Source organism: Polypterus senegalus, chromosome 9, assembly GCF_016835505.1.
Source record: "Polypterus senegalus isolate Bchr_013 chromosome 9, ASM1683550v1, whole genome shotgun sequence".
NCBI classification, from domain to species: Eukaryota; Metazoa; Chordata; class Cladistia; order Polypteriformes; family Polypteridae; genus Polypterus; species Polypterus senegalus.
In genome coordinates, this window is record NC_053162.1 from 57,542,718 (window position 1) to 57,831,075 (window position 288,358).

Below are 288,358 nucleotides of genomic sequence, written 5' to 3' on the forward strand. Positions count from 1 at the left end.
TTGTTCAAATTAATTCTGAGACCAGAAATCTTTTGAAATTCTGTTAGTGCTGTTAGAACTACATGTACAGATTTTTGTGGATCTGATATATACAGTACCATATCATCTGTATATAGAGAAAGTTTATGCTCAAGTCCTTCTCTGATAATCCCCTTTATCTCATAAGCATTTCAACAGTGAGCACCAGTAGCTCAATGGCAATTGCAAACAGAAGTGGTGACAAGGGATATCCTTGTCTAAGACCATGTTCCAGTTTGAACTAATCTGAGTTAATGTTGTTAATACAAACTGAAGCTTCTGGACTGGTATACAGTAGTTTGATCCATTCACAAATGTTCGGGTCAAACCCAAATTTCTCCAATATGGTGAAAAGGTAGTTCCATTCAACCATATCAAATGCTTTTTCTGCATCCAATGATAATAATACCTCTGGGGTGTTTGACTTTGTGGGTGAGTATAAAACATTAAACAGGCGTCGAAGACTGGAAGCTAAGTGCCTGCCTTTAATAAATCCAGGTTAGCCTTGTGATATTGCAGAAGGAAGCACTTTCTCAATCCTTCTAGCTAGGACTTTGGAGAGTATGTTTAAATCATTATTCAAAAGTGAGATTGGTCTGTATAATACACATTGTAATAAGTCCTTATTTTGCCTAGGAAAGATGGTAATTAAAGCTTTCTTACATACAGTAGTTATTATGTGTTAAGAGACCAGACCTACCTGTCATTGATGTGGACCCCAAGTACTTGCAGCTATGCACCACCTCTGTTTCCACTCCCTGAATTGTGGAGACAAAAGTCAATAACTAGTTCCACTGTTTTGCTGATGTTAAATTGCAGAAAATTCTTTCTGCAACAAGAAACAAAATTCTCCACCTGAGATCCTAACCCTAAACTTGGTCTCATTACCCTTATCAATACACCCCATAAGTGAAGATGTATCAGAGAATTTCTGCAAGTGACATGACCTGGTGTTATAAGAGAAAAGGAGACAGGAGTGTTTCTTGTGGTGCTCCAGTGTTCCTCAGATAGATTTGTATCATAAACACAGTCCTTGAGTCTCACAAACTACAGTCTGCCCAATAAATGTTCCCTTATGTATGTGTAATCTACCAGCAGTAGAACTAAAATGCAGCTATGAAGAAGCCCAATTTAAAAAGTGTTTTTTTAGGAATGTTTTAAAATATCCTGCATTTCTATTGGTGAATTATTCCAGATTTTTGGTGCACAGTGGCAAAAGGCTGCCTCACCACTTCTTTTATATTTAGCTCTTTGAATAATAAGCAACCACCATTAGAGGATCTAAAGTTATGACTTGGGATGTAGGGGCGCAGGCACTGCAAAATATAGGAAGCAGCTAGATTATTTAAATTTTTTTGTATCAATAGTAGTCTTTTAAAACCCATTTTAAAGGACACGGGTTACCAAAGTAATGATGGTAGAATGGGTGAGATATGCTGACATTTTCTTTCTCTGTTTAAGATTCTTGCTACTGCATTCTAACTGCTACCTGCTGTCGATTTTTAAGTAATTTGCAATGTTAAAAGCAGTTTAGTGTTCCTTAAAAATGTATTTCAAGTAATATGGTTATTTAGCAATTTCAATTAAAGTCAGAGTCCATGATTAAAGCCAAATTCTTTACTTCAGCCTTGACTTTTAATGCTAAAGGATCAAAGTTTATTTCTAAGATCTTCTCTATTTCTAATTTTACCAACAACTTACATTTCTGTTTTTGTATTATTATATTACAGAAATTACTACTCATCCATTCAGAAATGCAAGATTGGATTACAGGGCCTAAAGCTTCAGGGTCTTAAGGCTCTGGGCTAATAGGGGAATGTAAATTTAAAATAACAGCAGACTCAGAATAAATCTGTCTAGTACTCCATGAACAATGTCATGGACCCCAAAACTACAACCTCCAAATCTAATAAAGAATGTTCTACCTACTATAAACCAATTTAAGTCAATAACAGAGAGACCCAACCATTGGCTAAGGTGATTTATAAGAATGCTGTGGTCTATGGTTTCAAATGGTGCACCAGGGCTGTCTTAACAGCATCTTTTGATAGCAAGACAGAAACATACATAGACATCAGAAACATCATGGGCGCCTCTGCTCCTGGGGTCTTCAACCAGTGCCCACTGTGCCCATACATTAAGACAGCTCTGCGGTGCACTCAGGTCAAAGAGAATCATTTAATTCTTTAACCAATGCAGTTGCCATGATTTGTTCTAAAACCTGACTGCAACTTATCAAGAACAGAATGTTTATTCAAGTAATTATCTAATTCTGAAAAACTGTTTTTACTAGAATTTTCCTTAGAAAGGCAGGTTAGAAATAAATCTAAAGTTGTCAAATACAGAGGAGTCGAGATTACTTTGCACTCAGTCATAACTTAATGTCTTCAATTATCCAGGTCTAGTTAGGCAACACAGGACAGCCTTGTGCATGAAGTGGAACAAAATTCTGGTCCATTTCAGGGCACAATATTACACACAACCATAATCACCCATATGTGGCCAGTTAAGCTAAAAATACAATAAACCTGTAGTAGTTATCTCCAAATATGTTTATATGTACTATATGCACTGATTATATTGTGATCCTAAACAGCTAAATTCTTGGCAGCTCTATAAAGAGCTAAGAGAAAGGAGACTGAACAGCAACATCCATAAGCTCTTCTTGTAACTTGAAACTTGAAAGTATATCTTATGAGAAAGATTGAAAAGTCTTTGTAGACTCTTCACTATTTATATCAGTGTAGAAAGTGATTATGATGAAATAGATGAAATATAAGTTAGCTTATATAGCAGGATGCAAAGAGTTCAAGTGAAGGTTAAATAGTGCAATTTGTGGAGTACCAGTCATGTGAGGCCATACTTAAGGTGCTGTATGGAAAGGACTAGTGAGGCCTCAACTGTAGTATATTGTGAATTTTAACTTTAAATAAAGTTGTTATGAACCAGATAGGTAATGTAATTATATGAACAACAGGGGGAGCAAAACAGCAGATTACAATTGGGAGTGATAGAGACAATCATCTTTTGTAAATGTTCTGTTTCATGTTTGTTAATAAATCAAAGTCACCTGCCTCACACTGATTCCTTTACTGAGGCTTTCAGAACAAACAAAGAACGTCACATCACCTGACATATGTACTGTGTGCAGTTGTGGCCTTGGTATTACAAAAAAAGGATAGTGCTAGAGAAGGTCCAGAGAAGAGTGACCAGGATGATAGTGGGACTGTGAGGTATGAACTGTGAGGAAAGACTGAATATATTCAATATTTTCAGTTTTAAAAAATGAGGAATAAGAGGTTACATGATTGAAGTAGTGACAATTAAAGAAAATTTAGCTAGTACTGTATATCCTAGCTTTTATTTTAAAAAGGGTTCTACAACAAAAATAAGCAAGGTAGATTTCCACATCCATGGAGGGACACACAGACCTCTATGGGCTAGACAACAGCACCTTGACTGCCAATAGGTATCAGGATGAAATCCTTGGACCCATTGTCAGACCCTGTGCTGGTGCAGTAGGTATCGGGTTCCTCCTGGTGCACGACAATGCCTGGCCTCATGTGGAGAGAGTATACAGGCAGTTCCTGGAGGATGAAGGAACTGATACCATTGATTGGCCCCCATGCTTGCCTGACCTAAATCCAATAGAACACCTCTGGGAAATTATGTTTCAGTCCATCCGACGCCGTCAGGTTGCACCTCAGGCTGTCCAGAAGCTCAGTGATGTCCTGGTCCAGATCTGGTGGTAGATTCCCCAGGACACAATCCGACGTCTCATTAGGAGCATGATCCCTTGACATTGTTTGTCAGGCATATAAGCACATCGGGGCCATACAAACCACTGAGTACGATTTAGAGTTGGCGCAATTAAATTTTGGCAAAATTGACTTGCCTGCCGCATCATTTTTTCACGTTGATTTTCGGGGTTTCTTTGAAATCAGCCCTCTATAGGTTGATAATTTTCATTTCCATCAAATGATGTGGCATCCTTTCATTCCTAACACATTATGCAGTCCATATCAGTATAGATATCCAGCAGGATTTTTTTTCCCATTGAGATCTGATGTGTTTCCAAAATGTTCCTTTAATTTTTTTGAGTAGTTTATTTATTAAAATGGATAACAACAACAACAATGAAAAGCAAATGACAATAAGTCATAAATTATAATCAACAGTTGTGAAGAAGGATTATAAAATAGGATAAAAGATCCCTTTGTTGGGTCCCATCCCCGCAGAATGCTATTTAGAAAAGATGGCAAGTAAAAGAAGAACAAATTTGAAAAACAAGAGCATTTCCGACATGAGAAATAAAGAGAGTTCTGAGATTTCCAGCAAGACGCTAGGGCTATCTTAGCAGCAATTGGTCTGAGAGAGCACAAATTCCAGTGGGTGGAACTGAGAGAAAGAGTAGAGAAGTCTTATAAGAGAAATTTCTGAGGTAGAAGATGCGTTTGGAGAGGCAGAATAAAAGGCAGAAAGTTGGCCATAGAAGACCAAATTGTAGAAAATACTAGAGGACATTCTTGGAGAGAGGTTTGGAGCATCCGCTGATTCAGCACATTGCCACTCCCACCATGCAACAAACTGCCCAGTTTGGGACCCAAGTTCAGTTGTGCAATGGGTGACACCTCAGCAACACACTTGAAACAGTGTGTGTGTGTGTTTTTTTTACAGTGGCTGGAGTGCCAGTCCTGCCACGAGCTCCCAACTTTTCCCTTTAAGTTAGAGGACCTGCCTGCAGAGTTCAATGCAGGTTAATGTCTTACCAAGGACAAAGCAATTGCAGTTTAAGTGTCTTGCTCAAGGGCCCAGGGAGTAGAGTCACTCCTTGCGTTTGTAGGATTCAAGCCGGTAGCCTTTCAATTGTCGGCGCAGATCTTCAGCCTCAGAGCCCCCACTCCGCCCTACACTCTTAGAACATATATAAAAAGGTACCTGGGGTATTTGCAGGACAATAGTGACAGTAAAGGTTATTAGCCAAACCCATGGCATAACATTTATAAGGGGTGATATATAAATGATGTAAAAAGATAAATTGGATAATCTTGTGATTGGGGTTTTTGGGGAAGAAATTATACTTTTGGAAACTGATTCCCAGAAGTCTGGGTGTGCAGAAAACATGTTGCATAGTGAAACGGAGTGAATAGACAATGTTATTTTTCTTCACACAGAGGACCATACAGTATGTATAGTAGTACTTTGGGGGACCTTCAAAATTTGACTTGATGTTATTTTAGGAAATCTAGGTGAGTGGAATTGTTGAGCATTTTCTAATGATAGATTCTTGTCAAAATTGTTCTAATGTTTTGATAAGCAGTGAAAACAACAACAACATTTATTTATATAGCACATTTTCCTACAGATAATGCAGCTCAAAGTGCTTTACATGATGAAGAAAGAGAAAAAAGACAAAATAAATAAGAATGAAAATAAGAGAACACTAATTAACATAGAATAATAGTAAGGTCCGATGGCCAGGGAGGACAGAAAAAACAAAGTATTACTGTTCTTATTATAAAATGATTTTCTAGTTATATGTTTTGTAAAAAGTATATGTACATATTAAGAACTTTCATTTTAGACATTATCTTTCAAAATTAGAGCCCTGTGTAATGCATCTGACTTGTTTGTTAGGCCAGTGTCAGTGGTGGGTTTTGTTGCAACGGAAAAACTCAAAAATTTGAAAACAGATCTCCAGCAGACCAGTTATGTTGCAGATTGCTTTTAATTGGCTGCTGTGACAACTTTGCACACCTGATGTTCATCAGTAATCAACCACCCGTGCTTTGGCTGCAGCTCTGTATCAAGATTTGAAGTCCCTCTGAGACTGTCATTATTTTAGTCTTTTGGTCTCTCATGGTTTTCATTATTTTTCTTTCTAGTTTGTGCTTGTTTTAATGCCTTTTGCCTTATATTTGTACATTCAGACTTGATTAGTTTGTGTGGTTTTGTATGTCTGGGTGGTCACTTAAGGCTTAACTACTTGTATTGCTTATTGCTGTAAGCAGAAAACCACAGACGTCCCTCAAAGAAAACAAAGCCAGTAGTGGAGACATTGCCTCTTGTGATCCCTAAAAAGGCACTTGGCCAACCAAGAATCAAAACCAGGAGTTAATTTATTAAATCGAAACTTTCAGGAATGTTTATTTCCAGCCTCTCAACTTTTTCAAATGAGTGACTGTGGGGTTATTTGTTATCCCTTCTGAGTGCACAAAATATTCTGTCAGACACAATTCAGTCACTTTTGCCATCTCATGACAAATTCCCATCTCTCTGGTTGAATCATCATGTAATAAAAGAGAGTTAATCCTATCATCTCCTCTCTTTGTCTTGTTTTTGCCCAAGCCAAGTATCCAGTCGCTTTTCTGAAACATGCAAGTTGGGCACGGACTCTGATTTTGTCTTTAAAATTTTGGGCTATGACGAAAAATAGTCCAGCAATAGCAATAACAATCATAATAAAAATAATCATTAACCTTTGCCTATAGAAAGTAAAAACATGTCAACATAAATTTGAATGATCAACTGCAACAGGACTACAACTCTTCACTTTGACTGTATTTCTAAAAACTAAGTATAATCATTTATTAAGTGGGCTTGCATGGAAATGTACATTACAACTCTGCAAATATCATCCCCTGTTGTTTACCACCACATTTTCCTTGACTGATTTTCCTTTTTACATTTGCACCTGCCATGCTAAGAAAGTTTTGCAATCTCTCGCTGGGAGTACTCTGATGTTGTGCATTGATTGGATGGTGATATTGCATTCTTTGCATAAGCAGACTAGGACAGAGTAAAAAGGATTTGTAGGTAAGTGTTCAAAGATAATCATTATATTTTGATTTCATTTAATCTTGTAATTGTATTTAGTGATTGAAGTGGTCAGTACTGTCTGCAACTCTGTACTGGGATGTTGTTCCTGCATGGTGGCAGTGTTTGAAGTCAGCCAGTACTCACCAGTTTGCAGTACCAGCACTTCTACATTTTACTCCTCAAAGTAAAACTGTTGGTACTATAATGCCACACGTGTTAACCAGCAGAAATTATAGTGAGGGGAGCCCAGCCACAATTCATCCATTCATCCATTATCCAACCCGCTATATCCTAACTATAGGGTCATTGGGGTCTGCTGGAGCCAATCCCAGCCAACACAGGGTGCAAGGCAGGAAACAAACCCCGGGTAGGGCACCAGCCCACCACAGAGCCACAATTCCTTATCTAAAATCTCACCATCACCAAGCCTATATACAGTATGCACAATAGGGACCTTAACTGAAGAAGCCAAAACACATGGAGTCCTGCCTTTTTCTACTTCAACAACTGATTATATTAGGTTTTTTAAGGGATTTTATATGTTTATGAGGATTCATGCAGTGATTATAATTATGTTGTCACCCTCACTGTAATCTTCTTGTTAGCCTGCCAGTTTAAACACAAAGTTACCCTTTCAAATATTTGTTTATGCTACTGTTAAATTCAAATTTCTTTTTCACTAATGTAGCAAAGAATTGATTTTTAGTGAAATGTGAACTGCAAAAATTAGAGACACACTTCTAATACAGTTGAATTGCTCCATGCTTTCTGTACAGTGTGAATTTTTTCCAACATCTTTCACCTAACGTGGCTGTTAAATTCCTTAAACATTAGTGTTCACTTTTCTTATATAATTATGCATCATTCCCTTTACAGACTGGCAATAGGGAAGGTCACAAAGAAGTCTGCATTTCCATATACATCGATGTAGAAATGAAGAAGAGTTAAGAGGTGGGAAGGGGAAGGTTACAGTAAGAGACAAAGCCAAGCAGTCTGTAATAACGTATCACAGGCATCACAGAAACATAACAGAAAATGAAACATTTCACTCAGTCATTACCACAGAATAAAAACAGACTAAATGATTACATTTTTTCTTACTTTGGTAAAAAAAAGGCACCAAAATAACATGCAAGTGGGATCCCTGAAGCTTTTGGGGAAGAAATAAATTATGAAACTCTTTGGTTAATGATGTGGTCTTAAACTGTGACGCCATTGTGCTAGCCCTGCTTCTGTACTGTACCGGTCTCATACATATCTGTGTTAATTTAAGTAGTAATTAAAATATTCCCTCAGCCCTGATTGTGTGGATGATGGCCGTAGATCATTATAACATGACACTAAAGCTTGGTTTAATGAGGCATTTTGTCGAATTTGCCCTGTGTTTGTCTGTGTAGATGCTGGATTACTACTTCACGTACAACAAAATGTACTTCTGAATGTCAAAATGTATGAGAGTCAATGTTATTCCCTCTTGAGAGTACGCTACATATTTTTTAATTATGTTTTCTACTGATCCACTAGCAAGAACAAGCATGGATTTGGCTGCATGCATTCACTACATTACAGTGATGCCAAATATAAACCGTTATTTTGAAATGAAACAAAATATTAAAAAAAAAGAAAAAATGTGATAGTGGAACACAAGAGCTCATCTCAGACTCTCATTAGAAATAACTGCAGTGCTGGCATGCTATCTCTTTTGCTTTTTTGTTTCCTACCAGTTGAGAAAGTTATAAATGGCAGGCAATTTTGTCTCACTTTTAAAACAACACAGGAGGCACATGAGTGTGCATGTCAGATGTACTCGATTCTTATAGTTGCATTTGAGAGAACTGCACAAAAATAGGCTTTCAAGCTAAAAAAAATCACTGAACTGTAAAGGAAAAGAAAACTGAACGTCTTCCACAGGCTGAACAAACAGTCTATACAAAATGTGTGTTGTCTATTAATAGAGATGTTACTCTATTGCCAATTATTATTTTCAAATAGAGTAACAATAATGGTGCTCTTGTATTAATAAACTATTCCGGAACACTCAGCACGATAACTGAACAATTTGAAGACAAAACACATGTAGCCATCAGCTAAGAGCTGCCTTGCTGGACAACATGCTATGGTTTATCCCCTAATTAACAATTCTCTTTGAAGTCTGCTTGTTGGTTGTTTTACCATCTGGCAATATTGCCATTGGAGTGCACTTAATGATAATGGATATGCTGTATCTTCAAACATTTTAATCCTCTTCTGACAAAACAAATACTGAATTGCCCTTCGTAGTGTGTTAAATTCCAAATTGACCTAGTTCAGTCTAGTAAAGTGTTCATGCTATCGTCACATTCACAATTTCAGATTCCTGTTAAACCTTAAGGTGTTTTAAGTTTTAGTTAAAAATCTCCTCCCTCTTCTCCATTTTTTCCTCTCACTCTGCAGTCTTCCATCATGAATCTGTCCTCGATAATATGTTAGCAGATGGATCTGTGGAGTCCCTGTGGGTCTAATGACAGTTGCTGTCTGTTCAGTAAGTAACCACTCAGTAAAGTTCAAAATATTCTACTTGAATCCAAGATTTTTTTTTTTTATATATCTTAGCTTTTTTAGACCTGAATTAAGTATGTAAACAAAATTAATCTGTCTCTTCATAAAAACTAGAAAAATAAAAGCTATTAGGTAACAGTTTAGAATAGTGGCTTTAATGGCATGCTATAATGCATCTACAGGTATTAGTCCTTTAATGTTATCTAACACAAAGAAAGCCAGTGATAAGGTCTGGCCACACAGAAATAAGGGACTAACAGACGCATTATAGGCAGCCTCGAGTCTAAAATTCTGTACTGGGTGCTTTGTGTGTCTCAATGAGAATAAACATGGTGTTTATTAATGTCCTGTTACATAGCAGTAACAAACTAATTGGTGCACCTTGACAGCCCTTACTTAAAATTCTAAGGCGAGCAAGACAGCAGAGATATTGGCATTAAATAATGGATTGGCAATAAAGAAAAAAGGGGATTTTTATTGTAGCATTTATCAACAGTATGTTTATGCACAAAGAAGACAAGGCTGGAAGTGAATCCGGTGAGCATGCCAGTTCATTGCACTCCCATCCTTTCTTACACTGCTAGTTCAGCACCACTAATCATTAAACAGCATACTCTTGGATTGTGGGAGGAGGTCTGAAGCCCTGGATGAAATCCTGATGACTACGAGGAGATGAAACTTCACACAGAAGGAAGTGTCCAGCTGGAAATCTAACAAAATGATAAGGGGGTGTGCCATTGCCTATCCATGTTTGTATTAGAGATATCAATTTACTCCTATTGGCGTTTACATAAAAAGTGATGCTTTTATGAGTTTGAGAATGTACAGTGCTTATAAAAAGTATTCATCCCTTTGGAAGTTTCCCCATTTTATTGTTATACCGTATTGAATTCCAGTGGATTTAATGTTGGCCTTGAAGTGACAACAGATCTCTGCAAAGTGTTCTAATTTAATTACAAATATAAAACACAAAATACTCAATTGCATAAGCATTCACCCCTATTAAAACACACCTAAATCATCACTGGTGCAGCCAATCACAAAATTAGTTCAAAGGACATCACCTGTCCGTAGTTAAATGTTTTAATTGATTGGAGTTGCACCTTTTCTGGAAGGTCCAACTTGTGGTGAGTCGGAATGGTGACCTTATCTGTACAATGGAAAAAAAAGATCACTTCAGGCATGTGAAGGTGATTGAAAAGCACAAGTCAGGGGATAAAGTTAAGAAAATGTTCAAGATACTGAATATCCCTTGGAGTCCAATTAAATCAATCATTAAGAAATTGAAAGGGTATGGCAAAACTGCAAATCTGCCTGATTGTGCAAGAAGACATCTGGATAGGTGAAGTTGCCAATGCACCTATGAGATGGATATTGCTTCACTTGTCACAGTTCCAGGGGAGAGTGGCAAAAAGAAAGTTATTGCCAACAAACACACCTGGCATCTTGGATAGACTACATCGGAAAGTCAGCTGGAAAAACGTTCTTTGGTCTGATGAGACCAAAATCAGGCGTTTTCTTTATCTGACTAAATGCCAGACATGGCAAATTATCAAAAATGCACCATCCCCACCATATAACCTGGTGGTGGCAACATCATGCTGTGGGGATGCTTCACTGCAGCAGGCCCTGAAAGGTTTGGGAGGGTAGCAAATATAATGAATACAGAAAAATACAAAGAAATCCAGCAGGTAAGTTTGCAGAAAACCTGCACCTTCGGAAAAGATAACGATCTCAAGCATAAAGCCAAATCTACACAGAAATGTCTTAAAATCAGCAATGTTTTTGTCCTGGAGTGGCAAACTGAGAGTCCAATTGAGAATGCGTGGCTAGACTAGAAAAAGGCTGTTCACTCGCGATCCCCTTTCTCCCTGACAGAGCTTGAGCAGTTCTGCAAAGAAGAAAGGAGTAAAATGTCAGTGTCCAGATGTGAAAAGCTGAAAGTGAGACCTGTGCACACAGACTCAACATTGTCATGACTGCTAAAGGTGCATCTACTACTACTGATGAGGATGAATATTTATGCAATTATTTATTTTTCTTTTGTAATGGACTACTAGGGTGTTGTACTGTGTTAGCCATTATGAATGTAGTGAGAAGTCAAGCAAAATGACACCTTTTATTGGCTAACTAAAAAGATTACAATATGCAAGCTTTCGAGGCAACTCAGGCCCCTTCTTCAGGTAAGATGTAATCAATGTGATTACATGTCATTAACTAATTTCGGCCACTTTTCAGAGATCTGTTTTTCTTTGAAAGTAAAGAGTCCTTTTCTATTAATCACTGTCAAAAATCAACCATGACCCCATGTTGTCTAATAATAAAATGTGAAAACTTCCAAGGGGTTAACTACTTTTTTTTGGCACCAAAACTAAAATGAGAAATTAGGTACACCTTTTCTGTAACTCAACTACAGATCATCGTAACCTTGGCAGAAACTTGCTGCTAAATTTGATCACTAGGAAATGATTGTTCTATCTTAAAGGGGGAAAACATGCTTGGTTTCATCCATTTACTTGCTATCCTGTGCTGGCAACCTGCCATTGTTTTTTGTTTAGTTGAACAGAGACCACTACTGCTAAGACTGTGCACTCTTTGTTAATCTATTATTCTTCCTTCTGAAAAAAACACACATATTCAGCAAAATCATGAAAATGTTTGTATTGAACTAGTTTTGAGTGGATTATAATGGTGAAATGTGAAAGTGACCCTGAGAAGTAAGCTGGACTGATTACTGCATCCAGAAATATGATCTGAGCTGTGAGACATCAGTGCTAACTACTGTAGCACTGTACCTCAAACAACAAAAGACACAGACAGAAAGATAACCACAAACAAAATTCAACAGAATGCCACCAACTAGAAATGTGCAAATAAAATATAGATCATTACACTTATAAAGTTGCAACCTTGGGGGACACATTGGCAATGCCACAAAGTGGCAGTGATAGACTGGCTTGTTCCATTATTTGAAGTCGCAGTTCTGGGCGCAGTTTCCCAAATTCTTGTGCAGAAGCTTGGTACTTTTTTCTTCCATCAAGAAAAAAGAAATACCTTGTAAATTGTAATAAATCTTTCATTTTCATTATTTAATGGGGCCTCATTCTGACATAAGAAGGGGAGAGGGGGAGGAATCCTTTAAGGTTTGTATAAAATGGTAGCTGGGCATATGGCTAATTATGCATGAAAATTAACCATGTGGTGCTGTACTGCCCACACACAGGGATCAATGTTATTCTGTACAACTGCCGGTAGTAATCATAATATTGTCATTTTGGGCAGCCAGTGTTTCTTAATCTGTATAGTCCTGTGACTCAGTTTTGCCTTTTTAACTTCATTGACATCTACCAGTAGGTGATGCAATTGTGACCCATGGGAAGTGGGGTTTCTCTTTGGTGAAACAAGCATAATTAGAAAGCTTGACCCCTTTGTGAAAACATCACTTAGAAATATATTGCACAGCGCTACCAATTTAATTGGTGACCCATTCACAAAACACTGGTTGTGACTCAGTGATTGAGAAACACTGAGCTAATGAAAATACTTTATTTGAAAATACTTTTTTTGTTTTAACACATGCGGGATGGAAATCCAGTCAGGGTACTGATCGGATTGAGATGGCAATGATGTTGCACTAGGCCTGCATGAAAGTTCTCTGCATTACTACTATAGCTCTGGGATGCCTTACTGGCCTCCCAAAGCATCATGGGGCACTAGGAAAAAAATATTCACCTAAGCCTGTCCAAGGCAAATTTCCCTTAAAATATTCGGCAAACAAGGTCACCGGTCCAGAAAGTGTATTCGCTGAGAAAAAAACGCTTTGGTGAATTTCACCAATAAACACTACTGGCAACCTAATAAGAAACAAACATTTCTGATGTTACAAATATGATTTTGCAATCTGTGCAGATTAACAAAGTACACATAATTTTATATGCTACTTCTTAGTGATTTGTAGATATCAAAAAACAAAAATTCAGCCTCTATGCAAATCTGCTTACAATTCCACACAAATAGCAACTTCAAGTCCTAACTTTAGTAAGGATACTAGCCATGCTACCAGTTTAAGATGAGTTAAAATCTATGTTATCTACGTGTTTTTTTATTTGATACATAAATTGTTCATTTGTTTTATAATACCACACACTCGATCCCTGTCCGTCACAGTGGCCTTTTCGTCTTTGGACAGAGCCTGTCAGCCTCACTTGTCAAACTGACCTCTATTAAAGTCAAATTGTTTTGGTGGGAAAATGTGCCGTTGATTGGAACTGCAATGGCCTGGCTAAGTGACTCAGACCTATTTGTGTCGGGGTATTGGTTTCCTGATGTTGTCGATTTATTGTTATTTTGACTCATCCATGACCCACCAAATGAAGTTATCATTCATTAGCATTATACCTATACACCTTGTTTATGTAGCCCGAGCAGGCACCAGAAAGTTGCTAGCACACTGCTGATGTTGGGGTATTACATTGGACAACACAATAGGCTGATAAGACCAATTTCCTTATTTTTAGACCCTATTTGCTATTTTTGTTATCATGGTTGATGTTTTACATTGTTTTTTCCTAGCCCTAGCACCCAAATAGACACACAGATACACAGCCACTTGTCGTTTTATTAAGATTCTTGTGATGAACAAACTTGTGGTGTTTTCTGATTGAACTTTCAAGTTTTGAAGCAGTACAATTTTAATGCATGGAAAACTAGCAATTTATTGTCATATCCTCACAGATATAAAATTGGACCAGGCAGGATTTCTAACAGCTGTGCAGACATGAACATTTTTGCCAGTTGGGAGTAAAAGAAGTTTGCTTGTCTGTCTTTGCCACATTGGTTTGGCAGTGTGAAAGGGCATCACTAAGTACTGCTGGCATTGCATAGGTGACACACTGTGGCACTTGCAGGTTTGTTATAAAATATGTGCAGTATGTCAATTACTGCCCTGCTGGCTACAGAAATGCGTAAATGTGATTGGTTATAGTTTAGAATGATATCAATAAGCAACCTATACCAAAAATTTAAATGCTCTTTGTCATTTTGGATTGAAACTTCATGTGCCTTTCTCATTTCAGATAGTCTCTTACTTTGAGTTATAACATCCTATCATTATTTATTCTTCTTTTTACTGACTAGCTGCTAACAATTCGGTACATCAATAGATAACATACTATCTCCAGGAGCTTAATACTGCAGCTAGATGCACCCTGATGGTAATTTGCAGCGCTCCATGCAGAATCAATGTTTGACTCTCCTAATTTTAAATACCGTTTTGCTGCTCATTTTTTTCTCTCCCTGCAGCCCTTCAAAAACATCACTTGCCTTATATCATCTCTCCAGAGCGTTATTTTATTAAACATTAAGTTAAATGCAACATTGAGAGCTTTAAAGGCTCTGAGCTCAGTTTAAGTCATTAAAACATTCAGTAAGTCACTTAACAATGTCATTTGAGACTTCTTTTAAAACAGAAACAACAAACACTCAGTTGACTTCGCCAGCTTTTTTTTGATTTTTTTTTCATACAGTAACTTTATATAAAATAAAAATTAAACATACTGTTAAATGTGTAGTGGATCTGGAAAGTACTCAGACCTCTTTACCTTCTGTACACTTTACTTTGTTGTAATTTTAAGTGGATACATTTTTGCCCATCAATCTACACTCAATAACCCATAATGACAAGGTAAAAATGTGCTTTCAGAAAAGATTGCATAGTTACTAAAATTCAAAACCTGAAATCTCTCATTCATGTTAATTCAGTGCTTTGTAGATGACCCTTTGCCAGCAGTTACCGCTTTACTCACCTGAATCTTGGCAGTTTATCCCACTCTTCTGGCACGTCTTCTTAAGCTCAGTTAGATCTGATAGGATATGTCTGTATACTGCCAACTTCAGGTTGATCCACAGATGTTCTATGGGATTTAAGACTAGATTTGACTGGGCCACTCAAGGACAGTCAGAGAATTGTCCCAAAGTCACTCTAGTGTATGCTTCGTGTCATTGTCATGTTGAAAGGTGAACCCTTGCCCCAGTCTGAACTCTAGCATGCACTCTGACGCAAGTTTTCTTCTTCTCTATATTTGGCTGCATTCAGCCTTCTCTTAATTCTGAACAGTCTCCCTTGCAGTTGAGAAGCACCCCACAGCATGAGGCTGCCATCACCGTGCCTCACCATAGAGATGGTAATAGACAGGTGATGAGCAGCTCCTGGTCTTTTCCAGACTCAGTGTTTGGTGTTCTACCCAAAGAGTTTCACTTTTGTCTCATCATTCCCCAAGAGTCCTATAAACTGGCATATACCTTTTACTTAAGAATGGCTTTCATAGCCACTTGTCCTTCTGAAAGGTTCTTCCATTTCACCAAAGGACTTCTGAAGCTGAGTTACAGTGACCATTACTTTCTCGGCCATCTTCCTGATCAAGGCCCTTCTTGTCCAGTTACTCAGTTTGACCAAACAGCCAACTTTAGAAAGAGCCCTGATAATTCCCAGCTTCTTCCATTTCACAGTTATTGAGGTCACCATACCCTGGGAAAATTCAAAGATGTACAAATGGTTTTATACCCATGCCCTGACAATGCTTCACCAAAATTTTTTTGCAGATTTCTACTGAATATGTGTTGGACTTCATGGCTTGGTTTTTGTCTCGACATTCAGTGAATTGTGGGACATTAAATACACAGGTGTGTGCCTTTATTAATGACTGTATGTTTAGCATTCATTTGCTCAAAGGTTGATGCGCTTGCTGCTTCCTGAACAGCTCTTCTTTTCTCCACCCTAGCGGCCTGCTGCTTCTCTTATTTTGTCAGCATCTTTTTGCATTAAAACTGATTTAAACTTAAACTGAAGTTAGTTTTTGTGTTGCATTTAGTACGTTTTTCTTAATTTTTCAATTTGCCATAATCTGCTTCAAGAATGATTAAAGATATGAAAAGGTAGGGGATGTGACCGCGAAGGTGGTAGGGAATAAGAACGATGCCTGTACGCATGCGCCGCATGGCCGCCCTGCTGCACGCTGCAGAGAGTTGATTCTACAATAAAATAAAAATAAAAAGAGTAATAAAAATCATCACCCTGAAAGCAGATAGTAGACGTCACGTAGTATATGTGTACCAAATTTCAGGTCAATAGGTCAAATGGTTTGTGAGCTACAGGTGATTTTAAATCCTAGACGGACAGACAGACAGCCATGGTAGCGTATTATATACTGTATATATATATATAAAGATGTCCAATCAATTTAGTATGCCACAGGTAGACAGCAATGAAGTTCTAGATTCATCTGATGGATACTTGAATCAAACAGGATGTAACTGACTAGAAACTGGAGAACGACAGCAAAGGGTCTTAATACTTACATGAATGAGAGATTTCAAGGTGTGATTTTAAAACATTTCCAAACCTTTCTCAAAACACATTATGGGTTATAGACTGATGGGCAAATGGCAAATGTATTCATTTAAAATTAAATCAGCAACACAATAAAGTGTACAGAAAAGGAAGGGGTCTGAATATTTTCTGAATCCATTGTATATGTCTACGTAACATGATTGTGTCTTTCTGTGTTTTGTTTAATTGTCATAAAGCAAATGAAACACAAGTCAGCTTGAACTGAATTCTTATTTTCCTTTTATTTTTATTTAAAATACCTATTGACCATCTAGTTCACTGTTGACTGCAGACCTTTTATTCTGGTGCAGTTTTGAATAAATAAATAAATGTTTCCTCGACCATTGCCTTTCATTTTGAGAAGGGAGTGCTGTTGGTCCTGGTGTGTTGGTTATTAGATGGCTTTTTTAGCGCAAATGCTTTTAATAACTTCTTTATATTATTGGATTTAATTAGTGGATTCATTCATCCATTCATTGCATGAGCTTGTTTACTTCAATACAGGAGGATGTTGTCTCTTTCTTGCCATTCTGTATGGGACTTCCACCACTGTTACAATATGAAGTCTATCAAAGAACACAAGGTTGAGTCACTAATCATTCTAACTCTGACGTTATGTAGAACATTGGGGTAACTGAAGGAAATGTATGCCTAAGAGAATGAAATCAGCAAAAACACAAGTTTCTGGAGCTTTGCTAAATAGTATATTACGCTCCAAAATAACTGAGGCAAGGGAAACACTAACACCATAAATCTGTCCTCTTTTCATATCCTCCATACACCTTTATCAGTTTTCAATGGCAATTTTACAGATGACTAACATTCTTGGTGATTTTTACATGGCAGCACTCCTCTCTGTTTAATATTCCGCCAAATGTACCGATTCACAAGCAGACCAATTCATTCTCACATCGAGCTGATAATTAATTGTTCAAGTTGGTTGGCTATCCGAATTAAAGCAACGGGAGAGGCAAGATGAGTTTGCCATTTAGCAGAATGTCTGTGAAATAAAATGATTCAAAAAGGCAAGGCTCTTTTCCTTTCTTATCAGTGTAGATTACTGTGTTTTATATGTGCTCTGTGGCTTGGAACAGGCAGTTTATTTCAGTTAACAAAGAGCTGCACTGCATATTTGCTTTCATCTGTACCTCTTTTCTTGTGTGCTTATTATGTGAAACTGTCAACCCCTAGGACCCTTTCACAGTAAGGAATTCAATGATTTGAAAATTAGTATGTAATATGAGTTGGCTTAATTAACACATTTGCATGGATTTATTGCTAGCTAAATTTAAAATGATAATACAGTGCTGTTCATTAAATTACATCTCCACTAACAACCTGTTAAAAGAAATGTGAGCCAGTTCTTTCATGACATAACAAATGAATAACTCTTAAGGGACAACTATAGTAATGCACATAATTAGATAAAATTAGCTTTTATCGCATTCACTTTCATGATTTCTTTTGTGAAGTTTTATTATTTACTGTATTACTTTTTTAAATGCAGGCACCATTGATTTTTGCTAAACTTTGCAGACTTTGTTTTTGCACCTTTTATTTCACAAAACTACAAAGTATTGCATGAAAGAAGCAGTGGACAATGCAACTGTAAAAGCTCATTGTCTGCATCACTTATTGTGTTACTAATTGTGTTGTGTGGTAAACAAAATAAAAGCTGAGAAAGAATTCATCCTAGCATAATGTGTGCTGTTTATTTAAGACATCCGGAATGAATGAGGGGCCACCCGGTGCCACTTTGAACCACCATCCTCTGTACTTTGCAGTAAATGGCATGCTATCCTATGGAAGCTAGATCAATCCCAAGTTCAACAACTTTAGAAGATAAGTCACGTCGATTTTTCTCTTTTTGTCCCATTGTTTGGTGTTGAATCCATTGCAACAACTGATCTTAATTCCTGCCCTCCTCGTGACATCACATGTTATAAGATGTGTGCTTAGAGAGTGAGCTGTTCTGATTTGGTCATCACTCCAAAGTGTTTTTCTACATATATTACTGGCTCTGTACAATTTTGCCTTTTTTTTTTGGTCCATTCCACTTTCAGTGCCTAACGTGCATGGCATTACTAGGCATTAACAGCTACATATTTGTCTACTCCACATTTCATTACAGTTTAATTCCTGGAGTTTACTTATGGCAGTGGGGTCCACCAGCCATTACAAACAGAAGAAATGAATGAAACAGGCATGTTTTGATTGGCATAGTTTTGCAAAACAGACACTAAAATATTTTATGCAAAACTCACTAAAAAGAGTTTTGTAAGGTTTTAAGGGATGTTTTTGTACTGGACTGCAGTGGATTGTGGGACATTCTATAAACAAGTCTGTGCTTTTATTAATGATGTCCAAACAGTTTAGTATGCCACAGGTAGACAACAATGAAGTTCTAGATTCATCTGATGGATACTTGAAGCAAACAGGATGTACCTGAGCACAAATTGAAGTGCCACAGCAAAGGGTCTTAATACTTACATGAATGAGAGAATTCAGAGTGTGATTTTAATACATGTCCAAACCTTTCTCAAAATACGCTTTAACTTCTCATTAAGGGTTGTAGATTGATGGACAAATGGAAAATGTTTCCATTTAAAATTAAATCTGAATATTTTCGGAAAAATAAACTTTGAATATTTCCTGAATCCATTGTATGTGTCTACATAACATGATTGTGTCTTTGTGTATTTTGTTTAAGTGTCATAAAGCAAATGAAAAACAAGTCAACTTGAAGTGAGTCCTTATTTTCCTTTAATTTATATTCAACATGCTGTGAGGGATTGCCGGCCGTGTATCCCAGCCAACACCTCCAAACCGCCAGATGGAGCCATCCCTACAACATGAAAGGACCCCGAATTCCAGCAGGGCATCATGGAACTTGGAGTTTTTCATCACAGCCTTGCTGGATACCATGGGGGCCACAGGAGGACACTGCAGGGAGGCCCAGGGACTTATACTTTCCTTATAGCCTGAAGAAAAAGAGAATTACTCAACCCGGAAGTGTTGGATAATCACATGGACTGAGGGCTCAAACATTTCCGGGTCAAGGAATATAAAGGACTGTGGGAAATCCCAGACGGATGAGCTGAGTTGGGAGGCAGGGTGGCTATGCGTCTGGGAGATTGGAGGATTTGTTTATTGTATATTTGATTATTGGAGTATTTGGGAGTGGAGGGTGTCTGACGTGGTGTCTGAGGGTACAAGGGTGCGAGGAAGCCCTAATCTGTCACAATGCCTATTGACCATCTAGTTCACTGTTGACTGCAGACCTTTTAGTCAGGTGCAGTTTTGAATAAATAAATAAATAAATGTTTCCTTGAGGGCAGCACGGTGGTGCAGTGGTAGCGCTGCTGCCTCGCAGTTAGGAGACCCGGGTTCGCTTCCCAGGTCCTCCCTGGGTGGAGTTTGCATGTTCTCCCCGTGTCTGCGTGGGTTTCCTCCGGGTGCTCCGGTTTCCTCCCACAGTCCAAAGACATGCAGGTTAGGTGGACTGGCGATTCTAAATTGGCCTGTTTGTGTGTGTCCTGCGGTGGGTTGGCACCCTGCCCAGGATTGGTTCCTGTGTTGACTGGGATTGGCTCCAGCAGACCCCCGTGACCCTGTGTTTGGATTCAGCGGGTTGGAAGATGGATGGATGTTTCCTTGACCATTGCCTTTCACTTTGAGAAGGGACTGCCGTTGGTCTTGGTGTGTTGGTTATTAGATGGCTTTTTTAGAGTAAATGCTTCTTTACATTATTGGATTTAATTAGTAGATTCATTCGTCCATTTATTATATGAGCCCATTTTCTTCAATACAGGAGGATGTTGTCTCCTTCTTGCCATTGTGTATGGGACTTCCTCCGCTATTACAAAATGAACCAAAGACTGGGAAGTCTATCAAAAAACACAAGGTTGAGTCACTAATCATTCTAACTCTGACGTTATGTAGAACATTGGGGTAACTGAAAGAAATTTATGCCTAAGAGAATGAAATCAGCAAAAACACAAGTTTCTAGAGCTTTGCTACATAGTATACTACGCTCCAAAATAACTGAGGCAAGGGAAACACTAACACCATAAATCTGTCCTCTTTTCATATCCTCCATACACCTTTATCAGTTTTTAATGGCAATTTTACAGATGACTAACATTCTTGATGATTTTTACATGGCAGCACTCCTCTCTGTTTAATATTCCGCCAAATGTATCGATTCACAAGCAGACCAATTCATTCTCACATCGAGCTGATAATTATGTAGTGGGGCTACATAATAATAATGTATTTGATGTGTGTGCTGTGTGTGTGTTATTTCCATCATCCCGTTTACTCTTCGTTATGTGTACGTCAGTGAATGTTGTCCCCGTAAGTGCAGAGGGGACGGATGAGGGAGAGAGACCGCAGCCCCAGGATGGAAAGCACCTGTTCACATTCAGTTACATCTGGCTCTTTACTATTTAAACGATCAGGAGAGAAAGAAGAAGGAGGAGGAAGGAGACAGATGGAGATCTCATTTAACGACAATAAACCACCATTTCCTGCTATTTTTCACATCGCGCATTGTATCCAGTTTGCTTTTCATTCCGCCGGATTCACTTCAGGTCAATCATCGGCAGAAACCCTAGGGTTGGACTTCATTATCCACCATACACCGAGGAAATACGGTGAGATTGTTTAATTTTTCCGGGAGATTCAAACACATCCATTCTTTGTTGATCAGTCATCCATATTCAGGACAGTAATATACTTGGACTCAAGTTCACGATCATTGTCATTTCAGTATTCATTCATTATTGTTATTTGTGTTTTGTGTTTGTTATATGTTACAGGGGCAAGGGAGGGTTTGTTATTGTATATATGGTGTTTAAACGTTGCTGCTTTGGTGGAGGGATATACATATCTATATCTATATTTTCTATGTGTGGAATTTACATTTTTTGTTATTGTGTTTCATTTAATATATTTTTACACCTATTTTACATATCTGCTTTTGTGTGCTTGTGTTTAAACCGTCGATTGGGGGGAAAATATTATTTGTTAGAGGTATGGCTTGGTATATGTAGGTTAGCCTCAGAAATTCATCCAGGCCACAGGTAGCTGCCGGCTGGGTAAGGGGTCGGCCGTTACAATTAATTGTTCGAGTTTGTTGGCTATCTGAATTAAAGCAACGGGAGAGGCAATGTTGAGTCATTAATCATTCTAACTCTGAAATTATGTAGAACATAACCTGAAGGAAATTTATGCATACCTAAGAGAATGAAATCAGCAAAAACACAAGTTTCTGGAGCTTTGCTACATAGTATACTACGCTCCAAAATAACTGAGGTAAGGGAAACACAAACACTGACACCATGAAGACAAAGAATATTACTCCCTAAAGCCCTGTTCACATTTCTGGGTTTACCTGTGTTCTTTTCCGTCACCATGCAATGCATGGAACCTCAATCAATTCTAGTTATGCCTCTCTTGTACAACGCGATATGCCTCATATGTTCCATACCTATGTTCCACACCCTATTGCGCACTTTACTGTGTTTTCTCACTACATAGGAAGCCACTTCCACAAACCCCCAGCTCACCAACAACACAGCGCCACTAGTCAGCAATCGCCTTCTGTTTTTTGTTTCTTGATGCTGCAGAATCCTGGATATGCACTCACTGAGCGCAGATTGTGATAGGATTGTGATCGCCTGGATTGCCATCATAAATGAGAACTACTTAATCTACTTAGCTAAAGCAGAGCAGAAAGGAAAAAAGGATTAGGAAAATGATGGGCCAAATTCCTAGTGAAACACAAGCATGGATTGAAACCAAATATCAAAAATAAACCAAAATCAAAGCCAGAACTTAAGTCAAAGTGCAAGTCACAGGAGAAAGCAAAACTTTAAATACACAAGAGTTAACAAGTGAAACATGCAGATTTTTTGGGATTTTTTTCTATCCCAAACTTGAATAAAACATGGCTGCCTAATGGCAACCTCTAAACTTGTTGCATTAACAACGGCAAATGTCACAACCTCTGCCAGTACAAGCTTGGCTACTGGGAATTGGATGTTGACAATGGGATTCACAAAGTGGTAGCATGCACAGCAAAAACAAAATAGTATCCCAGACTTCTTAAAAAAGATGTTAAATAAAATAAACTTTTTCATTTAACAACCATAAAGGAATTAATCAACACAAAATGTACCTTGGTAACTCAAACCAAGAATGAAACAAAAAAAAAGCCCAGTAAATATGTATTCAATGAGAAAAGAACACATCTGGAGGCTCAACAAATGAGAAATGAGACCAGTGCCTGTATTTATCAAGCGTCACAGAGTAGGAAAAAATCGTTCCTGTCTCAAAAATCTCAGAGTGAAGCCAACTTGGTAGTAGGAGAAAAATAATTTTATCAGTTTTTTTATTTAGGAAACCACTCCTAACTTCACCAGAGCTTGTAAGCTGTCCTAACATGCTAGAAGCAGCCAGAAGATTGTGTTCATGCAGTAATCGACAAGCATACCTGTATTCCAGAAAAGGCTGAAAGTTTTGGAAACGCTGGACAACAATGAACTCATAAAAAGGTACTGATCTGACAGAAATAGAATAACATATATAACAAATCTTTTATGTTAAATAATTGCTGTTGTCACAAGAATGACAATAAGATATTATAAAGGTTTGGGGCAGCCACCTGTATAATGTGTCTTGGCTGCAGAAAGGTATTTTTAAAGATAGTGAGTTGTTCACAAGACTGAGTCCAAAACAGAACTATAGTAAGTAGTCAAGATGGCGGCTTTAAAGGCCAGTGTAGGAAATGATGTCATCGGGGCCAGAAGTGGAATTGACGTCATGAGAGGTGAGACTGAAAGTGACGTCATCAGAGGTGGGACCAGGAGTGATGTCATCAAAGGCGCAGAGACCCAGTGGGATTTCACAAGAATGGTCTGTAAGGGATCGATAAAGACAGTTAGCGCACCCCGCCAACCCATGGTCGTACGTGGAATTGCCATTATTCTGGCCCTTTAGCTGACTCCTACTCGCACCTGTTTGACACTGTACTGAGAAGCCATGCACTGTCATTCAAAATCAGAGTCTTGGTACCATCGCACTTTTGGCCAAGGGGAAAACACAGCTTTGCAATAGCAATGATTTGGGTATATCATAACAAGCCTTTTCTCAAATTTTGCATCAAACTTTGAACATACTTGCAACTTACAAGGTAATACGAGGATTTATACATTTCCCCATCACTCCCACATGAGGTAATGCTAAAGCAATACTGCATTCATGCCAACAGGCATGCTCATAAAGTTAATAGCTCCTAGTGTGGATTAGCATTCACATGTGAATCACAAGCAATATCACAGTATCAACACATAGGTGGTCATGAATGTAAACTGTATTATAGTAACAAGCATATCACCCTGAATATAAACGGGGCTGGATGGGTGATTAATAGTGAAATGTCACATTAGCATGCTGAGTTCTGCATTCCATGAACCCAAGAAATATTTGCATTACTTTCTACAAGCCCAGGAAGGTACAAGAAGGCAGACAGAGACTTCTAGGGCATTGGACAAATAGAGCCTTGAAGAAGGTTGGGGGATCATGGGGAGAGCAACTTCCTGGGAGACTAGAAGATGACTGAGAACAGTGGAAGAGCGAACGCCACTTTAGAAACAGTGGCTAAGTTCAGTAACTGTAACTTTACAATATGCTTCCCATGGCCATAACAACGGGAAGGTGATTCTGCTGAAAGTATGGCTGTGAATCATTTATTGTTAAGTAAACATGCTGGTTATTGGGATTTACTCTCATTTGGTGTGTGTGTCTTGGTCTTTCCATCTCGATGTTTGTTACTGTATTATTCTTGATGTTGTTGAGGATAGGCAACAATTGCACACAGGTTAGTGTAATATCCTAATTTATTATGTTTTCCTTCTTCTTCTTCTTCTTCTTCTTTTCCTACTACTTTGAATGTTATTATTGTTATTTTGTTTGTGGTCAAGCATTAGTGTTAGTATCAAAAAACTACAAAGTGTCACCATGAGCACCAATTTACAGCACGGGTTGTTGTAAATCATGACGATATTCATTCTCAAATGTGGCCTTCTGCTCCTTGCCTGGAGTGGGAGTTGGGTGCTTTATAAATGCTTCAGAGCAGGACAAATTCTTATGCTTGTCAGACTTTTAGGGCAATTCCTAGGAGTAATTCCTAGATGCTTAATAAATGCGGGTGCAGATCTTTATTTAAATAGTAAATGACAGGCAGACATACACGGAATGAATGCATGTAAATGCTCCCAAGACAGAAACTAAACATCTTTGATCTTTTGTCAAAGGCAAGAATTTCACTGGAAGTGAAATGCTATTTATTGCACACATTTTTGGTAAAGCAAATCACTGAATTTTTCTGCAAAATTGGTTTTGCATGAATAGTTTTACTTATCGCTAAAGAAAAGTGTCAAATATTTCAAGATACAGGTGCAGACCTGTTTTACCAGAAAACTTCTTCCTGCAATTCAATATGTCAGCATCAGCATCTATTTTATTTGTCCTTGCTGAAAATATTTTTTAAGAAAACATTTAGCATCCACCTTAAGTATTCATCTGTCTATATCCCTACATCTTCTGGACAAATCGTAGCTGCAGAGCAAGACAATCCCATCAGCGCTGGGCTCAGAAATAATCCAATGAAATACACACACTTTCATTCTTTCTCAAGCATTTGACGTTGCTACTTTTACTCCAATTCTGCATCACACTGTCTATGAATATAGTAAGCTCTATGTTAATTACTACTCGAATATTTGAAAAGGTTACTTAGTCCCATAGAAGACTGGATGATGGATTTTTACCCCATGATTTGGACTGATCTTTGTGCCAAGGCCTCCAGAGTCAGCAAACCTTAAAGATCCTACATTTAAAGACAAATCTAAAGCAATATCTATTTCTTCCAAATTGTGTTTATTTTCATATTTAGCAATGGACACTCTACTGTAGTGTATCTTTAAGTGAATGACGAATAGTAAAAACAGGGTGTTGCATTTTACTTTAATCATAAGTATGGTTGGCTTCTTCCCTATCATGTCATCTACACAGATCTTAACCTGAAAAGCCTTCACTTATTGCAGGAAGGAAGAAAGGGGACAGTGCTACTTCAGAATTTCAGACATCACTTACTTTTCTCCCAATATGAACTTTATTAACATTTTGTGAAGAAGGGGGTTGAACGCACCCCTAGAAGACGTGGTCGCTCCTCCAAAACCCCCTCTTAAACAGTAATACAATGGGAAACAAATGCAGTTTTTTACCTCCTCTTTGCTCTATTAGCTTTGCTGCTGCCATGCCGTGTGATCTGCTTCTCACACAGTGCTTAGAACATTTAAAAGCCTGTATAGCAGCTGTCTTTTTGTCTTATTGCCTTGTCTCACTTCTTCCCCCAGACATCCTCTGCTTTATGCCTTTTTATGCTGTTTATGAATAAAGTTTATGTTTCTTGAAAACCCTGAATGAATCTATGCAACTATATGACCCAAGCATGATAGTATGGCCTCTGCCTGTTTCACATTTGATCTTAAATCTTTCTTTCCCTAAACTCAGAAATTTAGAAGCTGAAAAAATAGAAACTGATTAACTTTCTTTTTCAAGTTAAAAATCATTAATCGTGACACATTTTCGACCTCTATCAACAAAGAAACATCGATTGAAGAATGGTAACACATTCCTTATGTAGAAACCCAGACACCGTAAGATTCTATGCCGCAGCAGATGCTAGCAGTTTCCGTGTGCTGATTAAATTACCTCAAATTGGCGTCTTCATCTTTTTGAATTCAACCTACTTTATCATCAAGGTGACTGATGCAATTAAAAGTTAGAGGATTTGGATGAATCAGTCCATTTTCTCAGTTGTATACTTAGTCTTTGATTGTGAGCAGCACAGTATGGTGCTGCAGAAAAGCAAATAATGAAATGACAAAGCCAAACAGAATGAAGTGCGATTACAATGCAACATGAGTTTGCTCTCTCTTCAAAGGAAGATAGAATGATGGACATCTTGAGGAGAGCAGTTCAGGATGACTCACGGATATGGTTACTTTGTCTAACAGCACAAGGCCGCCTGGAAGTTTTGACCTGAAAATGAATGAGTTATCTTTAATTTCTTTTCTCCCATTTTGTTTTAATTTCAATTTAGACAGCTCTTCTCAAATGAGATGAGATTATTACAAAATGTTTCATGTATTAAGTAGAGAATACAGAACAGCAAAGGAAATTGTGATCCATGGGCAATTTGCTCATTACACAAAGGCAACATTATCTGCTCAAACAGTACTATCTTGATTCATCTCAGAATAGTGAATGGTACATTAATTCCTGCTCTGTTATTCCCTTGGAAACCCTGTGCTTTTTGCCACTGTTAATTGAATAGGTTCATAATGCAAACAATTTTTAAACATTTACCAGCATGCCTGAGCGGTGAAGCCTGACTGTTGTCACTCCATCCCTGTGTGAAATGGCATATGGGACACAAGTGAACCAGCATTAATACAGTAATCAGGCCGACCAATAGGGAGCAGCACGTACAAATGCCAGAAATCTTTGCCTCTTATTGTAATGAGATGTCATTTTCAGAAAGCGCCAGTGCACAATCAGTTGAAACAGAGAACAGATGGCAACTTTTTATGCCCATCAACATTAATGACTCACATTTCTCTTTCTAAAATCTAATCATGTCAAACATCCAGGATGCAAATCTACACAAAAATGAAAAATCATTAGGGTTGCACAGAAAGAAATAAACATGCCTCATTATAAGACTGGAAATGGAGTACATTAAAGTTAGAAAATGGAAATGAAAAAGAGCAATAAACAAATAAGGATATAATTCATTGTGTTTCACCAAGCATGTACAAAGTTGTTTTAGAGCAAGACTGTATAAAGAGCAGATATTGTTGCCAAGATTGAGGGCACCCCCAAGGTGGTGCAGGGCAGCCAAGAGTGAAAAGGGAGATGTCAGGTGGACAGGGAAACCCAAAACCCATAGCTGGGAATGTACTGCACACTCCCGTGTAGAAACTGAAGTGCTGCTAAGGATTATCTGTACATCATACATGGAAAATGCAACAGGCGAGGGAGTAATTCAGAAAGGGAGTCAGTGAGCCAAGACCACTGAGACACCCTGGCTGCCAGATGGCAGTGCACACCAACCAGCTCAGGAAGCTAAACCAGTCTGCCCATTCAAAAATCAGCCCAGGACAGGAAAGAGACCAGGACCTCCCAATAAAGTGGTAGCAGGCAGAAACTGGGACTCCTTTTATCCAAAGATCAAATAAGAATTTGTTTAAAAGATCAAGACCTTTGAGGGCAACTCAAAATTCAGGGGTGCAGATACTTGTGTAGTTCTTGCCAAGTGTTCCTGTACCAAAAGTAGAGCAAGCCCTGACCCCAGAAGTGACCCCAGCGAGGGATTTTGGACAGCCACATAGTTGGAGTGTTTTTGAGTTTGGACTAAGGAGGAGAGTTGGAACAGAGGCTATACTGACAGGGGAATATGCTGTAGTCGAGAGAGTCAAAAGCTGTAAAGAGGTGGGCTGCAACCCACCTGATAGACAGAGCAAAATAGCTCTGAAAGAAGGCCCTGAGCATTGTCATTCATCTGAGTCTATTTTAAGCATTGTTTATTACTGTTTTATTATTTGCTTGGTGCCTTTTCATGATTACCAGTCACAAGTGCATGTTTCATAAAACCATATCACCAGCATGAATTGTGACCATTCAGGGCATAAACAGCATCCAAGCTTTTGGAAAAGTTCAAAATGAATGACTGTTTGTGTTTTATTTTGCATTTTTGTCTCTTTGACTTTGATTTTTTGACTTTGGCTTTGGAACAATTCATTTCAATACTTTCTGGTTATCCGAGATTACAGAAAGAATCTACAAACTTTGGAGAATACATTTTGTTTAATATTTTCTGAGAAAAACTCCTCCCAGTTCTTTTACTTAGATTTTGATTTGGGCCTGTGGACTGATCGGATTAATTTTTTTTAACATACCTGGCAAGGTTTTTGACATATGCTTCATCGTCTTGGTCCCCCATTCTTTGAATACTACCTTTTAATGCTTTTTGACAGTACACTTCATTGTGTACTTGAGCTTTAGTGTCTCCCTGTAATCATTCCTAATCATTCATTCTTTGAAATCTGTGATTAATAAAGGGACCAAATTGTCTTTACTTTTGGGCTCTTTATTGTTATTCATCCTGTTTTTCATAAGAAACTGCCACACATCAATGCTGTGTGAGAGGGAGTGTTGTTTTGATGCAGAAGTCACTCGCCAATGAGGGGCCAAACAGGCCATAAATCATATATTTCTATGTGTAATCTATTGGTTTATGTGTGAACACTATTGGTTTATGAATATTTACTATTGGTTTGCGTGCATACTTAATTGGTTTGTCTGCGTACAATACTGGTTTCATTCATATGAACTATATTGGTTCGTGTCCGTATATTATCGTTTTTTACATTTTTTTTTTTTTTACATTACATTTTTACATCATTACAGACTCAAGGGTAGATTCTTTTAAATAGTAATAATTATCACCAAGTCCTTTCGCAAAAGTATGATGCAGAAAAAATAGACACATCTCTTTACACTCCATGACTCTACCGGCCCTTGAGTTCATGTTTCTTGCCCGGCCCATTTCCTCTGAAGATCATGTGAACAACCAATATAGTTCACACGCAGAACCGTTATAGTTCATACACAGAGTTGTGATAGGGTGCTCAAGCATAACCAATATGTTCCATATGTGAAATCGACATAGTGCACACAGTGCAAAATTGACAGGTTACCCACATGAAACCAGTATAAGACATGCATGAAACCAATATAGTGCATATGCAAATCCATTGTTAGACCGTCACAGAACGCAAGCCAATATAGTTCATACGCAAACCGATAACATTCAACCGAAAATCAATGCAGTTCATTCACAAACTAATATCAAATCGTACTGGAACCAGTGATATACACACACAAATCAATATAGTTCATATGCAAGCCAGTGGTATGCACGTACAAATGGATATAGTTCACGCACGAACCGATAATATACGGACACGAACCAGTATAGTTCATATGAATAAAACCAGTATTGTACGCGTGCAAGCCAATTAAGTATGCATTCAAACCAATAGTAAATTTTCATAAACCAATTTTGTTCACACATAACCAATAGATTACACGCATAAATATATGATTTACGGCCTGTTTGGCCCCTCATACTCGCCTGATTGCTACAATTCAGGTCATTTTCTCTGCAATGAATCACACAATTGCTTGAGAACTTCAAGGTAAAACCCTTGCCTGGCTCAAAGCTTCTTCTTTGAAAGCCTCTTGAAGCATTGTGACAGCTTCTGCTGCTATTTCCCCAAAAGGAGACAGAACTTGATGCAAACACATTAATCTTTCAGGTTTGCCATCACAAAATCGACAAAGACGGTAACAGAGGCCCAAGAAAAAAATTACACTGATGTTACAGACCTTTCCCCAAGGACGCCGCTTGGCCAAATGATGCAGAGGGCAGTCTAGTACATGCACCTAGCCGGCAAGCATTGGAACTAATGCCCCTCCAGCCTCCAGAAAAAAATTTCTCATTATTTTTGGGTCCCCCCTCATGTATTGAATATATGTAGTTGAATATTATACTAAGACCGGCATATAGTAATGAATGCATGTTCAGATAGATACATAAATAGATAGATACCTTGAACCTTCTAATATTAGGACTAAAGCACATGAATGAATGAATCACATACTGTTAATTTTGCAATTACTGACTGAACAAAGTTATCCAACACCAGCTACTTGCACTTAATAACTGATTACACCACCTTTCCTAAAATTCACCATCACCATGAATGAATTTAGGTTGTTTAGGTATTAACTTTGACTACACCAGTCCAAATTTTTAATTTTGTTTCCTTACAGCAATGCTGATGTGGTCTCACTTTTACTTAAAGGGTTGTCATCTTGCTGCCTAACCAAATAACACTTCTCGGCTTACTGATGGATGGTCAGATATGATCCTTAAGGATTTTCTGGTATAGAGTAGTATTCATGGTTTCTTCAGATCTTGAGGCAGCAGAGCATCCCCACACCATCACACTAGCAGGTGACCATCAAACTACCACACTACCACCTACACTACAAAGCACACATCACACTGCTACTACAATCACCTGACAACCAACACAACTGAAAAAACTCAAAATCAGGGGTCTTGGGTGAGTGGAGTTTCCAGCTGGAGAGTGGCATTGCTTCCTTTAATATTTTCTCTAAGGCAGTAATAGACATATTATTTCTCTAATTCTTGCCTGGTTAAATTAGAGGAGAGGGATGCAACCCTGATGCTTCAGTGATTGCATTTTACCACTGTGAGAAGTTGCCTTATTTATCAAGATACCAAGCTCCCTAGAAATCGTTTTGGCACATTCAGTCAAGCTGTAAAGTTTGAATCTCATCTGAGACAAACTTGGAGATGGTGTGCATTTTGGAGTCAACACTGTTCTCCTCAGAAGACGTATCGCCTCGAGCAGGCTTCTGTTTTCTGTGGACTTATAACTTCAGAGTGAGACATCCTGCTGCATTGCATTACTGGATGCCCCAGAGAGAGATGAGTTAAATATGATATGATGGGAAACAAATGTGAATGAAACAGAGCAAAAAAGAGGCATCCTATGATAGATGATCTAGGGAGTGACCATCCAGAACTCCAGGCCACATGATAAATCCACTCAGGAGAAAGATTTAGAAGCCACTTTCATATGTGGGATGCTTAGGAAAATTAAGCTGTTACAAGGTATCTGGGCATAACGCCAACAATTGTACAAGTACAGATAAGACATTGCAAGAAACCTTCGTGCATATGATATACCTTGCTTTTCTGCGGAACAAAGGCCGTGTTTAAAATACAAATTGTTCTAATAAGCAAGAACCATCGATCATATAAATTATGTCATTAGAAGGCCTGTCAATTGGTTATAGTTTAGGAATACCTCATTTGCATATTAACTGGTCTGATCGGATAAAAGACAGTGTTCAAATTGCCTCCATAAAGCAGCTGGTATTATGGCTGTTCTCTATTCTGTGCATGTCCACACATATCAGTAAAGTGCTTTCTGACTTAAAGCCCTGTCACATTACAGTACAAGACTTTCCTGGTGATTTTTAATTGTAGACTTTATTTACATAATCTTAGCTAGTCGGGGAAGTTGCTGTGTGCTGCTTTGAACAGCAGTGAAAAATCAAGCAGGTTTGGTTTTGTTTTAAGTTGTAGATGTGTAAGAGCTGACAACCAATGAGCACTCATCTAGAAGCACAATGCATATAATGTAACAATGAGAAATTAAGAATGCAAGGGCAAACAAAAGGAAGACTCTTCTGTCTGATGTCTCATATTTTACACACAACAATAGAAGAAAAAAAGAGAAAAAGTTGCTGAGATTGCAGCTGAGCACATACCTGTAAACCCTTCACACAGATATCAGCTACATCAAGTAGCACGTTATTTGCTGTCAGAAAAAAATGTAAGCTCAGAATACTTTGGCAATGTGAAACTGGGTTTGAAAGTCATTACATACTCACGTAACCTGACATCTCCAGAAATTTCTAGTTGTGTAAATTGACATACTCAGGTGAAGAGATCACCCACTGCAGCGATCAAGTTTGACATCTCATCCAACAAGAAGTCATATAATGGAGCTTGTTTGTTTCTGTGGCTGTGTGTGTACGCACATAAAATGAATAGAAGGTTAATCACAAAGAAGACCTTGGATAAGAGATCTTCTCTAATAATGAGATTGCCCTTTTACATTCATTGCCCTTCTTCTCCTTTCTTCGTGATGACACACAAAGTATAATTCTCAGCATTTTTAAAAGCAAAACCTGAAACTATCATTGTCATTCTTACCTCAGCAAGAATCATTTAAAAAGATTGGGACATGTTTTCAAACCCACAAACTCCTGCACCAACAAGGCCATCGGCATTGGTCAATCCACCCATATACCTGTACATGATCACATCCAAGAATGAGAACAGGTGCTGATTTACGTGGGCTGTCATCAGAAAACAGATGCCAACAATGTTTCAAATCTTGGCAAGCAGTTTCAAAATCAAGAACTCCTCTTTGATAAAGACAAAAGGACACAGGGACACAGAAAAGCATGCAACAACATGGCTTTACCAGCATTCACACTGGAGCCACTTGAGCACTGGTGGTCTAGAGCTGGGATAGTGAAATGAAACTCAAATGGGAAAGCTTACAGGAACATGTAGAGAACATCTAAACAACAGACTGAAGACATTCAAATGAAAAAAAGAAAGTAGGGATTTAAGAGCTATAAAGTAGTACAGCTTCCTTTAGCCCATCTTTGCAGCTATAACATATTGTTGTGACTTTAAATCAGGTTCATAAAGGAAGAAACACAGAAGAATGAATCAGGGATCACAGAACAGTTTACTGGAACACTTAAAAAATACAGGATTGGACAGGAACATCAAAATGAACAACTGAATTTGAACTACTTATAATTATCTATGAAACTCTCATTGTTCTGACCCAGAGAGACGGCGTTAATGAACCCAAAAAAACAACAGAAAAACACTACATCCCCCAATGCCTTCCTTCTCAAACCCTCCAGAACAAAAAATAAGAAGGAAAAAAAAACCCTGCCTCCATCCCACCAGTGTGGAAGATGAATGTTCTCTTCATTCCCTTGTACTAATTCATGTCTGAGAAGAAAGCTTTTCTAAACCATGCAAAAGAATGCTTTGTTTTAGCAAACAGAAAAATATTTGTGCAAAGGACTCAAGGTCTGAGTATTCCACACATGAGTCTGCCTTATCACGTTTTCCCTTAGCTTACATCTGAACGCCATAACAAAAGGGGCCAAGAAATCAAGTTGCAAAAGTGGTGTTGAAGGGGCTCAAGGATTGTGTATAATAAAGTGTTGACTGTTACATTTTATAATGATATTAAATCACACATTCTATGGGTATAAAAACTTGCCCGACCCAACAGACGGGGTTCAGAAGAGCCCTGATGCTGTCATGTATATTTGATTGTCTGCTTTTCTGAAAATCTTCTCACCGTGACTCTGAAAAATAAAGCTGCTTTATAACCACACCTGCTGTCTGGTCTGAAGTCTTCGTCCACACCAGTCAGGGTACCATCCCTTTCCTTTCTGTCAATCAAACCCTTGCTGTCAGTCCTCCACGCTGTTTGCCTCCCTCCCTTGATCGACCCAACAGTCACTTTCCCCCTTACAATATTATAGTGTTGACAAGTCACATTGCAAAGCACCAAGAGGCAAAAGATAAAGCTTAAAGGTGGTCACTAAACAGATAACTTCAATAAAATGTAAAAAATTTAAACCCAGCACCACTCAATTCCCTAATATTGCACCCCTGTATTATATAATCAGACATTTTAAATACTTCTTAACATTAGGGCCCCTGAAGCCTAAGAAAACAAAATTGTAATCCCAGCCCACCTTAAATCCCTTCACAACTCTCCATCAGGGTCTTTTGTTTTGTAAATGTGTCGATGAGCACAAGCAGCAAGCAGCCTGCTGTCCTTGATTGAGCTCAATTCAGGCAAAAAGTTCTCCCAGCTCAAGCCAAGTCCTCCTTATCTGTGTGTAAGGTGCCTGGAGTTGTAGAGGGTAAATAATACAGTATATCGTTATTTGGAATACATGCATTTCATGTGTGTTCTGTGTCTACAAAGATCTGGGTAAGTGTAGGATGAAAGGAAATGTGACGCAAGAAATGCTGAACACATATATATAGCAGAAACTTTTTCCATGCTATACTAATAATGACATTAGGCATATAATATGTGAAGACTTTAGTCCAAATATCAAATAAACACATGTGCTTTTATTCAAGAATATAAACATAGAAAAAAAAAAACATTTTAGGTTGGCCAGAATTACAGGTTTTTTTGTAGGCTTCAGGGATTCTAGTGTTAATAAAGGTGCTCCAATAGCAAATCATTATTAGTATATAATCATCCCCATCAGCACACCTTACACACATTAAATAAACCAATTACATTATGAATATAAATCACCCAAAAACATGCAGTCCACTGAGGATGAATGAAAACCTCCTGTGCATCTTCACAGTAGAATGTCATAACCATATGCATTGTTTAATTGTTGAATTTTTAAAGGATAAACTGGATTAATGCATCTGTGGATGTTTTTTTTATTTCTTGCCAACGTGGTCACCGCACCTTCCTTCAAGCTGCTCTCTTTGTTGCAAATGTCTATTTAAGATTGCAGTCAGATGTTCTGCACCTTGTTGTCCTGCCAGGTGAGAAGCAGCTGTGTCCTGGTATGAGGCAGCGCTCTCTCGATCTGCATGTCTGCTCTGCAAGTCACCACTGGAAGACTCCTTTTGCATTCTCCATCAGATCTTTTAAACACACAAAATGACTCAATTTACATTCAGTCACGCCACTGTAAACTTTGTCCATGTATTACTTGGGCAAGGCATTTGCAGAGAAGACATAAACTCAGAGGCTGCATAAAAATATGAATATCCTCAAAATAAGACAAGTTAAAAAAAAAAAAAAAAACAGACCACAACTACAGATTCTACTGATAATGTGATATGCTCCATTATAGAAAAGGAGATAAAAAGTGGGTTCATTGCTACCAGGCAAAAAAAATTTAGAGTCATAGCTGGTAAGATCCTAGACACCAACCCTCAGCAGGATACCAATCAATTGCAAGGCACTTTATTTTATTATTAGGAAACACTTGGGTCTCTGGTCCTCAAAGGAAGGTCGTTCATGCTCTTTTTTTCCGTCTTACTATCACAGAGTGTTTCTGAAAGGTGCTCTTTAAATTCATGACATGCACTCTTGTCTGGCATGGCAATGGGCGACAGTGTTAGTGAGCTTCTCAAAGGCTCGATATTCAGGCTTATCTCTCGAATTGTTAAGTGTTATAGTATCCTGACGTTTCATTGTTTCTTGTTCATCATCAGCAAAATTGGTCCTGCTTTTGGCTTGGCGCTGAGCTGAGGTTGCATATCTTGTTGTTTTTCATGGCATAATGGTGTGTATGACTTTGTTTTGCAAGAGAGCAGCTGTCTGTGTTTTTCACACCTGCAATATGTGGCCCATGCAATGTGCCTCACTTTCAGCAGATGTCACCACTGTTCTTTTCCATTCTGCCATGGCATGTGCCATGTTGCTTTTTGCTATGAGTAGGACCCAAAGCCCGATTACGCTCTTGCTTTAGAAGCACATATCCTATCATAAGCTCTCGACTAAGGCCAAGATCAAATTTCAAGGCCACAGTCTTTCACAAGTTTTTGCTTGTAGACGGTCAGCCCTTAACATTTTTCATGTATAGACAGTACAATGTAATATATTGCAGTGTGATGCGCCTTGTACCTTGTCCAGGGTTAGTTCTCATCTTTCCCTCTTTACCGCCAAGATAAGAACTGGCTCCCCAGATCCTGAATTGGAATGTGAGTTATTAAATGGATGGATGGATGGATGGATGGTTAATGAATATTTTAAACCTGTCCTCTGGAGCTGTGAGACAACTTCTCTAATCATTGAATCCTGTTTGTTCTAAGTTTATATGTTTCCCCCATATCTATTTGAACACATGAACTCCTGCTTTTCTCCAAACTTTCAAAGATGCCCAGGTTAGATCAACTTTAAAGTGGTCTGTTATGAGTGAGTGTGGATGTGTGTGTGGCACTCCATCCAGGGTTGGTTCTTGTCTTGCATTCAGTGCTGCCATGTGCCTAAAACTGGTTTACATGAGTAAAGAGATAGATAAATTATATAATAATCGGTTTAAACTCCCTTTTACTTTTCTACAATGCTAATTTCTAAAACCAAGACAAATTTGCACAACCTGTCACAACAAACTAGAAGCACTAAATAAATATGCAAATGTAAGCCATCCTTAAAGTTAATTATTCTAAAAGCTTTTAAAATCAACTATTGACATTTTGAACAGTACTGGATCATACCTTATCCTTTTTTATCACTAATTCTACATTTTTATCAATCCCTTCCTTCAGCTTTTTGTCAGGATAATCAATTCAGTTACTTAATGGGCCAGAATCTTTCCCCTCAAAATGAAAAAAACGTCTTTCTGCCAAAGTAGCTAGCTGATATGTTTTTCTTAGTAAAATGAAAGTGATTAATTTTAGCAATTAGTTTTCATTCTATTCCTTTTTTCATTTCTAAACTCTCTTGCCTTTAAGGTTAGATTCTTCTATACAACCTGCTGTGTTAATAAAACATTCTCGCACATAATACCAGCCTTGCTATTCGGCCTGCTGGTTTACAAACTATACTGCGGTGGCTGTAAATGCAATTCCTTAATGCAATAGTTCTATTTAAAGAAATGCAGAAATATTGTAAACTTACCTTCGAATCAAAGTACATTTGACTTTATACTCAGAACTGCAGAAAAGTAGTTAAGTGATTATATAGCCAACATTTGTTTTTCATTTTTTATGTCTGATCGCATATAATGGAGGACAAAGCACCTATTGAGGTAGCTACCGTATGTCTAGCTGTCTGCTTGTGGGTCCGTCTCCCCACATGAAACAACTTTTCTCCCAGTAAACTGATTTGGTTGAAATTTTGCACACTTCACGGAAAATTGTCAGTACAGTGCAATATTTTTGGACATATTTTTAATACAGTGCATTGTACCGTTTTGGTGTCACCGCATTGGTGATTTTATGAACTAATTTCTCTTAAAATAGAGAAACATTCTGTGTAACTTCCACTACAAATTAGTTTACTGTTTCAATTATGTCTTGAGATGGTTACTTCAACTTGTTTTTATTATATATTTTTTTCTTTTAGTCGTTGGACAGTTACTTCTGATGACAAAACAGTCAAACACCTGCAGTTACATGTGCTGAAGCAAGTACTGCAGGACATGCAGGACATGGGAAGGGGCGGGGTCAGATGTAGGCGGGGTTGGATGGCCATGTGTTACCAAATTACTTGTGCATTTATTTATTCAATTTTGATAATAATATTGTTTTATTTGTTCAGTATGGTAGTAATGATATTGTTTATTTATTCATTGCCATACAAGGTAAGTAGTGTTATGCATGAATGCGCGGCTAGAACTCCTTCTATGCTGGCAGCCTGCCTGTGAATCTGCCCCATCCCATACTCGACTCTGTGGCTGTGCAGCATCCTCCGTGAACCTCCATAACAGCAGCTTTCTTTTCCTGCTTCTTCCAATTGAAGCAGTAAGAGACGTGATGTTTATGCCCATTGTGACCCGGTGTACAGATCAAGGGAAGCCAGAAGAAATATTTGGGTAACCCCAAATATTGTTCATGCCAAAAAATCAGCTTTGCCAGGTAAAAGGTACCATTAGTGGGAGCTGTGTCCTCATTGAGGTACAGTCCAAGACTAAGATGCCACCTTCCAGGGACTGCCCTTTTTTAGGGTACCCGAAGCAGAAGGGGCAGAGACACCTCTGGTTGCTGATTGTTGGGCTGGAGTCCTCCTTTGGCATCTCTCTGAACTACATGGAGAAGAGAAGTGAAGATAAACTTAGTGTCTCCCCGGAGTAATATCTCTCTTACGAGAGCCAGAAATTTGGTCCCCAGGCACACATGCATGACACAGTAAAAATAAAAAATACATTTAACTTATGCAGAAATGTATGAAAAATGTCTCAGTGACACTTTATGCTACAGTGATTAAATGTTTGTGCAATATTTCCATTAAACTAAAAACAGTCTCATGGCTGAATTATCTAAAGAATATAATGATCCAATATTTCTCTGACACTGTAATTTATCAGCAAAGTGCCACAATGATCCACCATCTATAATGCTTGGAAGCAGCCAACAAATTTAGCTTCAAACTTCAGAACAGATTTTAAATATCCATCTGGTGCTTCTTTGAAAAGTTTGATGTTGAGGAAATTTGGACTACAATTACCAAAAGACGTTTCACATCCAACAATAGCTAACAGCAGCACACAAATCTTTTCATCACTTGAGTCGTAATCTGCTGTCTGTGGAATCAGTTTCAGCCACGTGATTTTGTAAAATGGCATTTAAAAATATGCTTGTATACTACTAATACATGAAATTACATTCTCCTGGCACTGCTTAATATGACTCACTGCTACAGAAATGTGTAATAAACAAATTGTAATAACCATCACTTTGATGAAGTGGCCAGAAAATGTAAAAATGTTCCAACTTTCAAACAAGCTAATCAACCTACACTGAAAAAAGTATAACCTTTATTCAACTTAAAATAATTAAGATAATGATTCACACTTAATATTTTCAATCTGAACCAATATAATTCTTTTTAGCTTATTGATCCCACAATTTTTAAGTTGAGGCAAATCATTTAGAGTGATTGGGTGTAATTCACTTGTTTTATACTGAAATAAATCTATTTTTAAGTTGTTACAATTTAAAATGGTTTATTGGTCGTAACCTGTTTTTATGCTATTAGAAATATTGTGAACATAACACATTCCAGTGCTGTACTTGTTACATTTATTTAAAAATCTAGTGCAAATACACAAGCATTTAGATAGATAGATAGATAGATAGATAGATAGATAGATAGATAGATAGATAGATAGATAGATAGATAGATAGATAGATAGATACTTTATTAATCCCCATTTTGAAGTGTAAATCTTAAATATACAACAACAAATTATTAAACATTTCTACAGCTTTCTGGAAAGTATGTTTTATTATGAGATCTTATACTTACAATTAACAGTTGAGAAATAGTTTTACTTACCAGAAAACTCCATTATAAAAGTCTGCTGCTGAAAATGACCAGACCTGGATAGCCACATCCACTCCACTCAGGAAAGTGTTCTTCTTTTTTAACAGTTGGAAAGCCATCATTCTGGAAAGTTTGACCGGAAGAATATACAAACAGACCCTCCCACAAAGCACACGAACAACCTAAAATATTAGGTTAACTGAAATAGGATTTTTACGTTTATTCCCTACACCATAACTTACTTTGGTGCAAACACATTTTTTTATTTTGATTGAGATCTGAAACCAAATATTTCAAGCTACTACACTAAATGACTAATCTTAAGTTGCTTGAAAGAGAAAATTTACATTGAATGAACAACATCAATGTTATACTTTTTTCAGTGTAACCTGGCACCTAACCAAGTCCCCAAATGCACTTGAATGCTATGCCATGTGTATATTTTCTTACTTGTTAATGTTTTTAGAATGGTATTGAAAAAACAGATGTGAAAATGTGTAGAGAATTTGATATTTTCACTTATTTGCTTTAACAAATACATACTTTGCCTTAGAATGTTGTGAGGCAACCACAATCCCTAGAGCAGTTTCAGGACACCTTGACATAGGTTCTGATAGTGTCTGGAAATATATTGAAGTGTCACACCACCATTCGTCTGTGTTGATGATGATGCTATCAAACAATTGCATGACAGGTTCATTAGTGATGCTGAAATGACCCTGTATGAGAGATTATGCTTTGTAGTGGAATGGTGCCCTCTTCGGTATTGGTTCCTTCCTTCTGCTTGATGATGCCAAGATAATCCCAGCCTCTATGTATAAAAGTTTTCTAAAATGAATTAGTTTATGGATTTGGAGACTATCCCAGCCTTGTCAAAGAGGAGCAAACCCTGGAGATGGTCCATAGTAGGTCATAATCATACTGGGTTTATTTGGCATCACTGTAATATGTACAACTTTAAAGATATGGGAAGAAACCAGTGTACCCAGAAACAAACCTCCACAGACACTTGGAGAAGGTGCTGAACCCAGGAAGACAGCAACATGATAAGATCTGAATGCAGGACCAAGGATCTGTAAGTCAGTAATGACAACTTCTGCACTTCTGTTGTACTTTGTTCTTTATATGTGATGCATTTTTTTAAGTTTTTCACTAGTTGTAAAGTTCTGTCAGCAAACATGTCTAAGATAATTTCTGTGAATAACCCACCCAATCTCAAATGTTGAGAGATTGTTAATATAAACTTAAGTACGGTATGATTTGGATTATGCCCACAGACCACAACTATGTGGTCCCAGATGTGTGCCATAAACACAGTATCCATGTTATATTGCCTAATCCCTGGGAAGAACTGATACAGGTATTGCAATTCTGGGTCGATAATGAAAAGATAATATTATTGTAACAAAAATCGTATGAGACTTTTATAGTACCGTCCCTGCCCTTGCACAGAATAGTTGTAGAATTCTACTAAAACTGCTACACCTAAACAAAATGCACTTTTTTCAAGAGTACAGGATTATGGGTTCAGACTGGGAAGGGAAGAAAAAGGAGCCGTACAAACCTGTCAATGTTTCAAACTTGTTTATTTTTAATTTAAGACCCACAATAGCCTATTACTATATGTACCTTTAGACAAACTGCACCAAAATACTGAAAAGAAGTATAAGTGGTTCTGGGGAACAAAGCTTCAAGCTGCAGATTTACCTATCCAGTGTCCTGGGTCTGAATTCCACACCTTACTATTGTGAACTGACAATTCTGAATTGGCCTGGTGTGTGTGTGTGTGTGTGTGTGTGTGTGTGTGTGTGTACCATGTCAGGGAGTCATTTCGTGTTCACTGGTCATTACTCCAGTAAAAAGTAAAAGGGCTCCAGCCTATGTGGATTAAGCTAGTGTCAGCGTATATTTATGACTACTAAGGAGGTACTAAGTGATTTGGAGAAATTGTAGAAGGAGAGGTACTGCTTAGATTAAATAGGCCGAAATATACCAAATCACCAAGATCAGATAATATTTATCCTTGAGTTCTTAAGGAGGTTAGCGAGTATATTTAAAAAACCCTGGACACATATTTTTTTGGAAGTTACTGCACACTAGAGAAGTTCTGAAGGACTGGAAAATGGCAAATATTATCCCGTTATATAAAAAGGGTGACCAGGCAGATCCAAGCAACTATAGGCCAGTAAGATTAACGTGCGTCACAGGCATATTAATGGAAGGAATTTTAAGGAAAAGATTAGTATACTGCTGCTGGATTATGTGAATTTCCCCTTGGGATTAATAAAGTATCTATCTATCTATCTATCTATCTATCTATCTATCTATCTATCTATCTATCCATTTATCTATCTATCTATCATTGAGCAGCATATGGCAAGGACAGGAATTTTACTCAACAGTCAGCAAGAGGGATGTTTTACTTATATGCTTGAATTCCACGAGGATGCAACAAACGGATATGACCAAAGTGGAGAATATGATATTATTTATCTTGACTGTCAGAAAGCATTTGATAAGGTGCCATGTGAGAGCTTGGTACATCAAAGTAAAAGAAGTAGGAGTCTGTGGTGTTGTGTGTAGAAGCAGAGGGTTATGCTGCAAGGAACCTTATCAGAATCGGCTGATGTTAAGAGTGGTGCCCCACAGGAGTCAGTGCTACGGCTGCTTCTATATATAATAATCATAATTGATTTGGATAGGAATATAAGTAACAAGCTGGTTAGGTTTGCAGAGGATACTAATCATAGGTGGATTGGCAGATAATATGGAATCCATTGAATTATTACAGAGGGAGTTAGACAGCATAAAAGTTTGAACAGATTTATGGCAGATGAAATTTAATGTAAGTAAATGTAAAGTATTACACATAGGAAGTAAAAATATTAGGTCTGAATACAAAATGGGAGGTCTGAAAATCGAGAGTACACCTTACGAGAAGGATTTAGGACTCATGGTGGGCTCAACACTGTCAACATCTAGGTTATATTGCATGAGTTGTGGATTACAAGCCCAAGGAGGTTATGCTTAAGCTTTATAACACACTGGTGAGGCCTCATCTGGAGAACTGTGTGCAGTTCTGGTCTCATGCCTACAAAAAAGATATAGCAGCACTAGAAAATGTCCAGAGAAGAGTGACTAGACTGATTCTAGGGCTACAGGGGATGAATTATAAGGAAAGATTAAAAGAGCTGAGCTTTTTGCAATTTAAACAAAAGAAGATTAAGAGGAGATATGATTGAAGTGTTTAAAATTATGAAGGGTATTAGTACATTGGATTGAGACTGTTATTTTAAAATGAGTTCATCAAGAACACTGGGACACAGTTGGAAACTTCTTAAGGGTGAATTTCACACAAACATAAGGAAGTATTTCTTTACACAGAGAACCATAGAATAAGTTGAAATAAGTTACCAAGTATTGAGGTTAGACTGTAAGACTTTAGGGACTTTCTAAACTAGGCTTGATGTTATTTTGGAAGAATTAAATGGATAGGACTTTCGGGAACTGTTGGGCTGAGTGGCCTGTTCTCATTTAGATTGTTTTAATGTTCTAAGTGTATTAAAAGTAAATATCACTAAAAATGCAGGTGATGCATTTTATTAATAATACAAGAATCAGTGGCTTGTTGAAAAAAGCATAAAGTTTCCCAGAATAAGACTAATGTAATATACAATCCTGATAATCTTTATGAAGCTTCTGACTCAGAGAGACTCTTGGTTACATTATCAGACATTGTCATATGTGTATGTATACAGTAGTGCATCTCTTATGGACACAAATTAAAGATGAACACTGGGTAAGAATTCACATATAACACTATCACTCACTTGTTTTTCAGTTCTGGCTTTAAGACTTTGGAGGAAAGAGATAATGTACTTGTTCACTTTTAGGCTCAACCCTTTACAGTGTCCTTCATTAACTCCATTTACTTACATCCAGCAAAGTGTTCCCTGACATCTTTCAGCGAAATTTTCTTAAGTAACATTTTAAGTGTGCTTTGATATGTAAAACTTTGCAAATGTTGTATCATTTTGTGATCCAGTGACATTGATACAAAGCACTGGAACTCTGAATCACTTGGCAACATTAACCTGTGTGACTATATGAATACAAAATAAAGAACTCTCTCATAAGAAATTATTTGAAGCTTTTATAGTTTCTTCTGGCACTTTTTAACCAGGTTTACACCACTAATTATTTTCCTGTACAAAGTCCTGAATTCATTCTAGCACATCTGAAATGTGCTGTGACTGGAGCCCCTTAACGCTCGCTTCTCTCTCTCGCTGCAATATACTTCCAGCAGGCTGCCATTTCAGGTTGGTCGGCTATTCCTGTCTACACAAGTTAATCACCATAATCATTTGTTTTCTAAGTGCAGTAAACTATCAAACCATGCAAATTTTACCATATGCTTGGCAATAAAAATGATTTGAGTTGTATAGCATCCTGTAATACAAGTGCCTCTAAAAGCTCTCAATAAATTAATATTTATGTCAGTTACACAGATCAGAACAATTGTTTCTTGCTTTGCAAAATTACTCTTCTTATTCTACTTCTGACGGCCCAGCATACCTTAATGTTGTAAGGCACACATTCATTTATTCGTTTATGTTTGAAATCCACTTATTGCAATTTAGAGTCATGGGAGGTCTGAGTCTATTCCTGCTGCCTCAAACACAAGGCCAAAGCAAAGCTGGATGGGGTGCCAGTCCATTACAGCTCAGACTCACTTGCACAGGGCCACTGGAGGAGGAGGAACTATCAACAAAGCAAACAGTTATTTGGGATGAAGGAGAAGAAAAAAACCTCCTTACAGAGGAGTACAAGAGGACTCTGTGCAATTCATTGTTATACACGTGTTGCACATGAGCAGCCCTCTCTATCAATATGTATATACTTCACAAAACAATAAACTTTACACCCTCTCTGTGGCTACTGTGATGGGTGTTGTTTATTCTTAAAGTGAACAAGGATTGAGAAGGTTATTTTTAATTACCATCTTGTTTTCAATAATCCTGTCACCTGCACGGTCAGGGTTGTTATGTCACCAGACATGATGTATAGGGCCACAAATTCCCTTTCCTTTATCCTTCAGTGGTTAAAACAACTTTTTAATTTCTTTTAGTAGTGTTAGTTTTCCTTTTGAACAGGCCTTAGTGGAAGATTGTTATTTTGGCTTTGACTTTGGCACTCAAGTGATGTCTTCCCCTTTGTTTCCTGGTTGCCTGATTTAGTTTGATCTCGACATCTTGGTGTTTGTCATTTCCTGGTACTTCAGTGCTTCCAATAATTCTTGCACACTTCAGTGTGTCCTTAACAACAAGCAGTAACAAAGGCAGAATCTGAATCCATTTGTCTAAAGCTGTGAAGCATCAATGCTACTGTCACTGCTTTATAGAAGCACTCTGTTCTACAGTAGGACAATTTGAAATTAATCCACATGCTTTTTAATTCTGAAGTCATATGCTGCCATGCTGTATTAAAATTTAGCAGGAACCATAAAATGCAGTGATATGTGTAGGAAGTATTTGAAGCACACAATGCACAAGAGTAGCTAGAGCCACAACTGGGAAAGGGTGTGTAAAGGAAAGTAAAGGATGATGCAGAACTTCATGGTGAATTATAGATGTGAATGTTAGCAGAAATATTACAGGAACATCAGGCATACACATGGTACACAGAGAAAGCTGATGTCTCCCAGTATGATCTATTGTTTAAATGTTTTTGGTTTTTTTTTTCATAATTTTATTTTTTACTTTTTTCACAATGACCTTTTGTGTTGTTTTGTTTATGGCTGTGGCCGTGTTGTTTACTCTTGCCTCAGACACATCCAGTCATGTAACATCATTTTCCTGAGGTATGAAGAATCATGATACACAACAGTTAACATACAAGTTTTTGGAGAAAAAAAAAACCTAAAACAAAATCTGTCAAATCTTGTAGTGTTTTTGTGTACTGTTATTCTGTCCTGATTTCTAACTCTTATTATTTTGAAACCAATTATCATCTTGAGTTCTGATACAGTTCTTTTGGTATTAGTGTTACCGTCCCTCTTACTATTCTTCTGATTTACTCCTTTACTCTCTATCAATATGTATAAACTTCAGAAAACAATAAACTTTACAGCCTCTCTGTGGCTACCATAATAGGTGTTGACACTTGTCTAGATACAGGGACTCACCACACAGGACAAACCACTCACACTTTCTTTAGCCAAGCCTTTCTTCCTTCCACCATTATGCCCTTAACATAACTAATCACCCAGCTCTAGATCCCAAGATGCCCCTGACTGTTCCACCACAGGTGAAAACTGGCAGGCTACAAAGACAGTTCAAGAATAGGACCAGGAGATGAAGGATGAAATGTTTACTAGAAGATTAGCCAAAGTGTATTTTTAAAAAATCAAAACGGCAACAATCAATATGTAAACCAAAGTTCATTGTCAAATAAATAAAGCAAGTTTCTATGTACTTGAAGATCAAACTAAATGGAAAGCAAGAGATATGTCCCAAGAAGATATCCACAAATTTGGATAAGGAGAGAGATTTTATGCCAAAATAAATGCATTGTATTGATGACATCACAAAACTAGATGGCTTGGACACAGCCCTTAGTACGGTACTGGGACATGCCCTCTAGCTTAAAATGGCAGTAAAAAGCATTGTGGATTTTCCAAAATCAAATAAATGAAAAAATAAAAAAATGAATTAATTAGTTAAAAAAAATAAGTAATGCAGAGTCAAAATAAAAGTAGAAAATGAAAGTAAAGCTGAATTCTACATTTTCAAAACTTAAGGAAATAAATAAATCCCAGGAAATTAAATTCTGGGATCTCTGGTGAATCTATACAGTATTGAGTACCCTCTGGCAGCCCCTTAGTACACTGAGCCTGACATTTACATTTACATTTATTTGCTTAGCAGGGAGTTTGATTAAAAGTGACTTCAGTAAATTTCACTCTGGGGGACTGTTTGGGAACAAGTGTTACAGGACATGGTTGCAACATTGACCAACACAAGTGAAGTGCTCAGAAAAAAATGTAAACTAGTTACAGTTAATCCGCTAATATCAGAAAGAAATTCACCAAACAAGAGAGTCTTCAAATACTTCTAAAACACTGAGGGAGACAGAATTTTGAATGGAAGTGGTCAGCTTGTTCCACCAGTTAGGAGCTACAATGAACAGGGCTGTGATCTGATGATATTCATGGGTGGCATCACTAGACCCTGTTTATCAACAGACCTGAGTTGTCGAGAAGGAGCAAAAGACCTTGCAAGAGTTTCTATATATATGGGACCCATTGATCCATTGACTATTCTGTAAACAAGTATTATGTATTTGAAGTTAATACATCCTGCTACAGAAAGCCAATATAATGATCTGAAAATAGGGGTGACATGTGTCCACTCTGGGTGGTTACTGCATTCTGCAGTGGCAGGGTGACACGTGCCGGTATTTCTGCTAGTGTTGAAGCAGGCTGACACTGCAGGGTCACCCTCTGCCCCCAAGAAGGCACGCGACAACTTTAGAGCAGACAGCAGAATTAAGCTTTCTTGTATCGAGCACATACAGACTCATTTAAGATGGAATAATAAGCCTCCAGCAATAGGCACCTTTTTCTTTCCTTACAATTATGATCATTTAAGCCATTAATTAATCCATCATTATCTCTCGGCTGGGTGAGTGTCAAACTCTTCGCTGTCCATCATATGTGTCTGACGGCCCCCACTTGCACCCCCCTTCTTTCCCAGTGCTCACCTATTATTTACAACCCAAGAGTTTACATTCCCCTCATTATTAAGGGGCCCATCTCTTCTCAACTCTCCTGTAGGTACAGACTTTACATTTGAGAGTTAATGGTGGTCTGTGGCTTATACAGGGTAATAAAAAATATATAAGCATGAGCTTTTTAACTCATAACTCTCACATCTTAATATTTAATAAAATATAGTGTCTACTTTTCTTATGCGCTTATAATACTTTTCTAATCCATAAAGATTTCCAAATTTAAGTATACAATTTTCTATAGTAGCAGAGACCAAAGCCTGGACCAGAGGTTGTGTTGCATACTTGTCCAAGAATACAGTCTGATCTTGTGGATTTTGTATGGAGTGAATTTGCAAGACCAAGAGACAACAGCAACATGGTCCCTGAATGACAGCTGGTCATTAGTCATCATGCTTAGATTGCATACAGACATGGTGAGTGTTAATGTATTATTTCTAGTAGGACTGGGTACTGCAATGCATTACTCAATGCGTTCTAATTGTTCTTTATGCAACTTTCAGTTACTTCAAAATGCTGCTGTAAAAATTATTACAGAAACCAGAAAATATGAAAACATAACTCCAATTCTCAGATCCTTGCACTGGCTCCCAGTTAAGCTAAGGGCTGATTTCAAAATTTTCTTTTTTACTTATAAAGCCTTAAATGGCAAAGGCCCTGCTTACTTATCTGACCAGGGAGCACATTGAGATCTCAAGATGCCAGCTTACTTAAGAGTTCAAGGATTAATAAAATAATACTGGCAAGTAGAGATTTTAATTACAAATTATCTGCTTGCTAATTTAAGAGATTCCCCTTCATTGCTCAGCTTTTAAATCCAGGCTGAAGACTTACTACTTTAGTCTAGCATACCCTGACTAGAGCTGCTGATTAGCTGTGCATACTGCATTTCTGTTTGTTAAGCATTATTACAGAAATATATGTACTACCATATTTATAAAGCATTATTAACACCCTTCTGTTTGTTTTTTGTTCTCAGTATCTTGATGAGGCACATGGTACTTCTGCTCGATTGCCAGACTCCTCTCCTGCATATGGAAAAGTCACCTCAGATAAAGGATCATTAGAATCATTGGATGGAAAGATTTCCTCATCAGCACAGACTGCAGTATAGAATGCCGAGGAGTGGGCAGGCAGCTAGTCGGCAGAGATCTATGGGACTGTGACAGTCAGACTTTATATTTGACTTTCTCTTTTACACCTTTAAATTCATCCATTATCAACTGGCCATAGTTTATCAATTAATTAATAGACATATATTGTAGTTTTCCATTTATGTTTAATTAGTTTCTGCCTTGTTCTGTGTTTTGGTAGTTCTGTGCTTAGTAATTATTATAATCTTGTGATGTATGAGGCATTCACTTGCACGCGAGAGAAGGAGGTGAGTCCAGGTTTCCAAAAAAGTCAGCTTTATCATTGTCAAGACAGGAAGAAGCGAAAGCATTTTCAAAAGGGAGCTATCAGTTCAGCACTCAAAATGCACAGCAAACAAGCAAGTGGTGAGGCTGACATCATTCTGCATTAGCTCTCTTTCTCAGATTAAAAGAATAGATAGCCTTCCTTGAAGAGAAGATAAAAAGTGAGAGCAAGGCCAGGTCAGTGACCAGTTATAAATGTTCCCCACATAACGTGACAGATGCACTACGCGGTGAGCCTGCAAACTCACAGTTGCACTGGTGGTGGACAACCAATCCCTGCCTGTGTTAACCGAGTTTCGGCTCACAGTGCAGTTGGGGATTGTCAGGGTCTCAAAAATCTCACAATATATAATTGTATTTTAAGTAAGAATTGTTTACAGTGCTCTGCACCTGCACTCAGTGAACAATACTATACAAAACTAAGTTGTAATTGTAATTGCAATGAGCCAAGATGAACATATATGGTGTGCTGAATAGATGGATGAGCTTGTATAACCAGTTGCTGCCTGGTTGAGCTGGGGATGGTGTTCCTTCAGTGAGACATGAAGAGATCCTAGCTGATACATTGTGGTCCTCTGGAGGGAATGACAGGTTGCTGGATATCACTGGCATAGCACTAGTAAGAAAAACTCTAGGACTGGATGATTGGGACTAGTGAGGAGGTGTATATAGTGAGAAGAGTAGAAAGTTCAGCACCAGTCCTTGGGGAACTCCCATGCTTGTTTGGTGAATCCTTGATACTCCTCCATACCAAGACACACATTTGGTTCTACAAAGAAGTAGGACTGAAATCAACAGAGGGCAGTCCCAGTGATTCCAAGATCAGAGATGGCGGCAAGGAGGATCTGGTAGTTAACTGTGTCAAAGGCAGAGGAGAGATCTAGCATGATAAGAACTGGTGACATATGGGTAGCTCGAGCCCTTCTGTAATGTGTAGGTGATGGTAAGAAGAGCCATCTGGGTGGAATGGCTCCTCTTGAAGCCTGGCTAATTAGGATTGAGCAGTCTATTTTGTAGAAGAAAGGAAAAAACAGTTCTTAACAGTTCTTGGCACTTGAGCAACATCTGTAATGATTCTATTAAAAGCATTGCATGGTCCCATTTCTCCAATTGTGTAGCATGAGGTACCAACTAATGGACCTCAACTTCAAAGAGGCAACATTGACCCCAAGGACAGAATGAATCCTACTGCACAGTATCTTGAAAGAACAGCTTACTTTTTTACTAATTAAAAAATGGATGTCAGAGAAAAGCAATTTTACCAAAATTTCAGCAGGGTAGATTATTTAATAGACCTCCTCAGTATTATTTTTAAAAGATGTTAGATCATATAATTTTCTTTTTTTGTATAAATAACCTCCAAGTGTGTGAAACAAAGCCTTATTGCTAGATTGGCAAATCCAGACGATGAGGTTAAATAATTAATGGCCATGTCCTTAATACTGCAATATGACAAAAAGATCTGATGGGATGTAATACCATTTATAGGTTACCTGAAAATGTCTAGTGCTGTTTTTTAAACAATAATGTACATTTTCAGTTGCATTAACTCATTATGAGAGACATATTCTAAATGAAGAATGATGCCTCCTTTTTTATTTGCCTATTCATTTCTTCTTTAAAGCAATGCTTTTAAAAAAAGTTACCCAATAACCATCTCCCACCAGGAGTTCTCAGCTTATCCTGCTTTTCACTGTTTTTTTTTTTTTTCTTTTTACATATCTGATCATTTAAATTTCTTTGCATTTATTTAGGTACTGCTGCTGTAACTGTAAAGTGGTAAGTGAAGAGTCTATTAAAGATGGGCGTAATTATAAAATCATTTTAATTAGAGATGAGTTGATATTGGTAAATTCTTTTCTAGTGTATGTTATCCTTCACGGGGCACAGTGTTCACAGCAGGCATTCCATTCAACTAATGACTAAATTATAGTCATTTATAGTTAGAGATGAGTAAAGATTTCTGCACAAATGATTAACATGTACAGGTAAAACATTTTGTTTGTAAGAATATCTTGGTATAAATGACTATTTAATAATGTTATTTTATAGTAACTATAACTTTAAAATAATTGTAAAATGGATTTTATGAGTTTAAAATAAATAAATATACTAAATAATGTGATATTTATGATGTAATAGCCTTTATCTCCCTGTAATCACGTACTTTAAAAATTATACTCATACAGTTTCATCATTGTTTGTTTTGCTGAATTTTCCTCAGTGAGGGTCCATTTACCACAGCTGTTTAAAAACACCAAGGGTGCAGCGGAACTGCATGTCTTTTTTATTGTCGCTACAAGTGAGTAACACACAAGAACAAGGGATGCTCAAGTTTTTGAGTGATAGACACGCATAGCAGGGAATGGAGTCACAGGGCAGTGGCCCATATCCTGCTGGGGTAACAAAGCTGTTATGCAAAGATGTTAAAAAAAGAGAATTCCCCTAATTATAGAAATGTTATACTACATTTTAATACTGACATTTTATGCTTTTCTGGACCTTCAACACTTGTGTTACTGCAGCTGTTCATTCATCCATCTGTTTCAAGGCAGTATAGATTCACGTTTTTTAATTTATTGTACTATTTTTTGTCTGACTTTTGAACAAGGTGCTGCATTTCAAAGATATCGCCATAGTGACCTACACACAGTTTTCCAGTGAGGGCTCGCCAGGGTGTTATGCAGTCTCGGCATCATTTCCACTGATTTATGTTCTGCTTCGCTGGAATGTAGCCAAATCAGTAGTCAAGCATTTTATTTGCTCTCTTAAGGTCCTTCCCACACTGCCTGTGTTAACTACGGGAGTGTTCAGCCACTTTAATTACTGAACGTCCTTTACTCTTCAGCTTACCTTACCATTCTTTTAATAGCATGTGACCTATCTAGGTCTTCTTCAGACATGAATATCAAAAGCACAAGGTTTTTCGCATCATCCACATCTGAGATTATTCATATTATGTTTTATTGTATTTAATTGTTTAACAGATTCCAATAAATAGTGGCTGGCTAGATTGATTTTCTGAATACATTTGAAAATTTTCAAAATAGCTTTACATGGTGGCTGAGCTTTGTTAGCATGTGAGCCATCATTAGAAATTCCTTAAAAAATGTATACTAAAAATATGCTGTGAATGATGGCTGCTTCCTGCCTTGTGCTTGGCGCTGCTAGTTAAGACCAACCTCCATTGTGACCCTACATTAGATTAAATGTATTGATTTTTTTCATGTTTATAATCATGCCAAATATGAACAACTGGCATTGATGGAGTTAGAATCACAAAGAGATAAATAAATAAAAACAACAAGATGGCACACTGGTTAGAGCTTTTGTCTTATATCTCCAGGGCCTTGGGATCATAGGCACTGCTTGTGTGTGGAGTTGGCACATTTGAGAGCCAGATTCTCTCTAAATACTCTGTGCAAGATTAGCTAACAATCAGTTGTCTGAGACTGAACTGCGATGGCTGATCACAGTGCACACCATGTTTAGTTGATTCTCATCTTGCATCCAGTTCTGCTAGGACAGGCTCCGGCTCCTCACAGCCATAATCTGAAAAATGGATGGCTGGACAGATTTAAAAAAATGCCCATCCAGCAGTTAAATAAGGAACAGTACAAGTCCCAACACTGATCCGTTAGGGGCACCACTATGAATATCAAGCAGAAGCAGCTCCATGCGTGTGTCCATCAAGCAGACAGCCAGATAAGTCAATGACAGAGAGTACTTGCAATACTGGCAAACAATGAGTATGTTTAAAGGATGTTCTTGAGTTTGGGTAATATTTGCTGTTAATTTAATAATTTACTTTTTACTCAGAACGGCAAATGATCATTGTTACCACACAACAGGTCAGGCTTTATCTAATTAATTCTATTATTGTCATGTAAATTTGAAACAAACAGGACTACATTTTAAAGTATTTGCTGTGCACATTCGTGAATTCCAAAAAAAAGCTAAATTATTATTCAAAGTCTGAAGTTTGAGAAGATCTTCATCCTTACAGTCCTCCAGTTCAGGGTGGTGGGCACAAGGCAGGACCCAACATGTGCGGTGTGGCAGTCTATTGACAAGCACACTACCACACACATCGTCAGTGACCTGACATCAAATAAAGCACTGTGGAAACAGAGAAAGGAAAGGAAGCTTGAGATGCTTTAGCCCTGTAAAATATGGATAATCCATTTCAAATGTTCAATTCAGAAACTTGACAGAGCACTTAAAAGTTTTGCCTTATTTTGTTATGCATTTTATAGCAAAGTGATGCGGACATAAATTGATGACTACAGATTTCTAAGCAGAACCACAGATTTATTCCTGCAGATAACCTTCTAATGGCAATTTAAGGTGGCCTTCATGTTCGTTTTTGTTCAACATACATCTTACTTATGCAGAAGAGTCCTTGCATTTGTTATATGAATTTCTTATGTCTGCCATCACTTGAAGGTGTTGTGCACTTATATTTCATCAGTACCCATCCTTATTTGTATAATTCAATATCTATATAAATACAAGATATAACACACAGTCAGAGGCATAACTTTCATTTCAGATGCGTGTGATGCTCATTCTTCCCCCTGAATTTTAAAATTCAAAAACAGGACCGTCGTATTTGAACACTGGAGAAAAGAAATGGCCATGACTTTGTGCTAATTCGGCTAATGCAATTACACTGACCAAAGATAGCGGGCATGTTGTTGAAGTGTGTCATGACATCATCATTGATTTACCTAAATAATAATTAGGATAGTCCGTCTTTCTTAAAATGTGGTGGGGGAAAATCTGTACCTTTTAAAATATCAGGTACATTTCTCTTGTAGAAATGACACCCATGCATGCTGTAGAATGATTCAAGCAAAATGTTAGAATGAGACCAGCAACTAATTTCATTTAATTAATCAGATACAAACTATACCTCCAATACCTAAGGCTTGACAAGTCTCAAACACAGAAATTGAACGTGTATACAAAAGGCAGCATCACTTATAAAAGGTAAGCTGCTGTTAAACATGATATTTAGGCTGACGTGCATTTCTTTAACAAAACTAAACTCATTCGTGTTAACCCTGTGGTACTGCTTAATTCTCACCAGTGGAACAGCCAGAGCCATCTGTTCCTGAATCATTCTTCTGTGTTTTGGGCTTCAATTAGCAACTTGCTGCACTTTTCAGGATGAACAATAAGAATTTGCTGCAACTACTTTTGTGCCAAATATGGACAATGGGATAGTGGGCTGCACAACATTCCACAGAAGGTTTCCGACATAATTTACTCTTAAACTGTACATCATTATCTTAACTTTAGGTAACATATTATTTTAAATTGGTGCATTTATTCCAGTTGATTTATTTTTTTGTAAATGTGAAACTTGTTTTATACCTGAAAAGGTACAGAAAGAACAAAAAAGTTATTGATTAAAAAGAAGAAACACATTTATTACTTGATAACGAAAGAGTAACTGCCAGTATCATGGCAGCTAGGACCTCTGCACAAAGTAACCTTTGAAACCTATTGAATGGAGTGATGTAACTTTTCCGTCCTTAAAACATGCAAGCAATATAAGAAGCCATTACTCGCAGCCACTTTGTGGAAGACAGGAGCTCACTGGATTGCTCTCGACGGGAGGTGATATTTACAGGTACATTTTTATTTCAACTGAATTTCTTATCTTTCTCATTTTGGATGACTAATAAATAAACTGTAGATGTGTACGTATATTGTACAAGATACTGTTTCCAAGGTAAATTGAATTTCAGAATGACTGGATTAGTGGAATATGGCTCTTTTTTGTGATGTGGAAAGAAATATAAACTCAGACATAAATAAATGTCCTGTACTGATGTTTAAAAGTGATTTGAATTAAATTGATTTTTGTTTCTAAGGAAACTGATTGCTTCACCCTGCGCATGACCCTAATACTCTTAGGGGATATGTGTGCCAGAATCCTATATTGGTTTACACATTTAATCTGTGACTAAATTAACATGGTGAATTGCCTTACTAGATGGTGTAGAAAAGTATTTTTGGAATTTTAATTCACAGTCGATCTTCGTGATGAAACAATTTTAAGAAAACTGATTGGATAGTTTTGTTTTGTTTTTCTTTTTTTTTTATAAACAACATCGATGACATTTAAAACCAAATGATTCAGGGTGATGTAGGAAATGGAGATGACTAACATGGTCAGATGCTTTTGTCTGTTATTTCATTTATACAACTTGAAATTTGAGCAAATTTTGCATAAGAAGGAACCTCCAACCATCTAATCTTTTACTGAAAACACTTATTCCAGTTCATGACTGCAGGGTGCCAGAGACTAGCTCCTGATGCAGCAGGGCCAAAAATTCAGAAATGGACAGCAGGCCTCTCTGCCTCAGATACACTAACACATATCGAGACAACTCAGAGTCACCAATTCTGCATGTTTTGAAAATGCGGGTTGGAAACTAGAGTGCCCAAGGAAGGAATCCATGCAGCCTGGGGGATCAGTGTGCAGACTACCAGGACAGGCAGTACTGACAACCACACCATCGCCTACCCAGATGACAAATATTCATCCATTCTGATTATTCTAGTTTGAAGATGCAGGCCATAGAAACTGTTCCAGCCACATCGAACACAAGGATGCAACTGGAGATGTGAGACCAGTTTAATATGGCATACACATTGTCAAACTAAGCCAGTTAATGTTACGATTACCAATTAACTTGACATAAAAATCTTCAGGATGTGGATAAAAATAGGAGAACCCAGAGAAAACCTACCCAGGTATAGGGAGATCATGCAAACATCATAGTAGTGGTGACCAGGAGATGATCTGAACTCAGTCTTCACAGATAATTCATGTCTCAAAGAAAACAAGCATCTCATATAGAAATATTACCTTTCAACGCAATATCCACTATTGGTATTAGTACTTAAACCTTGTAATTATGTTTGAGTGGCCAGTAGCATTGTAATCAAGCTGCTGTTCCATTGAACTGTTTTGCTTTTATTAGCTTTAAGCACACTGCTTTATGGTACTCTGGCACAGGCAAATATTCTCGGCTTTTCTTTCAACTACAATTAAAGTGTCACATTGGGATAAACTGACAAAGTACAACATGGCATGATACTTCTTGTTCCAGATAAGTTTACAGAATCACGTCCTCTGTTAGATAGATATAATAAAATAAAGACTAAAGTGAGTATGGTGCTAGGAAAAGTACAAAACCATTCCAAGGAAGTTACTGGCAGAAGGGAAGACCTGCCAGTCACTTTTTGTTCGTTTTATGCAAGTGCAATGTTCCAGCCACACATAGAACTGATGCGTCTGCCAAGTTAATAAATAATTCTGTAAGCATTCAGTGTTGTCATAATAACAAACAGCAGTCATGATTGACCTTAAACTACTCTACCAAGCTTCCGTACGTGAATTTCTTAACTCAATGTCTGCACCATTCATATGTTCTACATGCTGGGACAGAGATTTTCACTCAGGCCTTTTTGCTAAGTGTCTTATGAGCATTAAGTCACCAGTATTTCATCCAAATTTCTACACTCTGAGGACTTGTATTCCCACATAAATGACTCAAGTGCCACCTGAAAAAAGGAATACTGTGTACTTTTGTTCTGCAGTAATAAGGAAAATATGTAAAGTGGATTGTAATCATATAAGGTGGCAATGACATCAGAACCTAAAAATATCTTCAGATATTCCTACAGTAATGTGCAAAAAAAGGCCATTGAGGCGAGTAACAGACCCAGTCTAACGGACACAAGAGTGTCCCAGGTATTTTTCAGCTATGCCACTTTTAAGTAAAAAATGTCCTTGAACCTTCTGCTCTGGGTTGTGAAGCCACCTAATTGATTACCACCAGCAAGCACTATGCTATAAGAGACCTCCATGGTTCCTAGTGATCTAGGAAGCCCACACATTTTACAAGTTTTGTCTTAGCGTCTAAAGTGGTAGGACAGTAAAAAAGGAACACCCAGTCCAGCAACAAAAAGTGAAACGTAGTAATAAAAACAAAGAAAATCAAATCTGAGTGGGTGGCAATGGTGACGTGGTTACAGTCCAGCTCCAGTCAATATGTGTGTGGAAGCTGCATGTTCTCCTTGTGCCTGCATGGATTTTTCCAAGTGCTGTGGTTTTCCTTTCATATCTCAGGATTGGCTGAAGATTGTAAATGTATTATTTACATTTATTCTGTTTTTGTTTATTTCAAATTATTGTATGAGTGAGTGCTGATGTGTGAGCAAGTGTGGCCTTGAAGTTGAATTGCCCTATCTGCCATGGGTTCTGCTTTGTGCCCAATGCTGCCAGGATGAACTTCAGCCTCCTGCATCCCCGGACTTGATAAATCCGTGTCAGTCACAGGTGGATGCGTTTTGAAAGGGCATGTTGAGAAGCTACATGTATGTACGCCATATCTGAGGAAAAGGCCAGTCCTACAGTGCAATGCCTTTTATTTACTTATCTTGCTGTGTTCTACTTTTTTAAGGCACATATTTTAAGAAGAAAAATGGTTTCAAAAAACAAAAAGAATTCATTTTATTTGGAGGAAAATGGAGCTGAAAAATCAACTATCACTGAATTATATGTGAGTATTTATTTTTCTAATTATTACATAATGCCAAAGCTACCCCATGATGTCACTTTACAAAACCAAAAAGCATACTTTTTTCTAAATCTGCTTAATGTGAAAAATTAGATTCTAAAGTTTAATTATGATAAGTAACACCTTGCAAGAAAAAAACAAAGTGCACCTATTTTTAATATTTATCATTCTGTAGCTTTAAACATCACATTTAGGGTGTTGGTTAATAGCATTAATGCTGTTTCAGAGGTAAACATTGCATATTCTTTTAAGCTTTGAAGAAAAAAAAAACGTATTTTAGAGGAAAGAAACAAAGATAACTGAAATAAAAATGGTTACATCCATCCATCCATTGTCCAACCCGCTATATCCTAACTACAGTGTCACGGGGGTCTGCTAGAGCCAATCCCAGCCAACACAGGGCGCAAGGCAGGAAAGAAACCCCGGGCAGGGCGCCAGCCCACCACAGGGCACACACACACACACCCCCACAAACCAAGCACACACACTAGGGATAATTTAGAATCACCAATGCACCTAACCTGCATGTCTTTGGACTGTGGGAGGAAACCCACACAGACACGGGGAGAACATGCAAACTCCACACTGGGAGGACCCAGGAAGCAAACCCGGGTCTCCTAACTGCAAGGCAGCAGCGCTACCCACTGCGCCAAAATTGGTTACATTTCAAATTTAAATTTATACACATCTTTGTAAATTAGGCTGTATAGTCATTTAATGTTTGATAAGATATGGCATTCTCGTACGTTCAGTAGCTGCAGCGTATTGAGCTACAGATTCTGAAGACAAAAATTCTGCCTCAGATTGCCTCTTATATCAGTTATTAATATTACCTTGCGGAGTGTTTTAGTAACTAGCAAGCATTTAGTGCTATCATTTATTGCTATTATTTATCTCAAGTGATGCATCAAATTAATAAGATGTGCAACGGGAGCCACAGGCACTATGTGAAAAGGTTATTGATTGAGTGACCAAATAGCCCGATAAGTATACATCTCCACACTCCAAGAAGATTCTTCACATTTGTGATTTAATGAAGACGTGAATAGATTCAGAGCTGCCTAAATGATCTAATTAAACTAAAACTGCAATAAGGTAACAAGAAACTAGCAAATATATCAAGACTAAATTATTTATAGTCAAGAATTATAATTGGGAATTTACAGAGCTTCATCAGTCTTTTTTCAGACCAAGCTTAACTTCTTATATGTATAAAAACAAATGCTGACAGCCGTGAAATAAATAATGCATCGAGACCAGGGTTCACCCAGGTTGGAGACTATAGAATGTCAATCTGTTGTACTCTATAAGAGAAAACTGTTGAGCCATACATGTCAGGTGTAAAGCTTTCAGAACAAGAACAGAAATAAAGGCAATAAAGTATTTGTGCTCCTTAGAATACAAATGAAATATACTATATTTGTTAAAATACTTCTAGTCATTTGCTTAGATTATTTTCTGTGTTGCTGTACACCATCGATGGAAACCATGCTCGTTTTTAGCATAAAACATTTAAGACCACCATTACCATTTGCTTATTTCTCCAGTTTCTGTGCAAAACACTGAATGGAGATGATGTCAGAATTTATTTTTCAGTTGGTTGCACTCTCTACCTAAAACAACTTCCCCAGGGCTACAGTGAAACCGACACTTAATGGCACAACTGACTAACAGAACTCTCTGCCTCTCATTTTGGTTTCTTAGGTGAGATTGTTTCAGAAATGCCACTTTTTATCCATACCATGGAGACATGACCCAAAAGGAAAAGAATTTTTTGTGATCGAAAATTATTCAGAGGTGAAACGACACTTCATCTCCATTAAAGATTATGGGAAGTTGATATTTGGTACATGCAAATCCAAGACCTAACATGGCATATTGTCATATTGCACAATCGTGTTCCTGTCTACACATACAGTAGTTTAGTAGTTGTGGAAATGTTCATAGATTGGTACAGCATGATGATGTAAAAAAAGAGGGCAACTGTACAGATAATTTTATCATATAAATAACATTTCTGTATTAAACAATTTGCAACTTCATTAATCACCCAAAATGCAAAGGGTAAGAAATAGAAAAGAGCTCAATTGCATCTTTACTGTTAACAAGTATAACAAAACCAGACTGGAATGTAGATGTTGTACGAATACTGTGGGATTATTTTTGTATGCTTTAAGTTGCACAGTATTAATCAAAGGCATTGAAAGGTCAATTTGGATAACTGCACCGCCTAGTCCTTGTGCAACGGGAAAATGGACACAGAACGACTGAGTTGGGTGTTGGTTATCTGGCTAAGATAAAATGTGGCAAGAACACAGTTTAAAAAAGGAACTTGGTAAGGTGCGAAGCTTAGGACATGGTAACTTTAAGTCTAGTATCCTAGAAAAACTAAGGTCATAAAAGGTGTAAGCAATGTATTAACCAATCATTTTATATGTCAGCTTATCTCATGTGACCCACCCTAAAAGATGTAAAAATTTACGACTCCTTTAGTTTGGAGAGACACTCTGATCATCTTGCTGAAAGGAGGTCATCCTCTTTGTAGAGAAAATAAAGATGCATTGGTAGCTTCTACTTGATTCAAAGGGGGGCCTCTTTGGGGTCTTAACTTCCACAATGCATGTAATATATGTTTTTGTGACCAATACTATTTCACTGTTTTATTTTAGTAGCTATGTTTCTTGTGATGAGCACATTAGTTACACCAAAAAACTGTCCACTTCAGCAAGTCTTCCATACTGGCAGGTGTTTCTCTAACCTCAGAAACAGAGAGATGCTGTGGTGAGTAAGTTTAGGAAAATAAAGATAAACAAAAAAACAAGTTCATAATTTCCATAAATCTACCAAGGAAAAGTGCAGCTGCCAAAGCTTACAGCCATTTATTGTCTGATTTTCAAAAATAATGGAGGTTTGATTGATTGCCTGCAGGTAAGTAAAGCGATGTCCATATAGTACACTGTAGGAATATGGTGTCTGAATCAATATTTTAGTCACTGCTTATTTTGGATTTGTACATTAGATAGAAATCTCACTCTTGGGTACTTAAAAAAAGCATTTGCCTATATCCTGAGTCAAAAAGTGTTATAAAATTGCACCTGTAAATTGTTTGGAATAATCTGTTCAGGAAATTGTGCTTTGCTATCGCTTCTTACCTTGTCCCACTCAATTATTTGGATTTGTCATTTCTGTTGCTGGCTACCTGATGCCACAAAATGCACATTTCAATTTCACTCATTAGAAAATGAATAGACAGAATGCATGGTACAGCTTAAAGGAAGAGGAGCTAATTAAGATGTTGATTTTGTTTTAAGAAAAGGAAGCCCGAGAGCAGCCCCTGGTATATGGAAACAACTGGGATAGTTAATCCAGCCTCGGAGTTTCACGCATCACTGAACTACACAGAGTATGATGAGCCTCCAAAGCATCAGAAGTACAATGCGAGCTTGCAAAATATGATCCCTTTCCGCTGCAACAGCACGTGAGTAGAAATCAGAATTCTGTTAGAAGGAGTGTTCCATATGGTACATCATCCATCCATCCATCCAGTCACTGAACCAGCTTAATCTGATTCTGTGGTCACATGGCTTCTACAGCCTATATATGGCTTATTTTAAAGTGTGAACATTTTAAAACTTAAATGAAAGATTAATTTAATTAAGTTCATTATATAGTAGAGATGTTCAAAATAGAGGGTGGCGCAGTGGTAGTGCTGCTGCCTTGCAGTTAGGAGACCTGGGTTCGCTTCCCGGGTCCACCCTGCATGGAGTTTGCATGTTCTCCCCGTGTCTGTGTGGGTTTCCTCCCACAATCCAAAGACATGCAGGTTAGGTGGATTGGCGATTCTAAATTGGCCCTAGTGTGTGCTTGGTGTTTTTGTGTGTGTCCTGCGGTGGGTTGGCACCCTGCCCAGGATTGGTTCCTGCCTTGTGCCCTGTGTTGGCTGGGATTGGCTCCAGCAGACCCCCGTGACCCTGTATTCGGATTCAGCGGGTTGGAAAATGGATGGATGGATATACAAAATATTTCATTTTGAATTAAATTCAAAATCAAGATCAAGATGAAACCTAAAAAACTAATTTTTACATTTTAAGACAGGCAAAGGATGATATTGACTAGCTGTGTACCTCAAATTGCTTGCTTTCAAATGAGAACAAAAGTAAAATCAATGTCTTAAAGCAATTATTCAGCGTGTGGAGAACAATGTCTGCTCCTTCTTCCCACAATGCTGCCTATTTTTCCACAGATAATTGGATGTAGCAGGGTTAGGCTGCTTTGATCCTGGCATTTTAGAGTTTCTTCTGTGTTTTATTCTAACTTAAACTAAGTTACCCAAAATGATCTCATTATGTTTATACTTGGACATTTCAGATATCTACTTTTTCCCCTGCTTCATAAACTTACACCCAATTGAAGCTGAGAAAGTCTGTAACCCAGACATTATAGAAAAGGGGACCATTGCCAAATCCTGCGACAAAACAGCATTATGGGTTTCCTTATACCTGGATTTAATTTAATGAACTATTTGAGAATGTTACAAACATCATAATATACTGTAAAACACACTGATGACTATTTGTAAATCAACAGTGAAACGAACAAACATCCCCTAACATGCCTTTTCTGCCATGTTATATTGCTTTGTGCTGTCATTGCCAAAATAAAAAGTGACCTATATGCCATTCAATCGAACAGTGTAAACAACTGGAAATGTCACATTGGCAGGGATGGTGAATTCTTGAAAGGGTTAAGAGTCAATGCTGTGTCATTTATTCATATAAGATGCACTTCCACTGTCAAAGTCTCAGACTGTGTCTCGTTATCAGTTTGAAGGGACCTTTGAGCTCATGTGTGATAACTATGGTGGACACGCACTAGATATATTTGGGCAGCAACAGTAAGGGCTGTCAGCCTCGGCTTGTTTGTGTTCTCTTAGGTTCAGATTTGAAAGCGCTACAGAGCTCAAAAAAGGAACAACAATGACAACAGCAGCATGTGGTTTGCTACCATTTCTGTAGGTGGTGTAGCAAATGAGCCATCAGCTGGCATGAAGAGATACAACAGACTGTAGAAAGAAAAAAAACATTTTGTGCTAGTCTAGCTCTTTGAGTAATATACAGAAGGAACGCAGGGCATCAGAGAAGCATGAGAGTGTTAATGCTCTTGGCAGGCAGTTCTCGAGATCATTTGTGTACCATTTTGCATGATTTCATAGTGTTTGAGTAAGTTTTCTTAAAAAACTGCCCAAAGGCAATACTGGTTAGTGTCTGAACTGCATATGTGCCTGAGTGTATCTGACTGATTGCCCCTAATCCACACCTTATTAAGAGAGGTTAGAGAACAGTGTTTGCCAGCTCAGGAAATAATTTCCTTAATATTTGTTTATTATTTTTTCTGCTCCTTGTGAGTAAGTCAGCGAGGAAGGTGGAGAATACACTAAGGTGAACTATTAGAGGAAATGTTCCTGCCATCTCATTCTCCTTTCAGTTCTGCAGTGAATGGTTAGATGGCTGTTTGAGTAACCCAATTCAGGAAACAGACACATAGGGAGCGCTTGTCTGAATCCAGTTGTCAGGCACTTGTGGTTTATTGTGGGTCATGTATAAGCATCCTCAACTGCAGTTATCTCTCTCATGCTGATAATGCTACTTCATGTTTTTTTTCTTCTGATGCTACACTCCACATTTATGTACTTTGTCTTGGTTATCCTTTGATTCAGCCCACTCCAGAAATCACATTCATTGTTCTTTGTGGCATACGTACTCTTCATTTTCAGCTCTTTAATTACTCATCGAGCCACTCACATTTCACATAAAGCACTTGTCTACTGCCAACACCCAAGCAAAAAAATAACTTTAGTTTAGCTTATGTTACAGTAATTGTTTATTATTAAAACTCTACATTAGCATCACTTGTCAGCCCAGTTGCTTGCACTGTATTTGTATACAGTATGTCTATTTAAGCCACAATGGCACAAGGTGCTTCTGCAGCACCTGTACGAGAAAAGCAGGTTAGAAAATGAGGAGATGGAGTTTGTACAATGGAAGCAGTTGTTTTACTGCCTCACTACATTTAAACCCTTTGTGTGTATCTTGTTTCTTCTCTCTGTGTTCCTACTTGCTTTATTCTCTAATGTGTACCAGTGAATGCATGCAATCCTGATATTTTATGTCCAAATTTCTCATTCAGATTGGCTTTTGCCTTGAACAGGTAGGAGCTCCTCAGATTGTTTCGGAGTTTAAGGAACTGTGCAATGGACAAGTTTCTTTAGAAAACTAACAGATTTGTTTAGTCATAAAAATCCAGTCATCCATGCATTAGCAAAGTAGCTTAATGTTATTTTATGTATTTATTTATTTGTGTGTATAGTGCTCCTCGTTGAGGATTGTGTCAATTTCTCAGGTAAAATGCAAGTATAGATTTTACACATTACTACGTAAATAGAGAATTAGTGCATGTGTAGACACAGATTTGTTTAAACACAGAGAAAGCAATTAGAAACTGATTAACATAAATATAAACCAGCAATATGTGTTTATTAATGAATTGATGAACAATGGGCAGTTAACAGTGGAGGAGAGAAAAACAAAAACTCCCTGGAGAAACTAAACCTGTGGGGGTCCACAGTTAATTGTAAGAGAGAAGGTCAGACACAGTCACAGTTCTGGAGGTCTCGGCCAATCAGCTGGCCTCCCGCACCCTTCTAGACATTGCATAGTAAAGTCTGTGCTGGGAGATCCAATCTGATGAGAGATCACAGAGGACAGAACCCATTCCTGCGACACAGTGTGCAAGAACTCCAGAACGTCACTCATGCAAAAATAGGTATATTTTAAAGTCAAAAATTAATTAAATGTACGCATCTTTGAGGTGTGGGAGGAAGAACAGAGAAACTAAAGAAAAACACATGCATACACAAGGATAACATGCAAACACCACAGTGACAAGGACAGAATATGTGTCAATATAAGAATTTCACTGTACTCTGTACATGTGGCAATTATGACCTTATAATCATATAAATTTACCATTTGGAACACCTTTAGAAAGACTCTTACAAATGGTTATTTGTCAAATAGACATTCATCTATTAAATTGATTCTGAGCATTCTGCAGTTGCTTGTTGTCCATTGCAAGCTGCTCCATTATTTTACAGTTAATCCCTTTTGTCAGCTTATAAGGAGTAATATATGTCTGTGATAACACTCCTCAGGGCATGTTTCGATACAATAAAACATCTATTTATCTGTTGCTTGGATTATTGCATTTTTTTCTATTTTTCATGGTCACCCAAAGAGAACAAAAAATCCTTAACTGTGTTAGATTCTCAGCATTAAGTATGTTTCCAAGAAAATTTTCAGTGTTTAATGGACTAAACGTTACCTACTGTATTTACTGTAGCTGTAGCCTTTAATGCTCACAACAGGTCAAGCCAATGGCTTCTACTCATGTCGGTCCCAGTTAACACATCAAGATTAGAAGCTGCCCACACACATATAATTCCTTAATGCATTTCAAAATATAGTCAACAGAAAATATGACTCAATTTAAAACTACTACAGTATTTATGACAACAAATATTTAAATTCTGTTGGAGGTCAGCAGGGATACAGATGTGGAAGCCTGTCAACTAACCTAGTCATAGAGGCAAAAAAAACGAAATGAACCATCTAGTTGCTGATTCTCTCCTAAGTGTCCCATTGGGCAGCTGGTGCTCATCGATACAAAGCAAATGCTAACAGCTTTCATCGCCAAAATGATCTCAGCCTATCCTGAGGTGCTAAATAAATAAGAAGTGTGGAGTCATAGTTTGGACTCTTTACTGCCTAGTGGGTCATTTTTGTTAAGCAGAACTGAAACTGCAGAATAAACAGAATGTGGGGTTAAGGACCACAATGCCAATTCATATCCAATCCCAGAAATGGTGTTCAGTTTTCTAAAACTATTGCTACCACACAAAGGATTAGGATGATTTTAAGGTATGAAAATAAGCTGTGACACTGAATTGTTTTCTGAACCAAGTGATCACTTCCTTCTCTTCATCTTTTCCCATTTCTATGAGAGATTGATATGCTTGATCAGCGTTTTCCAACCTACATGGTTCTGCACCTTCTCCTCAGTCAATCCCTTTTCCTTCACAACTTGTTTTACTTGATCCATCCACCTCTGCTTTGCCCTCCCTCACTTTCTCTTCCCCTAAACTTCCATCCCCATTTCTCTTTTGACCACAAATCCATTGTCTGTCTTCATCACATATCTACTTTCTTAGATATCTCTCCGCCTTTTGTTGTACCTCTGATTGTCTCACTTCTTATTCTGTTTTTTTTTTGTAACTCCACACATCCACCTAAACATTGTAATTTCTGCAGCATCTGACTTCTCCTGTGCTCCTTTTATTGCCCATGTTTGAGCTTGATATATTACCTCTTCTTCTTCTTTCGGCTGCTCCTGTTAGGGGTTGCCACAGCAGATCATCTTCTTCCATATCTTTCTGTCCTCTGCATCTTGTTCTGTTCCACCCATCACCTGCATGTCCTCTCTCACAACATCCCTAAACCTTTGCTTAGGCCTTCCTGTTTTCCTCTTCCCTGGCAGCTCTATCCTTAGCATTCTTCTCCCAATATACCTAGCATCTCTCCTCTGCACATGTCCAAACCAATGCAATATCACCTCTCTGACTTTGTCTCCCAACCGTCCAACTTGAGCTGACCCTCTAATGTACTCATTTCTAATCCTATCCATCCTCGTTACACCCAGTACAAATCTTAGCATCTTTAACTCTGCTACCTACAGCTCTGTCTCCTGGCTTCTGGTCAGTGCCACCGTCTCCAACCCGTATAACATAGCTGGTCTCACTACTGTCCTGTAGACCCTCCCTTTCACTCTTGCTGATACCTGTCAGTCACAAAATACTCCTGACACTCTTCTCCACCCATTCCACTCTGCCTGCACTCTCTTTTTCACATCTCTTCCACAATCCCCATTACTCTGTACTGTTGATCCCAAGTATTTAAACTCATCCACCTTCGTCAGTTCTACTCCCTGCATCCTCACCATTCCACTGACCTCCCTCTCATTTACACACATGTATTCTGTCTTGTCTTGATCACAATATCATCAGCAAACATCATAGTCCATGGGGACTCCTATCTAATCTCGTCTGTCAACCTGTCCATCACCATTGCAAATAAGAAAGTGCTCAGAGATGATCTCTGATGTAATCCCACCTCCACGTTGAATGCATCTGTCACTCCTACTGCAGACCTCACCACTGCCACATTTCCCTCGTACATATCCTGTACAACTCTTACGTACTCCTCTCTAGGCACCCTGTCATATGCTTTCTCCAGGTCCACAAAGACGCAATACAACTCCTTCTGGCCTTCTCTAAACCTTCATCAACATCCTCAGAGCAAACATTGCATCTGTGGTGCTCTTTCTACTGCTGCTCACTAATCATCACCTCACTTCTTAACCTAGCTTCCACTACTCTTTCCCATAGCTTCATGCTGTGACTCATCAATTTTATTCCCCTGTAGTTACTGGAATCTTACACATCCTCCTTATTCTTACATATTGGCACCAGTACACTTCTTCTCCACTCCTCAGGCATCCTCTCACTTTCCAAACAAGATTCCATTAAACAATCTGGTTAAAAACTGCCATCTCTCCTAAACACCTCCATGCTTCCATAAGTATGTCATCTGGACCAACAGCCTTTCCATTTTTCATCCTCTTCATAGCTGTCCTTACTTCCTCCTTGCTAATCCATTGCACTTCCTGATTCACTATCTTCACTCATCCAACCTCTTCTCTCTCTCATTGTCTTCATTCATCAGCCTCTCAAAGTACTCTTTCCATCTGCTCAACACACTCTCCTTGCTTGTGAGTACGTTTCTATCTTTATCCTTTATCACCCTAACCTGCTGCATATCTTTCCCAGCTCAGTCCCTTTGTTTAGCCAATCGGTACAGGTCCTTTCCTCCATCCTTAGTGTCCAACCTCTCATACAACTCATCATACGCCTTTTCTTTAGCCTTCGCCACCTATCTCTTTACCTTGCGCCTTATCTCCTTGTACTCTTGTCTACTTTCTGCATCTCTCTGACTATCCCACTTCTTCTTTGCCATCCTCTTCCTCTGTATACTCTCCTGTATTTCCTCATTCCACCACCAGGTTTCCTTTTCCGTCTTCCTCTTTCCAGATGTCACGCCAAAGCACCCTTCTTGCTGTCACCCTTACTACATCTGCTGTAGTTTCCAAGCTGCCTGGTAACTCTTCACTGCCACCCAGTGCCTGTCTCACCTCCTCCCTAAACTCAACCTTGCAGTCTTCCTTTATCAACTTCCACCATTTGATGTTTGGCTCTGCCTTCACTTTCTTCCTCTTCTTGATCTCCAGTGTCATCCTACAGACCACCATCTCATGCTGCTTAACTACACTTTCCCCTGCCACCACTTTGTAGTCTTCATTCTCCTTCAGATCAACCCTTCTGCATAGGAATGAATCTACCTGTGGGCATCTTCCTCCACTCTTGTACGTAACCCTATGTTCATCCCTCTTCTTAAAATACCTATTCACCACAGCCAGGTCCATCCTTTTGGCAAAATCCACTATCCTCTGAGCTTCTTCATTCCTATCCTTGACACCATACCTACCCATCACCTCCTCATCCCCACTGTTCCCTTCACCAACATGCCCATTGAAATCCGCTCCAATCACCACTTTCTGTCCCTTGGGTACACTGTTCATCACTTCATCCAACTCACTCCAAAAATCTTCTTTCTCACCCATTATACACACAACTCGTGGTGCATATACACTAACAAACATTCATCATCACATCTCCAATTTCCAGCTTCATAATCATTACTTTGCCTGACACTCCTTTCACCTCCAAAACACTCTTGACATACTGTTCCTTCAGAACAACTCCTACCTCATTTGTCCTCCCATCCACGCCATGATAGAACAATTTGAATCCACCTCCAATCCACCTGGCCTTACTCCCCTTCCATTTAGTCTCTTGCACGCACAATATATCAACCTTCCTTCTCTCCATCGTATCTGCTAACTCTCTCCCCTTACCAGTCATACTGCCAACATTCAAAGTTCCTACCCTTAGTTCCACTCTCTTTACTTTCCTCCTCTCCTCCTGCCTCCAGACACGTCTCCCACCTCTTCTTCTCCTTCTTCTTCTTCTTCTTCGGCCAACAGTAGCCCAATTTCTCCCAGCACCCTGTTGGCTAACAGTACTGGTGGCGGTCGTTGTTAACCTGGGGCTTGACCAATCCAGTATGGAAATTTGTATTGTTGTCCACATATTGATTTGGCACAATTTTACACTGGATGCCCTTCCTGATGTAACCCTCCCCATTTATCCGGGCTTGGGACCGACACGAAGAAACACACTGATCTGTGCATCCCCTGTGGCTGAGCTGAGCTTGATATATTACCAATCTTTTAAAAACCTTACCTTTTACATACGCCTTAATTATTTGATCACACAATACTCCTGATAGGTTCTTCCAATGGTTCCATCCACACTGCACTCTGTAAGCCATCTCTGCATCTAATTTTCCACCTTTGGCTACCATCATAGATATTTAAGTTCATCCACTCTTTTGAATAGGTCACCTTGCAGGCTAACTTCTTAATCTTGATCATCATTAAATCTCATATATTCTGTCTTCTTCCTATTCATAGAAAGCAAGTGATAAACTTGTTAAAATATATTAATTTTTATAAGAAACAAATGCAAAAAAAGTTGTACATATTGGCAGTAGTAGACAGGGCCAGTTTAAGGGTACATTGTGCCCATAGGCAGACTTGGTTGCAAGCATCGAAAAAGAGACACCCATAATAGAGTCTGTCATTTGGATCAATGTGGTAGGATCCGTAGGTGAGATCAATGAGGAAGGAGAGGGGAGTTTGTCACCCTTGGGATCACATATTTATTTGTGATCAGAACACTGGTGATCACATATGTAATCGAAGGGTGGGAGGCGGGGTCCCTTTGGAGATCTTTGTCCTCACGGTCATATATGAAACAACTTTTTGGCACCCCCTGGGTCATGGTGCCCCTAGGATGATGCCTACTCTGCCTATATCTGGAGTCAGACCTCATAGAAGGTATTCTACTAAGTCTTACACAGTATGTTAAAAAAGACTGCACTTACTGAATACTATTTAGGTTTTGTCTCCTTGCAAATCCCTCTTAATAGCGAATGCTCACTTAAAAACACTTTTCCACTTACAATGACACACTTCATAAGCTGGAGTCCTTTTCTCCAGTGTTAACTGAAGATATACTTTATGTGTGCACATAGAAGTGAGTGGACTGGATGCTTGTGTGCATCCTCTTATGGGCCAGAAAAGCTCATACCACCTGACCATCAATGCGCACTGATGTCAAAATTAGCACACGTCATCCAGTGCTACTTCTTATTTTAGGCATTTACAGGCACCTAGAAATTGAGTTCTTGGACTGTTAGTGGTGGAAAGGCAGATTCAAAACCACACCACTAACACATTTGCTGACACTGAACAAGACACTTCATATGTAAAGAAATGTGCCACTCTGTTTGTTAAGTCACTTTTGACAAAAAAGTGTAAACGTACATGAACAGACAGTAACTAAAGCTGCTCATAGTTTCTTTATGCTGTTAGATCTGAGAAAGAAGCTACACACAGTTTTTTTTTAATGTTTTTGAAGCTGTTAGGTATAGGAAGACTGTCCATGAGGATGTGACAGAATGAAAATGTTCATATTTTGACATGTTTGTTAACCAATATATGCTGTAGTATTGCTTTTTGAAACCTTCTGCTATATTATATTATTTCTAAATTATTATCATATTATTCTGCTGCTACAACATTGCAATAGTCGGATGATTTTAAGTACAAATTGATTCATTTTTTTTAAATGTCATCACACATCTAATTTCTATGGGGAACAATGTCCACAGTCAGGCTATTATGAGCTTCATCACTCTGTTCTCTTTCCCAGTGTAAAAATAGAGTTGTCCGAAGTGCAGCTCTAAGCTTAACATATTCAACCATCCTACTATATTCTAGCACATTTAACAGCTTTCCAGTTAGGTGTTGTAGGGCACCAGAGCGTATTCTGGTAGCACTGGCACAAGGCAGGAACAAGCTCTGGAAAAGGGTAGCAGTCTTTCACAGGACTCACACACACCTACACTCTCATCAGTACAAATCAGAGTGTCCAGAGTGGCACAGCATGCAAGACAGGTACCAAAGCAGGGTGAGATGCCAGTCCATTGCAGAAAACACTCACTCAGACATACCTGCGCTCACTTCGCCCAGGTCAGTTCAAAGCATCTTTGAGATGTACATAGTGTAAAGATGATTGATTAGTAAGGCTTATTAATGAAGACATACAATAGAATTAAAAATACCTTGGTGTGTGGTGTGCAGACACTGATGTAACAGAAATCAGCAGTGTTTGACTAAAGAGCTTGTATTACAGGTAGTGCCTCCAAGCGCTGTTTATTAAAAAGTTATAATCTCTTTCAATCCTGTGTAAAAATTTTACTACAAAACTATTAATATCACCACACATAGGCCTTCCTGGACGTGGAATTGAAGTCAGGTCTCTGGATCTGTGAGACAGCAACCCTAACCACCTTGCCACCTGGCCTGGTGAGAACATCACAACTCATTAAATTAAGAGACTTTTAATAAGAAGGAAAACAAAATGCCTGTCATCATTTCGCTAAAGTATGGAAAATGATATATTTACTGTGACAATTTCCATACCTTGTTGCAGAACAGGAACACTATTAGCATATGTAAAAGAGTGTTTCCAATAATTGTGGGAGGAGTGAAATTTAATAAATAGGAAAAAAGCCAGCAAACTGATCCTTTTGCCTTCTGAAAATGAAGCATGCTTTTTATGGATCAGTAAATTCATATTTTTCCAACCACAGGGAGGAAACGTAAGTTTTCATTTATGCATTCAGTTTTACTCATTAGTTTGCATTTAAATAGTTACCTGCCACAGAGTTCCTTTTTTATTAAATTTAAAAGATTGTGTCTTATTATACTAAAAATGGAATATTTTATTTCAATGTTTGATTCTGTGTGAATGCCTTGCCTGGAGAATAACAGTGAAGTCAGCATCTAGCTGCCTGGATTGGATTGCCAAAGGGTCTGATAGAATGAACAAATGAAATAAAAATGAAAAATGAAGGAGAGAAATGGAAGGCAGAGGACACCCAGAACCTTATATGAGCTGAAAATTCAGTCAAGCGGAAAAATCAATGGTGCAGAAGATCTCAATTAAAAGATAACCATGTATTTTTGAAATTTCATAGTATGCCTTTCATTCCCTTCCATTTAAGGTTTTATTAGTTTTAAAAGGAAAGGGCAAAGAGATTTTTACTAGAACAATAATTAGAGTAGGAGAAAGATTGATACAGTTAGTAGATTAAATGCCCATCCAGACTGAGTCACAACCTAATGTTTTTTGTCTGGCATGCTGGCATCCACTAAAAATGTTAGACACACTCTCAATAATTAAAGTCTGTGCTGGTAAATATATAAAAATGATATGGTAAGGTGTTTAATTAATTTATATGAAAATAATCAATACCAGGGTGTCGCAGTGGCACAGTTGTAGCACTGCAGCCTCTCAACAAGAAGAATGAGCTTTGCATCCTGTGTGCTGCTTGCATGGAGTTTGCATGTTCTCCCCATTTCCATGTGCTTTTCCTTCCACAGTCCAAAATCATGCAGGTTAGGTGGATTGATTTTGCTAAATTGGCCCTGGTGTCATTCACATTATGGTTTACTCAGGTGTGAGTGAGCTCTACAATAGAATGGCACACTTTCTAGGACACGTAGCTATCAGAATCCACTGTGATAACCTCGTGACCCTGAATTGGATTAGGTAAGTTTGAAACCATTGTGTTATATACTGTAAATTAGACAACTGGCAGCAGAAACTGTGGCTAAACCTGTTTGCACAAATTAAAAAGTCAAATTAGCATGGAGAGCATTTAACTGTAGGAATTGTTTTATTTTTCTTATATTATTAAAGAGGCACTTGAAGTGAGGGGATAAAATCTCTTCAGTTAAACTGAAGAAGAGTAGTTGTATGTAATGATTACAGGCAAGCTGTCACTTCAAACACAGGGAGCTGAACGCTGACCGACAGTCTGTAGCAGTATGATTTCTAACAAAAGGGTTCCTCATTCTATTGGCACCTCTGCTGAGGTGATAAAAAGAGCTCCCTGAAAAAAATGATTGCTAGTCTACCACTCATTACCTCCCGTGTAGCGTACTAAGGACTGATGACTAACATGGCAAAACAATTTGCTCACCTAATTCCGCATGGTAGAGGCCATTCACAACTTGTTTCAGACCACTCTCGCCATCAAAACATCGGCTAAATGTATTTAATGTGTGTATTGTTTTCTGTGGCACGTTTTGTCGCAAGTTTTCTGTTTCATAGAAGGTCAGGCCATGACCTCTGCCACTGGTAAGCTCCATGCAATAATGAGAACAGACCTCCAAAGGCAAACAGTCAAAACTAGTAGTCCATCACCACATATTGCTTGACCAAAAATAAACAGATATACAGAGTACTGTTAGCCCCAGACGTGAACCTAGGATTTCTAAATCTACAGGGCAGCAGTAGTAATCACAGGTACACCACATCACTGGATGAAGAAGATTAAAGAATAAAAACTGAAATCTAACAATTTTAAGTATTCAGACCCTTTGTTATGGCAATCAAATTGTAGTCAGGTGCATTCTGTTTGCTTTAATTATCCTAAAGATGTGTCTCTAGAATTTGATTGGAGTTTCCTGTGGCAAATTCAGCTGACTGGACATCATTTAGAAAGGCACCCACATGTATATATGAGACTGCTTGATAAAAACCAAGCCATGAAGTCCAAGAAACTCACTGCAGAGCTCTGTGATAAAATTGTGTTGAGGTGCAGATAAGGAAAAGGGTATAAAACCATTTCTAAAGATTAGAGTACTCCCACAGTGCACAGTTGCCTCAATAATTATGAAATGATATCAATTTAGACCACCAAGACTCTTCCTAGATTTGGCTGTCTGGCCTAACTAAATAACCAGACAAGAAAGGCCTTGGTTAGCTAAGTAACAAAGAATCTAGTGCTCACTCTAACAGAGTTTCAGAAGTCCTCAGAGGAGATGGGAAAACCTGGGGAAAGGACAACTATCTCAGCGGCACTCTATCTATCAGACATAAGCCACTCTTGAGTAAAAGTCATATGACAGTCCATTTGAAGTTTGCCAAACAACATTTAATGGATTCTGAGAGCATGAGGAAAAAGACTTGTCAGAGGAGACAAAAATGTAACTCTTTTTTGCAGAACTCCAAGCTCTATGCGTGGCTAAAACAAGGCACTGCTCAACATTTGCCTAAAATCATCATGCTATGGGTTGCTTCTCAGCAGCAGGGACAGGGAGACTGGTCAGAATTGAGGGAAAGATGAATGCAAACAAACATAGACAGGTCATTGAAGCAAACCTGCTCCAAAGTCCACCCAGTCTCAGAGTGGAGTGAAGGTTCACCTCTCAGCACAACAATGACCAAATGCATACAGACGAAACAATGCTGGAGTGGTTTTAGGACAAGTCTCTGACTGTCCTTGAGTGGCCCAGCCAAAAACTAGAATTAAACCCGAAAGATTACCTTGTGCAGAGATCTGAAGATAGCAGTTTACAGACACTTCCCAACCGTTCTAATTGAGCTTGAGAGGACCTGCCAGGAAAAATGGGAGAAACTACCCAAATCCAGGCATGCAGTGTCCTTGGAGACTTACCCAAGATGGCTGTAAGTTGGAACTGCTTCCACAGGGGTTTCTACACAGTACTGAAATAAGCGTGTAAATATTCATGTGAATTATCTTTTAAAAAATTTGCAAACAATTCTGAAAACACTTTCACTTTGTCATTAATGGGTTATTGAGTGAAGCCTGAATGGTAAAAATGGCAGATTTATCATCACCTTTTATTTAATTTGTGGGAGTCACAACAGACCCACAGTTTCCATTTCAACAATATTTAAAGTGGTGAAGTGGTTAATGCTACTGCATTACACGTCCAGTTTGAATCTTGTGGAAGATGGTTGACTGAGTAAAGTTTGCATGTAGTAAGATCTTCTCTGGGGACACCAGCTACTGTACATGCAGCTTCTGTTAATTGTCAGTGCCCAGTTTAACTTAAAGTGTGTGTGTGTGTGCCCTGCAGTGGACTAGTGTGCCTACAGTTACTGGCTATCTACCTTCCAGCCTCACGAGACCCTGAATTGGGTTAAGCTTTTGCGAGAATACATGTACTGTATATGAATTTAAATTCACATTTTCAAGGAAAAAAAAAAATCCCTTCAGGTACAGCATTATTGGTATTTTCCAATAACTAAATGTTATGCAGTATCATGATATTTGAAGTAATGGGAAGTGTTTACTAGTGTCTGTTAAGCAGACCTGGCTCCAAAAACATTAGGATTAGAGCATTTGTGTTTGAAAATACCATTTTCAGAATATTTGAATATTTTCAAATAAACAGCCAAAAAACTGTTTAAAGATTTGAATGCGTTCAAGTTAAACACACAAATATATTTCAGCAGATGCATATGATGTCTTAGGACGCTGGTTTTTACTATGTACATTTTGTCTTCTATATTAGTGTGTCAATGGAAAATAGCTAATTTCTGATTTCCAAACAATTAAGTGTTACAGACACATTTGTTGCATATTGTTAATTAAGTAATAGACTACTTTTCAGATAAAAATGGATTACTTTGTAGCCCTGTGCACGATTAAGCAAAGCTAACAAAGAGGTACTTATGTTCAATCGACAGACTAGAAAACTCAGTAATCTTGTTATTTACCCTTTATGAAGAGTGAAATAAATAAATAGCCTTAATGTCACATGCTGAATTGAAATCTTGTGATTTGCTATTTCGTCAGAAATATGCCCTCAGTGCAAAGGCTTGGAGAGACAGGGTTTCACCATTCATTTTGATTTACTGCAGTAATAATAATAATAATAATAATAATAATAATAATAATAATAATAATAATAACGCATTTTATTTATGTAGAATGTTCCCATTCAATGAAGAATAACACACAGTTAGCTTTTTCAATTGAGCCTCGTACCTTCTCTTAGAGGAAGTACTAAATGAATGAAACCCTACTACAATTTTAAAACTAATTCTTCAATAAGAATATGAGAACACAGTTGGAAATTTGTTAAGTGCAAATTATGCAAAAACATTAGAATGTTTTTCTTCAGACAAATAATCATAGACATTTGAAATAAGTGACCAAGTACCATGGAAGATACTAGGACTTTAGTGACCTTGAACTTGTTATTTTGCAGATGATATTTGATGAATAGGATTGGTGGGCTTCATGGGCTGTTCTCATCACAATTGTTCTAATGTTAGAATGTCAATAATTATTAACACAATGAGTTAAACTAAAACATGAGATTGTGGGAGATGGAACATAATTAGCCTTCAAAATTCTTACACCATGGCAAGTGTGAGCTCAGGGACAAGACACAAGGTGGTGATCCTGCATCAGCCAGGTATCTCTCAAGAAGAATTTTGAAAGCAACAGAAGGTTCAGGATGTACTGCCCATTCACTTCTGAAGAAGCAAAAGGAAATGTGCAAGGTTGAGGACCAACAAACTAAAGTGTAGTCAATGAGAGATATATCACTATGTCTGTTTGAAACTGTCCAGCAGTGCCACCAGCTCCCACAGAAACCTACACAGGTGCAAGTATCTATAGCCCAGGGATGTCTTGTCAGAAGTGGACTTCATGGAAGATTTGCTGCCATAATACCATTTCTCAGAAGTGGAAACAAACCCAACACACCCCCTTACATAACAAAAAATGCAAGGGCTGGGGGTCCTAAATTTGATGTGAAGTGATGACTCAAACTGAACATTTTTGGCCCAAACAGGAGAATCAAATGGAGTTGGCACTCTGGTCAGAATGAGTGGAATGCTCAATTCTGAGAAGATCAAGCAGATCTTAATCCATGATGCAACACTATCAGGAAGGTGTCTGATCAGTCCCACATTCATTCTGCATCAGGACAATGACCACAAAATACACAACCAAGGTCTTGAAGAGCTGTCTTTAGCAAAAAAAAAAGAGTGAGTTCTACAACAAATGTTGTGCCCTTCACTGAGCCCTGATCCCCACATCACCAAAACTATCTTAAGAGACAGAATGTGAGGTAGCCAAAGTCTGTAGAATAATTCAAAAAGTTCTCTGAGGTGCTTGGAGCAAACTACTAGATGATCTTCTTATAAAAAGTACACGACCGTGGACTTCTGCACTGCACTGTGTATTCATATGTTTATTTAGATAGACAGAGACATTGAAATACAGTATTTATTCCTGACCTAGCAGCACCAGGTTCATCTCAGGTGCCAACACTAGATAAGAGGCCAAGCCAATGTAAGGCCGAATTTGTATTATAATTCTTGACAGTAATCTCGATAGTACTGAGAAGGAAACTAAAAGAGTCAACAGATCTTTTCAGCCGTGTGTTTAAACACTGAGCTGAGCTATGAAAAGGTTCTTGCATTTTCATTACAGCATATTATATAATTCCCCTCTGAATGAACAACTTTTAAAAAATTCATTTTTGTTCATCTGACAATGATTTCTTCCTATTTAATACCACATACAGAAGAGGTGACTATCAAATGAAGGTTTCCAAAATATTGAAATAAATCATCAATAAACACAGATGTTCATCATTTTACATATTACTGACAAATACTCTGTTAGGTGCCCATAATTCATTCTATCCATGCTCTGTTCTTCTTGCCAGTTTTCTCTTGCATACTGAAGCCTGGCAACAATTTCACATACAGAACTACCAACTGGAATTTGTTTATTATTGGAAATCGTTCAGTTTTTTTTTTCCTCAATGTATTCTTCTACATAACCCTTCTTTAAAGAAAGGCTTAGTATGCTTACAGATTGATGAATGCCCTCAAGAATTTCATTGCCTCTGTGATACACTTTCCTTCTTTTAATAAATCCTTTTAATCATCTAGTCTAAAAATCAGAGCTTACCCAGACAGATCGGAGTTACAAGGGGCAAAAGGGGTGCAGGCCTTGCTAGTCTTCCTCCACCTGCCAACTGTGAGTAATTTGGAGCTTCCTTCTCACAGCACAGATGTGTTTACTCTGTGGAGACAAAATGTCATAAAAGAAAGGTTGAAGGCCAGGTAAATGCAAGGACACTGATAAGAGGTCCTGCCACAAACACGGTTCACCTTGCTGCAGACTATAAAGGGCAAAGAAGTTATGCCTGAAGCTTTCATTACAAAAAAGGGGTCAGAGATACATGAATGCCTGGCACCAGCACTGAAATTTTCAAAGGGCATTCCTGACCTCAGAAATGATCACAGGATTGATGCAGAAGTAAATTTACTAGAAGCCCATTGAGCTCCCTTTCAGGTGGTGAGTTACTCAGATGGCAGAGAGGTGACAGAAGGAGAAAGAGTGATGGATTATTGTGGTGGTCCGGGCACAGTATTTAGAATATTGTGTAGGTGGACTATGATGAATGGATTACAGGTGATTGAGTAATCCCAGTTAATATACAGTAAGTGACCATACCTTTTATTGGCTAGCTAAATATATTACAAATGCAAGGTTTCGAGGCAGCTAAGGCCCCTTCATCAGGCAAGGTGTAACCTGTTCCATGTGAATCTGGTTCATTGTGGTGTCTGGTATATCCATAGCAGTAGAGTGTTGTACCATGTTAGCCATAGATTGATACAGGAGAAAGTAGGGTGAAATGACTACTTTTATTGGCTAAATAAATAGATTACAAATGCAAGCTTTCGAGGCAGCTAAGGCCCCTTCATCTCGCTCGCTCGCTCGCTGCACAGGGAATGCACAGGGAGAGACTGAACACGTGCGGAAATCATCTGCGCATACGAACCGGAAGGGAAACTGGTTTGTTCGTCACCTAAGTGTGTGGTCGTGAACAGATGCAAAAGTTTGGCAAGCTTTGTGGTCGTAACCCAATTTGTACGTGGTCCAAGACGTTCGTGACCCGAAGTTCCACTGTACTCACTTGTACTGAAGGAGTTCTTTTTTTTCGATGTTATTGATTTTATTAAAATCAATAAGATTCCATACAAATAAATCAAGTTTTACAAAAAATAGGTTTGAGACAATCAACCCCCATCCCTTAGAAAGAGAGCCAAGCCAGCAGAGTAAAACTTTAAACTAGTAAAAATAAGTAAATATATAAATTAATAACGATAAATGGAGTAAAGAAAAGGAAAGAGAATCTGCTTCCTCAATTTGAATGCTTATTCTGAAATGTTATTAATTAGATCCTGCCAGGTTTTGGAAAAGTTCTGCACAGATCCACTAAGTGAGAATTTGATTTTTTTCCAATTTCAAATAGTATATAACATCAGTTACCCACTGACTTAAAAGGGGAGAGTTAGGATTCTTCCAGTTGAGCAAGATAAGTCTGCGTGCCAGTAGTGTAGTAAAGGCAATCACAGTTTGTTTGTCCTTCTCCACTTTAAGCCCATCTGGGAGTCCCCCAAACACAGCTGTTAATGGATTAGGAGGGATTGTGACACCAAGGCTGTCTGAAAGGCACTTAAAGATTTTGGTCCAGAATGATGTTAATTTGGTGCAGGCCCAAAACATCTTGCCTTGTGTGGCTGGAACTTGATTGCAATGTTTGCAGGTTGGATCGTGCCCTGGAAACATTTTGGACAATTTTAAGCAAGACAGATGTCCTTGATATATAATTTTGAGATGAAGGAGTTCTTCTTTGGCTCAGCTGGCTAACATGGTTGCTTTCTGCAATCAGTGAGTGGTGTAGACCTGACTGTATGTTCTAGAAACCTAAATACAGTAGAATAACCTGTGTGGAGGTATCAAAAAAGAAACAAAAAAGGAGAACCGACTTAAAGAGAGAAGTGAGAGGCAGAAATGGCAGAGCCCGTGCTGTAAGGAATGGAGGCAAGGGTCAGGAAAGAGAGCCCCGAGGATTGAGCGTGGGTCCAGTGCTTGTCTGCGATGACGATGGCGCTCCTATTGAGTGACATGTGGGAGTAGGAGCGGCCTGTTATGCGGTGTCTCCCATGGAGGTGAAAGACAGGTGGTAGAGAGTGTATTTGTGGCTCGTTGTGATGCCCCATGGACTTTAAAGGACTGCTGATGGAGACCCGAACTAGGTTTGAATGGTTGACTGCACCCGTCGGTGAGCGTTTCCTCTTGCTGCAAGACTCTGAAGGAATACGCAGAGGTGACGACAATTTGTAGAAAGAAGCATTGGTACTCATGTTCTGAAAGGAAGACTTTCTTGATATTTAACCTAGTTTTTAATTGAAAAGGTTATTCTATTTATGGATTGGTTTTAAACTCCACAGAAGTCACCATTTTTAAGGATTATTTATTTATTGCCTATTTGACTGCACTGTACAAGATTGGCACTTTGGGGTTTGATTGCCAGGAGAGACTCTGTTCTCCTGCAACCCAAAATTCAATTATTTGGATATGAGAATGTTATTTTCAGAAGATTTTGTGCATCATGGAGATTACTCTGCAGCAGTTGATATTTTAATTTATTATTTTTAAAGATTTATAATGAAAGCTGCATGCTGTATATTTTAGTGAAAATTATAGCAGTGAATAAAATTCATCTTTTTTCTTTGCAGGACTCCAGAATCAAATGGTTTGGATGAAGCTGGCTTATTCTCATTGGCTCTGTTTTCATGGCTCACTTCCACTTTGTGGAATATTTTTAGAAAGCGTTTAAATGCAGAGAACTTGCCTCCTCTGTCAAGTCATGACAGCGCAGACATTAACTCAAAAAGGTACAGCTCTCTTTTACTGCAGAAGCTATGGATGCAAAAGGTACAGGAACTTATTATTGGCTGTTATCCTTAAGTATCAGTGTTTCTATTACACACTGCCCAATTATTGCTATTACTATTATTTTATCTAAGTCTGGCATATTTCTTCACTGCTTGTTTAAAAAAAACAGCCTAGCAGTCTGACACAGCTGAGCTGTCACTAAATTATGCCAAAAATATCTTGTTTTCCCATAATCTTTGTCAGAATACTGTTTGCAATTGTCTTGAAATCCAGGGTGACAAATGCTTCCTTACACACACTGAATGCTGTTTAGCATTATTTTTGATCCATTTGCCCTTATCTACAATGGATATGAGAGCCGCAGTGATGAATAAGGTGACCTCCTTGGGCTTTGGATAGTCTTACTTGGCATCCTCCCATGTCACAGTGGCATCTGTTTAAAGCATCTTTCTTATCATTAAAGCCAGAATAGAGTAAATATTTAATTTAAATGATAAGCAAATATCAATTGCTGCAAATTCAACTTCTTCATTTTTCTGAAAGACAAAATCATGCTTTGCAGCACCTTAAGGGCTCTTTATACAGTATCTGCAGCATATACTGGACATGCACATAAATCAAAAAGTGAGAGGTGTGCATTCTGAGGCCAGACTGCACGCTAATAAATCAGAGACACACTACTTCAGTTGGATTTCTTTCCACTTTTTTGTTGTTGCACTCAGCTGCTTGATGGCATTGCCAGTAGAAACACTAGGTCATTTTGAAGTCAGGTTAATTCACGGCGTTTGGAAATAAAAGCACTTGAGTGATTCATCTTAGTGACAGCATGAAGATACTGAAAATAAGCAAGAAAATCGCAAAAATTTTATAAATAACTATGGGAAAGTGAAAGATACAAATAGAATTATTACTGAGGTTTTTTTATTTTTATTTTTTTTGGAGAGTACCGTATTTCATGGGTGAAAAAGGGGTATCATATGTACTAGTGCTATAAACTACATTAGCACCCTCAGTTCACATCGCACTCCTATCTGGAGTTTGCCTGTTCTCGCTGTGTCTGCATGAGGTTTTCTCCCACCTCTCCCAAGGAGTACAGGCGTGGGTGTGTGTGAGCCCTGCGATGGACTTGCTCCAAGTCGAGGACCGATCCTTGAGTTTCTCCAGCCCATCAACCCTTAAGCACATTTTGAGAATCTTATTGTATGTGATGTTGTAAATTATATTGTTTTGTATAGTGGGCAGACTTATATTGTACAACTGCCCTTTTCCTTTTCGTATTTCCTGCCTTTTGCTCAAAATTTCTAGGATAGTCTCTGACCCCTGGGACTCTTAATTAATTTACAAGAGTTTGAAACTGTCATGTCAAACACACTATAGTGGTCTTTATTCAAGGACTATGTATTTAGAAGAACTCTGCTCAAAGCTGGATATCTGATACAATAATTGTTTGTGCCCACACAGGAGTTCCACTGTTGTTTGTGATCTGGTGATTAACACACTTAGCTGACATGCAGTAACTTATATGACAAGAAAATATTCACTGAAATGAGTGAGGCCAACAAATAACAGTGCTAAAGTACAGAGACAAAGAAAGGTGTGCTTCATCAATATGTGAAAACATAGCAGAAGCAATAAGACAATTAACAACGTGAAAGACTAGAGACCCGATCCCCTAGCATTATAAAGAGTAATGGGGCGAGAGCCATGACAGCGTTAATTAATGCCTGTGCTCCATCTGGTCCTTGAAGGTGTATCCTGGGGTGCCAAGATGATGCTCAAACACAAACAGATAGGTATTTAGTACTGCGGTAATTATGGAGTGAACTGACAGTGTTCTAGTGCCAGTGGAATTAGCAATGCCTGGTGTGTATTAAGAGGGAGCCGGAACAAGAGAAGTCAAACTGTTGAGTATCCTTGCTGGTTTAATTAAAGGAAACCTCTTACTGTGTCTCTTTTATTATGCCGTAACTATCTTAACTCAGGGCTCTTACTTTTTTCTTGGCACATTTGATCACGCAGTAGAATATCCTACTAGAGTAACAACCTGGAAATTTAAATGTTCTTACTTTCTGTAACTCTAGTAATGCGAAATATCCTCTCTAATGTAGTACTTATTTTTCATTCAGGTTTTTTCTATGCTCATGTGCATTCATTTACTTGTTGTAAAAGTAAAATAATGATAAGCAAAAGACATGGTTGCTTTGAACATAATCATGTTGTTTGAAGAATCTCTTTGTAAGAAGCTTCTATTTTACCAAGCTATGAGTTATAGGCTCATCTATCAACAACAACAACAACAACATTTATTTATATAGCACATTTTCATACAAACAGTAGCTCAAAGTGCTTTACATAATAAAGAATGGAAAAATAAAAGACACAATAAGAAAAAACAAAATAAATCAACATTAATTAACATCGAATAAGAGTAAGGTTCAATGGCCAGGGGGGACAGAAAAAACAAAAAAACTCCAGACGGCTGGAGAAAAAATAAAATCTGTAGGGATTCCAGACCATGAGACCGCCCAGTCCCCTCTGGGCAATCTACCTAACAAAAATGAAACAGTCGTCTTTGGATTTAGGGTTCTCACGGAAGGGCTTGATGATGATGATGGTCACGTAGACTTCTGCCTTTTAATCCATCCATCATTGTTTGAGCATCATGAAGCTTTGAGTAGGTGGAGGTGGCGCAGGCCACCATGATATTCTAATTAAATATTTTGTTTGACTACATTTGGATTGATGCACAGCAGCAAGATAAAGTATGTGAACCCTTTGGAAAGAATTCTATTTATGTACAAATGTGTTGTGAAATATGATGATCTTCTAGAATGATCTTCATTTATGTTACAATAATGAACAAACACAGTCTTGTTTAACGAATAACATACAATTTATTATGCTGTTCTTGAGTATATTGAATACACCATTCAAACATTCTCAGTGTAGGTTGGGAAAAGTATGTGGACCCCTAGGTTGAGGACTTCAACAAAAGCTAACAGGAGGCAGGGGTTGGCAAACCTGGAGTCCAACCATTGAACAGAGGTGGAGTGAGAGGTACTGTGACTGATACAAAAAGACTCAAACATTTTGAGTTTGCTGTTCACAAGAAGCGTCTGCTGATGTAAACAATCCCTTGCAAATTAAAGATCTCAGAAGATTTCTGTTCAAAGACTGTTGATTTGCTGGAAGCTGGAAAGAATTACAAAGTAATTTAGAAGAGTTTAAATATCTGTGTGCACTACCTATGTGTTGTGGACTGTAGGGGGTGCTCCAGCTTCCCAAACCCAATTCAGACAGCCTCAGATGCCAGTATTAAATGAATAAAGAGTTTTTATTGTGGGAGACGCTTCCTCTGTAAGTGTTTCCCAGCACAGTCACAAGTACAAACACCATAGTACAAGTACAGCAACAGCAACTCTTAGTCTCTACTTCTCTCTGTCTTCAGCTCCTCTATTCCTCCTCTGCTCCTCCTGACAAGCTTTGTCCTCCTTCCTCCCATTTCTAGCTCCTGGAATGAAGGCAGCAGGCTTCTTTTATGCTGCTCCTGGGAGTACTTCTGGTGGCCCATTAGCATGGCCCGGAAGCACTTCCAGGTGAGGCAGATGCCCAACGAAATAGGACGGTGAACTCCCTGCAGCTCCTTCTGGTGGCACCCACAGAACCCAACAGGGCTGAGTTGGTAAACTCCAAGTCCCATTATGCCCTGCAGGAATCTGAGGCACTGCTGCAAACCAGGGGGGCAACCATCTAGTGATCCAGGGGAGATAATGCACTGTACACGCTCGTTCCCTCTGTCCTTCCATTATGGAGACGTCCCAGCTGGAGCTCTTACCCAGGCATCCGCCATGGGGTATAAAAGAAGATGATTTAGCACTGTGACTACTCTCCTTAGCAGTACGTGCCCAGTAAAGATAACTCGAAAAGCACAATGCAGAATGCTCAGTGAAGTAAGAAAGAACTATTGAGTAAGAGTTAAAGGCATGAAGGTTAACACCTCTGTTTATGAGCCTACCATGTGCAAAATACTGAACAGGCATGGTGCCTATGGCAAGACACCCAAGGAAAAAGCCACTGCTGTCCAAAAAATAATATCGCTCCACACCTGAAGTTTGCCATCTTGACACTCCACAATGCTATTGGGAAAATGTTTTGTGGGTTGTTGAAACTAAGGTATAATTGTACTGAGAGAATATGCAGTAGTACAAATGGCGTAAAAAGGGCACAGCATACCAGCATTAAACAATCATCCTAATGATGAGGTGTGGTGGAGGGATCATCATTGGTGGTGGCCTGGACAATCTGATATCATCAAACAGAAAATGAATTGCCAAGTTTATCAAAATATCTTACAGGATAATGTCAGGCTGGATGTCCAGCGGCTACAGTTCAGTAGAAGACGGGTAATGAAGTGGGACAATGACACTAAACATCAAAGTAAACCTACTGCAGAAAAGCTTAAAAAAAATCTGTCTTTTGGAGTGGCCCAGTCAGAGCCCAGATATAGACCCCAGAGAGATGCTGACCTGAGGAGAGCCATTCATATCAGACATTGTATGAATACAGCCGAGCTGAAACAGTTCTGTCATGAAGAATGGTCCAGAGTTCCTTCTGAACGTTGTGAAAGTTTCATTCACAGCTAAAGGAAGTGCTTCTTAGAGGTTATTGATGCCAAAGGAAGTTCAACCAATTATTAAATCCTATGGTCCACTTACGTTTTCCACATAACAATGTGAATGTTTGATGGGTGTTTTCCATAAAGACGTAAAAGTTTATAATTGTTAGTGTATTTTTTAGCTTAAGCATGTTTGTGACATATTTATGACATAGATGACATTTTATAACTACTTAATATACTGTAGAAAACCAGAAAATTCCAAAGGGTTCACAAACTTTTTCTTGTTACTGTATGAGTTAAGATAATTAATCCTGAAGAAAGAAGAGATGTGACTCTAAATTTATGAATGGGTAGGAGACCAAGAGTACAGATGAGAGGAGAATGTCACACAAGTTAAACATGGAGAGATCTGTGTTTGCCATTACTTTTTCACCTTTGCAACACTGATATTGACAAACTGAGTTGATACATTAACAGATGACAACAAATTGCCCAAAATACTGAGTAGGATGCAAAAGAAGACACTGGATAAACACTTTGAAAATGTTGTTTCACATGGAAGAGTGAAAAGTATTATATGTGGATAAAATAAGCATTAATTGTAAATGAAAAATGGGCAATGCTGACCTAGAGGAAGCATTCCCTGGAAAGGATCTAGATGCAGCCTTTTATTATTATGGCCATCAATAAGCACTTTGACACCAACCTTTGAAGAGCATTAATCGTTTCACACCATCTTAGCTGTTCTACTCTTAAAGGATTGCCTCTTACAAATCTCTTTCTTATTCTTGTAGTCTGGTGGGGAAGGAGCGTTTTCAGGTGGCTACTGGCAGGGACATTCACTATGTCATTGTGTCTGTGCTGTTAGTTTGAAGTTTATGCTGATAATTTTTAAATCTTATACTAAAAATATTTTGGTATATTTTGCAATAGCCTCATCTTTCAGGCAATCAACTTGACAAATAAAACATGACATTATATTGCATAAACTGTTGAATATAAATCAAAGGACAATTTACTAAGACTCCACTATACAGTAGTGAGACCATATCCAGTTTTGTCTTCATTGTTCTTTACCAGGGGTGGCATAGTGGTGCAATGGATAGTGCTGCTGCCTCGCAGTTAGGAGACCCGGGTTCACTTCCCGGGTCTTCCCTGAGTGGGGTTTGCATGTTCTCCCCGTGTCTGCGTGGGTTTCCTCCGGACGCTCCGGTTTCCTCCCACAGTCCAAAGACATGCAAGTTAGGTGGATTGGCGATTCTAAATTGTCCCTAGTGTGTGTGTGCCCTGCCTGGAGTTTGTTTCCTGCCCTGCACCCTGTGTTGGCTGGGATTGGCTCCAGCAGACCCCCATGACCCTGTAGTTAGAATATAGCAGGTTGGATAATGGATGGATGGATGTTCTTTACCATGTGAAAAAAGGTTTAGCAGCTTTTGAAGCAGTTAAGAGGAGAGAAACCAGGGCATCCCCAGACATTCTAATCCTGATATGAGAAAGGAATGTAACCTTTTCATCTCAGACGAAAAAGGTTGTAAGGGGACCTAAATACAGTCTTTAAATGTGCAAACACATCAGTAAAATTAATCCAGTGGAATTCTTTTACTTTAGTGACTCACATATTCAAAAACACTGGAGGGGATTAAGAGGAAGTGCAAGCAAGACCGAAATAATGAAGCATTTTTTCCAACAAGGGGTTATGAGAATCTAAGCCAAATGCTCTAATATACTGGAATTAAATGTTGGGAGCATTTAGCTATTCAAATGATGTATCAAATAGTTTCCTTTTGTTTAAAAAAAATTCTTATTGTAAAGTCCGCCAAAATAATTTCGACATTCTAACCAAAACGTAGAAACCAATAATTCCCCAATTCTGTCAAGGAGCTTCAGTGTGGCCACATTTATTATTTTTCCCCGGACTCGTTTAATAAAAATAGGCATTATTTGTGGTATAGATATATATGCATTATTGTTGTAGTTTTTAGGCCATTTAAAGACAACAATTTCTTTATTACTATGTATGTTTTACCTCAAATAACAAAGCCCAAGTCATGATAGGTCAGTGAATCCTTTAGCTTTTGGAGCAATTTAGACTAAAATGTCAGGACTTTGTTGGAGCTTTATCCAGCTTAATCCTGCCTTTGGTTTATATTTATTTTTGTCATATTGTTTTGTCATCTAATATTTATTATGGTAATTTACTTTCTTTTTTTATATATGACCTCAATTTGTTACTCGTTATGATTCCTCCCCAGGCACATGTTTTTCATGATTTTCTTATTTTTTCCCCAGTGTTTATTTTTTCATTTGCATAAGTATTTTTTTTATTTTTAAATGGTTCTTTATTAGTTTTGTTTACTTCCAGTCACCACTATTTTGTGTCTCGGTAGCCACCTCACATCTGTCACTGCCATGGAAAGGAAGTTTTGGGACTTACCTCATCAGCGCTACGACTACAAGATCAGTGTGACAGAACTGTAGCAAACTGAGTTTGACAGATTCCAAATAAACCTTTGCACGTTTTCATTCTTAAAAAAGTAGATTTTATAGAATGCTTGATTTTTGACTTTTGTTTCATGTTTTTCTTTTATGATTTTTGAGTTAAGTTTCGGGTTTTACAATATTTCCAATAGTCGTCTGGTACAAGTCTTTTCCCAGTCATTCCATTAATATTAGTTGCATTGTGATTTATTATTATGTAATATTATTATTAATTGCTTGTTGATGTAACTCTTTCATTTGCTTTATTCCCCGTGTAGTTTAAAAGTTGTGCTGGGGTGATTGGGCCAACAAGTTAAGTAGGTTTGCCACCATTAGGGCAGCCTCCTAAATACTGGGGTACTAAGAACATTAGCTACTTTACACTTTCTTTGGCATTGTTGGACTTGGCATTGAATTGGTTTCTTTTCTAGAATTTGTTCCCTGGTAGTTTTAAAGTTGTAAAATGGTTTTGTGAGCTTTGGGTTTACGATCCCTAGAATTCCTAATGCAAAGGCTTTCAGTCTGATCTCTAGTCTTTTAAGGTATACTGTAAGCCTTTAGGGTTTCTTCCATTTATGTTCTAAACTATTGGGAATTTTTTAGAAATGCATTGCCTTTTTATTTTTTGCTTTGCTAGCCATTTACTTGTTCTGTTGATTTTGAATTTGTTAATAGAGGACATTCTTTGTTTATTTATTTTTAATTGATAAATTACAGGATTAAATGTGTTCAATTAATCAGTGTTAAACCTTTCTGCTTCTTCAATTAGTTTCTTTAAATAAACAAAGGGTTTAATTCATTTTGAAAATTACATGATTTCTTCTGGATTCCCTTCTTTCCTACCTTTGAATAACTGCACTTAATTGGTAAAAAAAAAAAATGTAGATACCAGTGGACTCCAGCAGGGGTCTGTTCCAAAAAGTGAGATTAGATGACCTTGGATCTCCAAATAATGTGTAAACTGTGTGTGGTAAATTGATGCATTATGAACAATGTAGCCCTGGCGATGTTGCTCTCTTGAAATGTTTTATATCCTCAAGTAAGCATTGTATTTTGTTTTTGAAATTTTTAAATCATCACAAAAATGTAAGACCCACAATATTAAATGTTCAGCATTCGTAGAGTTTTTCTACTCACTACTGCAAGACATGTCAAAAGTTATCCCACCTGCACTGAACCCTGTATTGTCCGCTAAGGACATGACAAAAGAAAGCAAAGATGAATTACTTTCATTCACTATACAGTACAAATCTGCAACAGAAGACTCCCAGTGCCCACTCTTTGAACAGTAACTTACCCTGTTTAAGCCTGACACCCCAGATATTTGGCCTCAACATTTATATACTGCTTGCTGCATGCACGTGGCATCTCATATTATTTTAAGAATGAATAAGTGGAAATATTGATATTTGTATTGAGTATTTGATATACTGTACATACTCCCAAATCGAAATTGCAATAATAAGCATATTGGATCTTGATATCCATTGAAGAGGACTCTTAAGAAGTGTTTCTTAAAAAGGTGAGGGACTCTGCAGAAGAGATGAAGGTGGGCAGCTTGTTCCACCAGTGAATTTATCATCAGTTATTACTGCTCAGAAATGTTGCAAATGTTTTAATTTGATTTCCCTACCTGTGACTCTGTGGAATTCCTCTTTGATGGTGGTTATTCATTTCTGTCTCGGAAAGTCAGCCCATGTGCATGTGTCACCAGACACCGCTTCAAAATTAAGGACACGTTTGCAATTGCCATTATGTGTGGCATCTCCTATGTTATGAAGAAAACTTCCCTTTACAAAAAAAAAAAAAAAAAGATAGGAAATGTCTGCGATTTATATGGAAGTCAACTCAAAGCCATGATGCGTGACACTGAACATGTCATGTTTTGGAAGGTTGCTCAGATATACAGGGCGGCCCAGATCTAATTATGCAGATCCAGATCATCTGGATGACTTTGATTTATGTGGGGATGATTCCAGTTCGGCACAAAAGCGATTCTTCATGTTGTCAGTTTGCACACTTCTTGATAGTCCGAGATTTTTCAGGTGATTTTCTATGTAATAAACTTAATAAGTTATAGCATAATGAAAATTGCATAATTAGATCTGGACCACCCTAAATTAAAGCTTCCAATGTAAAACTGTAACATTCATGGAGATCCTTCTCTGGGCATGCCAAAATGTCTGATTGGGGTCTGAGTGCATTTCTCTGGGCAGAATCTGGTGAAGGAGTTGTGCTTCTGTGTTGATTGTTCAATAGGGAAGGGGCATACCATATTGAATATTTTGTTTGTGTATGACCTTCGATTTTATGATTGGAAGCTCTGCACCTTAATTATTGAGAACGCAAAGTTTTATTCCTTCACATTAAACTTGCTCTTTTGCAAGTTAGTTTCAAAGCATTGGTTGCCTCTATAACTGAGCGGGATGTTGTCAAATCTTTCATTCTGGCAGGCAAAAAGGATCTTGAGCAAATCTTGAGCCTGTTCCAAACACCAGGATTAGCTAGTTATCTGCATCTTTGGCCTAATGAATTATGTAATTCTGGCTTAATCTGGTCTAGAAGTGCAAGTTTGTCTTTTCCACATTTTTTGGAACAGAATTAGCTTGATACGTATGAATACTGATTTACTCTCTCTGGAGTTAACACTTCTGTGGTTGCAAACAGTGACTTTATTCTCTGCATTATAAACAAGTCAGATGATTTTGTAAATATTTATTTGTGTAACTAAAAATTCAGGTGTCATTTCCCATCATCAAAGTAATCTGTGTGGGTTTGCCTCTGTCTCATGCAACACTTGCCCAGTAACAATTCTTTGAAATTCAACAACATGTTTCTTGTTTATGTCAATTATCACTCTGTTTTTCTCATATTTCTGTCACCTAAATAAGAAATGGTGTTTTTGTAGTCACGAGACTTGAAATTGAGAATACAACACCCATTACCATTTTTCTATAGCACATTTCCATACAAAACATGTAGCTCAAAGTGCTTTCTAAAATGTTAAAGACAACAAAAATTGCAAGTTAAAAGAAAAATAATGATTTATAAAAAAATATGCATATGAATGAATAAATGCATAAATGAAGTACGAAAAATAATAAATCAGAATAAATCAATATGCACTTACATGATACAGACAAAGAACTAACAGATAAAACAGAATCCTTAACTATAAACTAAATTGCTCAATTAATTTTAAGTCTGTAATGATTGTAAGGATAAATCCAATGCTATGGTCACAAGGCCAAGTAGGACAGAAAATGAAAAGTCCAGCCGGTGAGCCAACATTCAAGCGCATTATCAGCAATGTGGGCATGTCTTGCATATTAAAACAGAGCTATGAGAATTTATAGAGCTTGGGGACCATAGGTGCAGTAATTGTAGGGAAGAGACAAAGAAGACAGACCAAAGAATAACGAATGGAAGAGCCAAGAACACATCTGGAGCATAAAAATCAGAGAACTTAAGATAATTGACAAACAAGAGGAAACCATTCAATCTGTCAGGCTTGCTTGTTTAGTTAATAACAAGGCTGTCCCAATGACTTGTCCAGGTACTCCTTAAAAGTTGTCGATGCTTCTGCTTCAAGTACATGATGCGATAGTTTCTTCCAGATTACCACAACTCTTTGCATAAAGAAGGGCTTCCTGACCTCCGTCTTAAATGCACTTTCTCTTAATTTTCACTGTTGTCTTCAAGTATGTGAAATTCCCTTAAACTGAAGCAATTCTGATGAATCTACTTTATCAATGCCTTCATGGATTTTAAAGACCTGGATTAGGCCCCCATACAGTCTACTCTGTTTGGGCCTAAACAGGTTTAATTTTCTGATTTTCTGAATCTGTCAGAATATGACATGTCCTTAAGCCCTGGGGTGCACTTGGTTACTCTTTTCTGAACAGCTTGAAGTGTATTTCTTATATTCTAGTGACCAGAACTGCATGTAATACTCCAGATGAGGTCTCACTAGTACATTACATAGTTTTTATGATATAACTTCAATTTGAGTTGCCTTTTAACTACTTACTTCTGCATGTTGTTTAAACGATGAAAACATTGTGTCAACATAAACCCTTAAATCATTTTCAGAGGTTGCCTGCTGTAGGACAATGTCTCCCATCTTATATTTATAATTGATGTTCCTGTTACCCGTTTGTAGCAATTTGCACTTTTCTACATGTTCTGCATGTTCCCTTATGTTTCAAACATACCATAATCATACCACTCTCAAAATCTGTATAACCAGACTGAATGAATATAGGCCTGCTGCTTTGACGTCTGTAATCATGAAAACCTTTTAGAGACTTGTGTTAGCTCACTTGAAGGACATCACAGTTCTCCCTGATAGACCTCCTTCAGTTTGTTTACCAAGGAAACAGGACAGTGAATGATGTAGTCACTATGTGTCTGCACTACATCTTGCAAAACTTTGACAATCCAGGGACCTCTGCAAGGACTCTGTTTGGGATTTCAACTCAGCATTTAACACAATCATTCCTGAACAGCTGCACCTTAAACTCACCTAGATTTCTGTCTGTGGCTCCACCTGTCACTGGATTGCTGGATTAGTCTCTTGTAATGTTTTAATGTTCAAAGATACCAATTTCTTGACAAATAAGAAACAGCAAGTAACCTACTTTAGTGGTTACAAAGTAAGACTAACAAATGCATGTTTGTCTAGCTCTTATACAATCAGTACTGGTGCCTACCAGGGATGTGTGCTTTCATCACTGCTTTTCTCTCTCAATACTAATGACTGCACCTCCAAGTAACCTTTTGACAAACTCCTCAAATATGCAGATAACACAACCATTATTGGACTCATCAGAAATACCGACTTGTCTGAATACAGAAGGAGGTTGAACAGCTGGCCCTTTGATGTGGTCAGAACAATGAGAGCTAAACACACTCAAAACTGTGGCAATGACAGTGGATTTCAGGTGCTTCTCCAAATATAACCTCCCTTCTTCATACTTAACATTAATGGGTTAGTTGTGGAAACCTTCACAATTTTAAAATCTATAATCATCTGGGACTTAACATGGAAGATCAACATAGATTCCATAAAACAAAATGCACAGCAGTGGATGTACTTCCTCTGACAGCTAAGGAAGTGGGGACAGAAGCTGCTGATTCCGATCTACACAGCAATCATTGAGTCTGCTCTAAGCTTGTCCATTACAGTGTGGTGTGTGGTTTCTGAACTCTTTTGTGACTCCCCCCCTCCTTCCCAATAGGGTGACATGCAGAACTGCATCCTGAAGAAGGATTGTTCTGTCTATTGAAGATTGTTTGCTCATTGCCGGGGCAACCGCAGACTCACAGCCTTGCAGCGGAGCACCGCAGAAGCAAATCCGAGCTGATCGCGGTTGTGTTATAAGCACCTGTCATCGATGGGTGATGCCAGGAGCAATATAAATGCAGGGAACAGTATTACTTGGCCACTAACCTGTCCACAACACTGCCTGACCGCTGTGTCTGTGTATAGGAGACTGGCAGATCCCGCTACAATAAATAACCATGCCGTTCCTGTTTCAAGCTGAATAAAAGCTGATTTTGCTAAAGTACTGAGACTCATGCTCATGTTTTGGGGTGCAAGACAGTGACTCATGCATCACAGTGGTTTGGATCAGCAATTAAAAATGACAAGAATAGGATACAACAAATAGTCGGGTCTGCTAGAAAGACCACTGACTCTCATGTAAAACTCCACTGCTCCCTGCTAAATTTGCCCTGGTGCTGACCTTGCTTTGTGATCGAGTTATTTATGTATTATAATTTTAACAGCCACAGTAGCAGGAGAATGGATGTCAAAAATGCCTGGTTTGCAGTGTATTTTTATTTTATTGATTAACTTAATAATATTCATGCAACTAAAATTATAATGTTTCTGCACAGTTTCAGATGATAACGTTTTGACCAGCTCAGCATTGAAATTACACATCTTGGCATTTTAGTTGAGACACCTTCTCTAAGACTGTCTTAGAAAATAAAATGTAACACCGACACTGACCCACAAGTTGGCATCAGGACCATCAACGAGAATTCATCATAAAAGATCAGATTGAAAGCCATAACCAATTTAAAAGTGACTGCTGACAAGAAATGCAATCAAGTTCTCACCGGGGCAACTGGACATTTTCAGCAGTTTGGCAACCCTTTAGAACATAAGAACTTTGTTTCGGGCTTGTGCTAAGGTAGAACAGTTATGATAAGTGAGATCTCAGTAGACAAGCCCAGGAAGTTTGAACTGTATGTTTACATGTATTTCTTATAATTTATTTCATTTTCATTCTTATTATTTTATTTCATTAACCCTCTCAGGTTTTTCAAATTCTGGGAGGAAGAAGTTGCTCGGGTTGGACCTGAGAAAGCCTCAGTGGGAAGAGTATTAATGAGATTTCAAAAAACAAGAATGATTGTCGCCGTCATTTGCTCGTCATTTTTCAGTGCTGCCGGCTTCTTGGGTCCAGTAAGTAGACATTTTATACTTAAAGTGAAAATTCATAACACTGTGGCTAGTAATGCAAAAACTAAGCATTATATTCCATCTCTGGCTACAGCAGTGAACATATTTTTTACTTACGTTTATTTGTACTTGTGTCTTAATCATTCTAGAACTAGATTTTTACCTTTAATAAAAACAAAACGTGTTCAAGACTGAAGTACGTAAAAAACAAATTTTGATTTTGTATAGCAGTTCGGAAATTTCCACCATCATTTTATTAGTTGACTGTTTCTACATGCCTTCCATTTTCAATGACATACATTATATTTCTTCAAATGTGATAAGCTAATTGAATGTAAAATGGATGTTCATAGAATTCACAAGAAAAAATTGTATAGTGCGAATGATGGAGAAAAAAAGCCTTCACATCTTTCTTTTTGTCTATTAAATGCAGGGTTTGCTGGTGCACACAATTCTCCAGTATGTGGATACGCCCTCCAAAGATTCACTGTATGGGGGAGGCATTTGTTTTGCTCTTTTCTTCTCTGAATTTTGCAAAGCCTTCTTTGTATCTTTGACCTGGGCAATCAACTATAGAACAGCCATCAGAGTTAAATCAGGATTTAGTACTGCAGCATTTGAGAAACTGATTTCGCTGAAAGCGCTGACCGACGTCTCTGTTGGGGAGGTAGGTTTCTCTTGGGCAGTAGTATGTTTTACACTTTTTATCAGTACATTTTTTGGCATGCAGGTACTAAGTGGTGCCTAGTTGTGTGCAGAAAAGCTGGTAGTTTCATGCTATAAGAATTATAATGCTTTGTATTAATTGCACTAGGCAGGCAGTGTCACCTTCTTTAGTGGTTACAAAGTAAGACTAACAAATGCACATTTAAAAAGTTTCCTTCACACCATTGACTCCATGTGTTAACCAAGGAAATCAGAGCAGGGTTTCAAGCCAATAAAAATGTTTTTTTAATTGAAAAATGTGTAGCATATTAACTATAAAGCAGTTTGTTGTACATATGCTAAAAAATAAAGCAATACTTGTATTATGCATCCTGCAAATGCAAGTTGTGACAAATTAAAACTACATACACCCAAACAGAAAATAGGGCATTTCTGAGCTAAACTAAAACCTCCATGTTAGAACACACTCACTGAGTGATCATACCTACTACACTTGTTGGAAGGCATCATGATGAGTTGAGTTTCACCACAAGCCTGAACCCAATGTCTCTCTACATTCTGCATTGCACAATATCATTACGCTATCTTCACTTTCCAGTTTGAAAGTGAGTGAACAGCAATTGGCAATCAAACGTTTGCTGTCAAATGTGAACATATTGTATCAGAGTAACAGAATAATACTAGCAAACTTTTCATAAAAGTGCATTAGTTAAACCAAGGTGTAACGGCCGACCCCTTTACCCAGCCGGCAGCTACACCTCCAAGACCTGTGGCCTGGATAATTTACTGAGAAATCTAACTATCAAGCCGTACTTCTACACAATTAAACTTTTCCCCACAATCGACGGTATAAATGCAAATACACAAAAACAGGATGTAAAATTAAACGGATTAAATGTATTAAATGAAACAAGACATGCCACAAAACAGATATAAATATAAATATCCCTCCACCCCAGCAACAACAAGACAGCACCAAATATAAATACAAAAACCCTCCCTTGTCCCTGTAACATATAACACACAACACGAACAACAAAATGACTGATAAACAGAATGATTGTGAATTTGAGTCAGAATATAAAAAATGTCCTGAATACGGATGACTGAACTAGCGGCAATTGTGGTGTTTGATTTTCCCGGCGATTGGAGCAACCTCACCGTGATTCCTCGGCGTATGGTGGATGGTGAATCGACCCCGGGGTCTCGGCAGATGCAGGTTGAAAGACAGTCCGGAAAATGAAAAGCAAACTGGTGAAAGGTGCGATGTGAAGAAACAGCAAGCAAGTTGAAGTGGTTGAAACAAAACGGTCTTTTTTTCTTCTCCTCCCTCTTTCCTCTTTCTTAAATAGTCTGTGACGGCTGTGATTGATTAATTAAAAACAGGTGTTTTCCAGGTTTGCGGCTGTGGTCTCCTTCCATCATCCGTCCTCCTTTACGGGGACGGCATTAACTGATACACATACAAACAGCAAACGGGACAATGAAACGAGACGCACTCAGAACTGACATTTAAACACTAACTATGTGGCCCCGCTACAAAGGTTCATAAATGAGCAGGAAAGGTTATAGATAAAGAAGGCCATTCAGCAACGATAACTAGAAGTTATAAAGAGATATGAAAAAGATATTTAATTGAAAATATTTTTGTTAGGTGGCATTAAGCATGCCTAATAATGGCTAATCTGTTTGGAAAAGCATGTGGCCTACATTGAAAAATAGTACACAAATGTCAAAATATTTTTTTGTTTAGTAAAGTAAAAAATAATAATTTTTTACATTTTGATTTGGTTTGGTATTTTCTGTGATAACTTTGAATAACAAAATGAGTGGTAGCACAGTGGTTAGGGCTGTCACCTCACACATGGGACATCCTGGAGGAGCCTGCACATGTCTGTGGGGGTTTATTTCCAAGTACTTTGATTCTTCTCTCACTTTCCCAAAGACAGCCAGATTACGAAAGCTGGCAAAATTGAACTGGCTCCCTGGAAATGAATGTTTGCATACGCAGAACCAGCAATGGATTGGCACGCTTTCCATGGCTGTGTCCTGTCTTGTGCCCAGCGGAGCCACGACAGGTTCTGGTGTCACATGACCTTGTATTGGAATAAGTTAGTTTGAGAATGTGTGTACATGTGTAATAAAATATGCTAAATATTACTGTCTATGATTTTCACTGATTTTAAAAATTGTAAGTATATCCATGCTTGGGTACTTCCTAAGCAGCACTGCTGAATTTTAGAGGTAGGGAAGAATTTTATTCTGTGCTTCCTGTCTTGCTATATGGTTGTGAGACATGGACGCTATCTAATGACCTGAGATGAAGACTGGACTCCTTTGGTACTGTATCTCTTCGGAGAATCCATAGGTACCACTGGTTTGACTTTGTATAGAAATGAGCGGTTGCTCACAGAGACCCCCAGCTGTTTCCTAATGTGGTGAGTGCAGCAACACGTTATACCAGTTTGTGCTCCCCAACCTATTTCCAAACATTGCATGCTATATGCTGGAGCTATATTATCTAATCTCTCTATATAAAATCCTAAGCCTAAAAGTGCAACGATTTTATGTGACGTTTTTATGTCACGGTTTTGGTGATGCTTTAAATCGGGCTTATTTTAAAATCTACGTACATATATATGTTTGGTATCATTCTTTTCAGAATTTAATAACTTTAATGTGATGTTGTTAGATTTTCAGATTCTTATTCCGTTTTTAAATTATAAACTAAAATATATAAAGAACTTATGTCCCGTGAGACGAGACTTTGTGCCAAGAGATTTAACCACACCCGGGGCCGGAAATAAAAGACAAAGAGTAGGACAGCTGTTGTACAGGCTTTTAAATGTTCGAAGCACTGCACAAGATGCAGATCACGCGGCACAGCACCTGATCGAGCAAAGAGAAGGTAAAAAAAAAACAATTTGTATCATCGTTTAAGAGGGGGTTTCGGAGGAGAGACCGTGTCTCCTTGGGGTGCATTCAGCCCCCCTCTTCACAACTGAGCAGCTGAGACGCAAAGCGGCTGGCACGTAGCGCAGAAAAGGGGGGTTGGGGACCAAAGCGAGCAGGGGGCGAACCCTCTGGTAATTTCTAAACTTACAATAGTTGATCAAATACAAAAATAACCAAAAAAAATATTTTGCTGCTCATATTCTTAAGTTTTTTTTTAATTATCACAATATTAATACATTAATATTTCTGCATATCTACTGCTTTGAGGAGTAATTAGGACACGTTGTCAAGAACCCTTTTGTATGAAATAAAAAACATGTCAAACAAATACCAGTGATAACCCTTTAAAACTAAGTAGCCTGCTGTGTAATCGTGTTGTTGTTTTTTTGTTTGTTTAACAGGTGCTTAATCTGCTTTCCAATGATGGATATCGACTGTTTGATGCAGTTATATTTTGTACTTTTTGCATCACTATGCCAGTGCTCATAATTTTGTGTGTTACCTACTCATGTATCATTCTTGACTTGACTGCTCTCACTGGATTTGTAGTATACATCATTTTTATTCCTGTACAGGTAAGTTTTTAAAAATTCCAAGTAAAAAATATGTACAAGTGTGCACATCATGTGCCCATTTAGAATGTAGTGCACCCTGGTAAATCCCATGCAAGGAAATTCTCCACTTGCCAGTTTGAACTTCCAGCTGTGCAACTCTGGAAATATCTTTAAGCTATCAGCCTCATGCTGAGTGGGTAACCCAGTACAGGCTGCATGTATAGCACTGCCTACATACAAAATGGACATTTATAGAAGAATCATGTTTATTTACCCAGTACCGCCAACTGCAATGTGTTAACACTACACATTTTTTGATATCGTACCTTCCATGTTAGATAAATGATATCTGTTATAAAGTGGAGAAACAATTGCTAATGATCTTAAGCTTAACTTTCTTCTTTCACTTTCAGTTCTTGATAGCTAAACTAACAGGTTTATTTCGAAGAAAGGCCATCCATGTGACTGATAAACGTGTACGAACCATGAATGAGCTGCTGACATTCGTGAAACTGATAAAAATGTATGCTTGGGAGAGTTCATTTGAGCAGAACATCACTGGTATGTAACATTTTTACCTGTATGTTACAGTACAACACTCATTCCAAGTGTGAACTCAAATAGACATGATAATTTTAGCTATTTTGCAGCACATTGTTTTCTACATTTCATGGTTACTCAGCTGGAAATTTCACTCCTCTTTATGTTCCTTGGAGAAGAAGAATGGTCAGCTGTTGCTGAAAGTTAGCAGTTATAGCTTTTGTTTTTCTGGATCTGAAAGCTAAGCTCACCAGTATAAATGTTCGAAAATATTTTGTAGGGAAATGTAACAGTTTGTTGCCACAGGGAGGACTATGAATAACTCATGCACAACTCACCAAAGCCCGTTTTTTATGTGTTTCTTAAAAAAGAGCAGCTTTACAACACCATGAGTAGCACTGGCAGGTTGCTGATTTTTCCCTTTCACCTTTTCTACACCAAATTACAGGGATTTCTGTAGTTTTGCTAAACGTGTTTTCCAGTTGTTGCTCAGTAGTGACCCACAGGTTCAATACCCGATTAATGGCCAGTCAACTGTAATCTTCTTCTGACACAGCAACCTACTCATACCTTTAGTTTGGTGCATAAAATCCATCGTAATTTTCCACACCTGACCTCTACTGTGACCCCCAAAGATCACTGTGGACTTCACCTAAGTGGGCTTGGTTCTCCAGTCATCATTTTCATTTGATAAATTAGTTTATATTTGAATTCATAATTATTTCCAAGACTAGCGTTAATTCTAAATTCAATATATGTTTAGTTTTAGTTTTTTGCTTGAGTTTTAGATACATCTCAAGAACAACTGTAGACCATGAGGCTGTATTCCTTAAAATCGGGCATTTCACAAGATTGAGATAGGCGAGACTCCTTCCTCTTATTATTCTTGTTAGTCTGAAGATACTGGAATTTCAAATTTATCCCCCTAAAAGTTTGTCTTTACCACTCATTCGCTGATTACTTTCTTTGAATGCTTTTCTTCTTCATTTCTCTAAAAAGTCTTTGTGGTAACAGTTGAGGCAAGTCCTCAAATGTTTGGTTTTCTTACCTTTTAACTGCTTTTTTTGCTGCAGACAATGCATTTAAATTTATCTAAGTCTTTATTAGATGTGACATATTTTCAGACAGAAATTTTTTCTTTGTGTCTACGTTGGAAAAAAAACTAATTTCTCTGTATTCCCATATCCTCTCATCATTCTTTAATCTCTTTGAAGATACATTTACTATTCCACTACATCACTACTTTAGTAACCTTGAAGTTAAATAGAAGAGAACACCTCGCATTCTAAGGCTCAACTGTGATTTTTGATCCAAACTGAAACATCTAAAGCACTAAGGAGTTGAAAGAATACATTTTATTAAAAGTCAATTTTTGGGTGGGATTTTTTTTTTCCATTGATCCTTCTCTTCCTCGCTCTTGAATAGAGTGATGGATTTTTCTATGATAGTGATATGTTATCTACCATTGCTGTGAAAGGAAATATGAAATAATTTCCCACTGGTATCCTACCTTTTTAGAGGTGCGAAAAATGGAGAAAAGCATCTTGGAAAATGCAGGCTACCTCCAAAGTGTGAATACATCTATCTCCACTATTGTCCCCACACTGGCCACTGTGTTAACATTCATTGTTCATACATCCTTGAAGCTTCCTCTGTCTTCCTCATCTGTAAGTATCTAAAAGTGTTTTTTATACATTCATTTATAAACAAATATTTCATCATTTATATGAGTCATGACTCAAAGTTTTGTAGGCTAATACAGTAACTTACAGTAACCCATGCTGTCAGCAGAAACCTTATGTCATATCCAGATGTGTCCAGCATGGCTCCTGTTGGGCGTGTCTGTGTGTCATGACTTCCTAATACGAGCAGTGAATGTGGCCTAATCTGCACCAGCTTTGATGTTGCACACTCAGACAAAGATGGCACCATAGCACCACCAGCAAGTCCCCCTACCTACAATAAGAACTCAGTGATGTTTACTGCACCACTGTGGTGCAAAAAATCAGCCAAACATGCCTGAAACAGAACTCCTGAGTGACTCTTCACTCTTCTGACCCCAAGATAGTGACCTCACATGCCCATTTATGCACTTGTACAGTTTACACCAGCCTTGAACCTTGCTGCTTTTGAAATTCTTGAAGGAAATCTTGTAAAGTTAGGAGGTTACAGGACGTTGACTACACCTCATACGGTGAGTGTATCTCTCTAAAACATGAATACAAAGCTGACAATGGAATATTAGTGCAAACGATATTCACTTGATGTCATTAAAGAACATCTCATCAAAGTGCGGACATGCAATGAACCACGTGGCATTAGAATGTATTACATTTTGGCATTAGCCGACTCTAACTTCATTCTCAGTTTTGGTCAGTTGATTATGTTTTGTTGAATTGTTATATTTTAAAAATGCAAAACCTTCAGTGCTATGAATTGGTCCTCATTGCACTTTAGCAGCCCCCTTACTCATAAGAAATATGCTGTTGCAGTATATGTTATATTTGATTCATTTCCAAAAGAAATGAAAGTGTTTTGAAAAAAAAATGAACAAACATTGAGAATAACTGAAACAAAAGATAGAATATTCTTGCAAGAGGAAAGGTTTAATCATGCTGAAGGCCAAGCTCAGGACAGTCCCAAGAACCCTCAGTTGTTTTTACTGTTATAAACAATGCAAACGTGTTTTTATGACTTAAATGTTTTTGTTAATTAAAATGTTTCAATACACTTTGATTAATAAAAAGTTAATATATATGAGAAATGTATTTGTTAACCTACTAGTGTCATGACTTCTTCATATCAGACCCAGAAGACCATTTAGCTTTGAATGTGTTATGGCTACTGCTTCATGGCAGCTCCTGCTGAGTTGATTATTGTCTTTCTTTTCGCAGGCTTTCACCGTTATTTCAGTTTTCAATGCAATGAGATTCACTATCGGCGTTCTTCCTTTTGCTGTAAAATCCTTTGCAGAAGCGAAAATCTCATGTGCAAGATTAAAGGTATTCATTTCACAGTCAACATCAATCACTAAATACAGATCTAGGATTCCTTGGGGCAATACACATGAATCATACTTAAACAGGATTTCCTATTCTAGGTAAAATTCAAAATTTAATTTTGAAGGAATGATCGACTGACAACATGGCGTTATGGTTGACAACTCTAGGAAGATCTTTCTGTTCTGTTTTTCTAATTTTTTTTCTTACTTCACTGCCTAGTGGCGCAGTCATCTCGAGGCTTCTGGGACTGAATCTTGTCATGTAGCGCTGCTACGTTGTGTGAAAACGCCTTGGTGGTACAGCAGAAAATCTTGTTCTGCGCTGTATGAGCCGTACACTCAGTGATTTCTTTTTGAAGTGCAGCAGCTATTAAAGCACTGCATATTTTTTTGTGTGTGCTTAGCTCACCTGCTTAAAAGCTTCAGGGACCGTCCCAAGCTGTTGTCAGCTTTTGTGAAAATTGCATATTCCCAGAGTAGTCAGCTTTCCTCCCACATCTAAGAAAGGGACAAACTGATAACACTAAATGGCTTCAAAACGAGCGAGTGTACTTGTGCCCATATGTGAGCCACGCAGTGCACTGCTGAGTTCCGCTGTGTAGTAAATGTTACCTGAGATAAGCTCTGGCTTCATATAACCCTACAGGTGTCTAACAGCATTCATAAAATATATCTACAATGTCATATTTTTTTTCTTGTTTCTGCAACTGTTTTTTTGTTTTGGTAATGATTGTGTTTTTATAGATATGCTTATCTTATTAATGGAAGATTATATTGTGCAGTCCACAAAGTAAAATAAAGATTAATTTATTGATTGATTGGCACAGAATGTGTGTTTGCAGTTGAAAGGTTAAAACAACTTTTGAGACCTCTATTTATTTCTACAGAATCACCCTTTTCACAGATTCAGTATGGAATAATCTGTGATAAGCAGTGATTTTAAAATTACATTCAGTACTTCATTTGATTTTTGATTGGAAATGTGATCAACTGGGGACGTCACAAAGCCCAAACCCCAGACACGATTGCACTGACACAGTCCCAGGTTCAAAGCACAAACTTTTACACCTCAGCAGCAATGTATTTCTCTCTTTTTCTTTTTCTTCTTCTTCTTTCTCTTTTCCACTACTCCTCCCAGAGGAATGTTGTCTGTTTCTTTTCCTGACTCCGACTCGTCAGGTTAAGGCAGTGTGATTCCTTTTATTGAAGGAGTACTTCCAGTGCCAGGGCATTGCCAGTTGGAAGCACTTCCAGATCATAAGAGAGTCCTATAAAGTAAGGAGTGCAACTCCCTGCAGCATCCACTGGCAGCACCCATGGACCTCAACAGGGCTGCCCTACTGGACTACAGTTCCCAGCATACCCTGTGGGTACTGAAGCCCAGGAATGTCGCCATCTAGCCAGTCTGGGGAGCAAACAGCTTTGATATGGAACCTCCCTGCCAAGCTCTCCATTGTATTTGCCCCCCGGCCTGTTAAAGAAATTGGGCCAATCCCAGCAGGGATGCCAACCCACGCATGCATTAATGAGTTACATTAGACAGCAGTGGTGTATAAAGAACTCAATAGCTATGCTTGAATAAAAGTAGAGATACTTTTCTGGAAACTAAAAAAATTAAAAGAAAAAATAATCAAGCAAAAGTTTTGAAGTATGTGATATTAAGTGTACTTAAGTAACAAAGCGTAAGTAAGCATAGAATCTCTCTGTTTGATATATAGTCAAAAACGTTCTTATATACCTAAAATAATGCTGCCTAACTTTTTTTGTGTGGAACTTGTATTATAATTAGTAATGTACGGGCCAAGTAAATGTAGCTTGAAGCACTGAAATTCAGCACGAGCGGACATCTTACAGACTGCATCGTAATTTAATGGATATCGTTCTAATAAGAGATTCATGCAGGCCTCCTCTGCTTTAAGAAGGAACTAATCTTTTCCTTTTGTAAAATGATTTTTGAAATACCAAATAACCTAAATGGAAAACATTTTAAGTGTTTTCTGGCCCCAGTAATGCCCCCCATCATTAAATTATTTTTAATGAAATGTTTTCCCTAGATGTATCACTTCCAGTTTCACTTCCAAAGGAACACCCTTTTAGTTTTTCCAACCCATTCTTGATTTGTTTTGGATCCGTAATGGCCAAGATAATGTACAGTAAGTGGCCCACAGCATGTGAACGCACAACGAGCCCCGCGCCCTTCGGCAGGCTGTCGTGACACAGCAGTATCAGCTCTGAGAATGCCAAAGACTAGGATTGTGCCGTCACCAACAACATTCAGCCCTGCCCAGTTGTACTTGGAAGGACTTCATAGACGACCAGATGTTAGTGCCAGCAGTGCACATTTGAAAAGCAGAGGAAGCCAGCACTTTAGGTAATTGACTGAGCAAAGTATTGTACATATTTGCATAAACAAATATTATTGCAAACAATATTGCAAAAACAAATGGCATTTTGGCATTTTTTAACCCACTTAATCCAGACCAGCATCACAGGTTCAGAGCCTTTCCCAGCGATCACAGAGCGCAGGGCTGGAATAAACCCTGGACAGGACACCAGTCCATCACAGGGAAAGCACACAAACACACCCACCACACACTTGGGCCAATTTAGTGTTACCAACTCACCTAACCCATATGTCTTTAAACAGTGGGACAAAACCAGAGCACCCAGAGGGCACCCAAGCCGACACAGGTAGAACATGCAAACTCCACATAGGGAAGACCCTGGTCGTCTGCACCACCATGCCACCCAATAACGAATGTGTCTAGCAATATACAGGAAATATATATATATATATATATATATATATATATATATATATATTTACTAAATATAGAGTAGCAATACATCAGAGTAAAAGTAGCCAATTGTGTTAGAAACTATAGTGAAGTAAAAACGAAGACAGAAAATGTAATACTCATATACTCAATACTCTTGGGTGGGGGTCGATTTGTTTCAAACCTAGTTTTGTTAAATTTGACTTGCTTGTATGGAATGTTATTTGATTTTAATAAATGTGAAAAAGAGAGAAAATGTAATACTCAAGTAACTAGAAATTAGAACATTAGAGCACTCTAGACGAGAACAGGCCATTCAGCCCAACAAAGCACGCCAGTCCTATCCATCGAGTTGAGTTTTGAAAGTCCCTAACGTCTTACTGTCTACCACACTACTTGATAGCTTATTCCAAGTGTCTATCATTCTTTGTGTAAAGAAAAACTTCCTAATGTTTGTGTGAAATTTACCCTTAACAAGTTTCCAACTGTGTCCCCGTGTTCTTGATGAACTCATTTTAAAATAACAGTCTCAATCCACTGTACTAATTCCCTTCATAATTTTAAACACTTCAATCATGTCACCTCTTAATCTTAATTTTGTATTCTTATTTTGCTTAAAAATATTCATAAAACATACTGAAGTACAGTAATGAAGCAGTACTACTTAGTTACCATACACCAGTGATAGCTAGATAGATAGATAGATAGATAGATAGATAGATAGATAGATAGATAGATAGATAGATAGATAGTGTGGTGGCACAGTGGTTAGTGGTGCAGTTAGGGAGACTGGTGTTGAATCCTGGTCAATGTGCTGGTGAAATTTATGCTTTCATCCCATGTCCAGTTTTTTTTATCCAGTTTTTTCTTTTCCCCCTTCTTCAATTGGCCCATTGTGCGTTAATGTCACAACCATACCATACCATACCATACCATACCATACCATACCATACCATATTTATTTGTTGAGCGCTTAAAAACACAGCATTACAACTGACCGAAGCGCTGTACAGTTACAACAAGAAGGACTAAAAGCAAAATATTAAAAACAAACATTAAGAGAGAATTAAAACAGAGATACTAAAAACAGGTCAGGGGACCAAATAAAATAGAGAAAATAGCAAAAGGCAAGTGGAAAATAAAACAGGTTAAGAATTAAAAGCCAATGTGAAGAAGTGCGTTTTTAGGCGAGATTAACATAACATCAAGTGTTATGTCCAGTACAGGTTTCAGTTCCATCCAACCCTGAATTTGATGAGTTATAAGATAGATAGATAGATAGATAGATAGATAGATAGATAGATAGATAGATAGATAGATAGATAGATAATCAATATGCTGGTTTAAGGTGTCAAAAGCCTAAAGCACTAAGGATTCTAAGCATATACTGTACTTTATATTATGAAAGAATAATTTGAAAATTAAAATCAGGCTCACAGGAGACGTGGCCAGAAGTCCCAGTTTTAATTGGCTATGCATCCTGGTTTGGCTAATCACCTGTCACATTTTTTCCGGGACAGCCCTGTTTTTATGCATTGTATCCATTTTATGCTTAGCTTCCTAGACTTTAACAAAGTGTACAGTTTGTCCCATTTTATCCCGTTTTTTGGTGGCTGAAATGCAAACAGAACAAAGACTTGAATTCTATTTCAGTCCACCACACACGCTGGATTAATGAGTTGTGTCCCTTTTTGCAACCATGACAATCTGGCCAGCCTAGAACAGATGAAAGCAGATGGTGGGATGTGAAGTCAAATAGAAAAAAACACCTTTTAAATCACCTTAGTACTGTAGGATTAGTAGCAATATTATTTTTCAGTTTTTGTGCATACTTTAACCTTAATATACACTGTTTTTTTAAGTGGATGTGGGCAGATTTATAAAGTGAAAGGCTGGCTGAATATATGAAGTGCTTATGCTGCTCAGCAGCACCCTGATTTATTTTGATCCACTGTGAAAGCTGTTCTCTTGGTATAAACCATAAACAACATGCAGTTTTGTAAAAATAACTTTTTGAAACAGAATTTAATGTGTTCTGATTTTGATTGCAATTTATATATCAAATGACATTTATACAACTTATAATATTATCTTCTTCTGCCTCTAATTAATGTCTCTCTTTCAGAAAATTCTCCTTCTTAAAAATCCAGAATCCTATGTCATGCAGTTAGAAGGCTCTCCAAATGCAATCGTCTTAGAAAAAGCCACTCTGTCTTGGAAGAGGCCACATGACAAAGCTGCCCAGGAAGAGAAGAACAATGGTGGAACAAAGAGCCAGAATGGAGCTGTTTTCCATACGCAGGACACTGCTACTTTAAGAAATATAAATTTAACACTTAAGAAGGTACTGGGCAAACAAAAATAACATGCGTTCAGCAAATGCAGAATATTTACCTTTCAGTTCACATTAAAATATTTAACAATGTCATATGAAAGTATAATTTTTTTGCCAAGATTGTTAGGTCAATTTGAAATAACTATACTTTTTGAACAACATTCTTAATAGGTTTTGCATTTTGTGAAAGGTCATTTATTCAACATAACTAGAAAACAATAATTGACAACTACCTGAGTTTAAATTTTTTCTGCATAAGACTAAAATTGTTGGCTCAGAATTGTTAAAAGATGAAAATGGTGCTCCATCCTTCATTTTACATCTGTATAGCATTCTTGTGTAAGTTAAACACACAATCTGAGGTATAAGAGGAGAAACCTCAAAAATGTAAATTACATGTAGGTATTGTCTCAATAATACGAGGGATGGAATGAAAAGCAACAACCACAGATGCAAAAAGAGATTGTCTGAGAATCTCTACCGTCAAAAAGGCATCAACTCAGTTTTCTATTTGGCTTTATTACAACGGGCTTTAAAAGAGAGCTGGTGAAAGACTTAGTAAGTATTTTTAAACAGTGCCTTTTGTTCTCGCTCACTTTCCTTTATTATTATTTCCATCTGTGAAGGTCAGGGTTTTTAGTTACACACAGAAAGGGATTTAGTTCTTTATGTTTATTTGCCATTAATTTATTGTGATCCTAATATTGTTTGTTTATGTTACATAATTTTTTTAAAGAACTTGGATATTTTGCCTCTTTCCAGTATTTTCTATATTAAATCATACATCTAACGAATAGTTGCTGCACACTGTATATCCATACTGTATATGTGTGGATAAGCTTTCCCAAATAAAGGTTCTGATAAAAATGTATGTGTTTACCAAAAAAGTGGTCATTGTCCACAAATGAATACTAATTCATAAACCACAGTAAAATAATAATTATTATCAGTCATCATTCTAATGTAATGACTTTTGGATTTTTTGTTGCTATTTAGCACATATTTTGAACATTATTTACACTCAACACTGCAAAAAATGAAATCCAAGGAAGTGAAAAGTTTTTATATCAAGCCATAAAATCTTATTTCCTTGTTGTAAGATTTTATCAAAAATAACTTATTTCAATAAATCTTTTTCCCTATTGGCAGATTTTTGCTAAATAAAAGTAAACTATTGCCATTTCAAGTTTATTTTATCTAGATTTTGCATATGCTTTTATTATGATTACTATCCTAGGCCCCCTTGTAAAGAGCTAAAATTTACAAAATTATAAGATGTTTAGATTTTAATGTAAAGCTCAAATTATTTCTTCTAGGGAACATTGTTAGGAATTTGTGGGAATGTCGGTGGTGGAAAAAGCTCTTTGATTTCAGCCATTCTAGGTCAGGTGAGACACATTAAATCTTTTTTTTCCATTTATTTATTTTTACTTTTCATTCATTTATTTTTTAGATTTGTATAAAAATACATTACTAAGATGTAAAAGTCTTCATCTGGAAGTAATGAACACTTCATCCTAAAATGTAAAATGTCAAAGGTGACTTCTAACAAAGCAAAAAATGAAACCAGATTAATCAGTGGCTTCATTGTGGTCAGTGCTGTCTAACGGCTCCAGAAACTGAGGTTCAAATCCTCACATTCATACTGCCAGTTTACATACTTGGGCCCCTGAATGGGTCTGTTCGTCTCAGGCCTGGGGACCCAAATGTCAAAGGTTGAAAGTGGAAGTATGAAAGAAAGAAGACCCCATTTCCCATTTTCCAAACCGCTTTGTCCTGAACAGGGTTGCATGGGAGGCTAGAGCCAATCCCAGCTGCCATAGGATGAAAGGCAGGAACAAAAACTTGACAGGCCGCGAGTCCACCCCAGCCACCCTCTTAGGGTCAACTGAGCATCACCAATCCACCTAACCTGCATGTCTTTGGGCTGTGGGAGGAAACCGGAGTACTAGAAGTAAAACCATGCAGACACGAAAAGAACATGCAAACTCCATGCAGGGAGAACCCAGGGCGCCAACCCTGGTCTCCTTACTGTGCCATCGTGCTGCCCAGAAAGAAGATAAGAATTATCATTCTATTATTTCTTCTACAGTTGTGTTTTCTGGGTGCTGGCCTGCATTGTTTGGTTTGGTTAGGATATTAATTATCTACCATTAGATATTAGCGATGGCTATATCAGTACAGTTTGTAGAGCTACAGAATCATTCACAAATACCTCCCTACCAGCACAGTGTTGAATGTGTAGACCGCAGATTACAAGTGTCAGTAAAATCCTGCACCCACCAGTCATTCATTATTAGTGAGGACAGCCAAAGTTCAGATGAGTTAGTAACTATCATTGATATCTGTGATACTCTGCGTGGAAGGATGAAAGCAACCAAATGGTAATCGTGTTATATCCCAATCTGTGTTCTCGTGGAGTTTTAGAGTATTTTTGTTTTATTATTGAACTAGCTGTCCCACGCAGCTCCACCCGCATTGTAGTGAAACAGGACAAACTAAAAATCAATAAAAAAAATGTAATAATTTGTACTGAGAAGAATTTAAATTGATAGCTTTCATATTCAAGGGCCTCTTGATATACAGTATATTTGGTTTTGCTATCAGGAGCAAGAATGTAGCTGTGATCTCTTTGCCAAAAATGTAAAAAGTTGGCAAGGTATCTCTGGCCAAGCAGACGGTAGGTGCGCACCAACGTCAAACTTGCCACTGTATCTGATCGTGTTCTGCTCTGATGGGAGTTCATCCCCCACGTGGGGAGAAGAACATATGGCCGTGATATCTCTGCCAATGAGCAGATACCATCTCAAACACACTTTGCTGTGATCTCTTTCTCAAAAATGTCAAACCTTACTCTTTAACCATCTCTAGATAATAATGTCTGCTGAACAAACAGGTATCACTAGCTAAGCAGAGGCAAGGTACGCTCCAACACACGTGGAAAGAGGTAGAGGTAGAGCAACTTGAACGGAGGCTGGTGCGTTGAGTGAGGAGGGCCCCGTTCCCCCTCCTCTTGGCCCACAGCCTCTCTGTTGGATTTGCACAAATAAATTGGTGCCACAACTGAACTGTAATACGATGAGAGAATTTGCAAAATCAACTGACATGTTCAAATAAATTATAGTAAAAAACCTGATCTAAATCTCTTAAGAAGATCTCTCGTGAAAGTGGACAAACATACAGACAGATAGACAGACATACATACGTTGGATTTTATATATAGAGAGATTTAAAGCAGGAGTCACACGAAATGAGCTACTGCAAAGAAAGGACACCAATTAGTTACTTAAGCAGACAAAGTTCTTCTTTGGCGTGGCATGAAACGACAGTTGCTTTTGGCACTCACATCGCATCATGGGAGCCCAGTCAGAATGACATATGTAAGAAGCATCACCCAAGAATAATGTGAATGGTTATCTTTGCACCTACTCCTTGGGTCTATATGAAATCTTCTGAAAAAACTTTTCTTTCTTCCTACAACTGAAAGACATTCAGGTATTGTTGAATTGTAACTCTATTGTGGTCGTGTGTGCAGTAGGAGAGCGTGACCTGTGAAGGCCGGGCACACCACCTAAAGTCATTTCTCATTTTGCTGAAGTCAATTTTGTCCATTCCATTGCCCACCCAGTTTTTAAAAGTGAATGAATGAAAGATTGTATTTAAACACAATTCAATGTATTCATTAAGACTGGTACTTTTCTGAAATTGACTACAATTGTAGTAAAAGAGAGGTTTATTTTTTCTTTCACTGCTTTTTTTCCAACGACTTCTTGTCCAGTTCTGCTAGGCTTAACTCTTCATTTGTCAAGCACTGCACAGTTTATCACAAGTGACTGCTAACAACTGTGATACAAGTAGATCTGGTAGACCAGTAACACAACTCCTCCTTTCAGATGCACCTTCTCCATGGATCAGTAGCAGTAGATGGGAAATATGCCTACGCATCTCAGCAGGCCTGGATATTTCATGGGACTGTCAGAAGTAACATTGTCATGGGGCAGCCATTTGACGAGAAGAGGTATGCAATGGGGACAAGCAGGTTGGATTTCATTTAGAGCAGGAGAACAAACTGACAACTGGTTTATTTGTTTTCTCCACTCAAATCTAAAACCTTTCTAACTACATTCCTGTAGGCCATTTATTACATTTTGCTGATCGCAAGCGGTGTTTGCCAGGCTCGCTTGACCACCAAGATAATTACTGTAGTTCCCTTCACACTGTCTTTAACTCAGGCAGCACAAGTTATATAAATGGAAGAAACCTTGCCATGCTCTGATGAAATAAACATCCAGAAAGCCATTTTCATTTGCCCCTAAGCCACAATATATCAGACATGTAGCTGTGTACTTAAATATGAATGTACCTGAATTGTGACAAAGACAAGAAAAAAATATTCTTGATGATGGAAATAAACTCAGCATGGAAATAATTGAAAGGAACAGAGGTGAGGCGATTAAAAAAAACAGTAGAGAGAAACCAAGGCGGTGAATTTTTCTGTCACAAAAGGGTTTCCAGGGAAGCAACGCAAATGATAAGATATGCCCGACTGGCGGTTGTCGCTTCTCTGAAAGTCATTATTGTATTGATTGCAATTTTGCAAGAAACAAAAATGATTTATTTTACAATAGGACTGCATGCTGCCAAAAACCCTTAAAAAGAAGAAGAAAAAACACATAAAAGTGAGCACTAAATGTTTTGTGCAGTAGCTTCTTTCTACAGCTTTGAAACATATGTGATAACACATTTTTAGCTGGTAGCCATGTATGCCTTCTTAAGCTTTAGAGAAGGGCCATGCTGCTTTATTATTGTAGAAAACAATAGGTGGAAAATAGAAGGCTTATACAATCCAAATAGACTTCAGACTGAATGATATATGCTATATTCATATAAAGCACTATATACAGCAGACTGGAACAAATAGGGCCTCCATAACCAGTTACTATACTGGTAAAGAACATTCCTTCATGCCTTTCTTCTTCAGTTTTAGCACTGATTTTTTTAAATCTCTTCAATCATAAATGCAATTCCCTTTACAGTTTCCTCCCCCATGTCTCGAGACATATCATTGGGATGATTGCTGTGAGGATGTGGCTTTGCACGTGTTCAAGAAACAAAAACAAATCAAGTTAAAAAATTGCATGAGTGAACTTTGCATTGAGGACACTACACTGAGTAATGTTGGCTACAGAGTCATATTATGGGCCAGTTATGGTGTATGTGTTTTGGAAATCCATCCATCTCCTAGAAACACTGTACATGAAGAGCTTTCAAAATTATTATTATTATTATTGGGCTCATTAGATCAATTGTTTTTTTGCTGTTGGAGCATGAAAAGGCCAGGTGACCTACTAAACACTGCACACCGAGCTTGATGCCCATCAGCATAATCCCTTACATGCCATAAAGCTTTGTAATACTTAAGCTTATTAACAATAATAATAACAATGGGCTCCAAACTGAGATTGTTCTCGCATTCTGTGGAGATTCTAGGCGATGGACAGATATCCACAATATACACACCACTGCTGGCCCATAATATGAGCCTTTAGCCAATACTCAGTTAAGTTAAGGCCTGCTACATGAACTGTTCTCCATGCAACGTGCTCTTATACAATTTTACTGGCACCGAAAAAAAAGCTCCTTAGTAACCAGCAATGGCACAGTATTCTGTCAATTAACAACTAACTTAGCACCAAGGTCGGAGAAAGTTGAGCAATTTTTGTTCATTGTTTTGAAGCAGAAATGTTTAAACGTTTGTCCATTCATCCACTATTCAGTGCTATATTTCTATTACAGGGAACTAGATAGTCTATGCTTACAAATTTACAGATATTGATACTAATTTCTTTTTTTACATTTTTAGATACCAAAGGGCCATCTATGCTTGCTGCCTTAAGCCTGATCTGGCCATTCTCCCATATGGTGATATGACAGAAGTAAGCCTTTTTCACTTCACTTTATTTCACAGATACATAAGAACTCCTCTCTCAGATGTATATGCATATGTATGTCAATAGTGAACAATTAGCCCTTTTCCAGATGGGTTTAAATAATAGTGTAATTAGGCTAACTGCTTCAGTGAAAGCAGCAGGTGCAGAGAATTTCATAGAAAATTAATTGCTAATTAAGTTGTAGCGTTATTGCATATTTTACTCATTTGCAACTTTACATAGAAACAGCAACTTGGGCTAAAATCATAAGCTGGGTGAAGCTTGCAAAGCATTCATTAAGAGTTTCAAATCTGATCTGATCACATATTTCTAGACTTTCCCGATACAGAAGCTGAACGCAGTTTCTGCCCATGTCCATTGCCAGTCAGCATTACATTTGTGTCTGCTTTAACTCCGTTGTAGGTCTCTGTATGGAACAGAGATTCAGATCTACTGTGTTAATGCCATATGTCCCTGCCTCCCAGTGGACCTCAACCCAGAAACCCTATCAATCATTGGCTTGGCACCGAACCATCTCCACCCGCTGACTAGCCTGCTCTTTACTCACATAGGAAGAGGGACAAATGCAGCCCATAAAGCTCAAAGTGAATAAACCAAAGATGTTGCCTGTTAAATTTGAACACTAAATGTAGGGAATGTAATTGGAGGCTTTACAGAATAAACTGAACCAACCGCAAGATGTGAAGAAAGTGTTCAGCCACCTCTGCCTTGGCAGGCTAATACATGTACATGGCAAGGTCTAAAATTAGTCAAACACAAAGACTAGCAAGTAATATGTCTCTGTTTTACAAATTATTACCTAGAATAATATAATGTGACCTGCAGAATTTCACAATTTTATTATACTTAATTCTTTAGCTGAATACATCCCATCAATTTAACTTCATATATTCATTACAAGTTACCCAAATCTAAACTATTTGTGTAAAGAATAAATAGTTGCACATGTGTTCAGTTAATGAGATAATTATACAAATCAAATAAATGAATGCTTTATGAATTAAGGGCCTGAGCAGTCTGTTCTGCATTAAACCCCTCAGAGCAAAAACCTGGCAGCCCCACCAGTCCATGGAGAACCACAGTGGAGGTTTTCATTGTAGGCAGACTCTTTATTTACGTGTTGCACTAAATTTGGAGGTTAATTAGACTTTTAGATTCCCAACTTTTGAGCTCCGAATCACGGAGAATAATTAGAATGCAGTTTGCAAGCACTGCTTAAAATGCATGAAATGTTTGTTTTTCTGTTAAACAATCTAGATCGGTGAAAGAGGCCTGAACTTATCAGGGGGGCAGAAGCAGAGGATAAGTCTGGCAAGAGCTGTCTATTCAAACAGAGACATTTTCCTTCTGGATGACCCTCTGTCAGCTGTGGATGCGCATGTTGGGAAGCACATATTTGAAGACTGCATTAAAAAGGAACTTAAGGGGAAAACAGTCATTCTGGTTACTCACCAGCTACAGGTAAGCAATCGACTCTGCGATAAAGATGAGTGAAACAACACTGCTGCTGCTTATTTTCTTGTGCTTAAATACCAGAAGGACTCTTTTGAACTCTTTGGACTGCAAGTGCAGAGTTAAAGGAGAAATATAAACTGACAGAAAGCAGTGATAACTATCACAAACATTACATTTCTGAAGCATTCACTGATCAGTTTTTAATGTAAACAGCAAAACGACTTCAACATGCTGGCAGCTGGAAAAGTTCATGACACGTGATATCCCTTTGTATCCTTCCGTTTGATGAATCCATCTTTTTAGTTTCAGGGTGCCAAGGCCAATTTCTGTAATGGTGCACCCGCACTCCTTACACTCTCACCAGGTTAATTCACAGTTACCTGGTAATACAACAGTCATGGAAATGGACATGAACCTGCAGTTCCTGAAGAAAAACCTACACAAACACATGTTAACTCCATAAAGACAGTGATTGGGCTGGAATTTCTAGTCTGGTACACAGTAGCAGTAGCATCTCTGCCACTGAGATGACCGCTTTCTCTTTAAATCCAGCATAATTTCAGAGCTATTGTGCTTTATAGGAGCATAGGTTTCATTTAATGACTTGTGACTCAGAATATTAAAATGAAATGTTTTTTGCTAGCAAATACCAGAGTATGATTCGAATACAATATGTGAATGCTTTGAATAAAGAATTCTTTGACTAAGAAACTAACACCATAAATATATTGCAATATTTGTTGTGGCCCACTCATAGAAAAGGTGAAATACAGCAAGATGAGACTCACAGTCAAGACACCCAGTTAGTCACCCAAGCTGGGAGCCTAACGGATGAGATGTATCATTAGTACTGCGACCTAAATGATGGTGGGTACAGGGCATCCACTTTCTCCAGTTATCTTATTCAGTGGCTCTTTGCTCAATAAATTAGCACAGAGTCATCTGTTTCAAGTCCCTTTATTGCATTTGGCTGTAGAATGTGTTATGACCAACACCAACACACTTTGCCCGTAGAGCATTTAACTTATTTCATTCATTTATTTAAACAAAGGAAGCATACATTCAAACTATCCATCCATCCATTTTTCAAACCTGCATATCCTGAGTAGTGTTGTGGGAAAACTGGAGTCGATCCTAGCAAGCATTGGGCACAAGGAAGGAAGTGTGAAAATCAAAATAACAAATGCAAAAAGCAAGCATATAGATAGATAGATAGATAGATAGATAGATAGATAGATAGATAGATAGATAGATAGATAGATAGATAGATAGATAGATAGATAGATAGATAGATAGATAGATAGATAGATGCCTTAACTGCAAATGGGTTTTAAATTGATCGAGATGATCACAGGTTTGAGTCCACAACAGAACTGAATACAACAGGAAAAGATGGTGGCTCAAGGACCGGAAGTGATGTCATCACTTGCACCGGGACCTGGTGAGATTTACCGTGGATGGTCTGCAGAAGATTAAGAAAGAGAGTTAGTGCAGCTCGCCAAACCCTGGTCTGGCGTGGTAGTACTATTCTTAAGACCTTTCAGATACCCCCCGATCACATGTGTGTGACAATACAGGGTGGTCCAGATCTAATTATACAGATTCAGAGCATTTGGATGACTTTGATATATGCAGGGATAGATAGATAGATAGATAGATAGATAGATAGATAGATAGATAGATAGATAGATAGATAGATAGATAGATAGATAGATAGATAGATAGATAGATTATTAATCCCAAGGGGAAATTCACTTACTCCAGCAGCAGCATACTGATAAAAAACAATATTAAATTAAAGAGTGATAAAAATGTAGGTATAACAGACAATAATATTTCAAAATCTAAAGTAAAAGTCTATAATCCAGTACATAAATTGTAATAACAAAAAACAAACCAAAAGATGGGGCATCAGTCTGTCGCAGTTACATTCACACGCTCACTCACACAGAAAATTTAAAGATGCCAATCAAACTTAGGCAACCCATTTGAAATTTTACAGGATAACATATTGTCACAAGGCAACACAACATACAACATTAAAATAAATATACCTGTCTACAGACGCTTACCAAAATTAAGTTCTTAGTAAGCCTAAACATTAAATGAAATTGTTATGACTAGTCCTCTGACCCCTCCACTTCCCACAGATCTCTTACAATAACCCTAGAAGTTGCTTTCTACATTTTTCCCATAACACATTTATGAGTTCTGCCAAGTCACCATAAACTCATTTATTGCCACCTCACCCTCAACGTCTGTTAAGCTTTTCCCTTTTGTCAGTTCCTACATTATTTTCCTTTTTCCAATTGAGTCCTGTTAATTTTAGGTTTTTGATCCATGTCATGTAGGTGAGGAAGACATATGGAAAATGGCTGCTATCACCCAATACCAGTGTTTCCTCTAAGATATTTTAGGAGCTTCACTCACAGATTTTACATGGTCACTCACCAAATTTTACAAACAAAGTTAAAATTTCAAAAAGACATTAAAATGAATTAAATTAAATCAATCACTAACCCAATTTAAACGAGTTTCAGACAAAATTGAACTATATGAAGCAGTCTGTGCTCTTGTTATTTTGTCACTTACACTATTGTTTCTTTGCCACTTTAACTGTGTCTAAGAACAAAGCTGAAGAGAGTTCATGTAGTATAACAATGAAATGGTGTTTGGGGTTTAACACAGATATGGTTGACGGAATGTCATACTGCATAGTGCCGGGCAGCATGTGCTTCTGGGAGAAATTTTTATCTACTCTGGGACTGATAGTATACTTTGCAAAATATGTTTGAAGGTAGGATCTTTTAATGAAGAAATTCACAGAAAGCATGGAGTGACTGTTAAGTGGACCATCTGAAATGACATTTGATCCAGAAACCTCATATTGATTCAGTCATAAAATTTGAAACTCAATAGAAAGTTTTGTTGAAAAAATCTTAATCTAAACATTAACATGAAAACAGGAATGAATTTACTCAGTGAAAATAAGCAACACCTGATGAGATAAAAATTTTTAATATACATATAATGTTTTTCTGGCTGAGAAACTAAACTCTTGATGTTTGAATTTCCAGGATATTCATGATTATGTTGCCAGAAATGTGAAAGTACTAGATAGTTGGTGAAGTAAGAATTATGCTTTTGAGTTCATCAAGTGCATAAATTCAACAATAAAATCTGACACATTAAATTAAATTTGAAAATTAGCCTACCACATTTTGATAGTCAATGAATCAATTGACATTACACTTTCAAAAATGTTAGTTTAAGGATGAAACCAAATCCATTCATAAAATTGTGTTTGTTGACTTAACAAAATGAACAACATCTGACAGATAATTTATTCTTGGTGCTATTCAACAGTTTTATGCAGAAAAAAAGTTCAATTCCAGCCAAATGTTAACCTCGGACGGTAGATCAGTCATGCAGGGCCAATGAAAAGATGTAGCTACAGACCATTCCACACTTATCAGAACAAAGTGTGGCACATCTTGAGGACCTGGGTAAAGATGATGTTTTGCTAAGGACTATTTAGACCATTTTCTGCAGGTCATCTGTTAAGAAGGCAAAATTTGAAGGACTTGTCAAAGGTGCTGAGGCAGATGTGACTGAGTTTAAACCATTACAGTCAGGTGGCTATCCAGATATTTCACAGTAAATGCTGTGTTTAGGAACTGTGATGTATAAGTGAAATACTGCCAAACATGTTCAAGAAGACAATGATCCTATATGCAAATACTGCTTGGCTAAACTGCACAATGCAGAACACCTTATTCATATCTTAGTATTGAATAACATTCTAGCTGAACTGGCAGACTTATGCAAACACCTGCAAAGAAGTGTATCTTCTTGAAGCTTTTCAGTTTGGCAAAGCAGAAATCAAGAAACTTAGGTCACGGTATCAGGGTGACAAGCCAACATTTTTCAGGGAAGAAACACATAATCTGTTCTCTTCATTTCAGTTTCCTGTTAAAACAGTCAATAATCACTTTTATATAGCAGACCATGATGAAGAATTGAAAGACTGGTGTGACTTTGATAACAAATATTTCTCTATATCTGCAGAGTTGGAAAATGTTTCATTTGGACCAGAACAGATGAATAGGTTTGCCATCAAATACTGAGCCATTTTCAAGAAAGACTAATTCTTGCTGCCCCACTGGCGTTCGTAAGAAGACACTGTCGATACCATATCTTAGCTGTATCAATGGCGTATGAGTCCTATTATTTTTGTCTCGAGAAAATTCGTCCAGATAGACAATACTTTTATTGAAAACTTCGAGCCTTGCCCTCCGTTGCCGAGGTTTTTCATTTGCACATTGTAGAGCCACAGCGATTGCTTCATTTCGACTTTGTGTATCTTCATCTATATCATTAACACAACATCATTATTGCGCAGCGACATTTGCTGCACACAGGTCTTCTGTAGCAATCTGAGAAAAAAATTTACTGCTCCATATACGCACACACAGGTCTATATTATATTATATTATATTATATTATATTATATTATATTATATTATATTATATTATATTATATTATATTATCTGTCCCCCATGGCTGCACCCGCGTAGTAGTGAAACAAGACGAAGTTTAAAAATCTATAATCAAACAGGTATCGTTAGCTAAGCAGAGGCAAGGTATACTTCAACACGTCGCGAGAGGTTGACCAACTCAAACGGAGGCTGGCGCATGACTAAGGAGGGCCCCGCCCAGCTCTTCACTCCTGACATCACGCTTCCCCCTCCCCTCGGCCCCCAGCCTTTGTCTCAGGTTAACACAAATAAATGACTCCTACAAGTGAACTATGATACTTTGCGCTATGAGAGAAGTCGCAAAATCAACCAGAATGTTCAAGCAAATTATAGAAAGAAACTTGATCTAAATCCATTAAGTAGTTCTCTCGTGAAAAGCGGACAAACATACAGTCAAACAGACGTTGGATTTTATATATATGAGATGCTGAGTATATTGGGAGAAATAGTTGCTAGGTTAAAGCTGCCATGGAAGAGGAAAAGAGGAAGGCCTAAGAGAAAGTTTATGGATGTGGTGAGAGAGGACATGCAGATAATGGGTGTGACAGAGCAAGATGTAGAGGACAGAAAGACATGGAAGAAGATGATCTGCTGTAGCAACCCCTAATGGCAGCAGCTGAAAGAAGAAGATATGAACCCATGATTGGATACCTCAACAGAAACACAATCCTAGAATCTACAGACTAGTAAAATGGGCAGGTATAATAGTAGTGAATAAATGATGTGGATTTAAAATGTATTTTGGACACAAAAAAATTGATGGATTGACAGTTTATGTCTATTAATGTTTATAATGATTTTATTTCTCTCAGTATCTAGAATTTTGTGATGATGTCATACTACTGGAACAAGGATCAGTTTCTGAAATGGGAACTCATAAACTCTTGATGGAAAAGAAAGGCAGATATGCACAACTCATCCAGAATTATCAAACTGACCATTCAGATGTGAGTTTGTTTTGAAGTCTTTTTTTTTGTACCTTGTTTAGTTTTGCTAAGAGAATAATTGGAGAATGGGAAGTCTAATGTTGTGGATGTACTGTACCTAAGTGATATAAATAGCACAGTGCGTAGCAGCTCTAGGAACCCGGGTCCAAAGCCTTTCCTGATCGCAGTCTCTGTGGAGTTTGCATCTTGCCGCCCTTAGCCTATAGATTTTCACTGGATACGTCAGTTTCTTCCACAGTTCAAAGTCATGAAGGGAAAGTTAACTGATAACTTAGAAGTGGCCCTAAATAGGAGCTGGGGTCAAATTTATAAAGCTTGCATACACACAAAAAAAGAAGCCCAAAATGATGTACCGAACTTTACACACAAAAGTCAGGATTTGTAAAGAAATTTTAATGGGAGAGTGTATATATATTTACAGCAACTCTGACCCTTCCGTATGCAACATTTTGGAGAAACTGGAAAATGACAACACTCCTAATCAGGCAGGGGAACACTGCCAAACCAGCTAATTGACGCCTTAGATGAATAACTTATATCACCAATCTGCTATTATTATGTGCGTTGATATGAAAAACATATGAAATCTTAAAAGTGATGAATGTGATGTACAGACTCCATTTTAGTTCCATTTTAAAAGGGCCAATTCTGTGTTTTTGCAATGAAGAAATTATTTGTTTTTTACGTTAGTTTATATACAGTAGTCTACCTGTTGTGGCTTTTCAGGGAACTGGCTGACAGGTCAGGAATATCTCAGCCATGCTTCACCTCCTCATGGCCTCTGTGCTAGCTGACGAGGCTCTACATTCAGTTTTCTTATGGTGTGGGTATAATTTAGTAAACATAACTTGCTTCTGTCAATATATAAATAAAATATGCAGAAGGTTCCTGTTCCTGTACTTGACACACTCACTAGAATAAGGGCATCTAAATAGAATGACGTTTTTCTTAACCATCAGCACTGACATTCCATTGATCTATAAGTCATCTGTGATGCCAAGATGAGACTGACAAACATCATGGCTCATTGGCCTGGGTCAGCTCGTGATTCATCAATTTTGAGGCACAGCAGCTTTGGCAGACATGATGGGTCTGTAAGTTTTGGCTGGCTAGTTGGAAAGGCAACTGAGTGAACTCTCAGTTTTTCATACAGTCTGAACTATTCATTGTAATAGCAATCATGTCATTATATGTGCTAGATGATGCGGCTACCCTCTGAAACACTGGCACCTTAAGTCTTTCTTCAATGCCCAGAACATAGAGGAGAGGTACTATAATGCTGCACATGCTCTTATGTTCTTAGATGCAGCACTCATCATAGGACACAATGCATCAGGTGACAGGCTGCTCTACCAGCCAATGAAGTTCTGGAGCATCGTGATTGGACATGCGCAAAGCTGATTAGCATAGTCTTTAGGCAAATTTATATATGCACGTTTACAAGATGATTGTGCTTTATAAAGGTAAATTGTGTAGAAATGTGTATTCCATTTTTTATAAATCTGCTATTTCTTGATGTACACATTGTCCTGTTTGTTAGCATATGTTTATTTTCACATCCGAACCCATGCAAAGTTTTTTAGATGAGTATGCAATACAATGGACTGACCTTCTGTTCTGTGTTGCTTATTGCCTTGTGCCCAATGCTGCCAGGGTAGGTTTTAAGTTTTATTCAGGATTAGTTTGCATCTGCCAGTGTTGTTAGATGTTTCATTCATTATTGAGATAATCATTTTTAAAAGTATGATTAAGATGGTCCTATGGATTTTATTATTTAAGCTCACCCCAAGCTAATGCTGCTCATTCACAGTTTGCAGCTTAGACACAACATGTTATCTTTGTTAAGATTTCTGAACTCTATTGAAAAATCATTCCATTACAAAATATTTCAACAAAAAAAAAAAAAAAATGTGAACAAGAAAGCCCCACCACTTCAACAAAGCACAAGGTGCTACATAACATTAGACCTTTTCAGATATTGCAGGCTTTGAAACAATCCCTAGAAATGGAGAATGAGAACAAACTGGCCCCAAAATACACAATACACTGGATTGATTACAATACTGCTGGATTGTGCTAAAAAGATTTTCCCAGCCTTTAACCACAAAAGCCACTGTCTGTCACTCATTTTGTCACCTGTCAGTTGTGGCTACTAATACAATACGTTACAGAAAATGTCTCCGTGTCAATAACGAGTCTCCTAAGAAAGACCAGGCCATGTTTTTGCGACTGGGCCAAGGAGAGGATTCATTGCATCAGCTCTTTTTTATAATTATTAATTTAAACAAATTTACAGTTATCAAATTAAAAAAAAATGACTAAAAAAACACATAAAGAGAAGAGATGAGTGAGACAAATCTGTGGCCTAGGATAGATGTCACAAATCTGAGTGTTTTCATGCTTTTCACTTCTTGAGATTCATTTTCCTTTCTGTATTTTTTTTCTTGGTTTTATTTTAATTTATTTTAATTTTGCTCACCCCCACGCCCCTGGGGCACCCTATGCGCCAGCCACTTCATGTCCCTGCTTCTCGCGTTGTGAAGAGGGGGGCTGAACGCACACGAAGGAGATGCGGTTGCTCATCTGAAACCCCCCCTTAAACTGTGATACAATGGGAAACAAATACATTTTTTTTTTACCTCCTCTTTGCTCGATCAGCTGCTGATGGCTGCTGCCTGTGATGTGCTGTGTGATCTGCATGTTGCACAGTGCTTCAAGTATTTAAAAACCTGTACAGCAGGCAGTGTCTCCGAGAAAATCACGTCCAAGCCTTCCAAGATTATTTTTATAATAGGGAGATGCTTTATTGTAGGCTGATAGCAAATTTGTTTTAATTACTGTGTTCCATTCATTGTAGTGCCTTCATACGAAATATATGATTTTTTCTTGGTTTTATTTTTAATTTCATTTCATTGTAGGCTATTGGTGAAGTTGCTTTAATTTATTTACTTATTCTATCTACTATAGTGCCATTGCACAAAATGCATGAATATTTCTGTTGCTGTTATGAATTATCAGCTCAGTAGTTGTGTAAAATATCTGAGCACTTCCTTTTATATTTTAACAGTTTTATGTCTGCTGGCGACTACTTCCGTGCTAATGGCCTACTAAATATGTGCATCTGTTCCTATTGATGATGTGGTGATTCTAGTTATTGACGATGTTTAAAACTAACCATTCTGAACACCAACTTGCCGTGCTCTTTTATGTTTTGCACTGCTTTCACAAGCATTGTTGCATTTCATTATGAGTGACGATCTCTGATACACCATACTGATAATGGCCCTAAATGATTGTTTCATAATGGCTGATTCATTTTCCATATCTCAGAATGATAACTTGCTTAAGGGGTTGTTGCCCAGTCCCACCCACTTTTCATTCCCTTATCTTTTATGACCTTGTTGTGGAAAAATGATGGATTGATGAATAGGTTGTGAACTTCAACCATAGGAAATACATTAACAATTAAAAAATAGCAGAACTAGCAAAAGCAAAATCAGGATGTCTTTGTGCATCCCATCGATGTACGTGTGTAGCGTGAATATGCATGTGGCATACGCCTTTGAGTTATTTAAATTCCGGGATGCCATCTGGCTGGTAAAACAATTAAGATATCGTAAGATTAAAGTCTATTGATGGATTCTCAGGTGGGCACCACTGTAATTGTTAATGAATATTTTCTAAATGTTAAGTAACACTTACTCGACTTCTGTATTTGTTTTACATTTGTTAATGGCACTACATTAATTAACCCTTAAAATGAAATGTACCCATTTTATCTTTATTATTGCTTGAAAAGGTCATTTGTGCAACATTTGATATTTCATTTCCAGGTATCATAAATTAAATGATATGCAATTTGAGACAACTGTTATTTGGAAATGCTCTATGTGAGTGACAAAGATACGATTGTGTTAGTTATTTTAGTAATCTGAATGATGACATTACCCAATAAAATAGAAAGATCTCTTTAAAACTCCCTACTGTCACCTGCGTTATTGAACATATTGTACTCTTTTTAAAAGTTATGGTACCCCCGGACGTAAGCATAAGGGTGCAGTAGTACTGACTGAATCTTCTGAGTGGAGTTTGCATATTCTTTAGATGTTTCAAGAAGCTTCCCAGATGACTTGAGAAACCTTCCAAAGGCATGCTGTTTGGTGTGCAGTTACTGTATAAAAGTGTCCACAGATGCCTCTTCTATTTTCAGTTTTGAAAAAATGTTTTGGAGATAAATTGGAAGTTTATCCTATATCTGTGTTTTCTCTGAATTAGCCCAGTTAAAAATATATAATGTGTCAAATGAAGACCTCCTTTGGTGAAAAGAAACACTCGCTTGACTGTATTGTTGAAGCGTATGGCTGTATGACCCTTAGTATGACTGGAAAATGTATTGTGCAGAGTTGAGGTTCAAGGTTTCTGTGGTGCTGGTGTGTTGTTTCCCCTCTTCTTTAGTTTCCATAGCATTTGCAGTGTGCTGTATGTTTCTTAAGCAGCCTCTGACATTGATCCATTCAGTGTCTGCTCACCGTAAATAATTGTTCTTTTTGAACTGTATGGCACTCTTTTCATTGTAGATCGCCCAAAAGTTTCCTTCTTAAATGCACTGTTTACCACCATTGGTATACAAAGTTTCTTAAGCTGCTCTCCTCTTCTTCATTTTCACTTATATGTTCCAAAGAATCTTAAAGATGAGGGTTAAAAGACAGAATAAACTGGAAAGGAACTATATGACAATGATTGGGTCACAATAAAATATTCTGATTTTTTTATATTTTAAAACATTAAGTACTGTGATTTAATTCTGTAATTTACAGCAGTTTATTGTTCAGTTTATCTGACTGAAGTTAAATTTGAAATTATATTCATAAAAGGAAAAAAGTGTTAATCTTTTACACCTAAAAGGAAAAAAACCCTTGAAAAAATCCATTCCACTTTAATCTTTTCATTATTTATTGTGCAGATGGACTTCAATTATTCACTGCAAGAGCTGGGATACTCAGTTAAGGCACAAAACACATTTTGTAGTTCAAAATCTTTATGAGTTAAGCTCTCATGTTTAGGCTGTCATCCAATAATTGAGATTAGAATGTTTCACATTTAAAATACTGTTTGAACGTATAAAAGTCAGGATTTCAAATTCTTAAAACAGTTATGATTGTGCACAACTCACAAAACAGAAAATGCATGCTTTTCTTCAAATTAGGCCTTAAGGCTCAAGATGAGGCCTGTAAACTAAAAACCAGCCTGGTCCCAAATAGGAGAAATAGTCTTGATGCCCAGCACAGGCCAAAATGAGGCCAAGGTTAAATAGGGAGCGGGGAACCATAAAATCCCTGGCCATGTCAACAAAAACAATGTTCCATTATACTGTATATAAAGATTTATTCTACAAAATGTAAATAAAAAGAACGCAAACAGGCAGTATCATAAGGAGTGCCTGAAAGGCAAATGGAAAAGTAACCAATATCAAGTCTATGATCCAAAATTCTTAAACAAAAAACAAAACTTAAGCCCACAAGCCACAGACCATAAAAGAGAAAAGCACTTACTAAAGATCTTCTTCTTCTTTCGGCTGCTCCCGTTAGGGGTAGCTACAGCGGATCATCTTCTTCCAAATCTTTCTTTTTATCAAATTTTATTGATTTTATTGTAATCATTCCATACAAATAGATCAATTTTTAAAAAAAACAGGACTGAAAACAAATCAACCCCCACCCCTGAGAAAGAGGGCATGGCCAACGGAGTAAAACTTAAAGCTTGTAAAAATACATAACTAGAGGAGTTTACAGTTTTTCTCAGTTGCTTGGGTGCATTTCTCAGAACAGACTTAACATTTGCATAACAGTGAGTGCATTTCTCAAAACACTTAGTGCAAATGGCAAAACATCATGGATGACCAGGAAAAGCAGGTAACCTCTTCAAAATCCTTAATCCATAAGTATTTACATCGCTGAACATGTCAGTGCCATCAAAATGCCAAGTCCATGAATCATCATCCACGGTCATGACAGCCAAAATGTTAAGTTATGTTATTAATATAAAATTGTCACAATCTAAACATTTTCTGATGCACAAAACATTCTGAATGACAAGGGCAGGAAACATAAAAATACAAAACACCGATTGCTGGAGATTGATTCAAGAAGAATATTTTATTGATTGCACAGGTATATGGTGACATACCATGCACTGCACTTGGAGTCTAGCAAAAAAATCCATTTCAATACTTTATGCATAACATATGAAATGAAGGGAAAAAAATTACACATCGAAAACAATATATACATACTGAAATGTGATTTGTATTTTGATGTTGTTTGCCATTGATGATGTTTTGCCATTTGCACTAAGTGTTTTGAGAAATGCACTCGCTGTTATGCAAATGTTAAGTCTGTTGTGAGAAATGCACCAAAGCAACTGAGAAGATCTCACATCTGCCCCGAATAATGTGTCACCTGAGAGCAATTTAAGGTGGTGCAGGAATCATTAGTATTGTGAATACAAACTAAAAAAAGTTTTGTAGAAACCTATAAAATACACTTGACAACCAATGATATCTTGTTGAACACTTCTGACTGCAATGACTTACACAATGACAAAATGACAAGTTTGTCTGGAGTGTAAGACTATGCAAAAGAGGGCTACACAATGCATTTTAATCATCATGACATAAGCAACCGCTGATGTATGATATAGCTGAGAATTGCACATAAGCATCTGTCTGAGTGAACTAAAGCAACTGCAAAATGACAAAAACACCCAGAAATTGCTGTTATGATGTGCACAACTGACTAAAGGTTGTGGGAATTGAACGAGCAGTTTTGAGAACTGCAGTTCTGTTGTGAGAAATGCACCAAAGCAACTGAGAAAAACTGTAATAGGCGGATAAAGATACAGTACATGGAGAAGTAAAAGAAATGCGAAGAGAATTACTTCCTCAGTGCTTTAACAGCTTATTCTAAAATATTATTGATTATATCCTGCCAGGTTTTGAAAAAGTTATGCACAGATCCTCTAACTGAGAATTAGATTTTTTCTAATTTCAAATAGTATGAAACATCAGTTACCCACTGACTTAAAAGGAGAGAGTTAGGATTCTTCCAGTTTAGCAAAATAAGTCTGCGTGCCAATAGTGTAGTGAAGGCAATCACAGTTTGTTTGTCCTTCTCCGCTTTAAGCCCCTCTGGAAGAACACCAAACACAGCTGTTAATGGGTTAGGAGGGATTGTGACACCAAGGCTGTCTGAAAGGCACTTAAAAAGTTTTGTCCAGAATGATGTGACCCAATGAGGCTGGGGGACTTGATTGCAGCGTTCGCAGGTTGGATCTTGCCGTGGAAACATTTGGACAGTTTTAAGCGAGACATATGTGCTTGAAATATAATTTTGAGTTGAATAATTGTATGCTTTGCGCATATGGAGCTCGAGTGAATTCTCTGCATTGCTACCTTCCACTCCTTTTCTTATATATTGATTAAGAGATCTTTTTCCCATTGTACTCTTGGATCTTTGAAAGGGAGGGACTGTAAAATCATTTCTGGGCAAATCCTGATCGTCAAATGTCAGTGATGCCAAGGTTTCATAGACATTTTTGCCAGGGGGGACAAGGGGGGACTGAATTGGATGCAACACCTGCTGCTTACTCACAGCTCATCTCTCCTGTTGGTGGTCCTGGCTCTTCTGCTTTTAAACTGCAGTGCAGGTGTTATTGGGAGACAAAGCTCATCGTCTGTGCTTCGTCATTGCTCTCCAATCCCCACACTCCTCAATTGTTGATAAGTGTGTTGTTTCCGTACGCCGTTTGATGCTTTGCAGAATTCCTTTGGATTGTTAATCAAGTGTCTAGCTTCACGGGGGACATAGTTACAAAATTATTGAGATTAATAAAGGTAAAATACTCCATTTGTATTTTAATTTGTATGCACTGAGTTAAAAGCTTATTTTTTGGCGTTCAATGTACAGTATTCACCAGCAGTACTGTATGTGGTTTAATTTTGGGTTCAAATATGAGAAATCTGACTTCTTCATCTTCAAATGCAATATTGCTATTGTATGGGGTGCGAACATAAATCAAACATTTTCTTGGGGTTGCTTGGCATAGAACAGGTTGGTAATCACTGCCTTAGTGTATTGATGATATACTGTATTGTAAATAAAAAAGAGGAAAAAGAACATTGCAATACTAAGCTGTATTGATTTTGTTTCTTTTCTTTTTTTTTCCTCATATCCAATGATTACTATATCACTCCATTCTCCAAGAAGGTAGACTGTTCCAGTCTCTAAAACAAACAGAAAAAGAATAATGCAAGTCCAATTCAAAGATTAACAATGAAAATTTGTAAATATATTTTTGAAGGATATAAAGGAAGAGAAGACTTTCAAGCAGTCAACACAGTCAACTCTCCGCCCAGAGAAGATCTCTGTGGAGCCCATGAAGAATGGAATTGAAAACCCTGGTAAAGTATTCCCATGATGCCAAGTGGCAGTACACAGCATAGAAGCTGAAATATACATAAAGAAATCTTTCCATGTGTTTCTCTCTTTTCAGCTTTTGAAGCATCAGATGATTTTTCCATAGAAAACCAGAAGAACGCAAAATTAGTGGATAAAAAAGGTTTGCTCAAAACTTCCATTTTTAAATACTATGCATACCCATTCTATTGAGAAATGCATTTGTTGTGACATTTATCATAATTAGTTAAGCTAAAAACAAACTTTAAAAGACAAATACAACACCATTCATTCCATTTAAGTGCAAGTTTTCCTTTAAAGTTTACTTGTTTTCTTGACATTTTTGTTTAAAAATATGCAGCAAAAATAAGTTTGACCTAGAGATACTTTACCAGATGTACTGTACTGCAAGTAGCAACTGAATACATAAATAAACCAAATTGGCTGCTGGCTAAACAAATGTTCCAGATGTTCAAAGTGCTTTTAACTTACTTTGTGTGCACTAAAAGTGTGGAAAATGTTTGAATTACCTGTGACGACCAAGTCTGTAACTTCGAAAGTTTTGGAATCCTCTGTTGTTTCATTATATACTGTGCATTCTGCTTTGTACTTGCCACCTTCATAAATATGTTTTTGCTATTTTCCCACCTTACATCATTTAGCAACGTGAATAATTTTATGATGTTCCATGTATGTTCAAAATCTTCCATCCAGTTACTGTCTGATGCAAATACTTTTGCTCTTAACAATTTACTCTGTGTATGGAATCTGCATGTGCCTTCTGAGTCCGTAAGGGTTTTATCCAGTCAATCCACTTCCATCATTTATGGGAAGATGTGCACATTAGGTTGACTGACGTCTCTAAAATGAGGTAATGCATCTGTCTTATGTATGAGTGTGTCTTGTAATGGAGTTTGTTTCTACTCTGTGTTGCTTGCGTAGCCGGTGGTTCCTTGTGACCCTGAGTGTCAGGATTAAGTGAGTTGGATGTGTGCATGTGATCATCCACCTCCTAGAGACCCCCTAGGTCGAGGGTGTCAAACTCAAGGCCAGCAGGCTACAGTTGGTCCTTGGCCCTCTTAAAAGTGGTCTAACCTAATATTCATAACATGTTACGTTTGGCCACAGATAGCATTCATGTACAGATGTGTATCTATATAAAGCTTATATTTACACCTGATATCAAAAGGTGTCTCCAGTGTCTCCTTGCATTTATCTGCACAGCACACTATACTGCAGCTACTGCCTGAAGGTAAAATGGAAAGTGGCTGCTCAAAAAGTAAAAAGCCAGTGACATGCCATATCACCATAAAGAACTGTAGTGTTTTGGCATGATGCAAAATACGTGACAGACACATGAAGCAGGTGGTAGCTGAACTTCACTCATGCCACTGTGCTCACTTTTTAAAGCTGCACAACTATTTCATGATTGCTACTGCGGTCCTACATGATTCCTTTATCTTTTCTGCCAACTCAGTTGTTGTATGTAGATAGAAAACACATTTGTGTTTCTGCTTGTTTGAAACATGATTACTATCTCTTTTTGGTCAACTACGAATATGGTGTGTGTGATCCATCACCAATGCATTTACACCTGAAATTTTTTAACGTAGTGACGCATTTTTATGCAGGTGTAAATGGATGTTCTTTGGAGCTACAACTTCATGTCCAGACTGCTGTTCTCACTTTACGTCATTTTTTCACTCAGTGTTTATTTTGGTCGCATGGCTGATTGTAGCTTTGTTAACTCACTGTAATGTCCAAAAAAAGAAAAGCTAAAAAAGAGGGAGGACAGTTTGAAGGGAGATGTGAGGCTAAATATATGGCTGTGATGAGCAGAGAGGTACCTGTGTCTTGTGTGTAAAGGAAATGTGGCAAGAGTGTTATGTTTGGTCCTCAATAAACCCAAGTTTGACCCCCGTGTTGTAGGTTAAGAAGTGGGCATAGTAATGAAATATGTATATTCATTGCTAAATGGTCTCCCCAGTTAATTGCAGAATTGTGGGGAATGATTGGGAGAGGCTGGATGTCAGAGCTGGCTAACAATAACAGAGCTCAAGTGAACATTTGAAAATGCAGCTGCTTTTTTCCCAAAAGACTGATTTTTTTTTTTAGGAGATGGATTTTTTTTTTAATGCTAAACTCAACAATCTTAAAGCTGCATAATACATATTCTTTGCAATTTGCAGGCCTTACTGATGACAATTCACAAAAAAAGAGTCTTTCAATTAAATTTGTAGGCAAGTTAATTAGTGGAGGAGGGAGCTGCATAAGTGATGGGCTTGAAACAGAATTCTTTTACATATCTGCAAGCTTCTCTTCTTGAGCGTCAGCTGAGTAAATTAGTACAGTATATAAATATAAAGCGAGGTCAAGATACCTACGTCCACTGGGGAACAGCCATAGTCCTCATCAGCGTGCAAGGGATCGTTAGATGTGTCTCCTCAGATGAGAGACTTTACAATGCAATGATAAGTAAATGTTTAATTAAAGCTTCTGTGACTTCAATAAAACAGTTTTATCTGAAGAAACATAAACACTGCCTTTGGCTGGATTACTGAGACTTTCTCAATGTTGTTGATGCTGTTCTTAAGTAGTCCCTATACAGTAGTAAACAAGTCATTAATCATACTGTTTCAAATAAGCTAGTGATGCTGAATGATTCACAATAGCAACTTCTGAAGCTTTAGTAATGATGTAAACTTTTAATTAATGGCAATCGTGATGCCACCTCTTAGATCGAGTATCCTAGCCTTGCATCCTGCACCCGGTCAGTGCCAATGCAGAGTTTGCAAGTTCTGCATGAATCATCCACTAGCATACCTAATGATGTGCAGATTAGGTTAATTAGCAATACCAGTTTGGGCCCTCTGTTAGCGTGAGTGTGAGTGTGTGTGTGAAAAGGTCCTGTAATGGACTAGTTTGCCTTGTCCTGGGCCATGTTCTGCTTTATGTTGCCACGATAGGCTCCAGCCCCTTGTGACATTAAAAATTAGATTAAGCAGGTTTGATAATCTTATGTTATGAATGTTAAGATGACCAGTTGGGAAGGCCCTCTTAATCCATTCTCTCTAATCCAGAGTGAACATCAAAGAGATCAAAATGCTCTAAAAGGAGAGTTTTGTCAAAAAATGCAAACAGAATATAAAACACAAAAAGGATATGACGATGCAGGTCTGCTCCATGCTCCCACTTCCTTTTTGATCCCGACACCGTCAGTAATGTAACCAGATGAGCTGGACAATGAGGACACCAAGCAAAGCAAGGGAAAAGGTGCGAAAGTGCAAAAGTGCTTTTATTACAAATAAAAATAAAACAAAACAGTGTCCAGATAAATTGTGCAGTGCAATCAAAATGTCCGTAAATAAATAATCCATTAAAAACAAGTGGAATGTGGGGGTTAAAATCCAATAAATAAATCCAATGAGGTAAAAACAATGGCTGGAAGCAATCCTTTAAAAAACAAAACCCGGTGCCTTCTTCAGCTGGCGGCTCCCCTGCTTCTCCCATCCGGGCCATGCATCAGAGGACTCGCCCTACCTGCAGCTGCCCTTCTCCTTCTAGTCTGGTCGCCTTTCGGTCTCTGGCTCCATAGGGCTCTCACCAGACCGAGACTTGGGTTCCCCAGTGACCAGGCCGCTCACGCTAGGGCTTCCACCTCCCGAGCCCCGACTCCCGCGGCCTTATGCGGCGCGCTAACAGCCTTCTGATCACTCATTCTCCTCTAAAGCGCTCAGCAAAAGAAATCACTTCTTGCTGCCCCCAAATGTCGACCTAACACTCCTGAGGGGCTCTCCTCACAGCTGCTTGCTCTTATCAGTGAGCCTGCCCTCACGTGTTTTCAGCTTCCAGCTTTCTCTTTTTCCTCCTCTAATCTCCGTTCATTTTTTCGATCTTTCTTCTCCACCTCTATGGAGAAGACTTTGTATGACTAGCTCAGGCTCAGGCCTGATTATTTGCTGCCCTGTAATCCAGCACTGGAATGAAAATGTGTGTACTTAGTTTATTACAGACATGAAATGCAAGAAAAAAAATCAAGAAAAATAAATAAGATACAGAACTTCTACAGGGCAACTGAAACAGAAGGCAGAAGTATTGCAACACAGAAACTCGAATCTAATATGCAAAATATAAACTTCCTAGTGGTAAACGTAATTGTTCTAAGAACTGGACTAAAAAATAATTTTAAAAGCAAAGGTTTGGATGAGTAAATAGTTATATGTATACAGTTACAAATTGTTTACTTGCTGCTTAAGAGTGATATAAAGTGTTTGTGTGTGTATGCATACTTTTTTTCTAAAAAATATAAAACATAACGCAACTGCAACTGTCATACACGTTTTGAGTGAATGTTTGGTTGCAAGAAGATGGCGTTTCCAAAAAAGGGGACACCTTGTGCCAAGCAGTACAACTTTGCTGTGCTATGGGATACGACATTTAAATTTTACACAATGATAGCTGACAGATTGAATCACTAAAGATACTTGATTCCAGAGTTTTGCATTATAAAATGTCTGGGTTATAGTATACTGAAAAATACAGTTTCTTTGGAGAGAAATCCATAAAGCACTACATTTTGTTTGTGATTTATTTAGTTGATATTGGTATAAACAAGGGTTTTTAATCATATAATATTGAAATGTTGTACTTGCTGCTCTTCAGCAGGCCCTGAGCAATGACATTTATTTTTGGGTTTGTAATTTAGGTGCAATAATGCCAAAACCTCATTAGTGCAGAAGGGGTTAAGGAACATGGTGATGGTTGGGGCCATATTGTTTATGGTGGCATCATGTTGCTGATATTTAAAATGTAGTGCAGTAAAACCACTATCCAAGTTTTTGGATAAATTGTCTTTGATTAGTAATTAATTAGTGAAAGGCTATTAGATAAGTATGAAACACTGCTTTGTTTCATTGACTTTTATTTCTGATGTAATTCTTTGGGTTTGACGACTGGCTTTCTCTCCTTGACTTTCCAGTATTTCAGCCTTTAGCCTGTTCAAAGATAACAATTTCAGCTTATCACTAAATTCCCATTATCTCCTGATAAATTATTTATGACATGATTCTTATTTTTTGTAGCCTTTTCTAACATGAGCATTACACAACTAGACAAGTGATGTTCACCCTAAGGACAGCGCCAAGAAAGAAAAGCACATCCCAGTCATCCTTTCTTTAGCACTCTGTCCCTTTCTCAGTTCATTAAATGTAATTTTCACATTTTATATTTTATATTTTTCTTGCTTAGAAGACTTTCTCTATGCTAATCTATGATCTCTGATTACCACAAACAGCCATCAATACTCCAGAGCTGCCGTTCTTATCGGCCACTGCTTGGGGCAACAGAAGCCACTGCATTGCCTTCATCTAGGCCTCTAACAACGTGGCTGTATTTGGTGTTTCTGGACATTTCAACATCACACAACTGACCTTCTGACTCTTTGAAACATTTTATTTATTACTGTATATGTTTTGTAGAAACTACATTTTCTCTAAGGGCTCTGATCTTTCACACTTTTCCCCAACTCTGGCTGTGCTCCCCTACTTTGTCATCCCTTACTCCTATTTATTTTTTTCTATCCTCTCCATCTCAGGAACACACCATTAAAGCTGTACTTTTATATTTATTTGTTTGTTTTTTATATCTTGAATGTAACTTGAACTACTGTATTTCTCTTTTATCAGATACATATTAATGCAGCCATTTCTTTAATTGAGTGTTCATGTTATACTAAATGTGTGATGCTATCCTATAATATATTTATCCTGTTTTCCGTGAAGAAAGGATAAAGCCTATTAATATATCATTTATTGTGCTTTCAGAGGACGACAAGAGCCAGCTTGTTAAAAAAGAAACCATGCAGGAAGGTTCAGTCACTTTAAAGTCTTACCACTGTTACATAAAAGCCTGTGGAGGTAAGTGGCGGACAAGATAGGTGTGAAACCGTATATGACAATGAGAAGTCTTCAGGTGTCGAATGTGTCCAAATATTTACAATAGGCCTTGTACGAATGACTGATTTACAAAGATAAGGGTCAAACAAATCCTTTCCTTACATGAGACCTGATTATAAAGTGTTAGAATTTATTGCATCTCTGCTGCATAGCACCCATTGCTGTCTTTCCTGCATGAATGATAGTTCTGCCTCCTAGGCCTGTCTATTCTCTGCTAAGTGAGATTCCACCAAATCTACAGTACACTATATTCAAAGACCTGTGACAGCTTTACTGTTTACACTTCAACAATGTCCAAAGTGTCTCTTTAATGACAGGGTCATATTTAACTGATACATTCGACTATTACCATTTGATATTGGCTTCATGCACAGTGGCAATTCAGCAATAATTGAAGGCCGATCTTCAGGCGCATGCACGCCTTCAGTGACATTTGATCAAAAAAGGTCATTGCCAGTCTTTTGCTTTGCTGTTCCATGAGGCTTCTTTATCTGTACTCTTTAAAGAAACACATTACATTATTTTTTATAATCTTCAACATGGAGCCTTGTGGTGCTCACTCCAGTGACTTCAGATCTAGAAGCTAAGTTATCTGACCTCATCAGTTAGATGAGTCTTTTCAGCTCTTACCTTTCGCAGAAATGAAATGGAGACATGTTTCATACTGCTGCTGTGCTTTTGTACCTAATTTCTTTTTTACAATTACTTAGGAATGAATTATCGACCTTCAATTAGCTGCTGCTGTGCAGGATCCATTATTATTTGCACCTGTGTTTATCCATCATAAACTATTTGTTTAAAATTCATATTTACATACTATAATTATGAAAAATTAGGAACATTAAGAAAATAGAAAGATAGCAATAAACAGGGAGAGGGTGCTGCATACTGCAGTAAGGCACACATTTTTGAAATGATACGGGCTCTGATTTTAATCGCACTTCTCACTGACTGGAAGACTGCGTCTTGGTAAATATTTTAGAAAGCCAACTGCACACAGAGGCATGTTTATGATTGTTAGGAGGAATTCATCATTCAGTTAAGCAAGCAACTGAATTATCGGTCATTTAATTAAATGTATCTTGTTTCTTTCCTAGAGAATAATCTAATGAAGTACTTTCCAAAGGATGCAAGAATACAAATCAAATCAGCACAATTTAATTTAAATACTGGGCTAGACAATGCAATGAGGTTTGAGGAGTGTGTAGTTTAAGGTGATATTAATGAATAGAAAATAAAGCATAAGGCAATAAGGCAATGAGTGTTCCAAAAGGTAATAATGTTAAAGTATGTCTGTGCAACCCTAAAATGTGCATTATAACAAAGTGCTCTGCAAAGCAGTTACAGTCTTCTATAATGTCTCTTAGAATGGAGTTTCAGTAATAAAACCAGCTTTTATTGACTATAACCTGTTTATGATGAGGTATCACAAAAAGAATAGACAAATTATCACAAGTAATGATAGATAGATAGATAGATAGATAGATAGATAGATAGATAGATAGATAGATAGATAGATAGATAGATAGATAGATAGATAGATAGATAGATAGATAGATAGATAGATAGAACTTCATTTATTCCCAGGAGAAAATTTGGCTAATACATCCAATCCATTGTAGATGAATCGGGGAGAGCAGAGCCCACCATGACCACATCGTGTACCAGGCCCTTACACCGCATCTGTAAATTATCTTCTGAAGATTTTACAGACTTGCAATGAAAAGTAAATATCTTTTATCCTGGCAGCATCAGGCAAAAGGCTAAACCTAACCTTGGATGTGGCACCAGTCCATTATTTGACCCACTTACTCACTTTTATACATACAAGGCCACCTAAGAGATGCCAATCAACCTCACATGCAAGTCTTTGAGATGTGACAGGAAAGAGCAGCACACAGATAAATCCTACCAGGGCATTGTGGATTGTCATGCTTCACATTGGCAGCAAACTTAGCAATCCACTACCCCATGGAGATACCACTGCCACTCCTTATTTTGCATAGTGCCTCCATATAGAGTGCTGAGAAAAGCAGCATACAAAGATTCAAGAGGAATGGCAAACATAACATTCTTGCCATGCACTCGTTTACAAGAGACTGCTGAGATGCAACAAGAAGACTTACCTCCGTGACACAGAGAACTGCTTGTTTTTAGCCTTTGTTGCACATTTTTGATTGGTCTGTTCCTCTAATCTCGTACTTCTTGCTTAAAATTGCTTTTTTGAGTAAAGCACTTAAGATGATTTTAATGTATTGTTTTATCTGTCCCCCCCAAAGGTTACATCCTCAGCCTCTTTGTTTTTTTCATTTTCATCTTAATCGTGGCATGCATTGGCATCAGCGGCTGGTGGTTAAGTGCCTGGATCCAAGATGGTGCAGGGGTAATAATTATTATACTGGAACTTTTACAGCACGTTAATGTCATTGCTGCAGCAGTTGGAGTGGTGTTAGTTTAAGTCTATTTGATCCCTAGTATACATTGCTCCCCCTTTGACACTTTTCAATAGCGTGAACACCCAAGAATGATGACCCCAGGGCCTCATTTTTAAAACTTTATGTGGGTTTGAGCTTGAAACTATAAAAACAGGAAAATGTTTACTTCAAATGCAGTTCACTCTTTATAAATCACAATGCACCTTGAACTCTACCCTGCAACATGCATATATAGAGCATGCTGGTCACTCTCTTACATATGCAATCATGATGCCGCAGAACGTCATTGGCTGGTAGAGCAGTGTCCTACCTGATGCATTGAGACCCCACCACTGCATTCAAGAGTATCTGGCTGTACTCTGCTACTAACAGCGCAAAATTTCGCACAGCCTAATGGTGCCTCTTCACTGCATTCTGGAGGTCAGGAAAAGGTGCAAGAAGTCAGAGTCTGTGGTGGTAGCCACTATTACCCGGCACATGTAACTGCTGTTACAATATTTAGTACAGGCCCTATAAAAACCTGAGGGTTCAGCCAGTTGCCTTAACACTAGAATTACCAGAGCCTCGAAAAAAACTCGTAGATCCGTCCCACCTTAAATTGCTTCTCACCTCTCTGTCAGCGTCTTTTGTCCTGTAAATGTGTGGAGAAGCAGCAAACAGCAAGCAGTCTGCTATCACATCCCCCCACCCTGCAGTTTTCTCAGCTCAAGTCTGTTTACCTGCATGTCAGTTGCTTAGAGTTGTATAGAGTGAGAAGTCAAGCAAAATGACACCTTTTATAAATACCATATGATTATTTGGAACACATGCATTTTATGTGTATTCCTTGTCTACAGCAATCTATGTAAACACATCGTTAAAACAGAAACGTTTTTCATGTTTTAGTAATAAATGACAAAATGTAGACATGAAGTATATAATATGTGAAGCCTGAATTCCAAATACCAAAGAAACACTTTCACGAAAGATACAATTAGAACAGAACAAGTGCGCTTCTATTCAAGAATATAACTGCAGAAAAAGAACCTGCGTTAGGGTGCGACATTGACATGCATTTGCTATGACTACTTTAGTGGCGCAACAGTATGAACTGTTGACTGGTAATCAAAACCCCTTGGGAGGGATCCAAAAGTCCTGATAGCCACTGAAAATCTCAATCACAACTCATTTTTGAGAGTGGGACTTCACTAAGCCATCTAAAGACCCTGCTGGAGAGGTTTGAAGTAGAATGAGTACAGATTGGTGGGCGCTGCGTACTTGCAGCAGTGTTAAGAATTTTCATTTGTAAAAACTGTCTTAACAATCATTTAAGGAGAAAAATTATAATATACAGTAAGTGAAAACTCTTTCATACCTAACAGAGGAGGTGTCACTGAAGATGAATGCAATACTTTTGAGTATATATATATGTGTGTGTGTGTGTTTTGCATGTTTTTTCTATATTCTGAACTAAATGTGAACACCTCACTGTGCTATGAAACCTGTAATCTCTGATAAATTAATAAGTGTATGCAAATGATGGATTCAAAAAAGAAACCGGGACAAACTGGATTTTTCACTTAATCCTAAACTTGAAAGGCTTAATCACATTCCTTCTTAAATCATTGTTACTGGAATTCATACCAAAGTATAACATTAAAAATCAAGATACAAACCAGGAATCTTTCCCTCACAAAAAGTGACAGGGGAATCTTAAATATACATCTTCATCATCTTCAACAATGAAAGGACAATTCCAGGATGCCGGCCTTAGAGGCAGAGCTTTAAAGTAAAAGGTACATGTGAAACTGGCAAAAAAAAAAAAACGTCACAGTCTTTGGACAGAAGATGACTGGAAAACAATTTCATGGTCAGCATCAAGGAGTGGTGTTTTCTCTGTTGCAGATGACACACATATTTGGTGTGAACGTAAAGAAGAAGCCAACTGAGAACCTGTTAGGTGTTTGTTTCTCAAACTGCAGACTCTGATGTCCTTATCCTCTTTTCAGTTGGCCATCTTGACATTCCCCTTTTTTCTATCCTTGTTAGATCAAGTTTGTCCTCTTAATAAACACCTTTGTATGAAATCTTCAGTTTCTTGACAGTCTATCACCTGGAATAGCCTTCCTTCTGCAAAAACCAGTTTGCTATGATGACACCGAATGAATGGCTGCTGACCATGGGCCTTTGCAGTAATTTTAAGCAGCAATAGCCATTAGCAATATTAGTAATGCCTTGGCTGTATTTTTATATCATTTCAATGGTATCTTCATAAAATTTCTATCAAAGCACGAAAATTTCTGGGTGATTTCAAACTTTTCACTTTTTAGTGGGTATTTTTATTTTAATTTATATTTACTTAGGTTTAAAAAAAATCAGGAGGCAGTCAATGACTGCAATTGCTTCTCCAATATCTACTGACTCAGTCAGCAGCTCTGTCCCTGTCATATCCTCATATCTTTATAAGACTACATTGATATCAAACATTTAGATTTGTAATGTGTCCAAATCATAAGCAAACAACTCCTTTAACTTGAAGAAACAGGTGGATTCAGAGTACCATAGGCAGCCATTCCCAGACTGGGTTAAATCCAATATATATTTACGCCAACCCTTCTGTAGGCACCACACAAGCAGAGTTTTTTGTCACAGTTAATGAATGATTAGTATTCTTCTAATATTTTTCCTTATAATATAACTTGTCTGCTAAAGTGTATCTAACCTTGTCTTGTCTTTTAGGCAGGCTGCAACACAACTGTAGTCAACACCACAGAGGCTGTCTGTAACAAAGAGAACATTTCAGAAAACCCCCGTCTGCATTTTTACCAAATGGTGTATGGCCTGGTTATTCTGGTCATGATTGTTTTGAGTGTCATCAAAGGTTATATATTTACAAAAATCACTCTGAAGGCCTCTTCAAAGCTGCATGACAAGATGTTTAATCGGGTGAGTTCTTGGATTACTGCTGTAATATACAGAGAATAGGGTGAAAATCTAACTCGGACTAAAAAGGTTCTTGGAAACTAAGGGGAAAAGAGCATCTCTTTAACTCGACAATGTGGGTGTTTCATGCCACAGGGCTTGCTTTCTCCTACTTTTCTCCAGTGTATTATTGAAATGTTAGTCAGAGTTTTTCTTGATTTGCTGGTGAACTTTCTAGGAAGGGGTTATCTTCAGAATATGTAATAGTAAAACAGCCTTGTATAAAGGAGTTTTCTTACACATCTGAGTACCATGGAGAGGCCTGGAATTGTGGAGGGGATTTTTACACTGGGATTGGATGAGGAACAGGAGTCCAGCTAATCATTGTGTTCCTGTGGATGACTGAATTGCTTTAGCCAACTCCGGTCTGATGGCTGCTTTAGAGGGGCAGCAGTATAAAACCCAAAGCACCCCGATTTCACACATCAGAGATGGAGAAAATTTCCATCGATTCCTGTCAAATAATTTCTGTAATGTTCCACCGTGCCATTGTGAAAAAGCTTTTATTCTGTCAGTATTTTCCCAGATGATTGCACATTATTGTGTACAAAAGCAGAAGCCTATTAACACAAAGTTCAGAACTGAATTACCACCAGATAGAAAAGGATTAACTGTATTGTGTGATAACCTCAACTGGAACAAGTGCATTAGATCTTTTGCACTTGGCTTAGAGAGGAAATATGATTTCTTGGTATTCTATAGATTTGCCATTATTTTTATATTAAGGTCATCATCTTCACAGCTCACTTAAAAAGTATTAGTAGATAAAATCATACTCTTTAAGTTGAGGAGTATTGATTAATTGTTACTTCTGAACGGGTGTCATTTCTTGAAGTCACCATTATGCATAAATTGCTTTCATGACAGGATGATTATCAATAGATATAGAAAGCAGCCAGCATTTTCTAACTATTTTGTGCTTTATAGAGTTGCAATCCTTGCAATATGTTCTGTCGTTTCATTAGGTAATCCTCAGTCCAATGAGTTTCTTTGATACAACCCCTACTGGAAGAATTATGAATCGCTTCTCAAAGGACATGGATGAGCTGGATTCTGGATTGCCGTTTAATGCCGAGACTTTCATATCTTTTGTCTTGCAAATCATTATGACCATCGGAATCATTTCTGGCGTATTTCCATGGCTTTTGATAGGTGTTATCATCCTATTCATCTGCATCATAATCCTTCTTGTGTAAGTTCTTTTTTTAATAGGAGACTTATTGTTATCGCATCATAGATGTTGTTTAGTCTCTGTAGAGATTTCTTTCCCTACCTACTGTGTACCTAGCATCTTAAAGGAATACTATACCTAAAATGGCTAACTTTAAATGTTACTTATCACATGTGGTTTGTAGTGATGACAGAAAAAATGTAATCTACGTCTTGATGGAGAACAGAGATAGCAAACTTTCTGACAGAATGGGTGTCTATAGAGACCAACACTGGACCACAAATGTCCATTATAAAACTCTTGCATTACTCATGTCTCACAGTCCAACTCATCCACTCTTATGCTCACAACAGCCAAAATGCATAAGTTTTTTGCTAAAATATTTCTAAATACTTTAAATACTTCTGAAAAATCATAGCAATGCACACAGAGGAAATACATTCACATGTGGTTAAGCTTTTGAATTGAAGACCAGCTTCTCCCCATCATTCACTGGTCAAGAGTCCTGTGTTCAGTTCAAAAGATTGTTTCTTTGTGAATGCATTTTGTCTGCTTGCATTGCTCTGATTTTTCTGAAGTATTTATTTAACAACATTTTAGCAACAAATACATCATGTTTTGCCTAACGTGAGCATAGGACTGGATGGCTTGACATGTGGACTATGCGACACAAGTAATGTGAGATTTTTTCAGAAACATTTTTATTTTGCTTGCCGTGCTTCATCTTTGTCACCTTAGACGCCCATTCTATAAGAAAGTTTGGCATAAAACTTTTTCTAGGTCATTATTACAAACTATATGGGGTAAGTAACATATACAATTATGGAAACCTTTATAATATTGACATGTAGTAAAACTGAAAAAACAAGCAATATTAAAAAGCAACAAACACACTTTACATATGTATATTATTAGTTCCATCTTCCTCCTCAATACGTTTAAAAAATAAAATTATTTAAGCAGCACATGATGAAATAACTGTGAGAAATGTGGCAACGTTCTTCATTATTTTAGCCACATCCTTATGTGATATTGTATCTTTAATGGTGCCCACTACTTCAGCACTATTTGTAAGGTACAATGTTGGCAGCCTAGACCACCACCAGTGATTAGGCATAGGGTGTGGACGGCTAACACAGTCTGCGTTAATTTAATGTTTGATTGACATGCTTTTGGGTTTTTTTTTTTAAAGAAAATACTTAACTTTCCATTTAACAATTTATCATTCCCACCTAATGCATTCCTAGGATAAGGAGGGGCAAAGATTATTTTTGTAACATCTAGTACAAGGTATACATTTTTTTCAAGATATAGTCTATATGTCTAAAATTAGAATGGAAATACTATTTTCAGTGCAATTGATTACACCAATCAGACACATTATTAAAGTCACTAGTAGGTGAAGTGAATAGTAATGAGATCTTGACGTTAATATGTTGGAAGCGGGAAAAATGGGTGAGTCTAAGGACCTGAGTGACTTTGACAAGGTGCAAATTGCAATGACTGAATAACCTGTTCAGAGCATCTCCAAAATCACAGGACTTGTAGGGTGTTCCTGGTATGCAGCAGTTAGTACCTACCACAAGTGCTCCAAGGAAGGACAACCTTTGTAGTGGCAACAGGATGTGTGCCCAAGACTCATTAATGCACGTGGAGACGGAAGGCTAGCCCATCTGGTCCAAACCCACAGAAATTGCTGAAAACCTTAATGATGGCTATGAGAGAAACAAGCATAGTGCAACGCAGTGTGCTGCATATAGGACTGCATAGTAGCAGACCAGTCAGAGTGCCCATGCTGACCCTGGTCAATGACCAGAAGCACCCACAATAGGTGTGTGAACATCAGGACTGGACCATGGTACAATGGAAGAAGGTGGCCTGGTTTGATGAATCATATTTCCTATTAGATCATTTGAGTAGCTGTGAGCGTGTGTATTATTTATGTGGGGAAGAGATCCCAGCAGGATGCACTATGGGAAGAATGCAAGCTGGCAGAGGTAGTGTGATCCCCTAGGCAATGTTTAGCTGGAAAATCTTGGCATTCATGTGGACGTTAACTTGGCAAGTACCACCTACCTAAAGATTGCTGCAGACAACGTACTGTACACCCCTTCATGGCAATGGTATTCTCTGATGCCAGGATAATGCACCCTGCCATACTGTAAAACTTGTTCAGGAATGGTTTGAGGAACATGACGAACAGTTCAAGCTGTTGACTTAGCCTCCAAATTTGGCAACTCTCATTCAGACTGAGCATCTACAGGATGTATTGGGAAAAACACATCCAATCCATGGAAACTCTACCTTGCAACTTACAGGAGTCTAAGGATCTGCTGCTAACATCTTGGTGCCGGATACCACAGGACACGTTCAGAGGTCTTGTGGAGTCCATGACTTGATGGGTCAGAGCTGTTTTGGTGGCACGGAGGGGATCCACATAATATTAGACAGGTGCTTTTAAGGTTGTGGCTGATCGGTGTATATATGGTCAATCAGATTTAGTCAACTTTTTTATATGGGTCACCCAAAAGCTTTATATATTTTTAAAGTAAACTGGCTGTATCTGGAAAAAGTATGAATGAAAATTAGTAATAAAATTTGATTGAGGGCATCTAAAGATTAGCTCACTTTTACACCCTGTGGCATGGCTGGCATTAGAATCTGTTCTCCTTGTACTGTAGCCTCTATTACAACAATTTCGGAAATCCATTATACTGCCTATAGAGTGAGATGAAAACTGAATTGACGGGTATACTGATAAATGTTTGCAGTTATTACCCAATAATAAGAAACAGAAAACATGCGCAAAAAGTTCAAATATATTAGGAAAAACCATAACAAAATGAAAGAAAGATGCACTCCTCATTTATTTGTAGCTGCTAAAAAGAGAGAGAGAATGCATTTAGTGCCTTGATGAATTGTAACAGAGCTTAAGTATGTCGGTGCTACATGAAAAATTTCCTGGATGGCTTCAATTGAATTAGCTTGTTGAATTTAAATGAACTGCATTTTGACATACGCCTTCATCTTTTTTTTTCAGTGTTTTCTGTAGCAGCATTAGAGAACTTAAAAGAATGGAGAATGTAAGTCGATCCCCCTGGATATCTCACACTACATCTACCATCCAAGGGCTTGGCACTATCCATGCATATAATATAAAGGAGGAATATATTGAACAGTAAGATTTTTAGATGTTCTTTTCTTGGCATAATTAACAAAGAATTATGCAGGCATGCTTTGTATTGCATGACTGGCAGATTTAAGAGAGCTAAAATGGTTTAATACAATTAAAACAATGATTGCAATAACCAAAATATCAGGGCTTGTCCTAATGGCTGATGAAGAGTATTCACCGGTATGATGATTGCTATCAGGTAGAAGAAACCCACCCTGCACAAGAAGAGCACCTCTATATTTCACTATTGGCTAGGGACATGTCCTGGGATTCAATAGGCTAGATGCCAGTTCTCCAGGACCACCCAATTAGGGTAAGAGACTGCCCCTTCCAAAAAGGTCCTCCTGATACCACAAAGGGCTACTGCAAGTGAACATATATGGAACTTTATTGGGTATTTCTGAGCCTGAGAGGGACTTTAAATGTTGCTTATTGAAATGAGCTAAGTGACAATAGGTGATGGGCTTGTGGCAGAGATTTACTGGTAAGGAGGCAGAGATTCCAGAGATGGAATGTGAGAAGATGAGACCTAAGATCATTGACATCTATAATTGTGTATGAAGGGAGTAAAATAAGAAGCCTTAAAATGAAGTCAAACGTTGGCCTAGACAGGATTGGGGTGAGGGAGGAGGGGGATTATATAGGTCCATGTTTAGGGTTATTTATTACTACATTGTGTGTTTATTCCTTCACTGTTCACTTTGATTACAAAAAAAAAACTTTCTGTGATACCTCAAACCATTTTTGTACAGTTAAGAAAAATGTTTGAAATTTTATACAAAATATTTGTAGCAAATACTAGAATGAGTGATCTGTGGCTGGAAATGGGGAGACCCTTGATATTTAAATTGCAAAAATGTGTAATGCAAGTTGACATCTCAAAACTGACTTTGACCATTAGTGCCCTAGTAATTCCTGCCCAAACACAAGATAAGTGATTATATTATTTTTCAGCTACAACTTTAAGAATAACAAAAAAGAAAACACAAAACTTGATGAGGAATGTAAATTAGAAACAGGCAAAGAAACTGTACTCAAAACTAGTGAACTCCTGCAAATGCATTAAATGGATTTAGCTTAAGTCCAATTATTACCTACAAATACAGGAGCCGAAAGATGATAGTGGCTATTGTAAATACAAAACTTTTGCATCACCTGTTACAATTTACAACGATTTATGTCAGTAGAATTCTTCTCAAACTCTACAGAATATATGCAGACATGGATAGTAGTTACCCACAGCCCAGTCTTATATATTCATGCAAAGACAATGAGTTTGTCCATTTTTTTGTCGCTTTTGTGGAATTAAGCAATTCATAGATATGTGTGATGTGGTCTGGATGGAAATCACCACTTGAAAATCATGGTCCCCACGTTTAAGAGTTATGGAGAGCAGGTGTTCTAGGTCAGGGGTTGCCAACTCCGGTCCTGGAGGACTACCATGGCTGCAGGAATTCATTCTGAACCTTTTTTTTAAATGAGTGCCCAGTTTATGCTGCTAAATAACTACTTGTGAATTCATTTTAATTGAATTGCTTTTTTAAGATTTGTACTTCTGAATTTCTTAATCGTTCTTCTGAATTACTTCATTTCTTTCCTTAAATGGCACCCAAACAGAAATGAAACATGAAGTGAATAAGCCAATAGAAGACCAACTGTCAGGGACTCAAAATTCAACCAATTTCACTCCAACCAGCTGAAAAGAGTGTAACACCAAAGCTCCTTCACATTGATCTCTTTACATTATATTTTAATAATTGTAATTTGATATCAACAAACTTATGTAACACCAAAGATAAATTCAGCTTTATACTGTTTTAAAGGTAGTTGTTTAGAGGATGGTGCACTTGTGGTTTAGTCACTGGGCAGTATTTACAAGACATTGTTCAGTGTTTGCCCAGTAAATTCTTGCTTATCTGCTATAATAAAAGTGCAATTAGTTTCCTGACACACAGCAATCTATTCAAGAGAGTACTGTAGTGCATAAGCGACATGTGAGGTTGAGTAATAACAAGTCTGTGATGTTCTTGGATGTCTGGGGCTGCACGCGCACTACACTGAATATATCAACGTGTGTCTAACTCAACACCAAGAGGTGTGGGGGGAGTCGTTGAACCCCATCTGTGATGGGGACTGTTTCCATGAACGAGGATTTCTCAGTATGTGATAAGCTTGCACTGATTAATCCCTGCACTTTGTACACACCGCCTGAACTACTACTAATTGGCAGTTTGGTGAGGTCCTCGGATCTGCCCTGCTGTCATCGCTCACAGCCTCCAGTGGACAGGCAAGAAGATTACTGAACCTGACTGTAGAAGGAATAAAAGTCGTAACGAGGTTTCCATAGGTGAACCTGTGGAAGGATCATTACTGAACCTCTAGGGTGAAAGCAGATGGTCAGCACGTCTCACTCTACCGTGCTTCCCTGGTTCACCGACAAAAGCGCGATAGACATATGAGCCCCAACAAAACCGCGACAGACAAATGAGTGCTGACCAACCCGCTAATTGGTTTTCGACAAATGCACGCCGACAAAATCACCACGACAAAATCGTGAGAGAGGCCAAGAGAGTGGGACGCGTATGTGCGCATTATGTACACATTATGTGCTAGGTTATAACTGTTATAACTGCTGATGGCATGCCGCGAACAAATAACTCAAGTCAAGGGTTGGCATAACGCGTCGTATACAAAGCGGAATTACCAGCAGTCAGGCAGCCAGCAAGTCTAAATACGCTCAACTGTCAAGACGTCTTGCTGCAATTCTTCCTACATATGCAGGGCGTGACTTTAAGGATTATCTGCGTGCCGTGCTGATGGCATAATATTGACTTCTAAAATAAACATTATTATATATGCTTTAAACTAGTAATTCATATTTAATGAAACTTTTGCGATTTTGTCGGCAAGATTTTGTCGGCGCAATTTTGATACCGCTTTTTAATCGGCGCTATTTTGTCGGCGCTCATATGTCTATAAATGTTGGGTCACAGCTTCTCCAAACCCAGCTTCAGGAACCTAACCAAATTTTTCCCATTGAATAATTGCTTTAGTATCCGTAGATTCTGTATGTGCAAGGTTGATCAAGAACGTAAACCCTGTGGATAACAAGAATTTTCATTTTCAGACACAGTTGCAAAGAACAAAGATGAGTTAGAATACCCAAATGGCACAACAACTCACGCACCACTAATGTAAACTACTATAGATGAAGATGATGGTGATGGTGATGGTGGCTTCCACAATTGGAGAGAATGGGTTGTCTTTGCTTGTTAGCTGAACTAGTGGATGCTTGTGGATAGAATCAGGTTGACCAGAAACTGGATCTCTCCATTTTCATATTACTGCTACAGTATTTATGATATCTCAGACTGCACACCCGATTTATTTGAAGGTGACATTTTGGCTTTGTGAACATATAGTTATTTACATATGCTAACCCTCTCCATGGTGTAACAGTTGAAAGAAATGCTTGATTATGTTAATTAAAAAAAGAGGGTACATATCACTTCATAAATAGTATTTCATCAGTAAAAAGTGACAAAATCATAATATTTTGACAAAATAAATGTGTTAACTTAGATAAGTCAACTTTGATAAGCAATACAATGAACTCATACTGGATTAGCCACTTCATACATTACAATTATAGAGGCAGGTCAAAAAAGTGGCACATTAAAAAAAGTCATGAAGTGTTTTTATTGTTTGTGTTTTAGATTTAAAAGACTGAGTGACATCAATGCTGCTCAGTTTATGTACTTTCACTGTGGGACCAGATGGCTATCATTTCGGCTGGACTTTCTTTCAACACTCATCACTCTCTTGGTCTCCTTGTTTGCCGTTTTCGCTCCCGACGATATTCCCAGCTCCTTGAAGTCTCTTGCTCTGTCCTACACAATTCAGGTAAGGCTCCTAAGTTGTAAGGATCTTTCATTCAGAAGGACCATGCAGCTTGACAAAATATGACAACTTCATTAAAGGACAACTAACAAGACTACAAGATAATGAATTCAAAATTCTTAAGCAAGGAAGAAACAATAGAAAAATAACTAAGGGCAGAATTAAAGCAAGGAATCACAAGTAGCATGATCTCATTTTGAGGGCTATCCACACTGCTGGACCTTTTAAATTCTGTTCACGGCAAAGCGGGTTAGGAAATGACTGACTCAAAGGTGAGCTAGTTTATGTCTAACAATGTCCTGGTAAATGTTAAAGTGACATGTTAAACACAGTTTTGATTGAGGAGCAGCTCAAGTCTGCCAGATATTGGCTGCTTAAAAATTGGTAATAATGCTGAATTTGTTATTCTTCAATGACTGCAGTTTTATTTAGAAAGAGATGGTGAAAAATGTCTAAAATTGTTTAAAGAATGATCAAATAATTCAAAATAAAGGTAGCAAAGCAGTTATAATCAGGATAATGTTTCAAAGGAAACATGAATTTTTAATAATTCATTATCATTAAGTGCTACAAAATAAAAAAAAGAAATATGCATGAGTTTAAGCCTTAATGGGCACACCATGTTCAGGATTTATCTTATTATTTTAAGAATGAATATTACAGTCTGTAAAGCAATTTATTATCGTTACACATTGGGCAAACACCTTCAGCCAAGGTGACTTGTAACATCCCAGCTCATTGCAGTTGTTTACCTCGGTGCTGTATAGTTTTATTATCGGAGCAATGGGAGGGAGGATAAGCGACTTGCTCAGGGTCACAGAGTGAGTCAGCAACCTGGTAGAGTAAAGTTCAGGCCTGAAGGCTCTGCACCGTAAGTGAGTATGCTGTCATGAAAAAAACATAAGGTTAAAATGTTCAAACATCCAAAAACATCATGCGTTGTTTGCTATACTGTGTAGGAAATTATTAAAGATGAAAAATGTACATAAAGTCAGAGCATACAGTGCATCCAGAAAGCATTCACAGTGCATCACTTTTTCCACATTTTGTTATGTTACAGCCTTATTCCAAAATGGATTAAATTCATTTTTTTCCTCAGAATTCTACACACAACACCCCATAATCACAATGTGAAAAAAGTTTACTTGAGATTTTAGCAAATGTATTAAAAATAAAAAAAACTGAGAAAGCACATGTACATAAGTATTCACAGCCTTTGCCATGAAGCTCAAAATTGAGCTCAGGTGCATCCTTTTTTCCCTGATCATCCTTCAGATGTTTCTGCAGCTTAATTGGAGTCCACCTGTGGTAAATTCAGTTGATTGGACATGATTTGGAAAGACACACACCTGTCTATATAAGGTCCCACAGTTGACAGTTCATGTCAGAACGCAAACCAAACATGAAGTCAAAGGAATTGTCTGTAGACCTTCGAGACAGGATTGTCTCGAGGCACAAATCTGGGGAAGGTTAGAGAAAAATTTCTGCTGCTTTGAAGGTCCCAATGAGCACAGTGGCCTCCATCATCCATAAGTGGAAGAAGTTCGAAACCACCAGGACTCTTCCTAGAGCTGGCCAGCCATCTAAACTAAGCGATCAGGGGAGAAGGGCCTTCGTCAGGGAGGTGACCAAGAACCCAATGGTCACTCTGTCAGAGCTCCAGAGGTCCTCTGTGGAGAGAGGAGAACCTTCCAGAAGGACAACCATCTCTGCAGCAATCCACCAATCAGGCCTGTATGGTAGAGTGACCAGACGGAAGCCACTCCTTAGTAAAAGGCACATGGCAGCCTGCCTGGAGTTTGCCAAAAGGCACCTGAAGGACTCTCAGACCATGAGAAACAAAATTCTCTGGTCTGATGAGACAAAGATTGTACTCTTTGGTGTGAATGCCAGGCGTCACGTTTGGAGGAAACCAGGCACCGCTCACCACCAGGCCAATACCACCCCTACAGTGAAGTATGGTGATGGCAGCATCATGCCGTAGGGATGTTTTTCAGCGGCAGGAACTGGGAGACTAGTCAGGATAAAGGATAAGATGACTGCAGCAATGTACAGAGACATCCTGGATGAAAACCTGCTCCAGAGCGCTCTTGACCTCAGACTGGGGCGACGGTTCATCTTTCAGCAGGACAACGACCCTAAGCACACAGCCAAAATATCAAAGGAGTGGCTTCAGGACAACTCTGTGAATGTCCTTGAGTGGCCCAGCCAGAGCCCAGAATCTGATCGAACATCTCTGGAGAGATCTTAAAATGGCTGTGCACCGACGCTTCCCATCCAACCTAATGGAGCTTGAGAGGTGCTGCAAAGAGGAATGGGCGAAACTGGCCAAGGATAGGTGTGCCAAGCTTGTGGCATCATATTCAAAAAGACTTGTGGCTGTAACTGATGCCAAAGGTGCATCAACAAAGTATTGAGCAAAGGCTGTGAATACTTATGTACATGTAATTTCTCAGTTTTTTTATTTTTAATAAATTTGCGAAAACCTCAAGTAAACTTTTTTCATGTTGTCATTATGGGGTGTTGTGTGTAGAATTCTGAGGAAAAAAATGAATTTAATTAATTTTGGAATAAGGCTGTAACATAACAAAATGTGGAAAAAGTGATGCGCTGTGAATACTTTCCAGATTTACTGTATATTTAGTGATGTTTGAGGGTCTTAGAACAGTTTTTAAAGAATTTAGTTTTCTTTCCAGTGATAAAGAGCAGAGACTCTTAGTGAAGCTACCATAGAACAAATTTTACTGTAATAAAGTATACGTCTGAATGTAGAAGTGAGCTCAAAAGTGGCGGCTTTAAACCATAACCACAGCATACTTTCAAAAGGAAGGTAGAATAGCTTAAAATACATTTACATTTACTGATTTGGCTGATGCCTTTATCCAAGGCGACTTACAACATTTATGATACAATTGGTTACATTTCTTTTGGTTTTCCAGTTGGAGCACAGGCTGTTCAAGTGACTTGCTTCGGGTCACACAGTTTCTGTAGTGGGATTTGAATCCACGACCTCAGGATTTGAATTTGAAAGCCTTCAACACTAATAAAAGCTTGTCACTCATGGACCGATTTATAACTATTGACAATCAGATCTGCTGCTGGCTTTTATACTAAAACCATTGGCTGTGATGTTATGGACATTTCAACATTCTTCTTGTACTGTATGTTGTCTGTGGTTCTTTTTACCATATTTATTATAAAATCAGAAATACGTGGACATGTAAATGTGAAATGTAAAATAACTAAGTAAAAGTACAGTTTACATTTTAATACCTTGTATTGGTACTGTATGTAAATTGCTTTTCTTTAGTTGCAAGGCAACCTTTTTAATAAGCTTATGTATTAAAAACTATATTTATTAAAAAGAAGAAAGACCAATATGAAATGTTAAATTAGCAATGGCGGCTATAGTAGAGAAGATTTTCAAATTAAACATTTTTAAATAATGTGCATTCTGATTTTACTGTGCATGAAACACTAAACCTTTTTGGATGGTTTCTCCCAGACATCACTGCATTTATGAATATGTAATGCCCCAAAGATTCAGCACTTTTTGAATCCCTCTTAAATAATGAAAATACAGAAGAAGTCAGGTATTTGCACAGTAACTTTCCATTGAAAAGATGACTATAGTGTGAAGGTATTGACATACGCTGTGTTAAGAATGAGACTTTGAGTGGTCACCAGGCTGGCACTACAGCTGTTTAATGCTCAGATGTCATTCTAATGTGCTTTGGAGTGGCTGTAAAAATTTTACAACCTCACAACCTAAGAGTCATTTTATAAATACATCTAAAACATATAAAATATACATTTGGATGTTTGCACCTCTGCAATTGTTTTAAATTTTAAATGATAAGCAATTCATTTTAACAACTTAAGACTTGTGATAAAAGATGCAAGAGTACTTGATAGTGAGCAATAATTCGACCAGTAATTTATGAATGCAAAAGAGTACTTACTGCATATAAATGATAATTCTAATAGAGTGGATTAGTGAAAACAACTGCCACATTAAAATAAAAAAACATATACAGTATATACTAACCAAAGGACTCAGCATTGCGTAGGCATAAATAAATGGAAATAAACTGTCTTTTGGTAATTTAACATGGCTAAAAATAACCTACATGTACACCATGTAATCTTAATTTTAAATTGGATTAAACATAACGCACATGAAAATATTGTGAAAATCAGTGCAGCAATTTTGTGATTTTATTCTGCAAGTTTGAGTTTAGAGAGAAGGTGAGACAGGCACTGGGTGGTAGTGAAGAATTACCAGACAGTTGGGAAACTACAGCAGATGTAGTAAGGGTAACAGCAAGAAGGGTGCTTGGCGTGGCATCTGGACAGAGGAAGGAGGAAAAGGAAACCTGGTGGTGGAATGGGGAAATACAGGAGAGTATGCAGAGGAAGAGGATGGCAAAGAAGAAGTGGGATAGTCAGAGAAATGCAGAAAGTAGACAAGAGTACAATGAGATAAGGCGCAAGGTGAAGAGAGAGGTGGTCAAAGGCTAAAGAAAAGGCGTATGATGAGTTGTATGAGAGGTTGGACACTAAGGAGGGAGAAAAGGACTGTACCAATTGGCTAGACAGAGGGACCGAGCTGGGAAAGATGTGCAGCAGGTTTGGGTAATAAAGGATAAAGATGGAAACGTACTCATTAGAGAGAAGAGTGTGTTAAGCAGATGGAAAGAGTACTTTGAAAGATTTATGAATGTAGAAAAGAGAGAGAGAATTGTTTAATTTAATCTTGGAAAGTGAGAGGATGCCTGAGATGTGGAGAAGAAGTGTACTGGTGCCGATATTTAAGAATAAGGGGGATGTGCAGGACTGTAGTAACTACTGGGGAATAAAATTGATGAGCCACAGCATGAAGTTATGGGAAAGAGTAGTGGAAGCTAGGTTACGAAGTGAGGTGATGATTAGTGAGCAGCAGTATGGTTTCATGCCAAGAAAGAGCACCACAGATGCAATGTTTGCTCTGAGGATGTTGATGGAGAAGTTTAGAGAAGGCCAGAAGGAGTTGCATTGCGTCTTTGTGGACTAGGACAAAGCATATGACAGGGTGCCTCGAAAGGAGTTGTGGTATAGTATGAGGAATGGCAGAGAAGTATGTAAGAGTTGTATGGGATATGTACAAGGGAAGTGTGACTGTGGCGAGGTCTGCAGTAGGAGTGACAGATGCATTCAAGGTGGAGGTGGGATTACATCTGAGCCCTTTCTTATTAGAAATGATGATGGACAGGTTGACAGATGAGATTAGACAGGAGTCCACAAGGACTATGATGTTTGCTGATGACATTGTGATCTGTAGCATGAGTAGGGAGCAGGTTGAGGAGGCCCTGGAGAGGTGGAGATATGCTCTAGAGAGGAGAGGAATGAAGGTCTATAGGAACAAGACAGAATACATCTGTGTAAATGAGAGGGAATTCAGTGGAATGGTAGAGCTAGCGAAGGTGGATGAGCTTAAATACTTGGGATCAACAGTACAGAGTAATGGTGATTGTGAAAGAGAGGTGATAAAGAGAGTGCAAGCAGGGTGTAATGGGTGGAGAAGAGTGTCAGGAGTGATCTGTGACAGACGGATATCAGCAAGAGTGAAAGGGAAGGTCTACAGGACGGTGGTGAGACCAGCTATGTTATATGGGTTGGAGACAGTGGCACTGACCAGAAAGCAGAAAACAGAGCTGGAGGTAGCAGAGTTAAAGATGTTAAGATATGCATTGGGTGTGACAAGGATGGACAGGATTAGAAATGAGTACATCAGAGGGTCCAAGAGAAGGTTTATGGATGTGGTGAGAGAGGACATGCAGGTGATGGGTGTAACAGAACAAGATGCAGAGAATGGAAAGTTATGGAAGAAGATGATTCGCTGTGACGACCCTTAACGGGAGCAGCTGAAAGAAGAAGATTTATATAATTATATATAATACTAGCCACAGTACCTGTCAAAGATGGGTAATAGAATGATTTAGTAATATTTGCTATCTCTTGCCCTATGTGTACTTTCAGCGCCTTTCCCATATTCCTGTCTTCACCAGTGCTTCTTCTGTTGAGCGTGTCCCTGCTTCTCAGACTCTGTCATTATTAATAAGACACATTTCACGCCTCCTGTCCAGTTTTATACTTTCCTTTCTCTGAGCGTGTGCTTTTATTCCTCCTCATTCAGTCACATCAACAAAGCCAACTGGCCCATTACACCAATGCTAAACTGTCCAATCAGATTGCTCTTAAGGACTGACTGGACACACAGACCTTCGTGTTTCATTATACAGTACATTACACTATTCATCATCATCACCACCAGTTTAATTGCCTTTTTCTGGGTTTCCCCAGGTCAGCCAGCTGCCCACCATTAATTTTTTTTTTCCTTCATGCTGTGTGGGCAGGGGCATCCTTTGCAGGGAGACTCATTCTGTTCATATATCTGACACACCTACATTTATCTTTAGGATAGAGCGTCTCGTGTCGGACTGTATGACCCGAGTGCTGGTAAGATGGTGCTGTGTTAAATGTTTTTTTAAATGATTCTAGTTCTGTATAAACAAGCTACCTCATGCATATTAGGTTATGTCTTATGAAACTGCTAATAATTAACACAGGAATAGTGTCAGTAAATGTCTCTGGAGTCACTGCTGTGCCAGGAAGTTAGAATAAGTGAAATATTGAAGCATGTGTTATTGCATTTGGAAAATACAATAGCAACAATAAAGAAGTAAGATCAATGAAATATAAAAAGAACAGGAAAAAAAAGTAGAGCATACAGAAGCGTGCTCCATAAACAACAAACTCAGTTACTCATCCAAGTACAGTAAGGGCTTGACCAGCTGATGCTCATTTACATGAAAACATGTAAAATACTTCACAGGTTGCCAGACAAATTGTTTTCAGATCTTTAACTGACAGGTTTAATGCAATAAACAGATGGGTTGTAGTTGAAATTCCAATTTTGTTTCCCATTTCCTTGATTATGAAAGTTAACCATTTACAGATTTGACTATAAAATAAATTTGCATAGCTTGATGTTTTCTAGGAAATATGTGTTCTTTAAGTCAAGTGTTTATCAGTAAAAAGTGTGCAGTGCTTTTCTCAAATTCATGGTAAAATTGTCCTTTTTCAATTGTTTAAGGGAGTTTAAAACATATAAAAATTAAATGAGGTCAGGACAGGGTATCTTAGAGGGACTTTTAATGTCATGAAGCAGTTAGGGAGGCATTGTATGCTAGTCTTTTCGAATGATCTCTAAAACACAAGTGAGAAATCCCTTACTTCCAAAAATTAGGGTAGCTTTAGTCCACCTTGAAAACAAGTGCTCACCACCCATCTGTCTATTTCCTGAATGAATATATGGAGGAAAACTAATCCTGAAAGCATCAGACGTAACATAGAAAGCAGAACACATACATATAAAAGCGTATACCGTCTGTCAGTCTGAACTTACCACTTCACTCAATAGCACAATTCCTAACTGGATATAAGAATACATGTTCACACTTCCTAGGTAGTAACTGGGCTTACCTGGGTACTAAAATGGCTGCCTAAGACATCTTTGGCTCATATTGATTACTACTAGCATTTTAAATCATCGAGAATGTAGCAGTTCTACTAAAATCTCCAACAACTCCTAGCAGCCCCGGTAATATTGCCCCGGCTCTTTAAAAAGGAGTCAAAAAGATGCCAAATGGAAGGCGATCATCTGTCTATATTTGCTTCCACGCTTCACACACTATTTGATTACAACTACCACCACAACCACCATGGATTACAGTTTCTGTCCGGATGCATGTGCTTGTCCTGTGCCTGCTTCTCCGTCTGATTTCATCTTGGTTGGATATGTCTTCGTCTGGAGAGAGCTTCCAATCACACCAAATCTTCATACAACAACTGGAACCTGGTAGGACAAAACTGGACATTTCATTCAGAGGGCTGTTCACTGGGGGTTTTGTCCATATACCATCGTCATCATCATCATCATCATCTGCACCTGCTGTACTGGACTGTGGTTGGACTATCTTCATTGGATCTCTTTAGCAGTGTCTCTGTGTGTGAGTTCATGTGTGCCGCATCAAGGCTGAGTGTATTCCTGCAGTCCCCATAATAAACTTAACAAATCACCGTCTTCAGATGGTGTGAATCTCAGCCTCCTCACGGGTACTACAACGCATATTCACATTGTTTATTTTGGACATTAATTATTTACTTTCCATGATCTGCATGTTTTAATTCGTCACAGTTAGAAAATTAGAAAATATTTGAACACCTTTGACCAGAACCATCCAACAGAGCAAAGCTTGCCGATCCTACTCATGTAATTTCTCCAAATGCTTCACATTTCACCACACTACTTTGCATTTATTCCATTTGTCTTTGACTCAGTGTTTGACTTTGTAACATTTATGCAAAATGTATACTTAACAAGTTTCCATCTGTGTTCTTGCTGAAAAAGATATTTTAAAAACTTCTGTCATAAAATCCCTAACCAATGTTTGCTTTAGATGAAAAGATCCGGCTCCTTCTCTCTCTTTCCTCATTCCACAGTGTGTTTATACCTTCTTGCAAAAAAACAGAACAGAGAGCCACACCTGCTATTTAATGCATTTTACAATGAAAATCATCGCAAAAAAAACATAATCGTAATAGTAACTGCACTTTGCATTCTCAATATAGCGCATATAACTGAATAATTCTAAATTGGTTTATTTCATGGATTAAAGTATACCAAACAACACATCAAACCTAGTAAAGTCAAAAAAGACCAGACTTGTCAACAAAAGCAGAAATCTAAGAAAACAAGGCTCATGTGAGGGTGGAACAGCTTGCTGTATTTACCTACTGTACAGTGTCAAAGAGCAGGGGGCCAATATCCTTGTCTTGCAAAGCAGCTGAGTAAGCTTTCTAACAGCTGAAAGTTCATAAATATCCACGGCATGTTAATCACTTTAAAGAAATAATATTAATGTATGTTCTCCAGTTGTAAATAGTGCCTTAGTTTATTGACATTACCATCTAATGGCCAAATAATGGCATAATCCATGCAGACAATATTCCCTTCCACCATAAGCTGTAAACTTGTCCTGCCACATCCCTCAATTTATTTAGTCTCTCCATTTTTTAGCACTGCGGTGAGCTGCCGCCCTGCCCGGTGTTTGTTTCCTGCCTTGCACCCAGTGTTGGCTGGGATTGGCCCCAGCAGACCCCCGTGACCCTGTACTTAGGATATAGTGGGTTGGATAATGGATGGATGGATTTTGTAGCATTTATTAGGCAGTATAAAGGCTGACGTAAATGACAAGGAATGAAAGTCAAGAGTGTTAACTAAAAGAAGTATAAAGCATTATGGAACTAGCTGTGCTACCCATCTAAGATGGGTTTACTGTAAATATAAGTAATCAATGTAGACCTCAGCATTAAGGTTTGTAGTGCATCCTGCATAGTCTCTCTTACAGTATACTGTATGCAATGTGGAATGAGATTTGTAAAAGCAGTGCTAATATTTGTCATTCACTGTTTATTGGAATGATAGATGCAACACATTTTACTGCTAAACATATCTGTGATGCTCCATCTTTTGGAATGAAAGAGCCATGCAACTGGATGGACACACTGACAGACACACAGACACATTCTTTTGTTAAGGTGGAGTGTTGGAGAAAGGGCTAAGTAAATGCCAAAGGATAAACACAATACCTCCAGGAAGTAAACTAGGAAAAGACACATACTGTACACGATGAAATGATATCTGCAATTTTTATGAGCCTGCTGCTGCCCTAAACAGATGGCAGTCTGAAGGTTTTATCTCCAGTTATGTTAAAGGAGTTAATTTTTTTAGTCTAATGAAAAAAGGAAAGGAAAAACAAGCCTATTTTTAAAAAGCAGTAGAAGATTACCCATATTGTCCCCTAAATTAAATGTGGCATTTACAGCCAGTTGTCATGAACTGGGGAGTCCCAGAAGCATAAAGGTTCCATATGCACTATCAAGATTACCCTCAAGGAATGTCAAACCCCAACTAGATACTAGAAGGGGGTAGAAAAATGTTATACAAATAAAAAGATTTCTTTTTAACAAAATGGCTGTGTAAGCACAAAGCTCTGAAGAGAACCAAAGAATTGCCTGAAAGGAAAGGTAAATCACAGTAACTAAAGTGCCAATACAAAATCCAAAAATCCTTGTTAAAACAGAGCAGAGGTTCAAAGGTCAGTAAGCACAGTGCCAAGACAGAATCCAAAAATGCTGTTGAAAAACAGAGCACAAGGTCAAAAATCTGGTAAGGCACAGTAGATAGATAGATAGATAGATAGATAGATAGATAGATAGATAGATAGATAGATACTTTATTAATCCCAAGGGCAAAATTCACATAATCCAGCAGCAGTATACTGATACAAAGAAACAATATTAAATTAAATAGTAATAAAAATGAAAAAAATTTAAATAAAATGAATGTTAGCATTTACTCCCCCGGGTGGAATTGAAGAGTCGCATAGTGTGGGGGAGGAACGATCTCCTCAGTCTGTCAGTGGAACAGGACAGTGACAAAAGTCTGTCACTGAAGCTGCTCCTCTGTCTGGAGATGACACTGTTAAGTGGATGCAGTGGATTCTTCATGAGTGACAGGAGACAGGAGAAACACTCCACTCCCTAGCGCATTCACAATGAACCACCAGGAACTATGGAAGGTCCTCCCATAAATAGGCTGGAGGGCTGTCCCTGGCAGTAAATGGCATAACCCTAACCCTTGTGGAACCACCCATGGGACATAATCTAGGCCATTCCCCTTTACTAACACACACATTGAAAAACGTACATAACTAGTCATCCCCTGCAGCTCCGCCCACGTAGTAATGAATTAAGTAATAAACTAAAAGGGGACGGCACGGTGGCACAGTGGGTAGCGCTGCTGCCTCGCAGTTAGGAGACCCGGGTTCACTTCTTGGCAATCGCGGCACTAAAATGCATAGAATACAGAAAAGAAACTCCGAGCTGAAGTCTGCATATCCTTTTTTGATACTGAGGGAGGTTGTATCTGTGCAGTGAGTTTTCCTGTGGAGAAAGCAAAGTAATGTGAAGAATGGTGTGTTTTGGTGTGTCTTCATTTCGAAAATATGCAGTATGTCACTTTTTTTAAAAATGTAGTGTGATGCTCTACAGTGATGTTCATGGGAGGCATTCATAGAATAGATTTTTCTGCTGTGAAACGGATTAGCAGTGTCCCATGACTGCAGAAAAGAACACTGGAAATGTGAACGAGGCTTTAGGAAGCAATATACTACCAAAAAAACTTTTAAACCTTCAACTATTTTTAATGAGCTCTGCATATCATAATTGCTAAATCGACTATTAAATGAGGTTTAGTGTCAGCTTCATGAAACTGTAGTTTGCCTTTTTCGCTAATCACTGTTAGTGAGCAACCTCTGATATCTAGCGTTAATAAATGATCAACTTGTTATAGCATTGCACGTGAAGTAGCTTTGATGTTATTGCTTCAGCGTTCCAAAAAGGGTTCAGTAGCTAAGATGATGGAAATAAACAAAACGCAGAGATACGAAGAGCGAGCAGCCATGTAAAGTCATATTGGCTTTCATAAATTTGGACACAGAGTAGCAGCCTGGAATAAACTACTGCATTCAATCTTCTCCCAAACCTCCAGTAAAATAGTTTTTTTTATTTGACATATCAGCAAATGTGTTTTTCCCATTCTTGGTTAAAGTTTTATTAATAATTGTCTCGTTTTTTTTTTAGCTTACTGGGATGTTGCAGTTTGTGGTGAGAATTGGAACAGAATTAGAAGCCAAATTTACCTCTGTTGAAAGAATAATTGAATACATTGAGGTAAGCTGATTTTATTTTTTTCTTAAGTTTGGTGTGCATTACTTCAACAACCAACAGTCTGTTTCGGTCCACCATTAAGTGTGAGGGTTGGAGAGAACCTAATCTTGTATTTAAAAAGAAAAAAAGAGAAGTAATGCCCAGCTTCATCTAGGGCAGGGGTTCTTAACCTCAGGACCCCTATGGAGTCAGTGGATGGGTTTCAGGGGGTCTGTGAGGGTCAGATAAAAATGAACATTTGTATTCACTATACAGCCTGGTACTGTTGATTTAGAGTAGATGTAGTAGTAATGGTAGTAGAAAATGTAATAGTAGTAGATCTATTTTAATTTGCACAAGAGGATTGTATTTTATAATTATAATGAGTAGCAATTACTTTTTGCATAAAAAGGGAGTGTTTTTTTTAGATTGTGTACTTTAAACTTTAATAATACTTTGTGTAAGTCATATATGTGTGAGACAATCAAATCTCGATAAATAAAGTACATTATATTCATTGCATGCAAAGTTGTGTTTATGTGAATATTTCACATTTTTTATCAAAAAACTCAAAAAAGGTTAAGAATCATTGATCTAGGGCATATGCAGCCAGCCCTAGACAAGGCCCCAGACATTGTAAAGGCCCCTCATTTGCCTTTTTGTCCTCTCAGCAGTGAATCCTACAAGGCTCTGGTATTAAGCATAGCATGAAATGTTGTTCTGCATATTGTGCTTGTGTTTTCATTGAATTAATTAGCTTCATAGAAATGTAAGAGTGCCCCTGTGTCTCCTTGCACCCAATCCTTCTGATAACTGACTACTCAACAAATAATGAATTAACCAATGACCAAAGAGTAACTTCTGGGATGTCATCTGCCAGTATGCCCGACCAATAATACTTCAAAATTTAAATCAAGAGAAGAATAAGCATAAGAAGACTCAAAATGTCAAATAAAAATCTTTAAAATAAATCCTGCATTAAACAATTCACCTTCTAAAAAGTCATATTCTGATGTACAATAAATAATTCAATGGCTGGTTAGGTTAACTTAGCCACTGAACTGGCTTTTAAGCACCAAACTGCTGCCTTCCGTCGCCCCACCATCTTCCTCTCTGATTCAGTGGCCATACCACCACCGTGTTACTCAAGTCTTTGATTCGCAACACCTCTTATCTCCATTAATTGTGAGGGTCTGACAGGGAATGGCCTCCACCCTTTGATTACATTTATACTCACCCTTTCAGGATCACCAGATCAGTGCTCAGAGCCATGCCTGACTCCATTCTTTGGACACTTTCCTTTGCAATACGCAGCACAATCCCATCTGTCTAAAATGGGGTCCTTTGCTGCAACATCTCAAACACTTTTAAATTAGTATTTAAATATCATTTTCTTTTTCTGATTTTTCTCATATTATTTTTTCAGTTGCATTTCAAATTGGAAACAAATAGCTTAGTTATTCAAGTGTATTTGTTGTCAACAAACGAGGATATTGCGTACACTTAAAAAACTATTTTCATTTAGCTGCTGTGCTTTCCTTGTGTTTTGAGCTTTACTCTAAAGTATGGGGTGTCAGTTGTGAAAGAGCTCACTGCTAGAAGTCATGTTTTTTTGTCATTCTCTATTTTTATGTACTCTTCTGCCATTTTCTCTCTAGGGATGCTCATCTGAAGCACCAATGAAAATTAAAGATGCCAATATTCCAAACAACTGGCCAAATCAGGGATCTATTACATTTAAAGACTATAAAATGAAGTACAGAGGGAACACCCCAGTGGTTCTAAATGGATTAAACATCAGAATTTCACCAAAGGATAAAGTTGGCATTGTGGGCCGAACTGGATCTGGTAAGTGCCTACCGTGTTATTCGGTGGAAGTGTTATTCAAATATTATATCCAGTATGTGTTCAATTTGAGATTCTGTCTTCTTTGTTGTTTATGAGCTTAAAGATAGCTTGTGCAGTATAAAAGGAAGACTAATTTAATGGCTTTTGCCTCAGGAAAGTCATCCCTTGGAGTAGCCCTGTTTCGACTAGTTGAGCCATGTGGTGGAACCATTGTCATTGATGATATTGACATCTGCAAAATAGGATTGGAAGACTTGCGGAGTAGGCTATCCATTATCCCTCAGGACCCTGTATTGTTCATTGGTACCATAAGGTGATTATTGCATTCTAACATATATGACGTATGGTGGTCAAAGTGTAAGAAATGTATTTTTATACAGAACAATCAAAGCCAACATAATGGAGCTAGCAGGATGAAGCCTCACCTTGAATTCGAAGAAAACAGAATTTAATAATGATGAAGTCTGCCTACTCCTGCCAGCCTTTGTCTGTGCCTGAATGCTTAATTTAAATGATATCCATGATATCTCACAAATGTGCTAGAGGTGTTGTTGAGGTTTGAGAGCGAATGCTCTTCATCCTCTTTGCAAATTAATTTCAAAACATAGTAACCATCTATTCACACATTCAGATACCCAAAGTCTGACTTAGCTGGTCCATACACTGGAGTGTGCGGCATTCACATTACTTATGTATAGGCATCTGTTCTCCAACAACAACAGCAACATTTATTTATATAGCACATTTTCATACAAATTATGTAGCTCAAAGTGCTTTACATAATAAAGGAAGAGAAAAAAGACCAAATAAAAAAGAAAAACTGTGTGAATTGTTTTAAGCAGTTTTGGAGATGGTTATCCTTTCATTAATGATCTTGACTAAAAACGTGAATTAAGCAAAAAAAAAATGTTGATAGCACAAAAAAAACTTTTCACATTGCATATTCTAAATCTATTCTAATATTTTCTTCATTGTGTTCATGAACCGCAGAAGGCAGCAACATTTTGTTTTGCTCCAAGATCAGTAACCTCTGCCTTCCTCCCATATCTTTACTTATTATCATTATCAGATACTTATGAGACCAAACATTTTGTGCCAATAGAGAAAGTCGATGTACTTACCTTAAATGAAGAGAGTGGAGGCACACCACCATGAGATGGGATTCAAAATGTGGCCTGGTGACTATCTGCATGGGTCTTTCTCTGAGTAGCCTCGTTTTCCTTTCTCATCTCAAAGACATGCATGCTAAGTTGATCGTATTGCTGAATTAACATGATTTCAGAAAATCATGCTATGGAATTGACTCCATCCAGGGTTGTTTCTTGTCTTTTCCTGAGAGAAAATGAATAAATAAAAGAAATTAGGGTGTGATTACAGGCTTCAAAGGTTTAACGTTGACTATAAATGAAAGCTTTTTTTAACATTTTCAGTTTCATTAAATAATTACGTTACTTTATCATTATCTAATTCAATCCTTCAATTAGATGTAGTGATTTTTTTTTTGCATTAATATTAGTTAAAAACTTTGTAACAATAAGTCAATTAGGTCATCTTGCTTCCTTGCTGTTAGACATTGATCCTTCAGATTATTCTGACTTGAACGCCTACATTTGCTAATGTGAGAATACTTTGCTTCTGAAATGGATTCTTGACAAAGGTTGCTGTACCTCCGTCATTGAACTGTGAGAATAACTTCAGGCATTTTTGTATAATAAACAGAAGCATTTCATAAAAACATAACTGAAGAAGTTGACAATAACATACAACCAGAAATGCGGTTTCAGACATTGAATGTTTCAGTTAGGTCATAGTCATATTTGCAGAGAGTGGTCAAAGGCACAATTCAACCAAACAGAGATCTTTTGGAGATGTTTTACAGATCCTTTGGTCATAATATTGAATTTTATGACACTATTAACATTTGTTCATGGCACCAAAATCATAAAGTGCTTTCAGCTGCCTATATGACGATGGAGGATGTAATAACGTACTGTATGAGACATCCTTCTAGAATCAATAAGCTATCATTGTCAGTGTGTGATTGAGTGACAGAACAGTTGTTGAACATCTGTATCCAAGCTTAGAGCTGTTGATTTGTGTTGCTCTGCAGCCAGTCATTCTAAAGGTGCAGTTATGCAGCAAGTCACTGATATTAATTGGAAATATTATCACACATTTTTTACAATACGGTCACTGGTCCAAAAATAAGAATCTCACAATAAATGAAGAATAGCATATAAACTATAAATTTAAGGCCAAGGTGCAAAAGATAAATTTAATTTAGGGCAATCTCAGCTCATCTGTGAAGAACTTGTTTTCATATTTAACATTACAATTAAAACTGTTGCTACTGTATATGCAGTAAGTTCTTAAAGTAATAGGATTAGTTTAAATAATAAGATTAGTCAATGTCCCCAAAGGAATACAATATTGCTCAATTTTAAAATGATATAACTCGTCAAAATTTTGGAGAATAATACAATTTATGTCTAATGTGTATGAGGTTTTATAGACTTTTACATTTACCTACACTAGTCAATATTTCAGTAAAAACACTACACACTTAGTATTAAATATTTTACAAGATCACAAACCCTGTAAGAACATTCGGCAGTGCTTCTAGCTAATGAACTATTTATTGCTGTGCATTTCTGTTTAGGTACAATCTGGATCCTTTTAACAAATACAGTGACGAAGAAATTTGGCAAGCCCTTGAAAGAACATACATGAAGCAGTCGGTAAGTAAAACACAAAGCTAATTAACATATTAATTAGGGACATGTAAATTATTTTAATTAAGGGAATCTGCAGTCAGTGCGTATCCCTGTTGGTTTAGAACTGCTGCTTATTAAATCAAATGACAAGTAAAAGTAGGACTGTTAAGCTATCTTTCATAATATATCATTCACAGTAATTTTAACCATGTTTCTACTTTATAGATTATATTTGGTATCTGGTATTTTTTTTTGTATACCTTTTTCATGATAGATTTTTTTTCTGGGTTATTATTTACAACTACTTCCCATTGCGTTGTGACAAAGTGAATCTTACAGCCGCGTCACAGAATGTGCGTCCTCGGCTTGACTGAGCTGCCTGCTCGCTGTGTGAGTGGAGTGTTCACGTTGCCCCTGCATCTCCCTCAGTTTTCAACCCAGAGCCTAAAAGTGTTTGTGTGAGACTAATTGGTGATTGGCCCCATGTGGGTGCAAATTTGTTTTTTATGTAAATGAATTCCCAATGGATTGCGATGTTCAGTTATTTCAGTTTTGCACTTCCACTGCTTAAAGATTCCATTGTTCAGTTTTTCATTGCCTCAGCATGATGTCTAAGATGTATGTTGAAATCTATTTTCCTTCCATTGTTAATGCTGTATCATTTGCATTTTCTTAATCTTTCTTCTATCATATACCTTACTACAAGTTTAGATTTGTCTTTTGTGTCATATTTATAGTAACACTTTGAATTTTATTGCTTTCTTCAGTTTTAGACATATTTCTTCTCTTGTTTTTTATCCTTATTACGTTTTCCCTTTTTAATATCTCATCTATCAATTATACTGAAATAACTTATTCCAGTTCTTCATCAAGGTAAGTCAGAGTCTACTCAGCAAAATCAAGTACACTGCCAAAAATAATCCTGCTGCCAGTCCATCACAAGGCAAACACACACACCCATAATACCTCACACTAGCCAAGTAAAAGTTAATCAGACAAATTGGCATGTACTGTATCTAAAATGTGGAAAAATAAGCCACAACAGCCACAACCCCTACTTGAGCCTGAAGAAAATCTGCCTAAATGTCCTAAATTGTGAGGCAACAGCTTTATCCACCGTGCTACTACAGTCCATTCATTTCTTTATGAAAGAATGACACTTTTCAGGTTCGAAAATGAGGCTAAGCACAGTTCCTCAGTAGTCCTTTTATTTTTTTTATCGATTTTACATCTCTGTAAATCTCAGAGTTGCAACATAAATTGAAAGTGATAGATAGATAGATAGATAGATAGATAGATAGATAGATAGATAGATAGATAGATAGATAGATAGATAGATAGATAGATAGATAGATAGATAGATGCCTTAACTGCAAATGGGTTTTAAATTGATCGAGATGATCACAGGTTTGAGTCCACAACAGAACTGAATACAACAGGAAAAGATGGCGGCTCAAGGACCGGAAGTGACGTCATCACTTGCACCGGGACCTGGCGAGATTTACCGTGGATGTTCTGCAGAAGATTAAGAAAGAGACTCTGGTCTGGCATGGTAGTACTATTCTTAAGGCCTTTCAGATGCCCCCCGATCGAATGTGTGTGACAATACAGAAGGTCCAGATCTAATTAGACAAATCCAGATCGCCTGGATGACTTTGATTTATGCAGGGACGATTCCAGTTCGGTGCGAAGACGATTCTTCATGTTGTCAGTTCACACACTTCTTAATGGTCCGGGATTTTTAGTTTGATTTTCTATGTAATATAATTAATAAGTTATAGCATAATGAAAGTTGCATAATTAGATCTGGACCACCCGATAGATAGATAGATAGATAGATAGATAGATAGATAGATAGATAGATAGATAGATAGATAGATAGATAGATAGATAGATAGATAGATAGATAGATAGATAGGCAGAGCCCACCATAACCATATCGTTACCCAGGCCCTTACTTCAGAAATTCAAAATACCAGAAAAATACTCCACAGTAAGACTCCTCACTGTAGTTCCACCAAGTAAGATCAATAGTTGCCTTCTATAAGATTATTACATGGTGCTTCACATATTAATCAAGGAAACATTACAGTTACATTTTATGTTTGTTTTATGCAGTGCTTTTCATATGAGATAATATCAAATGGTACCTGACAAGAAAAAATCCATTTGATAATGAGACCATTTAAACAGAGTTATGAATAGGAACAGATATCCAACCCTTTAAGATTTCTAAACCTTTAATGCATTGAAATTTTTGTACTCATGTATGTTTGGGACTGACAACTGGTCCTTAATGGCTGGGCTCAGAATGAATGATGCAGCAGTAAACTATCCTCCCAGAAGTGTTGTCTGGTCTCGCCCTTAAATGGATCCAAATTATCTACAGCACTGGGGGGTCTTGTTGTTTATTAATGGGCTTCCGAAGCTTCCTTCTTTTTGATTCCTTGGAATGAATGGCATTGGCTATCCTCTTCAATATGGGAGGAACATTGCAAATGTCTTCCTGGGTCTCCAGGACTTGTCACCCCAGCATGTTTCCCTGAAGGCACACCCTACAATAACATGGGCTGCTGCAGCCTTGTAGTCTTTTGTCTTCTCCATCTGCCGTGTAGTCTGGCAGTCATTTTTGCTATTTAAGAGATTATGGCTAGGAAATGTTATTAACCTTTTCTACTTTAGTTTTTGCCTGTGCTAACACTTTTCAAACGCTATTGCAATGGGTGAAATATATCAGCTTTCATTGAATTAAAAAAGGTTATTTTTGGATATGGTTTATGAGGAGGAGTCAATGAGTTAATAAAGACATAAGGAAAGACACATTTTGGGTACGTTCACATTCTGAGGCTGAAGTGATTCAAATCCGATTTTTTGCCTTAATGTGACACAAATCAGGACTGTGTAGACACAGAAATCTAATCTTTTCAAATCAGATTTAGATCACTTTCATATGCTATCCTAGACTGGATACGCATCCAACTTGTAGCCACGTGACATGAATGAGAGCAGTCAGATTGGAATTCATGTGGTTTTAGTTTTTTTGGCATCATCAGACAGCACTGCAAAACAACAATGGAGAAGAGCTAGAGAGCAGAGTCACGGTCCCATCATTGCTGGCTCCTTTCTCGTACCCACACTTGTCTTGGAGCAGCAGTGCCAGCAGAAACTGTAAAAATAGCAAAAGCTGGCCGTTTGGATTTTGGCAGTATGGTCGACAAACTTTCCCATCCTTCAGTGCAAAACTCTACTAACACGTTCATCTTGTCAGTTTTAATATCACGAGTCGTCTCACAAATGTGACATTTTTTTATTCTTGGTGCCGTTCACATTTCAGTTTGATACAGGTCACTTGTACTTATGAAAATGAACCGTCAAGATCGGTAAATCCAATCTAAGCAAAAACTTGGAATTGTGCAATGAGGTTTGTAATGTGAATGTAGCCTTCCTGAAAAGGACGATTGGCTTTAAAAAAATGAACCTTTTATGTACAGTAATGTGATATAAGAACTGTTTTTTTTAGACAGTATAAGTGGTCAACACATAATGATGGGTTTGTGAATTAGTGTGTTGCACTGTGGTTATGCACCATAGGCTATATTCAGTCTGTTTTTATTGAATGCAACTAAAACTTCTTAACTAAGTTAAACAAGAGACAATGATAACAAAAAGCTTTTCTGAGTTGGTGACCTATTATTTTTTTTTAAGATCTTAAAGTTACCTGAGAGGCTCCAAGCAGTTGTGGTGGAAAATGGAGAGAATTTCTCAGTGGGTGAAAGGCAGTTACTGTGCATGGCCCGAGCACTCCTAAGAAATTCCAAGGTAAAGTATTTCTATAAATGTTAGAGTCTTTACAAGAAAAGGTGCAATAAATGGTAAAAAAACTTCAGGGTAAGAGCTGCACGACGCACTGGGGATTAACGCAGACCTACTGTACCTGGAGTGCTGAGATCTGCTTTTCACTCATTTCTTCTGATGCCCTTTACAATCTGTGCACTTTCGCAGAACTCGGCTCATTTCTTTTCCAGCCAAAAGCATAATTGGCCACATTGAATAAAAAAGCCTCATGCATCATTTTAAAGAGGTAAGTTCAAGTTAAAATGTACACCAGGTTGGCTTTTAATACAATTTTAAAATACTGTAACGTTGTAAAAGATGTACTGTAGAGGATGGTGTTGTGAAATATGCGAGCACTTTCTCTATTTGGCACATGGCTGGGAAATGTCATGAGTTTGCAGTTGTGCGTTTTGAAGATCGTAAATAACGAGGAGTGAATTTAAATGGTGTAGTAACTCTTTTACTGGACTCATAAAAACTATTATGCAAGACCAATAATCATAAAACATCACTAACCTCTGATAGTAGTGTTCTTTTGACCACCAAAAACTATAGAATAAGGACAAAAGCGTACTCTTCCATTCATACACACTGCTTCATTGCTAGTTGTTATACAGTACATTTAAGAAGGACACACTGCTGTTTTGTTCTACTTGAGCTCAACTTTATTACATTTCCTATACCCAGACATTTTACAGCAGTGCGCTGTTTAAAGACTCCACTCATAATTCTAATTGATCTGCCTTGATGTCCACCTTATCTAACCCGGACCCTACAGATTTGGACAAACCCAGCAACAGCTGTTGAGATTTCAGTTTGGAAACGTTGAGGTCGTCTGTCGAATGTTTTTGGTTTTACGTTGTAAGGAATTCTCATTCGTACACAGAATTTTTCTCAGTTTGTGCTGATTGCTTTTTACCAGAAACCAGTCAGGTTCCTTAGCTCTTATCATTGGATGGTCAGGAAGCATGTGGGCAATTTCTGAGGAAGGTGATCTTCTGCACCTGGGCAGCACTCGCTTTACCTCACAGTTCACCAAGATATTTTTGGAGACATGGTCAAGCAGTTTCACGTGCCATGATTATATGAATTACGTGAGCCTGTGTGTTTCACGTGTGCCTCGATCTCACAGTTTGTCTACGTTTTTGACTGGGATGTCATCTGTGCCAGTGAGTTGATTTTGCCTCTTGCTTATGTCATGGAGAATGATATCCAATCAGTTGGCTCCAATGGTGTTCAAAACCATACTGTACATGATGTTCTCTTTCTCGATCATTTTTCAGGCTGGCGTTCAGCCATTGGGATGTCAAGCTCACAGAGCATAGACCAAGGCAGGTAGCTAGTTATCCGATTGTGTCAATGAGTACTGTATATTCTTTTGGCACTGGCACTGAGCATCCATCCAGCAGCAATATGATTGATATGCACCTCTTGTTGCTAGCATATCCCCCACTTGCTATGAACATTCATCTGAAATATATTCTTCTGAAGAGTGTGTGTGTGTGTGTGTTAAGTGCCTGAGCCTGAGTGGCCATGACGTGACTATCTGGCTGTCTGTTTAGCCCAGAGCCTTGCAACCATCCAAACATCAGTTTTTGTTCACACAAACCATTGTGTTTCTTCGTGCCGGTCCCAAGCCCAGATAAATGGTAGGGTTACGTCAGGAAGGGCATCCAGTGTAAAATTTTGCCAAATCAATATGCGGACAACAATTTTGGATGATAACGGGAGCAGCTGAAAGAAGAAGAAGATCTATAAAACTGACCATGGAATGTTTTCAAAGAGTTAGCATTAGCATTTAATATTAACGGATAGAAAGACTGGAAGAATCTAAAGATTTTAAAAGAGTTTAATGAACAAATCGTATAAATGAGAAAACTGAATATTTTTTTTTTTTTAACCGTGTCCTGTTCGGCTGTAAAGCAATCAGAATTGATTTCTGAATGCTGGCAACTAGCCTTACAGTTTTTCTCTCAGGTGGAGCGTTACAGCTTCTGCTGACGTCACGCCTGATACCAAAACTTTATTAAAAATATTTTCAGATGTTTTTAAGATTCGAACCAGACACGGAGACAAAAGTGAAAGAAAAAGAAGAGAGAGAAGGAAGAGATGGAGGTAAAGGGGGGTTTTCATATAGAATAAACAATAAATGAACCAGAAACAAACCACAAGACAAAAACATTGCTGCATCAGCTACATGAAGATATATAAAAGTAAAAATGTTTGCTGACAATCATACAGTAATTATTACTAAGGCATTTAGGGCCACCACAACCTTAGATCATATGCTGAAGATGTCCAAGTCATACTTATGAAATCACCATGTGAGCACCTGTGTGCGTACGCACGCTTGTATGTGTAAGGTTTCTCTATAGGAGCATCCAATAGTGAGTGTGAATGGCCACAGACCTGCCAAAAACGTGCGGAAGATGGAGGGAGTTCCAAGCCCAGAGATCCAGAGGTCACCCCAGAGCGTGGAGACCCTAGGGAGGCCGTCACCAGAGAAGCCCCAACCCCACTCGAGGCGCAGAGGATCACCCGGGGTCACAACCAGCAGCCGGCAGAGTCCGGAGATATCAGCGGCAAGCCCTCAGGCCCGCCCGCAGCCGCTCACCCCCGAGTCGGCCGGGCCCGGAACCCAGCAGCCCGGGACCCAAGGGCGACCCACCCCGCCGAAAACTGAATATTGCAAGGAGGACTGTTAGGCCAAGGTGGCATAGTCGGCAGCACTTCTGCCTCGCAGTTAGGAGACCCAGGTTCGCTTCCCGGGTCCTCCCTGCATGGAGTTTGCATGTTCTCCTTGTGTCTACGTTGGTTTCCTCCCACAGTCCAAAGACATGCAGGTTAGGTGAATCGGCGATTCTAAATTGTCCCTAGTGCGTGCTTGGGGTGTGCACCCTGCCTGGGGTTTGTTTCCTGCCTTGTGCCCTGTGTTGGCTGGGATTGGCTCCAGCAGACCCCTGTGACCCTGTAGTTAGGATATAGCGAGATGGATGGATGGACTGTTAGGCATTTTTTTATACCATATTTTGCAAGTTGGAGTGGAATGCTGGTGCAGGTTTTTATTCATGTACGCCAGTTTTCCTGTCATAAACAGACATTTTAGGTTATCTTGCAACTCTAAATTGGTTCAAAGTGATAAGATTTGGAGCAAGGTTTGGTGGTGTCTGCCAAATTAAAAATTGTGCTTCTGGTTTTTTGTATTTATTTAGTTTATCTTTCCTTTAAATTGTATGCAAAAAGCACCTTCTGGACTTTAAACCTGTGCTTAACTGAGATTGGCTTGTGTTGTGAATTACAAGAAGGAATACAAATGAAGATATTTAAACTGTATTTGAGAAAGCTAACTGTCCAGTACACTGTTCAGTTCAAATTCAACTCCTCACGACAATGAAGCTCATGGGTATCTGTGGTGTTTAGTTTAGGCATTTGCAGTGCCTCTGTGTTTACTGGAGCTGATGCCCTGTTTTCCTATTACTGTGATAATGGTGGCGACTTGCCTTTCTGAAATTGTTACAGATCTCACCAGCACCGCTGTGTGCATAAGGACTTAGGAGAGCAGCGTTCATTTCAAATCAGTGTGCTCTCATTGCACACTAAATCAACAGCATTTTCAGGTCTGTGCTCATCACAGATAAAATAAATCTTTTTGCCATTTGATTAATACTCTGCAATTGCTACCCATCATGCATTTGTTGTTTATGTTAACATGCAGCAAAATGCCAGTTGTGTGGTTTTTAAATGAAGATTATATTTCCTGGCATTTTTCTGAGTAAAACTTATCTTTTTGTTGTTTGTTGAAATGCCTCTGTGTGCTTAACTATTTATTCCTAATTAAAATAATGAACTTGATTGGTCTGACTAGATTGTAACACAACCCAGAATACAACAATATCAAGAAATAAGAACAATATTAATCAGAATAAGAAAATTACTATCAGTGAGATCACAAGCCCAACAATAAAGTCAGTCAGTCTGGGGCATGCAATGAACTTATCCTATTAAGTTCACTCTAGTATTTCAGCAGCAAAATTTGCACATATATAAAAATTCAGATATATTGCATATATGATATACACAGACTTGGGTTGGATACCCAATGAATTTTTCACATTAGATTAATCAATGGACACAATAACATAGAAGCAGGAGTAAAGAGTACATCAGAGGAAGTGCTTTGTTTTCTATTTATTTAATTATGGCTTCTTTTAATACATTATTGTTTATTACAGTATCAGAAGGTGGTGATATGATGCAAGTAAGAGTTTTGCTGTTCTCTGTACTTGTGACTATACTACTACTATGTTTTTTTTTTTTGTTCATGTTTTTGTCCAAAACTGTATGCATAATAATATATTCGGTCACAGGTGTCGATATGTTTTCATCGTTTAGTTTTCTAGATTGAACACAATTTTATATAATGAACACAAAGAAAGTGGTTACTCCCTATACAATCATTGGTGCAGTTCTTTGCTCCACCTTGAGATTTACATTAAATGTTCCTTTCATATATTTTAAAGCCAAAATGTAAATGTTTCATTTTCAGTATTAAGACTAATATTTTGGAAACATTAACTACTAAAACAGCCCTCTCAGTTTTCTCACTTTGTTTCTCCTGCAGATTATTTTACTGGATGAAGCTACAGCCTCTATTGACTCTCAAACAGACAACCTCATTCAGAGCACGATTCGAGAAGTCTTCAAAGATCGCACAGTGCTGACCATCGCTCACCGCATCAACACGGTTCTTGACTGTAATAAGATCCTAGTTATGGACAATGGAAAGGTAAAGATGTGCTATGATAAAATAACACTGAAGTTAAAAATAACATTTCTTATTTAAAATGACAGACACTTGTGTGTGCAGAGGCCCTGTTATATTATAAGCCTTTTGCTTCCATTCTGACTCCATTTGTTCCCTTAGTGTATTCCAGACTGTGTTACTCTAGTTTTGAGGTGTAGCTCAAAGATCTCCAGGGCTGTTAGTTTAAGTGGTGGTCTTTGGGACATAACTGTGGTCAGAATTGTGTGGTTCTGCTTGGTTTTTGTTGATATTGCAGTAAGGCCCAGCTTGACAATTTCTTTAAAAAGAATGGTTAGATTTTTTAATAGTAGATGACACTGATGTTACGGCCAGCTCTAACCGCCATGCAGACTGAACTCAACTATATATGCTTTCAGAAATTGAAAAATCTGGTTATTGATTTAGAGTGTAAAATCATTATCAGAATACTGAGTAAGCCAAACTTCTACTAGTTTAATAAGACCTAAAAGTAGATACCAAATACTGTATACTCGCGGATAAGTTCTCCTGTGGATAAGTCAGGACTTGATTTTATTGTATAATTTCTGGTATTTTATAATGTCGGTCGTATAAGTCGAATGCGGGAAAACTCATGCTATTGGTCCAAGAGATTATGATATGTTAACGCCCACCTGAGAGAGTAACCACAGAGCACACTGCCTTTTATTTCTATGTGGGTGTGGCTTTGCTCTGTATCAGCGCCTGCTCCTAACCTCTCTCTCTCTCTATTGTGCCTACATGACCAAACTGTAATACCCAAATAATTCCTAAGCGAAAGTTTTTTGTATCTCACACCCTCATAAGCCTTTATCGTAAGAGCATTCCTTATCTACGATGGAGCATTCCATCAGAAGAAAATATGAAGCTGGTTTTAAATTAAACATTGTTGAAGTAGAGAAAGAAATTGGTAACTGCACTGCTGCAACAAAATTCGATGTGTCTGAGAAATTGGTGCAAGATTGGAGGAGGTAAGAAGATGTAAAAAAAAAAAATGAAGTGTCGCATTTTTGAACGGGCGTATAAGTCAGGGTCTGATTTTATGATCAATTTTTCAGGTTTCAAGACCTGACTTATACGTGACCATATACGGTAACTGAGATTTGATACAGTATGTAGGAAGGTAAGACAAAAAGTAAAGGCAATTTGAAGATCCGAAACCAATATCTAAATATGCAGCAGCAGTGGACAACGTCAGCTTTTCTCTCTTGTAGGTATTTGCCGTGTCAATGTGGCCTTGTTTTCACGATGTTGATGGCCCACTAGATTGAGCTTCTTCAGTTACACTTGTTCTTCCCACTTTAAACCTTGCTACCCTTTCATAAACCTTTAGTTGAGTCATGTTGTTTTCACTTCCGTACTGAGCTAACATTCTTTGGTAAATTTCAGCAGGTTTCACTCGTTCTGCCCCAAAAATGTCTCTATGGCGCGTTGTGGAGCGTCCATGTTCCTTCGACCTTGGCTTCAGCTAGACTAATGGCAGTGCACTGCACTATAAGTGTTTCAACTACACATAAGCCATCATGAATGTATTGTAATCCATCAGCTTCTGTCTGTTGCAGTTGTCACATAATTTAATCAAATTATACATTTTCATACCTATTTTTGGCAGGAAGTAAGACACAGTAAAAAATAAACCAAATACTACATGCTGATTAGACGACATTGTGACATAGCATTTGATAACGTTTTGTGGAGCTAACCCGGACACAGACAGGCACACGCACACACACACACAACACAGTTTATTTACAAATGAGGAGCCTTTCACAATTGCTCCCCACAGCACAATGCACAGGGCAAAACACCAAAACCCAGTCCCTTTTTGCCACCAGTACTTTTTCCTCCACTTCTCCTCAGGCTTCATCCTTCTCTTCCCAACTCTGGCCATCGAATGGTGGGGACTGGCCCCTTTTTATAGGGCACCAGGAAGGACTCCAGGTGCCCGACAAGCTTTTTCCGGGCACACTTCTGGGTGAGGAGGAAGGGTGGCCAAATAAGGCCCTGGAAATGTCAATGCGCCCCCTGGTGGTGGCCACGGGTTCCAACAAGGTTAAGCTCCCATGCTCATGACTCATGGCCCTGCTGGAAACCAAGGGGGCTGCCCTCTGTCGGCCGGGGGGTCCTGAAAATACTGTCTTCCCTGGCCATTCCATACTCTGGGGGTCCTGGCCACCCACCACAGTGTTAATGACCAACTTCAAACTAGCATCAAACAACAGTCAGTGTTTCTGTTCAAATAAGACAGATGATGTCATTTAGAAAAGTGCTGTTCTGGTGTCACACAAGGTTCCAAAAATGTTAACACAATAGCAGATTAAAGAATGATAAGGATCTGATAAGACCCAAGACAACTGAATATCAGTCAAAGCCCACAGTATCTGTGCTTTCACAGTCTGGTTGCACTCCTGATGTCGTCCTATCAAACAGGTTTGCACTTCAATTCATATGATCTCTTTCAGCACACTTGTCACAACATTTTTCATCTCCTATGCTAATTAAAACCCAAAACCCTTCAGCAATGCCTTTATTTTCAGCAAAGCTGATGTCACATAATGTAACTTCTAGTTGTTTGGTATGTCACACTTGCCAACGGCTTCTGGTGATCGTGTCACCGGATAATACCAGTTTAAATGAATGAAAATCGCTGAGCATGTATGTGACAGTGTGGGTTCTGCTCCAGGCTCCCATCTCCATTTTAGGAGCTCTTGAACCCGACACCATCAGTAATGTAACCAGATGAGCTGGACAGTGAAGACATCACAAAGCAAGGGGATAGTGCAAAAACCAGCAAAGTGCTTTTATTAAGACAATCCAACAAAACAGTGTCCATATAAATAGTGCAGTGCAATCAAACGTTATTAAATAAATAATCCAATAAAAAGGTAAAAATCCCAGGTGGTAAAACAAGGCTAAAATGAGATTAAAATCCTGCTGACAACATTGGGGTCACACCAGCCAAGCTCTGCTCCTTCCCAATTTCTCCAGCTCTTTCAAGTTATGCTCAGAGAGCGAGACTTCAGCCACCACGGTCCTCATTCTACCGACCACCGTCCTGGCGGCCTCCGTCGGTGTCTGCCTGACCACACAAGGTCGGTTGTCCTCCCATCTTCCTTCTCGCACTCAAAGTTGTCCCTTGGATCCTTAGGGTGGACTTGTTCCCAATCGTACCCACTCCTTAATTAACTCAGTGGGTACAATCCAGTCCCACGAGCTTCGATCACTCGCTCCATCTGGGACCCCTGACCACTTTGACCTTTCTCTTCCTCTGCCAGCTGGCTCGTACATTCTTTTCTCCAGTGCTGCTCTCTCACTCTCTGCCTCTTTCTTTCTTTTACCGTTCCCCTTTCCGCCTCGGGCTTCTCCTATGTATCCTGGGTATGTGGCTCTGGTATGGCGATTAGCAGCTCCTGGTTTCAATTACAGATGCAGGCGATTCCTCACCTGTGCACTTAAGCAAGAAAATGTCCGCCTCACATAGCGTCCAGAAACCGCTCCAGCCACACAGCCACACCCCCTCTTTAAACCACGGGTGCGGCGATCATTTATTTAAAAAGTGGGCTTTTCTTCTGAGCCATGGACCAACTATACCACATTCCTCCCCCCTTAAGCCTCAGTTGCACGGGAAGGCTCCACACCAACTACCAACCCTGTGCAACTGGCAGCCCTGGTCCACAGCTCCACCACACTACCACTGCACTGAAAACCAATCTATATATAAAATTCACTAAGTGCAAGCAAGACGCATGCAAGACAGAGAGCCACGCCCACCAACTCACAGAGCCCCGCCTGCCAACTCTAAGACCATGAGATATGCTCGACTGAACCCTGCACGCCAACTCTAACCCTCCTGCTACGTCATGGGATACGCACAACAGAGCCCCACCCACCAACTGTAACTGTCCTCACGCATCCACCATCACTCTCGAGGCATGTGCACTGCCTGCTGATGTGTCCGCACGCAACAACTCACCAAACACAGCCTCAGTCACTTTCGTCTATGCTACAGTCCACATGCACCTCTGAGCCACATTGCCTTTTCATTGTTCTTTTTGGTTACGGCTGCTTTTCTATCTATATCACGCAAGGCGCACGCAAGACAGAGAGTGCATGTAAGACAGAGAGCCATGCCCGCCAACTCACAGAGCCCCGCCCACCAACTCTAACAGAGCCCCGCTCGCCAACTGTAAGACCATGGGATACTATGGGATACGCACGACATTGCAAGGCCCACCAACTCACAGAGCCCCACCCACCAACTCTAAGACCATGGGATACGCTCGACAGAGCCCCGCACACCAACTCTAACCCTCCTCCCGCGTCTACCGTTGACTTTTCATTGTTCTTTTAGGTTCCTGCTGCTTTCCTATATAGATAATTGACCAAGTCGCCCGACCATGGGGTATGCACGACAGAGCCCCAAACAGCCATTCTAACCCTCCTCCCGCGTCAAGGGGAATGCAAGACAGAGAGCCACGCCCCCAACTGTAAGACCATGGGATACCATGGGATACGCACAACAGGGCCAGGCCCGCCAACTCCTCTGAAGGCCAATGTTATGTTCTTGGACGGGAATGGCGGTATCTTCTTGAAAAGCAGCGTAAAACTGAATGCGATGACTGTGCATGGGGTTTGCGAGTTGACACTGAAAGGAATTGGAATGAGTTTGTAAGTGCTTCTTGAGAGCACGAGTTGTTTTGAAGCATTGCTGGCAATGTTCACATTGCATAATTTGTTCAGTGGAGTGTGATTTTAAATGTGCGTTGAGATATCTCTGCAGTCAGAACGTTTTCGAACAAATAGTGCATTGAAAGACCTGTGTGGAATGCGTTTATTCAATGGAGTGTGTGTTTAAATGTGCTTTGAAATATTTCTGGAGCGTGAAGGTTTTTGAGCAAATGTTGCATTGAAATTCCGGTGTGAAATGCGTTTGTAAATGGTTTTCAGTAAGAGGATAGTGGGAAGGTGACGTCACATCAGCATGGCTGCAGACAAATGTTTGTGTTGAATGGATATGCACATGGTTGAGGAGATCCGTCTCTGTAATGGCACTAGACTTTCTGTTACCAGCATTCATCGCAATGTACTGGAGTGTAAGACTATCACGTCTGCTACCTCACAAACTGTCCGTATTACCCAGATTTCCCTGACCCCATCAGATTCAAATTTGCCTTTTACTTTTACACGCAATTTCCTGTTAGATTGGCCTTTGCAGTGACAAACTTTCAAAAAGATATGCCTGTATCTGCCAAAACCTGTTCTCAGTCACGGACAATTGTATGTTGCTCTCTCTAGAGTTCCATCTTTTTATTCACTGACAGTTGTATCCTCAAACCCTCCCCATTTGGACAACTGCGTCTTTCAGGAAGTGTTCACACATCAATAAATAATTTTGCGGTGTATGCTACGCTGCGGGTTGGCTAGTAAATAATAAAAGCACTAAAACCATCCCACACTAAAACCAAGCCAAGCCCCCTGTATAAAAACAGGACATTAAAAGAATAAGAACTTTTAAAAGACAATAAAAACAAGCAATAAATAAATGTCCATTAAAAAGCTCAGTCCTTTAAAATGTCCTCCTCCAGCTTAGGTCAGTGGGTTCTTTAACAAAGTCTGGCACCAATCCCACTTGCTGCTCTGTCTCCTGCTCTTCAGTCCCCACTGCCATCTCATCCCACCACTACCACCATTTGTGACGGTATCGAGTTCAAGTGCTCCCAAAACCGAGATGGGAGAATGAAGTGGAACCCACAATTTCACAATGTGGTGTCCAAAACGGAGCCTGGAACAGAACCCACATCATCACAGTGTCTGCTTTACTGACTGTGTGACAGACTAACTAACCCAGTTTGGCGTGCCTCCTTTTGTGACAGCCAATAGCGTGCTGCCTAACAGAGCAGAAAAGGTTAAAGGTATGGCAAGTTTGGTTCCAGTCTCCACCCTTTTTTTTGTTTTTTTCTTTTTGCATTCTGTTCTGGAATATAAAACATAAGACATTAGACAGACAAGTTTGTAAGATCTAAAACTCCTGTGGTTCTTTATTCCTCATTGCTACATTGTACTTCCAGGTGAGCATTTATTGGTTGTCAGCACACAGAGGTCGCCCCTACAACTAAAGACAAGATCTAACTGGTTTTGATTTATCTGCGTGAGTCACTGGGCACGTCCCATTACACAGAAGCACACTGCTGACTGCCTCTGACTGGCCATGATAATGCAAATGAAGTCTGAAAAGCATTGGAAAAGTCGCATAATGTGACCTGGCCTTAAGAGATGAAAGCCTGACAAAGATCAGGAGAGTCAAATACAGACAGGGCCTGTACTCACCGTTTGTCTTCTCCATGCGCAGTCACAATGAGTGCCTGTTACGCCACACCTTTGATGTTGCTACAGTATATTCTCTGTGACTCATTAAGTTCTTGTCACACTTGGGCTTCTTGTTATTTTACTTGCATGGTAACTACAACTGAGGTCGTTTTTAACTCGACTCTCGACTTCCACTCTAGGCTTTCTCTTTGATGTCCTTTTGGTTAGGTAGTGTTTTCGACCATGTCACATTTCCTGTGTTTTGCGGCCCGATGCTCTCCCTCCTGATGTTTCTCTCTTCACCCGTTCCCACTGTGTTAGGTTAGGGTTAGTGCTGGGCTGCCTGGCTGTTCCATTTTAATGATGCCTCATTGCCCTTCAGTTTGCAGACTCGTTGTTATTCATTTTGTTTTTTAGAAATGTGACTCAACAAATGTGTCACAAAGAGAAAGTGGCACTTCCTTCAGGGCTATGCAGCAAGATGACATTATGTCATTTGGCATAAATTCACTAACAAACATATCTATTAATGAATGAATTAGCACAGTTATCATGGATACGGTGCAGTGTGCAAATTTAAGTTTATTTTATCAAACAAAACCTATCAATGTTCAGGGTTTTGACAATAAACCCGGGGTGTTTAACAAGGGGTATTTGTACACAAGCAGTTTCAGTTTCTTGCATTTGTGAGGTCAAAAAGACATGGAATTGGAAAGAACAAGATGAGAGAATGGAGTCATGCAGTTAATTTCTATTTCACTACTGAAAAAAAGAAAAAAGTCTAAAAACCCCCAAAAACACAAGACTGCCATTCTCAAAGCCATTTTAGATCGGTATTGTTTTATTGACATGTCAGTAATTCTTCAATCTCACATACAGTAGGTGAAACTAGCTTTGAACAATGTTATTTAAATCTGAATACACAGCAGGAGTGTATTTAGCTTTTGTGTTGGATTTGTTCTCAGTCATACATTATTATTTTTTTCTTTGTTTTTCTTTGTTCAACAAAATATTACAATCAATCATTTGTGTGCTATAAACACAAAGAAGTACTTACAATTTTTATATCCAGAAGCAAATGGTTTCATTGTTTGACTTTTGTATTGTTTAAGCCCACTTATCTAATAGGCTGCATTTTTTGATGCCTTTATTCAAAAATAATGCTGTAAATATAAACATGTTCAATAGTTATTATATAAATGTTAGGCACAAAACACATTTAAGAGGAAAATGAGTCCTTACTGGGATCAGTCAGTCAGGGTCAGCCGCCTTGGTACAAGTGCCTCTGCCATGGCCAGATACCGCACCTCTAAGGGCTCCTGCCAATCACATCAAAGACTTTCAAAAAGCTTTCATCTTTCAGATGGCTTTAAATTATTAATATTTCCCCAAAAGACCAACTTAAGGGCCCTCATAATGACTCAAACTTGGAATAATGGGCTCTTTCTGGGCACATTTTAATTAAATTAGTGATACATAAAAAATGTTTTGATAGATGAGGAAAACGTCTGGGCCACATGCCTCATATGCCCGGTCCATAATCTTGCACTGATGTCACAAGCCTAAGGGCCTCAGAAAGTCAAGTAAAGCTTAGGAATGAAGTCAAGTGTGTTGTTAAAACTGCAAAAAAAGAAGGATCAGGCCATAACATGGCTGATTTAGATGATAGCAAAGAAAGTGAAGAGTCCACAATAGGGGCTTCTTCAGACTAAAAAAGTGGAGAAAAGTTGGAAGGGTTGCCAGTGGAGAAAGCAGATTGAACACAAATAACGAATGTAAAATCAGAAATATGGTGGACATGCCTGGAAGCTGAAGTGAACAATGTTCAGATCTCCATGACACTTAATTTGGCATATAAATATAATTTGATAAAGTAGATTAAACAGAATTCTTTCAACTTAACTGTGAATCATATACTCTCAAGGATAGCAGTGGAAATCAAGGGGAACTTCTTTTGCTGCTATGCTTGAAATCACTGGGGACATAAAACTTACATATACAGGTAAAATTCTGTTACAACAAACTCCCAGGGGCCTAAAAATGTTTAGTTGTAATGAGATTCTGTATTTGTTACTATAGTGCTTTCTTTAACTTGCGCCCAGGCATTTGCAATCATTTCAATAGCTTCTTTCACGTTAATTTTAATCTCCTCCTGCCTACACGTTATGTTGTCGAGAATTTTTCTCAGCATTTCCTTGCCATAATACACTTCAGTGTGCGAATGATGCCCAAACCCAAGAACCCAACCCCTGAAACACTGCTGTGCAATTGGGTGGGAGGAATTCAACGCGAACATTATCTAAATGTGGAAGCATGTTGTGTGCAGCACAGTTATCAATCAGAAGCCGAATCATCCTTTTCTTCAGCACTTTGAGCTACTGTTTGTATGAAAATGTGCTATATAAATAAATGTTGTCGTTGTTCTTCTTCCTATTGTGAGGTTTCTGAACTCTTTTGAGACGCAACACCACCCCCCCTCCCCACCCAATGGGAATGAAGCGTTGAAATGCGTCCTGAAGTGCGATTGCAGCATCTGTGGAAGATTGTTTGTCTGTTGCCGTGGCAGGGCAATAGGAGGCTCACAGAGGTGCAGTGAAGTGTCACAGAAGCAAATCATAAAAGATCAGGGTTGCGCTATGAGTCCCTGTCTTGCACCCCAAAACAAGGCTGACTCTCAGTACTTTAGCAAAACCAGCTTTATTCAGCTTGAAACAGGAACGGCACAGTTATTTATTGTCGCGTGATCTGCCACTCTCCTATACACAGACACAGCAGTCAGGCATGGTCATGGGCAGGTCAGTGACCAAGTAATCCTGTTACCTGCATTTACAATGTATGTGCTCCTAACCTTGCACCACCCATCGAGATCTTTTCTGTTTGCTTTGGCGGATAGATGTAGCATAGCTGTGAGCCTGCTGTTGCACGATACAGGTGCAGAGATCGCATTTCGGGACTCTCTTCAGCGTGCTGTCTATTTGAGGGAGGTCCCAAGAGAGTTTACAAACCTCACATTTTCTTGAATGAGTGCCGCATTAATAGAAATGTTTCTTGAACAAGCATCACTGAACCACATAAAACTGCTTTTTCGACGTCTTCAAATGCAGCAGTTCACATACATTTGCAGCCCAAGATTTTTCTTCTTTTTTTGCTCGGTCTTTCAAGAAAGTTGACAGCATTGAGGGTGAAATTCCGAATTCAGTGGCAACGTCTTTTTTCTTTTTGCCAAAATCGAGAGCTGCAAAAATGTAACGTTTTTTTTTCTAATATGAACTGTTATCGTTTTTTCATGTCTGCCGTTTCTATAGGAGGGTGACAACGAGTTAAATTCCAATGGATGTTTTTCAAAAGTTGATGAACAATAAGCAAAAGGTATCACTGAAAACAGCAGGAAACAAAAAAGGCAAAAAAAAAACATTATGAGGAAAATCCGAAGAAAGAAAAAAAAAAATTACAGTGTTTCTGTTTGGGGCTGCGGCAACAGAACTAACTGCTCTGTGGATGATTCATTCAGGCATTTCAAGGTCTTTTGGGCACTTCATTGTAATGAAAGTATCTGCTGAATGTACTTCATAGTAACAAGATTTCTATAAACTCTTATCATATGGGGAAACTGTCACAAAGGACCATAAAAATACTTCGCTGTAATGAAAATTTAATTGTAAAGATATTCATTGTAACGGAATTTTACCTATATAAAATTCTTTTCGCGTTTGAAACGAAAACTACATATGACCACAAAATATATTATAATGCACTTGCACACTCGCATTTGAAGCGGAAATTACATATAACCACAACAGTCAGGTTACAGAGAAAGTGAGACAGAAGCAGATCGAGAAAGAAGGCTCGCAGGCTCGCAGGCTCGCTGATCAACGTATATGACAATCACAAATGACGGCCTCACAAACACCCGAACAACGTGCAGAATCGATTTCGACGGATGCAGTATTCACAGGCTATCACGTCACACAGGCTTCAGGGTCTGTATATGGAGGGATTCAATTATAACATTGAAAGAAATTATTGCCTACATCCAAAAGTTACAATAGGAGAAATGGACATCACGTGTGAGTACTGCCAAGCACAGAGGGTTAACTTTGAATCACGTGGGATGTGTTGTTCAGACGCATTAATGCCGTTGCCTCATGAGAGCCACAAATTTTTCCTTTCCACTCAGTGAGCGAAGCCACTGGGTAATCTGCTATATATGCTATATACAGATACAGTATACATATATATACACATAACTGCTGCCTGTCAGACACGTAATGCATATGTCTCTGTTATATGTCATTTGGTATAGGATTCATAAAAGCAGTTTTAATGTTTGTTAACCTTTGTGATGCGCCATCTGTTGGAATGACAAGTGCAATTCATTTTATTATTAAAAACATTTGTAGTGCGCCATCTGTTGGAATGACAAATGCAATGCATTTGATTACTAAAATTGTTTGTGATGAGCCATCTGTTGGAATGACAGACATATAGCTACTGGATGGACACAGACATTTATCCTTTTATTAAGGCGGATCTTTTATAAGTTAAAATTTTATAATTGTAATTTTAATTTTATATATTATTTATATGCGGTGGGCTGGCGCCCTGCCCGGGGTTTGTTTCCTGCTATGCGCTCTGAGTTGGCTGGGATTAGCTCCAGCAAACCCCCGTGACCCTGTACTTAGGATATAGCGGGTTGGATAATGGATGGATGGAAGATTTCAAGGCAGCTCAGGTCCCTTCTTTAGGCAAGATGTAATGATATAAATTAAAAGAGTTTTTTCATTATTTAGAGAATCATCTTGAAGGACACAAAGTGTCTATGCATAATACTGTGCAAATGAAGAAATAAGAAACCCAGGTTTTCAAAGCTTTTCTGTGATGAAATGGATACAGAGGGGGTTCAGGTCATGTTTGTACATTTTGGAAAGGTGACAGTGAGGAAACGACATCTTTATAAAAGTCACACATTTATTTTCCATCAAATAATCACAGAAATAAAGTCCCAAACAACACACAATGCACACAGCTATTAAATCACCCCAATGGTCCTTCTCTTCCTCAGTCCTTGGCTGCCAGTCTCCTCCTTCGTCCTGCTCCTGCTCCCGACTCTAGCTCATCGAGTGTAAAAGGGTGGCCACTTTTATTCCCGCCTGGATGTGCTCCAGGTGGCTGATGACGTCCTTAAGGCAGTATTTCCTGGTGTGGTGGAAGTGCTGCCCTTTGCCCCGGAAGCACTCCTGGCGTCCCTGGCCGGTTCATCCGCCATCTTGCCTGGTGTGGCAGAAGTGACAATTTTCCAAGTCCTACGAGGCTTACTTCGCCCCCTGGCGGTGGCCATGGGTCCCAACGGGTTAGAAGCTTTTCTTTCTTCTCCCATGGTCCTCTCCTAGTCCTGGGCGGTTGTCGCCTCATGACCTGGAAGCTGTTAATGCCTTCTTCCGGTCCTTTCAGGCATCCCAGCTGGGTAAGAATCCCAGACATCTGTGACAGTGACACACTACAAAACTACAATTTTTCCCCACATTCCTAAAATGAAACCTTTACCACTTCCTTTTGGGAGGTCATTAGGAATCAGAAACACTTCTAGGGACCTCAGCTAATCAATCAGCATTTGTATAGCGTTCTTCACCATCACATGAAGCAAATAAAGCAGAAGGGTAAAATATCAGATCATTCAATGCAGACTTAATGTTGCACTTCTAAAAAATAGGAACATTTTTTGCTGTGTAATGAAATGATAGTCCAGCATCATGCAGCATATGGGATGTGACAATAAAAGACAGGAGAGAAGAGCCGTGTGCGTTAAAGGACGTGTCACTGTGGTGAGGCTATCTGACAGGGCTCAGTTTGCGTTAAGACAGCTGATAAGTGGCGTAACATTAAACTAAGACATAAGTTTTGTGGCTGGGGTGTGCTGACTGTCAGATAAGTAGTTTTTAGAAAGAAAACGAGAGAATATTTAAAAGGTGTGCGTACCATAAGCCTCAGTTGATCAGAATCCTCTCACTTCAAAACAGACTAAGCAAGTAGGCCAAATGATCATTTCACACTAAATTTGCTCATCATCTGTAAAATCTAAAATTGCAAAACAATTTTTTAGAGGAACTGTAATACTTAGAGAGGCCCAGTGTTATATGGAGCTACAAGTGAAGTCTATTCCAGCTTTTTTATTTTAAATTGCCAAATTTTTAAGAATAGCATTAAAAAGTTACAAATAATATTGCATTCATGTGAACGAATGGCATGTCGTGTCGCATGCTGTTGAGCTCATGTTAGTACTCTGTGGCCATGAGGATCCTATACATTTTTGTACATCCATTTTATTTTCTCAGCCACATGCATGTCCCTCCAGGTGCTCTGATTGTCCCCAAGATGTCTGTGTGACGCTAACTGGCATGTGGCACTGTAGGCACATCCGAGGGTGGGCTACTGCAGTGGTAGCGCTGCTGCTTTGCAGGAAGGAGATTGTGGGTTCACTTCCCAGGTCCTCCCTGTGTGGAGAGGGCTCTGAGTAGTGAGAATAGCGCTATATAAATATAAAGAATTGTTATCATTCCTACTGTGTAATTAGTGCTGCCAGGAGAGCCCCCAGCCCCCTGCTACCTTCACTAATGTAACGTTATTCCCATACATACATTTTGAATGTACTGTAATTTATGCACTGCATTACATACAGTATGAGTAAGCTGTAAATAAACTCAAAGCAAACCAAATCTTTGATCATTCTTTGTAACTTTAAAGTTTAATTCTCAGGCTTTAATTGCAAGTATATAATAAGCAGTGCATTTAAGTGTCACCTTTGAGTTTTTTTTCACAAAAGCATTTCATTTCCAGAAGGATCCTTAATAATGGGAGAGCAAATTGTCATGTTGCAGTTTGACAAGTAACATCTTGTGAAACTGGGCAAATCTCAAGTGAAAACAGAAGCCATTTTTCTTGTTTACATGCATGTTTCATGTTGAACTGACCGATGGTAAATATCCAGTGGTGCACTGGGCAGTGCTGTGGTCCCGAAATCCTGCTGCAGGTGTTTGACTGGGCGAGCTCTGCACATTTTCCCTGTGTCTGTGTTGGCTTCCCTCCCACATTACCAAATAGAATGTCTGGGGTGGGCTGTGACCTGTCCAGGTGGGCTGTTCACTGCCTTGCTGCCAGGATCGGCACTCCAGTTCTCTGCTACTCCAAAGTGGATCATGCAGGTTTAAAAATCACTGCCTGATATGTAATGGATACATGCAAATAGTGAATTAAGTAATCCAAATATGACTTTATCATAGCCCTATCCGCCTTAGTTAAAGGACAAGTGCCTGTGTGTCTGTTTATCTCTGTGTCCATGCAGTTGCAATGTCTCTCTTCTATGCCAATTGTTATGGGATTCAGAAAAGCAGTGTGAATATTTGCAATGTGCCGTCTGTTAGAATGACAAATGCAGCACATTTTATTGCTACAAACATTTGTGGGGCACCATTTGTTGGAATGATAAATGCAATGCATTTTATTACTACAGATCTTTGTGATGCACCATCTGTTGGAATGACAAACGCAATATGTTTTATTGCTATAAATGTTAGTGATACACCATCTGATGGAATGACAAATATAATGCATTTTATTACTGCAAGTATTTGTGATGTGCCATCTGTTGGAATGACAAATGCAGTGCATTTTTGTTACTGAATGCATTATTAAATATAGTTCAACAGATGGCGCCCTGCAAACATTAAGGCTGAAGTTTAAATTAATTTCTTAGATTTCTACCCGTCTTAGACAGGCAGCACAGCTAGCATATAAAAGATAATAAAATCTGTCTGTCTGTTATGTACTTACAGTATTGTCCCCGAAATCTGAACACCCCAGAACTCGAACAATTTGGAAACCAAACAAAAAATTTAAGCACATTTTGCCCCGGAATCCGAACGCCCAGCACGTTGTTCATGTGTGTTTGTGCATACGTTTCCCCAGCACTCGGGCCACCCATACGCTTTGTCATTCGCTTCATTGTCGGAAGCTGCAGTGAAAGCATCTTGTGTGATTTTCACTGTTAATTTTATGCTTTTGTGCCTGTTTTGTATTAGTTTTTTTTATATAAGAATAACATTCGCCGTGAGTCCTAAAAAGTGTAGTGAGGAAAATAAGAGTAAGAGGAAAGCTGTTAGAGCTACAATTTTTAATTTGATTAATTTAAATTTTTATTTAAATATTGTTATTATTTATTAAAATTTCACCTTAAAATCCAGTGTATTTACTGCTGAAATCATTTTGAAAATTTGAGTTTGTGGAACCCAGGAACAGATTAAACAGTTTCTATTATTTTAAAGGGTAAAAATTGTCTTGGAACTCAAATGATTTGGGGTTCTGGAACGGATTAAGTTTGGATTCCAAGGTACCACTGTACTTACAAACTATAGGAGCTAGAACCTTTGTCTTGGTGTAGATTGAATGGTTATTACCCAAACATATAGTCACTGCAAAAAATGAGAGGTAGTGCCAACTTCACTAAATTTACTTGGTTTTATTATGGCATAGCAATAGGCAAGCGTGCTAGGTGTTAAGTGGAAATTACCGAGGCAAATGACAAGATAAGGAACATCTTAATAGGAAATGAAAAAGAGTGACATCTGCTGAGCATCAGGCAAATTGCAGAAGACACTTCAGCAATGAGTTGCAAAAAGCCCTACGAAGAAAAAAACACTGAAGTGTATCATCAAGCAAGAAATAATTCTGAACACAGAGCAGGAGATCAATAGGTAAACATTTACGGCTCATAGCCATGCAAAACAAAATGCAACAACGACAGCAAGAAAGAAAACAATTAAGTGACAAACACAGGAAAAAATAAGCAGACAAGAGGTTAACACAAGGAAGAAGTAATCCTGAATATAGCCTCAAATGTTTTTGAAATTCAAAAAAATTTTAGGTCAGGGCAATCTGGTGGCCACTTTGCTGGTGGGCAGAAAAAGTCATTGATAATAAAGGAATGGTCCCCGCTAGGGAATCCATTCCCGGGCTCCCAATTACCTGGACATTTTTCATTCCCACATTCCCGGGAATGAAACTGCTGTAATTCCCGGGAAACCGGGAATGGCCAAACTCGCATATACAGTATAGTGTGTAAAAGTGTAAAAATCAATCAAGAAATAACAGAGTTATAGTTAAAAATAAGTAAGTGGCACGGTTTTTTGGCCCATGGTGTAGTGTGTTGCCGATTAATTCGGTCAACAACAGACCAGCAGCAGTCAGTCTCCCAGCTCAGTGGACTGGGAGGAGTCCACACTCTGCAGCTCACAAATGCCAGGATGGGGCAGACTTCATTGACATCTGTCAGACAACAGCTTTGAACAGCAACTTGAAATTGCAATGCGTCAGTCTGTTGCATCCACATTATCTGTGCCAAGAAACGTGCCATCACAGAATGAATCAGTAAAAGCTGAAATGGCGGTGTTTCAGAGCAACAGCAAGCGTGGGCGTTGTTTAGAACAAATGTATCAGTATCTGATGACTGTGCCGCCTTCAGTGGAGGCAGAGCGTGCTTTCTCAGCGGCTGGCGTACTCTGCATGAAGGTGTGCTCTCGCCTGGACGACCGCACACTGGACACGTTGTGCTTTCTATGCTCTTATTACCGCAACTAACTAGATACATGTACTTATATGACAGCATGAACTGCTTGTAGATAAGGTTAGTCTTTTATTGGTGTCAACATATTGCAGTAGTTTTACTAAAAATAAGTGTCGGTCGTTCTAAAACCGTTCACATATGAGATGCCCGTGCACTGTGTCATCCCCAGGAGCCCGAGATTCCCGGGAGTAACATGCGGGATTCCCGAATTCCCTGGAATGGATTCCCTAGTCCCTGCTAGCCCCTCTGTTGATTATCCTCCAGGACCCAGATCATACATGCTCAGAATTCATAACTAAGTGTCCGTATTGTGTTTATTGATAACCAAATGTAATGACGGACTCCATAATAGGAGGGGCGTCAAACACATCACAGAAGGCATTTAAGAACAGCAGGAAGACACAAAGGCGTATAGGCATGCAAGACAAACTCCAGGGTGCAGAGTGCAAAAACGAGAACAAGAGAGTAATGCACGCCGAGAAATGAGTACCACTTGGGAAAGTGACATCTCCAAAGTGAGCCGTGCTTTATCATGTACTTGCCAAAGTTCAACATGTTCTACATGAACCACCATTATTTCAGGTTTATAGGTCCATGTGTTTCACTTGTTCTAGAATTAGGTAAGACTGTAAGTTTACCACCTGTTGTGATGTGAGATTTTGCAGATAACTTGATACATGTTTTGTATGTCTTTAATTGTAACTTAGGCAAAGCAATGTAATATTAGTGTTACATTATTGATAATAACAGCAATAGTTTGATGGTTCAAGAACCCCTTCTCCCTTTAGGACTGAGTCTCTTTGGATTTTACGACAGGATTTGGGGGAACTGCCTTAAACCAGTTTGGCAAGTGTTTCTCTGCTAAAGTCTTTCAACCCCCATAGGAAAGCCAGGCTGCCAAACTGCCAAGATTCACCTTAACATATGGTTTTGGGGGGTGGCAGGTGTTAAGATGGTCTATTCCCCATTAATCTGAAGTATGGCTGTTTGGAACTGGCTTGTATCAGAAGCCTTTAAGTACCACGATGCCCTATTGGCTGTAGGGGTTGGATAGAACATCTGTAAATTTGCTTGGTTAACCTCATTCTCTCTCTTACTAACATCTGATGAAGAGGCATCTCTCTCTGTTACCAGACTGATGAGCTGAAAGCACAACACAATGGAGAGCACAGCTAGGCAGCCATATGGAGACAGGCATGCGGCCTGTTCTGAAGAAAGCTGACCACAAAATGATGCTTAACTAGAGACATTTGAAGTAAATAACAAGTCTATGTGCCGCCTGAAAAGATACATCAGCATTTATTAGGTTGTATGGTTGCCAATATTCAAATGTACTTTGCATATTGTTATTATTTATGAATATTACCAATACATTGTTTAAATTGCAACTTAACTCCTGCTTGTCTTTTACTACACCTAATTGCCTGAGGTTACAGATGTAGGAGGGAAGGTGGAGAGAAGTTATATACTATAATACCTAATAAACAGTGGCAAGTCTGGGAGACTTGAGCCATTCTGACAAAGGCTACATATTAATAATACAAAAGGGGAAAGTAGAGCAGTGTAGGCCAAGATAAAACACCACCCAAGACCAAAGACTGTGTAACAACATATCAGAAGCTGTACTTTTCACAGATCGGATCTCCTGGCCTCTTTAAGCATTTTTTGTATTCTTCCATTTGCAGGCTGTGGAATTCGATGGACCAAACATTCTGCTACAGGACGCCAATTCGTTATTTGCAAAGCTTCTCTCGGCTGCTAACAAAGTGGACACCTGAGGCAAACGTCTGATTTTTATATGTGTACGAGAGGAGTTTCGAGTGAACAGAGTGGTCTTCACGTCTTCCTGTGCTGTCCCTGTGCCACTTTGGCTGCATCCTTAATTAGATCACTGCATTCATTTCTTCATAAGCATGGGAAAGGCACTGTATTAATAAAATGGATTATTTTTATTATTATTAGAAGATGGTTGTCAAGCTGTTCCAAACAGATCCCTGTCCCTTTTTTTATTTGTTCAGGCTGCAGTTACTCATTTTTTACAAATTAATTTCTGGTCCTTCTACAGTTATTAGGATTTTAGATATCTGCACATATTTCTATAATGTTGTTAGTTATTAAAATAGCCACACGAATAAATGATTGGAACTACTGACATTTTGATTCTTAGATGTCTAATTTATAAATAACTATGGTCAAGTTAAGATGATTTTCTACTGTATAAGGTAGTAGTTACAGTTTCATTTCCTTTTAGACATCACTGCTATTTTGCTTATTCTGCAGACTGCTAGACGCTCTTAGAATTTTGGCACCCTCATCTAGTGTCTTCCTGACTAATGATTATCCAATCGTAGGCAGCAGTTAGGCAGTAAAAACCTGGAAAAAAAGGCTTTTAAAACAACATGTCGATTACGTGTGACACTGGATTTATTTGGTTTTTTCTCAGAAATCAGACTAAGTTTAACATTAACACTGACGTGTCCGGCTTATTGATTAGCAGCACATTCACTGTACAGTATGACTTCCTTGACAAAATGACAAAATAATGTGTTTTCTTGTCTTTGTGAATGTGTAGGCAGAGAATTACTGGAGTACTCATCAGAATAATTGTGTATATGTTTGGATTATTTATTAATATTGTGAAATCATGTTGTTGTTCCAAGTTATTTATTTGTTTCATGTACATAATAAAATAATTAATACTTTTTTGTTTTTTTAACTTTGCTTAATGTCATTTTCTGACTGCATAACATAACAGATCAATAGAATTGAGTTGAATAAAATATGCCGGCAGATCAAGGAAGAATCCAATCTGCCCTGAACTCCAAAGCTCAGAGGGGTATTCTTTAAATGACTTCCACATCTAAACGCCTACCGCAGCCTCCCCAGCAGAGCCCACTGAAGACTTTAAAGAAGACTCGTCAGCAGAGTCCATTACATGAGGGACCTCTGCAGAAAGTTCTTTTTGATTTGGAAGCCCACAGAGTGCTGACACTGACTGCAGTGTGACGTATGAGCAGACCTTTGTGAGAAATCTGACCGTGTCCAGGGCGGCAGTGAGCTCGGCAAGGATGTGCGCTGCTTGTGTTTGCACAGCTCAGCGAGCTTCATGCCGTCATTTTATAGGCTTGTCTTCTGATGGCTTAACAAGTACACCGATTTGCATCAGTGCCAAGTAGATTTAATGCTAATGACTCTTAACGGGTTATTAATTAAAGAAAATGGCAGAACATTTAAGACGGTCACAGGGTGTGGTACACTGTAAAAAATGTCATTAAATTTAAAAACACTGTAAATGGTGAAAGTAAAAGGCCTTTCCTGGAAAAAAGGACAGTTACCTTATGTTCTACTGAAAATCACCTGTATATCTTAAATGATACATTTCATTGTTTTTTACAGCTAAGTTCTGTTAAATCGATATTTTTCTACCTTCAAAATATGCTAAATAGCATTTACTGATGCATTACAATTACACTGAAAAAATCTGGTAATGTTACAGTGTAAAACTGTTAAATAACGAAGGTAAACAACCATAAAATGTAAAACAGTAAAGTGCTGTTTCAGTGAAACCGAAGTTCTGATATTTGCATAAGGACACGCCCTCTTTTACCATAGTGTTCCTGGTGATCCACATACCTTTGAATAGCAGGGAAAAAAACTTAAACTAAGTTAACAAACTTATTTTTCCATGCGTGCTGAAGGTTTTTTGAGGTTATGGAAGCTGATGTATGGTGGGTTGTATTTGATAAGCTGGCACACCTGTAGGACACCATACACCACAAAAGCAAACTTTACTTCCCCACCAGACAATGAAACATATCTTCCTTAACAATTGAATTGTTTTCAATGTGTATAATTAAATGACACGTTTGCTATTGGTTGTTGTTAAGAAGTGTAATGAGGTTTGATTCTGACAATACATTCTAATGATTTATTGATTGGAATATATATTACACTACATGAATTTCTAGTGTGTGCTTGGTGTGTGGGTGGGTTTGTGTGTGTCCTGCGGTGGGTTGGCACCCTGCCCGGGATTGGATTCCTGCCTTGTGCCCTGTGTTGGCTGGGATTGGCTCCAGCAGACCCCCGTGACCCTATGTTCGGATTCAGCGGGTTAGGAAATGGATGGATGGATGGATGAATTTCTGGTTATGGGTAAACATACTCTTCTGTTGGGATGTGTTGCAAAGAAAAAACAGTTTTTACTACAGTTATATCGTAGACCTAAAAATATTGTCACTATTTATTTCAGTAAAATTTTGGCAACCCAGCTGCCAGTTTATCATAAAAATACAATTTTTATAGACCTAAAAATACTCTTCACCTTTTTTTTTTTGTACGGTAAAATTCTGGCAACCCAGCTGCCAGTATTTTACTGTAAATTTAACAAGTTTTCTATACAGTGTGGAAATGTAACATTTTATTAAAGAAAGAAACATCACCTAACAGGACAAGTCAGTAATCAGGCAGGAGAAAAGCTGTTCATTGTATCTTTTAATGACTCCTCAGCAAAATGCCTTGGAGGGAGCATTCTTCGAAAATAGTCTGTTACAGAATGGGCAGAGAAAACAAAGAATAAGGGTTCATTTTATAAATCTGAATATTGAATTTACATACAGCGTCAATCAATGCAGACATGTTACTCGAGTTGGTTCATTGGTTTACACCCAAATGACATATAAAATAAAAGTCTGTTATATTATATTCTAATTCTTCTTATACCCTTGAAATTTCTGTGCATATAACAAGTGTCCATTCCGTTTGTTTACAGGGCTCCTGTTGATTTCTTCATCATCTTTCAGTACATTTTGTTGTTCACTTGACCTTTAGCTGGTTTCCTGATGCGCCTGCAAAGGGTTCTGACATTTATTAACCCTCAGTGGAGTAGCTAGGGGCAGACGAAGGGGCAGTCCGCCTCAGCGGCACATTTTTGGGGACAGTATTATTGGCTAAAAGGCTCAGTACAATTCATGTGTAAGCAGTAGGGTTCAGAAGAATATCACTCATGAATGAAAAATGTAAAATCCTCTGATTTTTATCCACAAATGCTTCAAAAATAATTTTCAGACTGTCCTGTGATGCAATCAGACACAGCAGTTGAAATTTATGAGGCAATAACAGAAATAAACATAAACATTACAATTAATTGGAAACATTAATTTGTAATTTACATTAATTTACAATTTATAACTTTGTTTCATTATCAATTCGAATACGTTCGAGCTCTGTGCAGAAAACATCCCCACCTACACTTGTACACTACACTGGTTCTGGTTTTCAGAGCGTAATTATATTAAACTAATAATTAGAACATGGCTTATCAGTGCGTCTATGCTATATTCTTGTCTAGTTGATGCTTATAAATAATTACATGTGAAAAATGACTGTTGTTTCTCTATATATGAATAAATCTATGCAAAATGTATCTACATTTTTCTCTATACATCATTTTAATTTTCTATTTAAATAGGTTAACATATTCAGATATGTTGGAGGGCACCCCGCCCTGAGTGGCACAAACTCGAGCTACGCCACTGTTTACCCTTTATGCTATTTCTTAAAGATGAATGCCATGTTACCCTAAAATTGTTCTTCCACAAGGGGTGCGCAGATCGCAGATAACAGAGAACCCTGCTGGTATTTATTGACTCAGAAAAGGAAGATTCGTTGGGATTTTGGCCTGAGAATTATATACAGGGAATGTGACTGAAAAGAAGGAGCCAGGTGAAGGAAGAGCACTCTTCCTCACACCAAACCCTAGAGAGGAACATAACAATTGACTCAATTGCAGAGAATTAGGGACCCTCGGTGTGGTGATACACCCAAGAAGTGTCGATGCACGATGACCTGCCTAATCATTTCATATTCAGAATTCATAATCCGGTGTCAGTATTGTGTTTATTGAACACCAAACATGATGAAGTACTCCATAATAGGAAAAGTGCCCAACACCTCACAGAAGGCACGTAAGAACAGCACACACTGAAAGCTCATAGACATGCAAGAAAAAATCCAGGATGCAAAAACAAGAACTAAAGAGAAGTGCATGTCGACAAACGAGCACTACGTAGGTAAGTTACATCTCCAATGTGATACCTGTGAAGCCCTTATTGTATCATGGTGAAAACAAACAAGTGTGTTGGGTCCAGGAGAGATCTTTTGATATCGCCACTCCCAAGCACTTTGCGCCCCTGAATAACTCCACAGTGGAGTGGTTGATAGAGAGGGGAAGGTGTGTGGCATGGCTCTTCAACAGTCAGTCTCCTTTGTTTAATAGATGTTCAGGTTCAGATTATTGTTTTTACACCAGTCCACAAGTTGGCTAACCTCCTCCCTGTAAGCCATGAGGCCTATCACTATTGTGTTGTCTGAGAACTTAATGATGTGGTCCATGCCTTGGATCATCAGGAGGACTCAAGGCACAGCCATGGGTGACACCAGTCCAGGAAGTCTAATATCCAATTGTGGAGTGGTGGGCTTCTAGGCTCAGTAGAGCAAGCTTGTTCATGAGGTGCTGAAGGATTATTGTGCTGAATGTGGAGATGAATGAGTGCCAAGAGGTGAGAGGTACGGGAGAACCTGTTTTGAACAGAAGGCAGCCAAGCACCTGTTCTTCCAGCTCCAGAGCGGTTCACGAGGTCCTTCGTATAGTGTGGACAGAACTCCAACCTTGAGTGCAGTAGCATTGTGTGTGGGGTTGAGCAATGATCACGTCATACTGGATGCAGGACATTTTCAATAGTTACTGGATAACTAAACTAATAAGTGATTATTTTGTTGTGCTAACTCAATAAATATTCTATCTTTGGTGTTTGTGCCTACAGTCACTCTGAATGGCTTTGAGCTTCACGTTATGAACTGAAATTTTAGTTTAAAATACTCCCTACAGCAAAAAGAAGATTATGAGAGAACTAAACTTGTGTTAATGTAAGATTTTCACTCACCATTAACTTTTTAAACTTCAACACACACTACTAACTGCCTTCAAGTTACCAAAATGAGTGTCATCATTTGAAGTCCGTTGTATGGCGGTATCTGTATCGGAATTGTAATGGAACGTGTGAAGCCTCGATCGAAAGCAGCTTCCCTCCTAAAAAACACATTTGTAATTTTAGAAACTGAACAGGAAACATTTCATATCATCAATCTTGGCTTCACACAATTAAGTTCTACATTTAACTTTCGCACATTTTCTCCTCTTTGTTAGCCTAGAGGAATTCTGCACTCCAGAGTAATTATCCGCAAACTAGCTCCTGGCATAAATTTGTTTCAGCTGTTTTACATTTCATTCAGTGCATAATCTTCTGAAATAAAATACTAATTGGCATGATTAGAACATTTACATATTTTAACAGAGTTACGTCTGTGCAGCCCCCTTACAAAGCATAGCAAATTGAGTGATTTAAAATACAGGAGAACGTGCACAAAAGGAAATCCAGCAAAAACGCATTTGCCTGCCCTTCGATGGCCTGATTAAAAATGCATTCTTCACTCTCCCCCATACCCTGTATCGCTCTTATTGACTGCCATTTCAATTAAATACACTTTTTCAACACACTATTTTATATTTACTTACTATGTCATATTTTCCTTTAGCATCACAACTTTCAATTTAGGCTAACATGTTGGCAAACACTGGTAAGTCACATTTCCCACTGTGGTCTCAATCTGTGTGTGGTCAGAATGTGTTTGTCCTCACTAGTATGTGAATTTTCTCCAGGTATTTATTCAGAATTTCTCCCACCAGTGTCTGGTTTTCTGGTTAATGAGCAGTCCACTTCACAATTTAGATTAGATTAGATAGAACATGATTTGTCCCCGGGGGGGAAAATTGGCTTTTGAAAGAAGCTCATAAATACATAAATAGGTAGATAAATAAATAATGAATATATACCCCCACACTATGGTCTGAACACAGAAAGAAAATAAAAAGAAAGAAACCTTCTGACCTGGCTGTCCCAGTCCCAGTGAGCCATTATGCAGGAGTATTGCTGTTGGTATAAAGGAGCCCCAGTAGCGTTTCTTCACACACTTCTGATGAATAACTCGTTGGCTGAAAGTCCTCAGTGTTAGGATGTGTGGCTTTGTTCATAATGGCATTCAGTTTTGTTTTAATTCTCCCCTTTGCTACGACCTCCAAGGGGTCCAAGGTGTGTATTGAAACTGAGCTTGCCCTTTTTAATTAGGTGGGCTTGTCTAGAAGTGATGTTACCAGCCCAGCACACCACAGCATAGAACATCACGCTGGTCATCACAGAGCTGTAGAAGATGTAAAGGATGTCACATTAAAGTAATGCAGTCTCTTAAAAAAAAATAAAGTGACAGTGAGATACGAAGAAGGCAGATTCACCAGCCTCTGTGTGTCAGCTTTTATCCGTCCAGATCAGAGAATGTCCAGTTCCATTTCCTCAAAACATTACTCACATCTACAGTTATTCCCAGTTTCAAATAAAAACTAACAGCGTCAGATCAAATAGATGTATTGTGATTGTGAGAGAATAAAAGTGAAAAAAAACTTTTACAAGTACAGTACTATAAATGTACACAGTCTGATGCAGAATGTATGTGTGTACTATATAATATTAACAATAAGAGCAGCTCACTACTGAAAATGGCAAATATAGGAGGCAGTGGGGATCGAACCAGGAGCCCCTTTGATTACAAGTTAGCAAATCCTACTGCTATGCCACAGAAGCTGTTGTATCATCCTTGAACCTTTTGTGAAAGTGTTTATTTGATCTTTGGACTTCAGGCTTCACACATTCTATAGTTTATGCCTACATTTTGTAACTTTTATTACTAAAATATGAAAAAGTTTCTGTTTTAACAATGTGTTTACACAGATTACTGTAGAAACAGAACACACATGAAATGCATGTGTTCCAAATAACGATCTATTATTTCCACTCAAAACTCCAGCACTTCACTCACTCGCAGATAATCAAACAAGGTATGAGCTGGGAGAACTTAGTGAACATTCTGCGACAGTGGGGGATGGAATAGCCGGCTGCTCGCTGCTTGTCTTAATCGGTACATTTACAGGACAAAAGTCGCTGACGGAGAGGTGCAAACGGATTTAAGGTGGGCCGGATGTACGAGTTTTCTCGTAGGCTCTGGTAATTCTAGTGTTAAAAGCCTGTACACAGCAGCTGACCTTTTGTCTTATTGCCTTGTCTCACATTACGTTAAAGTGTCTTCCGAGAAGATCACATATCAACCCGAGATTTTTTTATTATTATAGAGAGATGTATTACTTATTTCCCACAGTCTAAAGAGGTCAGGTCAACAGGCAACTCCTGGCTGTCCCTTTCTGATGAAGCGTGGGCCGCACAACCCTAAGCTGGATCAACTGGGTTAATTAATGGATGTGTGGATTACTTGGCTATTTTAAACAATGACTAGTTATTTCACAAACCATTTACTTGGAAAAAGTATTGGTTATTTTATTAAAAACAAAAAAAAAGTGCTGTAGGTAATTCACAAAAAAACAACTAAGAATCACAGAAGCTTTCTCCACATTGCCTGGGACAATTTGCTACGCTGTTCATGTTTTAAATGCATAACAAAATTGATTAATTTCTGTGTAAAATTCAAGCCTTCGAGCACATACAGCGTAAATTCTGGTGGCTTCTGAGATAATGTTGATAAAGAAAAATGAGCTGGGAGTAAATTAAAATGGCTGGTGCTCAGCAAAAGGCCATAAAAACCTCTCCTGAATTGCAAAGGACTGTTTCAAGAGAAAATTGCTCCATTATATACAGTATACAAATTACTAGCAATACTGGTGACATTTTGATTTGACATTATAGGTCAGGAAATATTTAAAACAGCTGCAAATCACGAGAAAATACTGTAGATGTGGTGGCAGGCCAGTCATGATGAGACAGGAGGTGGGCAGTGTAACCGTGTCTCCACAGCATACCTTCTTTTCTCATTTCATAGTACGTGTTAATCAGTTATATTCTGTCAACATTGCATGTTTTTAATTGTGTGTGCCCCTTTTTACAGTCACATTCACAATAAAGGTTTATACAGAGAGAAACTGCAGAAGTCCCACAATAATGTGAAGCCCACTGAGCCAAACTAATGTTCATTCAGCAATTGGAGTGCGAAGGCACTTCTGTGCTTTCTGTATTGTGAATCAGAGCCGCAGGAAATTCCCAGCAGCTTGAAGGAGATGGTGAACTTGTCATCGAGAGTCAAATAACAGGCTTACTCCTACCTGCTGATCCATTACACGTTTGATAAGAGTAAAGGAAATTTATGCAGGAGAAATGACAAACTATTACAGAAACTCAAACAAAGGTGCTTCAAGAATCCTGCACCCAGCCGCAGTGCTGCCACTGACACATGTAACTGAACTACAGTACTATTGATCGCATTCTGCAGAAAAAGGCTTCTGCTTGTTACAGTTTTATGGACATATACCATGTGTTGCAGTGTTCAGTGTTACAGATCAATTGCACTGTCAAAGCCGGCTTTTGTTCTCTGGCATTTGAGAGCACCCACTTCAGCACTGCATATACCATTCATTCTGCTGGTTGCTCAACTGTAACACAAAAACCTTAAAACCAGTGTGCAAATAAAGTGTATTCAGTATAGAAAGGTGCTATGCAGCATAAAGCATGTTAGCTGGTTACTTGGAAACATTTGAGCAAAATGCAATATCTAATGATACAGACGCTATAAAACGTATTCACCCTCTTGTACGTTGTCATATTTTATTGTTATACAACACACAGCAAATTTCATTTGGCTTTTTGACACTGATAACAGAAACAGATCTAAATTCTAAATGAATGACAAATGTAAAACACAAAATGATTGCTTGTGGAAGTACTCACCCCTTCAAGTCAGTATCTAGTAGATGCACCTTTGGCAGCCATGACAGCCTTGGGTCAGTGTGCACAGGTCTCTATCAGCTTTGCACATCTCTACACATTGCCATTATTCTTTGCAGAACTGTAAAAGCTCTGTCGGGCTGCATGGAGATTGAGAGCGAACAGCCATTTTTTCAAGTCCAACCACAAATTCTCAGTTGGATTGAGATGTCGACTCTGACTTGGCCACTCCAGGACATTAATGCTGTTTATGCACCATTCCTGTGAAGCTTTGGCCTGAAGCTTGAGGTTGTTATCTTGTTGGAAAATAAATCTTTTCCAAAGGTGCAGGCTGCATTAGACTGCATTTTGCTGCATTGACTTTACCCTCACAAGCCATCCAGGGTCTGCATCCCCACATCATGATTTTGACCCCACCGTTCTTCATGGTGGGGATGGTGTGTTTTTGGTAGTGAGTAGTGTTCAAACATAACGTTTAGTCTGAGGGCCAAAGGGCTCAATGTTGGTCTTCTTTCAGCTGGTTTCAGAGTCTCCCATGTACCTTCAAGCAAACTCTAGCCGAGATGTTATGTGTCATTTTCTCTTTGCCCCCCTCCAATAAAACTGTGACTGGCGAAGCACTGGGTAAACAGTCGCTGTCTGCACAGCATCTCCAATCCTACTGACTGTAGCCTACAAAGTTCTAATAAGTCTCTTGGTTTGCACAATCAGTCAGTTTTGTGGATGACCTGTTCTAGAAATATTTACTACTGTGACATACTCTTTCCATTTCTTCATGACTGGTTTAACTGGACTCCAAAAGATATTCAGTGACTTGGAGATTTTCTTGTCTCCATCCCCTGAACTGTGCTTTGCATTTGCCTTCTCACAGAGTTCTTTGGGGTGTTTTTCTGTCTTCATTGTGTAGGTTAGGCCACCATACTGACTCACCACAGGCTCGACTTTTCAGATCAAGTGCATCTCTGCTCCAATCAATTGAAACCCCAGACAGGTGATCTCCATTTAACTAATTATGTGACCTGTAAAAGCAACTGGTTGCACCAGTGATGATTTGGGTCTTTTAGGTTTATTGTATTTTACCATTGTAATTAATTTAGACCACTTTTCAGAGATCTGCTTTCACTTTGGCATTCAAGAGTTTTTTTTTTTGTTGATCAATGTCAAAATAGCCAAATGAAATCCATTGTGATAATAAAATGTTAAAAGGTCCAAGGGGGTGAATGCTTGAAGGCACTCTGCACAGGGTGGGTCAGTGATTGCAGGCCAAAGAGAGTGTTATATGTCAAATGATGGGGACGACAAATAACGTAAGGGATGCTTTGTCGTATGTGTGATTTCTGACACATATTAGGACAGCCAGTCTACACAGGATTTGCATGAACAGGATGTTATATCCCATGTTAGCTTTCTTAAAGAGATTCAAGGAATGTCCTTTAGGTCAGAGGTCTTCAATAATATGATTAAACTTCTAAAATCAAACATTTGCATTCTTACGTTTATCACCCACTTGTGGCAGACTGATGGAAAGATTCAACCCAACCGTTCTAACACAAGTAATTAAAATTAGTGGCCATAGACTGTAGAAATGGTCCACAGGAACACCTGGAGTCACTCTGAGGAATCCTTGGGTGATATTGCTGAAGGTTTCCAGAATGCAGTCCCAACTCTGAAAGTAAATCCTGGATTGAACCCAGAAGTGCAGTGACCAAGATGTTGGGAGAAAAACTGGTGGGAGAAAGAGGGGCAAAACATAAAGAATCAGGAAGTGAGACAGAGGAGTGCTGGGTATAACACTGAGGTGGAAAGTGGGCCAACCAGATCACTTAATAGACAGGTCCATGGAGCAAGTCTCTTTTTATGTATTTGTGCTGTTCTTTCTGTCCAACCCCTTCGTTTGTGTGTTTAATTATAATAAAGACCACCACTTCTTTGTTGTAGTTTGCCTTCCTGGTGTTCATTCTGATTTCAGTAATGGTTCAAGGTCACTCCTATTTTCCACATCGAGTACACAGAAGGCAACAACATGAACCAAAGTGAACCTTGCACAAGCTCGCACTGATCTCAAGCTTATAAATAAAATTAAGCATGCCAGGTGCCGGATTAAGAGGCCAGGGACGCTTATGACCCAACACAAAGTAGTGGGCAGGTTACTTCTTCTTTCGGCTACTCCCGTTAGGGGTCACCACAGCAGATCATCTTCTTCCATATCTTTCTGTTCTCTGCATCTTGTTCTATTACACCCATCACCTGCATGTCCTCTCTCACCACATCCATAAACCTTCACTTAGGCCTTCCTCTTTTCCTCTTCCCTGGCAGCTCTATCCTTAGCATCCTTCTCCCAATATACTCAGCATCTCTCCTCTGCACATGACCAAACCAATGCAATCTCGCCTCTCTGACTTTGTCTCCCAACTGTCCAACTTGAGCTGACCCTCTAATGTCCTCATTTCTAATCCTATCCATCCTCGTCACACCCAATGCAAATCTTATCATCTTTAACTCTGCCATCTCCAGCTCTGTCTCCTGCTTTCTGGTCAGTACCACCGTCTCCAACCCATATATCATAGCTGGTCTCACTTTCGTCCTGTAGACCTTCCCTTTCACTCTTGCTGATACCCGTCTGTCACAAATTACTCCTGACACTTCTTCACCCATGCCACCCTGCCTGCACTCTCTTTTTCACCTCTCTTCCACAGTCCCCATTACTCTGTACTGTTGATTCCAAGTATTTAAACTCATCCCCCTTCACCAACTATACTCCCTGCGTCCTCACCATTCCACTGACCTCCCTCTCATTTACACACATGTATTCTGTCTTGTTCCTACTGACCTTCATTCTTCTCTGCTCTAGAGCATATCTCCACCTGTCCAGGTCTCCTCAACCTGCTCCCTACTATCGCTACAGATCACAATGTCATCAGCAAACATCATAGTACACAGGGACTCCCATCTAATCTCGTCTGTCAACCTGTCCATCACCACTGCAAATAAGAAAGGGCTCAGAACCGATCGATCCTACTGCAGACCTCACCACGGTCACACTTCCCTCGTACATATCCTGTACAACTCTTATGTACTTCTCTGCCACTCCCGACTTCCTCATACAATACCACAGCTCCTCTCGAGGCACCCCGTCATATGCTTTCTCCAGGTCCACAATGGGGGTTACAATGGTGGGGGGGAAAGCATTTAACCTAGAAAAAAAACAAGCTGATGTACAAAGAAAGAGAAGCCCTGGAGTGGACATTCAGATAGTAGCACAAAGTTCAGGACAAGTATGTCTCACCAACTCGGTGCTTCATGAGGTTTTTTTGTCTCTCTAATTCAAAGCTCAGCTGCATAACAAAAGAAATATAAGGCAGTAGGCCGCAGAGCTGCCTGTCACCCCGAGGACCACCAGCTCTAAAATGAGTGGCTTTCACGCTTGGAAATCACTTTAGGCTTAAGGCATCTGCATGAAACAAATCTGGAGATGAGAGAAATGATTTTCCTCGGCTGCATTTATTAAAAAACAAAAAGAGAAAGCCGAGAAGCTTCCGCTAATTACAGATGTATAGTTTGTACTTCATTGTATAAAACTGATTAGGAATAATAGGGTGTGAAAATTGCCTTCTGTCATAATTCAGTATGTTATAGAAAACAATTTTATTACCAAGTGAACAAAATTAATTAAGTTGAAAGTTTTATATAAATGAACAGGAGCTATCAAAATCTTCCAGGGTACAATTAAAGGCACAGTCTACTAGATAACAAGAAATGCAATAAACGCAAAACGTGATCCTAAGAAATAGAACAAGCAGGCTTTGCTGGATTTTTGGTGTGTAACGCAATGTTTGTTCTCAGTCAAAATATAAAATTAACCTTGTCATTGCCTTGAGAAGCCATGGTACAGGGTTGCACTGTGACAGCCGCCCAGGTATACCGTGGAAATAATAGTGCAGCGCACCTAAGAGGGACAAGCTCCTCAGGTGGTCGAGGCATATCTGAGGAGGATAGGATTACCTGGAGAAGATGGCATAAAAATAGCTGCACATTCACTATGTTGCAAACGCAGCACTTAGAGTACTTTGGATGCATCTCCAAGCTCCTAGAGTCCATCTGCCTGGGTATGTAGTCGCCAGCAAGTCTCATAGGGCTGGTACATAGAGGGCCTCTGAGACAGACAGGGGCTGGCAAAGGGGTAAAGCAGCTGGGAGATGCACCCAAAGTGCTCTCTAAGTGCCGTGTCTGCGAAGGCTGATCTCAGAGCTGCGCTTTTACCGACTTCTCCAGTAGTCCTATCACTTCAGGCAGTTGAGCACGTGTATGAGATATAATGTGTTTGTGGTTAGTAAAAGAGTGGTGTGCCTTGGGATGTTTTTACTTACAAAAACTGTGCCATAACATAAAAATGGTTGGGAAATACTGAACTAGAGTATAAAGCTGACAAATCTTTAACTTCACATATTTGTGACTATACCATCAAACTTGTTGAGTGTCAGTTGGAGAGCACAGAAAAGAATCATTACTAATTAATATTATCATATGTTGTATTAAACCATTAAAGAAGTGACAACAGGGTATTTACCTGGTATTTGCACAAAGCATTATGTTGGAGAAATATTTAATAATAATTAGAATCAACCTTCCTATCTGCTTGAAAGTCTACCTGAACTGCCAGGAGTTCACAAACTTCGGATTTCTTGCAATGTTCGGCCAGGCCTGACTGCCAGGTTTGTCTTTATTAAATGTAAGGAGGAGTGAACGACTCACTAGGCTGGCGCTGCCTGTCATCGATTGACTTGGAATAAATGCAGAGTCGGCAGCAAGGAAAACTCCTGAAAAGTGGCACTTGAAATTCTGATGATAGCAGTGCAGCTACTACCCAAGTGAAGCTTCACTTTCAATCCCAAAAAACAGTTAATGCTCACCAATTAAAACCAGCATTGTAAAATCAGTCAGATTATTTAATCAAGTATTTTTCATTATACTTTTAATAACCTCTGCTAAAGTGAAATATAATGTGGCTGTATTCCAACATTCACCCTCCTTAAGTGATTCAGTGTATTAAAACAATCTGATGTGTGGTGGAGGAAGGACTGACACTGACACTGACACACACACACACGCACACACAAGCAACAGTAAATGGAAGGTCTGCATGTTTGCTGTTTTGTGATGGTTACCCAGATTGACTCCCATTCTGAGCCACAGGTGACATCTCCTCAGGGGAGTCGCGTCTTCACGGGCCGTCGGCAGAGCGCTCTGCGTCTTCAAATTCTTTTCCAGTCAAAACAACAGCTGCTCAGCTTGGCTTCTTTAGCTTCGTTCCAGCATTCATGGCTCTGCAACCCTGCAGTTTCTGGCCTGCCTGTTTCCTCAAAGATCGGAGTTGCTACAGTATCTATAAATGATAGTGTAAGATAAATGTGATACACATGAAATATTCATTTGTGAATTAAAGCTCAATTCACATACTAAATAAATAATGACAATAAAATCAAAAGTGACAAATGAAAACTGGTAAAATACCACAAAAGACTGTTCCAAAATTACAAAAGCTGCCATTTATTCCTTGTTGCAGCTTTGAATTACTAAACAAAGTCGGTGTGAAATAGCACTTGCACTGTGCTGAATTTACACATCACAATTTAAATATGTAAAAATGTTATTTGACATGAATGAAGACAGTTCAGCAGATTGGCGATGCCCCGTTTTGAACCCTCCCAACCCTGTAGGACTGGGCTCAAGTAAATGGATTTAACAAATCGAAGACTGAATAGATTAACACTAGAGTCCCTGAAGCTTATGATTTTTTTTCGTTGTCCCTAACCTCCTTAAATTTTCCTGACACAAAGCAAGAAGCTCATACCTCCTTATCACTGCTCTGACAGCCCGCTTTTGTTTTGTAAATGTGTAGATTAGCAGAATACAACCTGCTACACCCCCCCCCACCAATCCCCAACCCCTATTAAGTCAGATGAAGGCATCACTCTGCTGAAGTCCTCACAGTTTAAGTCCGTGTTGAAGTGTTTATCTGGCAATGCGTTTGTATGAATAGAGAATGAAATATCGTAATTTGAAATAAATACATTTCATGTGTGTTCTGTGTCTACAACGATCTGTGTAAATACAGAATGACAGAGGAAATGCAGGGAAACAAAAGCTGTACACACGGCTAAAATGTTTTCCTATGTTATAGTAATAACAACATAATTTGGACATGAAGTGTAAGATGTGTGGAGCCAAAATATCCAAAAAACACTTTCACAAAAGGTGTAACAAAATAAGTATGCTTTTATTCAAGAATAAAACCGAAGAAATCAGTCAGTACAGTACAGTACAGTACAGTCAGTACAAATTAAAAGACGTTCACATGCGTGTGTGTTTGCATGTTTCATTTTCAACCATTTGTCACAGTGGTAAAGCTGCTCTGTCATGTGTCTGCATATATGGTGCAGTGGCTAAGCTACCATTTAGTAATGGTGAGGTAATATGTTCAAATCCTGTGTCTTCTCTGTGTTTAGCGCTTTGAGTAGTGAGCTGCTATTATTATTATAACAAAAACTTACATTTGACATAAGTCTGTAACATCCTGTGTAAATTTATGGTACTTGTAAAAGATGTTACTTTACCTCTCATACAGACATTCAGATCAACATGTCATTTGAACAATTCTTTTATTTCTGTTTTATTTGTGGATTCTTAAATAAAACTGAATTTGAATGATTTTCTTATTCAGTTCAATTTCAAATGACATGTTGATGTGGGAGTTTGCATGTTCTCCCCGTGTCTGCGTGGGTTTCCTCCGGGCGCTCCGGTTTCCTCCCACAATCCAAAGACATGCAGGTTAGGTGAATTGGCGATTCTAACTTGGCCCTAGTGTGTGCTTGGTGTGTGGGTGTGTTTGTGTGTGTCCTGTGGTGGGTTGGCACCCTGCCCAGGATTGGTTCCTGCCTTGTGCCCTGTGTTGGCTGGGATTGGCTCTGGCAGACCCCCGTGACCCTGTATTCGGATTCAGCGGGTTAGAAAATGGATGGATGGATGGATGGATGTTGATGTGAATGTCTGTGTGTGAGGAAAAGTAACATCCACCATAGACACTTTACTGTCTGTTTGCTCAACAAGACACCAAAAAGAAACAATTGAGCTGTGCTTGTGTATCTGCTTTTATTCCTTCAGCTCCAACTTTTACAAGTACAATAAATTTACACAGGATGTTACAGACTTATATCAAATGTATATTTTTATTACATACTGCAACAATAACAATGATAGCAACTCACTACTCAAAATGGTAACTGCGAGGAGGACCTGGGATCGAACCTGCAACCTAAATATTATGAGGCAACAGTTCATACCTCTGCACCAGTCAAGTGGATGTGTCTTTTTCGTATCAATTGAGAGTCGGTCTTCAGTTTTTACACTTTGCCAGTAACATATAAATTGAATAATTTCTTTTTCTTCGCTTTTATCCTTGAATAAAAGTGCACTTGTTTTGCTATACCTTTTGTGAAAGTGTTTATTTGATATTTTGAATTTATTCTTTACACATTATACACTTCACGTCAGCATTTTGTCATTATTACCATAGCATGAAAAAAAAGTTTCTGTTTTAGTTATGTGTTCAACATTTCTTGCCTTGCATTTCCAGACATCCTACATTTACACAGATCATTGTAGACATGGAATACACATGAAATGTACATGTATTCCAAATAACAATATATTATTTACCCTATACTTCAGCTCTGAATTTTGCATCTGACTGGACTTCAGCTGCTTTGTGAGCAGGCTGCCAGCTGCTTGTGCTGATTGACACATTTGCAAAACAAAGATGCTAATGGAGAAAAGCAAGGGAATAAGGGGTGACTGTGTTTGGACTTACAAGAGCCTGTAAGCCAGCAACTAGGAGATGAGATTACTGGAATTCTATTGGTCTAAAGTTGGCTGTGTGGAAATCCAGGGGCATGCACAACTGACCTAATCTGACAAAGACAGGCAGGGACACGAGTTTGCCACCCAACACCCGTTTATTCACGTGGAAAATAAACGTTTCTTGCTCCTCACAGCCGCACAACACAAATAAAAAACACTAAAGCCCAGACCTTTTCTTCCCTTCTCTTTCTCTTCTCCATCTCCACTTCTCTCCTGGAAAGCTTCGTTTACCTCCTCCCGACTCTGGCTCCCTGAGTAGTGGTCGCTGGCTCCTTTTATAGGACACCCAGTAGGACTCCAGGTGTCCAACGAGATTCTTCTGGCATCACTTCCAGGTGTGGTGGAAGTGCTGCTAAATAGGGCTCAGGAAAGGTCCAGGCACACCCTGGCAGTGGCTAGGTTGAGCTTCCATGCTCTAAGCCCGTGGCCCCACTGCAAACCAAGGGGAGCTGCCCTCTAGTGTTCTGGGGGAGAAATTGTCTGGAATATGCTCTCACCCCTGGTCCTTCCATGATCAGGGCTTCCTGGGTGGGTAAGGGCCCCGACAGTCCCTGTTTGGGATTGGTTTCAAATCTGAGGTCACAATGCCCTATTGGCCTAAGGATGTAAACAGAGAATGCATAAATGTGGTTTCTTTACACCTTCCTCTTTCTCCCCCACACCCTGGCCATGAATAGCACACACTGAGGAGCACAACTCGGCAGCCACATTGAGACAGGCGTGCACCCTGTCCTGAAGAAAGCTGCCTACAAATGACGACTTGACCAGAGATGCTTAAGTAACTACAAGTCTGTGTGCCACCTGGAACTACATATATAGCATTATCAGACAGTAAGGTTGTCAATATTCACATGTACTCTGCTTCATTATTATTATTATTATTATTTTATGAATATTATCAATAATACATTATTAAGTTGTAATTTAACTCCTGCTTGGCCTTTTACCCTGTATCTGCCTGAGGTTATAAATGTAGAAGGGAATTTGGGGAGAAGTTATAAAGTACAATACCTTATAAGCAGTGGCAAGTCTATGGGCTCTGAGGCATTCTGATAAAGTCTACACAATAAAGAATACAAATGGAGAAAGTAGAGTGAAATAGGACTCTACCAAGACAAAACACTTTATGCCAGGTGCCACTAAAGCCTGGTTCTAGTTGTGGGCCGGGATCAACTGGCCCTGCGATGTTCTCGATATGTGAGGGTTAACCCTGTAGCCTTGGTTTGAAGTCTTGCTTTTGATGACCTTTTTGTTCTTTGTTGAGCCATGTATTTATGTTAATGCCATCTTTGTTAATTATCTGCTGTATTTTCTTTGCCTGTGTAATGTTCCATGCGTGTTGTGGGTGGGCCCATCTCCCAGTCACTGCTGGGAATAGCCTTCCATCCTATAAGTCTGGAGTGCCCACCTACAGTTCCTGGTGGTTCACTGTAAGTGTGCTCTGGATTTGGTTACTTCTTGTGCCTTTTGCTGTGCATTTTGTGACTTTTCTGGTTTTTGACCACTTTGCCTCTCAGACATCCGTTTTAGGACTTGTTTGCTTTGGATTGCCTTTACATGCAATTCCATTTTGTCTTTTGTAATCCATAGATCTTTGTTTTGTGCCTCCAGGCAGTTTGTGGAAATACTCCTTTTTATTTTTATAAAGATTCTACAAGGACCTTTTATTGTGTAGCTGGGGTTTTTAACAGGATCTCCCCCTCTAGTGGGTATTATTGGGAACTTATTGGGGTTCTCGGCTGGTCTGAACTCCCACTTCATGACACTAATCCCTAGGATGTGTTTACGCTCCTATGTAACTTGGAGTTTGAGATTAAGTGATGGGGCTTGAAAGTCATCACCTGAATTAAAATGAGGACCTGAGAACCTCATGTTACTGTTTTTTTTTTAGTTGCATATTTGCACTTCCAGTTTTAGTTTATTTCCAATTGAGAACATGCAGCCCATGCCAATGAAGAGGTACAAAGAGCCGAGTACTATATGATCCCTTAAAGATAACCTGAATGATTAAAAAGGAAATATCATACAGAGGATTGGGACAGGAACAGTGCCAAAACACTATATCCTTGTTTATGGGCCTCCCAGGCCGCGTATCGATGAAAGCCTCCCTGGCTACGTACACCCCTTGTTGTAATGACCATGTTATACTTGAAAGCCTCCCTGGCTGCGTTCTGTGGGAATCTTGTAATGATTACTTCCCCCAAACCATTCCTTGACGGCTATGCTGCCTCAGCCGTAAGGGGTGCATGCAACTTCCCTTAGATGACATGAGGACTAGGTTAGTGTGAAGGCCGACCTGAGGGGCACGGTTGACGAGCAACACTCTTAACTCGGAAAACGCCTCACCAAGAGGCTCTTTACTAGCCGGAATGATTAAAAAGGAGTATCAAGGATGCATCATTCAGGAGAAAGTAGGGTGAAATGACATCTTTTATTGGCTAACTAAACAGATTACAAATGCAAGTGAAGGGGCCTTAGCTGCCTCGAAAGCTTGCATTTGTATTTAGTTAGCCAATAAAAGGTGTCATTTCACCCTACTTTCTCCAGTATCAATCTATGGCTAACACGGTACAACACTCTACTGCTATGGATGCATCATTCACAAGAGATTACACTGCATATTGAACTTCAATAAATGCTGAGAAGGATGGCACTAAATTCGAAAAATTCACAAAGTACTGGGGTGTTGTACCTTGTTAGCCGTTATGAATGAAGTGAGAAGTCAAGTAAAATGACACCTTTTATTGGCTAACTAAAAAAAGATTACAATATGCAAGCTTTTGAGGCAACTCAGACCCCTTCTTTAGCAAGATGAAATTCAAAAATTCACAAGGAAACAGTATTTGTGGTCCGTCAATTTCTTAGGAAAAAAACCAGCAGTATGATGGAAGCACAGACAGAAGCACTGTTTCAAAGAAGCATAGAATTTTGGTGAGAAAAGGAAAGGTATGTATGTAGAAAAACGTTTTCCCAATAGCAGGTCTGCACAAGGCCAGCAAACGCCTTCCCATTCCAGCAGTTCTGACAATGGGCTTGCAGGCCGACGTGTAGTTTGCATGTCCTGTCTGCGGTAGTGGGACTTGTCAAAGCCATTTAATACTAAACTTGACGTGTTGCTTTTACAGTTTAGGCAGCTTCAATTGATTTTACTGAACAGCAGGTGGTTACATGGCTCACACTTTACTATGCATTTAAATCCATTTTTGCGTATTTTGTCGGATGGTGACAATTTCAGACTGTTATCACAATGATCTGATGCTAACTGAGACAGAGAGATATCATCCTATCGCTTGATTGATATTTTTTTTAACATGAAGGATGCATGTTTTGCTAGTCATTAACGAAAGACAGCATCCTTCCACGGTTCAATGACATGCAGGTTAGCAATGCTAAATTGGCCCTGATGTGTGTGTGTGTGTGTGCTCACCCTGTAATGGACCTTGTGCCCATATGCTTGCTGGGATAGGCTCCAGCATCCCTGCCGCCTGCTCAGGATAAAGTGAGTTTTGAAAATGGGATGTGACAGATGGGACAGACATTTTTAATTAGATAAGTTAATGTTGCAGAACTCCACAGTCATATTGGAAAATTTTAGTGCAGCCTTATTAACATTTTCCTTCCAAAAGCAGCACTGATGACATATCATTACATGATATGAAGTCCAACCAAAGCCTGGTGGGGTGCAGTCCCATCTATTGAAGGGCATATTAACACACACACACACATTCACCATCAGGGGGACATTTTAGGATCTCCAGTAGACCTACACTGCATGTCTTTGCACATGAATGGGGTTACCCAGAGAAAATCCACATAAACAAAGAGGAAAATGTGCAGACTCCTCAAAAAAAGGAACCAGGATGAGATCTGAATCCAGGTCCATGGAGCTGGGAGGCGGCAAAGCTGACTACTGAGCCACCAAGTGACCCAACACAAATGACTTATTCCACAAATGCAGGTTTGTACGCTCTGGTGAGTGACTGATGGCTAAAGACTTTGCAACTTCATCGATTATTGCATTTTACATCAGTAACTTAATTCACAGAGTTTAATCTGCTACACTATTGATGGCATCGCTGCGACCTTGCAGGGTGCTGTTTAATGCATTGCTGTTTTTATTTGTATTGTCGTTCTGCAAATAACTGTCGTTATTGAATGCAGAAGTGTGTGTGTGTGTGTTGACATTATGAAGGTGATAATCTCCTTACATAAAATGCCATACTTGACATCTCTGCGTCTCCAAATTTGGCAGGCAGAGCTGCTAATGAAGTTCACATTTCACACACACCAACTCAGATCAGCCGATGCTCCTCACGTCCTGCAGCACAGGCAGAGATGCACAGATACTCTAAACATACAAAATGAATTTCTGTGTCTGAGCCGAATGCTGAGATTGTATTCAGGGTCTGAAAAGGCATCACCAGCATTCAGCCTTTTCAAAGCATTTGAAACTGTCATTGAAATTCACCTCCACATCTGTCTGTCAGCCTTAAGGCAGGTCCTGACTATAAAAACTAAATCAACGCTTTTCTCCAAGTACAGACGGCGAGGGGTTCATTACTCTGTAGGCGTGCTGGCTTATACATTATTGAAATGATAAGCCTTTGAATTTATGCAAACATTCACAGACTGTGGGTATTTGAAGGTTTTGTTTCTGTGACCACATTCAGGTGTGACATCAGGGCAATGTGCCCTGAAGATGACCATCTTAAAAGAGGCAGACGGGTACATGCCCTGTATACAAATGGCGCTGAACAGCCTTCAATATGACACATGCAGACAGGAAACACGTCAACTGAACAAGCAGCTGGAGCTCAGAAGGAGACCCTGACTGGCACTGACAAAACACTCCCACCCCATTCCAAACATGGACTATACAAAAGTGGGCATGTGCTCCAGGAGACCTTGTGTGGGCACGGTGCCTGGGCCAGGGCTTTATCTGAAGTACACATTAATGAGGTAAGGGGCACAGGGAAGAGACAACAAAATGAACAAACTGCGCCTCCTCTTCCTCCATGCTTAGTATTCTACACTTCTAACAGGTGGTGCTTAAAGTATAAACTGTCTTCAGGATTCTAAGCGCATTATGTTGTATTTACAGATGCAGTAAGCAAAAGAGCAGAATGACAAAACATAATTTACAGACTTTTCTTTGGAAATCATTCAGTTCACTATGAAATGACAGCCACATCTATTGTGATTCTGTGTACTTGAATATTTCCTGAGCGCCCATTTCAGTCTTTAATATTAGTGTTTTAGTTATTAATAAAAATAAGTGTGCAGCTTCTGTGGCAGTTTTCTGTTTTAATGGGCACTGTTTTGTTCAGTTGCTGTTGTTATTACACAAAGTGCATCTCCAGAATATCGTAATTAATGGAACTGACGTGACGATACAAAAAAAGCATCACATCAGACACATCATTATTGGAGTTTGCAGATATTAAATAAAAAACACTCTTACATGTACATGCGTGGTTAGCTGTTGTAAATTCAATTCACTGGTTTCTGATTCTTGGCTTTGTCTCCTTACTGCGATTCCGTGATTAGCGTTTTGATAGTAACATATGATAGGACAGGTGTCTGGTTTCTTACAGTCATATGAAAAAGCCTGCATAACAATTTACTCTACTTTCAACAAAAAAGATAACAGTTGTATGTCTTTCATTTCCTAGGAACATCTGAGTACTGGGGTGTTTTCCGAACAAAGATTTTTAGTGAAGCAGTATTTAGTTGTATGAAATTAAATCAATTGTGAAAAACTGGCTGTGCAAAAATTAGGATACCCTTGTCATTTTGCTGATTTGAATGCATGTAACTGCTCAATACCGATTACTTGCAACACCAAATTAGTTGGATTATCTCATTAAGCCTTGAACTTCATAGACAGGTGTATCCAATCATGAGAAAAGGTATTTTAGGTGGTCAGTAGCAAGTTGTGCTCCCCTTTGACTCTCCTCTGAAGAGTGACAGCATGGGATCCTCAAAGCAACTCTCAAAAGATCTGAAAACAAAAATTGTTCAGTATCATGGTTTAGGAGAAGGTTACAAAAAGCTATCTCAGAGGTTTAAACTCTCACTTTCAACTGTAAAGAATGTAATCTGGAAATGGGAGGCCACAGGCACAGTTGCTGTTAAATCCAGCAGGTCTGGCAGGCCAAGAAAAATACAGGAGCGGCAAATGCACAGGATTGTGAGAATGGTTACAGACAACCCACAGATCACCTCCAAAGACCTGCAAGAACATCTTGTTACAGATGGTGTATCTGTACATCGTTCTACAATTCAGCGCAATTTGCTGTGTGTGACAGGGTGATGAGAAAGAAGTCCTTTCTGCACTCACGCCACAAACAGAGTCGCTTGTTGTATGCAATGCTCATTTAGACAAGCCAGATTCATTTTGAAACAAAGTGCTTTGGACTGATGAAACAAAAATTGAGTTACTTGGTCATCACAAAAAGCGCTTTGCATGGTGAAGGAAGAACACCGCATTCCAAAAAAAAAACACCTGCTAGCTACTGGCAAATTTGGTGGAGGTTCCCTCATGCTGTGGGGCTGTGTGGCTAGTTCAGGGACTGGGGCCCTTGTTAAAGTCGAGGGTTGGATGAATTCCACCCAATATCAACAAATTCTTCAGGATAATGTTCAGCATCATTCACAAAGTTGAAGTTACGCAGGGGTTGGATATTCCAACAAGACAATGACCCAAAACACAGTTCAAAATCTACAAAGGCATTCCTGCAGAGGGAGAAGTACAATGTTCTGGAAGGGCCCTGACTTGAATATCATCGAAAATCTATGCGATGATTTGAAGCAGGCTGTCCATCAAATTTAACTGAACTGGAGAGATTTTGTATGAAAGAATGGTCAAAAATACCTCCATCCAGAATCCAGACTTATCAAAGGCTATAGGAGGACAGCATCTTGAGACTGTTATATTTGCAAAAGGAGACTCAACTAAGTATTGATGTCATATCTCTGTTGGGGTGCCCAAATTTATGCACCTGTCTAATTTTATTATGATGCATATTGCATATTTTCTGTTAATCCAATCCAAACTTAATGTCACTGCTGAAATACTACTGTTTCCATAAGGCATGTTGTATATTAAAAGGAAGATGCTACTTTGAAAGCTCAGCTAATGATAAACAAAAATCCAAAGAATTAAGAGGGGTTCCCATACTTTTTCATATGACTGTATGTGGCTTTGGTTTACATTTCCTCACCCAGACATCCCCATTTCCCAGTCTGCCTTTCTTAGGGCAATGGGTAGCACATCTTCTTATCCAGTACTTGTCATTCATTTCTTTCAGATGAACATCCAGGGTAAGACAAAGTCATTAAGAGATACCTTCAAAAATGAGAACTGGACAACAGGACACAGAGACGAAGGGTCAGGAGAACCAAGATCAAATATTGGGAAGCAAGAAAGTACCAAGGAGCAATCAAGTAAGCAAGGCTGTAGTCAGAATTAGATGGAACATTCAATTCAAAAAGGCAGAGAACAAAATCAAAAATGACTAATGGATCAAGTGAAAAACAGAAAAGAAATGAAGCAAAGAACAGCTTGAGCATTTAACAGAAATGAATTAATGATATATTCTGAAATCGTGCTGTGGGGATGCTTCTCTGCAGCAGGCTGTCGGAGAACTATGAGGGTGGAGTGAAAAAGGAATGCAGCAAAATACAAGGAGAAAAACCTGATGGAGTCAGCAAGAAACCTGCGCCTTAGGCAGAGCCTGAAGTGGGAAAAAATTAACTGGTGGTACTGTGTGTGCTGAATAGTGATGATTATGTGGCAGTGCAAAAGCTTGGCTACAGGTACTGATAAGGCAAGAACGGAGAAGCGCCATGGCCTTGGGAGAAGATTTGCATTCCAGCAAGGAGACCCCAAGCATATAGCGAGAGCTACACAGGAAGGACTTAAAGACAGAAAATTAATGTCCTGGAGCAGCCAACTCCGAGTCCACATCTCAGTCCGACTGAGAATTTGTGGCTGGACTTGTAGAAGGCTGCTCACTTATGATCTCCATGCAACCTAACAGAGCTTAAACAGTTTTAAGACATATGTGGAGAAACGGCAGCGTCCAAAGTGTAAAGCTGATAGAGATCTGTGCACACACACAATAGGGGCTGTCATGGCTGTTGTCACAAATTCCACACAGAGTCAGATCAAGGTTTGAGGCAGCCACCCGTATAACTGAAGTTGAAAATTGAATACCACACTGATGTGAACAAAACCGAGTCCAAAACAAAACTGAGGGAATAGGGAAAAGGTGGAGGCTTTTTAAGGGGAAGACAGGAAGTGAGATCAAAGAGGGTCCGGCTCATGAAGGTCTTTAGCCATAGGTTCGAGCCCGGATGTGACATCACAGGGGCCGGCGCCGGCAAGGTCTCCTTCCATTGGCTCGGTCCCGGAAGTGACGTCAAGAGGGCCAGGTGGAATCTCTCGTGACTGGTCTGCAGGAAAGGGAGACAAAGAGTCAGTGCACTCTGCCACATCCTGATATGACTTGGAACTGCCCTTACTCAAACCCTTTAGCTACTTCCCATGCACACGTGTGTGACACTGTCAAAGGTTGATCTACCAAATAACGACATGAATACTTAAGCAATGAATTATTTTGTGTTTTATATATTATGATGGAAGGCCGGCAGCTCAACCCAGCCAGGATACCACTGGAATGGATGGATGCAGGAAGGCAGCTACTTGCCAACATTGCTTCCCCCAAAACGCTAGATGGCAGCTCCCCTGGAGTGTAGTAGTGCCCCGGCTTCCTGCAAGGCATCCTGGGACTTGGAGTTTGATTTCTCAGCCCTATTGAGTGCCATGGGTGCCACCAGGGGGAGCTGTTGAAGGACCTGGGGACATATTCTTTCCTTATAGCCAGGAAGTACAAGATGGTCATGCGGGCAGAAGCTCCCGAAGTACTTCTGGGCTGAAGAAAATCTCAGTTCTTCATTACACCCGGAAGTGCCAGCTAGTTATGAGGTCGGAAGGACAGAAGCACTTCCAGGTCAAAGACTATTTAAAGGACTTATGGGAACCCAGCAAGCCGAGCCGGTGTTGGGTGGTAGTGGACAGAGCTTGCTGGGAGGTGTGGAGGAGAGATTTGAGTATTAGTTTATGTATTTGGTTATTGTGCTGGAAGTGCTGTGGGCATTGTACAAGAAGGCAAAAGAAATTAAACAGCTTCTTGGTGTTTTAAAACGTGTTCTCAGTGGCTGTGTGTTGGGTTAAGTGCTGGTATAGCGCCATCTAGTGTTACAATACTGTATGTAGTTACTTTGGCCCACTTAGCAAAGATCTGTTTTCACTTTGAAATTAGTACTAGGGTGTTATACCGTGCTAGCCATTATAGATTTGGTAAGAAGTTAAGCAAAATTACACCTCTTATTGGCTAACTAGAAAAATTATACAGGTAGTCCCCAGGTTATGGACATCTGACCTACGACATACGAGCGTGGCTGCAGCTGCGACACATGCGCCTCAGTAACTGCCGCTCCATCATCTTCGGCCTGGGGACGCTGCAAGCGGTGGCTGGATGGAGGCTGGAGGGGGGTAATTTCGCTGCTTGCTCAGTGTAGTGTCCTTCGGGCGGCTCTCGGCAGCAAGCGATTTCACTGCCCACCCACCACACATGGCTGCCCCGTTCAATCTTAGTGGGCAGCTGATAATGCTGCAAGCGGTGCCTGGTTGTGGCTGAATGGAGGAGTGGCGGGGGGTAGCATTGTGGTGTGCCTCAGATTGCTGCCTGTTGAATGGGGGTGGTGGTGAGTGATTCACTACACGCCTTTGGCTGCAATGTGTTCGTTCTCGGTGGGCGGACGCTTCAGGCAGCATACTGTAATGGAGGTGACTGTGTGGTGGGCGGGTGGTGAACTGCCCCTCGCTGCCCCCATTCATTCTCAATAGCAAGCCTGCTTGTTATGCACATAGCAGGAAGTTGTCTCTTGTCAGTACATCAGACGTGTTGACGACGGGTGCCTTCCTGCTGTGATAACATGTACATTGCTGTGCAGAAGAGCTCATCTTAATCTTTTGTCTTCACCTTCAACAATGTCTCTGAAAAACAAATCTGATGCAAGTGCTGGTGATACAGTAAAGAAGTGAAAAACCATCACCATTGAAAATAAAGTAGAAATAATAAAAAGGTCAGTGAGAAGTGAAACTCCATCGTTCATTGGCAGAGCACTTGGTTACAGTTGGTCAACAATAGCATTTATTAAAATAATACCCCGTCTCGTACGTAACCCAGGGACTGCCGGTAATATGGAAACGTTCGAGGCAACTCAGGCAACAAATTCAGTCTTGACTGAAGAAAGGGCCTGAGTTGCCTTGAAGGTTTGCATATTGTATTTTACTATTTAGCCAATAAAAGGTGTCATTTTGCTTAACTTCTTACCACTTTGACATTAAATCCACTGTGTGTCAATGTAGTATAACAATAAAATGTGAAACCCTCCAAGGAGCAGTTAATACTTTTTATAGGTGCTGGATGTACGTATGTCTCAAATGGCAGTGGTTCACCTCATTAATGAGACAAGCGACATTATAGCAAACTCCCAATAACTGCTGGCAACACATTTTTGATAAATTTTCACTCCTAATGTGGCCAGCAATTATTTAACTCAACACAAAAGAAAGCAAAAGTTAAAGTGTAAAGTAATGTCTGCCTGCAGGAGCAGATCTACTAAGAAACTAATGAAGCTTAAGCTTCAGGGCCCCTAATCCCCGAGGAGCCCCAGAAGCAACTTTACTCCACATTGCTTAAATATTTTGGGTGTCCACTTTATTTGAAAGACCTTTTTAAACCCCCATATGCAATCCCGTTGAAGTAGGTAGCAGTGGCTACCCAAAGAGGCAACCACAACAGTTCAACTTTCAGGGCCCCAAAAATGTAGGTCTGCATGTAATTGGGAGTAAAAAAATCCAAGCTGCACATTTGTTGTCCCCTCTAGTCACTTTTTTGTCACCCCTACACCACTCTTCCAAAGGCTGACCCAGTGCCATCGCACTACGCTACAGTTTCAGCCCTGGCTGAGGGCTAATGTCAAAGGATTGATGCCACAAAGAAACAGCATCCATCAATGTTTTATATAGCACCTTTCTGAGCCCCAGGACTGTTACACACATTGGTTTAGACACTAACAAGACCACTCTAGTGTTTCATAAGTCAAATCTCATCAAGCACTGACATGCTTTTACTCGTCTCTCAGGCTTTTAATACGTCGCTCCCACACCAAAGTGTTTTTTAGGTTATTATCTTGTTGGAAAACACATCTAAAAATCAATAAGGGTACAGGATATTGTCCCAAAGTAGGCATGGAATGCTTGAATGAGGACAAGATTGCATTATATTTTATTTAATGAAATGCTTGTTATTCAAAATATACAAAGTCTTATCTTTTGCTCTTTTTCAAGAATACCATTTCAGAAGGAGATTTAATATTAAAAAATGAAATTAAAAAATATATTGAATAGTGGGGGGAAAAAAAAACATGTCGAATCAGATCTGGCTAAAGCAATTGAGCATCAGAGTGCTTCTGAATTTGCTAGATTATTTTCCTTTATCGCTGAATTTTTTTCAGTAACATTGTACCATTTATTTGAAGAAAGTGAAGTGCAGAATAGATAATAAATGCCCATGATACACTCGAGGGTCCACATTTCTGTGAGGATGCCTTGCAGCACCTTAGAGGGCATTTGCCTGGTGTAGAGTTTTAAGTACATTATGTGTTCTGTGGCTTCCCATCATGCCTTGAGGTACAGGGCAATGGGAGGTACTATACAAATGAATCAAATAGCAGTACAATGGGCCAGCATGAGTTCCACTGGCTGTAATAACTACAGTATGAAGATGACACACGGATTTAAAAAATTTCATAACTGCCACTAAAATGCAGCAGAAGACAAAAAGCTTCACAAAGACAAGGGTCTCGGCCCTGCAGCCTTCGTTGATCTCCCCTCCTGCGATGCTGCCAGGCTGTAATTAATAGTCTCATCTAAGGTCTGCCTCCGGTCACTTTGAGTTAATAGACATCTTTTCTCTTGAAACCCTGGCATTTGCATTTTTGAAAAATCCACTGTAACCGGTCACAGCGCACATAATAACTTTGAAAATATGATTGTGGATAGGAGATGCAGCTCAGCACCAGAAGACAAATCAAATAAATGTATTCTACTAAAGCAAAGCGTGTTTGAAAAAAGTTCTAAAGGTCCCTTTGCACCAGTGGGTCTCATGCCCTGTGGTTTCTATGCCCTGCTTGATTTGTGTTCGCACCCAAAGTTATTTCTTCACAATTATAGTAGGCACATAAATCTGCTGTGTGAAACTGTATTCTAAAGTGAAGCACACTTTATGAATAAAAAAAAATAGCTTGTCCTTATTTTTATTTTTTTTTACTGATTTATTGGTGTTGTGAGGGAAACCTCCTTAAAGTAAGGATGGGGGTGAATGGCTTTTGAAGGGCGCTATCTTCTCCGACCTGCTACTTGGCAGCCCCATTGGATTCCCACAGGGCAGTATGGGAATTATTGTTTGTTGGCACAGCTCTGTTGGGTTCCGTGGATGCTGCAAGGGGGAGATATGGGACCTGTGGGAGCTGCAGAGCCCTACTTTGGGTTTCAGCCAGACCTGGGAGCAATTCCAGACCTCCCTAATGAGCCATCTGGAGTGGTCCTGGGTGCGACTTAAAAAGGAGCCAACTGCCTCACAGAGATGAGCCCGAGTTGGGAGGAAGAGGGATGAAGTTTGCCAGGAGGAGTGAAAGCAGAAGGAAAGAAGGAGACAGACAGACAGACAGAGAAAGAAAGAAGACAAAGTACTGTGTGCATGGGACTGTGTGTTCTGTGCACTGTAGGTGGGAAATGGTTGAAAAGCGATTCCCACTGAAATAGTAATGTCTTGTGTTTTGCTGCATTTCGGTCCGTACCTGTTGTATTGGGGTTGGGGCAGCTGGAGTGTCCCTGGTTTCCACAGTTTTTATTGATTTTGGGAAGGCTTATGATAGACTGCCACGTCAAGAGGTCTGGAGGTCCACAAGAAAGAAAGGAGTACCAGAGAAATATGTGAGGATTGTCCAAAATATGTATGAGGGAGTGAGGATTTGGATTGAGAGCACTGTTTGGGTAATAGACAAGTCTGCACCATGGAGCTTTAAGTCCTTATGTATTTGATCTGGTTAAGGATGTGTTGAATCAAAAGACCAATCCCCTTGGTGCATGGTGCTTGCTGATTACATTCTGTTGTATTATTGTATTATATTTTATTATTTTTATTTATTTTTTTTTTTTCTCCAGCCGTCTGGAGTTTTTTTGTTTTTTCTGTCCCCCCTGGCCATTGAACCTTACTCTTATTCGATGTTAATGTTGATTTATTTTGTTTTATAATTGTGTCTTTCATTTTTCTATTCTTTAATATGTAAAGCACTTTGAGCTACTGTTTGTATGAAAATGTGCTATATAAATAAATGTTGTTGTTGTTGTATAGCACCAAAAGGAGGAAGTGGAGAGGATGTTGGAAAAATGGCGAAGGAATTTGGAAAATAGAGGATTGAAGATAAATAGGAAGATGACAATAATATCTGAGGTTTAATGATCAAAATTCAGACGTTAGTCTGCAGGGAGAGCTGTTGAAAAGATACATTTAAATATCTAGGATCAGTGGTAACCCAAGATGGAAAATTAGATGCAGAGATAACTCCTAGAGAGCGATGGAACTGAAAGAAGGCATCGGGAGTATGTGTGATCAAAGAATTAAGGTGTAGGTTAAATTTAAGATTTATAAGACAGTGGTAAGACCAGCAATGATGTACAGAGCCGAGGCATGGGCAGTAAAAGCAGCACAGGAGAAGAAGTCAGATGTGGCAGAAAATGTTGAGAATGGATGTGTGTCGTTACAAAAAAGAACAGAATAAGAAATGAGACAATTAGAGGTAGATCAAAAGTGGGAGAAATACAGTATCTAAGAAAATACATGAAAGTAGATTGAAGTGGTATGGACATGTGATGAGGAGAGACAATAAATATGTGGGCAAAACAGTAAAGGGAATGGAAGTACAGGGAAGAGAAAGCGAGGGAGGCAAAAGTGGAGGTGGATGGATATAGTAAAAGAAGATCAGATGGAGAAGTGCTTGACTGTGGAAGAGCTGCAAAACTGAGCTGTTTGGAGAAGGATGATCAGGCAAATTGACCCCATAAAGAAGTGGGAAAAGATGAAGATGATGAAGAAGAAGAGTTAGCCTGCTCATGCATTATACAACAGAGCTGATGTGTGCGGAGGTGAAGAAAAGTTGTATCGAGTATATTCACTTTGAAGATTTTGATTTAAGAAAACATACTTTTGACAACAAAGTAAACTGCAAATGATACATTATATCACAGATTCTTGGTACGCTTGTCTTATTTCTTGCTTGTCTGTTCACAGCAGGCATCATGGGTAAAGTTATGCCAACCCCTTAACCATTCACCAAGCTATATTCTGCTTATTGTCCTACTTTTGCTTCCAAGGTTACGTTCTGCCATGACGCGTAAGAACAGTTAATTCTCACTCAAGTCAAATGACGCACACTTTCCAACTTTCACTGCATTCTGTATTACTTTATATTTTACCAAGTACTCCATCCATCCATCCATCCATTATCCAACCTGGGTCTCCTAACTGCGAGGCACCCACTGTGCCACCGTGCCGCCCACCAAGTAGTCTCATAGTGAAAAACACACCTACTGTAAGAGGTACACTGTACGTTGTATAAATAACAATAAAACTGAAATGAACTGATTATACTGCATTGTATTTTTAATAAAAGACACAAACTTTCAAAAGCGGCAAGTGTATGACAAGAATAAAAACACTCCGACAAAGACAGAAGCAGAGTGTGCCATAGAGCAGACTGAAGTACCATGAACCAATTACTGATTTTTTTAAGAGCATGATGAGTTGAGGACGTTTTTGAAGGAATAAACTCACTGATTCCAATTATTCTGTAAATATAATGGAGAACAAGCAAACTCTGTGCAGAACCTGCTACAGTAAAGTAGGAATAAAAGCTTCGTGTGACCAAGCTATAAAGCTGAATGAATGCCAAGAACGTCAAGTACCTGTCACTCAATGACTCCTAAAGCACACTGTCACGCACAAGTGCTTGGGGAACAGCGGATCGACCCGGGTTGTTACGGAAAACGTATCGCGAGGGGTCTACGACGGGGTACTAACCTCTCTTTCTTTCCTTCTTCAGAAAGCCCGAGGCCTCAGAGACATAAACGAACGCCATGATGGCTATAAGAAGCACGTACTTCCGGGTCTATTTAATCCCTCTGATGACATCAGTTCCCAGAATCCATCACGAGTACCCAGCATCCTTTACACCAATCTCCGGTCCGCCCTCATAAAAAGCACGTCCGTTTCTCCCCTCATTTGTCCTGCTGTTTTTTTTCGTTACAGTATACGGGGCTAAACACCCCAAAACTTGCAACGTGTCTTGTCTTATGTTACAGTGGCGTAGTCGTAGGATGACGAGGGTCCGAACTATGGCAGAAGGACAGGATCTGAACGCGGTCCTCAACACTTTGGTCGCGGAGCTCCAGGCCGTCAAGGTGGACCAGGCTGCAACCCATGCGGAGCTCGCGGAAAACGAAGAGGCGGCTGGCGGCTGCGGAAGCGGTAAGACCGGAGCCTCCCCGGCCGGCACATCCTCCCCTACAGCCTCTTTCCCGGGAGGACGACATAGAGTCGTACCTCTCCATATTCGAGAGGACGGCATCCCGACAGCGGTGGCCGCGGGCGGAGTGGGCGTCCATTCTGGCCCCGTACCTAAAGGGGCCTGCGCAGCGGGCATATCATGACCTCCCTGAGGAGGAAGCCGCCTAATATGAACTCCTGAGGGTTGAAATTTATCAGCGGTACGGGGTAACCTCTGGCCAACAGGCACGCGCTTGGCGTCACTGGCGCTTCGACCCCGCACTACCGGCTCGAGCCCAGGCCTTCGAGTACTGGGGGAAGCTCGGACGCTGGCTACGGCCAGATGAAAATCAGGCTCGCCAGGTGGTGGAGCAAGTAGCGTGCGAGGGTCTGATTTACGCGATGCCGGATTATCTCTCCCAACAGGTCTGGAGGCACCCGTTTGCTGATATGAACGGCCTTCTGGAGGTTCTCGAGAGACAGCTGGCGGTGTCCCAACTCAGGAGGTCTGAGAGTCCAATGCGCGGGTCGCGGCAGGGACGGGCCAGCGTCCCTGAGCCCACTCGCCGCGCCCCAGAGGCTCCAGTCAAGCCGAAGGAACGAAGGCTCGCGCTGCAGCGCTGTTTCAAGTGCGGTGAGCGGGACATCTGCTGCCGGCTTGCCCGTTCAACCAGGAGCCGATGGACTGCAGCTGGGCGAAGGAAGAGAGGTACTGTGCACTGTCTAACCCCCTTGGTCACAAATACGGGAGTGGTGTTGTTGAACGGGCACTTGGTGGTGGCAATGTTTGATACCGGGAGTAACATAAACATTGTTGCTCGCCGCTATGTCCTACCGCGACAGTGGCTCCCTCACCGTATGGGAGTAAAATGTGTACATGGGAAGACCAGAACTTATCGGTCTGCGAGATGCTTCATAACTTGGGAAGGGGCTCTGAAACAGCTGGTGGTCGCTGTAATGCCGGAACCCCCCTTTCCGGTCATCTTGGGACGTGACTGGTCGAATATCGAAAGCGGTAGGACCGTCACCACTCCTCTACCGAGACTAGGTCTGCTCATGGAGGGTCAGGGGCCCCTCCCTGCTGTTCCCACGCCGTGCACTTCGCTAACTATTGATGACGTAAACGGGTCGGGGGAGTCCTCTCCGGGGGAGGACCTCGACCCGGAAGACGTCCCAAGAGCCGCTCCAGAGCCAGCAAACGCTCCCGCGGCCCCACTTACAGACATATTCACCGGCTTGGACACCCAATACGGGTCCATGCCGGCTTTCTTTAAACGTGAACAATGGAATGATGATTCCTTGAGGTTTGCCAGGAATGCTATCGTCTCCAGTGACGACATATCGTCCATGGCCTCCACACCACACGGGCCCTACTTTGTACTCGAAAACAATCTGCTTTATCGGGTTGCCGAACACGAAGGCGAGGTGCGGAAGTTGTTGCTAGTGCCGCGAACCTACCGGCGGGAGGTTTGCGAGCTAGCTCAATCTCCTAGGTGCCCACCTGGGAACCGAAAAAACGCTGGAAAGAATAAAGCTCCGGTTTTATTGGCCCGGGATCAATGAGGAGGTCCGCCGTTTCTGTCAGTCCTGCCCGGTCTGTCAGTTACGCCAGATTCCCCGCAGGGACCGTGCTCCTCTGATCCCGATCCCCCTGATAGATATCCCTTTTGAGCGGATCGGTATCAATCTGGTTGGCCCCTTGGTGCCTTCCATGCGTGGTCACAAATATATTTTGGTAATGGTTGACTACGCAACCCGATATCCCGAAGCAGTTCCCCTGCGCTCTGCTAATACTAAAAACATCGCACGGGAATTAGTAGCCCTGTTTTCCCGCGTGGGCATACCCAAAGAAGTCCTCACAGACCAGGGTACGCCCTTTACATCGGATACGTTCAGGGAGGTAGCCAAACTACTCCAGATTAAGCATCTCAAGGCATCCATCTATCATCCCCAGATGGATGGACTAGTTGAGCGCTTCAATCAAACACTGAAGCAGATGCTCCGCAAGGTGGTCAGCGCGGACAGTAGGAGCTGGGACCAACTTTTACCCCTCGTGCTGTTTGCCTATAGGGAGGTTCCACAAGCCTCCACAGGGTTTTCCCCCCTTGAGTTGTTATATGGGCGACAGCCCCGGGGCTTATTGGACGTACTTAAAGAAGGTTGGGAAGGGGAGGCGCTTCCCTCCACTAACCTCCTAGAATATACCGCGCAGTTACACGATAGATTGACTAAAATCCAGCCCCTGCTCAAGGATCACATGTCTAGGGCTCAAGCAGCGCAGGTCCGGAACTACAACCGAAACATCTCTTTACGCGAGTTTCAGCCTGGAGACCGCGTGATGGTGCTCGTGCCCACCTCCCACTCGAAACTTCTGGCTCATTGGCTAGGGCCATATGAAGTGAAAGAGAGAAAAGGACTCGTGGACTATTTGGTGAGCCAGCCAAATCTTCGACCGAGTGAGAGGGTGTATCATATCAACCTCCTGAAGCCGTGGCGAGACAGGGAGAATGCTCCGCCTCCCGGCCCCGCTCTCTCCCTCAGAAAAGACACTGCTTCACTTCGGTTCTAATCTGTCCCCTTCCCAACGGCAGGAGCTCGAGAGAGCCATCCTGTCTGTCCCGGAGGTGGTCAGCGAGGCACCAGGCCGGACCCCGCTGATTGAGCACGACATTGTCACAGACCCGGGGGTGGTTGTCCGGGAACGACCCTACCGTCTCCCAGAGGCAAAACGCGCTGAGGTGGAGCTAGAGGTCCAAAAGATGCTCAATTTAGACATCATTGAGGAAAGCCATAGCCCCTGGTCAAGTCCTATCGTCCTCGTATCCAAGCCGGACGGGTCGTGGCGGTTCTGCAACGACTTCAGACGTCTCAATCAGGTCTCGAAGTTTGATGCGTACCCATGTCCCGGGTGGATAACCTCTTAGAGAGGCTGGGGACAGCCCGCTATCTGACCACTCTTGATATGACGAAGGGGTATTGGCAAATTCCCTTAACGGCATCCGCCAGAGAAAAAACTGCTTTTAGCACCCCTAGCGGTCACTGGCACTACAAGGTACTCCCATTTGGGCTGCACGGGCCAGCGACCTTTCAACGTCTGGTGGATAAAGTGCTGCGGCCCCACCAGTCCTGCTGTGCTGCATACCTGGATGACATTGTTATCTATTCCAGCACGTGGGAGGAACATGTTGTGCAGGTCTACACAGTACTCCTGACGCTAGCGAGAGCTGGGCTTCGCATCAAGAAGGGAGCCCCTTTACATGTGGTGTGGACCAAGGATACAGAGCGGGCATTCAGTGACGAAACGGGCCCTTACTTCGGCACCTGTATTAAGGACACCTAACTTCTCGCTTCCTTTTATTCTCCAGACCAATGCTTCGGACACAGGCCTCGGTGCCGTGCTGAGCCAAAGCGTCGATGGTGTCGAACACCCTGTGATTTACCTGAGCCGGAAACTGTTGGACCGGGAGACAAGGTATGCGGCGGTGGAGCGGGAGGCCCTGGCCATTAAATAGGCGGTGATGCACCTCCGGTACTACCTGCTGAGTCGGGAATTTACTCTCGTGACGGACCATGCCGCCCTCCAGTGGATGGCTCTTCACCGGGACTCGAATCCCCGGGTCACCAGGTGGTTCTTGGACCTGCACCCTGCAGGCCAACGCTGATGCACTCTCGTGCACGACCTCGCGGTGCGGGTAGCCCGCCCCGATGGGCCTGGGCTAACGGGGGGGTCCTGTCATGCACGAGTGCTTGGGGAACAGCGGATCGACCCGGGTTGTTACAGAAAACGTACCGCGAGGGGTCTACGACGGGGTACTAACCTTTCTTTCTTTCCTTCTTCAGAAAGCCCGAGGCCTCAGAGACATAAACGAACGCCATGACGGCTATAGGAAGCACGTACTTCCGGGTCTATTTAATCCCTCTGATGACCCCTTGATAACATCAGTTCCCAGAATCCATCACGAGTACCCAGCATCCTTCACACCAATCTCCGGTCCGCCCTCATAAAAAGCCCGTCCGTTTCTCCCCTCATTTGTCTTTTTTGCTTTCTATGTTTTGTAAGCGATTGACTGTTGTTTTTTTTCGTTACCCTATACGGGGCTAAACACCCCAAAACTTGCAATGTGTCTTGTCTTATGTTACAACACCCATGAATTATTATTCCAGGGGGATGAAGGGAGTATCTTTGTGAAATAACAAAATAGGCTCCCGTATAATGAGAGACTGAGTGAAGGTACTGTAAGTACGATTTTGTTTTAGAGGCAGTAATTCACATCAGGGCCTCAAACTTGAACAATGTCAATAACGGCATTTGGCAATGCCTTCCAAAGGTGAATCTACACCCCTAGAGCTGAAAGGTGCATTGGAGGAAGACATGCAGCCCGGTGAAGTGCAAGGGTAGTCCCCTTTTAAAATGGTTGAATCTAACATATTCTGCTGTTCTTGTTCTTAAAATGATGAGGATACTCTGGTTTGCAAATATGTGCAATCCCAAGATGTGTCAATACTCAGTAGCATTTTTACCTTTAAAAACTGACGAATCCAATAAGTTTTAATGCTTTTTTTGCACTGGGACCCTGGTAGTACTTTAGTACAAAACACAAGTGCAGGCTAGTTATTTATTTATTTTTTAATGTAAAAAATAAGCTTCACTTTAGAATTCAATTTCATTTAGCAAATTGATATATGCTTTGATAGCAAAGAAGTAACTTAGACTTGAAAAATATGTATCTGTTAGTAGACACAGTTTATTTACCTTGTTGTACATAGCACTACTGGTCTGAGTATTTCAGAATCTGCTGAACTACTAAGATTTTCATGTACAAGCATTTCTAGTTTTAACAGAGAATGGTCCGAAAAAAGGAAAATATCCCGTGAGTGGCTGTGGCAACATGCAGAGTTGATGCCAGAGGTGCTGACAGATATTTTAACATCTCACTGGCCCAGTCATCTGTACCAACATGCCTTAAGACGTCTGTTATCATTCCAGTCCCAAAGAGCTTCACAGTGTCTTGCTTGAATGACTACCATCTGGTGGCTCTCACATCTAGAAACACAATGTGCTTTGAGTAGCTGGTAATGGCGGAGATTATGAAGACCATCAATGTTATAGTGGACCCCATCAATATGTTTATAGGAAAATCCGCTCCACAGCTGACACCACCTCTTCTCTGATTCACGTGGAGTGAGAAGACTCCTTCGTCAGATTACTCTTCTTGAATTTTAGCTCTGCCTTTAACACTATGATCCCTTATGCGCTGGTGAATAAATTCAGTACTTTGCAGCTGGATTTTGGATTTTCTAACAAACAAGCTCCAGTCAGTCAGATTTCACTGAATTACATCTTCTACCATCACTCCCAACACCGGCTCCACCCAAGTGTGCACTTCGAGTCCCGAGCTGTTAACTCTGCTGATCTATGACTGCATATCTCACTCTCTGAACAATCACATACTGAAATTTGCTGATGACACAGAGGTGGTAGGACTTGTCAGTCATAATGATGAGTCAGCATACAACAACAACATTTATTTATATAGCACATTTTCATATAAATAATGTAGCTCAAAGTGCTTTACAGGATGAAGAAAAAGAAAAAAAAGACAAAGTAAGAATTAAAATAAGAGAACGCTAATTAACATAGAATAAGAGTAAGGTCCGATGGCCAGGAAGGACAGAAGAAACAAAAAAACTCCAGACGGCTGGAGAAAAAATAAAATCTGCAGGGATTCCAGGCCATCAGACCACCCAGCCCCCTCTGGGCATTCTACCTAACATAAATGACCTCAATCAGTCCTCATGGTATCCAAGGTTCCATACAAGATGGCAGCAGCTAAACTGGAGGCTTGGTGTAAGGATAACAACCTTAGAATTACTGGTACTCAATTTTACACCAATGAAAAAGAGATTGAAATTGTCACCTACTTCAAATACCTAAGGGTCCATATTACAAATGACCCCTCTTGGAGCTACAATATGGACTGTCTGGTAATGAAAGCCCATCAGCGCCTCTACTTCTCGAGGAGGCTATGGCGGCCTGTTCTGTGCCCCTCTATTCTGAACTCCTACTACAAGTGTGTGGTAAAGAGCATCCTCACCTCCCGTATTACAGTGTGGTTCAGCAGCTGCTCAGCCGCAGACAGAACACCGCAATGGGTAGTTAATTCTGCACAGTGGCTCATCGGCAGAAGCCTCTCCACATTCGAGGACATTGATACCAGCAGGTACAAAAGTAAAGCCTCCTCCATACTGGAAGATGTCACTCATCCTGCACATGGACTGTTTGCATCACTCCCATCAGGCACAAGATTACACAGCATATGGGCTACCCGGTTCAGGAACAGCTTTTTCTTGGATGCTACTAGACCAGAGAAGTCCAACTCCAGTCCTGGCGGGCCGCAGTGGCTGCAGGTTTTCATTCCAACCCTTTTCCTAATCAGCGAGTTGTTTTTCACTGCTAATGAACTCCTTTTCCTTTCATTGTAAGTTAAGGATTCAGTCCTCTGAATTGATTTGCTTCTTCATTAATTGGCAGCCAAACAGAAATGAGAAGTGAAACGAGCCAACAGATGACCACCTAAACTGAAACGTCAATGAGAAGCCAATTCTTGCTGTTAATTAAAGCTGTTATTGAATATCCTGACTTGTTGCTGCCACAGCAGACTGTTGATTTTCTATTTTTTCAAGATATTTTGGTGACCTGAGGAGACCAACATGACCGAGTCCTTCACCTTTCTTTATTTTCAGGTTAACTGGTCATGTGGTGGCTTGTTTTGTGTCTCATTATTGTTTGGCAGCTCATTAAGGAAAAAGAAACAACTAAGGGGTCTGAGTCACGTCAATTAAAACGAAGGCAAAAGTTACATTCATCAGCAGCAAAAATGGCTCTCTAATTAAGAAGATAGTTAGAATGAAAACCTGCAGCCAGTGCGGCCCACCAGGACAGGAGTTGGACACCCCTGTACTCGACATCACTAAATCTGACTGTAGACTCTGTGTGACTTATACTACACTTTGCATTTTATTTCATTAGTCTCGTCCAATAATCTATTTGCTGCTACCTTTTTTACTTGCTTCTAATTACAGGACATACTGCAATAATATTTGTTTAGCTATATTTATCTTACTTTATTTATATATTAATGTTTTTTTGTTATATTTTATTGTGTTATTCTGCAATGAGTGTATCATGGAGCTTTGGTATTAAGGGGCAGATTATGGGGTACTTTTTATTATGAAGTTTTTTATTCGGTTATCGTGGACACTCGTGAGTATCAAATTTCGTTTCTGCATATGGATATTGGAATGACAATAAAAGATCCCTGATCCTTCTTTCTCAATCCACTGTGCACCTGTCCGTCCTTTACTAGCATTTTGGTCTTCTTTATCTGTTTATTCACTGCGCAATATTTGGGGTTAGTGCTGGCGATGACTAATCCCTTCAAACATTTTCTCCTACTTCTCAAATTCAGGGTTTGTTTATTGTGTGTCCTGTTGGGTGTACAGAGGAATGACCTACAGTGGTTACAACGTACTGATCAGACTGGCACTGTCAGAAAGTGATAAAAAGAGAAAGGAAAAGCTTGAGAAAAGTTTAGGTTTCCAGCACGAGTTACAGACACACTTGGGTTTTGATATACACAGCAGATCTTTTCCTGGGTGTTTCACTCTTTACGTCAGTCATGTTTCAAATCAAATGACTAAAACGGCTTTTTGAGTTCTGGTATTTTTGCACAAAAAAATCAAATATTTCATTCCAATTGTATGAATCAGCCTGGCTGGAGATCCAGCATGTGGACAGCTGGATAAAAAAGCCTGGCAGGTCATAAACATTGCATCAAAAGTAAGACTGCACATGAAAACTTACCTGACAAATCGTCCATGAGCAGCAGAGTCTGCTTGTGCGCCAGGGTTTCGTAAAGCATAATGTCAGTCAGGCTCTTTATGAATGGTTAATGTGAAGAGTTTTGAGGAGGCATCTCTGTCATAAAAACATAAAAAGCAATCCTGTCATATTTCTGTCATATAAACATAAAAAACAATCTTGTACACCGAGGGACTTGCCTAATAAATAAGAAAGTCTAAAGGGGTAGTGATGGTCTTTCTTCACGCTGATCAATGTGATGTCTAAAGAAACATGAAAAGCTCAGGCCAAGTTGTTCAGGCCGTATTTAACTCTGAAGAAGGTGATGTACACAGACGCAGGCAATGCCATTATCTTCATCTCTAAGGTTTAATCCAATGTGATCTAAATTTTAAAAAGTTAAGGCCATTTAAAAAAAGAAAGTGCATTTCCTATAAAAATAATAACTACTTTATAAATGATAAACCTTCCCAGTTACAGGACAAGGGCTAGAGCTTCTGAATATTCGATCCTCCCAACAGCGTAACAAATGTGCACATGTAAAATGGCCGTAAGCTATTTGCCCTTAAAAATGGATTTACTTTTTTTAGCCACACCTTTACTATCCTATGCAGAAAAATCAGATAGAGCAGCAAAAAGCACAAACAGGGTGTTATAAGCTAAAATCTGATGGACTTAAAGGCTGATACCCCTTTATCAGTTGAACTTTATCGAGCCGAGTCGCCCGCAGTAAATCACGTCTTATTGCCTCCCACACCTTCTGCTTTATTCCATGGGTTGGTGCACCCAATTCCTCTGCAGAGGACTCTCATTTGTGATTCTCCGCTGGCAGATTAAACCAGATAGATGATCTTTACTGGCATTCATCACCGCCATCTGTCAGCTTTTTGTTTCCTCCTCTGTGGACCCCTGCAGTTTCCTCATAAGCAGATGATGGAAGCCCTGTTACTAACATAAGAATACTGTAAGCGGTTGCACGGTCATTTAGAACAGATTATAACAGCTGTCACCAATCTGTCCTCAGGGACTTCCACTACATTTACAGAAGTAATCACTTTTATTGTAGCACACATTGTGGAAGTATATGCATGGTTGTATATGCACCATTATGGCCTCCTCAACCCAATATGATGGTTACTGTCATTTAAATACAACAGCCAGGACTGGTCTACAAACTTCCAATTGCTTTTTGGGTTTTAACACACTGTTGATTCTGTGAAGTTTATAGTAGTTCAAAGATTTCCTTGTTCTTTTAATAATTCATATGTTACCTCATAGTATAACTGTGTTGGAGGTGCTGTTGAGCACACTATGTGTAATATGTTGGCCTACATTTTTAATTTACCAGATAGTTTGGCAAGATGGTTTACAATATTGGTAAACATTTTCCACACCAAATAAAATTTAAAGGCCTTATTGGCTGCTTCACTAATTAAGATGTTTAACATTTCAGGTAACCAAGATTATGCATGAGGTGTATGTGAAATTCTACCAAATGTCTCGGTAATCCACTTGCTCTATCTTGTTTTGTAAATGGTGTTTACAATAACTCACTCTGAAGTAAACACTTCTGCACTTTGCTGTGCCACAGTCTCTGTTGTTTTTAAAAATCTTCCCGCCATTACCCTACTTGATTTTTAGCATTTTAAACATGTTTTAAACATGCTGGAGGAATTTCCTTCAAAGTTATTGCTTAATGCTAATGACTGAATATTGAAGTCCTCAACATCATCTTACACAAGTCTTGTTTTGTTCTTTGGTGTTTTACAGCAAACCTAAACCACATTATTACAGTAACTACCAGTAACCAGTAACTATCCATAGATGCTGCTACATAGACCTTACTTACTTCCTTAGAAGGCTGGCGTCCTTCAACATCTGCAAGAAAATGCTGCAGATGTTCTATCAGACGGTTGTGGTGAGCGCCCTCTCCTACACGGTGGTGTGCTGGGGAGGCAGCATAAAGAAGAGGGATGCCTCACGCCAGGACGCCTTCCTCAAATGGTGAGGAAGGCAGGCTCTATTGTAGGCTTGGAGCTGGACAGTGTGACATCCATGGCAGAGTGACAGGCGCTGAGCAGGCTCCTGTCAATCATGGAGAATCCACTGCATCAGCTGAACAGTGTCATCTCCAGACAGAGGAGCAGCTCCACTGACAGACTGAGATCATTCCTCCCCCACACTATGCGACTCTTCAGTTCCACCCGGGGGGATAAACATTAACATTATACAAAGTTATTGTCTGTCTGCTATACCTTCATTGTTATCACTCTAATTTAATAGCGTTTGTTATCTGTATGCTGCTGCTGGAGTATGTGATTTCCCCTTGGGATTAATAACGTATTTATCTATTTATCTAAATTAATTTATGCAAACATTGTGTACTCTAAATGTTGATTCTTAAATTATTCTTCCAAACATTTTCTCAATTTCACCCAACTCACATTGAAGCAAACTCCCTGGGTGACTTCAATAATATGCATGTATGAAACATGGGAGAAAAAAAAAGATGTCCTCAAGCATGGGCTGGTGTCTCAACTGGGATAGTGCATGGTTCATTACTTAGCCAGGACACAATGGCAGGGAGAACATTGTAATTAAGGAACAGGGGGAGATGATGTATTCGGACCAGTGACTCCCCTTAACTGCTAGTTGGCAGCATTCTTGGCCTAGGATTCCCACACGGCATGCAGGGACCTGTAGTCCCATGGGACAGCCCTGTTGGATTCCATGCTAGGGGGAGCTGTTGGAATTAGCAATCTCTATTTTGTGGGGTTTCAGTTTGACTTGGACGTACTTGCAACGGGCTATGCCCTACCACCGGAAGCACTTCCAGGTCCAAGATAAAAGAAGCTCCTTGACATCATTCTGGCAAGTTGGAGTCGGTTGAGGAGGATGGACAAAGCTCATCTGAAAGGAGTGGAGGAAAACCAAGATAGAAAGAGAGAAAATAAAGAATTTGGATTTGTGTTGGTGTTTATTAAAGCAGCCTTTTGTAAGGTAATTTATAATAATATACAGTCAACCCTCGTTTATCGATGTTAATCCGTTCCAGACTCTGCCGCGATAAATGAATTTCCGCAAAGTAGAAACCATATGTTTGTATGGTTATTTTTATATATTTTAAGCCCTTATAAACTCTCCCACACTGTTAACATTATTAGAGCCCTCTAGACATGAAATAACACCCTTTAGTCAAACGTTTAAACTGTGCTTCATTACAAGACAGAGATGGCAGTTCTTTCTCACAATTAAAAGAATGCAAACATATCTTATCTTCAAAGGAGCACCGTGAAGAGCAGATAATGTCAGAGAGAGCGCTCGCTAAGAAAAGCAAACAAAAAATCAATACATACTTTTAAGTATACAGAAGCACCGCGATAAAGCGGCATTTTGTAGAGGAGCGTCCTATCTTCTAGGCAAACAGCCACTGTTAAACAGCCCCCTCTGTCAGGCAGAGAGAGTGAGAAGCAAACAAAACAAGCGCCACGCGGGGAGCATATCTTATAGCATTGAGGAGTTTTAGTTAATATGTAATACATGCTCTGATTGGGTAGCTTCTAAGCCATCCGCCAATAGCGTCCCTTGTATGAAATCAACTGGGCAATCAAACTGAGGAAGCATGTAACCTAAATTAAAAGACCCATTGTCCGCAGAAAGCGCGAACCAGCTTAAAAATCCGTGATATATATTTAGATGTGCTTACATTTAAAATCCGCGATAGAGTGAAGCCGCGAAAGTTGAAGCGCGATATAGCGAGGGATTACTGTACTTTAACTTTGCACCTTGTGTCTGTGTGATAGTGTCTGGGATCTGGGGCACTACAAGACCGCGTACTGGTCACACGTGGTGCAGTCAACATGATTCTTAGCCATCTGCCTAGCAGGGACTTGCATCAAGTAAAATTCTTGTGGCCGAAAGTCCTAGAGCAAGCTAAATGTGATTGCAATTGACCAAGGCGAAGATAATGTTCAAAATGGGGGGGGTTGATCAAACAGTCAGCAAGCACTTCTTCTTCAGCTGGTATGTGTCCTTGTGAATGCCTCAGGGAGACAGAGAGAAGCTGATCTTTGCTGAGGGAGACAGAAGGTGTCCCTTGTATTTTGATGGATAGTTTCATTGTAGACAGACTTTTAGATGTCTTCAAGGACACTCACAGAGTACTCACTAAGGTACGCAATACTGTGGGGCTGGAACAGCTGAAAACACAGAGTTCTGTCTGCTGACTTTATGAGCGATGAGTCTATGGCTTTGCCATCTCCTACATTCCTCTAACCCTAAGCAAGATGGCTAGGACAAACCTAAAGGCTAACCCATTGGTTAAAACTGATCATGGAAAAGAATGGTGACCTGGAATTGGAACCATGTTTCCCAAAGCAATGCTCCATGGAAGTAGGCATCACAGAAGATCCAGTGAGTGCTACATCATTCCAATTCGTTGATGAACTAAGCTGGGAAACTTGTCCGGAATTCAGCACTAATGTGGTGCAGCCTGACTCAAATGGTTGGTGTAGCAACTGCCCAGTCTCCAAATCCCAGGTTGCTTTGCAAGATTCAACAAAACACGTGCAGATGAGGTGCTTTCTGACCAACTCCGGGAGGAGCAACAGAAATACCTGAAGTTCTTCCCCACTGCAGGTATTGATTGATTGATTCAGCAGACCTGGAAATGTTGTTGGAAATGTTGTTAGTGTTGCTTCAAAACTCTGTTAAATGTATTGGATAACCATGAAGCAATGTTGCTGGGGCTAGAAAATAGAGCCAATGCACCAGTAAAAGTGGTGGAAAAATGCTTGACTGAAGGGAACCGAATAGCTCCAGTTCCCACAGTTGATTCTGCACAAATAACTAATTGTCAAAGACCTGAGTCTCCAGTCTGGGAAATGTCTACCTAGACAGAGGAGCTAAGGTCAAGTAGAGAGACAGGAATTCTGTGTAAAAAGGGCCAATATATTGATGCTAGTACACAAGTTACTTCAGCTCCTACAGAGCTTACAATTGTCTCTGTGCAAAAAGAGACTAAAGGGGTACAAACGGCAAGGGGCTTCTCTGTCACTCAGCCTCATCCAGGCGAGTTGGAGTCGGATGTGGAGGACGGAGAAAGCCTGCCTGGGAGGAGTGGAGGAGAAGCAAGAGAGAACAAGAGAAAGCAAAGAATTTAGATTTGTGTTAGCATTTATTAAAGAAGCCAAAAAGTAGCCAAAAATTGTACTCAAGTAAGAGTAGCGTTACTTCAAAATAATATTACTCAAGTAGAAGTAAAAAGTAGTCATCCAAAAAATTACTCAAGCAAGAGTAAAAAAGTATTTGGTTAAAAGACTACTCAAGTACTGTGTAACTGATCATAATAAATGATTTATTTTTTAGAAATGTAATAAGACAGACAAAAATATAAAATAATGCACAAAAAATAAATAATAATAAATAATAAAATAAAAAATGAGTAAAAATAAATAACATCTTTACAAAATAAAGATGCACAAATAACACAAAGTTCCAAATCTCAGTTTTTCACAACAAAGCTTTTGAAGCCATTACCTACAGTAGATAACATGTATGTTTGAACAGTGCAAACTACTTACAGTGACAAGATATACTGTACAGTGACAGTATAATACTGCATATTCACTTGCCCTCCAAATAGCACAGCTGATAGAAAATAACATTAGAACAAGGCAGCTTGTGCACATACAAAAAGTCTCACTTTACCCTGACTGTCTGTGTCTGTGCATGTTTGGTTAAAACGTGCTTGTTCTTCACTCAGTGCCCCAGTGGTTAAGCTTCATCAGGTGCTGGCTCTCATTTTTCATTTACAGTCAAACTTTGGATTGCGAGTAACTTGGTCTGCAAGTGTTTTGCAAGACGAGCTAAAATTTTTTAAAAATTTTGACCTGATAAACGAGCAAAGTCTTGCAATACGAGTAGTCCGTACACACTTTGCCTGCCGAGCGTCACGTGATCACAACTGAGCTGGCAGTTCTCCTCTCTCTCTTTCTCTCGCTGCAGGATTGTAGGCAATCGTCAGTCAGCGTGCCTCACTTGTATGGTCAAAATCTGCACGAGCCTATACTGTTTACTACAGCATTGTGAACATGTGTGTGTGCTGTGACGTGCGAGTCTCCGTCTTGCACCCCAAAACACGAAGCTGAGTCTCAATACTTTAGCAACACCATCTTTATTCAGCTTGAAACAGGAATAGCGTGGTTATTTATTGTAGCAAGATCTGCCAATCTCCTATACACAGACACAGCAGTCAGGCAGTGTCTATGCCGCCACCATAGACATAGAATTACTAGACGCCGCATGACCAGCAGCATCGTACTTCAACGTTGCCGCCATATTGTGAGTGGCACTGCTGTGGAGTGAAGTACTGAATAATGTGCTGCTTGGAATTGTACAAACTGCTGTACGCTCCAAACCAGATCCAGGGGGATTACATTTCATAGGTAAGGCTGAACAATTGTTTTGGTAATATTTGGCCATTAGAAAATCCCGTTTCATAATCTTAGCACTCAAGGTCACCTTACAATAAAATTAAACAACATTAGTAAAATTAAAACAAGAGAATGATAAATCAAAAAGCAATAATTAGCAAACAGAAAGATAACTGGCATTAACAGTGCAAAATTCACAATTCATATGCCAGTTTGAAAAGATACATTTTGATGGCAGTTTCAAAATGTGTTATTGAATCGAGCTGACGTATATGAGGGAAGAGAATTCCCAAGCTGAGGAGCACTATGATGTTCGAGCTCCCATAGAACAGAGTTTGATGTGTGGTACAAAAAGTAGAGCTGTAGATGAGGATCTGAGTAAATGAGAGGAGTGCAAGTCTGTAGGAGATCAGTGAGGTTGTGGAGAGCTTTAAATGTTAAGAGCAGTATTTTGCATTGTACAGTAATCCCTCGCTAAATCGAGCTTCGACTTTCACGGCTTCACTCTATCGCGGATTTTATATGTTAGCATATCTAAATATATAATGCAGATTTTTCGCTGCTTCATGGGTTTCTGCGGACAATGGGTCTTTTTACTTCTGGTACATCTTCCTCAGTTGGTTTGCCCAGTTGATTTCATACAAGGGACGCTACTGGTGGATGGCTGAGAAGCTACCCAATCAGAGCATGCAGCTAAGTTCATGTGTGCTGATTAACTCAGTGACGGAGTGCTGAATTCGATTCTGCCACGTTAACCACAATACATAATTTCAATGAATCTTACCTAATATTTAAGAGAATACAAAGGGTTTATGCTGTTTAACTGTGAGGGAAATGTTTATAAGAGTGTGGGAGAGTTTATACGGGTTTAAAATATATAAAAATAACCATTATGAACATATGGTTTTTACTTCACGGATTTTCACCTTTCGCTTGGGGTTCTGGAATATAACCTCGAGGAGGGATTACTGTATTCCGTAAACAGGGAGCCAGTGATGTTGAGAGAGAATATGTGTAGTATGTTCAGTGGATTTAGAACAGGTTATTATCCTGACAACATAATTTTGAATAAGTTGTAAGCGATGGATAAGTTTTTGTGGGATGCCAGATAGAGTAGCATTTCAGTAATACGCGAGATGACTAGGGCATTAACCAATACTTCAGTACTGTGTTGCGTAAGAACAGGACATCTACAAATGTTTCGGAGATGGAAGAAGGCAGTCTGAGAAATGTTACTTATATGGGAGGAATTATTTAATAATAATAATTATTTAATAATTGCCATTTTTAGTGTATAAATAGATATAAATAACTGCATGTAAATGATTCACCAAAATCTGTTGTATGTAAAAAATGCTGTTTTAAACGTTATTGTTTTTCATCAGAAAACCCAGTTTCCACGTCTACCTGTATTAGTTTAAATGGCACTTTTGCCACTCGAAATAGGGTGGACGCGCTGACGTATCATGTTGACTGGGCAACACAGTGAATGCGGCATCTATCTATATATGTCTATGGCCACCACAGTTTGTGTGTGGTCATGTGACTGCATGGCTACGTCTGATTTGGGAAACAGAGCCATGTGATTATTGTTGCTTCATCTGATTGGTGAAACGGAGTCTTGTGATTATTGTTGCTACGTCTGCTTGGTGAAACGGAGTCTTGTGATTATTATTGCTACGTGTGATTGTGAAACAGTCATGTAGTAGATCCACTGGCGGCTTCTCTCCGGTAAAAATATAGTGTAATGTGTACATGGAAAAAAGTAACGAGTCGAGTGTTGCCCAATGTAGCAGAGTAGGAGTAGCGTTTCTTCTTCACAAATGTACTCAAGTAAAAGTAAAAAGTATGGTGCAGTAAAACTACTCTTAGATGTACATTTTTTTTTAAAAAGTTACTCAAGTAGATGTAACGGAGTAAATGTAACTCGTTACTACCCACCTCTGATAATAATAAAGCGAACATTTGCACCTAGGACGTGTGTCTGTGGTTTGGGGAGCTGAACACAATGTTCTCAGAAAAGCTAGACAGTCATGTAGCTCGTAAAAAGGGGGCAGAGATTGGTGTGTGTGTGTGTGTGTTTTTAAAGAACTTTTTTAAAAAACTAGGTCATTTTTCAAAAAACTAAAAATTAAATTACATTGCAATTGCACACAGCATATTTCTCCGGAAATATCAGGCCAACTGATCATTTACATCTACAATGCTGTACAATAATGGCCAGGGAAAGGCAGAGTAACTAAGTGGCGTGGACTTCAACGCACTGATTTTGTACTCTAGAGGCTTATTTTTTCAGTGATCTGCTAAAACTTTAATTTTACTGTTACACCCCAGTGTCACCAATTGTCATTAGTTTTACAAATTAGGCCGGAAGTAAAGACTGTATGCATTACTTTAAATTCCGAGCTAAACTTCAAATCACACATTCAGCCTATCACTATCAAGGTGTTCCTGCACTTAAGAAACATGAGTTATATTTCAGCCAGGGTTCCTTCCTAGGTCGGTGTTTGAATCTTGCTTTTTCATTTTCAAATTCTTATTTATTTATTTATTTATTAATTTTATTACAATCAATACATAGCAATCAAGTTTTTACAAAAAAAAAGAATTATGCTAAGAACAGATCGATCCCCACCCTTGAGAGAGAGAGCAAGCCAAACGGTGTAAAATTTAAGGCTTTTAAAAATACCTAAATCAACAAATTCTCTGTGCTTTATAAAATCATTTCAAAATATTACTGATTAGATCCTGCCATGTTTTGAAAAAAGTCTGCACAGATCCTCTAACTGAGTATTTGATTTTTTCCAATTTTAAATAATATAACACATCAGTTTCCCACTGACTTAAAAGAGGAGAGTTTGGGTTCTTCCAGTTTATCAGAATAAGTCTGCGTGCCAACAGTGTAGTGAATGCAATCACAGTTTGTTTGTCTTTCTCCACTTTAAGACCCTCTGGAAGAACCCCAAACACAGCTGTTAATGGGTTAGGAGGGATTGTGAGTCCAAGACTGTCTGAGAGGTAATTAAAAATTTTTGTCCAGAATAATGTTAATTTGGAGCAGGCCCAGAACATGTGACCTAGTGAGGCTGGGGCTTGGTTGCAACGTTCGCAGGTTGGATCATGCCCTGGAAACATTTTGGAGAGTTTTAGTCGAGACAGATGTGCTCGATATATAATTTTGAGTTGTATAATTGTATGCTTTGCGCATATGGAGCTTGAGTGAATTCTCTGCATTGCTACTTTCCACTCCTTTTCTGATATATTAATTGAGAGGTCATTTTCCCAGTGTCCTCTTGGATCTTTGAAAGGAAGGGATTGTAAAAGGATTTTATATATTGTAGAGATGGAGTCTAACTCCTTGAAATTGAGCAATAATTTTTCCAGCGTGGATGAGGGTGCAAGATGAGGAAAATCTGGAAGGTTCTGTTTAACAAAGTTCCTGATTTGAAGATAGTGAAAGAAATTTGTAGCTGGAATGTTAAATTTGGAACGTAATTGTTCATAGGATGCAAAGACGTTGTCTATATAAAGGTCTCTAAGCAAGTTAATTCCAAATTTTTCCAGATATTAAAACTGCATATGTTTGTGAGGGTTGAAAGAGGTGGTTCTTTTGCAGGGTGCCACAGAAAGAAGCTTCTCCGTCTTAAAATGCTTTCTACATTGGTTCCAGATTCTAAGTGAGTGGAGCACAATTGGGTTATTAGTGTATTGCCGATAACGTGTGTTTATTGGAGCACAAAGCAAGGAATACAAAGAAGTACTGCAGGATTTTACTTCTATTGCGGTCCATGCCTGTGTATGTTCTTCTATTTGTGTCCAGGTTCTTATCGACTGTATATTTGCCGCCCAGTAATAAAACTGGAAGTTAGGTAGAGCCATGCCGCCTTCTGCCTTTTGTCTTTGTAGGGTCGCTCTTTTGATGCGTGGATGTTTAGAATTCCAAATAAATGAGGTTATTGTTGAATCTAATTGCTTAAAGAACGATTTATTAATGTATATTGGTATGTTTTGAAATAAAAAGGAGCTTAGGAAGAATATTCATCTTAACAGTGTTAATTCTTCCAGCTAGTGTGAGATGAAGGGTTGACCATCTATGCAAGTCTTGTTTAATTTTTTCCATACAGACGACGAAATTTTTTGATAAAGAGCTTTATGTTTACTTGTGATGTTTACCCGAGGTATTTAAACTGTTCTGCAATGATAAAAGGAAGGGTGTCTAATCTAATATTATATGCTTGCGAATTCACCGGAAAGAGTACACTTTTATTCAGATTAATTCTGAGACCAGAGAGCTTTTGAAATTCTGTGAGTGCTGCTAAGACTGCAGGCACAGAATTTTCTGGATCCGATATATACAGTACCATGTCATCTGCATATAATGAGATTTTCTGTTCCAGTCCTTCTCTGCTAATCCCCTTTATCTGATCAGTATTTCGACAATGTATTGCCAGTGGTTCAATGGCAATTGCAAACAGCAGTGGTGACAAAGGGCATCCTTGTCTTGTGCCACGTTCTAGTTTAAAGTAGTCTGAGCAAATGTTATTGATGCAAACTGAAGCTTCTGGGTTAGTATACAGTAATTTAATCCATGCACACATGTTGGGCCAAACCCAAACTTCTCCAAAATAGTAAAAGGTATTTCCATTCAATCATGTCGAATGCTTTTCTGCATCCAATGATAATAATATTTCTGGGGTGTTTGATTTAGTTGGTGAGTATATTACATTAAACAGGCGTCGAAGATTTGAAGATAAGTGTCGGCCCCTAATAAATCCAGTTTGGTCTTGTGATATTATTGAGGGAGCACTTTCTCCATCCTTCTAGCTATGATTTTAGAGAGTATTTTAACGTCGTTATTCAGAAGTGAAATTGGTCTGTATGATGCACATTGTAATAAGTCCTTATTTTGTTTTGGAAAGACAGTGATTAGTGCTTGGCGAAAGGTTTGTGGAAGAGATTGGTTATCTCTGGCTTCTGTAAATGTTGCTAATAGGAGGGAGCTAGCTGAGCGGAGAATTTCTTGTAAAACTCTGCAGGGTAGCCATCAGGGCCTGCTGCTTTTCCACCTTGGAGTGACTTTATAGCATCCAGTAATTCTGATAATGACAGAGGTTTATCGAGCTCCTCCACACTAATAGCGTCAATTTGTGGTATCTGTAATTTATCCAGAAATGCATTAGATTGTATATTGTCTTCTTTAAACTCAGTAGTATATAGGGATTTATAGTAGTCTCTAAAAGTGCACATTATATTTTTGTGTTCGATGATTTTATCTCCATTCGTGTTAGTAATTACGAGATTGCGTTGCACTTCTTGCTTGTGAATTTGTTGCTAAAAGCTTATTAGCTTTCTCTCCATGTTCATAATAATGATGTCTGGATTTGTAAATTAGTTGTTCGGTTTCTTTAGTTGTCAAGAGGTTTAATTCTGAATGTAGAGCCTGCCTCCTCTTATGTAGAGTCTCGCTTGGTAGTCTGGCCTGTTCTTCATCTATTTTAGTAATTTCGCTTTTATCTCTGCTACTTTCTTCGCGGATTTATTTCTGTGGGAAAGATATGAGATAATCTGTCCTCTTAAGAAGGCCTTAAGAGTTTCCCAGAGTGTTCCTGCAGAGATCTCAGGGGATGTATTTGTCTCTAGAAAGAATTCAATTTGTTTGGATATAAATTCAGTACAATTCTCGTCAGCTAATAGAAGCGGATTGAGACGCCATCTGCGGGTGAGTGTATGGGGCTTAGTAATTTCAGCTCCAAGATCATCGGAGCATGGTCTGAAATAACAATAGCATCGTATTTACAAGATTTAATCTTAGGCAAGAAGTTATTATCTATAAAGAAGTAATCAATCCTTGAGTAGCAATGATGTACTGGTGAGTAGAAAGAATATGTTCTTGAATTTGGGTTTAAAACCTCCAGGGATCTGATAAGTTGTGATCAGTTATAAACTTTGTAATTATCTTTGCGGTGTTAGTTGCGTTCCCCTGTGGAGGAAGTCTTATCTAAAAGTGGATTTAGAACACAATTAAAGTCCCCAGCCATTATAAGTTTATGAGTGTTCAGATTGGGAATGGATGCAAATAAATTTTGTATAAATTCCTTATCATCAACATTAGGTGCATAAACATTTATCAAAATCATTTTACAGTTAGATAAGTCTCCCATGACCATCACATATCTCCCTTCAGGATCCAATACTACATCTGATGCTACAAATGGTACTGTTCTATGTATGAGAATTCCCACCCCTCTAGTTTTCTTTGTAAAACTAGAATGGAACATTTGGCCAGTCCAGTCTTTTGCAGCCGGAACTGATCCTTACTTAGTAAGTGGGTTTCCTGTAAAAATACTATTTTAGCATTTAGACCTGTTAGGTGAGAAAGTACTTTCTTTCTCTTTAATTCGTGATTCAGGCCTTTAACATTCCAGCTTACGAAGTAACTGTCCCATCATGGAGACACTGATTCTGAGTTTTTGGTGTCATATTATAGTCTTAACTGGAAGTGAAATAGTTTAGGTCTTAATTTCCTATTCCCCAAGAGTTGTTGCCATGCAGCTTATTATTACGTTGATAGTTATAATTATAAAGATTGAGATGATAGATTAGATATAGATCAAGCCTGCTCTCTTTCTCTTCCCCTTAACCCCCACCCTCCCTTTTTGCCTCCCCAGGTGAGGCTAAAACCCACTTCATGCAGTCCCAGTCCTCTGACATACCCAGAGACAGAGCACGTCCAAAGCACATCAAGCCCCCATGCAGTGGCGCTTTAAGGTTAAAAGATAGAGATATCTGTTACCAATATAGTCTTTAAAAGAGGAAAAAGAAAGAAAAGAATTTTGCACTTAATATATATATATATATATATATATATACATATACATATATATATATATATATATATACATACATACATACATATAATCTTCATCAATTTTAGTGCATTAAGATGATATCCCCAGATAATAAACCCAGGTGATGGTGTTAAAGATGTGTCCAAAACAAGCATAACAAGTCTTAATGCAGTAATAGCAATAACAGCAAACCAAGGGTATGATATTGAACAGTCTCATTTAGGGTACACATGAAATAATTAGAAAAGAAAAAAAAAGGAGGAAAACGTAATTAAGCACAATAAAACACAAACATTTAGCCCTAGTAATACTAAGTAATGATAAGTAATAAGTAAGTAATAATAATATAAGAATATGAGAATATATGCTGATAAAAACCCTTATTTTAAAACAAATAGATCAGACAGTAGATTATTAATCCTAGCTTTATCATTTACCGCCATGACTCACAATTATGTATCAGAATAGTCCGGGATCAGCTTTCTTAACTCATTTTCTGCCTCCTCCTTGCTAGCGAAAACATAGAAATGCCCTGCCATTCCACTTTCAGTTTTGCGGATACAGGAGGCCGTATTTGACATTGGCTTGCCGTAGCAGCTGTTTAATATTATAGAAGGCGGCGTTTGATAGCTGTTGCTGGAGAGAAGTCAGGGAAGACGCGAATTGGCAATCTTCATATATAATATCTTCCTTTTTTTCCTGAGGAGTTCCATCACCTCTAACTTAAATGATAATCGTTCAAAACGGACTATAAAAGATCTTGGTCGGGTCTGACGGTGTTTGATCAGCGTCTGCTGTAAGCCGCTGCTATCTCAGATTCTGCTTTAAAGTCGCCCCGATTATTTTAGAAAAAAGTTCAGTTGCGAATTTCACCGGGTTTAAACTTTCTCGATTCTCCGGCAAGCCTTCAATTCTGACATTATACCTTCTATTCCCATCTTCTAAAGCAGCCAGTCTGTCTCCAAGTTTTTCTCCGAGTTTTTACATTCCGAACTGACATTTACTGCTCTTTCCTCGGCACTGGCAGCTAGATGTTCGGCTATTTCGATCCGATTCGTGAATGTCTCACTAAGATGCTCCAATCGATCAGCAAGCGTGCTCAGTTTAGCGAGTTTTTCTCAATGCGCTCTTCAATTTTACCCAGCACCTGTCGAAGTTCAAGCTGTACCTCTTGACGAAGCCTTTCATTTGCCTGTTGGATTTCCTGTCGCAGACATTCATTGGCCTGTTTCATCTCCTGTTTCAGTCTCTCATGTGCCTTTGCCGTTGCTTTCTCATTAGCCTTCTCGCTTTTCTTTATATCTTGCCTGAGGTCAGCGAGCAACACTTTCAGTTCAGATAGCTCAAATGTGCCTTCTTGTACCGTAGATGAAGCAGCAGACTCTGCTGAAGCCGGTGTCCCCGCTGCTCCAGTCCCGCGTGATTGCGTAACTGAAGCCGCGGACCTCCCGGCCTTTTCCAGTTTCAGGTAATCCTCTCCAATTGGCGAGCTATCCACATCTGCACTCACGATCGCACCTTCGCTCCCCTTTTCGCTCTCAGCAGGCGACGATGTAGCGGACCGTGGTCCCGAGGAGTCTGTACTTTCGCCCATCTGATTCAGGTCTGTCTCTGAGAGGCCGTATCTCGAACTAGGGCTTGCTGATCGCAGCTTGGATGTAGCTTTAGTCTTCGATTCTTTCGGACCCCCCTTCTTGTTGGCCATGTTTATATGTGTTTACATATACTGTAGCGGTCCCTCTCGGGTTGAATAAATACAGGATATCTCAGAATAATAAGCAAATAATATGAAAAATAGCACCACTGCTAGCGGAGCTCCACTTCAGACGTCCATCTCTCGCATCGGACGAGACCAAACTCTCATTTTCAAATTCTTTTGTTTTTATTTTTATTTAGGATTATTTTTTATATTTTAGATATTTCTTTGTATTTGATTTTGCCTGTGTGTCAATGACTTTGTTACGTGGTCCGCCATGAGGTGGGACCATCTGCCCATCTCCGCCAGGGACTGCTCTCAGCTCTATAAAGGTGAGTGATTCCCACGCTTCCTGGCAGATCATCTTGATTGCGGTAAGGAGTGGTGTTTCTTGCGAGTTTGCATACTGTATGTTCTTTTCATGATTAGTCTATCGGGGCTTTGTTTGCCTTGGATTGCCTTTGCTGGCAATTGATTGTTTGTGCACTTCACAGTGTAACAGAGCCTTTTGTGAAATCTTTCTTTTATTTTATAACGATCCTGCATTTGCATTTACAGTGGTTTGCAAAAGTCTGTGCACCCTTGCTTATAATGTCTATTACTGTGAATAGTTAAATGAGCAGAGGGTGAACTGCTTGACTGCAAAAGACCTTCAGGAAGATTTAGCAGAATCTGGTGTGGTGGCACACTGTTCTATTGTGCACTGACACATGAACAAATATGATCTGCATCCTACCCACGAAATTCAGTGCCTGAAGTTTACAAATGACTGATGAAGACAAAGTAGACCTTTTTGGTCACAATGTGCGAAGGTATGTTTAGAGAAATTCCGAATTCCAGGAAAAGAACACCTCTCCAACTATCAAGCAATGGGGTGGATTGATCATGCTTTGGACTTGTGTTGCAGCCAGGAGCACAGGGAACATATCATTGGTAGATGGGAGAATGGGTTCAAATAAATACCAGCAAATTCTGAAAGCAACCATCACACCATCGGTAAAAAAGCTGCAATTAAAAAAAACATAGGTCCTACAACAAAATAATGATATGAAACACACCTCAAAATCTACAATGGAATACCTCAAAAGGCACAAGATGACTGCTTGGCCATAGCCCTCACAGTCCCCTGTCCTAAATATCATTGAAAATCTGTAGATAGATCTCAAAAGAGCAGTGCATGCAAAACAGCCCAAGAATCTTGCAGAATTAGGCGGCTTTTGCAAGGACAAATGGGCAAAAATACCCAAGTAAGATCTGAGAGACTCTTAGCTGGCTACAAAAAGTGTTTACAAGCTGCTATACTTGCCTAAGTTTGCTTCAGGCCGTTTCATTTTTTTGGTATTTTAGACCTTTCAATGATGGAAATGAAAATGTAATCTTGCTTAAAATATTAAAGAAATATGTCATCTTTAACTTTATACCTTTTGGTGATTGGTTCATCTTCTGCTCACTTAACTAGTCAAAGTAACAGATATTTTAAGCAAGGGTGCCCAAACATTGCAAGCCTCTATATACTGTGTCTAGTAAGGTTTTGATGGTAAATCTCCCCCAGTGGACATTTTTGTTTGAAATTCTTTGGTGTTTCAGAACTCTAAGTTAATAGCACACAAGTTAGATCTTTCACATCACTACAAGATGCTTAAAAGTTAATACATGCTTTCGTCTTTAGCATTGTAGATTATTGCAACACACACTTTTTAGGATTACCAAAAAAAAGACATAAGCCTGCTGCAATTAGTCCAAAATGCAACTGCAAGAGTTCGAACTAAAAAAAATGCAAAATCCAAGTGCATTACACCGGTCTAACCATCATTATGCTGGTTACCAGTATCCTGTAAGATTTTTATTTAAATACGGGGAGGCGCAGAGAAGCGGGAAATTTTGGAACTAGGTGTTGTCGACCCTGCAGCGATGTCAGTTTTTTTGGACCAATGAGACCTTGTTTAGAACCCCTTGCCATTAGTTATAATAGAGCAGTGGGGAGGTGCACAATGACTGTTTGTTGCCAAAGCCTTTTGTAAGAATGGTGAAAGTGTGAGTGCTGCACAAAGGGAATTTTGGTGTCATGGGTGCGTAATTTCGAAGCAACAGGTTCAGCCTTAAAAAAAGAACTCCCCAGGTGGAGCCACTTCACATACTGCCCACCAATCGATGGCAGCTATTCAAAGATTATTTGGAAGGCATGTCATTTCACATAACAGTGACGTTCCACTGTTTGTGATATTTTCTTTTGGGAAGTGTACTGCACACGTCCTGCAACCATTACTGAACTAAAAAGGAGGATTGAAGAGGAACTCTCTGGCATTCCACTTGACATGGTCCATCGAGCAGTCCAAAACAGGCTGCCAGAACGTGTATGGAGGAGTGGACAACACCTTCATGATTTTTTCTTCAAAACTTAAAATTAATATTGATTATCATCATTAATTGCATATCCTGTACAATACATTTCATTATTTAATGTATTGTGTAAAGTGTTTATTCATGACACTGGATGTCAATGAAAAACTTCCCATTTCCCTGCACCACCCTGTACCTTTAATTGTATATAAATACTTAAACAATCTAGCTCCTTCTTACATTTTGGACTGCTTGTCCCTCCTACATTTATAATTGCAATCGTTGATCCTCTAACACCAGCTTGCTGAGTATTCTAAGAATGAATCATACAAAAACTGCTGAGGTGGCATTCTCTTTCTATGCAACACAAATCTGCAATACTCTACCATCAGAGAAACACCAGGTCAGTACAGATGAACATTTCAGAAAACAACTACACACACATCTCATTGATCCAGATTTTTTTTAACCTTTGCAAATTTAGGAGCATCACTAACATTCCTTGATACTTTTCATAAAAAGCAATTTTATGTGTTGCTTTATAGCCTACTGATAGTAATTAGTACTGTTATGTCTTTTCTTTTTCTTCTGTTACTTGGGGGTGGGGCTATGCTGGGAAGGTGAACAGAGTGCCACATGAATATCCCTTTATGGACTGTACAATGCCTGGGGGACTGGGTGGTCTTTTGGCCTTGGAACCTGACAGGTTGATTTTGTTCAATATCCCACAAAATGAAGATTTTCCTCTCCTCACTGGCCACCCGACTATACTTTTTAATGAAGCTGGACATTATGATTCTCTAGTGTAATAAATAACTGTTTTTTAGGTTACATTTTTCTTTTGTAACCGTGTTTAGCTATTATTATTACAAAGTATTTGGAGGAAAATGTGCTACGTAATTAGGAAAGGCACACACCTTTCTATATAAGGTCCCAAAGATGGCATGTGTATCAGAACCAAAAACAGTCCACGAAGTTTAAAGAAATGCTGGCAAATTTTAGAGAAAGGATTGTTTTGAGGAATACAGATCTAGGGAAGGCTGCAAAAAATGTCTGCAGCATTAAAGGTTCCCAAGAGCACAGTGGCTTCCATAATTCCTAAATGGAAGAAGTCTGGAACAACAACAAATGTTATTAGAGCTTGCTGCTAATCCAAACTAGACTTTGGTAAGAGAGGTGACCACGAGCCTGATGATCACTCTGGGTAAGCTCCAGAGAACCTATTTAGAGATGGAGGACACTTCCAGAAGAACAATCACCACTGCAATACTACACTGATCTGGGCTTTATGGCAGATGGCCAGATGACACACAAAAATCCACTTGGAATTTTCAAAAAGGCACTTAAAGGACTCTCCAATTATAAAAAACAAGATTCTCTGGTCTGATGAAGCCAAAGTGTCACATCTGGAGAAGATCAAGCAATACTCCTCACCATTCCAGAGGTGAAGCATGATGGTAGCAGCATCGTGCTGTCAGGTTTCTTTTTGGAGGATAGGGCTGGGAGACTAGTCAAGGTTGAGGGTAAGCTGAAATGAAAAATGTGTAGAGATATCCTTAATGGAAACCTGCTCCAAAGTGCTATGAACCCCAGACTGAGCTGAAGGTGCACCTTCCAACAGGACAATGACCCTAAACACGAAGCAAAGACAACAAAGGATTGGCTTAGGAACAACTCTGTGAATGTCCTTGAGTTGTCATGCTGGAGCCCAGACTTCAACCCTGTAGAATATCATTGTAGAGACCTGAAAATAGCTGTTTGACAGTCTCCATCCCAAATGGCAGACCTTGAGAATAGCAGAAAATCCCCAAATCCAGGTTTTTCACATTATACCTAAGAAGACACCAGGCCGTCATTGCTGCCAAAGATGCTTCAAACAGAGTAAAGGGTCAGAATACTTGTCTTAATGCAATATTTCCATTTTTTTTTTTTTAAATAAAATTAATTTTTTTTTTCCAAAAATTCCAACAATCCTGTTTCACTTTGTCTTTCTGGGATATTGGCTGCTGTGTGATGAGCAAATAAATGAATTTAAATGATTTTAGCATAAGGCTGCAAAACACTTTCTGAAGGCACCGTAACTAGCATTAAGAGATTTAGTAACCCAAGAGATTGCAAAATGTTAGGGGAAAAAAGAACATCCATATGCAAATATACAGTACATATGGCATCATATTTTGGGTTTTAAATATTGTATGTAAAATTATATAGCCATTTAAGCCTGTCCAACAGAAAAAGCAATATACAAGAAGGAACTGAAATAAATTTAACTCAGTTACCGTTTTCTAGATTAGTTTACTAATTCTTTCTTACCTGTGTGATCATTCTAACTGAATTATTATTTTGACCAAAATTACTTCTAGAACAGTGTTGTTTGGATTATTTTTAATAGTATTATTCTACAAAATGAATAATTCATGAAAAATACTGTGCATGAAAATAAAGCAATTTACATAAGACAAATCAGGAATGACAGGTTGGCCATGGCCATGGTTAGAGCTGTACAATTTAACAGCATCAGAAGCACAGCTTACTACCTGAAGATATACTCTGCTTTCCATTATTTTACTTTTCACAAAAATAGAACACTTTTATGCTTACAATGAGCATTTTATGTTTAATAAACAAAGAACCCTTTGCCCCCTATTTGAAATAAAGAAGCAAACTGACTCGTGCTTTACCTGCACAGTTCACACAGCAAGTCTATGGCTACCCAAAGAAAGAAAAAAAAAAGTATTTTTCACAGGTAATGAACCCATGGACATAAATACAGAGGAAGAAAAAGGATGGATAATTAGACTGAAACAAAAACATGATGTAACAAAAACTCCATTCAGATTTGTTGTTTCTAAGACAAATTACCTCAGATTTGCTAATTACAGAAACAAAAGGAATCTGAATATACCTGATTTGACAAACAATACACATTAAAAATAGCACAATAGGTACAGATATATCAATTCTTTACCTGCACATAGAATGAAATATACTGCATTATATTAGAGACATAAATTAAAACTTGTATATAATTTCCAAGGTAATAAATAAAGACAAATATAACAACATTTAGAGTACTTATAGCTGATTGCAGACACTAAAGTAATTTTTGACTGACTGTAACTTGTGAATTGCTCAATTTTTATTTGCAAAAGAAAATGTTTGCTTATGTTCAAGAAACTTGTAAACTTGGAAATTTCCTTTCATTTTAGCATATTTAAAATTTTTATCCTGTTCGAAGCGAAAAAAGGAAAACGAGAACAAGTAGCTGTCAAAAAATAAATCATTTAATGCAAATTTTGGCTTGCTTTTCATAGGCTAATGGATATTTTAACTTCTACATATACGACACTTTGAAAAGTATCCTCCTACCTATTTTTTCATTAGGTCCTGTTGACTGTCTCTTTCTCTCAGTGTCAGCTGCAAGACTGCTCAGTCTCCTTTCTTGATGGCTGTTTTGTCCTTTCTATAAACAAGCCTAAATGGTGGAATAATAACTCAGTCCTCTCCATTCTCCCCTGTTTTGCTGCAGAGATGTGAATTAACAATTCCAATATAACTTTCACTATATTTTAAGAATGGTATTCAGTGTTTACTGGTGCAAAAAAAAAAAAAAAAGGCTATATGGATGCAACATCTTAGCTATCAAGACTAAAAGTCACGAATAAGTGAGAATCATATAAATACTTACTAGCTGGTGTGCAGCTAAAAACTGCATAAGCACAAATGAATTACAACCACGCTAGGATAAGTTCTGAATAAGTTTATTTATGCACAAACCTGCATACATTCTTTTTATTCCAAACCAAATGCATTATACAAGACCCTATTCTAACAGAACAATATACATGATTTAAAAATGATCTTGCTAGAGAAGGAAAAAACTGATACAATAAACCTACAGTCTTTCTTTATCAATGAGGCTATATCTGACAATAAAGTTGTAATAAATAATTCCATACAATTGTCTTTTACATTTAGAAAATCTACAATCATTTTAAGTTTACTGTTTTCAACTTGTATAATTCTGTCAGCACTGATGAATTTTAATCACAAGAACATGAACAAGATCATACTCATCATGACACTTACATGGTTAATTCTGAAAAAGAGGTAAATTCTCAAAATACTCTGATTTCGACGTAGTTTTCGAAAACCTTATTTATCTACTTTATTTTACATTTTTCAAATGATTCATATACAAGTAAATTTCCAGAAAATGTCTCTGATTTCAGTAAGTTGCTTTTGTTCGGATAAAGGCTTTTCATATGAAATGCTGACGTGTTTTATCATTCACTGGTAACAGATGTTACGGAAGAACAGACTGTAATATAGAGATATTTAAGCTGTCAAGATTTCATTCATGTGCTCCTTTTCATCAGATGTTCTAAATCTGGTCAAATCTGTCAAAAAGTAATGCTAATGCCAATTAACTATGATAGAGCTTCAAGCCTACTACTTATTTTTCAGGGTTGTTCTATATTTCCAGGAACATTAAAAACTATCATAAATCTTCAAGCTTGCACATCAGACTCTGGAAACCCTTCAATCAACTAAATACAAAGAACTTCACAAGAAGCTTAAAATATGCCTTTATCATAATTATAGTAAAGTCTGTGGCATGGAATTGTGACTGAAAAACAGGCTTTTATAAAAAACAAATATAAAGCATGTGTGTAAGCACAAGTAACACATGGAAACTACATTTGGAGAAATTCTATTTAATACCATCAAATGATTAATAAGTGTGATACTGTACTATGGTTCATGGTTCTACAACAATAACATGATCAGCATAAATTGATGAATAAAACTACTTCTTTTCAACCACAGAATGTTAAGAGTTAAAATTGCTATTCAAATAATGGGCAAAAATTGTAAACAACTGCCTTTATATATGTTTTTTTATCCTGGACTATAAATATGATAAAATAAAAAATAAAACATTTAAATTTTTATCTGGTTATATATTTGTGTTTTCATATTTCATTATAACTCTGTGATTGGCATGAGGAAGTAATCAGTATATAGATGTTAATGAGATTATCCAGTTCTAAACAGTTATAATTTATTCAATTGCTCTTCAAGTGTTTTCTATCAAGTACCCCTGGCTGTTTTAAACAAAACATTTTAGCATTTTTAAATAACATAATTTCCATACTGACAAAACAGCCAAGATCAAGCTACTTTAACACTTCAGAGTTCTACAATATTACATCTCACACATTTCACCTGCAGAGTTTTCCTGCAATTGAAAGATCTTCAGATGTACGTTTTATTTAGCTGACAGTACATGGGTCATCATTACTTGGTTTGATCTCGCCCTCAAGCAAAGCATTCATCACTGCCTTTGTCAAATAGCTTGAGGTTCCTCTTTTTCCCAGTGGAGCCGTATTGTATAATGAAGTCATATCATCCTATGCAAAAAACAGTTCAGATTTTAATATTTTATTTAACACTTGAAAAACAGCTGCTTGGTTTATGCAAGATCTATTAATTACCATTAAACTCATTAAACGTGAAAGAGCTACCACGGAGTGTTCTATAAATTTTATAAAATTTCAGTGTTTGCTTTAGGTCACAGAAAAAGAAAAAAAAAATTAAATGAGTGAAGAAACTATACAAATTTAATCTGAAATTATGACCATGGATCTTACTGAGCACAGATTACAAGAAATGCATATAAAGAGAAATGTGGTTATATTTTCAAGAAAGAATAGCAAGTTAATTAAATTAACACTGATACAAAATGTCTATGTGTAGACTTCATGAATCTGGAGCCAAAACACTTATTGTCACATGATTGTTACCAAATAGTTGAGCAATGAAGAAAAAGAGTGGTTAACTATCTACTGCAAAAACAAGCACTACCATATTAACTCTTTTTCATTAACTTATAATTAGAGAATGTATGTTTTAATGCATAACAAAGTTGTCTTTTAGGGACAAAATAATACAAGTGGACATGTGTGGGCATAGTTCAATGCTGGAATAAAGATGTTTTAAATGATTATGACTTACAAATGACGTATCAAATTATAAACAATATGCTTATCACCTAATGTTAAGATGTACTTCACACTTAGTAAGTTAGCAGTTTTCGGCAGCCACTTGTATTTCAAGTTGTGTGGTGCGTTAACACTTAAGGAGGACTATAAACCATAAAACTGGCACATTGCATTAATAGAATGTAAAATGACACTTTAACCTTCAGAAAGAAACTTCACCATCTTACTAGATGATTTTTCTTCACTCTACATATTTCTTTAATGACCCAGTCCTGTTGCATCTTTTTTATGTCACCTAGATACCTCTCTTCAAACTTTACCAACTTCCAGCATTACTACTGCAATTTCCTGCAACTAACATATGATCAATTCGAGAATTCTACTGCATGGTGGATATACTTGTGATACATTGCTTCTGACACTAACACTACTCCTCTGCTACACTACTTGTACTTGCTACCAATTGCTACCAGGATCAAAATGAAAATAAATTAATATTTTATTATTGTCAAAATATTTTCATACTAATAATGACTGCTATAAAATTTCACTGAAATCCTGAAGGATATGTTTCAATCTGTATCATGAGATTCACTAGAAAGGGACAAAAAATTTTACTAATGACTAAAAAAGCAGAATATATTCACATTTATACTGCACTTGGAATTAAACACATACTAATGTGAAAACAATTAATTTATGGGCCAAGTCTTTAACCTAGGTATTTATTTGAGATGCCAAAGATGTTTAAGATGTTTCACCATGGTAAAAAGCTGACTGCTGTGTAATTGATTTTCTTTTGTCTGAAGAGAAAATATTTATTGTACATTTATAAAAGTGACATCTTCGAAAGGTTTGTGAGACCTCAGCCTCCACTATACAAATGAATGTATCACCAATGGGGCAATAGGCTTGATTCTACAGAAGGTCAGAACTTAAAACAAACCAAGAAGCAGCTATCTCTAGGTACAAGCATAAATATCACTACATGTAGACTAAAAATATAAATGATTATAACCAAAACAGTATAATTGGGTAAGTTATTATGTACACTTTTCATTAAAATGATACAGCTTTTAAAATGTATTTTATGTTTCTTGGCATCATGTTAATTAGCACCACTACTTATGTACACACTACTCATTAAATTAAAACTAATCCAAGTAGTATAACTTTGTTTTCCCAAAAGAGCATGTGTTAAAAAAAAGAGTCAAATGTTGACAGAGCAACATTATCTCTTAAAAAGAAAACATTTTATATTAAACTGCAAAACTAAAAAGAAAAGCAGGGTTTATGGACCTTCAGCCATCTTGTTTTGTTTTGCTTGCTTTTTTCCTTAATCATGGGGCACTAGAGACCATAAACAAGCTGAAAAAGGAATGTCATTAAAATCAGTTTAATTTTAGCTTCCAACAAGAAAAAGTATAATCAGTTGTCACTCCTAGGATGTTTAATTCTTTGTCAAAGACAATTACTGCTGACAGATTGTAAATAATTATGTCAACTGAGATTTAACATCGTGCATTTAAATGATGCAAGTCCATTTTGAAAGACTTGTGATAAATAGAACATGATCCTGCATTCTGTTCACACCAAACTAAGTGTTTCAAGATATTCTGAATGTGGCTCCTTCTGATTATTTATTTTACCATTGTAATTTCCTCAAAAATAGAAATGTGTGTTATAAGAATAAACTGAGTTGAAATTAAATTTGAACAATTAATTAAAGCCAGCTTTAAACAATTGAGTAGGTTTGCCTTGTGTTATTACAGATTTTAAAAAATGCAGAGCTTTGTCCTATGAATTGTAAAAATATTAATATAGGGATTTGAATATATGTGTCTTCTAATTATTTCTGCACAGTGTTGCAAGTTACTGCAAGTAACAATTTTTTTTTCAGGTTGGTTATTCCAGATGTTAAACTATATCCGCCTTGCACACGGTTCTCCAACTTGCAGGAAAAACTTTGGAGGTTGGTGGTAGGATTGACAATCCAGCCACCATAAAAACTTAATGCAGCTCCAAAACAACAAACAGCAATCCTTTCTGCTTCCCACAGGAGTAGCTCTGGTGCAGTCACCCATAGGAAGACTGCTTGCATTATAAAGAGGACTCATCCTCAGTCCTGGAAGTGTCAAAATTACCAGAGAGCCAATGGGGTCAGGCCTGTTAGGAATCAGAACTGGTGTGGTACTGAGGTGTCACCCAGTGCACGGCAGCACTCGGGTCCCAATTTGAGGCAGCCCATCCAGGTAAGCCCATGGGACGTTTTGTCTCTCTGGCATGATGATCATCTTCCTCTGCTGTAGGAGGATCTTTGTCAACTCCAAATTTTAGTGGTGGCACTCTCTGAGGTGCACAGACTTGGGATTGGCCAGATCTTTGTAGGTGGGTACACCTTTTATTGGTGTGATCACTCTGATGGCTGGCAAACTTAGGGAGTAGCTGTTGCTGTGGCAGATTAGCTCCTTCCGATGATGTCTGATGTCACTCCTTTCAACATGCATATTCCCACATCCTGCTTACAGAGGAATCAAAGCATTACGTACATCTGGATCTTCCTCAGAGAGTTTCAATCAGGACAGGAGATGGAGTGGTCCTTATGGATGATGCTACAATTGTGACCTGCTGGGCTGGCTACTTTGAGCAGCAGTTTAAAGCTGATCCTCCAGGCATGAATGTTGGACATCTCTGGGTCCTTGAGGCTGATCCTCCAATTAGATGTGAATCACCCAGTCTCACTGAGATTGCACAGCTGGTGAACCAGCTGAGAATAGGGAAGGCTGCAAGGACCTTTGGTATCTGGGGTGAACTTCTCCAGGCTGGTGGTAAAGCTATCCTCCTTGCATTGCAAGCAATCTTTGCTTCCATCTGGAAGAGAGTCGTCTTCCCAACTGACTAGAAAACGGGACTTGTCATTCCCATCTGGAAAGGGAAGGGTGATCGCCTGGATTGCGGCAACTAAATGAGGATAACACTGTGCTTGGTGCTGGATAAGGTCTTCAATAGGATCCATGATCACTTGCTCACCTACTAGCGACTGGAGCAGTCTGGTTTTACTCCTAAGAAGTCTACAATTGACCACATCCTGGCGCTGAGGGCTCTCATGAACACAAATATCAGCAGAGTCTCTTTGCAGCCTTTGTTGATTGTCACAAAGCTGCCCTGTGAAACATCGTAAATCTTTGCGGCATCCCCGGAAGTAGCTGGATATCATGGCTGGCCTATTTCACTGGTACTGTGAGTGCTGTGCAGAGTGTAGGCAGAATCTCTGTGTTTTTTCCAGAAGATTCTGGGGTTCTTCAGGGGTGTGTTCTTGCTCCTACTCACTTCAGTGCTTGCATGGACTGGGTGAGGAGCCAGATTGTGGGGCATCTGTTGGTAAAGAAAGATTCACTGACCTTGACTTTGCCAACGATCGATGTCAATGGAAGCTCTGATCAGGGCTCTCGAGAGACTGAATGAGGACTCTGAGTGTCTGGGCTTGCGAGTGTCCTGGATAAAAACCAAGATTCAGGCCTGTAATGACCTCTTAGCCACAACCATCAGCGGTGTGTCTGTCTGCAGAGAGAGTGTCGACCTTGTCGAGAGCTTACCTCGTCAGCGACATTCATGTCACTGATGACTCTTCCTATGAAGTCAGATGACAGACTGGGAGAGCATGGGGGGCCATGAGGTCGCTGGAAAGAGGTGTGTGGTGCTCCTGATATATTTTCAAAAGGACAGAGGTCCAAGTCTTTAGAGGCCTTGTGCTTGCTGTTTTGCTAGACATGGACGCTACAAAGTGACCTAAGATGAAGACTGCTTTTACTGACTCTCTTTGCAGAATCCTTGGGTACTACTGGTTTGACTTTGTGTTGAAAGAGCGGTTTACGGAGTCCTGAATGAGGCACATTACCTGCAGTGTGAGAGAGTGTCAGTTACGGCAAGGGTCTCCAACCCCCTGTCTGACAGCTGGGCTGCAAGAGAACTGCTGGCAACGGAGACTCGCTCAGTGAAGGGCTACAGCAAAATGGCTGCCCCCATCAATGACGACACTTTTCAGAACACTAGGAGGTCGGGGCTTTGCAGTGGTGCAGAGAAAGGAAAGAGAATGCATACGCAAAATTAACGCGAAAGAAGCTATTGAAATGATTGCAATTGCCTGGACTCAAGTGAAAGAAAGCATTATAGCAAAAAATACAGAATCTCATTACAGTGAAATTTTCATTACAACTAAGTACTTTTTAGGTCCCTGGCAGTTCATTGTAATGGAAATGTACCTGTATTTGCACTATAGGCATGCAGGCACTATTGGGCACCCTATCTTTACCCACTCTGCAAACTCAGTAACCCGCCAGGCTGAAGGAGTGCTGGAGGAGCCTGAGGAGGAAAATCTGAGGCGGTGGTGGAGCAGCAGCACATGGGGCAGAGGCAGAAGATACCTGTTGTTCAGGTTGGCAGATAAAGTGGCTGCATTCGAAGCCAAACTTGATTTATGGGGCTGACGAGTCAACATTGGGATATTTGATATGTTTCAACTGTTAGCAGAGGTTGTTAAAAATACCAAGCCAGGGCCTTCTTTCTCCTAGCTGGAGTATGATCACCTATCTCAGCTTTCAATAGAGTTTGAGCATTATTTCCCAACCACAAAAGACCCCCAAATAGGAAGGAATGGATCCGTGACCCATTTGTGAATAAGCCAGGTGAATCAACTTTGTCTGTGCTTGATGATGGTGACCTTAAAAGTATGTTTGAGACAACTTCAAATCTCCATACGTTCTGGATTCAAGTCAAGTCGGAATATCCTGAGGTTGCCACAAAAAGCACTGAAAATTCTGCTTCCATTTACAACATCCCATCTTTGTAAGGCAGCATTTTCTGCAGTGACAGCAACCAAAACGAGATTATAGTGTAGACTGAACATAAGCAACACACTTCCTGTGTCACAGTCTTCCATTGTCCCCAGGTGGGATCGTCTTGTTGCAGGAAAACAAGCACAGGGCTCCCATCGATTCTACATTATGGTAAGTTGTATATTTTCTATTACAATATTATAACAATAATAATAGAAATGTAATGTATATTTTGTATAGAACTGCCGTACGAACCCACCCCAAATTACACCCCCGAGTCCCTGGAAAAATTTGCTTGTATAAAAGTGGTCCTTGGTGTCAAAAAGGTTGGGGACCACGGAGTTACGGCACTAAAGCCATGTAGTGATCCTCATTGTCCTCAGGGGACCTGAGAGGTTGGATCAGGGCAAGGGGACACCCACATAACACCTGTCTGTGGCAGATAGATGGCCATTTCCGGAAGGATGGGAATAGACTGTGTGTCTTTCTGGGGGACGGGGGATTGGGTTGGCCAACCAGTGCACGCTCTCCAACCTGACCCGACCTTTTGGTTGTTCACTAGCTGTTACAGCTTAATATACACTGCTCAAAAAATTAAAGGAAAACTTTTTTAATCAGAGTATAGCATCAAGTCAATGAAACTTCTGGGATATTGATCTAGTCAGTTAAGTAGCAGAGGGGGTTGTTAATCGGTTTCAGCTGCTTTGGTGTTAATGAAATTAACAACAGGTGCACTAGTGGGGCAACAATGAGAGGACCCCCAAAACAGGAATGGTTTAACAGGTGGAGACCACTGACATTTTTCCCTCCTCATCTTTTCTGACTGTTTTTTCACTAGTTTTGCATTTGGCTATGGTCAGTGTCACTACTGGCAGCATGAGGCGATACCTGGACCCTACACAGTCTGCACAGGTAGTCCAACTTTTCTTGGATGGCACATCAATACGTGCCATTGCCAGAAGGTTTGCTGTGTCTCCCAGCACAGTCTAAAGGACATGGAGGAGATTACAGGATATAGGCAGTTACTCTAGGAGAGCTGGACAGGGCCGTAGAAGGTCCTTAACCCATCAGCAGGACCGGTATTTGCTCCTTTGGGCAAGAAGGAGCAGGAGGAGCACTGATGGTCATGATATCCAGCAACCTTGAGGGGATCCCACGAACCCTCAGGATGTCCCACAGGGCAGCTCGATTAACTGAGTAGAACACTTTGCGAAAATCGACAAAGGCTGCAAAGAAACTCTGCCGATATTCGTGTTTGCGCTGCATGAGATCCCTCAGTGCCAGGATGCGGTCGATAGTAGACTTCTTAGGCGTAAAACCAAACTGTTCCAGTCGCTGGTAGGTGAGCAAGTGATCATGGATCCTATTGAGGACGACCCTAGCAAGTATCTTACCCGGCACCGAGAGCAGTGTTATCCCCCTGTAGTTGCTGCAATCCAGGCGATCACCCTTCCCTTTCCAGATAGGGACCACAAGTCCCATTTTCCAGTCAGTTGGGATGATGCCAGTCTCCCAAATGGAGGCAAGGATTGATTGCAATGCCAGGAGATAATCCTGTAAGTCTTACAGCCTTAAAAAACTTCAAAGCTCAGAGACTACAGAAGGGACTCCTTTTTGCTCTCCGCGGGAGTAGCTCTGCTGCAGCCACCCACAGAAAGGCTGCTCGCATCATGAAGAGGATGGGGGAAAGCCCTCAGAAGCCCCATCCCCGGAAGAGTCAAAACCGTTGGAGAGCCAATAGGGTCAGGTCTGTTGGGGATCGGAACTTGTGTGGTGCTGAGGCGTTGCCTGCTGCACTTGGGTCCCCAATTTTCAAAAGAGGCCCTCTGATAATTCCAGAAATACATATTTAACAGTATTTTAGCAAAAAAGTGTGTTTTGCATGTTTTGAGCATAGGACATGTGGATTATGCAACACGACTAATGTAAGTTCTTTTTTCCATGAATGTTTTCCCATAATTTGCTGTTGTACAGCATTGGTCACTATTGGCTTCTCTTTTATCAAACTTTTTTCTCTCTCCATACTGCATAAGAACAAGAGATTCAACATTTTTCTCTGCATCACTACAAACTACATGGGATAAAGTAACACATAAAAAATATAATTTTTGTTTTGTGTATTCCCTTAAATAAGCACATTAGTAAAAGCATATTTTGCTATACTAAGAGAAAGAAAAAACACAAAATATATGCTAATTTTAATAATGGAAAATTAATAACCCCACAAAAAATTAATGTATTGGATCAAATAGTGACCATGGAATTTAAAAGGCAAAGGATAAAAATGAACTACTGGATGATATTAGGACAGTTACATTCTGACTGTTACTTTAATTTGCCACTTGCCAACAACAGAAAAAAACAAATGTTATGAGCAAGTGTCAGTTTTTGCTAAATAGATATTGAATTGTTTAATAATGCCTTTGAGAAGTCTTGTTATATACTCACCCCTTTTTCTATCCCATCTAGTCGGCTTCTGTCCTTCTGAAAGTCATTAAATGCCTCCTTAACTAGTTTATCCAGGTCCACCTTATTTTGAAACTCCAGTTCAGGGTTTCTTTCCAGGACAATGGATACAACCATCAGTAACTATAAATGGCAAAAATAGAAAATATTAAAATAAATAGTCCATCCATTGCTAGATTACAGTATATAAAATATTAATTTTGTCCAGCTTCTTGAAGGATGATCTTTGTGAGCAGTACAAGACTAAGCAAAGCCACTTTTGTTTTATAATGACATTATATATAGAGTGCCAATCCTGCCACGTGAATCATAAACATGAATCATCATGTTTTACCTGTAAGTTGGAGGACATGCTTGTAGCGCTTGGATGTAGGTTAACATCATACCCAGTACACAGCAACTGCAGGTCAAGGCCTTGACCCAGGCCGTGGAATTATTGTATTTGTCAGTCTCATTTTGGTATCACATATGATTGCATTAATGGAATGTAAAAGCTTGTGGTTGAAATGGATACTGCTGCAAATTTCCTTTTTATGTTGGCAAAAACATGTTATGTTTTGAGTATGTACAGCCATGCCATTTGAAAAATAGATGTAGCACCTTCACAGTCAGCTAATGGCTTTCAGCAAAGCGGGCATGACAGAGTGAAGCCTTGCTGAAATATTCCTAACTCGGCCAGTTCCCTGAGAAGTGACAACAGGTAGGCTATATAAACTGGTGAAAAACTAAAAAAGTTCTTCAGTGTAAATGAGCAGCATTGGCCCTCTTAAGAAGGAACTGAAATATAGCATTTACATCATATTCAGAACTTTTAAGATTTAATATGTTTGTCACATTAACATTAATTATAATAATGGCTTATTGAAATACATTATCATATAATAATTCACATTAACGAGCCATTACTGTAATATAATTATATTATAATGCATGCAAGTCCTTTTTTGGTTGCATTTCCCTACTTTATCAAGACTGTCATCATTTCCGAGTTTCTCTGAAATGTTGCATATGCTGGGGTCAGAGTTGCCCTAAATATACAGTGGGTATGGAAGGTATTCAGACCCCCATCAATTTTTCACTCTTTGTTAAATTGCAGCCATTTGCTAAAATCATTTAAATTAATTTTGTCCCTCATTAATGTACACACAGCACCCCATATTGACAGACAAAAAAAAATAATTTTTGAAATTGTTGCAGATTTATTAAAAAAGAAAAACTGAAATATCACATGGTCCTAAGTATTCAGACCCTTTGCTCAGTATTTAGTAGAAACACCCTTTTGAGCTAATACAGCCATGAGTCTTCTTGGGAAAGATGCAACAAATTTTTCACACCTGGATTTGGGGATCCTCTGCTATTCCTCCTGGCAGATCCTCTCCAGTTCTGTCAGGTTGGATGGTAAACGTTGGTGGACAGCTATTTTTTAGGTCTCTCCAGAGATGCTCAATTGGGTTTAAGTCAGGTATCTGGCTGGGCCATTCAAGAACAGTCACAGAGTTGTTGTGAAGCCACTCCTTCGTTATTTTAGCTGTGTGCTTAGGGTCATTGTCTTCTTGGAAGGTAAACCTTCGGCCCAGTCTGAGGTCCTTAGCACTATGGAGAAGGTTTTTGTCCAGGATATCCCTGTACTTGGCCACATTCATCTTTCCCTCGATTGCAACCAGTCGTCCTGTCCCTGCAGCTGAAAAACACCCCCACAGCATGATCTTGGAGTTTGCTAAAAGACACCTGAAGGACTCTGAGATTGTGAGAAATAAGATTCTCTGGTCTGATGAGACCAAGATAGAACTTTTTGGCCTTAATTCTAAGCGGTATGTGTGGAGACAACCAGGCACTGCTAATCACTTGTCCAATACAGTCCCCACAGTGAAGCATGGCAGTGGCAGCATCATGCTGTGGGGGTGTTTTTCAGCTGCAGGGACAGGACGACTGGTTGCAATCGAGGGAAAGATGAATGTGGCCAAGTACAGGGATATCCTAGACAAAAACCTTCTCCAGAGTGCTAAGGACCTCAGACTGGGCCAAAGGTTTGTCTTCCAAGAAGACAATGACCCTAAGCACACAGCTAAAATAACGAAGGAGTGGCTTCACAACAACTCTGTGACTGTTCTTGAATGGCCCAGCCAGAGCACTGATTTAAACCCAATTGAGCATCTGTGGAGAGACCTAAAAATGGCTGTCCACCAACATTTACCATCCAACCTGACAGAACTGGAGAGGATCTGCAAGGAGGAATGGCAGAGGATCTCCAAATCCAGGTGTGAAAAATTTGTTGCATCTTTCCCAAGAAGACTCATGGCTGTATTAGCTCAAAAGGGTGCTTCTACTAAATACTGAGCAAAGGGTCTGAATACTTAGGACCATGTGATATTTCAGTTTTTCTTTTTTAACAAATCTGCAACAATTTCAAAAATTATTTTTTTTGTCTGTCAGTATGGGGTGCTGTGTGTACATTAATGAGGGAAAAAATTAATTTAAATGATTTAGCAAATGGCCGCAATATAACAAAGAGTGAAAAATTGATGGGGGTCTGAATACTTTCCATACCCACTGTACACACATTCCCCCATCACGTTTTCTTTTATACATCCCAATGTTTGTGTGGGAAGTTGCATACGCACATTTCAAGCCTCTTTTTGTGCGTAAGCAAGCTTTATAAGTGAGGCCCCAGGAGAATAAAATCGTCATTTTTTGAAACTGCAGACTGCTTATATTATTTTGCACAAATGAATCATGATAAAATATAAAGGAACTAATTTCCAAAGGAATTTACAGATCCCTTAAGGTAATTAATGTACAGAGGCAATTTACACTGAAAGCTTCCTCTCTTGTGGACTAATAACTTATGACCCAAATACATCTGCACATTCTTTCTATACTGTGCCAGCAATTTATAACTTTTGCTATCCAAGGAATTTATGGCACTATTACATAAAATGGTCAGACAAGATTTATAATTTAATGGTAAAAACAATGAATACAGTAAGATGTTGTATAGATACATACAGGATTAAAGCTTTTAGGCAGGGCCATACATCACCAGCATAGCTAGACAATCACATGTGTGTAATGTCACATGTCTCAGAACCCCACGTGTGATTTCAACATAACCCATTTAAAGGGCTGAAAGAAGGAACGACATAGGAAGCAAAGATCAGAGACTGAGACATGTCAGAATGAGAGAGAGAGAAAAAGAGAGAGACTAGTTCATCTGGATGTCTGAGTGTACCTCATATGTCACACTGGTTGCTGAATCATAAAGCCAACCATGACTACATCATTCGTTGAAATTGATAATTTTTAGTAAATATTTCTAAGGCTATATATATCAAGGCTTTGCTCTCTATTTTATTTTCTACTATACTTTCTTCTATTGGTATTATACTTTAATAAATAAGATATTGCTTTTACATTGCTATTCATTGTCTTTATATTTAGTGTGACTGAAGTAGTAATAGTAAATATAAGTAAAACTACAAATAAGGGCACCTGGTGCAGGGGAGATTGTTTTTTGCTCATCCTTGCAGGGATTAGCAAAGGCAAGTGACTACACCTCAATTGGAAGAGCATGTACGGTAGAAGTAAGACACCGTTGTTTAGAAAGCTGCATATAACCTAAAGGTTTATGAGAATGGATGGTTCTCAGGGGCACGGGTATATTGTTGGTGCTGGATATAATGAGGCCATGTGTGGGGTACTGAGGAATGACAAGCACCATATACATCACTCAAACATTACATACAGTATGTACATGGGACCCTATGTGGAATATTGCAGAATGACAGGCAGTTAAGCATCACTCATATGTAACTGTGTCAACAGGTCCACTGTGGGTGTCTTGATCCTAAAGTGTGAGAGTAGACCAATCTAGTAATGATTATGTTGAGCCTCACTCATCCCATGTTAACACAGATAGCTAACCTAAAACAAAATGACAGTGGGAGTGTGGACCATACAGTGGGAGGTTCTTACTCGCTAAAAATCATTAGTCACAGTTGAATGTAAAGATGGGGAAAAAAATCCAGCCCTAGATATCTGGTGGATTGTCAAAATGGTATAGTGGATATACTGCTGTATATAAAGTGGCATAATGGTATACTGCTCACTGACAGCTTTAAATGATACAAAGTGGACTTTTGCCAATTAAGTTAAATCTTGAGTGGGCTTGAATGGACTTAAATAAGTTTAAAACAAGGGATAGGCCATAAGATGTTTTGACGAAATATAGCAAAGATTCACCTTCATAAAGTGTAATGAGATTAAATTGTAAAGGAGTCAATAAAGACCTGTTTTGTCATCTCAGAACTGCGTGAAGTTTTTTTATGGTGGCTGGAGTGCCAATCCTGCCACCAACCCCCATGACTTCCCTGCAAGTTGGAGAACTGCTTGAAGGGCTGGATGCAGTTTAAAGTCATACGAAGACATACGCCAATGAGGAGACAGAGGTGACAGACAGGTCTCCTTTCTGCTCTCTGGGGAGTAGTTTTGCTGCAGCCACCCACAGAAAGGCTGCTCACATTATGAAGGGGATGGGGAAAGCCTTTGGGAGACCCATTCCTGAAAGAGTCAAAACCATGGGAGAGCCAATGGGGTCAAGACCATTAGAGATCAGAACTGGTGTGGGGTCGTATCAGGAGTCTCAGATTTACACACTCTCTGGGTGCCTTGTCTGTTGTCTCAGTGTATGCTCCACCTGCAGTGAGTGATGTCTCAGTGAGGGAGACATTTTATTCACAACTTCGCTTGGTAGTTGATGGGTGCTCGCAAGGGGACACTTCTCTGGTCATGGGTGACTTCAATGCGATCACTGGGACAGACAGGGCTGGATATGAGGATTGTGTCAGTTCCCATGTGCAGGCAACCGTGGTGAAAGTGGCTCCATATTCCTCGACTTTGTAAAAGGTCTTTGTGGATTGCTGGATCCTAGTTTCAGCACCCTGACCCACATCATTGGACTTGGCACTCCAATACTGTAGTGAGGTGAAGGAGATTGATCAAATCCTCGCCTTTAGAAGTGTGTTGCTACTTTGAAGATCCAGCTTAGGTCAGCGAGACTACAACCTACTAGGAAAATGAGGCTGGATCTGGCCAGTCTCCAAGATCAGGTTGTTTCTAACGGGTTTGCACACAGTTTGTGTGATGAACTTACAGACTTGGGTGCGACTGCTGATACTAATGTGATGTGGGAGACCTTCTGTGACAAGACTATGAAGGTTGCTGAGGGTTGTGTTTGTGTACCCAGTATCTGTGAGCAGGTGACACACCATCTGTGGTCTAGTGACCCATGTCCTGTTTACAGAGGAATCAAAGCATTACACACATCCAAATCTGTTCCACTGAGAGTTGCGGTAGCCTGCTGGGCCAGCTACTTTGAGCAGCTGTTTAAAGCTGATCCTCTGGCTAGGACATTGGATATCTCTGGGTCCACGGTTCTTGAGGCTGATACTCCAATTAGCTGTGAACCACCCAGTCTCACTGTGGTGAACCAGCCGAGGGTAGGGAAGGCTGCAAGGATCTGTGGTGTCTGGTGTGAACTTCTCCAGGCTGGTGGTAAGGCTGTCCTCCTTGCATTGCAAGCAATCTTTGCTTCCATTTGTGGGTTGGGCATCATCCCAAATTACTGGAAAACAGGACTTGTTATTCCTATTTGGAAAGGGAAGGGTGATTGCCTGGATTGTGGCAACTACAAGGGGATAACACTGCTCTTGGTGCTGGGCAAGGTCCTTGCTAGGGTCATCCTCAATAGGATCCGTGATCACTTGCTCACCTACCAGCAACTACAGCTGTCTGGTTTTATGCCTAAAAAGTCTACCGCATCATGGGACTGAGGGTTCTCATGTAGCACAAACGAGAATATCGGCAGAGTTTCTTTGCAGCCTTTGTCAATTATGTAAAGCGTTCGGCTCAGTTGATCGACCTGCCCTGTGGGTCATCCTGAGACTTCGCGGGATCCCAAAGTTGCTGGATATTATGGCCGGCCTACACACTGGTACTGTGAGTGCTGTGCAGAGTGGAGGCAGAACCTCTGTTTTTCCCCAGTTGATTCTGGTGTTTATCAGGGGTGTGTTCTTGCTTATACTCTCTTCAATGCTTGCATGGACTCGGTGTTGGGCAAGGTCATGGGGGGTTCAGCAGCTGCGGGGCATCTGTTGTTGACGACAGATTCACTGACCTTGACTTTGCTGATGATGCTCTAATCTTCACGGAGTCAATGGAGGCTCTGATCGAGGGTCTCGAGAGACTGAACGAGGAGTCTGAGTGTCTGGGCCCCCTGGCCATTGGACCTTACTCTTATTCTATGTTAATTAATGTTGACTTATTTTGTTTTCTTATTGTGTCTTTTATTTTTCTATTCTTTATTATGTAAAGCACTTTGAGCTACTGTTTGTATGAAAATGTGCTATATAAATAAATGTTGTTGTTGTTGTTGGGCTTGCGAGTATCCTGGATAAAAACCAACAACCAGGCCTTTATTGACCTCCTGGGCACAGCATCAGCAGTGTGTCTGTCCTGAGAGAGAGTGTCAACCTTCATGTCTTTGGTGACTCTTCCTATGAAGTCAGTAGATGGATTGGGAGAGCATGGGAGGTCATGAGGTTGCAGAAAAGGGGCGTGTGACGCTCCCGATATCTATGCGAAAGGATGAAGCTCCAAGTCTTTAGAGTCCTAGTGCTTTCTGTCTTACTATCTAGTGACCTGAGATAAAGACTGGATTCCTTTGGTAATGTGTCTCTTTGGAAAATCCTTGGATTCCGCTGGTTTCACATTGTGTAAAATGAACGGTTGCTCATGGAGTCCCAAATGAGGTACATTACCTGCATTGTGAGGGAGTGTCAGCTACAGCGCTACGGCCATGTGGCACAATTTTCCGAAGGTGATCCAGCTCACAGGATCCTCATTGTTGTGGACCAGAGTGCTGGACCAGGCCGAGGGGATGCTCATGTAACACCTAGTTGCGGTCATTTCCGAAGGGTGGGACTGGACCGTGTGTTTGCCAACCAGGATCCCAAGCGGTTTCATTATGTGGTGGGTGCGGCAATGCGCCGTAGCAGTGCATGCTCCCCAACCTGACCTAAAGTCAATGGGCAGCCCTGCCTGACACGACTAAAAACAAAAAACGTAAAGGATCAGTTTGTATTAATGATGATTGCGAAGGGTAGGGAACACAATATTGTAACCATATTAATGAAGCCGGCACCAAAACCCATGCAATTCAACATTTCCCATAAGAAGCCCCAGTTCATACAATCGAAAGCTATCTTATCATCTAGACCACGGGTGGGAAGATTCAGTCCAGGAGGGCCACAGTGGTTGCAGGTCTTGTTTCAACTCAGCTGCTTAATTAACACTAGAATTACCAGAGCCTACGAAAAAACTTGTAATTCCGTCCCACCTTAAACTGCTTCTTAAATCCCTTCACACCTCTCCACCAGCGCCCTTTGTCTTCTAAATGTGCTGATAAAGAGCAGCCGGCTATTCCATCCCCCCACCAATTTAGAACGTGCATGAACTTCTCTCAGCTCATGCCTTGATTGAGTATCTGGGAGTGAAGTGGAGTTTTAGAGTGAAATAATAGATCGTTGTTTGGAACACACGCATTTCATGTCTGTTCCGTTTCTACAGTAATCTGTGTCAACACATTGTTAAAACAGAAACTTTTTTATATTCTAGTAGTAGATGACAAAATGTAGGCATAAACTATATAATGTATGAAGCCTGAAGTCCAAATAGCAAAGAAACATTTTCACAAGAATAACACAATTGCACTTTTATTCAAACATATAACTGCAGAAACAAAAGCCGCCTTAACATGCGACATTGACACCAGTTTACTGTAACTGACTCCGTGGTTCAATAGATTCAGCCCCCGCTTCGAATCAAGGGGTGACGGGTTCGATCCTGCGCCCCTCTGTTTTGAGAAGTAAACTGCTCTTAGTCTTACTGTTTTAGAATAAAAGCATACATTTGATTTCAGTCTGTAACAGCCGGTGCAATTTATGATCTTTGTAAAGGTTAGCTTTTTTTTTTATTCACTTTTCACTCTCTCAGTCGCTCAGAATCAATCCATACAACCCCATCTGACACGGCTGTTTTCACTAAAGACGCCGCTATAGCTCTGCAGTGTACCACGATGCATACTAACGCCCCGGTTCTGACTCACAAACGCTGGCTAAGCTGCCTTCTTTGTATCTCACTGTCACTTGCTTTTCTTTTTATTTTGTTTTATTGAGTGTTCCTGCCAGTCCCGCATGTTGCTGTATGCTTTTCTTTTGTACTCCAGGACATGCAGAGGAAAGAATGGTAAAGACCAGTAACCGGCTATATGCAATCATCAGACACTCCCCATCTGCCCGTGTCGTTCAAACACAGGAACATATATTGGTGTAAAAGTATAACAAAAGTGCACTTTTATTCAAGTGCACTTTTTCCATCGCCTTTTCCTGTAAGAAGCAGTGTACACACTTCTCTCTATGCTGTGGTTTCTATTACACACCTGAAAGAAAGAGACAATACATATGAACATATCCAGCATACAGCAACATGCGGGACTGGCAGGAACACTCAATAAAACTGAATAAAAAGAAAATCAAGTGACGGTGAGATACGAAGAAGGCAGCTTCGCCCGCGGCTGTGTGTCCGAACCGGTGGGGGCGTTAGTATGCATCGTGGTACAGCACAGAGCTATAGCGCGTCTGTATTCTGTTTCTTTTGTACTCCAGGGCACGCAGAGGAGAGAATAGTAAAGAGCAGTAAGTTCGGCGCTATATGCAATCATCAGACACTCCCCATCTGCCCGTTGTTTTGTTATACTTTTCAATACTTTTATACTGCTCAAACGGGCATGCTCAAAAATACACGTGTAATGCCACGAAAAGTGCACGCAGACACTTCATTTCAAAACAAAACAAGTGCACTTTTATTCAAAACTACCTGTATAACCGAAGAAAAAGAAAGCAAGTTACAGTAGGCGATTGATACGACATCTTGCATGGTGCAATGCTAAGAAGTGCAGATTTTCATTCCGTGCTATATAAAATCATCACATTCAAATATTAACAGTTCCCACACACCCAAGGACCGTCCTTCCTACATTTACGACACGTGTACTTGTTGCCGTGTACACACCTCTCTGTGCTATGGTTTCTATTACACTGAATGAGCACCTGACACTGTACTTTCTTCCCTGGGGGAAGGTCCCGCATCAGAGAATTTCCAGTTCCTGCATAAATTCACACCCGATCTGACGCTGTTCGTTTTCAAATAATATTGCATTAGTGCGATTATATTTTCACATATATTGTCTCTTTCTTTCAGGTGTGTAATAGAAACCACAGCATAGAGAGAAGTGTGTACACTGCTTCTTACAGGAAAAGGCGATGGAAAAAGTGCACTTGAATAAAAGTGCACTTTTGTTATACTTTTACACCAATATATGTTCCTGTGTTTGAACGACACGGGCAGATGGGGAGTGTCTGATGATTGCATATAGCGCCGAAGTTACTGGTCTTTACCATTCTTTCCTCTGCATGTCCTGGAGTACAAAAGAAAAGCATACAGCAACATGCGGGGACTGGCAGGAACACTCAATAAAACTGAATAAAAAGAAAAGCAAGTGACGGTGAGATTCGAAGAAGGCAGCTTCGCCAGCGTTTGTGTGTCAGAACCGGGGCGTTAGTATGCATCGTGGTACACTGCAGAGCTATAGCGCGTCTTTAGTGAAAACAGCCGTGTCAGATGGGGTTGTATGGATTGATTCTGAACGCGACTGAGAGAGTGAAAAGTGAATAAAAAAAAAAAAGCTAACCTTTACAAAGATCATAAATTGCACCGGCTGTTACAGACTGAAATCAAATGTATGCTTTTATTCTAAAACAGTAAGACTAAGAGCAGTTTACTTCTCAAAACGGAGGGGCGCAGGATCGAACCCGTGACCCCTTGATTCAAAGCGGGGCTGAATCTATTGAACCACGGAGTCAGTTACAGTAAACTGGTGTCAATGTCGCATGTTAAGGCGGCTTTTTGTTTCTGCAGTTATATGTTTGAATAAAAGTGCAATTGTGTTATTCTTGTGAAAATGTTTCTTTGCTATTTGGACTTCAGGCTTCATACATTATATAGTTTATGCCTACATTTTGTCATCTACTACTAGAATATAAAAAAGTTTCTGTTTTAACAATGTGTTGACACAGATTACTGTAGAAACGGAACAGACATGAAATGCGTGTGTTCCAAACAACGATCTATTATTTCCACTCTAAAACTCCACTTCACTCCCAGATACTCAATCAAGGCATGAGCTGAGAGAAGTTCGTGCACGTTCTAAATTGGTGGGGGGATGGAATAGCGGCTGCTCCAAGCTTCTCTTTATCAGCACATTTAGAAGACAAAGGGCGCTGGCGGAGAGGTGTGAAGGGATTTAAGAAGCAGTTTAAGGTGGGACGGAATTACGAGTTTTTTCGTAGGCTCTGGTAATTCTAGTGTTAAAAAACCAATCCCTGTCAATTATTTAATTTCATGGCTTGCTAGTGCTTTAACACTGCCATGTCAAGTCAATCTCATATCCTAGATTTTATTTCCTTTCTAAGGATATCATCCAAATGATCTGAAGTCTAAAATAGGCGAGTCATTCTCAGTGCTTCACTTTTTTATTTAATTAAACCCAAAAGTGCACGATAAACACACATAGGTGTAAATGGTAACAAGCTAAATGGAGTACTGCTGGTTTCTTTTGTCATTTGCATCTTATTGCCAATAAGGACCAATTAAAAACCAAGACTACAGCTTTTTAAGACTAAAATAAGCAGTAAGGGTTCAAAATCGTAACGAGCAAGACAACTAAAGTGAAGCAGAAGTGTTACTTGAGCAATAAGTGTGTCTTATTAAGCAATTGGGTTGGAACAAAAACCTGCAGCCACTGCGGCCCTCCAGGACTGAATCTGCCCACCCCAGTCTAGACTGAGGAGAGTGACTGGACATGACAGAGACAGACAGACGTATCCAAGACATGCAATAGCTGCCTAATGTTACCTGCCACTTACTGGGCTTGGACGAACACTGCCTAATTTAAATGAATCAAATTGTATATTAACTCTTTGTAATCTTCTTGCAAGGAATTTTGCCAGCGGTTTGGCATCCAAATTCATCAAAGAAATGGGGCAATAAAAAGAGCACTTGACTGGAACTTTGTCTGGTTTTAATAATAAAGTAATTAAAGCCGAGTTAATTTTGGGGTTTAGTTTAGCACTAGAGACTGAATAATTTAACATCTGTAAGTAACAGTTGCTCTCTGAACCTTAAAAGCATTGTATTTCACCCAGTGATTCAAATGCAGTTTTTATGTTTATTTCTTTCATGGTTTACGTTAACATTCATCCATCCATTTTCTAACCCGCTGAATCCGAATACAGGGTCACGGGGGTCTGCTGGAGCCAATCCCAGCCAACACAGGGCACAAGGCAGGAACCAATCCTGGGCAGGGTGCCAACCCACCGCAGGACACACACAAACACACCCACACACCAAGCACACACTAGGGCCAATTTAGAATCGCCAATCCACCCAACCTGCATGTCTTTGGATTGTGGGAGGAAACTGGAGCACCCGGAGGAAACCCACGCAGACACGGGAGAACATGCAAACTCCACGCAGGGAGGACCCGGGAAGCGAACCCGGGTCTCCTAAGTGCGAGGCAGCAGTGCTACAACTGCGCCACCGCGCCGCCCCATACGTTAACATTGTTGAGGATTTATTTTCTTTATGTTTAAGCGTCTTGTATTATGTGTTTGCATGGGGGGTGCCCCAGAGGTGGGCCACCTACACATTACCATCATAGGATAGCCCTCATCCCCATAAAGACAGGGATAACCCACAGTCTGTTGTGGTTCACTGTGAAAGCACTTATGGTGTGCTGAGTTCTTGAGTTTATTCGGTGCTTTTTGTGATTTTATGGATACTTCAAACCACTGCTCTGTTTTTGGACTTCACCTTTTGAATTTCATATTGGGATTTAGGATAGACAATCCAAATAGTAACCTATCTTCAAGGCATTGCATTTTGTGCATTTTGTCTTATGCTCTACAAAGCTTATTTTGTATGTATCAGCATTTATTGTAAAGTAAATCTTTTATTTATAAAGATTCTTTGTTGCCCTTTTTTGTGACTAGCCCGAGTTTGATGGTAATTTTACCCTAGTGGACATTTGAAGTCATTGTTTGGGAATTTCAATCTGGGGAACTCTTGAATTTGTACAAAAAGTACTCCTAGAGCCAGCCTATCTGACCAAGGAGAGTGTCACCCATTTATGGATTTTAATGGTTTCATCAACTATTGAGCCACAACAGGGGTATTGCGCATAATAATATTATCAACAGATAATGAGGGAAACTGTAGGTCTTTAAAGAGAAGTCCATTACTCAGCAAGGAACATTCTACAGGGTGGCCCTAGATGTAATTATGCAGATCTATATCGTCTGGATGACTTTAATTTATGCGGATACGATTCCAGTTCGGCGCAAAGGCGATTCATCATGTCATCAGTTTGCATACTTCTCGATGGTCCAGGATTTTTCGTGTGATTTCCTATGTAATAAACTTAATAAGTTATAGCGTAATGAAAATTGCATAATTAGATATGGACCACCCTATAGATTGGTTTTAATAGCCAGTTGCTTAGCTTTCCTTGCAGCTCTAGCTGCAACATAATAATCAGCAGACAAATGGATACAATGTCTTTCATATAACAGTGAGGTTTTCTTGCTTCCTGAATGACCACCTGGTGGTCGTTATAATTCAGAAATTTTAATATTAGTGGCCTTGGACATGATGGATTTTGGCACAAGGAATAAATCTTGTGAGATCACTTAATGATAGGACAAAAATATTGTACAGTAATCCCTCGCTATATCGCGCTTTGACTTTCGCGGTTTCGCTCTATCGCGGATTTTATATGAAAGCATAACTAAATATATAATGCGGATTTTTCGCTGCTTCGCGGTTTCTGCAGACAATGTGTTTTTACTTCCTGTACATGCTTCCTCAGTTGGTTTGCCCAGTTGATTTCATACAAGGGACGCTATTGGCGGATGACTGAGAAGCTAACCAATCAGAGCACGCAGTTAAGTTCTCCTGACTGAGAAGCTAACCAATCAGAGCATGCAGTTAAGTTCCTGCTTGCTGAATGCAGTGTTAACCAGGAAGTCTTGTCTTGCTCATTCAGCATCAACGTGTTTCGCTGTGTAAAGAGTTGTGCTCTTTTGTGTTTATCTTTGTGCATAGTCAAGCCCTTCATTATGGCTCCAAAACGATCTGCTACTGCTTCAGGGGCCGAGCCCAAGCGCAAATGGAAGATGTTAACGATTGCCAAAAAGGTAAACGTTTTGGATTTGTTGAAGGCTACGATTCTTTTTATTTAAAAAGTAGGAAAGGAATATAAGATCTACGGCCGCAGTGTTCTTTTAACCAGGGTGCAAAACAAGTTGTAAGTGGATGTAATAAGGCAGTAGTCTGGATGGAATCTGCTTTAGGGATTTGGATTGAAGACTGCCAGAAGAACAACAACGGCAGTGCTACACAATCGCCTGAAGTGGCTCCTTTAAGGGCTGTAACGCTCTCCTTTGTTGTGCAGTAAAATAAAACTCATTGTTATTGGACAAGTCATCGTGTCATTGTTGGTGAGTAACCATAATTAATTTTCTACTTACAGTACTTAGTACATGTACGTACGTTTAGTGTCACTGTACACACACATTTACTGTACAGTGATCCCTTGCTGTATCGCGCTTTGACTTTCGCGGTTTTGCTCTATCGCGGATTTTATATGTAAGCATATGTAAATGTATATTGGGATTTTTCGCTGATTCGCGGATTTCTGCGGACAATGGGTCTTTTAATTTATGGTACATACTTCCTCAGTTTGTTTGCCCAGTTGATTTCATACAAGGGACGCTATTGGCGGATGGCTTAGAAGCTACCCAATCAGAGCACGTATTACAGTACATATTAACTAAAACTCCTCAATGCTATAAGATATGCTTCCTGCGCGGTGCTCGATTGTTTGCTTGTCTCTGCCTCTATTTCACCCTCTCTGACATTCTCTGCTCCTGACGGAGGGGGTGTGAGCAGAGGTGCTGTTTGCACAGAAGCTGTTTGCTTAGAAGATACGGACGCTCCTGTAAAAAATGCTGAAAGGCTACCTTCGCATTGATCCCTTCATTGCCGCTGCTTTATCGCGTTGCTTGCATACTTAAAAGCGCAACAGCCCTATTGATTTTTCATTGTTTACTTTACTCTCTCTCTGACATTCTCCGCTCCTTACGCGCACTTTGAAGAGGAAGATATGTTTGCATTCTTTTAATTGTGAGAAAGAACTGTCATCTCTGTCTTGTCATGGAGCACAGTTTAAACTTTTGACTAAAGGGTGTTATTTCATGTCTAGAGGACTCTAATAATGTTAAAAAACGTATTTAGAAGGTCGTAAACAGGTTTTCTATGCTCTAACTGCGAAAATATTAGATTTATAAATAAAGAATCCTACTTCATGGAAATTTATTTATCTGTCTGGAGCGGATTAACCGCGATAAACAAGGGTTTACTGTATAACTGTGCGGAGAATATTTATAAACAGTGTGGGAGAGATTCTAAGGGCTTAAAATATATAAAAATAATCATACAAACATATGGTTTCTACTTCACGGATTTTCACCTATCGCGGGGGGTTCTGGAACGCAACCCCCGCGATCGAGGAGGGATTACTGTATACTATTTTTGTTGCATTATACGTATTTATTGCTGGTGGCAGGTCTATCGTAATGGCTGTGACATGTGATATCGGAGACACTCAATATCTTTAAAATAATATTTAGGTTTTACTGTATATAAACAGTGTGTTTATATACATAATTTCAATGAATCTTACTTAATATCTAAGAGAATACAAAGGGATTATGCTGTATAACTCTGCGGGGAATATTTATAAACAGTGTGGGAGAGTTTATAAGGGCTTAAAATATATAAAATAACCATAGAAACATATGGTTTCTACTTGTGATTTTCACCTATCGCGGGGGGGTCTGGAACGCAACCCCCGCGATCGAGGAGGGATTACTGTAAACCAGGACAATGTCTGACCAGTTTTTTTAAAAATTCAATCACATTGCTGTCTTCTGAGTTGTCCTTGATCCCAATAATACAGATGTTTCAGTGTCTGTTCCTGTCTTAAAAGTTCAGTCACTTAAGAACTTAAACTCCTTAGCGTTACATTTTATCTAAAAAAAAAAAAAACATGTAGAAACCATTACATTTTTTGGCTTGAAAAATTACATTTTTACTAAATCTTATCTCAAAGTACAAAGGCAGTAGTGTAGAAAGTATAATGATGATACAAATAATAAATAATAATATGGTGAACAGCACACTTTCCAGAATCACTTTTGGTTTCACTGTTCGTTTCAATTTCACAGCCTGAAGACAGATTTATTTTGTCATCACTGCTGAGAAGAGGCATTTGTTACGAGAAGCCATAATGAGGCTAGGAGAAGACGCGTCAACATCATTGCCTGTGTAACACTTGGGCCTGACGCTTATGCAAGACACACCTATAACATTGCCTGAGTAACGCTCAACACTAATGCTGTTGGCACTTTTACAGCTCAAGTAATCCTTGGGTCTTAAGCTAGATATGTCTATACAGTTGCCTGAGTGAAACTCGGGGCTAACGCTTTTACCAATGCTTTTACAGCCCAAGCGATGCTTGGGTCTAACACTAAGGAGGTTAAAGACATCATATGGCTTTCCAGAGACTGGATCTGTTTGTCGTGTTGGCCTACGGAGTTAATCAATTTATCAATGTCTTGTGAAGGTTTTGCTTGCTAAACCTTCACTGCAGCCATGTGTCTGTGGAGAGAAAAATGCTCTTCCTTAAAACTATTCAACCACAAAGAACTTTTTGTTTTCTAAAAAGGTGCTCATCACTGCTGGCTGATTTCTGCAGACTCTGCCAAGAGAATCTTCTTTGCTGGACCAATATTGACATGAGGCCACAGTCTTTGTTCAATGTACATATGTTAAATAAAATATAACATTGCAAAAATATTATAGGTAGTGATGACCAAAACAACTAATATTTCCTTGCACATACAGTTTGGTGAAACTAAAATTAATTTCATGTGATGATATTTTGCAAATGCGAAACCCACTAAAAAGATTTGTTGGAATTTTGAAAGGTTTGTTTAGGGGTGTAAAGGAAAGGAGGATACCGTTTCTGAAGGTACTGGCAACACCACACACCCCTTTGAAATCAGTACATTTCTTAGAAAAGGGTTCAAATGAAAATATAAGGGGGAAAAAATTTTGTTGCTGCGGTGGGCTGGTGTCCTGCTCGGGGTTTGTTTCCTGCCTTGCGCCATGTGTTGGCTGGGATTGGTAATTAGGATTGCAGCGGGTTGGATAATGGATGGATGGAAAATGTCTGTTGAAAATTCAACATGACTAAACCTAACCCACGATGAAACAGAAAGACTTACACTTAGACAAAAGATGCAATTCAAATCAGAAGAGAGGAAAATGCTGTAGCCATGGTCTTAATTGAGATCCCACTTTTGAAAGAAATATTTAAACTTTGCACGTGATGGGCTCTAGTGCACTGCTGTCTGAACAGTAGCCCCTAATTCTGCAGTTGAGAAGAAAATACAGAAGGAAAAATGTTTTATGTACTTTACTAAACACCTTTCTTACTGGGTCAATGGTACGAACTTCACTGGTCATGAAAGGACAGTTTGAATTGCCAGCTTGTATCTAACAATTGGCTAAAAGTTGCTAGGGTCCAGACCTCAATCAATAAACTGGGAGGCATACATTTATATCAATATATTTCTTACACTAGGATAAGTGTGGCTTTTTTATGTAAGGCCAAAATATGCTGATTCAGATTCAAGACAAATATTGAGTAAAATAATAAGGTAAATGAAAAAATAAAAGAGGAAAACATTTACAAGAAGCTGAAAGCAAAAAATAGAGTACTGTATAGTAGAATCAGGGTGGCTTGGTTGAAAAGGCATATGTCAGCTGTTGAGACTTATCTTTATTAGAAACACAGATTGGCAGAATGCAGACATTTTAAATGTGTAGGTTAAGAGGTGAGACATAAAAATAACCAGACTGGGCTTGGGGCTTTCCTGGAAAACTGTCTGGAGGTCGGCCAAACAAGGATCATAGAACTATATCCCCTCCTACACGCCCTCTCAAAACTGATGACCAGCAAGGTATATTCTTTGAATAGCCCAGTCAGTATTTGCACAACAATCACTACACAAGTTGCTGCGATAATGTCGGTTGGAAAAAAAAAGAATAAAACAGTGAATCAACATCAAATTTCTCGCGAATCTTCTCTTGATCATCCTTCTTATTCGCCAGATTTAGCTCCCTGTGATTTTTACTTGTTCCTGAAAAATAAAATTAGACCTGAAGGGAACACATTTTTCTTCAATGGATGAAGTGAAGACAAAAACAGCAAGCCTGTTGAAGAGCCTCAAAAGCAAGAAGACTTCCAGCACTGTTTCAATCAATGGAAGATACGTATGGGGCGGTGTACAGATCAGGAGGGGGAGTATATATAAGGTGGCAATGTTTAGAATACTGTAATTTATCAATAAATATTTTTTTTTTTTACCAATCCGGTTATTTTTGTGTCTCACCTTGTATATGCCTTTGGAAAGGATAGCAACCTAGCTAATGATATTTTTTTTCCAATTGATACTTAGACCAGTTCATTGCAAAATGGTACTTGTTCATATTATCTGTAGTAAGAAAAAAAAAAAAATATAAAATATATATGTATATATATATATATATATATATATATATATATATATATATATATATATATGTATATATATATATATATATATATATATATATATATATATATATATATATATAGACATAGACATATACAGTAATCCCTCCTCGATCGCAGGGGTTGTGCTTCAGAACTCCCCGCGATAGATGAAAATCCGCAAAGTAGAAACCATATGTTTGTATGGTTATTTTTATATATTTTAAGCCCTTATAATCTCTCCCACACTGTTAACATTATTAGAGCCCTCTAGACATAAAATAACACTCTTTAGTCAAAAGTTTAAACTGTGCTCCATGACAAGACAGAGATGACAGTTCTTTCTCACAATTAAAAGAATGCAAATATATCTTCTCTTCAAAGGAATGCGTGTCAGGAGCAGAAAATGTCAGAGAGAGAGCGCGAGAGAAAAGCAAACAATCAAAAAATCAATACATGCTTTTGGGCTTTTAAGTATGCCGAAGCACAGCGATAAAGCGGCATTTTCTTAGAGGAGCGTCCGTATCCTCTAGTCAAACAGCCTCTGTGCAAACAGCCCCTCTGCTCACACCCCCTCTGTCAGGCAGAGAGAGTGAGAGAGACAGAGAAAAGCAAACAATCAAGCACCGCACGGAAGCATATCGTATATCATTGAGGAGTTTTAGTTAATATGTAATACATGCTCTGATTGGGTAGCTTCTAAGCCATCCGCCAATAGCGTCCCTTGTATGAAATCAACTGGGCAAACAAACTGAGGAAGCATGTACCATAAATTAAACGACCCATTGTCTGCAGAAATCCATGAACCAACGAAAAATCCATGATATATATTTAGATATTCTTATATTTAAAATCTGCGATGGAGTGAAGCCGTGAAAGTCGAGCTTGATATAACGAGGGATCACTGTATATATATATATATATATATATATATATATATATATATATCTCAAAATACCCGTGCTTCACAGTGGCGAAGTACTGCCTTAAAATTTTTATTAAGAAGAAAATTTTACTTTTTTAAAAATGAGGGAAAATATACCAATACTTATTTGTTAAGGATCTCTTTGTATGCCACATTGTGAGTTCGGCCCTCCATTTGTAATATGACCAAGCTGTGCGCTGAGCTTACTCTTGAGCATGCAACGTACAGTTGGCCATGTGAATAGTAATCTTGTTTCAAATCTCACAGCTTGGATTGCTGCTGTCATAATCGGTTTGAGTTTCATGGTTTGTTTCAATGATGACAGTATTTGTAAGACTTGTGTTGAAGAGACATTCGGCATCTGTCAAGCGTTGTAAGTATACAACCAATTTCATTGATAACTTCACATCCAGCTTTTGAGAGTTTAAACATTCATAAACATCAAAGTGTCCACTACTGAAATCGTCACCTGTGAATCTAAGATGTTTAAGAGGCATAGGTGGTTGTCGAAAGGTGTAAAATATTTGGCCATTTTAGTACACTTGAAAGCGACAACCGAACAATTCAGCGGCAGCCATCAACTCACATGCAGATCCATAGGTGAAGGGCTTAAGCGTTTCACTCTTATAGTGCTCCTGTGAAGTATAATTATCTCCTGTACCATCATCAGTCCACACCTTGAACCTGTCCCAGTCATTCAATACATACGACACAATGTTCCTCCGGATATCAAGAGTGAGATGATATGGCTGTGCAATATGTAACACAGAGAATGGAAAAGGTAGGTGCCATCTCCGGGCATGGAAACCACTCGGTAAGTGACAGTTCTTTGATCAATGGTGATCACCTCGATAGACATGTTAATGCGGGTACGGTTGGAATGATAAAGGAAATGGGTACCTGAACAATGTAAAGTAAGTCTAAAATATCTACACAATAACTAAAATCGTAATAAATGAACAATAAAACAGTGGAGAAGCTGTGGATTAAATAAAAAGGCCGTAGTTATCAGCAGGGAGACGTGAATCCCGTGGCGAAGCAAGGAAGGGAATGTAGAGACTGGAGCGACGGACCTTATATAGGCAGGCAGCCAACAACGTGGGAGGCGTTGGGATGGGGACCCAACGCCGCCTCACACGGTGACCGAGCTGCAGGCTATGGACGTATATATGTATGTAAGTAGGATTCAGTTAGCGTTGGGAACCCGCGTACCAAATTTCTTGAAGATGGGCCCATAAGTAACAAAGACTGTTGAAAAGTTCAATATGGAGGCCGACAGTGGCATCATACCACCGAAATAAGTACGTACATTGGTTTCGGTTAGCGCAGGGAAAACGCCTACCAAATGTCGTGAAGATGGGGCCATAAATAAGAAAGTTCAACATGGCAGACCGTTATGACCGTTACGCGTAGAATTTCGAAATGAAACCTGCTTAACTTTTGTAAGTAACCTGTAAGGAATGAGCCTGCCAAATTTCAGCCTTCTACCTACACGGGAAGTTGGAGAATTAGTGACGTTGGAAAATTCTATATGGCGGCCGACAGTGGCGTCATACCACCGAAATAAGTACGTACATCGGTTTTGGTTAGCGCAGGGAAGCCACCTACCAAATTTTGTGAAGATGGGGTCAGCCTTCTACCTACACGAGAAGTTGGAGAATAAGTGACGTTGGAAATTTCAATATGGTGGCTGACAGTGGCATCATACCATCGGAATAAGTATGTACATCAGTTTAGGTTAGTGCAGGGAAGCCGCCTACCAAATTTCGTGAAGATGGGGCCATAAATAAGAAAGTTCAACATGGTGGATGTCGACCGTTACGTGTAGAATTTCGAAATTAAACCTGCTTAACTTTTGTAAGTAAGCTGTAAGGAATAAGCCTGCCAAATTTCAGCCTTCTACCTACACAGGAAGTTGGAGAATTAATGATGAATGAGTGAGGGCTTTGCCTTTTATTGGTATATATATATATATATATATATATATATATATATATATATATATATATATATATATATATATATATATGACATGATGCTACATTCAAAACCAACTGTGCCCTAGTATGCTACAGGTAAATGCAATGTTTGTTTCCAGATCCATGGATCCATTGTCATAATTAGTTTAGAATTTAGTTTCATAAAGAGTCTGCTACAGCATCAGGTCAGAATTCAAAATATTTGTATATGAGGGGGAAACCAAACATTCCCAGAATCAATCAATAGCTCACGAGTAGGGTGTGGTTATAACCTATACCACAAGGTATAGTGTGGCTATAGTCTTATTAATCAGTTGAATAATTGTGCTAAGTTGATCAAGTGTTTATTTCTGACATTTACTCAACAATTGTATGTGTGACTTTGGCACGTCAGGTCATATCAAACATCAAAACAACAATGACTTTTTTGTAGATTGATAAACTTATTAACAAAGGGTTTCCCTGTGATAAGACTGTTAACCAGCAACATTACAAGGAATTGCTGAAGCGTCTGTGGGAAAGCATCACAAAAGAATCATCCAGTGCAATGGCACATGCAAAACTATCATGACAGCTCATCTGCAGAGATTTAATTTTTAGTCAAAGAGTCTTTGAGCAAAAAAAAAAAAAAAAAAGTGGTTGTTGCTTTGCATTCCCTGAATATGCCAGATCTCGCTCCCTGGAACTTCTTTTTGTTTCTAAAATTATAATTGAAACATAAGGAAATTTGCCACTGTGGAAGAAATGCAGTTAAAAAAAACAAAAATTGTACGAGACCCAAGACAAGGTAAGAAAAAAGGATGAGTACAGAAAATATTTCTGAGAGTAGAAGGTGCTGAGGTAAGTGTATTACGTCTAAATCTGGGTATTCCGATGGTGACTAAAATAGAATTGCTGTAAATTGTAAAATTTTATTCTTTTTCAAAAATTACAGTAAGTTTTGCCCCTCCCACCACTACATATGAAAAAATGCACCACGTGGAATTTAAAACAGGCTTGAGCAAAAATGACGACATATTGATAAACAGATCGCCCACCAAGATTTCTGCAGTTCTAAATTGGAGTGAACTTAATTTAACAAGGCCTTCAAGGTTCAGTACAATATGTAAAGTGTTGCCATACCTCAACAATAATCTGTCTGTATTCTGGCTGGATGATGTTCTTTAGCATATCTTCAACCAGCAGAGAAAAGTTCATCTCATACATTGTCATATCTGACAGAGTAGGTTGCTGGAAAGAAAAAAAGAAAATAAAAAGTAAATAGCATGTTAAAAGCAGATTAATAAATTATATTTTGAATGCAAGCAAAACAAAATATATATGCAAATAATGTGTTCATAAATTAACTCATATCAGATAAAGTAAACAAGTTAACTGCTTGTACAAAAAATAACACATTATAAAAATAATCATTTAAATTAATACTAATAAATAATATTTACAAACAATTATAATATCATTAATAATAATTATATACAGTTAGATTTAAACCTTGTCTTAATGGATAAAACTAGATTATAAACAATTTTTAAATATTTGAGCTAAAATATGTACTGCTGTGGTTTAATTTAAAATAAAGCTATTTTCTTTTAACTTTATTCCCCCAAATTCGCACTGTTTTAATAAAAATAATAACAGCTTTTATTTATATAGTACCTTTCTCATTTTTACTTGAAAAAAAATGGGCTAATGTTAATGACATGCCTATCTACGAATTCAATATATCTGAAAACAATCTTAAGTCTACGTTTTTACATAGCAGGACATAAGCAACAGTCATCCAGATCTCAAAAAGTCCTAAATGTACATACATCTAGTCTCAAGTAACAAACAACACATAACAGATTGCACTCAGTAATTATTTATTCAACAAATGTCAACATGCAGACATCAGGAAATACCAGCTCAGTTTAAAAAAAATAATTGGCGCTTCATGCGGAGTTGTATCTTTGGACGGGTCTTCTTCTGGTTGGGTTTCATGCTGGCTTTTCTTTATAGGTTTCAGGAACATTGTAATGGGAAGTTGCTACATTATCTCCTGTAGCGAACTGCTGGTACAATTTCCGTGCTTTCTCACGGATGATGTTACTATCCAAGGGGATGTTCTTCTTCCTGCAGTCAGCGATCCACAATGCCAAGGCAGAGTCCATCCTGATGATATTTTTATTCCTTACGGTCGTTACCTTTTTGGCACTATCACGGAAACTTACAGATACGATATTCCAGATCGCTGCTTCGTTCTTCTTTATGTAGCGTGCAGTGCTTTCATTAATGCCATAGTGGCATGTTACTACAGCATAACTTTTTAGTTCCTGGAGCAAATCCAGTAGTTCAACCTTCTCCTGGAGTGTTTTAAACTTCTTCTGGCGCTTAGGCTCAGCACCAGAAGCCTTACAAGGTGTAGGGCGATTTGGCAATATCTTGTGCGTTTAAGAATAACAAAATGAATACAATAACAAAATGGAAAACATGAGGACACTCAGCTGAAGTTGCGTCAAAGGGCAGCAATCAATCAGCAGCAAGCAGAAATGAATAACGCTCTCGGATTGGCTACTTTCACCATCCCAAACCATGTTTCCCTCAGTGGTGGTAAACCCACTCACCTGGAGACGCGTCACTGGGCAGCAATCAATCAGCAGCAAGGAGAAATGAGTAACTTTCTTGGATTGGCTACTTTCACCATCCCAAACCGCGTTTCCCTCAGTGGTTGCTTCTTGCTCTCTCTACAGCACAGTATTGCCACGAAAAAAAACATACAAAATTGTGGAGGATAGTTGCGCTTTCCGCTAACAATTAATAGTTAGGTTCTAAGGAAAAATCAGCGAACGACTGAGTCTGCGAACTCTGAACCGCAACTTTGTGGGGGTCTACTGTATATATAAAATCCAACGTCTCTATGTGTGTACGTCTGTCCATTTTTCACTAGAGAACTACTTAACAGATTTAGACCCGTTTTTTTTCTATAATTTGCATGAACATTCCGGTTGATTGAGGGACTTCTCTCATTGCGCTATGTATTGTAGTTCACTTGCAGGAGCAATATATTTGTGCTAATCTGAGGCCGAGGTGTAAGGAGCTGGGCAGGGCCCTCCTCACTGTCCTGTTTCACTATTATGAGGGTGGAGCCGCAGGGAGACAGCTAGTTCATTAATATATACACATTACTAGAAAAATGTTATTTTTTAATGGTTTAGAATTTTCCTAGTCAAATGGATGAAAACCCCAATGTAACCATTGTTAATGATAAAGAAAAAAAAAACAGTGATGGGGCAGGTCTCAATACTTTTTCAGGGCACTGTAAATTTACAAAATGTTTGTCTTTCCTAAGACATTTTTTAGCTAATAAAATAATCTGAAGGGCCAAAAACAAATTTCTTTGTAAAGATATACAATATAGAAAAATGAAATTATGATTTATTTGCCCTTTTGTCAGAATACATAAGGTACATGATATTATGTAACCTTTGAAAATGTTATACATTAAATTTAAGCAACACCCAAAGGGATGAACCTTAAGTATCAATACAATAGAACAAACACACCAACATTAATTAATAATATCAGTAGTAATTATTATTATAATTTAAATTAAACATGCTTGTTATTTTTTATTTTCAGTCTGCCATCTGAAACTACTTGGCCTTCCTTGAAAAGGAGACTGAAAATTTAATAGCAGCCTTTGTTTTAATAGCACTCTCTTTAACATATTGGATTTACCAATCAGTAGAAGTAAATTACTACCAACAGTCCACTAGTCAAGCAAACTAAACGTCATTACCATAAAATGACATTTAGGCAAACTACAGATTAAAGCTCCAGTCTTTAAAATTGGAATACCTTAAATAAAACATTATTAAAAGCGTTTTTGTTAAACTAAATTGTCACATAGCAGTACACAATGGAATAAAAAATGTTGCAATTTATGGGAAAAGTAATTTTACCTGCTTTAAAAATACTGCAGTAATTGTCAAGACTTTAGAATAAATTATTTCACCCATAATCTGTAAGCATGTGTCCTTTTAATTTTCTAATAGTAGTATTTTCATTTGAGCCTCCAGCAACCAAGTTAGTATTTTATTAACTTTTCACATAAAAATTGACTTCTTTTTGCAGACTGGTGAGAAAGGTAAAAATGTTGCTTGACAATTATTCAAAGAACAAAACAAAAACAAAGGCAGGCTGTCTAGCATAAAAAGATATACACAAAGTTTAAATAGTTACTGTATTATTAACACATTTTCAATAACATATTTTTATGTATTACTGTCACACTGAATATTTTTAATCTTTTGCTTATAGACAATAAAAAAATGAACATTTTCAACAACTCATATTTTATATACTTATATATTTTTAATCTTTTTCTTGTAGACGATTAAAAAAAAAAACTAACTGTATTGTAATTTTAACAAAACATACATGCCGTTTTGTGGAATTCACCTATTCTCCTTTTGTCTGTGAAGATTATTCTATGTGCAGTCTTGTTTCTTCCAACATGCCAAAGGTAGTGAGGGTTTGGTTAAGAGGTAATTCTAAATTGGCTCCATGTGAGTGTGGAATGGGCCACCTTGCACCTGTTATGGCAAAGATAGGCATACCAAATATATCCACTTTCAAGCTGCAAAGGTTTTGATTTAAGAGAACATGCTTTCACATTTCGGAGGTATGTTTTTGACAACAAAAGTAAACTGGAAGCATTATTTTCATGAGGCAAGGATATGCTTTCAGATTGCTTGACTGCACAGCTGGTCTCCTTTCAAAATGGCTGAATCTCACAAAAATGTGTTGCTTTTTTACACTTTTATTTCAGGCAAAGCAAAAAAGGCATTAAGCCAAAACAGCAAGTATCAGACCATTTACACAGGATACGTCATCCTGTCCTGTGACAGTAGCAGAGATCAAAGGCACACTTAATGGTTAAAGCTAATTTACATTGTGCAAGGCCTACAGTCTCCCAGGCATCCCAGGTGTGCAGAAGAAAACCATTAGGAACACCACAGAGCAAGCAGAGAAGGTGTCAAAGAGGCTATGGATTAAGAGGAGTGAGCCGTGGACACAAGCTGGGGGAGTTGATCACTCCTGGATGGGACACGGGCATAACAGTGTCTAATGTTTGAAAGACACAAAACATCTGGTGACTGCAAGTAACATCACTGATGAAGTGCCCAAGTGCATCACATATCCCAGCAGAGATATTATATCAATACTTAGTTGAGCCTCCTTTTGCAAATATAACAGCCTCTAGACGCCTCCTATAGCCTTTGATGAGTGTCTGGATTCTGGATGGAGGTATTTTTGACCATTCTACCATACAAAATCTCTCCAGTTCAGTTAAATTTGATGGCTGCCGAGCATGGACAACCTGCTTCAAATCATCCCATAGATTTTCGAAGATATTCAAGTCCAGGGACTGTGACGGCCATTCCAGAACATTGTACTTCTCCCTCTGCATGAATGCCTTTGTAGATTTTGAACTGTGTTTTGGGTCATTGTCTTGTTGGAATATCCAACCCCTGAATAACTTCAACTTTGTTACTGATGCTTGAACATTATCCTGAAGAATTTGTTGACATTGGGTTGAATTCATCCGACCCTTGAATTTAACAAGGCCCCAGTCCCTGAACTAGCCACACTGCATGATGGAACCTCCACCAAGTTTGACAGTTGGTAGCAGGTGTTTTTCTTGGAATGCGGTGTTCTTCTTCCGCCATGCAAAGCGCTTTTTGTTACGACCAAATAACTCAATTTTTTTTCATCAGTCCAAAGCACTTTGTTCCAAAATGAATCCGTCTTGTCTAAAGGAGCATTTGCATACAACAAGCGACTCTGTTTGTGGCATAAGTGCAGAAACAGCTTCTTTCTCATCACACTGCCATACAGATGTTCTTTGTGCAAATTGCGCTGAATTGTAGAACAATGTACAGATACACCATCTGCAGCAAGATGTTCTTGCAGGTCTTTGGAGGTGATCTGTGGGTTGTCTGTAACCATTCTCACAATCCTGCACATATGTCGCTCCTGTATTTTTCTTGGCCTGCCAGACCTGGGTTTAACAGCAACTGTGCCTGTGGCTTTCCATTTCCTGATCACATTCCTTACAGCTGAAACTGAGAGTTTAAACCTCTGAGATAGCTTTTTGTAGCCTTCCCCTAAACCATGATACTGA

At 39.0% G+C, this 288,358-nt stretch overlaps 2 protein-coding genes across 5 annotated transcripts in view; one reads left to right on the forward strand and one right to left on the reverse strand.

Moving 5' to 3' along the window:
* The first annotated feature begins 54,358 nt into the window (after nucleotides 1–54,358).
* Nucleotides 54,359–191,254, forward strand: abcc12 (ATP-binding cassette, sub-family C (CFTR/MRP), member 12). Of its 2 annotated transcripts, XM_039763118.1 has the most exons (31): nucleotides 54,359–54,417; nucleotides 57,263–57,361; nucleotides 60,691–60,857; nucleotides 80,109–80,267; nucleotides 93,692–93,839; nucleotides 94,270–94,503; nucleotides 97,859–98,032; nucleotides 98,425–98,572; nucleotides 100,070–100,218; nucleotides 101,446–101,553; nucleotides 106,455–106,673; nucleotides 107,981–108,052; nucleotides 110,558–110,682; nucleotides 112,528–112,600; nucleotides 113,873–114,076; nucleotides 119,422–119,556; nucleotides 127,915–128,014; nucleotides 128,107–128,172; nucleotides 133,832–133,924; nucleotides 136,243–136,346; nucleotides 139,117–139,323; nucleotides 140,325–140,551; nucleotides 143,571–143,708; nucleotides 147,422–147,608; nucleotides 159,354–159,443; nucleotides 161,078–161,267; nucleotides 161,421–161,580; nucleotides 163,927–164,005; nucleotides 167,687–167,800; nucleotides 172,437–172,601; nucleotides 190,224–191,254. In XM_039763118.1, exons 2-31 carry the CDS (start codon nucleotides 57,284–57,286, stop codon nucleotides 190,314–190,316), a joined length of 4,206 nt encoding a protein of 1,401 aa, XP_039619052.1. In that variant the 5' UTR covers nucleotides 54,359–54,417; nucleotides 57,263–57,283; the 3' UTR covers nucleotides 190,317–191,254. The 2 variants fall into 2 exon arrangements, with proteins under 2 accessions (XP_039619052.1, XP_039619053.1); XM_039763119.1 differs by lacking the exons at nucleotides 54,359–54,417; nucleotides 57,263–57,361; nucleotides 60,691–60,857 and adding an exon at nucleotides 71,279–71,337.
* Nucleotides 191,255–251,897: 60,643 nt separating this feature from the next.
* The window catches only part of phkb (phosphorylase kinase, beta), a 167,795-nt gene continuing 131,334 nt past the window's right edge, over nucleotides 251,898–288,358 (reverse strand). For all 3 annotated transcript variants that reach the window (XM_039763121.1, XM_039763120.1, XM_039763122.1), the window contains 3 exons: nucleotides 283,315–283,422; nucleotides 261,441–261,581; nucleotides 251,898–253,566 (listed from right to left, as the gene is read on the reverse strand). In XM_039763121.1, the coding sequence (XP_039619055.1) occupies nucleotides 253,429–253,566; nucleotides 261,441–261,581; nucleotides 283,315–283,422 (387 nt within the window). In that variant the 3' untranslated portion in view covers nucleotides 251,898–253,428. The remainder of the gene's footprint in view (nucleotides 253,567–261,440; nucleotides 261,582–283,314; nucleotides 283,423–288,358) is intronic.

What these genes read in the sequence shown, in the direction of transcription:
- abcc12 (XM_039763118.1), top strand. Translation starts at nt 57,284, where the DNA reads ATGGTTTCAAAAAACAAAAAGAATTCATTTTATTTGGAGGAAAATGGA. An exon ending in TCTCATGTGCAAGATTAAAG is followed by an intron (nt 101,554 to 106,454) that starts GTATTCATTTCA and finishes TCTCTCTTTCAG; the next exon opens with AAAATTCTCCTTCTTAAAAA. An exon ending in TGGTTACTCACCAGCTACAG is followed by an intron (nt 114,077 to 119,421) that starts GTAAGCAATCGA and finishes TATTTCTCTCAG; the next exon opens with TATCTAGAATTTTGTGATGA.